The sequence below is a fragment of the Macaca nemestrina genome, chromosome 10 (genome assembly GCF_043159975.1).
Source record: "Macaca nemestrina isolate mMacNem1 chromosome 10, mMacNem.hap1, whole genome shotgun sequence".
Classification (NCBI taxonomy): Eukaryota; Metazoa; Chordata; class Mammalia; order Primates; family Cercopithecidae; genus Macaca; species Macaca nemestrina.
Window position 1 is genome coordinate 56,204,973 of NC_092134.1, and position 279,967 is coordinate 56,484,939.

General features: G+C 38.7%; 1 protein-coding gene, 2 long non-coding RNA genes and 1 other non-coding gene across 8 annotated transcripts; 2 read left to right on the forward strand and 2 right to left on the reverse strand.

Moving 5' to 3' along the window:
- Positions 1-9,206: 9,206 nt before the first annotated feature.
- Positions 9,207-163,353, reverse strand: LOC105473321 (uncharacterized). Its single transcript, XR_982180.2, has 5 exons — positions 163,236-163,353; positions 155,956-156,065; positions 89,893-90,038; positions 9,655-9,893; positions 9,207-9,534 (listed from the first exon to the last, which is right to left on the reverse strand). It is a non-coding gene; the product is annotated as an uncharacterized lncRNA (long non-coding RNA).
- LOC112425173 (small nucleolar RNA U13) lies at positions 9,801-9,907 on the forward strand. Its single transcript, XR_003016224.1, has one exon. It is a non-coding gene; the product is annotated as a small nucleolar RNA U13 (small nucleolar RNA).
- Positions 106,340-149,087, forward strand: LOC105473320 (E2F transcription factor 7). Of its 5 annotated transcripts, XM_071071395.1 has the most exons (14): positions 106,365-106,572; positions 107,281-107,373; positions 115,834-116,109; positions 121,209-121,377; positions 125,625-125,915; positions 127,168-127,326; positions 128,768-128,902; positions 137,582-137,767; positions 138,495-138,567; positions 141,609-142,110; positions 143,815-144,070; positions 145,949-146,014; positions 146,144-146,370; positions 147,712-149,087. In XM_071071395.1, exons 2-14 carry the CDS (start codon positions 107,281-107,283, stop codon positions 147,880-147,882), a joined length of 2,604 nt encoding a protein of 867 aa, XP_070927496.1. In that variant the 5' UTR covers positions 106,365-106,572; the 3' UTR covers positions 147,883-149,087. The 5 variants fall into 5 exon arrangements, with proteins under 5 accessions (XP_011725378.2, XP_070927497.1, XP_070927496.1 ...); XM_011727076.3 differs by having other exon boundaries at positions 106,340-106,565; positions 145,949-146,370; XM_011727077.3 differs by having other exon boundaries at positions 106,368-106,572; positions 145,949-146,370.
- LOC105473319 (uncharacterized) lies at positions 125,955-128,705 on the reverse strand. Its single transcript, XR_982179.2, has 3 exons — positions 128,573-128,705; positions 126,962-127,170; positions 125,955-126,441 (listed from the first exon to the last, which is right to left on the reverse strand). It is a non-coding gene; the product is annotated as an uncharacterized lncRNA (long non-coding RNA).
- Positions 163,354-279,967: the final 116,614 nt, after the last annotated feature.

The following is a 279,967-nucleotide window of genomic DNA, read 5'->3' on the forward strand; positions in this document are numbered from 1 at the left end:
GGCACACACCTATGTTTCTGGGGGTAAATTCATAATCACAATCGTCCTTTCATGCAGCAAATTTTTTCAGTTTATAGGCATTCGCATAAGAAATATACCTATTGTGTTGAAAAGTAGTACTTCTTCCATCCATGTGACTGAATGTAACCCAGAAAATCTGAAATTAAAAAAGAAATATCTTAGAGATCATCTTTAGTGTCCCATTTAATTCAAGAACCCACTTTCTATAATATCCCTGAGAGTACTCAGCTATCTTTTATTTGAACCATTCCTGTGATTTAAAAAAAAAAAAAAAAAGAAACTTTTGTCAGGCTTCCATTTTTGAGATCTGGAGTAACTATGAGCTCAGATATTGCTTATGTTTAATTAATTAGTTAATTAATTATGACTGTGCACTAGAATGCTGGTGTGGGTATCATGAACAAAGGGTTATGATTAATCCAATTCTCTTCACCTCTTCACTAATCCAAAATAAAATGCAAGAATAAAAGAAACTCACTATTTTTAAGGCAGCCTTTTTTCATACCAGGATAGACCTAGTCATCAGAACATCTTTCTCATCCAATCTAGTGACACTAACTCTGTTGTTAGGCTAAACAGAGTAAGTCTGCAATTCATACATCCTAAGCCACACTAGCTTGTCTCCAAACCAGTTTTTCTTTGACTCTAGCTGCATCCCACAGGAAATCTACAATCCTCAAATTCCTCCTGGATTCCCCAGACAGACATCAAACAGACTCCATGGACCAGTCCTCTTTGCCATTTTGTGGCATTTTCTTCCTTTCATGCTTCAATTGACTCTAATTACATCCCTTAATACTGCCCAAAAGCAGCAGCTCTGTTTAGGGTCCACACTAACAGTGACATCACTGCTTAGATGCAACAGAGCCAAGGTTACCTCAGCAATTGCCCACTGGTGTCAGTGCCAGGTTGTTCATATCTGATGGCCGACACTGTGGTGTCCGCTCTGAGGGTCTTACACCCGCCTCTGTCAAAGCTCTCAGCACCTCCTCACCTCATGTAGAAGCCTCTTACACCAAAGATGTTGACAGTATAACTCGAGTAGTTTTCTAGTCTTTCTCTAGTTCGTGCTTACGGTTTCCATCCCTAAGGGATTGAGTATGAAGATTGTAAACCTGTAAAGGTTGAGTCACAGAACAATCCATACAGAATCTCAGCTAATTCATTAGAGTATGGACCTTACAAGTCATCTTGTTAAGTCTCCCATGTAATTCTTTCCAGCCATATCCTGTTACCCTTAAGAAAATGTCAATAACTTGATTATCTTCCCTGGCGATGAATTTTTCCCCAAAGCACCCAAACTCCTCATGTGGGAGGCAGAGTTCCAGATAAAGACATAGCTTCTCTTTTGTTTTCCCTGCTTAGTAGTAAATCCTCTAAAATTTCTTGCAACCATGAGAAACCTATAAGATGTTCCCCCAACAAGGGAAGAGTAAGTAAGGCTTTGTGTGTGTTTTCTGATCTCTGTACTTTTTCTGATAAACAGCACAATTGTTACAGAAGATGAATGGGATGAGTTAGTGTTACTCAGCAGTGGCAAGGTGCTACCCAGGGAAAAAGATGGGAAGAAGGAGAAGGAGTGGGTGCTCTTGATCTGAGGGGCAGCAGACAATCCGAGACTAGTTCTGGGATTCACCCAGGGCATGGGAAGTGTGCAGGCATGAACAATCGGAAGGACTGAAACTGCCACAAATAAGATGATTCTGTAGTGACCCCCTGCTGAGGACAGCCCAGAGGACCCTTCCTGTACCCTGGTTTAGAAAAAGAGACTCAGCCTTCTGCTCTGCCACTCACACGAATGATCTGGTCACTCCCTGCAGCACACCCCATTGTTATCTCTCCTGGAGAATATGCTGCTTCCCATCAACACCTAACAGGGAGGGAGGTGTACCTCAGAGCTGTAGCTCTACCTGTCAAAGGGTAAGAAAGAAAGTCCAGGACTTTGGGGCCAAACTCAGGACATTTGTGTACCCCAAACCAAGGGCAGAGAGGAGTGAAAACCATGATTATACTCTTACAAATGAACGTTGAACAGTATCCTCCACTTCCCCCTCCATAAAATCCTCCAGGCATACTTAAAAATGCTGAATCCTATGATGCACACAACTTGATCTCAGTATGGTACCCCTACCTCATATTCAATCCTTCTTCCATATGACAAGCTTTCAAATACTCGATAGCAGCTATCATGCCCCCTCTGTCTTCTGTCCTCTAGGCTAAGTTTCCCTTGATCCTTCAATTAGAAAATAAGTATGCTTGAATGAAGCCATTTGAACAAAATTCCCAGCAGCCTCATTGAAGCAGAGAACCCCATCTACAATCATCAGTGTAAACATTAAATAAGGAAATCCCTTTGACACTGTCTATAAGACAGCCGTCAACACAATGGGGCCTGTTAAACAAAGTCACCAGCATTGGTGTAATGAGAATTACACAATGTAAAAAGCTGCGCCCAAATGAAAAAACTATGGTTTTATTTTGCAGATAAACTGTTTTGCATTGTACCTTGGTAGAGGGCTTATCATTCATGAGATTTGTAAGCTCTTTAAGGGCAGAGGTAGCATTTCATATCACTTCCCATTAAACATCCTGCCCAGGTGTGGGCACACAGTTTACACTTAGTAAGTACATCTTTAATAATATGCTTGTGGATTGAATGTATGATTGGTCTTCCTTCCATCATATTTTTTTCTTTCTTTTTTTTTCTTTTTTTCTTTTTCTTTTTTTGAGACAGGGTCTCAATCTGTCACCCAAGCTAGTGTACAGTGGCACTAACATGGCTCACTGCAGCCTCAACCTTCTGGGCTCAAGCAGTCCTCCTGCCTCAGCCTCCTGTGTAGCTAGGACTACAGGCATGTGCCACCACACTCAGTTAATTTTTTTTTTGGAGAGATGGAGTCTTGCCATGTTGTTCAGGCTGGTCTCAAACTCCTGGGCTCAAGTGATCCTATCAATTTGGCCTCCCAAAGTGCTGGGATTACAAGTAGGTGCCACCGCACCTGGCATTCTATCATCTTTAAAGCCAAAATATAGAGGTATCTACCGAAGTCAGGACTAGGGTATACAGTTTGTGGTAGGAAGCAGGCATACTGAATGGCAGAACTTGAAGATGAGGAGTTTTATGTGGAACAACTCAATTCACATGCTTCTGCACAGCCCTAATGAAGCTACACCCCTTATATAATTGACCCTGGAATTGTAGACCTGAAAATGTGAACTTTCATTCAAGAAAGCCTTAGAATTCCCATTTTCCAAAGGATCAATATGATCCACAGGGTAACATTTTTAGAGAAATCTGACATGGCCTCATTTAAGAGCAAATAGAAAGAAATAGTTCAAGTAAGTTCAAAAGTAGTCACTTATCATAAAATTGGTTTTACCAAGTATATTTTTACTTACTCAACAAATATGTATTTAATACCTTGTATGCCAACATACTATCCTGAAACTCTGAATAAGATTATTCAACTGTTGCTAATTATTATTACTAATGATAATTACTTAACTATTGCTGCAATAATTCTGCATAAGAAAAAACTTCAAAATCTCAGTGACTTAAAACAGCAAATACTTCTTTTTCTTGCTCACAGGTCTGCAGATTGCCAAGAGTTCAGCTGGAGTGCAATTGGGCCTGAGTTCAGGTTGTGTTGGGTTCTGGTGTGCACCAAATGTTTTCATTCAAAGACCAGAAGCTACCTATAGCACAGTCTTCACACAGAGGACCGCAAGAGGAGCAAGTGGAAATACACCATGTCTCTCATGGCGCATTATGGAAACAGTAACCTCCACCCACTCCCATTGGTCAGAGGAAGGCATATGGCCAAGCCCAACATCAGTACAACAAGGAAATATGATGTTCCTACTCCAGTGGGAGGAGCTGAAAAGTCACAAGGCAGAAGACATGGATGTATAATTCTACACAGGAAGAAGAGAAGTGTTTGGGAAAATAATATAATATATTACAAAGACATGACTGTGCTCATGAGGCTTAAGTGAGGGGGCAGAGAAAGTAAACAGATTATTATTAAGCTCAATGGGAATTCACTCAAAAAATTTTAATGAAGTTAGATATACTGAATATATTTTAAAATCATATTCGCTGGCTGGGCATGGTGGCTCATGCCTGTAATCCCAGCACTTTGGGAGGCTGAGGCAGGCGATAAGCCCAGGAGTTCGAGACCAGCCTGGGCAACATGGCAAAACCTTGTCTTTTCAAAAAATACAAAAATTAACAGGACGTGGTGGCATACGCCTATAGTCCCAGTCACTTGGGAGGCTGATATAGGAGGACCACATGAGCCAAGAAGGAGGAGGTTGCAATGTGATCACGCTACTGCACTCTAGCCTGGATGACAGAGTGAAACCCTGTCTCAAAATAAAATAAATTAATAAAAATAAAATCATGTTGGTTGCCATTAGGAGAATAAGGGGCAAAAATATAAGCAGTGAGACCACTGAGGAAACTCTTAACAATTGTCTGAGCTAGAGATAATAGTGACCTGGACTATTGTGATGACCTAGGCGATCAAGAGATATAAAGAGAGTTAAAGTATATTTTAGCAGACTTGGTCACTATCAGATGTTATAAGTGGGGAAGAAGCATGTGTGTAGGATGTCACTTGAGGTTCTGACTTACATAACAAAGATGGTGATGCTGAAATGGGGAAACAGACCCACTGGGAAGAGTATCGTCTTTGTGATTAATTCCCTCAATTCATTCCTTTGACATGCCCAATTGAAGTCAGTTGTCCTCAACAAGGCATGCTCCCTCCCCCTTGGGAGTTATTGCGAAATGTTGGGCGGGGGAGTTTTCAGTTGCTGAGAGGTATTACTGGTATTTTTCACTCAGTATGATACACATCCAGAAATGGAAGGGACAGTCTCATGAAAACAAAGATTGGAATCATCCTACCTGAAACACCAATACATCCCTGTTGAGAATTACAGTTTTTAGTGACTGAGAGATCACTACTGGTCTTCCTTCCATCATCTTTTTTTTCACAAAAAGTTATCAGTTTTTGGTGATCGAGAGGTATTACAGGTATTTTTCACTCACAATGATATGCATCCTGAGATGTATGAGACAGTCACACAAAACAAAGATTGGAATCATCCTACCTGAAGCACTAGTCCATCCCTGTTGAGAATTACTGGCCTAAGCCTTTTATGATAATCTCGTTCCACTCACTAATGTTTAGCTTAGAAACAGGTTTGTGATTCCATCCTGACCACTAAGACTTGCGGCAACATATTTCAGAGAGCTTCCATGAGAGGTTTCTTCACTCATAAGACAGAGACACAGAAGGAAACAGTCCCTTTCTTCCTCTGAACACAGTTTGGATATCATGTCCAGAAGGGCACACGCCCTTCAGCAGACACCTCATGAAAACAAGGGAGGCCAGTCTGAGGGCAAAGACAATGAGGATGAAAAAAACAAAATAGTGGGAAATAATGGGACTTTGGCAACATCACTGATCTGCTGAATCAAACAACCTCTCTTCTCCCCCATACCATCCCCAATGAGGATGTTATGTAATAAGTGTCCTTATAATTTAAGCCAGCTCAGGTTGAACTTTTTGTTACTTGAGTAAGAAAGCATCCTAAATAATAGAGAAAGAAGATAGGTTTAGGAGACAAAACCTCTGGAGAGTCTCATTTTGTGAGAGAGCTGAATACGAGTCTAGACCTCTTGATTTACGGGTCTGAAACATAGAAACTAGAAAGGACCAACTCTTGGTACCCAGACTGGGTACCGAGTGTACACACATATTGCAGACAGCACAGCGAGTTAGACCTTCACAGTTTATGCCTCTAAATATGGCATCCATAAAATCACTGAGCATTTAGTGAATCATTCTCTCCTTTTTCTAAAGTGTAGGCAACATGATTACTCATCTCAAAGTCGTGAAGCATTTATGTCTTCTGGTTGTTTTGTGAATACTTGGGTTTTTCTCTCTAGCCAAATTATAATATTTTGGAAGACATAAGTGAAATTATTTCTTCCATATCCACCACAGCATCAAATAAAACTGCAAGTTACCCAGAAAGTACTCAACAACTATTCATTGAATGGTAACTTTTTTAACTTTTATTTTAGGTTCAGGGGTATATGTGAGGGTTTGTTATATAGGTGAATTATGTGTCATGGGAGTATGGTGTACAGATTACTTCATCAGCATGTAATAAGCACAATGCTCAACAGGTAGTTTTTAAATCCTCTTCTTTCTCCCACCCTTCACCTTCAATTAGGCCCTGGTGTCTGTTGCTCTCTTCTTTGTGTCCATGTGTACTCAATGTTTGGGACCCACTTAAAAGTGTGAACATGCAGTATTTGGTTTTCTGTTCCTGCATTAGTTCGCTTAGAATAATAGCCTCCAGCTCCATCCACATTACTGTGAAGAACATAATCTTGTTGTTTTTTTTTATGGCTGCATTATACCATGGTGTATACATACCACATTTTCTTTATCCAGTCCACCATTAATGGGTATTTAGGTTGATTTTATATGTTTGCTATTGTGAACAGGACTGTGATGAACATATGCGTGCATGTGTTTTTATGGTAGGATGATTTATATTTCCTTGGGTATATACCCAATAGTGGGATTTCTGAGTCAAATGGTAATTAAGTCATTTGAGAAATGGCCAAACTGCTTTCCACAATGGCTGAACTAACTTACATTCCCACCAGCAGTGTGTAAGTGTTCCCTTTTCTCTGCAACTTCACCAGCATCTGTTAATTTTGGACTTGTTATTGATAGCTATTCTGACTGGTGTGAGATGGTATCTCATTATGGTTTTGATTTGCATTTCTCCAATGATTAGTGATGCTGAACATTTTTTCATATGCTTTTTGGCCACATATGTCTTCTTTCAAAAAATGTCTGTTCACATCTTTTGCCCGCTTTTTACTGGGGTCGTTTTTTGTTTTTTTGTTTTTTGTTTTTTGGGTTTTTTTTGCTTGTTAAGTTGTTTAAGTTCCTTATAACCGCTAGATATTAGACCTTTGTCAAATGCATGGTTTGCAAATATTTTCTCCCATTCTGTAGGTTGTGTGTTTACTCTGTTGATAGTTTATTTTGCTGTGCAGAAGTTCTTTAGTTTAATTAGTCCCATTTGTCGATTTTTTTGTTGCAGTTGCATTGGGTGTCATCATGAAATCTTTGCCAGGGTCTATGTCAAGAACGGTATTCCCTACCTTATGTTTCAGAGTTTTTATAGTTTTAGGTTTCATTTTTAAGTCTTTAATCCATCTTGAATTGATTTTTCTGTATAGTGTAGGGAAGGGGTCCAGTTTCAATCTTCTGCATATTGCTCACCATTTATCCCAGTACCATTTATTGAATAGGGAGTCATTTCCCCATTGCTTGTTATTGCTGATTTTATTGAAGATCAGATGATTGTAGGTGTGTGGCATTATTTCTTGGGTCTCTATTCTGTTCCATTCATGTATGTGTCTGTTTTTGTAGCCGTACCATGCTGTTTTGGTTACTGTAGTTATAATTTTGTAAAACTCTTATTTTATGTTTATAGTTATTAAGGAACAATTTTATGGACTCTGTCACATGTTTTCACCCAAAAGTTACAAGCTTGAGACCCACAGACATATTGTATGACTTAATGTTTCAAAAATTTTGAATTATGTACTTGCCAATAGTTTAAAATTGGAAAATTTTACATTAACATCTAGATCTATGCCTTCCCTTGAAGACTGGTAGTGCTGGTCCCATTTTGCTTCCTACCAGCAATGAGCTGGACCCAAGAAGAGGGCAGTGCCCTACGTCCCCCAGCCTCCAATGGCCAGCCCATTTACATTTGAGTGGGTGCCCCTTCTTCTCTCTGGGATCAGGGTTTACTTCTATACAATCAGTGGGTTGAACTAAGTGACCTGGTTCTAACACCATGTGATCCTAAAAGCCTATCTTTCACAATTATACCACCAATTAGTGAATTTCCAGATTGTTCTTCCCTTGTTGTCCACTCCTCTTCAGTATTTAGTCATTATACTGTCTGTCCCTACTTTTAGCCTAAATGTACTGCCTGGTAAAAATAGATTAGTCAAAGTTGCTCTATGGTTTGATTAAAGATAAATCTACAGTTTACTTTTGGTTTTTAATTAAGTTTACAGTTTACCCTGCTTACCACAAAGGAGCATTTTCCATCAGTAAGAGGAAGACCTAACAAAACAGGTAAGAACCAAAGCAAGGCTGTCCTTCAGGTAAAATGACTCACCCAGAAAGAAGAAGAGCAGTGGCCTATTTCTTCTTTCATTATTATTTTTTAATTTTTATTTTAGGTTTGATCTCTTTAATAAAGAAGAAAATGGAATCGCTTTAACTGTTTCACCTGTTTGGTGATCTATTTACAAATTTTACATTTTAAGATATTAAAGATAATAATAGATAACTCTAAGTGGATATCATGAACTTTATGATGTCCTATTTTCTTTTTTGATAAAAGAGTAGTACCTATTTTCCACCCCACTGAGATGCTATGAGAACATGGTTTTTCAGCTTCTGTGCTATCCTGCTGTTCTATTCACTCTGCTGCAGTAACCAACAGACCTCCCTCATTTAAGCCATTTTTCAAACACACAAAGAAGTTAGACATCAGCTTATTTTACCTTCATATCTAAAGTTTACCAAAATAGAAAATCATGATCAATACCTGTGTTAAGAAACAAATGTAAATTTTTGAACTGCATACATAGGGTTATCCTCTTCTAAACTCTAGGAACCATGAATCTATATCCCTCTTCTGCAAATCCCCACATTTAAAGGCTTTGTATTGATACCTAGGAGATGATATTAAGTATAAAAACAAGATTTGGTGTTTCTAACTGCACAGAAAATAAGAAGCCAACTCTCCTGAGAGCAATGAATTGTACAAATACCCTTTACGTCATTCAACCAGGGCAAGAAATGTAGTAAAGGAGAAATGTAAATCTGTTGCTCAGACAGTCATAGTCACACCATGACTGTTATGCTTAGCCTATAATAAGGGTGAAAAATGAGATCACCATTCCATTTGTCTTCAAAAATTTCTTCTTCTCCCTTGAACATATAATATTCTGATGACTTTACTGCACAAAAAAATGCATGCTTTTTTATCCTTACTCAATGATGTGCTCAAAGAGGGTGTGCAATTAAAGACAGACAGGCAGCAATAAGTAGTAATAAGGGGAATGAGCTTTTATTCAATCAAGATGTTAGAGAAAAGATTGACTAGGTTTTAAGACTATGTTGACTTGGAAAATGTTTTTCAATGATGCAGGAATCTATTTAAAGCAGTGGAGTACATCTGAGAATTTTATATTGTAACTGTACCAAGAAGTGACTGTACAAAAAAAGGTCCACTTCTGTATATAGGGAGAGATATCTCTTGCTGAGATATTTTGAGAAGACGCTTTAGGTTCTGCATGTCTAAGCAGTGCAGGTATTAGGTGATGTGATTCATGAGTATAACATTCTCTTGAATAAGGCTTCACTGTTCTGTATTCCACTTATGCCTTCCCTAGAAGAGACAATAGAATGCCCAATAAAGCTTGAATCAATAGAGTGAAGCAAATTAGCACTGGCAAAATCCCTGCTTGTCATTTTTTCAGAAATAGATTTAAAGCTTTAGGATACTTACTGTCTCTACATTTCGATAAATTCCATTCACAATCATATATTTTGCTAGTATGGGCCAGCTCCAGCGTTATATTTAAGCTTCAAGAAGAGAATTTGAATTGCACTATTCAATATAAGAAATAAGTATATAAGAACACAAGTATCTAGATCCTTTTGTGGTTCATAAGCACTATGATTGGGTTTCCACATTCTTGTGAGATTGGCCTCCCTCAAACCTTGTTATGATGTCAGCACATTACCCTTGAGGTGTGAAAAGAAAAAAGAATGTAAGTATCTACTCTGAGTATAAATAAAGTCTACATTGTTATATATCACTGGCATAATATAGATTATAAGAATAGAGTCTATAATAGCTTTACTCAGGAACAAAATTTTATATATTATACATAAAAGGTATACAAATTAAAACTATCCTATGAATTCTTTGGTTCAAAAATTTCTAAATGTAAAAGTGAATGATTTAATAATATCAAATATAGATAAGAGATAAGAATTAAAAAGTTCTTATAGAGTAGGTTCAAAACTAAAATTATGTAATTATAAAAAGAAGCTAGAAAATGAGTTCATAGTCTTTAGTTCTTTGATTGGATTTAAAACATGTAAGTCAAATACTTAGCTTTCTATCTTCTTTTAAAGACAAAATATGGGGAAATATTTAAACTTACAAAATTTCCTGTACTGGCTATGTAATACTTTTATCTCTTCACATTTTCAAGTATTCATTGAATATTTATTGAATCCTTACTATAAAACCTGAGAGAAGTTTTAAAAGTGCTAATTAAATAACAATTTCCATCATCTCTCTCTATATATTTTTATATATTATACACACATATATATACACTCACACACTATTCTTATATGCCTGTCTATTCATCAAAATATATACCATATATTGATCTAATTAGCCAGCTGGGGAAGTAAGCATGGTAATAGTGTCTGGCTTTGCACTTTCCCTACCTAGGAGAAAAAGCTTTGGAGCTGCAATCTCCCAGGGGGAGATGCTGTCACATACGCCTTTCTGGGAGGGATTAAGAAAGCCAGAGCAGCTGGGACCCATTTTCAAATAAAAAACCAGCATGAAAGGTTTTACATGAATGACTAAAACTCTAAGTTCAGCTAAGCTGGAAGAGCCGAAGACAGGGATGCCTTAGTCTTGGTGTTAAACCAAAGAAAATTGATTAGATCGCAAAATGGGTAGGTTCGACTTCTGATTCTGTAAGCCTAGGAAAATAAAAAACAAATATTTGCATCATTATTTATCAGTCGTCTTGCGTATCATAGTCAGAAGATGATAAGGGTTAAAGATTATATAAGAAATGCCACAAGCTGAAATAATCAAACCTGTGGTTTGTATTAAAATGTTTTACTTTCCAAAATTTTAGGCAATTTTGGTAAATTCCATTCTTGACATTTAAAAAATCCATAGCTTTTTTTCCTAAGACAAGACAGTATTTGCCACTTTCTGGTCCTCTATCATCTCTTAATGGAAATGCCCTTTCATTGCTTAAGCATGAAAGGACATTTCTTCAGCGTCTTTATACACAAGTAGAGTTTATTGTCAACTTACAACAGGCTCTAATATTTATTCTTAGATATCAAAGTATGCTGGCCTATTGTTTAAATCTGAATTTCAGTCAGATGAGATTGTTAGAGTCCTAGGAGCTTAGAGTGGGGTCAAATTAAAGTAAAAACATCTATTTTACTTTCCATATCCCCTTAAAGAATATCAAATTATTATAGTGACAATTATTAAGTTTCTACACACGTGCAAACATAGCACCTATAAAATAGCACTTTGGTGTTTATGAAGTGTCAATTTCTAAGACAAACATAGAAACCCAGCAATTATCACAAGCACTCCTCACCATTTCATTGCAGAAGTGTATAGAATTAGTGAAAATAAAGGAAAACAGTATATTGCTTAATAGTTGACAACCAGAAATGTTTACTTGTTAATGCTTTGCTGAATCTAGCCAAATGCAGCGTATTACTGAGCTGGGCTCCAGATTCACATGGCAGGACTACCACAGAGCCACAGGAATCATTTAACTGCCACAACTTCAGGTTCTGAATAAAAGTCATTTCTAAATCCTACATTTTTACTTTACTTAAAAAACGCATTATTCTCATGTTGTTCTTTGATGATAATAACATGGAATTTTCTCATATTCTCTAAATTTTTCTTCACCCACAAAACCAAAGAAGCTTGCTCATTTGTAGAAGGAAATGGGAATTATGGTGTTGGAGGTTCTAGAAAGCCCACAATCTTATTCTTTTCCCTATGAATTCCAATGAGTTGAAAAATCAACAAAGGAAACCAGATGGGGATCAAAATAAACTATCAACTGTATTTAGCACTCTCTGGTATTAGCTGTATTCAAGCAGTAGTAAAGCTCCCCAATACTAGACCTTGGGGCCTATCTTGGGAAAACCTGAATCTGCAAAGATCTCTTACCAACCAACTGTGTGGAGCATCAAGGACTCTACAACAGCCCCTGGGAAATGCCAGAGAGAGACTGTGTGTGGTACCTCTACCTATTGTTAAATCATGAGCCACTGAATAACTTCCTGACCCTATTTCACCATTACCTTATGTCATTCTCCCTCATGTAGAGGGAGTTTAGTGAAGGATACAGAAAAAAATCAAAATGTTTTCCCCCAATTACTCCCCTCCTTTCAGAGTTTAGGGCACAATCCCACTCAAGAAAAAAAACAAAAAGTCGACTAACATTTCCCTGAGAAACAAATTTTGTGAAAATTTATTTTGTATTTATATCACTCTTATGTTCTTTACTTAAAAAATATTAAAAATATATTGTTTTGTCACAGTACTTCCCAAATTAATAGGTTATACAAAATCACTTGGCCAGTTTCTCTCTCATTCCTAATGAAAGTCACTAATAGTTATGATGATAGAATTAGCCATCTATTCTATTGACTTGATGAAAAGTCAGCATAGGATGTGCAAATTTAATCAAGTGTATCACCACACATGGGCATCTGAATATTTGTCTAGTGAGAATTTTTGTTTGTTTAAGGAACTGAAATGATCCTGAGAAATACCGGCCATACTGGCCCATGTAATAATACTAAGGAAGCTGTCTTATAAGGTTACTTTATGCATGTATTCTCCCAACCCATACCAGGGAGTGTTAAAAGTACTAGAGCAACAGGCAAGGCCCTGTTCTCATAGACTTTCATTCTGGAAGACAGTTATAGTCAACAAGTAAAAGAAATACATAAGCAAGATCATTTTATATAGTGATAAATAGACACTAAAACTACTCCATGTGATAGTTACTTGAAATCACCATTTGAAGACTGCAGAAGGGAGGACTTTGGATTAAGTGGTCAAGAAAATCCTTAAGAGAAACCGTTGGAGCTGAGACCTTGGTAAGTGAATTCAGTAACATTTCAGGATACAAAATTAACCTACAAAAGTCAGTACTATTTCTATAAACCAGTAATGATCAAGTTGAGAACCAAATCAAGATATATTTAACCAAGAAGGCAAAAGAGCTCTACAAGGAAAACTACAAAACACGAATGAAAGAAATTGTAGATGATACAAACAAATGAAAAACATCACAGGTGCATGCTCATGGATCAGAAGAATCAATGTCATTAAAACAACCATAATACCCAAAGCAATCTATAGATTCAATGCAATCCCTATGAAAATACCAATATCATTTTTCACAGAATTAGAAAAAAAAATTCTTAAATTCATATGGAACCAAAAAAGAGCCCCAATAGCCAAAGCAATCCTACATAAAAAGAACAAAGCTGGAGATGTCACATTTCTTGACCTCAAATTATACTATAAGGCTATAACAAGCTTGTTCAACCCATGGCCTGCAGGCTGCATGTAGCCCAGGATGGCTTTGAATGCAGTCCAACACAAATTTGTAAACTTTCTTAAAACATTATGAGTGTTTTTGTGATTTTTTGTTAGTTCATCAATTATCATTAGTGTATTCTATGTGTGGCCCAAGACAATTCTTATTCTTCCAATGTGGTCCTGGGAAGACAAAAGATTGGACATCTCCGGATATTAACCAAAACAGCATGGTGCCGGAATAAAATACAGAAGCCAGAAAAAAAGTCACACATTTAAAGTCCACTGACATTTGAGAAAGTCAACAAAAACATACGCTGGGGAAAGGATACCCTTTTCAATAAATGGTGCTGGGAAAATTGGATTGCCATATGCAGAAGAATGAAATGGGATCCCTGTCTCCCACCATATACAAAAATCAACTCAAAATGGGTTGGAAACTTAAAAGTAAGACCTAAAGCTATAAAAATACTAGAAGAAACCTTAAGGGAAACTCTTGTGGACACTGGTCTAGGCAAATAATTCATGACTAAAACCTCAAAAGCAAAAGCAACAAAAACAAAAATATACAAATGAGACTTTTTTAAACCAAAACGCTCTGCATAGCAAAAGAAATAACCAACAGTGAACAAACAACCTGCAGAATGGGAAATTACACATCCAACAAGGGACTGATATCCAGAATTTACAAGGAATTCAACAGCTCAACAACAACAAAAAACAAATAGCCCCATTAAAAAGTGAGGAAAGGACATGAATAGATATTTTTCAAAAGAAGATATACAAATGGCCAAGAGACATATTTTTAAAATGCTCAATATTATTAATCATCAGAGAAATACAAATTAAAACCACAATGAGACATCATCTTACCCTAGCCAGAATGGCTATTATTAAAAAGTCAAAAAACAACAGATCTTGGTAAGTGGGCAGGGAAAAAAGGATGCTTATGTACTGTTAGTGGGAATGTAAATTAGTAAAGCCCTCATGGAGAACGGTATATAATATTCTCAAATAACCAAAAATAGAACTATCATTCGATCCAGCAATCCCACTACCGGCATCTCCTCAAAGGAAAAGAAAAAAAATAATGATATCATAAAGATACCTGCACTCATATGTTTGTCACAGCACTATTCACAATAGCAAAGATATGTAATCAATCAAAGTGTCCATCGATGAATGATTGGATGTTTAAAATTACATATTTTATATATGTGGGTGTGTATATTTATATTATATATAATGAATATATATTATATATATATAAAATGAAATACTATTCAGCCATTTAAAAATGAAATCATGTCTTTTGCAACAACATGAAAGGAACTAGAGACCATTATTTTAAGTGAAACAACTCAGGAACAGACAATGAATACCCCATGTTGTCACTTATAAGTGAGAGCTGAGTCATGTGTATACATGGACAAAAAGTGTGAAATAATAGATACTGCAGATTTCGAAGAGTAAAAGGGTGGTAGGGAGCTGAGACCTGAGAAATTACTTAATAGGTACAATGTATACTTTTTGAGTGATTGACCCTATCTCACCATTAAATTATGCTATTGATGTTACACTAAAAGCCCAGACTTTACCACTATGCAATATGTCCATGGAACAAAATTGCACTTGTATGCCTTAGATTTATAGGAATAAAAAAAAAGAATAGAACAAAAGAATTAAAAAAAGAATAAGGAGCCAGCCAAGCCTGAAAGGGAAAGCATTAAGTCATAAGACTATGCAAAAGCCTTGAGATCAGAAACTAGTTTCAGTTTTCATGGAATCTAGCTTATCTTAGTCCAAGAAAATCACTCTATAGGATGTTACCATACAACTAAACAGCTTACTTCTTTGTAAATAACACATGGTAAACCAGTGGGAAATGGCATACAACTAACGATGGATCCTGCTGTATTGATCCATGATGAGGGATGAATGAATGAACATATACTCAATGCCTACTAAATGCCTTGCACTGATAAAGGTTCTTTTATATTCGGCTCACTTTGAACAAATGCATCCATTATTTATTTAACAAATTTGTATTGAGCTCCTCTACATACCTGGTATGGTACTTGGCATTAAATTCAATTATGACTCCATTCAGTACTTCTTGTAGGTGCATCTGCTCAATTAAGGGTGCACATGCTCAATTAAGACCAACGTGCTATTGTGATACAGCTTGATCAGTGTCATTAAATGAGTGAAACTCAGGCCGGAGGTGCACGTAGAGTTGCTACTTGAGAAAAGGGGACAAGAAAAGCTTCCTAGATGAAGTGACACTTAAATGAGGCTTTATAGGTGTGTAGGAAATAGCCAGGCCACATTACCTAGAGAGGAAAGAGGTTCAGGGAATTACAAGTTCTTCTCCATGACTGAAATCACAGAAGTTGAGGAAACTCTCAAGAGATTAAGTCTGCAGGATCATCAGTGGCAGATCAGACAGTGCCTTTATGCTGAGTTAAAGCATTTGGACTTTATGTGGAGGCAGGGGGAAAACCACTTTAAGCATGGAATGACTTAACAGTTTTGTGGGTAAAAAAAAAAATCTCTGTAACTTCAACGTAGAGATTCCAAGGTGGGGAGGAGAAAAGCAGGTTGAAAACAAAGTGAACATAATGTATTCAAATAGTCTTCTGTGAAAACTTGAAAGCCACCATTGTGCTAGATTTCTGCCCAAATCACACAGTGCATTGCTTTAAATGAGCTTAAACCTTACTTATAAACTTCACTCACATTTTTAATACTCACATGAATTTAATCACATAAAGTTATATTGTATAACTTACTTCATATATTTTGAAATATAAGCTTTTCACTGAGCCAGCATTGCTATATATTGCTTAGCTCAGGAAAATATGTCGATCCTATGCCCCTGAAAACTGCCATTAACACGCATGGCATCAGATTTTTTCTAGGTGATGTAAAATTAAATCATGATTCTTTGCAATGTATTCTAATCAGCTACTCCATTAACTGTTTTCAAATGGTAATCAACTCGGCTCCAAATGAACAGTTACATATTCAGCTTGCTCCATGAATTCTATGAATGCATTTACCATTACAAGTTATAATTATATTACTTTCAGAAGTCATTTACAGCAATTGAACAAACTAAGAAAAATTCTAAGATTCTTGTGTGACAGAGCAATTAAACAATATGAACTGCAAGTCTCTACTTTATATTATAAAATTTAGTTATGATGTTATATTTTTGGAGAAATGATATTTTCAGAGCCAATAGATATTGTTCAGGTTAAGGCTTTATAACTTTAATTCACAGACCACCAACTAAAATTATTAGACAATATACTATATTGTGTTATGTATGAAATTAAATATATACCTAACAGAGAGGAATCCTCTCCTTTTTATTGGAATGGTAGGTGGTAATCTCTGCAGCAAAAAGATTGCCTGGAAAAAAGTAACTAATACCTCGGAGGACTTGCTATGTGCCCCTCCCTGTGCTAAGGACTTTACGTATTTTGATCTATCTCGTCTATTTAATCCTGAATATGTGATAGAAGAACCTATATTACTCTAAGCAGAATTCTTTAATTTCTAGTAGTTGGCTCACTTATAAAACAGGCTACAGTGTTATTTTAAGTATTCATTGTTGTACAACACACTACCCCAAAAATTTAGGAGCTTAAAATAACAGCAAACACTTATTATCTCTCATGGTTCTGTGTGTTGACTAGACATTTCGGCTCCTGTGCAGATGACTGGGGCACTGAGCTAGCTGGAAGGTCTACAGTGCTCTCACTTACATAGTAGGCACTAGTGTTGGCTGCTGGTAGCGAGCTCAGTTGGGTGTGTTGACCAGAGGACTTGGTTCTGCTCTATAGAGGCCATTGTACATTGTTACTTAAATTCTCACAGCACAGCAATTTGGTTCCAAGAAAGACTATTGTAATAGTGAGCATTTCAACAGTATTAACCCAACATGCAAACACTCACTATAGTAAGCAAAATAAAATAAAATAAACCCCCCCCCCGATATCTATGCTCTAAAACTTCCAAACGTATGAATATGTTACCTTAAATAGCAAAAGGCACTTTGCAGTGTGATTAAGGCAAGATGGGGAGAGTGTCTGGGATTATCCAGGTGGACCCAATAATGCAATAAAAAAAAAATCGTTTATAAGAGGGAGGTAGGAGTAAGACACCTGTCCACGTTATGCTGCTGGTTTTGAAAATGAAATTGGAAGAGGGGGCCACAAGCCAAGGAATACAGGCATTCTCTAGAGGCTGAACAAGACAATGAAATTCTCCCCTACAGCCTCCAGAAAGAATGCAGCCCTGCTGACACCTTGATTTTAGCCCAGTGACACTTCTGATCTAGAGAACTATAAAATAATACTTTTGTTTTGTTTTCCGCCAGTAAGTTTGTGTAATGTATTAAAACAGAAATAGGAAATTAACACATTTGTCAAGTCTTGGTTTTTATCCCATTTGTTAATATTGTTAATATCCCATTTGTTAATACTGCATGGCTAAAGCCTAGAGTCATTGAACTGAATTCACGAAGCCATGGTTTATCATAATAGTCTACAACAAAGTAATAATCCAATATAAGCACCATTTCCCTCAAAACACTTCCCGTGTTTTAGTTTTCTACTGCTACTGTAACAAAATATCCAAATTTAGTGACTTAAAACAACACAAATTTATTATCACAGTTTCTGTAGGGTATCCATCTAACATGAGAACTAGCAGGCTAAAATCAAGATGTTGGCAGGGCTACATTCTTTATTGGGGGCACTGAGGGAAAATTTAATCCAAGCTAATTCATGTTGTTGGCTGAATTCAGTTCTGTGGGGATGTAAGACTGAGGTCCTTGTTTCCTTGCAGGCCATCAATCAGTGACCATCATTAGTTCTGGAGGCTTCTGTCCAGTTGTTCCATGTGAGCCCTTAGATCTCAAAATCAGAAAGAGTGCATCAAATCCTTGTCATTCTCTGAATTCTCTGGCTCTTCTTTCCACTACATCTTCCTCCATCTGGAGAACATTCTCTGCTTTTAAAAAATTACATGATTAAATTGAGTCCACTCCTGATAATCTCTCCATTTTAATACCACACCTTAATTACCTCTGCAAAGCTCCTTTCACCATGTAATGTAACATATTCACAAGTTGCAGAGAATTGGCACAGATCTCCTTGGGGAACATTATTCTGCCTTCCACAGTTCTCCAAAACCAGAATCTTCACGGCAATCAGCGGTTTAAAGTACAGCACCAATCCACTCTGTACCCTGCCTATGAACAAACCCTCAAAGGCACAATTAGCACAGATAAACTCATCATCATTCTGCTGTTCACTGACTCCATCAGCATCTCCAGAAGACAATTTATTTGAGATGTTACTCCTCCAAAATTAGTCACAGTTGGCTATTTCATAACCAGCTCTACTCCATTGTTAAAGGGCAAGGCTTTTCAAAGGAGCAACAATGCTGTTTTTGCAATAAATACACAAATTGCCTCTCTTGACAATGAAGGACAAAAACAGGAAGATTAATTGATTGAAAACGATCTTGTGACATCTTATGGTGGACAATGTGCCTGCAGTGATGAGTGCATCTTCACATCCCTCTTTAGTCTCCAAAGATTTTGGAATTTTGTTCAATATTCTAAATCTCCAGGTGTCTTCTTCATTGCAAAATGCAATGTAATTAGAGCATTCGGAGTGAATTGTGATTATCCTGTGTTACAAACATTAGAAGTGTTTCTTATAGATACATAGAGACTAACACAAATAGGCAAGTAGCAGCCACAACTATATGTTTTTTTTTTTAATCAAACTGCTTTGATTCATTTCAAAAAATTAATTTTTAAAATATTGTATTAGAGATTCAAGAACAAGTCTGAAAAAAACAACACCATAGCAACAAAATTAAGGAATAATGTGATATTCAAAGTTAGTGAGAAGAATTTCATTTTTTAATGGCACATATTCACGGGGTACATGTGATATTTTGCTAAATGCACAGAATATGTATTGATCAAGTCAGCATATTTAGGGTGTCCATCACCTCAAGTATTTATCATTTCTATGTGTTGGGAACATTTCAAGTCCTCTCAGCTAGCTGTTTTGAAATATACAATGCATTATTCTTCACTGTAGTTACCCTTGTCTATCCAAAATTAGAACTTTATCTAACTGTATGTTTGTGCCCATTAACCAGCCTTTCTTCATCCCTTCTCTCTCCCCCATACACTGTTTCCAGTCTCTAGTAAGTATCATTCTACTTCCATATTCAACCAGGAGAGAAAATTATATGAAGGAGCTGGTGGAAGGAAGGGTACTTTGCAATTGCTGAAGCCTTCTCACCAGTGATGCATCTTTAAATTCTGTTCCTCCAGGGAAAATTTCAGGGTGCCCCCTCCTACCGCCCCCAATGACAGATACAGCTTGGGAAATACTAGAGCTGCCTGGGAAGATGTAAGCTTAGAAGCTTTTGTTCTACCTTTACACAGTGAGGTGGAAGGGAGCCTCCTTCTGGTCAATCACATAGAAGTGAATTTTGTTTTTCACTGAAAATTCTACTTTGCCTATTTTATTGCTGGACTTGCAACCAGCTTCTCTTACTAAAAAAAAAAAAAAAAAAAAACCTTCTGCAGTAATCATGCAAGAGCAAAGGGGGAAAAATCACTCTAAACTACGGCAGGAGAAATGTGCCCAGACATATACATACTTCAAAGCAAAGGAAGTCCTGTACTGTTTCAATTACTAATCATTTAACACAACAAATTCCAAAGAAAACACAAACTACACATTGAATATACTCTTTAGTTATGGGAATATTTAGGACAAACTCTGTAAGCTAAATAACTTGAAAGTGAACTTTTTATATGACCTTTTCTTTAAAATATTCATTATTTTAATGTAGTCAATATGTAGACTCCTAATATTTATTTATAATAAAGGTACTATAGGAGCATAAATCCTGATTTATTTAATTTACAAATACATCAATCTGATTAATGGAGTCATTTTTCTGTCCTATCACGTTAAATTACATCCACAGTCAAACCCCTAAAGTAAATTATAGGCTCATTCAGGGATCATGCTGTCAAGAAACTATTTGGCACACTGTAAACAGCCAATAAATATTGCAAATAATAAACATGTATTCTATCAAGGCATATATAGTGTAGATTTTCACATACTTGTAAATTCCTCAGTTGAAACGTTAACAGTACAGTTTGTCCCTCATCGAATACACTTGAGAGTTTCTTCTCCTTCCATTAATTGAAATGTATTCTGGAGAGAGAAACTAATTCATATTAATCAAACTTACTATGAAAGCAAAGCAGTGCTATTGCCATATAATAATTTTAGAATCAAAAATCAATGCATTCTTTGTTTCTTCAATTCATGCTGACATTTAATTGCATGTCATAATGTAGAAATATTCACTTGTCAAGAAGAATCATGGAGAATGGGGCTGAAGTGCCTCCTTTTACATATTCTGGGAAGGTTTCCTAAATGCTAATTCATATTGAATGGGAGGAAGAGGATTTCCCTCTACTAGGCACTGGGTCTGTACAGTGGAGAAAAGAAGTACAGTTCCTGTCCTCAAAGAGTTTATAATCTATTAGAAAGAAGGTTAAAGTCACAATATACAGCAGAGAAAAGAGGTATAGTTCCTGTCCTCAAGAAGTTTATAATCTGTTAGAAAGATTAAAATCAGAAGTGCAAGAAAGTATTATAAATGCTGAGATAGAAAAAAATGAAAAACACTAAAGAACTTGTCATTTCAAAGTTAGTTCTAAGGGAGAATGGCTGGGCAACGTTCTACTCCTGTGCTTGAGCACATCAGCTCCCTGCTGTAAAAGGCACCTGAAAGTCTTCATCTTTCTGTGCAAGATGTAGGGTAGAAAATGTTATTAATGTTATTAAAAACTAAATGAAGCAAAAGGTCCCAGGCCAACTTGAGGCTGATTCATGATCAAAGTATTGTTTGCAGTAGGCTAGTCCCTAACCATCAGGTATAGACTCAAATGCCAGATGGCAAATGCTGGGTGCCACCCATGGGCACACCTACATACACAGGATATGCCGCCTCACACTAGAGATTTTTTTTTAACTTTGGTGTTCATTCACCAGCCTTAGAAATACTCAAGGGCTTAGAATGCTGACTCACCAGTGCCAGAGTCCCCTTTTCCCCACCCAGTTCCCCAAAGAGATACGTGTGTTCTGCGTAAATAAGATTCTTGGAGATATGTCCCAAAATCCCAAATTATCTGAGTTCAAGGAGCTAATGAGCTCCCTGCTCACCATCATCTTCCTGCAGCCTCCCCGCCCCACAGTCAGCAATGACCATTCCTAGGTGAAGATGGGATCTCTGGCAAGGATTATGTCTCCTCTTTCTTTTGGGGGATCCTCCACAGTTCCTGCCTTAACACCTTACAGGTAACTCGTTAAATGATTGATAATCATGGTAACAACAAATGCAAAAACTCCTCAAAAATGACTAGAATGGTAGAATCCCAAGATTTTACCATAAGCCAAAAGTTCTGTGAAAAATCTGGTTGGTGGACAGGATAGCATGATTAAATACATTCTATGCATTTTATATTCTCATTCTCTCTTCTCCCAGTATCCTCAAAGAGTGTTGACTGACATCTGTGTTCTTCACTAGTGCGCCCAGGAAGAAATGCAGAGGCTCCTGTTGGTGCTAAATAAGGCATCTTATTTGCTTAACACAAGTCACCATATGGAGCAGGTTCTACCTGAGGCCTGCCTGGGTGAAGTCCAAATTATCGTGAGACCTTATGTCCAATTTATTCTGAGCTCTGGCTTACCAAGTAATGTCCCGAGGTGCTGCCACAGATGCTGGGCTTGCGTTAGTAGAACCAGTTATGGGGGCCCTAACCTGTGTCCAGTAAACAGAGGGAGGTCTTTGATCTCACTGGGTAGGTGCAGTTTTGTTGCTTGCACCCCATTCTGGACCCATAAAGCTTATGTTTGTTACAAGAGCATTTATTTGGAAAAGTAATAGACAAAGTGCTCATTTGCTTTAAGAAAAGCAAAGAACAAGCTCAACAATTTATGGGAAGTTTTATTTGACTACTGGGTCACTGGTTTAATTTTGCATATGTTCTCATAAATGTAACCAGCAGGGTTTTATGCAAGAATCTTCTTGTAAACTAAATGTGCTGGCAGAGGAAAATCAGTTTGCAGCACCCAAGTCATTAGGGAAATTGGCAACCATGGAAAACACCTGTAATGCTGTCCTCCCCAGCCTCACAGCGAACCACCAGAGGAGGAATACCCGTGCTCAAACACTCCTCTCTGGTGATTAGCTCTTCTGTCAACCAATTAACTTCTGAGTGAATTTCAATATTAAAGAGGAGAAGCTGAAAGTAACAATAACACTTATCCCAGTGTTATTTTGTAACAAAAAAATATTATCTGGCCAGGTGGGCTGGCTCACTCCTGTAACCCAGCACTTTGGGAGGCTAAGGCAAGTGGATCACTTGAGGTCAGGAGTTCGAGACCAGCCTGACCAACATGGTGAAACCCTGTCTCTACTAAAAATACAAAAATTAGCCAGGTGTCGTGGCACATACCTATAATCCCAGCTACTCGGGAGGCTGAGGCAGGAGAATCGCTTGAACCTGGGAGGTGGAGTTTGCAGTGAGCCAAGATTGAAGATTGCACTACTGCACTCCAGCCTGGGCAACAGAGGGAGACGCCATCTCAGATATAGATAGATAGATAGATAGATAGATAGATAGATAGATAGATCTATCTCATATATATACTTGAGAGATATATGTTTTTATATATATATACACACACACACATATATAATCTGACTTAGTAATCAGTCTGTCACACCTTGTGTACTCCCAAACAATGGCAAATTAACATAAAACATATTAAATAGAGAAATTCTCGGGGGTGTGTGTTGAGGGGGGGAGGACTGCATGCTTTGCATTTAAATGGCAAAGACCAACCTGAGAAAATGTGCTTATGGGAACTTTAGAGCCTTGTACATTTACTTCAACCCTACTAGAAATCAGAAATCCACCAGTGCAGACGAACAATCCTCATGTGAAGTTGCTGCCATTAGGATGCAAGTTGATGCTGTAATTAAATTCACTCTAGGCAGACATTTTGCTTTCTGAGCAGCCCTACATAGTATTGTCTCTTAATGTGGTTATTAAAGGGTTATGATAGGCCTTAATGACTGTGGCTACCATTTGTGATTAGGACCTACCAGATCAAGACACTATGCTAGGCAAATGAATTCTAACCCCTTTCAGTATTGATACAATCTTGCAGGATATATATTCTTATCCCTATTTTACAGATCAGGAAATGGAACCTCAGAGAAGTTAAAAAGTGGGAAAAAAAAAATGATATGTGAACTCAGTCTAACTCCAAGTCAAGCTCAAGATATGTGAACTTAGTCTAACTCCAAAGTCAAGCTCTTCCCACAATCATTTCAAGCTCTTTTCACATATATTTTCCCCTAGGGGGAAAAGGGTCCCCAAATAGAAAGTTACAATTTGCAGTTCTTTGTCATGGAAGTAGAGTCTCAGTGAGCTAGAACACTTCTGACCTGACCCAACTCAGGAGCCAAAACGGTAAACCTGTAAGGTTTGTCGCTCATGTATTCCTCATTTCACCCTAAAGAGAGATTGTGGTGTTTTCACCCTTGGTAGTAATGTGATTGTGTAACAATCTTCTGAATACTCATGAGAGGATTGAGGAGACCAAAGAGGGGTCATTCATTCACTCATTGGTCCTTTCACTTGTCCAGTCATTCATTTAATCCAATCTATACAAGAATAATGGTTTCAAGCAGGGGTTGGCAATCTACTACTTTATTACAATCATAAATAAAGTTTCACAAACTTTATTAATGAAATCAGGTGGTGGGTCACATGTGGGTCAAATGTGACTCACCACCGGTTTTCATTAATAAAGTTTTACTGGAACACAGCTTTGTGTCTTCATTTACATATTGTCTGTTACATGCTTTGCACACTACAAGAGCAAATGTGAGTTATAGCAATAGAGGCAGAATGCACCAGACAGCTGAAAATATTTATGAAAGGACCCTTTACAAAAAATGTTTGCTAATTTCTGATTATTCCATTCAAACACCGACTCAGCCATTGGACTTGAACCTCTCTGACCTCGGTTTCCTCTTATGTAAATCAGAGATGAAAATAATGATGTTACCTAATTGATTTGCTGTGGGGATTAAATATTTTTATATGTAAAGTACCCAGCACAAAGTAAGCACTGAACGAATATTAATTGTTATTATTACTATTCATTCCTTCACCAGTATTCCCAGAGTGGTTGGAAAATAGGACACAGGCTGCAATGAGTACGGTGTCCAGTTCCCTGCCTGCTGGGCTGTTTGAGATGCTTGTTACATGGGCAAATAGGCAGTAGGGCATCCATGTGTGGGCCAGGTGTATACACTTGGGAGTTAATCATGAGTGATATTTTAAAGCTACAAAGCTGGATGAAATCACTTAGAAAGTGATTCAGATGGAATTACTGGAGAAAATGTATGCAGAGAGTAGAGGAGGGCCAGACACAAATCCTGGAGGACCCCAAAATTTGAGGTGAAGTAGAGCAGAGGAAGTCAGGAAAGGAAGTTGAGAAGGAAAGGATCGATGAAACAGGAAGAAAAATAGGAGACTGTGGAGGCTGAGAAGTTGAAAAATAAATCATTCCAAGAAGAGTGTGGTCAGATGTGCTAACTACACATGATAGTTCAAGAACATGTAGATTAAGAGTGGATCATTTGATTGGCAACATGCAGGTCATTTCTGACTTCATAAGAAAGATTTTGCTGGCTGGTATGCTTTCAAGAGTGTGAAGGTAGAAACTGTACATACAGGCAACTATTTGGAGCACTTTTGCTATAAAAGGGAGTGGAGAAATGGGGCAGAATCTAAAAGACGTGGGATCAAGGGAGGAATTTGTAAGATGGGATTACAGCATGTGGGTCTGCTGGCGGAAATGACTCAGGACAGTGGGGAAAGTATGGGGATGGCTGCAGCAGTAGCTGAGCAAAGATGGAATTCAGGGCCAAATGGGCAAGCTACATTCCTTATTCAAAATTTCTGCATAAATGAATTACATCTGTCTACCCAACTCCTGGCTCTTGGCAACTTCAATATCCTAGTTCCTCATTTTGGTCTTATTTTCTGTGTATCCTGTAATACTGAGAGTCAAGTTCTGGCTTTCTATCTTGTCTTTGCCCTTTGACACATCTAAAGGATACAACTCCACTCCTCTTAATCCCCATGACTCCAAATAGATTGACCCCAGGTAGGTTGCTCCATTTGCTGTTTGCTGTCATTGTGCTTTTGAAGGATAATTGGATACAATTGTGCAGTGTGCACTGTGTAACCCTAGAGGCCACCATTCACATAGTTGGCTGAGTTATTAATATAATGTTCTAGCAGATGGTGGCAAGTGTTTTTGCTCTATCAAGGCAATATTCCATCAGATAAAAGTTGTATCTTAATGAAGAAGCCTATTTTCTAATTCACACTAAGGCGCCATATCAACTTGTGATAGTCCCACATGTGAGGTCTATTTCTGCTGTAACATGAAGGGAAATCACATGAGCGGTTCAGTAGGATTGAGCACAAAACTCAAGGAGAAGATATTGTGCCTAAAAGAACCATAACTCTGTGAAAGCCTTGTCTCTTGCAAACCATAGATAAAAATATTTACCAATTCCTAATGACATGGAATTGATGATTAAATGACCAATCCAACAGTAAAACACATGATAAAATTTGTTATACGTGTACCTGCATTCATTATTACATAAACCTGTATATAGATTGCTTATAGCAATGCTTTTCTTCTTTATACCCTTTCATACTATCTCAATTTATTTACCTTATTTAGCTTCTATTGTCTCTGCCTGTTTAGTCCCACCTGTCTTTAAAGACCTAGTTCAAAATCTACATTCTTTTTAAAGAGGCAAATACTTTTATGATCCTACATATATGATGTATCTAAAGAGTCAAATTCAAAGCAACGGAAAGCAAAATGGTGGTTACCAGGGATGGGAAAAAGTGAAGGCAACCTATAGATTGGGAGAAAATCTTTGCAAACCATATATCTGATAAGGGGTTAAAATGTCTAAAATATATCTGGAACTCCTACAATGCAATAGCAAAAAACTAACAACCTGATTTTAAAATGCTTTCTACCTGTTATTTTTAACTGTTGACTTTTATCACAACAGAAAACCTCTACACTTTTTTTTTTTTTTTTTTTTTTGAGACGGAGTCTCGCTCTGTCCCCCAGGCTGGAGTGCAGTGGCGCCATCTTGGCTCACTGAAAGCTCCGCCCCCGGGTTCATGCCATTCTCCTGCCTCACCCTCCCGAAATCTCTATAATTTAACACCATTCCTTCCCCCTACATTGTGAGTTTTTGATATCTTAATTTACATCTTTTCTATTTTGTATATCTTAGACAACTGTTGTAGTAATACTCTTTAATAGTTTTGTCTTTTAATCTTCATACTCAAGATATAAGTGTATAAAGATATCCACACCACAATTATAGTATTAGAATAGTCTGAATTTGTTGGTATATTTACTTTCACCAGTGAGTTTTATACCTTCAGATGTTTTCTTGGTACACATTCGTGTTCTTTTCTCTCAGATTGAAAAAAAAATCCATTTAGTGTTTCTTTTTTTTTTTTTTTCTTTTTTCTTTTTTTTTTCCTGCAAGACAGAGTTTTGCTTTCATTGCCCAGGCTGGAGTGCAGTGGTGCAATCTCGGCTCACCACAACCTCTGCCTCCCGGGTTCAGGTGATTCTCCTGCCTCAGTCTCCCAAGTAGCTGGGATTATAGGCATGCACCACCATGACTAGCTAATTTTGTATTTTTAGTAGAGATGGGGTTTCTCCATGTTGGTCAAGCTGGTCTTGAACTCCCAACCTCAGGTGATCCACCCGCCTCAGCCTCCAAAAGTGCTGGGATTACAGGCGTGAGCCACCGTGCCCAGCCCATTTAGCTTTTCTTATAAGACAAGCAAGTTGGGTGTTGATGAATTCTCTTAGTTTTTGTTTGTCTGGAAAAGTCTATCTCTTTCACATTTGAAGGATAGTTTTGCTGGGTACTGTATTGTGAGGAAAAGGAAAGAAGAGAAAGAGGAGGGGCTGGTCAATGGTACAAAGTTTTAGTTAGATAGGAAGAATAAATTTTGGCATCTTGGTACATAGTAGGGTAACTATAGCTAATAACAATGTATCATATATTTCAGGATAGCTAAAAAAGAGGACCCTGAAAGTTATCACCACAAAGAAAAGATAAAGGTTTGAGATGATGAATGTGTTAATTACCCTGATTTGATCATTATACAATGTATACATATATTGAAACATCATACTGTACCCCATAAACATGTACAATTATTATGCGTCAATTATAAATTTTTTTTAATTGGCAGAGGACTTGAATAGACATTTCTCCAAAGAAATGGCCAACAGGTATATGAAAACACACTCAACATCACTAATCATGAGAGAAATGCACATCAAAACTGCAATGAGATATACCTCACACTTTTCAGGATGGCCATTTCAAAAAGACAAAAGAAAACAAGTGTTGGCAAGGATGCAGAAAAATTGGAAGCCTTGTGCACTGATGGGTGAGAATGTAAAACCTGCTATCTTAACTCAGCTTTGTCATGGCAGGATCTTCAAGATTTGGAGATTTGAGGCTGAATCCGAGTTAAACATAAAGATAGTACAAGATGTAGGTTAAGAGTGAAACTCATCTGAGAAGGTACAACTGGCAGTCAAGGAAGACTATGCTGATGGTGGCCTCTTTCATTTGCTCATTCTTTCATTCAACCAAAGATTTGTGAGCTTCTAAGTATAAAACACCATCCTTATTGTGTGGGAAATAAGGCTGACACAATCCCTGCCTTTAGAAATGTGTAATCTAGCAGATTCTTATTCTTTCTCCCAAGAAAAGATGAGGAGGAAGTGCCAGTCATGTGGGCCCATGTCAGCCCAGGATCTGTGGGCTAGAGACAGATATAACAGCAACTTAAGAAGGGCCGAAATGCCTAAAAATGTGCCTAAGGAAAAGATGAAAAAATATGAGAAGTTAAATTTGTCAACAGGTACAAGAAGCAAATACAAATGCCAAAATATGAGACAAAGACAAAAGGTTAGGTAAATGCAGCCACGGAGCAAGAGTTAAGGACCTAGGTGAGACTACGACAAAAATTACAAGAACTTTGGCCATCATCAGAAACAGGATATCAGCGTTCTCTCATAATAAATGCACTCCCAATTACTACAGGTGATTTCACCAATGTAAAAGGGCTGGGATCAGGAAAAGCAGATAAGTAGGGTAAATCTACAAGCAACTAAATGAGAAATATTAAGTTTCATAAGAAAGAAGACCATAGAAGAGACAGCATAACCTAGCATTTAGCAGCACAAATACTGATGTCAGTGTGTCTTGGTTCAAATCACAACTGTGCCAGTTATTTCCTGTGTAGCCTGGGGCAACATAATGATATGACTTGGTTTTCCCATCTGTAAATTAGGAATAATTATACCTGCCTCATAGGAGGCATTGTGAGGGTGAAATGAGTTAATTTATGTAAAGGGTTGAGGATAGTGCTGAGCACATAGTAAGCTGTCTATAAGTGTTTGCTATTACGGGCGAAAGGCAAGAGTAATCAATTCCAGGCATGAGAACCAGGGAAACAACTAGCATTTGAGTTCATTCTTAAATAATAGGTACAACTTAGACATGCTTGAAGGGACTGTGTGGATAGGTGAGAGTGGCATGAATGGTCAAGTGTGTTTTGAGAAGAGAGAAGGAAAACAGAATAGTTGAAATACAGGGCACAGGTCAGAATAATCAGAGATGGGACTTGAAAGGCAAATTGTAGTTGGGTAAGTTGAATACCAAGCTAAGAAGTCCAAACGTTATATAGAAAGCAATGGAGAATCCTTGCAGGAGTTTGAAATGGGATGATCAGAGCAGTAAGTGAATCTGGCAGCCCTTTGGCAAAGCACCAAGGTACAAAGCACACGTACCCAGGTAACAAAGAAGGATTAGGTACAAAAGGCATCATTAAAGCTTTGCAAACTGTGCAGTTATAAGAAAGCATCTTAGAAAAGAGACAGAAATAAAACCTATGAAACATACAACCTATCAACGTACAAAATCAATACTGTATTTCTACTGTAGCAACTAAGAATTTGAATATTTTCAATTTCTTATCTAGATGTCCATTTTCTATGTAAATTTCTTTAAACAGCATTCACATTTCTTCAAAATATGATCCTAAACTGATATCCAGCCTTATCTATCTCCAGCCTGTATCTATCTCCACTCCATGCTATAGCAAAATTGCATTAATTATTGTTCCCAACCAGTGAAAATACATTGTAAATCATAAAGAACCATATAAACTTCCATGGTTTGTTTATTATTTAAATATTTTGTATTTTCTTTACTTTAGGCCTTGGCTCACACCGTTTTCTCTGCTGGAAGAGTCTTTCTATCTGCAACTGCCAAATTCCTATCTAACCTTCAAGGGCCAGCTGAAACGCTGTCTTCTCCATGAAGCCTTCCTTGCCTCTTCAACAGGAAATTATCTCTCAAAGTACTTCTTACATAACCCTCATATAGCTATAATTTAATGCAAAATGCAATAAATGCTACTTGTGAATGTCATAACTATGCCATTACTAATATGTTTTTTAATTTGAACACTGCTTGAGAGTTTACAAAGGCATGTCTCACCTGTATACAGAATAAAGTAATCCTTTTAAATACTTTGATACACAAGACAAGAAAATTATTATTACCCTCATTCTTTACTGCTGATGAAAGATTACATGAATTACTCAATGTCACACAGTTGGAAGGTAGCAGCACCAAGACTTGAGCCCAGATCCAGGGAATTTCCTGTCACATCTTCTCCCACCCATGAAGTTCCCTGATCCCAAACCTCTCAGGCTGTGCCCGTCACGAGCTTGTGCTGGTCCAAGGAGCAGTATCTCCATGGTGTGCTGTCCTCCAGGGCAGAGGCTCTGTGATTTTCACCTTTCAGTTTACAGATCACGATTACCCCATCTGCCTTCGCCAGACATCACCACAATCACAACACTCTTTCTACCTTCAGCCCATTCATTACAGTGTCCCCACAAGCAGCCAAGGCCAAGTGATCAGAGTTGCAACCGAAATAAAGACTGTTTGCAATCCTGGATACAGGGATCATGGAGGTTTCACAGTGTCCATCTCAGAACAGCAAAGGCTGGATCAGGCTGCACTGGACCTGACTACTTCAGACATAGTACAATTATCTTAGTACACTGCTCAGCAGGACATTGGACATTCTATCCCAATTCTGTCATGTGCAGGAAGGACGAAAGAGGAAAGGAAAGGAGGATGGAGAAAGGTCGCTAGAACTTTGCGTGATTTTATAATATTCTGTGACTTTAATTAAGGGTCTTGCTTTTACCATCATTTATGTATAATGAATAGTTTGTCATTTTCCATGTTTCATTTTCTAGCTGCAGAGCTAGACCAAAAGGAACACCCTAGCAAAGGGAAAACAAATGATTGAGTGGTACAAGGCACTAGTTCATGAAGTATAATGTTACTTTCTGCCAAATCCTTTCCCTTGTCAAATTTTTGCCAGAATCAATTAGTTATTTTTGGAATTATTAAACATAGTACTGAATCAAGCAAATTATGCTACAAATAATACTATGCAGAGAAAGAATAGATGATTAATGCTTCAATGCAGTCTTCTTAGAATAGTGTTTTCTAATGAATTACATGATCTAGATATTTAGAAACTGTCTTCCCACCAAGGAATGCTCCTTTATGAACTTAAACAAAATCAGAATGACGCCTTACACAAATAGTATTCATTCTTGGTTTCTAAATAAGTGTTTTTCATTTAAGTAACAAATGTATAGGAAGAATATTCAATCATCTAATTTCTTATTTTTCAGGACTTTACTTCCTTTGATTTTCTTAAATCATTACAGAAAATTCAATGTTTTTCATTATATCTTTATTTTAATCTTTATTGAATTCCTGATTATAATACTATACTGATTATAAGAATAATGCTATACTGTACTACTATAAAAATTCATATATATCAGAAAAGCATTACATAGAAAGCAAAGAATCCTGCAATTGCCAGAATTGCTACTCTTGTAGCAATCTCTGAGCACAGCTTCAAATTTTCTCACTCTATTAACCCTCTTTTGACCTCTCTTTCTTCAAGATCAGCCCAGCCCCAGTTCCTTCTGCCACAATAGAGCCCTAACTTTCCAGCTTACATGCAGTGAAACATCCATAATTTTTCAAATGTACTTTGATCCTTCAGTCTCTTTAAGCCCTACAATTTTTCTCTTTTCTTTCTTATCTAAACATCTCAAGAGTAAGGTATATTCATTTCTCAGATCACTGAAATCTGGCTTCTTTCCCTTCCACTCAACAGAAACCATGAGGTTCTAATGTCCAAATGTAATGAACACATTGTTTTTATCTCAGAAATCTTTTCTCCAACTTTAACACTGCTGTGTCTCCTTCCTCAAAATACTTACCTCATTGATTTGATTACGGTTCTCTGTCCTGCTTTTCTTCCTACTTCTCTGATAATAGTTTGCTGAGTTCCTTTATTATTCCCTCTCCCTTTGTCCTTTATATGTTGGTGCCTTGTCTTCGGCCCACTCTCCTTCCCACTCTACATGCACTATCTCGTCTGAGTTAGCTATTGATTTCATGGTTTGTACAACCACCTATTTCAGACTGATAACCCATAAATCTTACTCATCTCCAGCCCTTAATGGTATCGTTAGGCTCCATACTCATGCATGTACCTGTATTTCCCAAAGGCATCTCAAAATCAACATTGTCCAGAGTGAATTTGTCATGTCCTCCCCCTTTTCCTAACCCAAGAGACACCCTCCTGCTGTATTGACGTCACCCATCTCATTACCCAAGTGAGAAACCAGACAGTCATTTGTTACTTTTTCTTCTTCTTTCTTCTTACAAACATAGCCATCAACGCACGTCTTGAATCTGTTCCTTTTTTTTAAATTTAGGCCCCATTTCTCTTTGCAACTTCTTATAAGAATAATTTTCTTGAGTCCCATCTATCAAAGTCCAGATAGTGATTTTCTTCATAGAGAAAGAAGGAAATAAAAATAATTGGATTCCCATAATATTCTAATTCTTAATCTGAACAGTGCTTAACTAGGGGCATTCACTTTATGATCATTTGTCCAGCTGCATATTTACAATTTGTACAAACTTTGACATATGTGTTATACGTCAATAAAAATTCCCTTTACATAAGAGAACATCTATAACTAAATAGAAAATAGTATTATGTACAATTGAAAAGGGGATATAACTATAAAGCAATATTTTAAAGAAACAGTTTTGAGAAACTAGGTGCCTCGCATAGATGCTTTAAAAAGCTATTACAACTAAATTACCAGAGAACTACCAAACACAAATAAGTATCCACATAAGCATATTATTACTATCTCAAATAATTCATGCAGAAATTTTACTTAGATACAATCAAAAAGCTCCTTGTTCCATAAAATATGCTCTAGCTTTCAAAGAAAGCTGAAAACAAAGATGATTTTCAGTTATTTTTTCTAGCTGACATCACCAGAAAGATCCTTTTCAATTTCACTTATTTTAGAGGCAGCTGCAGGCTTTTCCTGGACTGTGCATTAGCTAACTGTCCCTTTACAAACATTTTCACTGACTATGCATACCTAGAAGATCTTCAAGGTTTTTTATCCTTATGTTCTGATGCAGAGTAGGACTACACAGACACGTATGTGCCTTTCAAAAGGCCAGAAAATATTTCAACAGCTTCCAGGTGCCTTTCCAGTCTTAGAGGTCAGGAAAGAGTTTACATTAAGAGGCTTTTATCTTTAAAAATAGGAAACAGGTTAACTATCAACTTTAGGTCAATGTTAGATGATCTAATTAAGATGGTTAAAATGGTATCCAAATGGGCCACCTTCAGCTTGTGGTCCAGCAGGAATACCAGAAGGAATATGAGTTGAGCAGACGAAGTTTGGTATCTACCTCATGGTCATCTATTTCCTCCATCTGTAGTTACAAAGTGCAGCAGCCAACAGCACCCATACCTCACCACCACACTTGCTCACATACAGGTACCGCATGTTCTTTTCACAGCTACTGTAGGGTGGCCTCAGCCAGTGACAATAAGCAGAGAGCCCATAGGTGTTTTTCCTCCCAGAGAGGGGCAAGCTCTCCACTCTGTCACCTTCTACAATCAACATTTAACATATTAAGTGATATATTCCAGCACACATTCTCTCTGGCCTCACAGAATTCTTAGCCTAGATGGGAACTCTAATATTTTTAAACTCCATTATTCTACGATTCTAGTAAATGGGCCTTTGTTTTGTGCCCCTAGTTGTGAGCTTCCACTTCAATAAACTACTCAGACCCACAGTTCCTATGAGGTTTCTCTGGCTTGCTCTTGTCATCGTCCTTCCAGGAACCAGAATCTGTCCCTTAATCCCTGTCAGGTGTTGCTGAAATATTTCAAGCCAATTTCTTGTCTATTAGTCTGACTTTCTGGCTGCCTATCTGTCTAGCCACTGGGAATTTCAAATAATTCATTTTTTCCCCAATGCTGCATTTGGAATTGCTTATCAACTTGGATTGAACTCCCACCCTCACCTTTGTATCAAATGCTTCCTGACACAGAGACTGATCTGGAAGAGGGGACTTCTCTAAAGCTCTAGCAATTTTGTCTCATGTTTCTGTAATGAAAAAATACTAAGAGAGCCCCAAATTATTCCCACCTTCTGGTAACCATAACTTTGTATAATTCCTTCTCTTGAGTATGAGTATGAGTGAAAACAACTACTTGCTTCTAACCAATAGACTATGACAAAAGTGACGGGATCCATTTCTGTGATTAGGTTACATAGGATCTTCACTTCCATCTTGCTAGCAGACTCTGATCATTGACTCTGTCTCTTGATAGCTTTGATGAAGTGAAATTGTATATGGAGAGATCCATATGAAAAGAAACTAAAAGTGACCTCTGGCAAATAACCTGATAGACACCAAAACTCACAGTCCAACATCCCACAAAGAACCCATCTTGCCAATAATCACGTGAGCTTAGAAGCGGATCCTTCCTCAGTTAAGCCCCAAATGAGACCCCAGTCCTGGTTGACACCTTGACTGCAGTCCCGCAAAAAACCCAGCCAAACCATGCCTAGACTCCTGAGTCACAGAAACTGTGAGCTAATAAATGTGTGTTATTTTAAGCCACTAAGCCTATGGTAATATGTTATACAGCAGATCATTAATATAGTTTCCAATATCTGCCCCACTCTCAAATGGTAACTGAAGTGGGTTAGTTCCAGACCAGTCCCAAGTTGTCACATTTTTAATAATAAGCCTTTTAATAACAAGCCTCTAACTTGATAGGTATTTGAAGGCAAAGAAAGAGCAGTATATTTACAGAGGTATTTATAATATATTTACAGAATTTCTAGTGCTATTAATTTCAGCCATTTTTGAGTGTCTGAAGAGAGTTGGTGAACAGCCAGTAAATGTCTAACAATATCTTTTATTTTATTTGGCAGAGGCATTGTTCATTATCCTATCCTATGACAGACTATATTTTCAGAAGATGGCCACGTCAATATCCTTTGTCCTACATACTCTCATGCAATGTGACCTTGCCACTATTCCATCAAAGCTGGAGTCTAATTCCCCTCCTCTTGGATTTGGGCCAGGCTTGGTGACATGTTTATAACAAATAAAATGTGTAGAAGTGGTGCTGCGTTTTTGAGGCTAGGTCAGAAGAGGCTGCCCAGTTCCTACTTATTCCTTCTCAGAACCCAGTTATCATACTGTGAGAAGCTGAAGCCAGATGGAGAAGCCAGTTGCAGGAGCTCCAGAAGACAGGTATAGCTGAACCCAGCCTTTAGGTCAGGTACCAAATTCATGAATGAAGAAGTCCCCCAGTGGTTCCTCAGCAGTTTGGATCACTCCAACCATTTGAGCTTTCCCAAGTGAAACTGTAAGCATCACGGAGCAGAGACAAGATATGTGTGTGTGTGTGTCAAACTGGGCTAGAATCTGGTACCCAGTTATTCAATTAAACACTAATTTAGATGTTGCTGTGAAGGTAACTTTATAGATAGGATTAGCATCACATCTACAATCAGGTGACCATATATAAAGATTATCTGGTTAACCTAGGCTAGCCTTATTCAATTGGTTAAAAAGCATTACAAACAGAGCTGAGGTTTTCCTAAGGAAGAAGAAATTCTACCTGCGGATGGAAGTGTCAGCTGCTAACCTCGTTTCCAGTCTACGCTTCCTGTTGCCCTGCCATAACATACCACAAACAATAAACAAATGATTATTTTTTATACCACTAAGATTGAATTGTTTGTTATACAGCAATAGATAACCAGAACATTTCCTGTTACTTGGCCATTTTCTAAGGAATTCTCTAAATCACTGGAAAATACTGCTTGTATGTATTTTGCATCCCTCTCATACGTAAGGCAAAATTAAGGAAAAGGTAGAATACTCTTTCTGAATCCAAATATACTTTCACTCACTATACCACTGAACTCCAAATCGAAGACTTCTCTGTGTCTTTAGTCAGGACTATATTAAAAATATACACAACAAAAACCTTCCTAACCTATTCTTAGAGAAGGGAACTACATTTGTAACCTGGATTTTCCCTTGCTGCGTCAATGTACTAGAGTCACGCAAATAATAACAATGATATAAAATTAATGATAATAAACAGTACCTCTCCAGATGCAGCCCCACCATTTTTTAGAGCCTCCATTCTCTAAAAACTCTTTCTCTATTGTCAAATTTTTCTGAGTGCCCTTTTGAGGTTTTTCTTAAATGAGCAGGCAAAAAACCATCTTCTCCACTTCTGCTTGGTGCCCCCTCATCCTTTCTCAACACTTCTTCAGCCCCCATTTGGAGTGTCCAGTGTTGAACCTGCCACTGACTTTTGAAGTCTTGTGAGTGAGGTACCCTAGCACCGTCCGCGTCTGCTGTCCGTGGTGCTGATATCTGTGCCAAGGGCACTATAACCTAATGACAAAAAGCACTGCCTCATACTACTGATAAAAACCACTGGCCCCAGACATCAGAATCAGAGCTTCAGTCTGGATTTTGCCAGATGCTCCCATAAAAGATATTGAGTATTCTCATGGATCTGGGGGCAGGGTTTGGTTGAAGCTGCAAGTGTTATTAATATGTTGGTGCCCTAAATATACCAAAGTTCCATATTCTCTGTACTCACCTTTTTCATCCCTTCATTTTTTTGTACCATGCTTCTTTAACCAGAACCAATACAGTGTTGCTTACTGCTCTTGCTATTGTTACTAAGTTTTTGGTGAAAATGGGTTTTTTCCCATTTTCATCTTTAGCCCTCTGTTTCCTAGAGATAAATTCATGAGAATTATGCTGAAAAGCAAATCTCAATAGCAGACAATATGTTGTATTTAAAATTGGCTCCCACTTCTAATTATCCAGCTTGCCTGTTAATTGTCTGTTCTCTTGAAATAAGCTCATTCTGGAGAGTTTTCTCAGGCCTTCTTCCAAACAGACCGTGAGTGAACCTGCCCTGATGTCTCTCATTCTAAGATAAGCAAGACTCAGGCTGTATTTGGAAATCCCCACTATACCACATTTCTTTAAAAACCTAGTTTAGTTGAAAGAATGAGTTCGTGTTTCATCCTGACAAGCAAAGAATCCAGGTCCCCAATTTTAATTAAAACATCTTATTGTGGCCGAACATGGTGGCTCACACCTGTAATCCCAGCATTTTGGGAGGCCGAGGCAGGTGGACTGCTTGAGCTGAGGAATTTGAGACCAGCCTGGGCAACCCGGTGAAACCCCATCGCTACAAAAAAAAAAAAATGATAAAAATTATCCAGGTGTGGTGGCACATTTCTGTAGTCCCAACTACTCAGGAGGCTGAGGTGGGAAGATCGCTTGAGCCCAGGCGGTGGAGGCTGTGGTGAGCCCAGATTGTGCCACTTCACTCCATCCTAGGCAATAGAGGGAGACCCCTGTCTCCAAAAAAAATCTTATTTTTGTTTGTTTGTTTATTTGGATTTGCTAATTCTAATCTTGGAAAGCGTATAGTAGTTAAATGACAGTCTTTGAAACAAGTCTGTCTGGGTTCACCCTAGTTCCACCAATTATTAGCTGTGAGACATTGGAAAGGTTACTTATCGCTCTGTGCTTCCTTGTTTATAGCTGTAAGATGAATATAATGATAGTATATATAGCCTAGGATTTTAGTGAAGATTAGTTCACATTAATAAGCAGCATGGGCATATAAACTCATCAAGGCAGTGATTAATATAAAGTAAGCATTGCATACGGATTTGCTAATATTATTAAACAACCGTTTAGTTATTGTAACTCTATCAGTTATCACCCATGCAAAGAGCTTGTCATTTAGTGGCACTAGATGAGTAAGAATTGATGTGGTCTGGGCATGTGCCAAGTATTATATGTACTTAACACTTCTGTGAAGTCTGAATTGGGGAAATAGGATATATAAAGGAAATTGTGCAAATATTTGTACTTATTTGTAATACGGCATTAAATTCTAGCACATACTACAATTGTGCTAGAGTATGTTGCTTGGGAGCTAGTTTACAAGGAAATGTGTTTTATTGGCACACAGACATCTTTCCTGTGTAAATGCAGCCATGCATTTTAACTCACAGCTGGCACAGATATATGGTATTAATGCATTATATATGTAGCTCATATACATATATATAGCTCATATACATATATATATAGCTCATATACACATATACATAGGTCCTGTATGTCAAGCAATATAATTTAGTTATAGTCTACCAACATAAATGGCAAATTTATACCTATTTTAACCAAAAAAAATCTACCAACATATATAGAATATTCACTGCTAATTTGTGTATTTTCCTTATTCATTAACTAAAAATACTGGGCACCACTAAATAACAAATTAACAAAATAAAAAAAGGTACAAGCGAAAATTTAGATTCATACACAAACAAAAATCGATGCATGGATATTCACAGCAGTTTTACTCCTAATAGCCAGAAATTAACTCCTAGTAGCCAAATGCTCTTCAACAAGTGAAGAGATAAACAAACTATGGTACTTAGTACTATATTTGGTATTTCCAAATCATGGAATACTACTCAGCAATAAAAAGAAATGAACTATTGATAAAGGCAACAACTTAGATGAATCTCAAGGGAATTATTCTAAATGAAAAACAGTCCATCTCAAATTATATACCATATGATTACATCCATATAATATTTTTCACATGACAAAATTATAGAAAGGAAATTGATTGGTGGTTGCTAGAGGCTGAGGGAAGGAGCGAAATGGATATGACTATAAAAGAGTAGCATAAGGAACCCTTGTGATGGAACTGCTCTGTATCTTGGCTCTCGTGCTTCATAATCCACACATTTAAAAAATGCATAGAACTGGATAATAAATGAGTGCACGTAAAGCTGATAAAATCTGAATAAGATTGATGGGTTCTATCAAACGCAATTTCCCAGCTGCGATACTATGCTATAGTTTTATAAGATGTTGCCATTAAAAGAAACTGGGTAAAAGGTATATGGAAAGTCTCTGTATTACTTCTTAAGACTGCACATGAATCTACAATCATTTCAAGACAAAAAATTATGAAAAAGTGTACCTAAGAACTTTCATTAAGGTATTATATAAAATATCAACTTAAAAATTGGAAATCTAGAAGTGGTTTTATTTCATTACCTTTCAACTCACAATATCTGCTATTTTAAAGGCAGCAATTCCATCATTCTGATTCTATAAATGTTCACTCACTGCCTACTGAGCTCTAGGCACAATAGAAGCCATTTCAGCTAAGAAAATATTATATGACTTTTAAAGATATTCTTGAGGTAGGTACTATGATCCCTACTTTACAAATGAAAAAGCAGATTTAGTGACATTAAGGAACTTGCCCAAAGCCTCATATCCATTACATAGCAGGTCTGGCATTTGCTCCCAGCCCAGTGTTTTTCCCAATCCTTTATCAGTGTAGCCTCTGTACTTCATAAAACAAAACACCAGCTCTTTAGAATAAATTTAGGAACTTAAATGACGGGTTTTGTGTTTACTTTTCCAACATGATAAGGGGTTTACCAATTCCTTGTAAATAACCAGTGAAAGAGAAGTTCTTGCTTCTGCATGAACCCTAAGGGACAGGGGCCAGTGAAGATCAGGCCCCACTCTGGTGCACAGGAATTTGAGAGAGGCTAGTGATGGCGGTAGGTGAGTGTGGTAGCAACACTATAGGAAAACTGAGCTTTGGTCAAGAGGTGAGACTGCTCTTTTTGTCACAAGCTTCTCAGTTGAAAGATGCCCTAATAGCTAACTCAACCCCATCCGCTTTTCCTGGACAGAGCCATTGGCAGGAATCCAATCTAAGCACATCACATCGTACTTTGGGGACTAACTAACATTTCATTTCTTGAGGGAGAACTGTGAGGCCACCTGGGGAAAACCTTAAGTAGGCTATCTGGAATGGGGAGTTGGGTAGTTAGTTTAACTTCGTTCATTGTCCATAACACTAAACCTTGGATTCTTAAACATCTTTAGTTCCCAGAGGCAAGCACTGCTCTTTCACTGGTCATTTACCTCTAAGATTCCGCCAGAGAAGTGAGAGCCTAACCATCACTGAATGAATTGATCCAAAATGAAAACCCGGAGGCCAATAGGCTAAGAAAAATCATGAAAATTTGCTGATAATATTTTTAAAGTTCAAATGCCTGTATTCTCTTGAAAAAGCTGCACACAGCCAGAAAGGGCAAGAGCTAAGTGGCAGCTGCCCCCTTGCAGAAAGTCAGTCACTTTTTTAGTTCCTAATTCCAGCAGGGCCTGCTTGACCCAGGTGAGTTACTGGCTGGCCCCAGAAGGCCTTCCAGTTTGCAAACTTTGACTCAGGGAGGCCAGTCTGCTCATTTTTTATAAATGACACCTGTGAAAATAACCTGTGTCTCAGAGACTTTCCAGAGGCATCAAGCTCACTATTTAACAGTGTATAGAATGCACTTCCACAGCCTTTGTGAAAATTCATATTATACCCTAGACTTTAGGGGCAGGGGAGGTAGCATAATAGCAAAAAGCTCTAATAAAGAAATTTGATCCAAGAAGTTAGAAATTTTTTTAAAAACAAGCTACATATATTTACTGACCACTTACTATGGGCAGTAGTGGCTGTGGTTTTAAAAAAAAAAAAGTAAAGTACAAGCATAGTAAAGCACAAGTGCGCTTTTTTGTGCTTCTCAGGTTTTTCTAGTGTTTGTTTAGCTTTCCAGACCCCTTGTCCTCCTGGGTCTACAAACTTATTTTAACAAGCACTCTGGGGAATTTTTATCCTCAGGTAGTTCGGTAAATATTGCATTATCTTATTTAATCTTACCACATTCCTATAAAAACAGATAGTATTCCTGAAAGGAAAACACAGTTTAGATTAGCTTATTTGCCAAGGTCTCTGTCTTAGTTCTTTTGTGCTGCTATAACAGAATACCTATGACTGTGTAATTTATAAAGAACAGAAATTTACTTCTTACAGTTCTGGAGGCTGGAAGTCCAAGACCAAGGTGACAGTATTTGGTCTGATGAGGACCTTCTTGTTGTGTCCCTAGAAGGCAGAAGACAGAAGGGCAAGCGAGCCAAATACTGGCTGGCTATGTGATGCCTCCAGGGTCTTAATCCCATTAATGATGGAGGAGCCCTGAGGGCTGAATCATCTCTTACAGGCTGCACTTCTTAATGCCATCACATTGGCAACACCTGAATTTTGGAGGGAACACATTCAAACCATGGCAGGCACACAGCTGTTGAATTGGTGTGAATCAAGAGTACACCTGGATCAGGTATTCACAAACTATGGCTCACAGACCTAATCCAGCCCACTGCCTATTTTTGTTTGTTTGTTTGTTTGTTTGTTTTCTGAGATGGAGTCTCGCTCTGTCTTTCCCAGGCTGGAGTGCACTGGCATGATCTTGGCTCACTGCAGCCTCCGCCTCCCAGGTTTAAGCGGTTCTCCTGTCTCAGCCTCCTGAGTAGCTGGGACTACGGGCATGTACCACCATACCTGGCTAATTTTTGTATTTTCAGTGGAGACAGGGTTTCACCATGTTGCCCAAGCTGGTCCCGAACTTCTGACCTCAGTTGATCCACCTGCCTCGGCCATCCAAAATGCTGGGATTACAGGCGTGAGCCTCCACACCCTACCTGTTTCTGTTTTTTATTTAGATTAAATATACAGAACATAAAATTTACCACTTTAGCCATTTTTAAGTGTAGTTCAGTGGCATTTAGTTCATTCACATTGTTGTGCCACCATCACCACCAGTCACCTCCAGAATTTTTTCACCATTTCAAACTGAAACTCCAAAACTATTAAACCATGACTCCCCATTCTCTCACCCAATTTCTAAAACCTACCATTCTATCTTTTTTTTTTTTTTTTTTTTTTTTTTGAGATGGAGTTTTGCTCTTGTTGCCCAGGCTGGAGTGCAATGGCATAATCTCAGCTCACCGCAACCCCCGCCTCCCAGGTTCAAGCAATTCTCCTGCCTCAGCCTCCCAAGTAGCTGGGATTACAGGCATGTGCCACCTTGCCTGGCTAATTTTGTATTTTTAGTAGTGATGGAGCTTCTCCATGTTGGTCAGGCTGGTCTCAAATTCCCAACCTCAGGTGATCCACCGCCTTGGCCTCCCAAAGTGCTGGGATTACAGGCATGAGCCACTGCTCCCGGACTATATTTTCTGTCTCTATGATTTTTGACTACTCTAGGTACCTCATATAAATGGAATAATAATACAATATTCATCTTTTTGTGACTGGCTTATTTCACTTAGCATAATGTCTCCCAGATCTATGCATGTTACAGCATGTGTCAGAATTTGTTGCATTTTTAAGGCTAATAATATTCCATTGTATGTAGTATATGCCACTATTTTTTATCCATTCATCTGTCACTAGACACTTCTACTGCTTCCACCTTTTGGCTATTGTGAACAATGCTGTTATAAATATGAGTGTACAAAAATCCGTTCAAGTCCCTACTTTCAATTCTTTTGGGTATATACACAGAAGTAGGATGCCTGGATCATACGGTAATTGTATTTTTAAGTTTTTGAGGAATTGCCATATTATTTTCCATAGCAGCTTCACCATTTTACATTCCCACTACAAATGCACAAGGGTTTCAATTTCTCCATATCCTTGTCAACACTTGTCATTCTCTAGTTTTTTAATCATCCTAATCATATGAGGTGGTATCTCATTGTGGTTTTGGTTTGCATTTCCTACTTTTAGTGATATTGAGCATTTTTCATGTGCTTATTGTTCATTTGTAAATCTACTTTGGAGAAATATCTACTAAAGCCCTTTGCCTATTTTTTAATTGGGTTGTTTGTTTCTTGTTGGTAAATTGTAGGAATTCTTTATTTATTCTGGATATTAATCTCTTATCAGATATATGATTTGCAAATATTTTCTCTGTGACTTTTCACTCTGTTGAGAATGTTTCTTAATGCGCAGAGGCTTTTACTTTGATGAAGTATATCTGGTTTTTTTTTTTTCTTCATTGCCTATACTTTTTGTGTCATCTCCAAGATATCACTGTAAACTTCAATGTCATGAAGCGTTTCCCTTATGTTTTCTCTAAAAGTTTTAGAGTTTTAGCCCTCAGGTTTAGGTCTTTTATTCTCTTTGAGTTAATTTTTTGTAATAGTATAGGCAAAACTTTCTTGTCGCCCAGGGAACACTGATTTTTAAATTAAAAATGTGAGTCTTTAGCATTGCCCCTCTTTCAGCTGCCATAGCTGGCTCCTCTGTGATTTTCTCTTCCTCTAAATATGTTGTGTTTAATAGAACTTACATTTTCAACCTTTTTCCTGATGTATTCTCTCTGACATCATTTCAACTTTGTCTTTTTCCCAAAGAATTTTTATTGCTAGTAGCCTCAGAGTTTACACCAAATCAATCAACCCATTAAAACTCTGCAAAATTAACACCTGTAATTCTACTTTGTCTTTATTGAAATAAAAATGGGGCTGGTTTTGTCCTCTATCTTCAATCCCTTCTTGGGGAATCGGCCCTGCCCACTCTTGTCAGATTAAGGTACTGAAAACCAAGGTAGGATGTTAGCAAAGACATACTTATTTTGGAGGAAGTGGGGAAGTTATGATTCACATACCACACAATTCACCGATTTAAAGAGTATAATTCAATAACTTTTAAAATATTCACAGAGTTGTGCATCTATCAGCACAACTAATTTCAGAAGATTTCTGTCACCCCCCCAAAAAAATAACAAACCCCTTAGCTCTTGTCTCTGACCCTTCTACGCCCCCTATGCCCTGGGAAGACACTAATTTACATTCTTTTTTCTTTTCTTTTTTCTTTTCTTTTCTTTCTTTCTGTCTTTTTTTTTTTTTTTTTTTTTTTTTTTTTTGTTAAGACAGGGATTTACTCTTTTACCCAGGTTGGAGTACAGTAGCACAATCATTGCTCACTGAAGCCTCAAACTCCTGGGCTCAAGCAATTCTCCCACCGCAGCCTCCCAAGTAGCTGAGACTACAGGAAAGTGAAACCATGTCCAGCTTTTTTTGTTTGTTTGTTTTTGTTTTTTGTTTTTTTGTTTAGAGGTGGGAATCTGGCTTTGTTGCCCGGGCTGGTCTTGAACTATTGGCTTCAAGGAATCCTCCCACCTCAGCCTCCCAAAGTGCTGGGATTAAAGGTGTGAGCCACTGTGCCTGGCCTACTTTCTATCTTTACAGATTTACCTATACTGCACATTTCATATAAATGGAATCATACAATATGTGTTCTTTTGTGACTGACTTCTTTCACTTAGCACAGTGTTTCCAAGGTTCATCCATGTTGTACCATGTAGAAGTAAATTTCCTGTAATCACCAAATAATGTTTCATTGTATTGATATGCCACATTTTATTTCTCCATTCATCAGTTGATAGACTTTTGGGCCATTATGAATATGCTGCTATAAATATTTGAGTATAAGATTTTATGCAGACATATGTTTTCATTTCTCTTTGTTATATACCTAAGAGTGGAAATGCTGGATCATATGGTAACTATGTTTAACCATTTGAGGAACTGCCAGCCTGTTTTCCAAAGTGGCTGTATTATTTTGCATTCCCACCAGAGATCTAAGAGGGTTTCAATGTTTCAACATTCTTGAAAACACTGTTTTTTTGATTCTAGCCATCCTAGTGGGTGTGAAGTGGTAATTTATTGTGAGCTGAGTCACATTTTTGATACCATCAACTAAGTCTTGTGGGATGCTCAAGCCCTCTGCACACCTGGTTGTCAGTGAGTTCAAGTCTAAGTCCCCAGGCTCCCTCCTGCTCCCCAGACCTCATTACTCTTTCTCTACAATGACTGCTGTACACCAATCCCTCCCAGCCCCTGGTCCTGCTTGAGGAAGGCCCTTATCTACATGACTCCAAGGATCTACATCTGAGTGTCAGACCCTCCTACAATAAGCTTGCAGATTTTGTGTCAGCTTCCAGGAGCTTACTGAAATCTCTGAAATTCTATGCTGCCCCTGGAGCATTTGTTGATGCTCATTCCATTTCATTGAACTATATTTATCAGGCAATAGTTAAAATTAAGAAATCTGAGCTTTTTTTGCTTTTTGCTTTCCCACTTTAGGTTGCCTTCTGGGCCTTCACTTACCGACAGTCCTAGGGCACCAAAGGAGGTTGCCATGTCGCCATGGATCCATCTACTTCAAATACCATTTATTAGAATTCTGTCTCTCCCTATGACAAAGATAATGCCCCATGTGGGTGTTTTTACTAAGATCCTCTCTCTAACACAAGAGATAGTTCTAGTTCTCACTGATTTGCACAGCAAGGATGACTGATGTTTCCAGAACTGAATATATGACCAAGTCCTTTCTGACTCAGAATAACCATCTCTTTGTTCATCCCTGAATTCTCTCTAATAACCCACACTGTTGCCTTATCCCCATAGGGACCTTTTTCTGGAAGTGCGATTAACCTCAAATATTATAGTGTTTCCAAACCGAAGTGCCTTTAAGACTTGTAATTTTTCTTCAAGGAAAGAGCAGGATGTTCCCTTAAAAAGATTCTTAGGCCAATTTATTTATACTTTTAGTCCCTTTGGCTGATTTTCTTGGTCTAAAATTGTAATTTAGGTATCAAATTCTTTCAGTGTTTGCTACTTCTGGATTAAAGGTTTATATCTAAATTCATGGTTTCTCTTACAATTTAGTAGCATGTATTGTTTAACATTCAAATTTTTTCAAGATGTTTCTTCCAAGTGGAAAATGAAATGAATTCATTATCTGAATTTTCTTGATGTTGGGAAATGCAAATTAAAAAAAATCAGTTGTTTTTATTTTACGATTACAACAAACAACAAACAAGCAGTTGTTTTATTTACAATTACTACATAGCTATTACAATGGCTAAAATCCAAAACCTTAACACCACCAAATGCTGGCAAGAATATGGAGAAACAGGAACTTTCATTCACTGCTGGTGAGAATGCAAATAGCACAGACACTTTGGAAGACAGTTTGGTGGTTTCTTACAAAGCTAAATATACTCTTGCCATATGATCCAGTAATCACATTCCTTGGTATTTACCCAAAGAAACTGAAACCATGTCCCTACAAATACCTACACATGGATGTTTATAACAGCTTTATTTGTAATTGCCAAAACTTAGAAACAACTGAGGCATCCTTAAGTAGGTAAATCGTTAGATAAACTGTAATTTGTCCAGACAATGGAATATTATTCAGTGCCAAAAGCAGTTAGCTATCAAGCTATGAAAAGACATGAAGGAAACTTAAATGCATATTACTAAGTAAAAGAAACCACTCTGAAAAGGTTACATACAGTATAATTCTAATTAAATAACATTCTGGGAAAGGCAAAACTATGAAGACAGTAAAAAGAGCAGTGGTTTACAGTGGGTAGCAGTAGGAAAAGAATAAGTGGGCAGAGCACAAAAAAATTTGAGGACAATGAAACTACTGTGTATGATATTATAGTAGTGAGTACATGTCAATATAAATTGGTCTGAAACTATAGAATGTATAACACCAAGAGTGAACCATGTAAACTGTGGACCATGTAAACTATGGACTCTGGATGAAATGATGCATCATGCAGGTTTATCAATTATAACACAGGTCCCACTCTGGTGGCAGAGGTTAATATGGGGGGAGGCTACATATGTGTGAGGGCAGAGAGTATTGGGGAATCTCTGTACCTTGCACCCAATATCGCTGTGAAACTAAAACTACTCAAAAAATGAAGTCTAATTAAAAAGTTATTACCTTTATAATATTGGTAGCAATGCCCTTGATGTTTAGTATATTATTCTCAGCCAGAATATAATTTTTACAAATAACTCCTGTCATTTTTTTACACCTCTCCTTCATCCCACACTTGATTTATTAATGAGTTTTGTTCATTCTGCTTCCATAATACACCCAGGGTTTTCCCCCTTCTGTTCATTTAGACTGTCAATCCTGTAGGAAAGTCCACTACCATCATCAATCAACTAGGCATTGTATTAAGTTTCTTTCTCTTCATTGTTCTCCCTGATTCCTTTTGTCTCCCTTCAATCCACCCTCCATACAACAGCCTTAAGGCTCCTGTCCCCCCTCAACTAAAACTCAATGGCGTCCCCTGTCCTTACAATAAAAATCCAATACCCTTAACATGACTAAGGTATAAGAAGCCCTGTGCTGATCTAGCTTCTCAAAACTTATTCTAACCCATGACCATTCTCCTCTTTATTGACAAAGCTACACTCATATCAGCCTCCTCTATGTTCCTCATATTAATACTTACCACATCCTTTCACTAGGATCTCTATAAGTATTGTTTCCTGGGCCTTGCATGGCCTTCTTGTTTTCTTCTCTTGAACTTGGCAGCTCAAGTCCCTGCTCAAATGTCACTACCTCAGAGAGACTTTCCTAACCAGACAACCTAAAACTGGTTCACTGCCAGCCCCTGCTTCTCTCTCATAGCATCCTACTCTTCTTTTCAAAGATCTCTTACAATATGAAATTTCATCTTTATCTGTAGTTACTTCTTTCCCCTCCATTTTATAAGTTCTAATAAGGTAAGGACTAGTTTCGTTTTGATGCACTTTATAACAGTCCCTAGCACATGGTAGACCCTCTTAAAAAAATTGTTGAATGAATGAAAAGACAAATGAAAAAGAAATCAGTGCTCAAAGATGTAGTAGTCCCTCCTTACCTGTGGTTTCACTTTTTCCAGTCTCAGTTACCCGCAGTCAACTGCAGTACAAAAATATTACATAGAAAATTCTAGAAAGAAACAATTCATGAATTTAAAATTGTGTGCTATTCTGAGTAGTATGATGAAATCTCAGGCCGTCCTGCTCTGTTTCATGTAGGGACATGAATCATGCCTTTGTCCAGCATATCCCTGTTGCCTAATCAACCAGACTGTTAGTCACTGAGCCTCAGTTATTAGGTTAACTGTTGTGGTATGTCACTGCTTGTGTTCAAATAATCTTTATTTGACTTCATAATGGCCCCAAAGCACAAGATAGTGATATTGGCAATTCGGATATGAAAAGAGAAGCTGCAAAGTGCTTCCTTTAAGTGAAAAGGTGAAAGCCATTGACTTAATAAGGAAAGAAAAAAATCATACACTGAGGTTGCTGAGATCTATGGTAAGAACAAATCTATTTGTGAAACTGTGAAGAAGGAAAAAGAAATTCATGCTAGTTTTGCTGTCCTACCTCAAACTGCAAAAATTACAGCCACAATGCATAAGTGCTTAGGCAAAATAGAAAAGGCATTAAATCTATAATTAGAAGACATAAACAGAAATTTGTTCCAATTGACAGCAATCTGGTTCACTACTATCCACAATTTCAGCCATCCACTGGGCATCTTGGAACATATCCCCTGCAGTTAAGGAGGGACTACTGTATACAACATTTGTCCAAGGTAGGAGCTAATCCTGTTCTAAGTTAGAAATAAAACCATAATTCCTTCTGCTTTCATCCAGCTCTTGAGCCATTGTCTTATACTTTTCCTCAAGGAGCATAAAGGATTATTTCTCTGATTATACATAGAGTAGAATGGCAGAATTCAAACCCCTAATTCCAAGGCTGCCACCTTCCATGACTAATGTGAACCATAGGCTATCACTAATATAGATTAAACCATTGTGAATATGACTATTAATTATTAATCAATAATTATTCACAGTTATATTCAAAACTGTAAGACCCAGAGAATAGTGGCTACTTCAATGGATTTTTCACTGAATCATAACATCAGTATGATACCTTATTTTACTGTCAAACCCAAAATAATTAATGTTATCATGAATTAATATGAGCAACTTTTATCATAATATCATCTATATTTGTTTCAACGACTCTGTGTACTGTTTCATTTGTACCCACTAGCCTTCCAGTTATCTTTTATTTAACTTTGAGCAACTTTGAAAAAGAATGAAGTTTATAAACTCTACTAAGAATGTAAAACATTGCATGCTAAATTGGTTTGAATTTAAGTTTTTCTATTTCATATCACTTATTAGTCACAGACTGTACAACTTGGAAAGATTAAAAGTCTAAAAAGTATTTGAATTCTACAGACTTCTTTGGTTTCTAATTTTATAAAATTTCTTCCAAATTTTTCTCAGAATTGACTACTTTGTCATATTCGGTCTATGAGAAGCATTCCTGCTTTATTTTGACCATTTTTGTAGTCTCTAGACATACATCTATCACTGTTACAGTCATCATTGTTTTATAGTAATGCATACATGATCTCATGTCATAGAGATATAGTTATATATGTGCTCATTTCTCCCCTATTTTATATATTTTGTCCATCTTTATTAGATCATAACTCTCTTGTGATGAAAATCATGTCTACAGCTGCATCTTTTAAAACTTTCCACAGATCCTGGCAAAGCACTCTGCCCATTGTAGCTACTTCATAAACATTGGCTTATTGCCTGAATGAAAGCAATTGACAACTCAGTCATAAAGAATTCACAGTGGCACATAAATGTATCAGTTTAATTTTTTATGTTCCTGTGAGAGTTGATGTACAAAACTATTTTCTAATCTTAGGTGAGATCAACTCTTCCAATCAGTCTAACAAGTGTAAGAAAAAAACAAAATAACATTTACATTTGTGGTTGCCTAATTTTGTAATAGTAGGCTTTTCAGTATGTAAAAGTTAAACTTGCATGAAAAAAAATTGGAGAGGAATGTATTCTGTTTATCTGAATTTCCTTAATTTGCTTCTTTCCTTAATGTACAAATTTGAGATGTGTGATATCAACTTGGGAGACATATATCAACAATAATATTTTATAAGAACATTTTCTAAAATAATACAAACATGCAAAATAATGGGATGGATTTGTTGGAGAAATAAGGGTCTTTGAATCTGGATATTTCTGGGTTCAGATCTTGGCCCTGCCACTTACTCATTACATGACCTTGCTCGTGTCACTTCCCCTCTCAAAGTTCTGGTTATTTCAACTGTAAAATGAAATAAATAATCGACCACACAGTGTTGTTGTGGAGATTGAATGAGTCAGAATCCATAAAATGTTGAGTACATATAGTGCAAACAAATGCCTAGGTAATATTTTTGTTAAATTTTCTTCTATAATAGCTTCCCTTTTGTTACAGATATTGGCTGCTGGAATGGGATATAGTGGGAAGAAGAAATTATGCAAATCTCTTGGGTGATCAGGTAGCTGCTGCAACAGGTAGCAACGTTTCTCACCCCAGTTTCTCCCCTCCTCCTCACAATAAACAAGGCTTTTCAGCAACAGCAGTCTCCTGGAAATATCAAACAATACAGTGCCCAGTACAACATTTATTTGTGTAGTGTTCCTCTCTTTTTACATAGTATTTTTATTCTCCTCTCTGTCTACACAGTACTTTCATTTTAAAACAAAAGATAAGGTTATGGGAACATCTGGGCATTGCCCCACCCAAAATCTTCAATAATCATTAAGAGACAGCAGTCTCAAGTCCGATTAATCTCACCTCCCCTTCCGATACACACACCGGTCTCCCCTCACGATGATCCACCCCCCACATTTGTCACCAGAATTCTTCTCTTACAATTTAGCCTTGGGCCTGTCTTTCTACATTCAAGAACATTCTGGCACACTCCATTTCCTAAAGTTAAACTTTTTGCTTTGGCTCCCACGGCCTGCCATAATCTAAAACCCATCTTGCTTTCTACTCTAAACTCTCACTACACTCTGATGGGGTCAAAGCAAGTTATTGATCAATCTTGAATATGCCTTAAACCACATGCCTTAATTATGGCTCTTCTCTCTACCTAATACACCAAATTTCCATTTATAACTATTATAACCCTATCTTCTCTTTAAAATCCAATTAACATATCTTGCTTTCTTTGGCTTAATCTACCTAAAACTCACTCTTATCTGCTCTTCATTACCTGAGTGCTTGCTCACCATTTAAATTCCAAATATGAGAGTTATATCCTCTTTGGAGTCCCCCAAGATAAATTTCCCCATGTCTCTAACTTCAGGTAGAATCAATCACTGCACTAAACTATTTGTTACCCATTCTGCTTGTAGTCTTTCTCTATAATACTTTGCTGGTCTCACTTGCTCCTCTCTCCCCCATTAGACTCCCTGTCCTTCAAGAGCAAGTTCTGTATGCCCAACACATACCACTTATTCCTCTATGTAATGTCCCTAAATGCATTTGCTGAATGAATGAACCCCTTCATGAAGACTGCACTGTTCTTTCAGAGATTTCATCCAAATACACCTTTTTTCTCTCTATGGCACAAGAGCTCCCTGTACTTCTATTATTGGATATAACCACATTATTCCCTGATGTATGATTACACATGTCCTTGTCTTTTCCTTCTTACTAGATAACAAAATCCCTGAGAGAAACAACAGTGTGTTTCTCAAGGAGACACTCATGCCTACCACAGTTTTTCAAAAGGGAGGTGCTTACCAAGCATGAACAGCTTTGTAACTCTCTAAACGACATCAGAAAGGCCATCAGAAAAGCATGACTCACGCTTGCTCTTTGAAGAGATAGTACTATCATTCGCAAAAGTTGATGTAATTTAAATCCAATTTACTAATCCCTAAAATAACAGGACAGGTCCACCAAAATTATTCAGACCAGGAGGTGGAAACTGACTGGTAGGGAAAGAATAATGCACCCTTGACATAAAGCAATAGATACAGCAGCGACTAGGACTAACTTTATAGAGTTCTTGACCACTATCAATTAGTATTACCACATCTTCAAGTGTTTCAAAAGAAAACTAAACTATGTATTTTATATAATATTCCCCCACTTTGTTAATGTTGGTAACCAATTCACCTTAAAAGAATCAAAAACACAGCACAATCAAAACTTAATACATCTGTGGGTCAGGTAAGGCCTATAAGCTGTAAAATTTCCTGATGTCTCTTCTCTGGATTGATTGTAATGCCTCCTAGTCATTGAAAGTTCATTTTGAGTAACACCCTGTGCTAGGAATTCTGCATTAATCATACAATTAACTTTGCCTTCCTATTATCTGGGTATCATTGACCTGGATTACATTCAGCTATCCAATTTACAGATGAGGAAACTGAGACACTGGGAGATTTAAGTTATACACATTAGATGATGTTATCAAACATGGCACCCTCCCTTGAGAAAACTCAGATTTTTGACCAACTGAAATGTAAAAATGACTCTGAGTCATGTATGCTTCCAAGCATGCTATTATTTTACTTCTTCTCTCTGTGATCTCCAAAATACCTGATCAAAACAAAACCAAGGTTGAGAACTTCTTCCCTAGAAAATAAATGTAAGTAAAATTGCTGAAATTTGCTATATACTTATATATATGAAAATCTTACCTTAAGGCTATAACTATTAGTCTTTCAAAAGACAGCCCACTATAAACATTGCATAGAAAAACATCTTAAATATCTTTATCCAAATATGAGATTAAAGCCAGGAAGAATATAAACAAGCAGGGATGAAGCCAAGAATGATGGCACAGACATTTGAGAAAGATTAAAACTAATAGGCACTGCATTCAGAAAACTTTTAAAGTACAGACTATATTCAAAGGTGTGTGTTCAAGGAGTTATTTTAACAGCCTAGAGGAGAGATGATGATGTCAGATTTGCAAGACACTTCTGAACTAGAATTCATAGGAATTGGTGACTAATTTGAAGTGGAGGGTACTTGAGAGGGAGTAATCAGGGATGATGACAGAGAGCAGGGGGAGGATGGTGTTGTCCTTAACCAAGATAAGGAAACGTACAGAAAAGAGAAAAACTTGGTGTGGAGTAGATAATGGAGTATATTGACAATGAAAGAGGGTTCCAGAGGGCACGGCAAAGTGGATAGATGGCACTCAGGAAGACAAGAGCCAGGCAGAAGAGGGTGAGTTGGATGAAGATGAGATGGCATTGACAGCCTAGGAGAGAGCAGGAGGCCAGACATCCTTGTCTCCTAGGTCATTTTCATGAGTCACAAGAAGAGTCTGAAAATTACCAAATGACCAGGAGAAACATGGTAATGATGGAATAGGGCAGTGCACTAAAGTTCAGTTCCAATATTCCAAATGGTACTATGCTGTCACAGTTCAGTGGTTCCATCTCCACGGAATCATTGCTTGTTATTTACGATGTAAGCAAGGCCACCGAGTTTTCAAATTGTGCTGTGCAAAGCCCTAAGGATTTTATTGAGGGGCTTTAGGGTCCACAGAACACTGAAGGGATCAAGTTCTGGGCCCCATTCTAATCCAATCAGTGAAATTCTCTCAATTTTTTTTAATATGTTGGGCTTCTTAGGTAAAGGCCCCTGATAAAAAGAATTCCATTGCTTTAAAAATAAAAAGGTTAAAAAATAACGAAGGTATCTTATCCAATTTTGAAATACATCTGAAGTATTATTTTGCATTATAAAGTAATGATGTTTATCAATCACAATCAATTTAAAGATATTCTGCTAATAATGCCATTCTTGCTAACATTTCTAGTTGCATTCTTGAGTTGGAGAAAAAGACTAAAGATATTTCTAGTGTGGTAGGAGTTTTACAAAACCCAGCTACACCAGTTGGAATGTGTTGTTTACGTGAAAGTCATCCTTCCTAAATGTTAATAGAAATAAATGTTGAGAGCTGGCCATCCTGATGATAGCCAAAGTCCTTAAAAGCTGGAGAATATCCAACTCCCCAACTTCCAACCCAGGACCAAGGAAGGATGGATGGATCACTGAAGGGTCAAAGGCAGAGGTCCCTCCTAAGGACCACAAGTCAAAGCTGTGGACAACAGAGTCGAATTTAAGGGCCACATGGAGATAAAGGGACAAATCAAGCTGAAACCTATTCAGAAAAGCCAAACCAAAGCAATACCAAATCTAGCAAGAAAAAACAGTAGGTAATGTAAGTAGAAGTAAGCATGACAGTGATGAAAAAGGAGATATCATCAAAGCAAATTTAGTTCGATATGTATGTGCATGGGAATGCTGAGTTATCTTAAACAGTTGGAGCAGGCAAATAGATGCCCCAGTTCTGCCTCAAAGAGCATTAATTCTTCAAGCCTCAACAACAATGGCTTCCTAAAACTATGTCTCAACTTAGACGAAAATTCATGGGAAGTTTTGAATGAGCAAAAATAAGATAAATACATTTTATAAGATTTGATTAACAGTATAATTTTACTATACCCCTTGTATCTACATTGGGGGTTGTTTCTGTGTGCCTTGTCTCAGCCCTATCCTGTAGGTATATGAGATTTGCAAAGTAAATAAAGATTTGATGCAAGAAACAGTCCAGGAAAAATAATAGGGTACCTGGCCATCAGGAGCTGAAACTGAATTGGCTGTCAGGACAAAAATATGAAAATCAGAAGCAGCATCTTTGGGGAGCAAATCATTGCATATGCTATAAAGATAGTCCCTTAGAAATGCAGTTGTAAGAGGGCATGACACAGTAACAGAGCAAAGATCCAGTGAGCAGATAGTTTCAACACAGGCAGTGACCACAGAGGAGGAGTTCTCCGGAGAGTTGAAGAGAGAGGATTTATACAGCAAACAGACCAATACTCATTCAGTTCTAGATTTGTACTAGATGTTTAAGTCTGTTGGTAATAACCAATGTAGAAACACCAGAACCTGCTTCTGCCTCTTATTTCAAGACATTCTTGTTCTTCCTAGTCATAACTCCTTCATTCATTTGCTTGATAATAAAACTATTATAACAATTTAATATTATCATTAATAATGTATAGGATAATTTTATTGCTAGTTGTTATATTAAACTTTTTAAATACATGATTTAATTTAGCCTTCATAAGAAACCAGTGTTGTTATTATGAATGATGGTACCAATGGGTGTCTTTAACATACACGTAACACACACCAACAATCACCATTACCCATTTCTGACCCTTTGATATGGACAATTGACATTTTTGAAAAGTGCTATGCAAGCTCAGTGTAAAGTTCTCCTTTCAGCCAGATTGCCAGCACGAGCCTCTTCTAAAAAGAAATTCTGGGACTATCTTTGATTATTATCCCTGTAGATGAGGAAATACAGCTCAGAGAAGCTCAGACCACACAACCAGGATTCAAATCCACAGAGTACTCATCACAGAGTATGCACTCTTAGTGTCTGTATGCCTTACAGGCACCCAGAGAAAATGGGAATTTTGTGAAACTGTTAGCCAAAAATCTATAGCCTGCAGATTTTAACCTTTATACTAATTATTTCTTCTAATTCAACTTTGTATTTCTGTGTGCTAAGGCCTTTGTGATGGTTAATACTGAGTGTCAACTTGACTGGATTGAAGGATACAAAGTATTGATCCTGGGTGTGTCTGTGAGGGTGTTGCCAAAGGAGATTAACATTTGAGTCAGTGGGCTGGGAAAGACAGACCCACTCTTAATCTGGGTGGGCACCATCTAATCAGCTACCAGCACAGCTAGAATATAAAGCAGGCAGAAAAATGTGAAAAGACTAGATTGGCCTAGCCTTCCAGCCTACATCTTTCTCCCATACTGGATGCTTCCTGCCCTTGAACATCAGACTCCAGGTTCTTCAGTTTTGGGAGTGGAACTGGCTCTCCTTGCTCGTCAGCTTGCAAACAGCCTATTGTGGAACCTTGTGATGATGCGAGTTAATATGTAATAAATTCCCCTTTATACATATATATCTATCCTACTAGTTCTGTCTCTCTAGAGAACCATAAAGGGGTTCCTTCAGGATACACACAGTCCTAATACAATCCCTTAGGCTACAAGACACAAGCACTATCAGTTTAATCGTGTAGTAGGAAATGGTTGTAAGGATGTACAAGGAAATGGAAAACCTAGAAACTTATGTCAGTAGTCACTCAGTTCACCTTCATGGACCTGGTAAGTTATTCATCTCCATTCAGAAAACAATAGACATCCACAGTCCCAGAGACCCCATAGCATCTGTTTGTCATCCCCTGAAATAGTCATGAACTGTTGACTCATTCTTGTGACTCAGCTTCCCTTTGTCCCAGCCTCTCTTCAATGTGGTTGTCCTACTGCCGCCTAATTTTTCTCCTGCTGTGTGCCTTATCTTATAAACTCCAAAAGAGAAAGGATTCAATTTGGTTGATAGGTCAATATCCAAACTGGAATCCCTCATGGTATGCCATGAAACATTGAGGAAAGTCTCTTACATGAAAGACCAAGATTTAAAAATAGAACTATCATATGATGCAGCAATTCTACTCTTGGGTATATATCAAAATGAAATGAAATCAGGATATTGAAGAGATATCTGTACTCCTGTGTTCATTGCAGTGTTATTCATGATACCCAAGAAACAGAATCAAACTCAGTGTCTATCAGTAGATAAATTAACAAAGAAAATATAATATATAATTGTCTTTCAAATACTTCAAGGATACCAAATCCTCAGATTATCAAGTTCCTTATATAAAATAGCATGGCATTTGCATATAACCTACACATAACCTTCTATATACTTGAACATCATCTCTAGGCAGGGCATGATGGCTCACGCCTATCATCTCAGCTACTCAGGAGGCTGAGGCAGGAGAATGGTGTGAACCCGGGAGGCAGAGCTTACAGTGAGTCGAGATCACGCCACTGTACTCCAGCCTGGGCAACAGAGCCAGACTCCATCTCAAAAAAAAAAAAAAAAAACTCTCTAGATTACCTATAATACCTAATACAATGTAAATGCTATGTAAATAGCTGTTATATAGTATCTTTTTTATTTTTGTTTTCTATTGTTGAAGTTTTAAAAAATCTTTTTATTCCAAAGTTGGTTGAATTTGCAGATGCAGAACTTGTGGATATAGAGAACCAACTGTATATACATAGTGGAATACTATTCAGCCCTAGAAAAAGAAAATCTTCTTATTTGTAACAACATGAATGAACCTGGAGGACTTTAGGTTCAGTTAAATAAGCCAGGCGCAGAAAGACAAATACTGCATGATCTTACTTATACATGAAATCTATAAAAGTCAAACTCATGGAAGAGGTAGGGAGTAACAGAGGGGAAATGGGGAGATGTAGGTTAAAGGATACAAAATTTCAGTTAGACAGGAGGAATAAGTTCTAGAGATCTATGGTATGATGGTGACTATAGTTAATAATAATGTATGCTTGGAAATTGCTTAAAAAGTAGATTTTAAATATTTTTGCCACAAATAGTTGATACTTTTGTGAGGTAATGCATATATTGATTAGCTTGATTTAGCCATTCCACAATGTACACATATTTCAAAACATCATGTTGTATACCACGAATGTTTACAAAAATTTTTTAAGAAAGACAAGATAGACAGAGGAAAGAAACTTGCAAAGACTGTGCAATGGAAAGAAAACCTCAAAAATGTACTAATATTTTTAATAGAAAAATGTACCTATGAGACAAGAATAGGATGGCACACAAAAGAATACTCTGAAATCAAAACAATCTCTTGAAAGACATTAAAAGATGGTAGTAGAATTATAGTGAATAAGCCAAGAGTAAAAACAAAATCGAACACTAAAAAAATTCAATTAATCCAAAATAAGGTAGAAAAATAGGAAAAACGAACAATTATTAGATGGACAAATAGAAAACCAATGGCATAATGGATGGTCTATTTAAACCCAACCAGATAAATAATTACATTAAATGAAATGATCTAAACATGCCAATTAAAAGGCAGAGGTTGTCAGTCTCTATAAAGAATAAAAACACAACTATATGCTATGTACAAGGAGCCACTTTAAGTATAAAAATAGATAGGTTAAAAGTACAAGGATAAAAAGATGTACAATAAAACTCTGCAAAGGAACATGAGGAAACATTCTGGTATAATTGAAATGTCCATGTATTGATTGAGTATACATGGTCAAACCTTATTAAGCTGTATCCTTAAATAAGTGTGTTTTGTTTGTATAAATTATACCTCTATAAAATTGATGTTTAAAAATTTAAAAGATGATTGTAGAAATTTAAAATAACAGAAAGACTAAAAGAAATAATTGCCAGGCACAGCGGCTCAAGCTTGTAATCCCAACACTTTGGGAGGCCCAGGAAGGAGGATTGCTTGAGCCCAGAAGTTTGAGACCAGCCTGAGCAATATGTCAAGACCCTCTCTCTTAAAAAAATAAAACATAAAAAATTAGCCAGGCAAGGTTGTACCCTACTGTGGTCCCAGCTACTCACGAAGCTAAGGCAGGAGGATCACTTGAGTCCAAGAAGTCAAGGCTGTAGGGAGCCATGTTGGCATCACTGCACTCCAGCCTGGGTGACACAGCAAACAGCAAGATGCTGTCTCAAAACACACACACACACACACACACACACACACAGAGAGAGAGAAGAAATAATAAAGAAGCCCCTCAGAAAGTAGGAAAAGGACAGAAGTAGTAAGTAGTAGAACAAAAATAGGAAAATCAGATGATTAACTTAGGAAATCCAATTGCAATGTAATAGGCATATTTTAAAAGATCATGTTGAAGGATAAAATTAAAACCAAGTTTGAAAAATGTGAACATAACTGAAGACAGGTTTCCAGAGTGAATGCCGAGCACAATGGATGAAAATAGTCGCACATTACGGCACATTACTCTAAGACTTCAGGACATTAGAAAGAAGAACAGATACAAAAAAAATTCCAGAAAGAATAGGTTTTACACACAATCCAAAATAATGGTGACATTTTGGTTTCTCATCAACAACAGTTGAAGCTATGAAATAGCAACAAAGCAATGACTTTCAATTTGTGAGGGAAAATGATTTGCCACTTAGAATTTCATGTCCAGCAAAACTATCAATTAAATGTGAAGATGGGATAAATACATTTAAAGGTATACAAGTATCAAAAAATTTACCTCCCATCTTTCATTCTCCAGAGGCTCCTGAAGAATGTGAACCACTAAAATGGGGAAGTAAATGAAGAGAAAGACTAAGAACTGAAGAAACAAAGATTCTAACACAAGAAAGAAGGAGAAGAAACTCCCAGGATGAGAACCTAGGGGATAGTTCTGCAGCAGGTCTTGAAAGTTGCCATGTAAATTTGAGTTAATTAGAAGTTTTCAGGAAAGTTATCTCCAAAAGATGAAACTGACAGAATATTTCTTGTGTTAATAAAAGGTTTAGACAATGGGTGTGGGGGGATGGTTGGGGTTGAATTTGTAGTAAATACATAAAAAGAATTATCATCAAGGAAGATCATTGTTAATCCCCCAAAAACAAAGTATTGCCAAGTGCCTTAGTCCATTTTCATACTGCTATGAAGAAATACCTGAGGTGGGGTAACTTGTAAAGAAAAAGATGTTTAATGGACTCACAGTTCCACATGGCTGAGGAGGCCTCACAATCATGGCAGAAGGTGAAGGAGGAGCAAAGGCATGTCTTAACGACAGCAGGCAAGAGAGTGTGTGCATGGGAACGGCCCTTTAAAAAAACCATCAGATATCGTGAGATTTATTCACTTTCATGAGAACAGCATGGGAAAACGCACCCCTATTATTCAATTACCTCCCACCGGGTCCCTCTCATGACATGTAGGGATTATGGGAGCTACAATTCAGGATGAGATTTGGGTGGGGACACAGTCAAACCATATCACCAAGTAAAGAAAAATAATCATAGAGTATAACACATTACTCAAGTGTAACCAGCATTTGTAGAGGGATACTTATTTAAATGCTAAATATAGATCCAAACAAACGTTTAAATATCATAAAACTATATTGAGAGGATGAGAGAATGGATGGATGGAAAGTACGTGCATGCATTTGGGGTGGACAGGGAGGAGAGTGAAAGAGCTAAACCTTTACCTTTCATTGTGGGAAAGCAGTAAAGAAGGGCTAAAACTGAAAAAGCAAGAAATAGCAATACATTAAAATTATTTAAAGATGTCCAGATATCAAGCATCAATGAAAATATCTAAAAATAGACAAAAGTGCTTACCTCTGGGTAATGAGCAATGTGGGAGGCATTAGTGGTTGGTGTTTATCTTAATGACTCTCATAGCACTGTTTGACTCTCTGAACAATGTGAATGTAGTCCTTTTATATAAAGAAAATGTTAGGCCAGGTGCAGTGGCTCACACCTGTAATCCCAACACTTTGGGAGGTCAAGTTGGGTGGATTACTTGAGGCCAGGAGTTCAAGACCAGCCTGGCCAACATGGTGAAACCCCATCTGTAATGAATATACAAAAAAATTAGCCAGGCGTGGTGGTGCATGCCTGTAATCCCAGCTACTCAGGAGGCTGAGGTAGGAGAATCACTGGAACCCAAGAGGTGGAGGTTGCAGTGAGCCGAGATCACACCACTGCACTCCAGCCTGGGCAGCAGAGCACCACTCTGTCTTGAAATAAAAAAAGAAAAAGGAAAGAAAATTTTAATTTAATAAATACAAAAAAAAAGGATAAAAGTTATTTTTTAACAAAGCTAAAGCAAACTGAGAGAGCAGTATTTGGACAGAGTTAAAGAACTGGATTCCACATTGCTTCTCTCTGAACCCCTTCCTCATTCCTTTCCATGAGTAGAGGTAGCACATAAAAATATAACTAGCCACAGTAACGCGGATCCTCTCAGAAGTATTTACAGTACTTGTAAGATTGATATAGGACTTCCTCTGAAGAGCTCAGCTGCTGAACTGAGAACATTAAGCATGGAATATTTTAACACTCCGAAATTTAAAAACAAGGCAAAGGTATGGAAAGAAAAATAAGAATGAGAGATTACAAATAGCAAATTAAATCAAATCTTCATTAGAAGATAATTAAGACCAAGCCTTGAATAATTCTGTAGCTTCCCCAGGATGCTAATGACAGAAATTAGTAGTGTTATTAGCTTTTTCATGAACCATTTCCACCATATGTCAGTGTTTCTCACTTCTGACGTTTGTTTTGCTAAAAGCACTCAAATAACCTTTGACCATCTGAAGTGATAAAAAAAAAAAAAAAAAAAAAAAAAAACTAGCCTACATCTTCATTCTACTAAGATTACTCAAGTCTACTTAGGGAAATATGTCATCAGGACCACCTGCGGCTTGATCTCTTTTACTTGTGGTTTGCCCTGCCCCTTTGAACGTCAAATGTTAACTTAAAATAACCTGGTTTAGTCCAGATTCCTGGAACTTTTCTTTCTAATTCAGTCTCCACTGGACATTCACATACGGACTTGTGGAAAACTGAGAAACTGTTTATAATAGTAACTCTTTGGGCTAGAAATTTGGATATTATTTAACAGAACTGGCTTAAATATATTAGCCAGAGGAAAGAACTCCATCAGCTCATTTTCATTATGAGCTGCTCTGATGATCTGCTTCAGAACTCCCTTTTCTACAGATTTTTTTTAAAGTAGGGTGTTGAAAAGGAAAAGTGATGATTAATTTTATTCTGACTTTAAGATACGAGCATAGTAAAGAGTTTAGTCAGAAAGCATATGACATTAGTTCCCTTTCATTGGGTACTTTCTCTGTGTTGGCCCCTGTGTTAGACCCTTTATATAATATGATCTCTAATTCTCAAGATAACTCCTCAAGACAGCTGTTATATCTGCAATTTACAGATGAGCACACCAAGGCTCTAAGTAATGCACTCTTCCCTAGATCTCCAAAGAGCTACAAAAGCAGTGTGGCCTGCTCAACTCCCATCTTCCCTGAGTTGATATATAAGATTTTCCACTGCCTTGGAAGGAGACATGCCCTGGTAATGGTGAATTATATCCACCTTATGGAGTTATTTCAAGGATTAAATAAATAAAAGAAAATAATACAATTAAAGCACTGAGACCAGTGCCCTTAACATACGAGTGTTCGGTACATGTTAGCTCTTGATGTGATTGTTACTGTCAGTAGATATTCAATAAGCTAGAAACATTGACTTCTTTTTATTTTCTCTTCTCCAGTGGTGGAAAGAAAGAGAGAGATCAATATGTCTTTAAGTGGAAAGAAATGGTTCCATGATTCAAGAGATTTCAGCAAAAGCTTTTGCTCCAAGAGATCTTCTCTGCTAATCAGCGTACACTTCCCCTAAAACAGAGCTTCTTGTGTAAGTCAAAGCCTGAGTATGTAACAGGACTTAATACCTAATATGAAATCTATTTTCCTGACTAGCTCAGTCCCTTGGCAAGATGCAGTACAGAAGGGTGTGCACTGCTACCTCTGAGATGCCAGGACCAGCATCATAAATAAATGATGTTTATTGAAACAATTTACTCTAGCTCATTCCCTCCTCTTACATGGGAACTGAGAAACAGGGCTACCCTCTCAATGCAGTTTGCATGCATTTCTGACACCCTTCTATTAGCCTACTCATGGCACTGTTCTGCTTGGTTGTAAACACGACAGCGACCCTACTTCTAGCAGATGATGGGTTGTAGCTGTCAAGTGCTTTAACACAATTACTCCCTTCAAGAGCCTCTCATAATGCTGCTTTATACCCTCCACCAATTACCGTTTCACATACTGTACTTACCTTGCCATTTTCCCTACAGCTTCCTTCACATATTCCCACACGATGTTCCTAAGATTCATATAAATTCCTTCCCTTCCTCCTCTCCCAACAAATGCCACCCCATTAGAGGTGAATTTCTCTCTAACTGAGCATCTCCACAAGTGGGTCTTTAGTTCAATCTTGACTGCTTTTCTGAGTCTATTCCTGTCTCCCACCGCCAGGGCTGTTGGCTGCCACGCAGCTGCTGTAAGGCTGCTCATTCGTCTCCTTCTCCTTCCCCTTCTTTATAGGCCTCTCTTGAAGTTTTTGTTTTGTTTTCATTTTTTGAGACAGGATCTCACTCTGTCACCCAGGCTGGAGTGCGGTGGCACAATCTTAGCTCACTGAAACCTCTACCTTTCAGGCTCAAGTGATTCTCGTGCCTCAGCCTCCTGAGTAGCTGGGACTATAGGCGCCCGCCACCACGCACGGCTGATTTTTGTATTTTTAGTACAGACAGGGTTTCTCTATGTTGGCCAAGCTGGTCTTGAACTCCCAACCTCAGGTGATCCTCCCACCTTGGCCTTCCAAAGTGCTGGGATTACAGGCGTGAGCTACCGCGCCCAGCCTCTTGAAGTCTCTTCTAACAATAATGTCAGAGGGGAGTTTTCTGTTCTTCTCCTCACTTGTTTGCCCACATGAAAGATAAAAAGAAGGCTCTAAATCTGGGAAACAACACTTTTCACAACAACACAACAAGTTTGTTACTTACCACTCTGTAACACTTTGTTACTTACCACTCTGTAACACTTTGTTACTTACCACTCTGTACAACTATTTGCTGTAATCCTGACAGCATGTGAATGCAGATAGGAATAATTCTAATATTACAAAGCAGCATTATAAGCTCATAAGCCCCTCATAAGACGCACATGCATGTACAGTCGTTCATTCATCCATGAATCCATCTGATAAAAATACTTTTCTTGCCTAAGCGCTGGCCACTGTGGTAAACATGAGATACAAAGGTGAACCACATAGCAACTGGATCAGAGGAGGAAGGGACAGGCTTTGACCAAAGAAACCAGTTAAGACAATGAAACAGTAGTTTCAGGCAAGAAATGATAAGGTCCGGAATGAACTAAAACAGGGACAGTGGAGCTAGAAAGCAAGGACAGACTCAAGATATAAGGAGTCTATATCAGGATTTGGGTATTGATTAGGTGTGAGGAATGAAGAAAACATATGACTAAAGCAGAGGATGACGCCAAGATTTCTTGGTAAAACTGAGAGCATGATGATGTCATTTCCTGTCAGAGGACTAGGAGAAATCAGTTTGGAGGGAAAGAATGAATCCAGTTTTGGAAAGTGAAATATCTGTGGGATATCAAGGTACAGATAACCACTAAGTATTTAGAATAAAGCTAGAAATATAAGTACATGAGATTAAATACTTGTAACAGAGTAGAGTCTCGTGCTCAATGTCCTCAAGAGGTATCAAAAACTGTTTTAAAGAATATTTAGGGAGAATTGCTTGCAAGACAATAAAGCTGTCATCACTTCAAGACATCTTAAGTTAAGTAAAATAAAAAACATATTATAAAACATTTGCGTAGGCACAGAGACCATGTTATATTGGCCTATAGCTGAATTGCTTTAACTAAATTTAATCTTATTCATATCTATTTCCTAAATGGAAGATGTTTATAAGATACAGACCCTGAGAACTCATGAGGGCATCATCTGGAAGGATGGCAAGGAGGATGTGATCCATATCATGTGGAGGCCTCCTCACCCCACCCTGAGAGAAACCTTTGTTCATCTCAGTAGCGAGAATGGTTGCATTTCTAGACCATTGGATTGTGTAACCATGATGAGATGTCATCCTCTTCTCACTGGCTGAATAAGGGGACAAACTAGAGTCCAAGACAAGGTATATATGGCAGATGAGAGCAAGGTAGTGTGTGGTGGAGTGCACAGATTCTGGAACCACACTGTCAAGGTACAAAGCACTGCTTTGCCACTTAACGGCTTGTGACCCTGGACAAATTATTAAGCCCTCGGTATTTCAAATTTCTCATCTAAAAATTAGGGATAAAGTGGTCCAAACCGTTTACAGTTGCTGTAGGGACAATAAATGTAAAGCATTTAGAACAATGTTGTAAACACCAAAAAAGTTTTAGCTAATGTTAATGCCAGAATTTGATATATAATAAACATGCCATTAAAATCAGTGGAGCATGAAGCTACTATATAATGCATAGTGTTGGGGCAGTTGACTTGCCATTTGGAGAGAAAGGAATAAAAGAAGAAAATAAAGGAAGAAAGAAGAAAGGAAAGAAAAACAGAAAAAAAAGAAAGGAAGAAATTAGAACTCTGGCTCACATTCATTATAAATTAAATAGTATAGATTAAATACTTAATTATAAAAATCATTATAAAAGTACTGGGAAGGTGAAGAAGAATATAAAAAGTATTCTTTGTGTGTGTAAAGTCTTTTCACATAATATTCCTATTTTTAGCATGATACCAATGCAACAAGCCAGAAAAGAAAACATTGGCAGTTGTTACTTTCAATCAATAAGGACAATGAGATAGCATGAAGGGTAGGGTGGTAGGGATATGAGGCAGTGGTTAGGCAGATGAGAGATGGTGCATCAGAACAAGTTTGTTTAAAAGCAGTAAACATCTTTTGCGTCTTAATTTCTTTTATACACTGTACTGCATATATGGTTTAGATTTTCATTTTGAAAGGTGGCCCTTTGGTAGCAGAAAATGTCAGTGAACATAATAGCTTTTACTTTTTGATTTTCAGGAATATTTACTTATGCAAATAAGTGTTAAATGATTGCTTTTTCTTTGAACCGTGTATTCAGGAGATGCTTATAGGTTTAAAAATTAGATGATAATGATGGGGAAAACATAGCCATTTAAATCAAATGGATAAGATAGCAATATTAGAGCACCTTGGCTGTTCCAGGTTCTAAATTGGAAGTGGGTTGTTTCCTGAAAGAGGACAATATTGTTTTTTTACATCATAATTGTTTTTATAACACACGTTTGTGATGGAAATAACCATTGCAGCTCTCCTTTTTTAGCTTTATAGAAAATGATATACTTAGAAAATTACCTAAATATAAAAAATTATAGCAAAAAGGACACAGCTTGATATTGCATTGACTACATGCTATTCATTACAATGAGAGCTATAAAAATGTAGACTCTACAAGGTATATTTTTATGCAAAAATTGATATAGCAGATTGAAGATTTATTTGGCAAATAACTACTGACTTTTAAATATAGAAACATTGAGATTTATTGTGTCAATCTGGCTGCCACCCACATTGTGCAATATTTAAAGCTCTGAATTAAAACTCTATAAGATGAGCAGGTGATGACATACAACATAAAATAATCATTATAGAAAAATCAGACCACTTGGGTTTTTTTCCCTCTCAAATGCCCTAGAGTTTAAATCCCACGTGCATTAATGGACTTCTGTTTTCACTTAAAAATGCTCTCTGAGAATTATCAGAACATCAAAGTGACTGTAGTTACTAATAGGTATTTTCCTTAGCTGTGAAATATGAAAAAAGCTGATTTCTTTTTTTTGAAGTAAAAGTTGTAAGCAAGACCATTTTGTATATTTGATATCCTCTGGTTTATGAAATGATCCAAACAAGTTCAGTCCCCCCGCCTCAAATGAGCTCTTCATATAATTCATTCCCTGTGAGTTCCAAAGGGAAAGAATTAGGTGTCCTGTGTTGCTAATCGGAACTGCTAATTTATTAATGCATTTCTGAGAGCATTGCTTTCCTAAACCCTCACCCAGACAAATTAGACATTGGTGATTCGGTCATCTTATTCATCCCTCTCTTGTCTTCTTCCTCTTCCAAATAAATATGAAGTTTTACAGAATGAGTCACATCATGATACACATTGTGGAAGTTGTTACTGTTTTTGTGTTGGGAGAAGCTTCCATTTCTGCAGCATATCAAATCTGCTTCTCAGGCTCAGCACCCTTGAAGTGGCATCCAGGTATTTATTCAGAGGTTGTGTGCATTGTGGTAATCTCCACTTCTCAAAAAACAACAACAAAATGGTGGGGGCAGGGCAATAAATGAGCATGAACTCTTCTAAGTCACATCTCTAAACTTTCTCCAAACAATAACCATCAGAAAGGGCAATTAACCTCTCATCTTTTTGCTCTAATGAATTTCAGCTTTCTTCAGTGTGGGTGCACTCTGAGGCAGCGTCAGACTCTTCAATATTGCCATTAACCCTGGCCAATCATCTCTCTTTCACCTTCAAGCAATGTCCCTTTCCCTTTTGGATTCTGCCTCCTGTCCATACTACCATCTAAACACCTTCTGACTGTCATTCAATCCAGGTCATTCCTTCTCATTTGTTGAGGATGTCAGCATATGGATCACCATCTTCCAAGTCACGCCATAATCCTAATTGACTTTTCTATCACCATGGATGATAAATTGTACACTTCACTCTCAAAGGATCTTGACCTTCCTGTATTTCAGCTACCTGCTGGGTCCAATCAATACCACCTCTGAAATGTTTAACTCAGTCTTTGTCCCTAATTCAGTCACCCTAATCCCACGGCATTGCTTCTTATCTGCCTTTTCTGTTCTTTTATTCTATCCCCTTAATTCAATTCTTCCCCGCGGTCTCAACAATTCTAGTCTCTTTTATGTAAAAGTAACTTCTTCCCTGATCACAAGTGAGTCTCTAGCTGTCTCCTTGTGTTTTCCATCTGCTTCTCCATCAAATGCCTCACAAGAATTATCTTTATTTTCTGCCTTGACTCATTCTGTGGGAGTCAGGCAACTGATTCCATCAAGTCAATGAGATTGCCCTAGCCATCATCTCCTAACCATTCTCCAATGGACTGTTTTCAGACTTCATTATAGTTCATCTCTCTGCAGCACTTGGCCTATAGTCAACTTTTCTTCTCTGGTTTCTGTGGCACAATTCTGTCAGAATCCTCTCATGATTTCTTTTCAGTCTCTATTGCCAGTTCTTCTTCTTGTTCCCACCCTAAAATGTAGATAACCTATTCTTCTCTTCTTTTTGTAAGTGCTCAGCCTGGACATCTCATCCTCTCCTGTGACTTCTATCTATGGGCTGAAAATCCATGAACTCAAAAGAGGTGAATAAATGAATAATTACTTTTAAAATAACACATCTTGTCTTAAGACTGATTTAAAATGGCTAAGAAGGGTACAAACATGTAGCGAGTAGTACAAAATTAGTATGAGGTAAAAGAAAAAAAAAATAAGGGTGAAGACATAATATAACCCACGTAGAGTGAAGCTAAATGTGAGTCCTAAATTTGAACATTCTAAGCTTTTGAGAAGCCAGTGAGAAGAGGATGACATCTCATCATGGTTACACAATCCAATGGTCTAGAAATGCAACCATTCTCGCTACTGAGATGAACAAAGGTTTCTCTCAGGGTGGGGTGAGGAGGCCTCCACATGATATGGATCACATCCTCCTTGCCATCCTTCCAGATGATGCCCTCATCTGGAAAAAGTGTAATTAAAATGTTACACTTTTAATTAACATAGTTTTATAGTACATTTTGACATCTGCTAGGGAACATACCCTTCATTGTTCATTTTCAGTTTTCTTTCTATTCTAACACAGTCAATCATTAACATAAATTTCACCATTAACTTATCAACTTAAAAATACATTTAGAATGGAATTACATGAAATTTACAGATTTGGGGAGAACTGATATCTTTACAACACTAAATCATCCCATCCAGGAACTTGCCATGATTCTTCATTTACCTTGGTTTTCTTTCTATGCCTTTCAATAAAATGTTATCATTTTCATCACATGAGTTACAGTCATTTCTTGCTAAATTTATCCATAGGAATTATATGTTTATTTCCATATGTTTTCATTATATTTCTAGTCTCTTGTGGGTTAAAACATCATTGAAAACCTCTTGAATTTTGTATCTTATTTCCCACATCTTACTGAGTTATCTTATTCATTTCTAATAGATTTTCAGTTAATTCAATTGGATTTTGGAACATTTAATTATATCTTCTGAAAAGAAACATAATTGCATCGGTTTCTTTCCAATATTTGTACTTCTTTGTTTTTCTATTTTATTGTTTTGATTAAGACTTCCAGAATAATATTAAATAAGGTGGTAAGGCAGAAAGTATTAGCCATTCCTCAGTATCCATTCTTTACTCACTGAAAACCCTAGTTTTTAGATAAGCACATGGTTAACCAGATTAAAGGCTACATGTTCCAGCATTCCTTGCAATAAAGTGTGGCCATGTGACCAATTACTGGCTAATGCAAGCAACACTATCATGCCATAACTTCCACAAGCATTCTTTACAAAACAGCAGAAATGACTTAGGCCTCCTTTGTTCTTTGTCCTCTTATTTTTCCCCACCCTTCTGACTTAAATAAGGATATGCTGAACTTGAATTGTTATCTTGAAATATGAGAATGAAGATCACACCCTAGCAGTGATAGAATGAATCTGGGTCCGCGGAGAGGCAATGGATTAGACCCACTTTGCCACCTTTTACTGTCTTTCTTCAGTGTTCTTGAAAAGCGAGAGAAATAAAATTGTTTTTAATCAAAACCAAACCTGATTCTAATGGACATAGTTGTGATAGTAATGGTCATCCTCTGTCCTGAATATAATGGAATGCCACTTGTATTTTACTACTTATTATATTTACCATTGGTTTTTATGTATACTGTTTCTCATATCATGAAAGTTTCCTTCTAACCCTAATTTACTATAAGTTTTTTTTGTTTTGTTTTTGTTTTTTGTTTTTGTTTGTTTTTGTTTTTGTTTTTGTTTTTTGAGATGGAGCCTTGCTCTGTCACCCAGGCTAGAGTGCAGTGGTGTGATCTTGGCTCACTGCAACCTCCACCTCCTGGGTTCAAGCGATTCTCCTGCCTCAGCCACCCAAGCAGCTGGGACTACAGGTGCATGCCACCACGCACAGCTAATTTTTTGTATTTTTAGTAGAGATGGGGTTTCACCATGTTTGCCAAGCCGGTCTCAATCTCCTGACCTTGTGATCCTCCTGCCTCAGCCTCCCAAAGTGCAGGAATTACAGGCATGAGCCACCACACCCAGCTTATACATTTTTAATCAGGAATGACTATTACTTTTATCAAATGACTCTGCAGCATTGATTTATAGCAAAACTATCCAATGGAACTTTCCCCAATGATGGAAGCATCCATTATCTGTGTCAGTACCATAACCTCTAGTCACATGTGACTACTGAGCACTTAAAAGTGGCTAATAGGAATAAGAAATGAAATTTTTTGAATAACTTAATTTCAACCATTCAAATTTCATGGAAATAGCCACATATGACTAGTGTCTACAATTTTGGACAGAGCTGTGAAGTCAGAGGAACTGTGAGTCAATTAAGCCTCTTTCCTTTATAAATTACTCAGTTCTGGGTATGTTCAGAGCAGATCTAGATGATCACATAGGTAGTCTCTTTAAATCTATTAATATAAAGATGTATATCTTCATAAATATGAAATGAAACCATGCTAAACCATCTTTCATTTCTGCAACAAAACCTACATGGTAATGCTATATTTGACTTGCTAATATATTATTAATGTAACAAGATGGAGAAAATTGCATCCACCAGAATTCTTATTAGAGAAAGCACTATATTTATTCAGAAGAAATGCTTCAAACGCCTCTTGGGATGGTATATAAGACCTTGAGGGCATGTGCAAATAACAAGGATAATGGAATTTGTTTCCTGTGATGAAGGAGTGTGGAATTTTAAGTCCCAAACATAAAAACTGAGGGACAAAGTGAGTACAGCCAGTGAGCCTGCAGGCTGCACGAGGGAAGAAGAAGAGAAAAACAAAGCATTACCACCATAGAAAAGGATGTAGGAAAAAGAGAAATTTCAGATGTGGATTTTTCTGGCAAAATTCTATATACAATACGATATAATTCCTCTTTTGGTCCCCACAAATTTTCAATAAATTCCACAAAGGTTATTAATGTTGGCGTGTGTGTGTGTGTGTGTGTGTGTGTGTGTGTGTGTGTTATCCATTGGATGTATTCACTGATACTCTGTTTCTCTGTCCTTTCAGACACATGGTAGAATTTAATTTTCTCAACCTCTTAAAATTAGTTATGACTTGCATTGATGAATAAATGTGAGTGGAAGTGACATAGGTCATTTCTAGACAGAAGCTTGAAGCACCTGTGTGGTTTTCCACATTCTCTTCCCCCAAACATGGCTACTGACATTGACATGGTTTGGCTCTGTGTCCCCACCCAAATATCACCTCGAATAGTAATAATCCCCATGTGTTGTGAGAGGGACCTTGTGGAAGGTAATTGAATTATAGGGGCAGGTTTTTCCCACACTGTTCTCATGATAAGTGAATAAGTCTCATGAGATCTGATGGTTTTATAAAGGGCAGTTCCCCTGTACATGCTCTCTCTCTTGCCTGCCTCCATGTAAGCTGTGTCTTCCTTCCCCTTTTACTTTTGCCATGATTGTTAGGCCTCCCCAGCCATGTGGACCTGTGAGTCAATTAAGCCTCTTTCCTTTATAAATTACCCAGTTTGGGGTATGTCTTTATTAGCAGCATGAGAACAGACTAACACAGGCATGTTCAAGATAATAGCATCTCTAACAACCTATGTCCCTAAGGGAGGACAATATAGAACACAGCCCATAGTCAACCTGTGATAAGCATAGTGGGGGTGGGAAAAAAATCTTTGCTGTCTTAGATCACCAAAATTTGTAGATTGTTTGTTATCACAGCATAACCCAATCTATTCTAATGGATACAAAAAGTGATAGCATTGACTGTTGCTACATTTAAAAAAAAATAAAATATTTGGCATTGTATCAAGAAATGGAAAATAGTTGGTGAAGAAAACAGTGCTAGATCATGAAAAGATGAAAACCCTGCTGTACAGTAAGAAATCATTTGGCACGAGATCAAGTAAACAAGGCATATAGCAATTGTCAGAATTATGCCCTGAAAAGAATTGTGGTTACACCTATTGGCACATGGAGCTTACTGAAATCTAATAGGAAAGAAGGAATCCATGTTTTTGAGTGATTTGTATGGCAAAAGTACACAACAATTTGGACTGAAAATGATTATGACTATTCTATATTTAAGACAACCATGGACCCCAATCTTCTACTGACAGAAAATGGACTGATAAAGCCAATTGCCCCAATAAAAGACATAGTCCCCAATATTCATTGCAGATGTCACTGAAGACAATAATGGAAAAAAGGAAGCATTTCTTAGAGGTAGAAGCAAGGAACAATGAAGAATAATGGTCAAGAGAGGCAAATCAAGACTCAATCAAGGAATAACCCCCACATCCAGAAAACAGGCTCTTTTCCTATTCCTCTGAAAGTCTTTATTGAGTTGTCCAATACCTGTGTGTATTGAGTATGTGAAGGGCAGATAACATTTTAATTCATAAGTTTCCAGATGAAAAGAAACTACATCCATGCCTGATAGAGACTATTAAACATTACTTTGTCTTCATGAAAAGACCAACACATCACCCAGAGATCCTGGATGTTGAGTCTGGTCTTGTTACACTATGTGAATTTTGAGTAGTCTCCCTTACAATGGGGACAGTTATATTTTGAATGTAGAAAGCAAAGCTAACCAAATAATCAGTGAACAGAAAAGAGTTCTTTGGCCATTCCAAGATGGCCAAATAGGGATAGCTCTGGTCTGCAGCTCCCAGCGTGATTGACGCAGAAGACAGGTGATTTCTGCATTACCAACTGAGGTACCTGGTTCATCTCATTGGGGCTGGTTGGAAAGTGGGTGCAGCCAACAGAGGGCGAGCCAAAGCAGAGAGGGGCATCGCCTCACCTGGGAAGCACAAGGGGTCAAGGGGTTTCCCTTTCCTAGCCAAGGGAAGCCGTGACAGACCGTACCTGGAAAAACAGTACACTCCTGCCCAAATACTGTGCTTTTCCCAAGGTCTTAGCAACCGACAGACAAGGAGATTCTCTCTCATGCCTGGCTCAGCGGGTCCCACACCCACAGAGCCTTGCTCACTGCCAGCGCATTAGTCTGAGATCGACCTGCGAGGCAGCAGCCTGGTGGGGGGAGGGGCATCAGACATTGCTGAGGCTTGAGTAGGTAAAAAAAAAGTGGTCAGGAAGTTCAAACTGGGTGGATCCCACAAGGTCTACTGCCTCTATAGACTCCACCTCCATGGGCAGGATATAGCTGAACAAAAGACAGCAGAACAAACATCTGCGGGCTTAAACATCCCTGTCTGACAGCTCTGAGGAGAGCAGTGCTTCTCTCAGCACAGCGTTTGAGCTCTGAGAACGGACAGACTGCCTCCTCAAGTGGGTCCCTGACCCCTGTGTAGCGTAACTGGGAGACACTTCCCAGGAGGGCCTGACAGATACCTCATATAGGTGGCTGCCTCTCTGGGACATAGCTTCCAGAGGAAGGATCAGGCAGCAATATTTGCTGTTCTGCAATACTGGCTGTTCTACAGACTCCATTGGTGATACCTAGGCAAACGGGGTCTGGAGTGGACCTCCAGCAAATTCCAACAGTCCTGCAGCTGAGGAACATGACTATTACAAGGAAAACTAACAAACAGAAAGGAATAGCATCAACATCAACAAAAAGGACATCTACACCAAAACCCCATCTGTAGGTCACCAACATCAAAGACTAAAGGTAGATAAGACCACCAAGATGAGGAGAAACCAGAGCAGAAGAGCTGAAAATTCTAAAAACCAGAGCTTCTCTTCTCCCCCAAAGGATCGCAGTTCCTCGCCAGCAGTGGAACAAAGCTGAATGCAGAATGACTTTGATGAGTTGACAGAAGTAAGCTACAGAAGGTTAGTAATAACAAACTTCTCTGAGCTAAAGGAGCATGTTCTAACCCATTGCAAGGAAGCTAAAAACCTTGAAAAGAGGTTAGAGGAATGGCTAACTATAATAAACAGTGTAGAGAAAACCTTAAAAGACCTGGTAGAGCTGCAAACCGTGGTACAAGAACTTCATGACACAGGCACAAGCTTCAATAGCTGATTTGATCAAGTAGAAGAAAGGGTATCAGTGATTAAAGATCAAATTAATGAAATAAAGTGAGAAGACAATGTTAGAGAAAAAAGATTAAAAAGAAACGAACGAAGCCTCCAAGAAATATGTGACTATGTGAAAAGACCAACTCTACGTTTGATTGGTATACCTGAAAGTGATGGGGAGAATGGAACCAAGTTGAAAAACACTCTTCAGCATATTATCCAGGAGAACTTCCCCACCTTGCAAGGCAGGCCAACATTCAAATTCAGGAAATACAGAGAATACCACAAAGATACTCCTTGAGAAGAGCGACCCCAAGACACATAATTGTCAGATTCACAAAGGTTGAAATGAAGAAAAAATGTTAAGGGCAGCCAGAGAGAAAGGTCGAATTACCCACAAAAGGAAGCCCATCAGACTAACAGCATATCTCTTGGCAGAACCCGACAAGCCAAAAGAGAGTGGGGGCCAATATGCAACATTCTTAAAGAAAAGAATTTTCAACCCAGAATTTTGTATCCATCCAAACTGAGCTTCATAAGTGAAGGAGAAATAAAATCCTTTACAGACAAGCAAATGCTTAGAGATTTTGTCACCACCAGGACTGCCTTACAAGAGCTCCTGAAGGAAGAACTAAACATGAAAAGGAACAACTGGTACCAGCCACTGCAAAAACATGCCAAATTGTAAAAACCATCGATGGTATGAAGAAACTGCATCAACTAATGGGCAAAATAACCAGCTAACATCATAATGACAGGATCAAATTCACACGTAACAATATTAACCTTAAGTGCAAATGGGCTAAATGCCCCAATTAAAAGATACAGACAGGCAAATTGCATAGAGTCAAGACCCATCAGTTTGCTGTATTCAGGAGACTCATCTCACATGCAGACACACACATAGGCTCAAAATAAAGAAATGGAGGAAGATCCCAAGCAAATGGAAAGCAAAAAAAAAAAAAAAAAGCAGGGGTTGCAGTCCTAGTCTCTGATAAAACAGACTTTAAACCAACAAAGATCAAAAGAGACAAAGAAAGCCATTACATAATGGTAAAGGGATCAATTCAACAAGAAGAGCTAACTATCCTAAATATATGTGCACCCAATACAGGAGCACCCAGATTCATAAAGCAAGTCCTTAGTGATATACAAAGAGACTTAGACTCCCATACAATAATAGTGGTAGACTTTAACACCCCACTGTCGATATTAGAAAGATCAATGAGACAAAAGGATAACAAGGATATCCAGGACTTGAACTCAGCTCTGCACCAAGTGGACCTAATAGATATCTACAGAACTCTTCACCCCAAATCAACAGAATATACATTCTTCTTAGCACCACATCACACTTATTCCAAAATTGACCGCATAATGGGAAGTAAAGCACTCCTCAGCAAACGTAAAAGAACAGATATCACCACAAACTATCTCTCAGATCACAGTGCAATCAAATTAGAACTAAGGATTAAGAAACTCACTCAAAACTATACAACTACATGGAAACTGAACAGCCTTCTCCTGAATGACTACTGGGTACATAGCGAAATGAAGGCAGAAATAAAGATGTTCCTTGAAACCAATGAGAACACAGACACAACATACCAGAATCTCTGGGATACACTTAAAACAGCGCATAGAGGAAAATTTATAGCACCAAATGCCCACAAGAGAAAGCAGGAAAGATCTAAAATAGACACCCTAACATCACAATTAAAAGAACTAGAGAAACAAGAGCAAACAAATTCAAAAGCTAGCAGCAGACAAGAAATAACTAAGATCAGAGCAGAACTAAAGGAGATAGAGACACAAAAAAAAACCCTTCATAAAATCAATGAATCCAGGAGCTGGTTTTTTGAAAAGATCAACAAAATTGATAGACAGCTAGCAAGAATAATAAAGAAGAAAAGAGAGAAGAATCAAATAGACACAATAAAAAATGATAAAGGGGATATCACCATCAATCCCACAGAAATACAAACTACCATCAGAGAACACTAGAAACACCTCTATGCAAATAAACTAGAAAATCTAGAAGAAATGGATAAATTCCTGGACACATACACCCTCCCAAGACTAAGTCAGGAAACAGCTGAATCTCTAAATAGACCAATAACAGGCTCTGAAATTGAGGCAGTGATTAATCGCTTAGCAACCAAAAACAGTCCAGGAACAGATGGATTCACAGATGAATTCTACCAGAGTTACAAAGAGGAGCTGGTACCATTCCTTCTGAAACTATTCCAATCAATAGAAAAAGAGAGAATCCTCCCTAATTCCTTTTATGAGGCCAGCATCATCCTGATACCAAAGCCTGGCAAAGACACAACAAAAGACAGAATTTTAGACCAATATCCCTGATGAACATCGATGCAAACATCCTCAATAAAATACTGGTAAACCAAATCCAGCAGCACATCAAAAAGCTTATCCACCACAATCAAGCCGGCTTCAATCCTGGGATGCAAGGCTGGTTCAATATATGCAAACCAATACACATAACCCATCATATTAACATATGACAAAACCACATGATTATCTCAACAGATGCAGAAAAGGTCTTTGACAGAATTCAACAGCGCTTCATGCTAAAAACTCTCAATAAACTAGGTATTGATGGAACATATCTCAAGATAATAAGAGCTATTTATGATAAACCCACAGCCAATATCATATTGAATGGGCAAAAACTGGAAGCATTCCCTTTGAAAACCGGCACAAGACAAAGATCCCACTCTCACCACTCCTATTCACCGTAGTTTTGGAAGTTCTGGCCAGGGCAATCAGGCAAGAGAAAGAAATAAAGCATATTCAAATAGAAAGAGAGGAAGTGAAATTGTCTCTGTTTGCAGATGACATGATTGTATATTTAGAAAGCCCCATTGTCTCAGCCCAAAATCTCCTTAAGCTGATAAGCAACTTCAGCCAAGTCTCAGGATGCAAAAATCACAAGCATTCCTGTACACTAATAACAGACAAACAGAGAGCAAAATCATGAGTGAACTCCCATTCACAATTGCTTCAAAGAGAACAAAATACCTGGGAATGCAACTTACAAGGGATGTGAAGGACCTCTTCAAGGAGAACTACAAACCACTGCTCAACAAAATAAAAGAGGACACAAACAAATGGAAGAACATTCCATGCTCCTGGATAGGAAGAAACAATATTGTGAAAATGGCCATACTGCCCAAGTCAATTTATAGATTCAATGCCATCCCTATCAAGCTAGCAATTACTTTCTTCACAGAATTGGAAAAAACTACTTTAAAGTTCATATGGAACCAAAAAAAGCCTGCATAGCCAAGACAATCCTAAGCCAAAAGAACAAAGCTGGAGGCATCACGCTACCTGACTTCAAACTATGCTACAAGGCTACAGTAACCAAAACAGGATGGTACTGGTACCAAAACAGATATATAGACCAATGGGACAGAACAGAGGCCTCAGAAATAACACCACACATCTACAACCATCTGATCTTCGACAAACCTGACAAAAACAAGAAATGGGGAAAGGATTTCCTATTTAATAAATGGTGCTGGGAAAACTGGCTAGCCATATGTAGAAAGCTGAAACTGGATCACTTCCTTACACCTTACACAAAAATTAATTCAAGATGGATTAAAGACTTAAATGTTAGACCTAAAACCAGAAAAACTCTAGAAGAAAACCTAGGCAATACCATTCAGGACATAGGCAGGCAAGGACTTCATGACTGAAACACCAAATGCAATGGCAACAAAAGCCAAAATAGACAGATGGGATCTAATTAAACTGAAGAACTTCTGCACAGCAGAAGAAACTACCATTAGAGTGAAGAGGCAACCTACAGAATGGGAGAAAATTTTTGCAATCTACCCATCTGACAAAGGGCTAATATCCAGAATCTACAAAAGACTCAAACAAATTTACCAGAAAAAAACTAACCCCATCAAAAAGTGGGCAAAGGATATGAACAGACACTTCTCAAAAGAAGACATTTATTCAGCCGACAGACACATGACAAAATGCTCATCATCACTGGTCATCAGAGAAATGCAAATCAAAACCACAGTGAGATTCATACCAGTTAGAATGGCGATCATTAAAAAGGCAGGAAACAACAGATACTGGAGAGGATGTGGAGAAGTAGGAACACTTTTACACTATTGATGGTAGTGTAAATTAGTTCAACCATTGTGCAAGACAGTGTGGTGATTCCTCAAGGATCTAGAACCAGAAATACCATTTGACCCAACGATCCCATTACTGGGTATATACCCAAAAAATTATAAATTATGCTACCATAAAGACACATGCACAAGTATGTTTATTACAGCACTATTCAAAATAGCAAAGACTTGGAACCAACCCAAATGTTCATTAGTGATAGACTGGATAAAGAAAATGTGGCACATATATACCATGGAATGCTATGCAGCCATAAAAAGGATGAGTTCATGTCCTTTGCAGGGACATGGATGAAGCTGGAAAACATCATTTTCAGCAAACTATCACAAGGACAGAAAACCAAACACCACATGTTCTCACTCATAGGTGGGAACTGAACAATGAGAACACTTAGACACGGGGCAGGGAACATCACATACTGGGGCCTGTCAGGAGGTGGGAGGCTGGGGGAGGGATAGCATTAGAGAAATACCTAATGTAAACGACAAGTTGATGGATGCAGCAAACCAACATGGCACATGTATACCTATGTATCAAACCTGCACGTTTGGCACATGTACCCTAGAACTTAAAGTATGAAAAAAAAAAAAAAGAACAAAAGAGAGAGAGAGAAAGGAAGGAAGGAAGGAAGGAAGGAAGGAAGGAAGGAAGGAAGGAAGGAAGGAAGGAAGGAAGGAAGGGAAAGAAAGAAAGAAAAAAGAAAGAGAAAGAAAGAAGAAAGAAAGAGAAAGAGAGAGAAAGAAAGAAAGAAAGAAAAGAAAGAAAAAGAAAGAAAGAAAGAAAGAAAGAAAGAAAGAAAGAAAGAAAGAAAGAAAGAAAGAAAGAAAGAAAGAAAGAGAGAGAGAGAGAGAGAGGGAGGGAGGGAGGGAGGGAGGGAGGGAGGAAGGAAGAAAGGAAAGAGTTCACTGGTAATCATTAAGACTGTTTGCAAATATTCCAGTTCTTCCTACTTCTGGGGTGAAAGTAGGATTGCTCTTAATCGACCTTCAAAAGATAGATGCAGACATGTGACTTCCCATGGCCAATGACATGGAAATAAATATTAAATATATCATCTCTATGATATGCTTCAAGGGCTCAAATATCCTCCATGTTTCCTTCCTCTTGTAGCAATCACTAAGTAATGTGGCAAATGGTTGATACTCTGAAAGCCTGTATACTCCTCAGTGAGGAAATCCCCAGCTGACCCTGGAAAGAGCAAGCAAGAAATAGGCTTTCATTGTTTAAAACCACTGAGAACTCGAGCTTATTTATTACCACAGCAAAACCTTGTCTATCTGGACAGGGACAACGTGACAGGGTTTTCTGTGTAAATCAGAGAAGAGGGTAAGTTCTGCAGTGAATAATGCAGGGCCAAATGGAACCAGCCTGTGAGAACAAAGATCTAGATGTCTTCTGGTTACATTTAGGATATATGCATCTATAGTCTTCTACTCGTTGTTTTCACGCGCTGTGACTTTTCAGTTTTTATATCACAGTTACACTAGCCTTACAAAACAGGTGGAAAATGTTCTGGGTGTTTTCCCCTCTGCTTTGGAATAGCAAAAAGAACAAAGGAATTATCTGTTCCTTAATTATTATTTTAATTCAGCGATAGAACCATTTGGGTCAGAAGTATTTCACCTGCAAGTGGACGATGACTAAATAAAATTAGCTTTAGCAAAAAAAAAAAAAAAAGAAATTTAAAAAATTAGTATCTCACATGTAGGAAGGACAGGAGTAGCACTGATAGACAATCTTGGAATCTTTCTCTGTTCTCTTTTTCTTTATTTCTATGTCTGTGTCTAAGTTCTATGTCTTATGCATCTCTGTCTGTCTCAGTCTCCATTTCTTGGTCAGTCAGAGGTTTCTAACTGTGTGTGTGTCTGTCTTTGTCACTGTATACCAACCCCACCCCACTATCCCTCTCTGAGTTCTCTCTCTCATTGCGGATCAGCTTAATCTATGTGGGAGAGGGTAGCTGTGACCATACCCAGTTCTAGGCTTACACCGTTGCCATTTAGCAACCCAGAAGAGACCTTTTCCCATAAATACAATATTACATATTACAAGACAGGGCTCAATTAACTTTGTTGGGTCACCTGCCCCACCTTGGATCAATATATACAAGGATATATGCTACTACACTCAAACATACCTGAGTCAGTGTACAATTGTTTTCTGCTATCATAGTATCATATAATCGGGGTGAGAGTGGATCCATCCCCAAAGGAAGGCATTGTATTTATACCAAAAAAAAAAAAGATAAAAGAAAGAAAAACAAAGAGAAGAAGATAGGGAGAGACACACAATTGCTAGCTAAATAAAAAAAAAAACAAAAACAAAAAAACAAATGGGCTTAGCTCTGGTGGAGAATAAATCTTCAGCCATCTTCACAATTCCCTCTTTGGTCATGGTCATCAGTCTATTCAGGTTTCTCTAACTCCACTTGTGTCCATTTTAATAATTCACAATTTTTTAGAAAATCACCTATTTCATCTAGATTTTCGAATTTATTGGCAAAAAGGTAAACAGGCTTTTCCTCATAATGTCCTTCAAAATGAAAGTCTGTGGCATAATGCTGAGAGCAACTCCGTTAAAGCAATTATCTAGGGAACTAAAGCAAAAGTATTTCAGGCTGCAGTTCTCTCTTGGTTTGGCTTAATCCAGGAATAAAATTGAATGTGTCTAGAGAAAGGATGGACTGCATATCCTTCAGGCGATTCTCCATCTATATTACTTTTCATAAGTGAGCTTTTGATAGGTTCTGGGTAGCAGAGATTTCTAGGTTATAACCTCTGACAAGAATTTGAAGTACAAATTATTTTATAGTGCTCAATTTCATATGTTTCATTGGTCAATCCAAATTGAAAGAGTTGACATTCTCTTATGAAAGTTGAGACACCTAAATAGCACATGTGTCTGAAGAGAAGATGTTCTCAAGACTACCCAAAAGTAGTTCCCAGAATAGTACTCATGGAGTAAAACCAGGCCTTTCCCAGAGCAACTAAACAGCTGAACAAAACACAAAGCAGAAGACAGAATGAAAAACACACATGATAAACCAAGACAGAGGGACAAATAGCATTCTGTGGAAAGCCAAGAAGTAACTGATGTGCTGCTATTAAAGAGTATGGGAAAATGACCTAGACGTCATCAAGAAAGTGCTAGTTGAGAAGGCATTATAAGATGAGAAAAATGCTGATGGGTAGAAGGTAAGCAGAGGAGCAAGAGAGAACTTCATGAGCATGTCTTGTGTCTTATGTTTCTTTGGAGTTTAGGGAATGGGCTGAAGGGATAAAGCAAGGGTTACATGAAAAGATTAACTAAACTGTTGTCCAGCCACCATGATGTAGGAAAGTTCGGGCTAAACACTGAATGATGTGGAAAGTGGCCCTGAGAGACAAAGGCCTTGCATGTTGCAGCTCCCAGCTGAGCTACCCATTGAGTCCAGCCACATGAATCACCCCAGATACAATCATATGAAGCAGAGGAAACACTCAGCTTCACCCTGCCACAGTTCAAGCCAACATTGAGAATAACAAGCTGTTGTGGTTTCAATCCAGCAAGTTTGGGCATGGCTTGCTCTCGGGCATATGCTCAGGTCTGGAACTGCCTGCTTCGTCTTGTGCTACTCTTATGCTAATATTCATTGTGTCCCTTTGCAATCAATCCTACCTCACTCCTGGCCCTAGGAAATCACTTGTCTGCTTTCTGTCTCCAAAGTTTATTTTGCATTTTCTAGAATTCCAAGTAAATGGAATCTCACTATATATCCTTTTTTTTCTTTTTTGAATGACTTTTGCTGCACAAATAATATATTTGAGATTCTTGTGTGTTATGTATTCCTTTTTATTTTTCTTTATTGCTGAGAAATATTCCACTGTATGGCTATACCATAGTTTATTTATTCAGTCACTTCTTGATGGACATTCAGGTTGTTTTCAGTTTGGCACTATTATAAGTAAAGTTGCTACAAATTTCATAAACAAAGCTTTATGTGGATATATACTTTCATTTTTCTTAGGTAAATTCCTAGGTGTGGAATTGCCAGATAAATGATAACTATATGCTTGACTTTATAAGAAATTGTAACATTGTTTTTCAAAGTGTGTGTACCATTGTACTTTCCCTCCAGCAATGCATGAGAGTTGTGGATGCACCATATCTTTGCCAACATTTTATGCTGCTAATATGTTTCATTTTTCAAGGAATTCTGATGGATAAATAGTGGTATATCACTTTAGCTTTAGTTTGCATTTTTCTGATGGCCAATAATTCTGAACATCTTTTTACGTGCTTATTGGCCATTTGTATATCTGTTTTGGCTCAGTATCTTTTCGAATATTTTGCTCATTTATTATTAAGTTGTTCGTCTTGTTTTTGAGTTGTGAGAGTTCTCTACATATTCTGGATACAAGTACATTTTTTACATATGTGTATTGAGAATCATTTCTTCCAATCTGTGTCATGGCTTTCATTTCCGTAATAATTTCTTTCAAAGAACAAATGTTCTTAATCTTGAGGAAGTCTAATTTATCCTCTTTCATAATTTTATGATTTGTACTTCTTGTGTCCTACCTAAGACACTATTGCCTACTCCAAGTTCATAAAGATTGTCTCCTATAATTTCTAGAACTTTTATCATTTTGGCTTTTACATTTAGGTTTATGATCCTCCATTTCAAGATAATTTTGTGTATAATGTGATGTATATGCTGAGATTTTATTTTATTCCATGTAGATACCCAGTTATTTAATACCATTTGTTGAAAATAATTACCATTTTATCCATTGAATTATCTTGAAATCTTTGTCAAAAATCAGGTAATTGTATATACGGACCTATTTCTGGACTCTCTATTCTAGCCCATCAATCTATATGTCTGTTCTTATGCTAATATTCATGATCTTGAGTTCTTAACTTTATGGCACTTAGAAATTAGATAGTATAAATTCTCTTCATTCTTAATTTTTAAAATTACATTGGATATTTTAGGTCACCTGCATTTCTATATATATTTGATAATAAATTTGCTAAGATCTACAAAAGAGAGCCTATAGGAATTTTGATTGGGGTTATGTTAAATTGATATATCAATTTGGAAAATTTTTAAATATTAATAACATTGGGTTCTCCAATCTATGAACATGATATATATTTCTGTTTTTTCTTTTTAGATTTTCTTTTCTTTCCCTCAGAAATGTTTGAACTGTTCTGTATTCAAGTATTGTGTATATCTTGTTAAATGTATTTTTAGATGGCCTTTTTTTTTTTTTTTTTTTTTTTTTTTTTGAGACGGAGTCTTGCTCTGTCGCCTGGGCTGGAGTGCAGTGGCCAGATCTCAGCTCACTGCAAGCTCTGCCTCCCGGGTTCCCACCATTCTCCTGCCTCAGCTTCCCGAGTAGCTGGGACTACAGGCACCCGCCACCTCGCCTGGCTAGTTTTTTGCATTTTTTAGTAGAGACGGGGTTTCACCATGTTAGCCAGGATGGTCTCGATCTCCTGACCTCGTGATCTGCCCATCTCGGCCTCCCAAAGTGCTGGGATTACAGGCTTGAGCCACCGCGCCCGGCCTAGATGGCTTATTTTTATGCTATGTAAATAGTATTCGATTTTTTTATATTTGGTTTTCCAAGTGTTTCATTGGTAGGATAAAAAAAAATCAAGAGTATTGTATATTGAACTTGTAGCATGCCATCTGACTAAATTCACTAATTCTAGTAGTTTTTGTAAAGATTCATTAGGATCTTCTTTACCTAAACTATCATATCTTCTGCAAATGGAACAATTTACTTCTCCATTGCCAATCTATATGCCTGTTATTTCTTCTTTCTTGCCTATTACAACAACCAGGATCTCTACAAAAATATCAGGGAACAACAGATGCTGGAGAGGATGTGGAGAAATAGGAACACTTTTAAACTGTTGGTGGGAGGGTAAATTAGTTCAGCCACTGTGGAAGACAGTCTGGCGGTTCCTCAAGGATATAGAATCAGAAATACCATTTGACCCAGCAATCCCATTACTAGGTATATACCCAAAGGATTGTAAATAATTCTACTACAAAGACACATGCACACATATGTTTATTGTGGCACTGTTCACAATAGCAAAGACTTGGAACCAACCCAAATGTCCACCAATGATAGATGGGATAAAGAAAATGTGGCACATATATGCCATGGAATACTATGCAGCCATAAAAAAGGATGAGTTCATGTCCTTTGTAGGGACATGGATGAAGCTGGAAACTATCGTTCTCAGCAAACTAACACAAGAACAGAAAACCAAACACCACATGTTCTCACTAATAAGGGGGAGTTGAACAATGAGATCACATGGACACAGGGAGGGGAACATCACACACCAGGGCCTGTGGTTCAGGGGGTTAGGGGAGGGGTAGCATTAGGAGAAATACCTAATGTAGATGACCGATCCAGAATTTAAAGTATAACAAAAAACAAGAAAGAAAAAATATATTGTATCACAGTGATGAACACCTTTGCCTGTTCCCAGTCTTAGAGGGGAAGCATTCAGTCTTTACTATTTTTGTTTTGTTTTGTTTTGGAGATGAAGTCTCATTCTCTTGTCAAAGCTGGAGTGCAATGGCATGATCTCGGCTCACTGCAACCTCCACCTCCTGGGTTCAAGTGATTCTCCTGCCTTAGCCTCCTGAGTAGCTGGGACTACAGGCACCCACCACCATCCCTGGCTAATTTTTGTATTTTTAGTAGAGACGAGGTTTCACAATGTTGGCCAGGCTTGTCTCAAACTCCTGACCTTGTGGTCCGCCTGCCTCAGCCTCCCGAAGTGCTGGGATTACAGGCGTGAGCCACCGCACCTGGCCCCATCTTTACTATCAAGTATGATGCTAGTTGTAGGTTCTTCACAGGCTCCACTTACCAGGTTGAAATTTTCTTCTATTTCTAGCTTTCCAGGGTCTTTTTTTGTTTGTTTTTTGTTTTTGTCATTAATGAGTGTTGAATTTTTAAAAAACATTGTTACTGCATCTATGAAGATGATAATCTGGTTTTTCATCTTTGTTCTTTTGATATGGTGAATTACATTAATTGATCATTGAGGGCTAAAACAACCGTGCATATCTGGAATAAATCAAATATGGTCATGAGGTGTTATTTATGTTGCTAGATTTTGTTTGCTAATATTTTGTTTAAATTTTTTTAGTCTGTGTTCTTGTCAAGGTTATTATCTTACCTTTTAATATGTTTATTATTAGGGAAATGCTGACTTGAAAATATTAAAAATGACTTGGGAAGTGATTTTTTTAATCTCTATTTTCTGAAAACTGTCATATATTACTGGAAATATTACTTCTGAAATTTTTAGTAGAATTAACTAGTAAGTCCATCTGAGACTTAACTAGTAAGTAGAAGTTAACTAGTAAGAGACTTAACTAGTAAGTAGAATTAACTAGTAAGTCCATCTGTTTTCTTTATGGAAAGGCTTTTAACTATTAATTCAAATTATGTAAAATATATAAGGCTATTCAGATTTTCTGTTTCTCTTTGAGTCAATTTTTATTATCTGTAACTTTTGCTTATGCCATTTTTATCTCAGTTTTATTAGTGTATTACAGTCATTTATGTTAATTTTATCTGATGCACATGTGTAAGACTGTCTCTGGGATATATACCTAGGTGTAGAATTTGAGGCTTTGTCTATCTTCTCCATTGCATCTCTGTGTTCTTTTACATTAATTTCTGATCTTATTTTTATATTTTACTTTCATTTGATTTAATCAATATATTTTCTTTTTTTTTATTTATTTATGCTTTTTTTTTTGAGACGGAGTCTCGCTCTGTCGCCCAGGCTGGAGTGCAGTGGCCGGATCTCAGCTCACTGCAAGCTCCGCCTCCCGGGTTCACGCCATTCTCCTGCCTCAGCCTCCCGAGTAGCTGGGACTACAGGTGCCCACAACCGCGCCCGGCTAATTTTTTGTATTTTTAGTAGAGACGGGGTTTCACCGTGGTCTCGATCTCCTGACCTTGTGATCCGCCCGCCTCGGCCTCCCAAAGTGCTGGGATTACAGGCGTGAGCCACCGCGCCCGGCCTAATCAATATATTTTCTAACTATACTGTGCATTCTGATTTTCAATCTACCTTTTCTTTTTCTTTTTTCTTTTCTTTCTTTTCTTTTTTTTTTTTTTTTCAATAGAGACAAGGTCTCGCTCTGTCATTCAGGCTGGAGTGCAATGGTGCGATCACAGTTCATTGAAGCCTCAACTCTCTGGGCTCAAGTTATCATCCCTCCCCACCCTCCTGAGTGTGTAGGACTGCAGGCATGCACCACCACACCTGGCTAATTGTTTTATTTTATTTTTTGTAAGCCAGGATCTCTCTATCTTGCTCAGGCTAGTCTTGAACTCCTGGCCTCAACTGATCCTCCTGCCTTGGCCTCCCAAAGTGCTGCGATTACAGACATGAGCCACTATGTCTGGCCAACTTTTTTTTTTTTCCTAAAAAAGGAGGATTTATTATTAAAAATTTCCATCTAAATGACGTTCTTGCTCATTGTTCCAGTAATTTTTTTTAGTATTTTTATTATCATTGATGTCTAAGTGTATTTTAATATTCATTATTATTCCCTTTTGACTAAGAGTTACTTAGATAGGTATATTTTTAAATTTTCAGATGTATGAGATTTTGCATTTCAGAAATATTTTTGCTATTGATTTTATACTAGATTGCATTGTTGACAGAAAATATAAGTTATGTGATACCTAGTCATTTCTTACAGCTTACTTTATGGCCTAACACATGATCAGATTTGGTTTTTTGTTTCAGTGTTCCATATGTTCTTGAGAAGAATACATATTTTGTAATTGTTGAGTACGTAGTTTTATATATATCCATTAACTCAAGGTTATTAAATGTATGATTTGAGTCTTTCATATATTCATTTTTGGTTTCTACAACTTTAATTGAAAGATATGTGTTGAAATCTTTCATTTGAATATCGGATTTATCTACTTCTTCTCTAGTTATATCAAATTCACTCTCTGTATTTTAAGACTTTATAAATTTTCTATTGTGTTTTATATATTTTATTGAGTCCTGCAAATTTAGAATTATTAGAATTTTCTGTTTAGATAAACTGTTTATCATTGCATTGTGACTCTTTTTATCTTCAATAGTAGTTTAAAAAAATAAATTTAAGGGCTACAAGTGCTGTGTTTTTACATGGATATATTGGGTAGTGGTGGTAAAGTCTAGACTTTTAGTGTAACCATTCTCCAAACAATGTACATCATGCCCATTAGGTAATTTCTCATTTCTCTCCCCTTCCCCGCCCTCACCCTTCTGAGTCTCCATCATTTATGATGTGTAACATTTTATGTTCATGTGTAACATTATAACATTATTATGTTCATGTGTAACATTATAACATTATTTAGCTTATAAGTGTGTATTTGCAGTATTTGTCTTGTTTTTGCTTTGTTATTTTATTTATTCATTTATTTTTAGACAAGGTCTTGCTTTATCTCCCAGGCTTGAGTGCAGTAGTATAATCTTGGCTCACTGCAACCTCTGCCTCCCAGAGAACATGCAGTATTTGACTTTCTGTTTCTGAGTAGTTTCACTTAAGATAATGGCCTCCAGTTCCACCCATGTTGCTGCAAATGACATAGTTTTATTCATTTTTATGACTGAGTAGTTTTCCATTGTACACACACACACATACACACACACACACATATATATATAAAATTTTCTTTATACAATCATCCATTGATGGACACTAAGTTTCATTCCATATCTTTGCTATTGTGAATAGTGCTGCAATAAACATAGGAGAGCAGGTACCTTTTTGATGTAATAATTTCTTTTCCTTTGCATAGATACCCAGTAGTGAGATTGCTGGATCAAATGGTAAATTCTGTTTTCAGTTCTTCGAGAAATCTCTATACTGTTTTCCATAGAGGTTGTACTAATTTACATTCCCACCAACAGTGAACTAGCATTCCTTTTTCTTTACATTCTTACCAAGATCTGTGTCTTTAACAGTACTTTTTGTCTTAAAGTTTAACGAATATTACTACAGAAATCTCAACTTTTTTTTGGCATTTTCCTGGTACGTCTTTTTTTCATTCTTTTACTTTTAACCTTCCTTCGTCCTTATGTTTCAGGTGTGTCTCTTACAAACATGCAAGTGGATTTTGCATTTTTACATCTAATGATCTCTATTTTTCAGCTGGTAAGTTCAGCTGATTTACAGACACTGTTACGTGATATGGTTTCTATCATCTTGCTGGTACTTTATTGCGCTTTCTTCTATTTTCTTATTCTTTCTTCAGGTAAATTGTTAATTTACCATCTGTTTAAAAATTTTGTGGTAAAATATGCATTACATAAACTTGCCATTTTAACCTCTTTTTTTTTTTTTAAAGAAAAAGAGAGAAACAACCAATATTCCAAATGTTCCTTCAGTGGTGTTACTACATCCACAATGTTGTGCAACCATCACCACCGTTGCCAAAATTTTTTACCACCTGGTGCAGAAACTGTGTAACCATTAAGCAATAACTCTCCATTCCTCCCTTCCCCAGCCTCTGATAAGCTCTAATGTACTTTCTGTGCCTAAGAATTTGCCTATTTTAGATATTTCATGTAAGTGAAATCATACAATCTTTATCCTTTTGTGTCTTATTTCCGTTAGCATAAAGTCTTCAAGGTTCATCAGTGTGGCAGCATGTATCAGAACTTTGTTCCTTTTATGACTGAATAATATTCCATTGTAAGTATATGCCACATTTTATTTATCTGTTCATCTGCTGATGGACACTTGGGTTATTTCTGCCTTTTAGCTATTATAAATAATGCTTCAAGGAACATGGGTTTACAATATCTGAGTCCCTGCTTTAGATTCTTTTGGGTATAAACCTAGGATTGGAATCGCAGTTTGCTTTCTTACTTGATTTTTCCACGTTCTATTGGTTAAAGATTACAGACTCTATGTCTAGTCTATTGGTTATCTTTTAAATGATAACAAAGTCTACACGTTAATATTTTAATTCTCTCCAAACAATACAAGGAATTTAGAAACCTAACTCGGATACTCTTCCTCTCAGCTTACATAGATTTGTTGTGAAAAGTTATGTGCTGCCTTCTTTTTAACCCCACAAACTATTTAGCAGGAGGAGTAGTAGCAGCAGTAATAGTATGCTGATATGATACAATTTTTAAAATAATAACTCACAGCCAAATTAAAAATAGAATCTTGATTTGTAATGTAAAAGTATCCAGTTAGGCACTAGTAAAAATAGATACAAAATGAAAATTCTCAAAAAAAGTATTTAATAGCATGAAGAACAAAAACAACAACATAAAACATCAAACTGTCATTTCAGCTCAGGGACAGCCAGTTTAACATCTGCAAGGTAAGCTGATATTGCCATTATGTCTAACTCTGGTTTTCTCATAACTGCATGTCCTGGTAGAACATAATAAATTATTTATCTGAACCATACGAATGAGTTTCTGAACTATGTTATCACAAGGACCCAAAAGGTCTTCCTCAAAGCTTTATTTGTGGTTTAGCAGGTCGATCAGGGTCATTGTATTTGGGTCGGTATACAGTCCTTGAGTGCCTCATACATGGCAGCACAGTTCCAAGCACTGGACACACAGCACTGAATATACAGACAAAAAAGGATGACTTGATGGACATTATACGTAGAAATACGTAGACAGAAAATGAAAAAATAAACAAAGTATGCAATGTACCAAGTAGTGAAGGCATTCTAGAGAAAGACAAAACAGACAAAGTAGATAGGGAATGCTGACAGTGAGTGCTCAGGGTAGTTGTAGTGGTCAAGGAAGACTTTACAGAGGACATGATGTTTGAGCAAAGACCTTGTGGTAGATAGAACTAGCTGTCCACAAAAATGTATGCTCCCCTGCTTAGTGCAGAATTATTGTTAAGAGCTGGCCTCTGAGCTAGGACTGCATTTCCCAGCGCTTCTTGCATGTAGACACAGCTATGTAACTAATTATCACCAATGGAATTTGAACAGAAGTGCTTTATCTTACCTCCAGACTGGAGCTTTAATGAATTAGGTGTACCTTCTCTCCTGTCTCATTCTCCTTCGGCCAGCTGAAACAGAAGACTCGGAGGCTTCAGAACATTTCTGTCTGGCAGAAATATAAAGTGAGCCATATATATTCTTCTGTATTTTCTGTATGAGTAGAAAGAAACACATGAAATTCATTTTAACAATACATTTTCCAAGCACAATATTTCTAAATATTGTTTCAGTGTGTATTCAACATGAAAAATATTGGAGATAATTTCTATTCTTTTTTTCAAAATCCACTATGTACTTTACACTTAGAGTACTTTTCAAGAGCTACCAGCCACTTTCCAAGAACTCAGTAGCCACATGTGGCACTGTATCAGTGCAGGTCTAGAACACAGTACAGCAATGAGATTAAAGCCGGGGGTGGTCCCTGATGGAGGACAGCCAGCATCAACCAGGAACACACACATTGCATTATTACATGAGAGAGAAGTAAACTTTTTTACATTAAGCTTCCAAAATGTTGAGGTCTGCTGGTTGCAGAAACTGATTTCTTGAAGTGGTATATTTAAAACTCAAAACTAAAACATAAGGCATTGTTTTAGCAGTCAGGTAACAGGTTGTTCAAAATAGACATTAGAATCTGGAAAGCAGAGAACTATATTACATTATTTCACTATGGACACTTGAAAGACAGAGCAAGTACCTAGCCATGCTGTAGCATTAGAGTAAGTGCTTTGAAAGACAGAATGTCGGCCAGGCATGGTGGCTCACACCTGTAATCCCAGCACTTTGGGAAGCTGAGGTGAGCGGATCTCTTGAGGTCAGGAGTTCAAGACCAGCCTGACCAACAGGGTAAAACCCCATCTCCACTACAAATACAAAAATTAGCCAGGTGTGGTGGCAGGCACCTGTAGTCCCTGCTACTCAGGAGGCCGAGGCACAAGAATCACTCGAACCTGGGAGGCAGAGGTTGCAGTGAGCCAAGATTGCACCACTGCACTTCACCCTGGGTGATAGAGTGAGACCCAGTTTCAGGAAAAAAAAAAAAAAAAGGAACTGAATGTCATTAGATTCTGTATTAGTCTGCTATGGCTGCCATAACAAAGTACCACAGATTGGGTGGTTTTAACAACAGAAATTTATTTTCTGAGTTGTGAAGGCCAAAAGTCTAAGAGCAACATGCCAGCAGGATTGGCTCTGGTGAGGCCTTTCTCCTTGGCTTGCAGATGGCCACCTGCTCACTGTGGTCTCACATGTCCTTTCCCCTGCACATGCACACTCCTGGGCCTCTTCCTCTTCTGATAAGGACGCCAGTCCTATTTGATTAGGGCCCCACCTCTGTGACCTCCTGTAACTTTAGTTACTTCCTTAAAGGCCCTATCTCTACATACAGTACATTGGGGGTTAGGGCTTCAACATCTGAATTTTGGAGGGCATAACTAAGGCCATAAAATATGCTGAATGCTCCTTTCTGCAGTGAACAAGGGTTACAAGAAAGAAATGTGTTCAGGAAACAATTGGTTGGTTTGCAAGCAGAAATAAAAGATAAAAAGAATCCAGAAATCAAGATGAGTTTACAGTCTTGCAGGTTTGGAAAACTGACTGCTTCTAGACACCAAGCAGTAGGCGATAGGACCTAAAATGCATTCAGCCAAAACGCTCTTGAGTTGTCTTGGTTCAGCAGAGGTTCGTAAGGTTGAAGCAGAGATCATAGTAACTGAATTCTTTTTCTACCAACCCTGAGAGCTTCAAGTTTACTGCATTAAATTAAGAGAGAAAAGTACAGGGACAAGCATATACAAGGAAAGAAACAGAGCAGTTTTTAAGCATCATTTCTAGGAAATAACTTTGGATATGGTTACTGTCACACTGAACTGAATGGCAATCAAGGGAATCGTGTTTCCCAAAAATTCACAGAAAGAGTAAACTGTCTTAAAAACCTGTGGCTGTAAAAATTTCCCCAGGATTTCAAATATCTACCAGTAGGAAGCAGGTATGAAAGCTGTGCAAGCTCCAAGGAGGTCATGTTCCTTGATGCCAATCTCAGATACTGCCAGGAAGTAAAATGGACAAAGAACATCACAGGGAGCAGAGCCCAGGAACGTAGAGAACAGGGTAAAGGAACTTCCTCCTACAGAGCAGGACCATGGTCTAATGAAGAAATCTGCTCTATCCAAGAGCAGAGAGACTTCATAATGTCTACCCAGTTAGATTCTTCATTGCTATGGACCAGTTGCTGCCATAGGTCTTCCAGTCTTCCCCTGTCCAAATAAGAGTTTTTATTGTAGTTACCTTGTTCCTGGTCCATATTTGCTGTATCGGATTGGTGGATGCAGGAAGTGGCAAAACAATGTGTCTTTAAATTCACAGATCTCAGAACCAAAGGAGTCACATTAGCCAGAGTTACTGCACTTTATCGTGGCTGGAACTTTGTCTCCTTTAGGGAAGGGGCCACACAGATATTTGGTGGCCAGAGGGTAGTTTTTAGTAGCAGTGGCTAGCTGCCCCATGAGTTCTTTCTCTCTATGCATAGTGTTAGTTTCTTGCTGGAATGTGCTGCAGAGCCAGTGACTACAATCACAGCTCCATTTGAATCCAGAGTGGCCATGTGACTGGTTGCTCTTTCAAGAGAATGTGAGTAAAGTGATGTATGCTTTATATACTGTCTTTTTCCTCTTGTTCAAGCTGGAAACAGAGGACTCAGGGGCCTGTGTAAAGACACTGCAGAGCACTATGATGGAAGAAGCCTGGGTCCTAGCGTCACCACATACAGGAAAACCACCTGCTATCCAGGGACATCATCATTAGACCATTGCATGGGTGAAAGATAAACTTCTCTTTTGTTAAGCCACTGAAATTTTGAGGTTTTCTTGGTATAGAATCTAGCATTACCTTAATGAATATGCTTCTGAAAGAAAAGGAGAGAGCTATGCAGCTCTTGACGAAATACTGGATGGAAAGTGTTCCAGGCAGGGAGAACATGCATATAAATGCAAATTCCTGGAGCAAAAGAATAACAAGTGTTTCCAAGGACCCCCTAAGAGCCACGTGTGACTGAAGCAAAGCAAACAAGGGGAATAACTGAAGGTGATAACATGAGAGCAGTAAAAAGAAGACAAATCTTTAAGGCCTCTCAAGCCACTGTGAGGACTTCAGCCCTTATTTCGAATGAGTTGGGGAAACATTAGAGTGTTTGCAGCAGAGAGGGGACACGATCTGATATTTTAATTGGATTCCTGTAGCTACTGTTGACGAACAATTTACGGAGGGACAACATGCAGGGAGATCGGTTTTAAGACTATTAAAATGATCCATGAGAGAGATGAAGGGGGTTTAAAATTGGGTGGTTGCGTGGGAGGAGATAAGCAGTATTTGAATTCTGAATATAGCTTTAAGGTAATTCCAAAGGCTCCTTGTCTGTAATTCAGGCATAAATGCTACTTACGCTCTGGCTGGCTCAAGTCAGAGAACTGTATATGCATTGAGAGCAGAAACTGGCTCCCAGCACCTCATAAAGTGCCTGGTGTCCTCTGTACTGTAAAGGGTTCTGCCAATGCATAATAGTGTTATTGTTTCATTACAAGTATTAATAATTAATGTGCAAAATGTAAATAAAACTAGCTGAAGGATTTATGAATGCTTTCTGAGTTACCTAGTTCATAAATACTTTTCACTGAGATTTAATGCTATTAATATATATTCACTTTTGATGCCATCTTTCAGGTTAACCATGAGATTGCCACTGGCCTGAGGGACAAGATTGTTTGGGGTTCTTTCAAATGGCCAACTGTGATTGTTTCAAAACAAACAAACAAACAAAAATATTAGGCTACTTGTATTAGCCAGGGTTTTCCAAAGAAACAGAACCAATAGGATGTAAATATGGAAAGAGATTTATTCTGAGGAATTCGCTCATGTGATTTGTGGCAATTTGGCAAGTCCAAAATCTGACGAAGGAGGCTGGCAGGCTGAACATTTAGGGAAGAGTTACAATTTGAGTCCAAAGGCAGTCTATTGTATGAACCAAGAAAAGCAGAGGTTGCAGATGATGTCAGAAGGCAGAATTGACTCTTGCTCCAGGAAGGTCATTATTTTGTTCTTGTTAGGCCTTCAATGATGGGATGAGGACCACTCACATTATGAAGGGCAATCTGCTTTACTCAAAGTCCACTAATTTAAATGTAAATCTCATCCAAAGCTCCCATCTTGGTCCATTTTCTGCTGCTATAACAGAATACCTAAGAAGGAATAATTTATAAAGACAAATTTTTTTTCTCTTTTTTTTTGGCTCAGTTTTGGAGGATGGGAAGTAGAGGATCAAGGGACTACATCTAGTGAGGGCCTTATTGCTGCATCATAATAGGCAGAAGGCATCACACAGAGAGGGAGTAAGGGAGAGAGAGAAAACTGGGCTGAACTCATCCTTTCCATCAGGAACACACTCCAGAGATAACTGACCCATTCCCAAGATAATGGCATTAATCTATTTCTCATGGCCATTAATCTTCATGGCCTAATCGCTTCATCTTAAAGCCCCATCTTTTAGTACTCTTACAATGGTGATTAAATTTTTGGAAAAATTTTTGTATTAACACTCCTACTGTTCTAAGGCAATTAAATTTCAATATGAGTTTGGGAGGAGACATCCAAACCATAGCAGTACCTTTATAGAAGCATCTAGAACAATGTTAGGCCAAATATCTTGATATCTTGACACCATGGCCCAGACAAGTTGACATATGAAATTAACCATCAGACTACCACTTTAATTAGAAAACTTCAAGATGTCCTTTTAAAAGCCCTTAAATTCAGTGAATCTTGCCTCTTATCAGCCTCACAGACTCTATGGTGGTTTCCTTTCTTCACTGTGTAATTGCATATTTAATGAAAGAATCATTAGATAACGGTGAAAGCCCAATTATTTTCTTACTATTGTAAAAATGTTAATTCATCTCTTGTTTTTTTAAAAAAATTTAGCCACATAGTTATAACACGTGGTATCTCATATTGGCAAAATTGTCTGCTTTCCTCTCTTTAAAATATGTTGTCAAATGCTTCATGTGAGCTTATAATCTTTTACTCCTTTAAAAGAGTCACTGGGGAAGAAAAGAAAATTGTCTACATAACTGTATTATTTTTCAACTAACAATTTTGTTTGGTTTATGTTGACACAGACCAAGGTGGAATCTTCTTGATATTTTTAAATATTAACAACAACAACAAAAAATAGGCCAGGCAATGTAGCTCATGCCTATAATCCCAGCATTTTGGGAGGTAGGATGATTGTTTGCACCAGAAGTTTAAGACCAGTCTGGGCAACATAGTGAGACTTCATCTCTTCAAAAGTTAAAAAATTAGCTGGGCATGGTCACATGCACCTGTAGTCTCAGCTACATGGGACACTAAGATGGTAGGATTGCTCGAGCAAAGAGTTCAAGATTACGGTGAGCTATGATATGGCCACTGCCACCATCATAGAGGGTGGGCAACAGAACGAAACCTTGTATTAGTCTGTTTTCATGCTGCTGATAAAGACATACCCAAGACTAGGCAATTTACAAAAGAAGGAGGTTTAATGGACTTACAGTTCCATGTGTCTAGGGAGGCATCACAATCATGGTGGAAGGCAAAGGGAGCAAGTCACATCTTACATGGATGGCAGCAGGCAAAAAGAGAGCTTGTGCAGGAAACTCCCATTTTGAAAACCATCAGATCTCATGAGACTCATTCACTATCATGAGAACAACACAGGAAACACCCGCTCCCATAATTCAATCACTTCCCAACAGGTTCCTCCCATGACACATGGGAATTGTAAGAGTTACAATTCAAGCTGAGATTTGGGTGGGGACATAGCCAAACCACATCAGACTCTGTCTCTAAAAAAATAATAATAATATGGCCGGGTGTGGTGGCTCATGCCTGTAATCCCAGCACTTTGGGAGGTGGAGGTGGGTGGATCATGAGGTCAAGAGATGGAGACCATCCTGGCCAACATGGTGAAACCCCATCTCTACTAAAAATACAAAAACTAGCTGGGTGTGGTGGCACACACCTGTAGTCCCAACTACTCAAGAGGCTATGGCAGGAGAATCGCTTGACCCCAGGACGTAGAAGTTGCAGTAAGCCAAGATCGCACCACTGCACTCCAGCCTGGTGACAGAGTGAGACCCCATCTCAAATAATAATAATAATAAAATAAAAAATAAAAATAAAATTATAACATATAAATAAAATCACAAGATTACAAAAATTAGAGAAAAGAGCAAAAACAAACTACCCAAAAAGAATACTCTAGCATTATGTCATTGTAATTGCAAACATCAATAAAATATTTAACAATCATCAGAAAAGTAAAGAAACCAGTAAAATGAAAAAAGAAATTCCTAGTGCAAATTTCAGCAAGCTTAAGAAAACAGCAGAAGTGGCCACATGGGAATATTATTAAACAATAAGAAATCCAGTGAAACTGAATGTGATAACAGGAAGAGATCCTCCTTGAGTCAAAACAAGAGGAAGAATTTAACTTCATCAGCTAAATAAATAGAAATTAGACATAGAGAAACAAAGAATATTAGACCACCTTAATAAACAGATGTAGGCCTAAGAGGGAAGAAATAAATGCAATAAAATATTGGATATTAGAGATGTGCTGGCCTGATATGACTTTGCAGAGAGTGGGAGGGTTTGAGAGGGGGGTCAGTGCCATCTCCCACACTCTGCAGAACCAGTAGCAGCAGGAGCCTCAGTCTTAAACGCAGCAAAGATCCAGACCGATGGCAGTAGCAGCCTGGCTCCCTTGATGGAGGATACAGAGCTTCCTGCCCTTCTGATTGATGACAGCTTAGTTAGCAGGAAAGAGTCGTGCTACCTGGAGATGCCTGATGTCATGCATCAGCAGTGGGGCAGAAAGAAGCCAACACATGCCAGTGGAGTCCTGGGGTGTCACAAAGGCTGAAATAACTTCTATAAGAGTCTGGATGATTGAGGACTCCCAGAATTTACTGGGAGGGTGGGGTGAGTCTTTGAACAAGGTTAGAAATTCCAGTATTATATGTAAGATGTTACAGAGAAAACATTGTTTCCTACTTTAAGGTTAACCCCCAGGTATGGTTTGAGGAAAGATGTTTTATGTGCCACATAAATGATGTTGGTAAATTATTACTCTTTCCAGGAAGTTTGCATTTTAACATTGATTTTGTGTAGACAATACTTTAACCTTTGTCCATTAATATTTCCCTCTGATTGTCTAGTGAAGAGATGGTGGCTTCAATATCCTACATCTCTAGTTTTTTCAAGGTAGAAAGCTCTACATCTGATGAGGTGCCTCTGGATTAGAAAAATGTATTCGTTGTATTTGAACTTAAGTTTTCAGTCCCTGAGCTGCTAACCCCAAACTCCTCTCTCCATCACCCCTTACTCCAAACTCCTCTTTCCACTGCACACTGAAAAAATTCTCATTTAGTCATACAATGTATTATAATAAACAAATGCTAGCTGGGTGCAGTGGCTCACTCCTGTAATACCAGCTCTTTGGGAGGCCAAGGTGGGCGAGATCACGAGGTCAGGAGTTCAAGGCCAGCCTGGCCAAGATGGTGAAACCCCATCTCTACTAAAAATACAACAACAACAAAAAAAAGTAGCTGGGCGTGGTGGTGGGTGCCTGTAATCCCAGCTACTCGGGAGGCTGAGGCAGAGAATTGCTTGAACCTGGGAGGTGGAGGTTGCAGTGAGCTGAGATCACACCACTGCACTCCAGCCTGGGTGACAAAGCGAGACTCTATCTCAAAATAAATAAATAAATAAATAAAAAGCTATTAAAATAATGCTATTTGGTAGGTATTAAAAGTTACATTCAGCAATTTAATTCTAAGCTTTAAAAAATGAAGGTCACAAAGGTCACTTTGGCCCAATATTTAACATTCTCATTATTAATATATAAAGATACATAATGTAATTCAGTTAGAATGTGTTCAGTTTCACCAAACATGAAAATAAGAAAGTGGTTTTAGCAATATTCTTACATTTCCATACTGAGTGATTAGGAGTCAATAGCAAATTGTTTTAAGGGATACACTAAGTATCCAATTAAGTATTATAATAATACTTAATATTTAAATAAGAATAATTAAGCATTAAGCATTTAATATTAAGAATCCACAGGTTCTACAGAGGTCTTCCAAGTCAGCCCATCACTTCACAGAGAAAACTAAGGCCTATGTAGGGAATAGCTTTTGTTCCAGGTCACCCAGGTAGTTCATTCCCAAAGTTGACCTAGAATCTGTGTTTCTTTACTCCTCAAAGTGAATCCCTTCCCTTCTGGATAAGACTCTGGTGATTAGAGGGAAGCTTGTGTTCCCCATTTTCTCCAGAATCTCACATCCAGGGCAGTCGTCCATCCCATTTTTATTGCACCAGTGGGTGCACTGCGTTGCCTCCAAATAACCTTGCCCAAACCTACAGCATAAATGCACATTATATAAAAGAGTGGTCCATTATACACTCACCATTCCCATACTTTTCCCAGAAACACCCAACTTAAAATTCACCCAGTCCTCTGTGATCTGGAATGCTTGCTTTAACACAACTTTCTCCCCAGCCCCTGCCTTTGACACACAAATACGCACATACACACATATGCATACCAAATACACTCTATTCATTCAGTGAGGATGCAAATCACGTGACTATTTTAAGAATACTGTACTTGCTCCATAGGGCTAAGGATTACAAGGAGTCTAAAACTTAAAGAATGAATTCCCTCCATTTCCTATGGGACATTTGATCACAGCTGAGGCACCTCCCTTTAAATAGCTGGACATCTGGATGTCATTTGAGATGGCAGCCATAAATGCCCTTTGGCCTTATTTTCTTTTATTGTGGCTAAGGTCATGAGCAGCAACCAATCACTTTGGTTTCTCACATTCTCCTCACATTGCTTACAGTTGCTTCAAGAATAGATTTTTTTTGCCTTCTCTGAAGTTGTTATCAGATAGAGAAGCAAACGCATCATATTCTCAGACCCACAAATGGCTGAAAACTGAAGTGCATTTTAAATGGCAAGCCTCAGTTTAAGAACTGTTGAACAGGTCCACTCAAAGAAACTTGAGAACTGCCAGGATGTGAAGCCAAGATCCCTGTTATCTTTCTGGTAAAAAGTCAGTTACCAATTCCTTTCTGTGACTACACTTTTGAGAACAAATGTCACACCAGGATGATTGCGCTTGTAGTAGTGGGAGAAAAGGAAAGTATGTGAGGAGGCTGATACTTTAACTGAACAACTCACACTATCTTGCCCTAGAGCTGACTGGCATGAATTATACTTTACTACAATATATTCTTTCTGTAAAATGTAATAAATCTCCTTTTTTCTGTAAAGTGTGAGTAATTTTGGGATCTGAAACCCCAAAAGGGTAAAAGACTATTCACAGGTTTGCGAAGTGGTGGAGATTTTTGCAGAGAGGAATGTCAGACATCATCTGTGTACATCCTTCTGAGCACAGCCTTTGTTACTCACTCTTCTGTTCTATCTCCACCCTGTTTGTCAGATTTCTCATTTACAGCCTCAACTCCTTCCAAAAACCAGTGACATTGCCACAAACCAGTGAGATTTTGCCCCTTGAAACCTCTGTGCCTACTCTGGGGGGCAGTACACCTGTCCAGCTCTTCCTGTCCTCATTGATGGGACATGAGGATCCATTTCTGAAACAACTGAGTCAGAAGCATCCAAAAGAATCAGTGAAAGAAGGATACACCTAGCAAGATGCTAAGGAGCAACACACTAAGCACTTAAAAAATACTTGATATCCAAGGCCAATTCCAGATCAAGTAAATTAGAAATCTCTAGGTATGGGGTTCAGCTACTGGTATTTTTTAAAATCTCCCCCAGATGACTACAAAGAATAGATGAGGTTGAGAACCACAAGATTAGCACAATACAGAAATGTAGGGAGAGCTGCCATGTAGGTAACACTATACTGTTTCAAAGTCAGTGACTTCTCAGGCAAAAATTATTTAGGTAGAGTCGTAAGATACTTCAATTGGCATAAAACCTGGTGCAGTAGTTTTGAAATATGGCCCCAAAGACACAGCTAAAGCAGTGATTAGAGGGAAATGTATAGTAGTAAATGCCCACAGGAGAAAGCAGAAAAGATCTAAAATCGACACCCTAACATCACAATTAAAAGAACTAGAGAAGCAAGAGCAAACACATTCAAAAGCTAGCAAAAGACAAGAAATAATTAAGATCAGAACAGAACTGAAGGAGATAGAGACACGAAAAACCCTTCAAAAAATCAATGAATCCAGGAGCTGGTTTTTTGAAAAGATCAACAAAATTGATAGACCACTAGCAAGACTAATAAAGAAGAAAAGAGGGAAGAATCAAATAGACACAATAAAAAACGATAAACGGAATATCGCCACTGACCCCACAGAAATACAAACTACCATCAGAGACTACTATAAACACTTCTATGCAAATAAACTAGAAAATCTAGAAGTCTATAAATTTCTGGACACATACACTCTCCCAAGACTACACCAAGAAGAAGTCAAATCTCTGAATAGACCAATAACAAGTTCTGAAATTGAGGCAGAAATTAATAGCCTACCAACCAAAAAACACCCAGGACCAGAAGGATTCACAACCGAATTCTACCAGAGGTACAAGGAGGAGCTGGTACCATTCCTTATGAAACTATTCAAAAAAAAAAAAAAAAAAAAACAGAAAAAGAGGGAATCCTCCCTAACTCATTTTATGAGGCCAACATCATCCTGATACCAAAACCTGGCAGAGACACAACAAAAAAAAAATTTTCAGGCAAATATCCCTGATGAACATCGATGCAAAAATCCTCAATAAAATACTAGCAAACCGAATCCAGCAGCACATCAAAAAGCTTATCCGCCACAATCAAGTCAGCTTCATCCGTGGGATGCAAGCCTGGTTCAACATACGCAAATCAATAAACGTAATTCATCACATAAACAGAACCAATGAAAAAAACCACATGATTATCTCCATAGATGCAGAAAAGGTCTTCGATAAAATTCAACAGCCCTTCATGCTAAAAACTCTCAATAAACTAGGTATTGATGGAACATATCTCAAAATAATAAGAGCTATTTATGACAAACCCACAGCCAATATCGTACTGAATGGGCAAAAACTGGAAGCATTCCCTCTGAAAACCGGCACAAGACAAGGACGCCCTCTCTCACCACTCCTATTCAACATAGTATTGGAAGTTCTGGCCAGGGCAATCAGGCAAGAGAAAGAAATAAAGGGTATTCAAATAGAAAGAGAAGTGAAATTGTCTCTGTTTGCAGATGACGTGATTGTATATTTAGAAAACCCCGTCATCTTGGCCCAAAATCTCCTTAAGCCGATAAGCAACTTCAGCCAAATCTCAGGATACAAAATCAATATGCAAAAATCACAAGCATTCCTGTACACCAATAACAGACAAATAGACGGCCAAATCATGAGTGAACTCCCATTCACAATTGCTACAAAGAGAATACAATACCTAGGAATCCAACTTACAAGGCATGTGAAGGACCTCCTCAAGGAGAACTACAAACCACTCCTCAAAGAAATAAGAGGGGATACAAACAAATGAAATAACATTCCCTGCTCTTGGACAGGAAGAATCAATATCATGAAAATGGCCATACTGCCCAAAGTAATTTATAGATTCAATGCTATCCCCATCAAGCTACCATTGATTTCCTTCACAGAATTAGAAAAAACTACTTTAAATTTCATGTGGAACCAAAAAGAACCCAAGACAATCCTAAGTAAAAGAACAAAGCTGGAGGTATCACGCTACTTGACTTCAAACTATACTACAATGTTACAGTGACCAAAACAGCATGGTACTGGTACCAAAACAGATATATAGACCAATGGAACAGAACAGAGGCCTGAGAAATAATGCTACACATCTACAACCATCTGATCTTTGACAAACCTGACAAAAGCAAGCAATGGCGAAAGGTTTCCCTATTTAATAAATGGTGTTAGGAAAACTGGCTAGCCATATGCAGAAAACTGAAACTGGACCCCTTTCTTATACCTTATACAAAAATTAACTCAAGATGGATTAAAGACTTAAACATAAGACCTAAAATCATAAAAACCCTAGAAGAAAACCTAGGCAATACCATTTAGGACATATGCATGGACAAAGACTAAAATACCAAAAGCAATGGCAACAAAAGCCAACATTGACAAATAGGATCTAATTAAACTAAAGAGCTTCTGCACAGCAAAAGAAACTATCATCAGAGTGAACAGGCAACCTACAGAATGGGAGAAAATTTTTGCAATCTATCCATCTGACAATGGACTAATATCCAAAATCTACAAGGAAATTAAACAAATTTACAAGAAAAAAAAAAAACCCATCAAAAAGTGGGTGAAGGATATGAACAGACACTTCTCAAAAGAAGACATTTATGTGGCCAACTAACATATGAAAAAAAGCTCATCATTTCTGGTCATTAGAGAAATGCAAATCAAAACTACAGTGAGATACCATCTCATTCCAGTTAGAATGGCAATCATTAAAAAGTCAGGAAACAACAAATGCTGGAGAGGATATGGAGAAATAGGGAAACTTTTACACTGTTGGTGGGAGTGTAAATTAGTTCAACCATTGTGGAAGACAGTGTGGTGATTCATCAAGGATCTAGAACCAGAAATACCATTTGACCCAGCAATCCCATTACTGGGTATATACCCAAAGGATTATAAATCATTCTACTGTAAAGACACATGCACACCTTTGTTTATTGCAGCATTGTTTACAATAGCAAAGACTTGGAACCAATCCAAATGCCCATCAATAATAGAAAATGTGGCACATATACACCATGAAATACTATGGAGCCATAAAAAAGGATGAGTTCACGTACTTTGCCGGGAGATGGATGAAGCTGAAAACCATCATTCTCAGCAAACTAATACAGGAACAGAAAACCAAACACTGCATGTTCTCACTCATAAGTGGGAGTTGAACAATGAGAGCACATGGACACAGGGAGGGGAACATCACCCCCTGGGTCAGTCAGGGGTGGGAGGCAAGGGGAGGGGTAGCATTAGGAGAAATAGCTAATGTAGATGACGGGTTGATGGGTGCAGCAAACCACCAGGGCATGTGTATACCTATGTAACAAACTTGCATGTTCTGTACATGCATCCCAGAACTTAAGTATAATTTAAATATATACACATATACACGTATATAAATATATATGTATATATATACACACACATATAGAGAGAGAGAGAAAAAAATATAGCCCCAAATTCTTTGACACTTCTCCCATTGAGAGTGAGGTATATGTCTTCTCCCCTTGAATATGGGTGGATTTTTGACTGCTTCCTCCCAAAAACTGTAGTGGAATTGATGCTATCATTTCTCAGGCTACATCACAAAAGGTGATACTATTTCCACTTTGCTACATGGCATGTTCATTTTGGATCCCAGAAGCCACCCTGGAAGAAGTCCAACTATCTTGAGCTGCCATGCTGTAAGGAGGACCAGGCCATATGGAGAGGTCACATGTCGAAACTCTTCTTGATACTCCAGCCTAATTCTCAGCCAACATCAGTGTTAACTGAATCAGCGAGAGATTGACAGGTTATGTATGCATTCTGGGACTTAAAAACATCAATATAAAACATCAATATAAGTGTGTCGGAATAATGTCTCTGAATTTGTCCATCAAATATTTGTTTTCCAGTTTTCCTCCAAATCTAAGATAACTCCTATAATCAATGAAATTATAAGTGCCTGAAGTGATGTATCCAACTGAGTTTTTTTTTTTGTAACTTGAATAGCGGCTACATTTGTATCAAAATAGAAAAAGTACTTTTACTCTGAAAATGCTAGGAAAAGTTCTGCACCATTAAACTGTCTAACCTCAAAGAAACCATCACTAGTATTTTGAAATATCAGAGAAATGAATGGACTTTAATAATTTGAATGTTGGTCTAGAAGGCTGACTGGTGGGCTCCAAAAAGGTGTGTTCATGTCCTAATCCCCAGAACCCATGAAGGAACATGACTCTGGAAAGAGGATCTTCCCAGATGCAATTAAATTGAAGATCTCAAGATGAGATCATCCTGGACTATCCAGGTAGGACCTAATTTCAGTGACAGGTATCCTCATAGGAGACACATGGGAGAGACTTAACAGACAAAAGAGAAAGCAACGTAACTATGGAGGTAGAGATTGGAGTGAGGCTGCCACAAGTCAAGGATTGTTAACAGCCACCAGAAACAGGAAGAAGAAAAGGATAAGAGCCCCTGGAGTGTAGCCCTGGGAACACCTTAACTTTCCAGAAATGTGAGAGAATAAATCCCTGTCCTCATAAGCCAGTTGTGGTAATTTGTTACAACAGCATTAGAAAATGAATACCGTTGGGAAAAGTATTTCCTTATCTACTTCCTGTTTCCATATATGTGCAAAATTTAATAAGTTGCAATTTTTTATTCTTTAAACTTCTCATTAGGCTTCTACCTACAAAAGAGTTTTCAGTTCAAAATGTTATTCCTATAAAAATGTCAGATTTTTATTACTATTGTTTCTTTTGTTTAATGTTTTGTACACTTTTCTCTTTTCAGTGTATGACCTAGCAGTGATTTTTTTTTTTTTAAGGCTCTATTTACCAGCAATCTAGAGTACGAAGTGAAGGACGTGATTGAGCAGTCTGAATTCTGCTGAGAGTTCATTTAAAATATATGTATTTGAGGCCGTGCGCAGTGTCTCACACCTGTAATCCCAGCACTTTGGGAGGTGGAGGCAGGCGGATCACCTGAGGTCAGGAGTTCAAGACCAGCCTGGCCAACACAGTGGAACCCCGTCTCTACTGAAAATACAAAAAATAGCCGGGCGTGGTGGAGCACGGCTGTAATCCCAGCTACTCGGGAGGCTGAGACAGAGAATCGCTTGAACCCAGGAGGTGGAGGTTTCAGTGAGCCGAGATCTTGCCACTACACTCCAGCCTGGGTGACAGCACGAGACTCCATCTCCAAAAATAAAATAAAAATATTTGGAGGATAAGTGGTGAAGAGTGGAGCCTTGGTACAGAAAGGAAAATGATACCTTTGCTGTAAAGTATATGGGGTGTAGGGAAATGTCTGTACATTTAAGAATGTCTGATGCTTTAAGGCTGTCTCACATTTCAGTTGAGGGATATCCTACAAAATACTTGACCGATACAACTCAAAAATGTCCAGGTGTCAAAAATGAGGAAAGTATGAGAAACTGTCATAGCCAAAAGGAGCCTACAGAGACATGGGAACTAAAGGTAATGTGGTATCCTGAACAGAAAAAAAAAAAAAGGCATTAGGAAAAAATTAAGGAAATCTGAATAAAGTAATGACTTTAGCTCAGAAGAATCTACCAATATTAGTTCATTAATTTCAAAAAATATTCTATACTAACACAAAATGTTAATAGTGGGTGAGATTGGGTGCTGAATATACGGGTATTCTTGGTACTATCTCAATTTTTCTGTAAATTGAAAACTTCTAAACAATAAAGTCTATTTTGTAAAAAAAATCTATCACTACCAACATTCATATTTTAAACAAGAAACTGTAGGATGAAAGAAGTGAAACAGTTAATACAAATCAGTGGTGTTGAGGAAATTTTCTAGACTGTTGCCCAGAATGCTAGTCCCTATTGCAAAGAATTACTTTTTTACATAAAGCTTTTTCCCTCCTAATTATTTGCAATGTGCCGAAAAGGGAACACCAAAAAACATTTCCGGATTTGCCACACACACACACACACACACACAAACTTCTGGTTTGGCTTCCAGTCTAGTCTCCAGGGCTAACTGGCGTGCCATCTGCTCACAGCAGAGCGGTAACCATGGTTCATGTGTCACACCAGCGTGCGGTGTTAGGAAGTTTGCCCCGGCAAGTCTGGACAACTCCGCTTCCGCACAGGTTGCTGAGGGCGGGTGGGGATGGCGGCAGCAGCAGCATCCAGAGGGTGGAGATCGTTCTTCCAAACCCCATCTGCTTTCCTCTCCTCTGGCTGTGCCCGGGGTCCCCGGGCGCGGCAAGCCTTGGGGACGTGCGCGGGTCTTCTATACATAACAAAAGAGCCCTCCTCCTCCTCCTCTTCCTTCTCCCGCCGCCCCGCGCCGCCCCGCGCCGCCCCCACCTTGGCTTCCCGCGGCCGCCCGGGCCCGCGTCCCCAGCAGGAATTGGCTCCCAGGCCCGAGGTTTCCAGGTACCCGGAAGGGGGAGGGGGCCGAGGCGGCAACAATTGGGCGGGTGAGGGCAAAACGCGCGACTCGGAGCGCCAAGACTCCGAGGGGTGGTGAGCCCGAGCCGTGCTGCCACACGATTGGCCGGGGCCACCCCGCCGGCCGCCGCTGATTGGTGGATTCTCAAATTCGGTCTCAAGGCGCCAGAGGAGGTGTTTTAGCGGGGACTACGATCCAGGCTGGAGTCGCGCTCGGCGGGTCTGAGCGCTGGCGCTGTAGGGACGCCGCGGGGTCCCCGCCAGTCCAGGGCACTCGGCGCGGGGATCTGCGCACCTAGCTCTCCCTTCCCGATGCCGCCGCCCGGCTGCTGATCGCCGCACCACCTTCCCTCATCGGCTTGGGTCGGTGGAGGTCCCTGCAGAGGCAGGAAGCCTCCTTCGGAAAGCAGGGGTAAGCGGTAAGCGTGTGGCCCCAGCGCTGGTGGGGAGGCGGGAATTGGGATACGGGGACCCCTCCCGCCCCGGCTGCCAACCTGCCACCCCTTACGTCCCCCGGCTGGCGAGGGCTCGAGATGTTTCTGCCGGGGGACCCGGTGCGCAGAGGGTGTGCCGGGTGCAGCTCTCCCTCCAGCCCGGCAGTAGAGGGAATTTGCCCTTCCCCACAACTTGGGGCTTTCATTGGAGGAGTTTATTTGGGGGATCTGCTCAGAGGCCTGGGAAGGGGCTACGCTCAGCGCTGAGTGGGTTTGGTCTGGCGATCGGGTTTCCTTCCCCCTGATTCAAAACCCCTCAAAGCCGAATTCCTCTCAGTTCTTTGCGCCAAAATTAACTGACCTGGGAGACCCTGTACTTTCTGACAGATTTGCCCAACACCCTTCCGACTTGGTAACTTTATTTTGCCGTCTAGCTTTTCATAAAGAAGTACTGTTTTTGTAGATTTTTTTTCTTCCCAGATTTTCAGTATTACTAAGCACACTTTAGGTGTTTGAGTTTGTTCGTGTGTTTTAGAAAGTTAAGGGTGGCTACAACTCCTGGAAATGCCCAGGATGTGCTTAGGCAAGGGGGAGTTTCATACTGACAAACAAGTAACACATATGTAGATATTTTTGTTTGAGGAAAAGGTACCTAATTGCAAAATCATTTTCTAGTGTAATTGTGCATTACAGATGGAGGTAAATTGTTTAACACTAAAAGACCTGATCAGCCCCAGGCAGCCCAGACTGGATTTTGCAATTGAAGATGGGGAAAATGCACAAAAGGTGAGCTAACATAAACACCTTAGTTTCTAACATATTAAGGATGGTGATGTTGAATTCAATTAAGTGTTCCAACATGCCATTTGTATTTGTATTTAAGCATAGTAAGTAATATTGATAAACATTATAGAAACATTCTTTTTTAAAAAATAGAGCGATCCAAACCATTATTGTTGCAATTCTACTCTCAGATATAGTGGGAAAAATAGGTGAGGTTACATGTAATGTTGTAACCAATTTATATCCGTCAAAAATATGCTGGCTACAGCAATCAAAGTTTATAATATAGTTGTCAAGGGTGGTGTGGCTAATGCTCTGTAGGAATGCTAAGCCTCCGTTCCCAGGAAAATAGACCTTTGTAGGCATAAATGCTGGATTATTAAAGTGCTGTGAAATGTCTTCATACCGATGAACTAGCTCCCAGAGACTGTTCCATTCACCCAAGAGTAGACCAGTGCCTCCCATATAGGGAGATAAAGTGGCTGAACTCATCAGTATATTCTGAATGTTTTACCATACTATTGCTAGTTTTGCACTGAGCCATTCCCTCACATTTTGCACTCCTTGTGATTTGTAAGACCAAGGTGTTGTTTTCAAGAAACATTACAAAGAAACTGGCCATAACAATGTCTCAACTATCTGAGCACTTTTCGGCAGAGGCAAATAGAAATAACAAAACAAGTTTTAGAAACTTTGAATATAAATCTGTGAGTAGCAACTTGGGCATTGAACTTCTCTGAGCTCCTGGTCTTATTTTTAGGCTTAGCATCAACAGTGAAACTCCTTGGTTGCAAAGCAACCCATGCTCATATGAGCCTTTAAAGAATACTTGATAATTGTTAATTTAGGATAGATGCGAAATTGTATGCTCCCCCATGTAGGGATTTTTTTGTCCAGCATTTTGATTTATTTTTATTAGGTAAAGAAATACAGTAGTCCCCCTTATCCACAGGGAATGTGTTCCAAGACCTGCGGTGAGTACCTGAAACTGTGGATAATAGTGAACCGGATTGCCATTAGTTGGAACACATTTCTGCTTATTCTGTTTATGTTTTCCACCCCCAAATTTAGTGCCTTTTCCATCTTAACTAAGCACTTATGTACCATGGCTATAACTTTTGCAGTTTGGGGTATGACAGCAAAACTAGCATGAATTTCTTTTTCATTCTTTACAAGTTCACAGATAGGAAATTCTTACAGTAGATCTTAGCAACCTCGGTGTACGATTTTTTTCTTTCCTTAAGTCAAGAACGTTCACCTTTTCACTTAAAAGAAGCACTTTATCGCTTCCCTTTGGCATATCCAAATGGCCAGCATCACTACTCTTGTGCTTTGGAGCCATTATGAAGTCAAATAAGAGTTACTCGAACATGAGCACTGCAATACCATGACGGCCAGCCTGATAACACAGTGGCTGCTAAGTGACTAATGAACGAGCAGGTAGTGTCTACAGTGCAAATACGGTGGACAAAGGGGTGAGTCACATCCCAAGCAGGATGGAGCAGGATGACGTGAGAGTTCATTACACAGAACTGCACACAGTCTAAAACTCATGAATTGTTTATTTCTGGAATTTTCCATGTGATATTTTTGGACCACAGTTGGCCACTGGAAGTGAAATCACAGATAAAGTGAAGATTATTTAAAGTGGCTTTTTTTTTTTTTTTTTAAATTATCTAAGTCATGAGGGTAGAAATGCCCAGACTTAAAGTGTATATTCAGAGTTTTGACTTTGAGAGTTTTAGAGCAAAACTTTGTGTTCCTTTCCAATTTGGATGGTTCAGCCTTGAAAAAATATATATCTGTACATTTATATAAAGTCTAAGTTAGTGCTTTGCTTCTCTTCCTCTGGGTCAATGACTTATCAAGTACCTTCAACAGGGACCCTTCTCCTCTAGCATCAGAAAGTGCTACTGTGTCCAGTTGAACTTTCACATTCTAATGTGTGTGGGAAAAAAAACTCAAGTGACTTAAAGAGATTGGGAAAGCAGTGAAAATGTTTGAAATAACATTTATAAGCAGGGATTATGTCACCTCAAATAGAAGGCAAGAGATGAGAACAGTGTGCTTTCATAGAGTTACTAGGAGGGGCTTCTGTCTCTCGTTTTCATGCTGCTATGAAGTAAAGGAAGGATGCTTTCTAGGGATAATGAAAACATGGGGTTTAAGAGCCAAGGGGTCCTGGGTTTGATTTCCTGCTTTGCCATTTGTTAGCTATGTGACCTAAAACAAATATACTTACAAGGTCTTTCAACAAATATTTTTGTTCCAGATGCTGGGGATATGGTGATTTAATGAGTTTCCTAATCTCCCTAAGTCCATTTTTTTCTTCCATGAATTGGAATTAATATATAATACTCCCCACATTGAGTTTTTGTAAAGCACCCATAGGCACATAGCCTTCACACTGTTTGGAATTAGACTGATAGCCTAAAGATGAGCATGATGTCCACCCTGCCCTCAGTTACCAGGGAGACTTTCAGGGGCCCAAATGTAAAACTATACTGTGATTTGGTAAGTGCTATACTAGGAGTAGGAACAAATTACCTGGGCAGAAAGAAGAGGAGGAAATAAATTCATGGGAAGTTCAGAGAGAGTTAAAAAGCTTCACAGAGGAAGGGACATTTGGGCTAAGCATTAGTGGATGAGGAAGCTCAACCTCCAAGAAAGCAAGAGTGAACGAGATGGACATTTTAGGCAGAAGAAACAGCATGAGGTATGAGCATTCAAAAACTGTTCAAGAAATCAAGAGTGACTGGAAGCTAGTGGTGCTGAGTTGTTCCTTCTTGGAATCTCTCTGGGGAATACCTGGAGTGGTGTCTTGCTGGATCAGCAGTCATTTAGAGGATTTCTTTCTTGGCCATTTGCCCTTTGGTCAGGGTCTGTAAGTACTGTATTATGCATGCACCTTCTTAGTAGTCATGGAGAAACTTTTCTTTAAAACATAAAGGAGTTTCCGGCTTCATTATCCAAAGTTACTATGCCTCTTACCTGTTTACAATGCACCTGAGACAACAAAAGTAGAAAACAGGTAGTCTGGGGCAAAGAGGCTAGGAGAGCTTTGTGAAGGAGCTAGCACTTGAGCTGTGGCTGGAAGGAAGGAATACTGAGTCTCAGGCAAGTAGAAAGGAGGGGAGCTAGTGAAGAAGTGGAAATGAGCATGGCATATTTGGGGACAATGCCCAAACTTAATGGACATGGGTGTTCTTTGAAGGTCATTCATCTCTTTTGGGAGCGGGTGAGAAGGAAAGTGAGTTCGGTTTAGAATATGTTTGTAGCTGTGTGATTTATAGGTAAATAAATATGTGCAGAAAGCAGCAGGTAGCCTGATTTTGGAATTCAGGAAAGGTCATCATCAAGTCCGAACAGGAATTGTCAGCATACAGGCTGATTTTAAAGCTCTATACATGGGAGTGGCAAATAGTGAGAGAGCAGCAAAGGGTTGTGTGTGGACTCTTGCGGTTTGGTTTGTAAGAGTGAAAATAGAAGGAGGCTGAGAAGGCACAGCCAGAAGTATGAGAAGAACCAGGAGAGAAAGAAACAGTGGAATCTCATAAGTTAAGGGCTGAGAGTTCTATAGAGCAAAGAATAGTCAACAGTCTTAACTGCTGCAGTGAGGTCAAGTAAGATATTTTGCCATTGACTTGATCTGGCAAGTGAGAGGTGACCTAAGTAAGACCAGTGGATCAGAACAGACTGGTAGTTTGAGGAACCCCTAGGAGGTAGGCAGAGAAAACCCTCAGTGGGGATTGCTTCTAGAAAGTGTGCTCTGGAAAGAAGGAGAGTTGTTGGACCATAGCTAGAAGGAGACACTTTCTAACATGTAGTCGTTGCAATGAGACTTAAATAGTAGACAGAATTTCAACAGGCAAAGCCAGTGGCATTAAAGAGGAAGTGGTGGTGTGAGTACCAGCTTTGCTGTGATAAAGTGCAGGGCAGGTCTGAGTAGCAAGGGGACTGTTTGGGCAGACTGTGGGATGTGCATGAGAGGGAACTGAAAAAGAGGTTGGCTAAATATGGCCCAGAGCTAATATATACACTTGACTGTGTATATTGTTTGAGATAACATGATCAAAGCCGTATCGGACACAGGAGCAGGACTAGAACCAAGACAACGAAGACCTTTCTGTGGCAGCACAAACCAGTTTACCTATAGTCAGTGTGCTGGTGTTATTAGTAATAATAATGAACATTTGTATAGCACTTCACAGATGACAGAGTGCTTTGACCTTCTGAGCTCATCATCACAGCAACTCTATGGTAGGTAAGCCAAGGTGTATTACCTCTATTTATATAGAGAACTAGAGGGCCATTTGACAGGATACATTTCTCCAGACACTCTAATGGAGGGAGTGATTTCCAGGCTGTTGCAGGTTAGATTTCCTGAAGCAGATCTTACCCAGAGGTTAAGTGTGCAGGAGGTTTATTAGGAAGTACTCTTGGGATCAATGCTTATGGAAGGGACAGGAAGGCATGGAATTGGACAGAAGGATAAGTGGAGCTGCAATACTGTCACAGTGGAAGTTACCCTCTGGGGAGTTCCAGGGCAGCCATCAGAGGAGTCCAGAATTGGGGCAAGGAGGCCTGGCTTTTTTTTTTTTTTTTTTTTTTGAGACGGAGTCTCGCTCTGTCGCCCAGGCTGGAGTGCAATGGCATGACCTTGGCTCACTGCAAGCTCCGCCTCCCGGGTTCACGCCATTCTCCTGCCTCAGCCTCCAGAGTAGATGGGACTACAGGTGCCTGCCACCATGCCCGGCTAATTTTTGTTTTTGTATTTTTAGTAGAGACGGAGTTTCACCATGTTAGCCAGGATGGTCTCCATCTCCTGACCTCGTGATCCGCCCACCTTGGCCTCCCAGAGGCCTGGCTTTTATATGTCTGTGCTACTTCTGCCAGCCAGTGAGTACAGGAGAGGCTTCCCAGGAAGTGGTGTGACCTTGGACGAGTCAGCCGTCTTCAGCCAAAGCCTTCCGGTTATGGGATGACTGTTGGCATTACTTCCAGCAGCTGGGGAATGAGTCATGTCTGAAGTGATAGGGTACATCCCAGCATCCACTCCACAGCGAGGCAGCCTTGCTAGAAAACCTTGGAGATAGACACTTTCATCTAAATTCCTCATTTTATACATACGGAAACCTGGGCCCAGAAAGAATAAACAGTTGTCCAGGATCAAAAAGATACAAACAGCTGGGACACAAATCAGGTTTCCATTGCAGTGCCCTTTCCACAGCCGTATGTGCTGTCAGCATAGCAGGACAGATAGATGGAGCAAGGTGTGACTAGATTGCAATTGACTTTCTGTCCACCTGAGACCCTAGAATACAATTGGCTTAGCATTGTTTTCTCTTGATGTAGAGGTGTAATACAATCATAACCTACCACATGACCTAACTCCCATCCTACTTTAAGTATTCGGTAAACTACAGTGAAAATATATCAAAGTGTATGAAGAAATAATCCATTCTCAATTGCTCCCTTGCTAGGGAAAAACTAACTCTGTTGGAAGCAGTGGAGAAGGCGTGTAAATCTCTGTCCACCCAGCATGCCTGGACCACACCCTCCACCATGAGGATAGCTTTTGGAATAACTCATCAAAGCACAGTGTTCTTTGAGTACCTGCAGTGGGCAAGGCATTGTGCCAAAAATTGTGACTAACAGGACGTGTAGAACTTGCTTCCTGACCTTCTCAAGAGCACAGTCTTGTTATTGAGACAAGACACACATCCAGGAAGTTAAATAGCAATATGATGTGCTGTAGTATATTTAGCTCAAAATGCGAGTGAATGGTAATAAAGAATAGGAAAGAGGGAAAAGATAATAGCTAAGTTTTATTGAGCGCTCCCTATATTCCAGGAACTAATCTCATAACCCTTGAGATTGGTATTTTTATGAACTTCATTTTCAGTTGAGAGAAATAAAGTATAGTGAGGTACAGGAACTTGCCACACTCACCCCTGCTGATATGTAAGCAGGGGCAGGTTAGCTGGATCTACATCCTGCGCATATAACTATTTCCCCATGCTGCCTCTCCCTAGGTGCTAGTGGGGATCAGTGGCTTGCTGGCTACCTTTGGTTGGAGCTGAGAAAAAGATAACTTCCTCCCGGTCTGTACCCAGGACACAAGCTCATTTTTAGATGCAGAATTTCAGAAAGTTCTGCCTTCAGCTATTTCTTGCATACCAATGATTTTACACTGAATGAGGTCATAGGTGACCTCAGGCAAGTTATTTGACTTCTCTGTGCCTCAGTTTCTTCATCTATACAATGGAAAAATATAGTGCCTATGTCACAGGATTGGATGAGGAGTCAATACATGCAAAATACATGAAACAGGGTGTGGCACATAGTAAACAGTAATTTCCCTTGAGAGTTCACCTGTAGAAGCCTTTATCAGAATAGCACGCTAACAGGGACTTGTTAAAAGAGGTGGGTAGATGCAGCACTCTGGGCCGGGTACTTACTGTAGTATGAGAAATCGCCACTTCCACTGACTCCTCTCCTTCTGCTTACACTAGCACCGAATGTTGCCATGGCTAGCTTGCAGCTTCTGCTGATCCAAGGAGCAAGAGTTGCCTTGCCTACACAAACTCCAGTTTCTCCCAATATTTTACCTCTTCACACATTGCTCATTTATAGGAACACACTATTGTAAACCCCTGCTCAACCAAAACACAACCATTCAGTAGCTATATAGAGTGTACAGGGACAGAGTGACAGATAATTCATCTCCCTTTGTAATTATGTAAGACACTGTTGACTGCAAGGGAATACTACAGAAAGCAGTATCTTTCTGTTTTTGAATATTGAATTACCAAATTCTCATATTGAATTTTTGAAACTTTTTTAGGGGAAAGATACATTTTAATTACTTGGTAGTTCCAAAGGTGGATTCTATATACTTCGTCTTTTTTTACAATGGGCCCATTGTTAATCTTTTCTTAGAATTATTTAAGACATTCTACCTCAAAGTGTGGTCTGGAGGCAGATGCTATTCCACAAACTATCACCAGGGTGCAAAAAAGAATGAAACTTGGGAGTTAAGCACTTAAAAACCTCAGTAGTCTAGGTGTGGTGGCTCATGCCTGTAATCCTAACACTTTGAGAGGCCAAGATGGGACGATTAGTTGAAGCCAGGAGTTTGAGATGAGCCTTGGTAACACAGTGAGACCCCAATCTCTACAAAAAATTTTAAAGGGCCAGGTATGGTGTCTCATGCCTGTAATTCTAGCACTTTGGGAGGCGGAGGCAGGAGAATCACTTGAAGCCAGAAGTTCAAGACCAGCCTGGGCAAAATGGCGAGACCCCGTCTCCACACAAAATTTTAAAAATTAGCTGGGTGCAGTGGTGTGCACTGGAAATGGTGTGCACACCACTGTACTATGCACACCACTGGAAATCCCAACACTTTGGGAGGCTGAGGTGGGAAGATCACTTGAGCCCAGGAGTTTGAGGCTGCAGTGAGCTGTGATCATGCCACTGCACTCCAGCCTGGGTGATAGAGCGAGACCCTATCTCCAAAAAATAAAATAAAGTATTGGGTGTAGTGGTGCATGTCTGTTGTCTGTGGTCCCAGCTACTCGGAAGGCTAAGGCAAGAGGATCGCACATGCCCAGGAGTTTGAGGCTATAGTGAATCACGATCACACCACTGTACTCAGGCTGGGCAACAGAGTGAGACCCTATCTTTAAAAAAAAAAAAAAGGAAGAAAAATAAACCTCAGTAGCAATTCAGTATTGCCACCATATCCGAGCTTATGATTAGTGGTCTCTTGTTGAAGAAGCTATGGGTCAGTTTGAGTGACAAACTCAAATGGCAAATCCCATCTGGTGGGAGTTGTGTTGCATATTAGTCCTATGAAGTAAGGTCACATATCAGTTAGCAGGAGTTTGGAAATCTAAAAAAACGAGTCCTTTACCATGGGTAGTTTGAGATGCACTGCAGTAGGAGAATGACATTAGAGAGCTCTCTAGGTTGACTTAAAATGTGGGATTTTGTTGGATGCTCTTCCATTAACTGGTCCTGCTACTAAGTGCTTGTATTAGCACTGGTGCACATTGAACTACAAAAGCATTGTTGCTCTTCACTAGTCAATGCAAACTTGTAAGTAGTGTTTGAAAAAAGATGACACTTAGAAACAATATGGACTCAACCGGCATTCGCCCTCATAGTTCTCATCTGTTACAAACATGCAACAGTAACAGATACGTTGTGATTTCTCTTACAGAGATACCATGAAAGATAGCTGTAAAAGGAGTAGCAGATTATAATCTACTTCTCACTGCAGCCACTCTTCGATTCCCATGATGCCTTCTACTTTTTGTTAGTCCTATCCTAATACTTTTCAGCCCTAAACATACGGTCCTATTTGTATTTTCAAGTCTTAGTGAATGGTGGGAACAAAGTGTACTCTTAGCTGATACCTGCCCTTTCTCATTCTTGCTAAAAGTCTTTTTTTTAAAATAGGAAAATATATTTGTTGATCGCTCAAGGATGGCCCCGAAGACTCCAATAAAAAATGAACCAATTGATTTATCAAAGCAAAAAAAGTTTACTCCAGAAAGAAATCCCATTACTCCAGTGAAGCTTGTTGACAGACAGCAAGTGGAACCATGGACACCCACAGCTAACCTGAAGATGCTCATTAGTGCTGCCAGCCCAGATATAAGGGACCGGGAGAAGAAAAAGGGACTATTCCGACCCATTGAAAACAAGGACGATGCATTTACAGATTCTCTACAGGTAAACAGACTGTGCTTCTCAGGAATTTTATAGAACTTAAACAATTTTACTTGATTATTAAAAAGTCATAGAACTCTCAACTTTTCAGCTCCTATTAAGCCAAAAGCAGTGGCAAACTGAATATCTTTTGATTTATAGCAGAATTCTCATTCTATCTTATTTTTCATAATGAATGCTTTCTTTTCTGTATGATCGTCCCTGGACGAGGGCTCATTTTAAAATGATAAATGATATTTAATCATTTTTATTTAATGAAGGAATTTAGATTATTTAAATGCTACTGTGAATTTTAATTTTGCCCAGATTTTAGGGATAATATTAATGTAAATAGTTTTTATTTAGGAAATTCCATTATTATATATGTTCAGTTAGTTTGGGGCTCTATTGACGTTAAGCCATCGTTAAATCACCTGTTCTGTGGGGAACCAGTGCTGTGGAATAAGCAGCATGTCTATACTTTGTTTAAAAAAAAAAAGTCAATTATTTTCACTTCCCATCAAGCTTTTTCCTAGACTTTCTAAGAAAAGTTCTGCAGATTTCAGTATTCTTAGCCATTTTTCTCTTTTTGGCGGATTTTTCAAGCTATAAAAATTGCCAAAATGAAGTAATTGGAAAGAGAGAAAAAAGATGTCTTGAATTACAACTTGAAATTCATAGAACAAAATGAATTTAATCTGTTCTATATATTGCAGTGGTAGATTAGTGCTAGTAGTAAGAGATTCTTTCACGTAACTAAATACAAATCACACAGTAGTTCCTACGTGCTTGAAGCCAGAGGAATTTCACAATTCCTTTTTTTAAGTCTGGGCTGTTCTTTGGCTTCCTGTTTAATATTTGATGTGCAACACACAAGGAGCTGGTTTCTAAGGCCTTGGGTTCAAATCACTAGCTGGGTGAGTGGGGGATGTCACTCAGGATCTCTGCATCTCAGTTTACTCACCTGTAAAATGAGGGTCGTGGTACCTGTCCTGGTTTTATTGGGGTTCTAAAAACTAAATAAGATTAAATATGCCTTTTGTTGTCAAAGGCATATAAGTATTAGATTTTTTGTAATTTTTTTTGACAAAAATATAGCAAAGTGAAAATCAGCCAGTGGGAATTGTTAGTGACCTCTTTCACAAGGTAACATTGTTGATCTCTTACTTTGGTAGAACTAGTTGTTCTACCAAACACGCCCCTAAAACAATTAAAATTTTGGTTTCTACCCAGGCTTTATAGAGAGATTTTAGCTGATCAGTCACTAGAAATGTTCACCACCTGTAGGAAGTAAATGCCTAAAATTTTGGCGGATTTAAAACTGACTTTCTTTTAAAATTTAGGGCTTTAATATCTTTCAGCAGTGTTTCACAATTTTTGGTATAGAGGTGTTATACATCTTTTGTCAGGTTTCTCTCTAGGTTTCCAAATTTTTTGATGCCATTGCAAATTGTATTTTTTTTTTTTTAGTTTCAATTACCAACAGTTTGTTTCTAGTATATACAAATATAATTGATTTGTGTGTGTATGTGTATTGATCTTGTATCCAGAAAACTTATTATACTGATGCTTTTAATGTCTGATTTATTAGATCAAAGTCAAGTGTTTTAAGTAGTTTTTTTTTTTTTTTCTTTTTCTAACTTTTATTTTAAGTTCATTGGGTACATGTGCAGGTTTGTTACATGGGTAAATTGCACTTTGCGAGTGTTTGGTGTACAGATAATTTGGTCACCCAGGTAATCATCATAATATCCAATAGGTAGTTTTTCAATCCTCACCCTCCTCTCACCTTCTACCCTCAAATAGGCCCTGGTGTCTATTGTGTTCCCTTCTTTCTGTCTCGGGGTACTCAATGTTAAAACAGACTTTTAATATCTTTTTTAAACTAGTCTTTATTACCTTTTGATAGGCTATTTGATCATCTAAAATACACTTGTCCTTTGCAGTACCTTTAACACCATGAATCTACCTCTCAGCCCAAAAATGGGTACAATGTAATTAATTTACATCTCTCTCCCCAACAGAGTAACCACTCTTCTGAATTTGTATGTATAGTCTTAGGGGACTTGCTTTTGTCAATCAACATACATCCTTAAGTTTTTGCATGTAGCTGTAGTTCTTTCATTGCTGTATGATAATCCACTGCATGACTACACCACAATTTATTCATTCTCCTGTTTGTAGCTATTTGCAGTTTAGGGCTAATACAGACTATGCTATGATATTCGTTCTTGTTTATGTCTCCTGGTATACACACACAACAGTTTCCCTTGGATAGTGGTTCTCAAAGGGTCATCTGGGGACCTCAGTGTCCACAGACAGTTTTCAGAGAGTGAGGAGGTCAAAACTCTTTTCGTAATTATACAAAGACCTTTGCCACTTGAACTCTCATTCTCTCCCAAGTATACACTGGAGTCTTCCAGGAAGTACATGATGTGGATATTGCAACAGACTGACTACAAAAGGCAAACACAAGAATCAGTTCTCTTCTATTAATCCAGAAACTAAAGAGATTTGAAAAATAACATTTAAAATACCCCTTTCTCACAAAACATTTTAACTGCCTCAATTTTAATTTCTAACATGGTAACTATCAATAGATAACCTACATAAACAAAAAGCCCTGTGGAGTCCTCAGTAATTTTTAAGAACATAAAGGGGTCCTGTGAGCAAAATGTTTGAGAACTACTGTTTTGGGTACATACCTACTGGTGGAGGTGCTAGGTCATTAGATATGCAGATGTTCACAAGATAATGCCAAATTGCTTCCCAAAGTACTATTTGCCCCCCCCCCCGGAAATAAATAAAGTTTTAGTCATCCATATCCTCTCTGACACTTGAAATTGTCTAATTTAGTAATTTCTGCTAATCTCATGATTATATAATGTATATCTTTTTGTGATATTCATTGGCTTTTCTTTGATTACTCATGAGATTAAGCTTCTTTCCACATGTTTACTGGCCATCATGTTTTTTGCTCCTCTGTGAAATGCCTGTTTGTGTTCTTGGCCAATTTTAATTGTTTTTTTTTTTTTTTTTTTTTGGTTGTTGTTGTATGGATTTGTAGGAGTTGATTATATAATGATACTAAACCTATATTATATGTGTTATGTATCTATTCTTTCAGTTCGGTAATTGTCTTTTCCCTTTATGTTATTTCTTGATGGACAAAAGTTCTTAAGTTTAATATAGTTCATTTTTTCCTTTTAAGGGTAATGTTTTTTGTGTCTGAAGAAGCTCTTCTCTATTCCAAGGTTAGAAAAATATTCTCCTTCATTTTCTTCATTTAAAATTTGCTTTACATGTTGAAATCCTTGATCCATTTGGAATTGCTTTTTGTGTATGGTGTGAGTCAAGAATACAACTTTGTTTTTCTATACGTATCATCAGTTGTCCCTGCACCATTTATTCAGGAGATCTTTCTCTTCCCCTCAGCTCGCAGTGCAACTGCTTTCATATCAAAATTCCATTTACATGTGTGTCTGTTTCTGGACTCTTCCTGTTCCATTGTCCATCCCTGCCCTAATACCCTATTGTAATAAGCACTGATAATCAGGTAAAACAGGACCCTCAGCTTATTTTACTTCAGAGTCTGTGGGCTACTCTGGGCTGTTCTTCCATGTGTATTTCAGATTGGATTTTATTGAGATTGCATTTAATCTAGAGATTAAGAATTAACCTCCTTAAGATACTGAGTTTTCTTATCTATGAAGACAATGTATTTCACTAAATTTTAAGTATTCTTTAAAATCTAAGTTTTAGGATTTTATACAAATAGATTTTTGTTAGATTTATTTCTAAAATCCTTATCATTTTTGTTGCTATTGTAAATGATGTCTTTTCAATGTATTTGCTGTTACTGTTGTATAGGAATGCAGCTGATTTTTAAAAACATAGTATCTTGTATTCAACTACCCTGCTAAATTCTCTTACTATTTTTAATGATTTGTCTGACATTCTTTTGAGTTTTTGTGTGAATAGTGGCATATTCTGCAGAAGGAAAGTAGCTGATTCCTTTCCAGTCCCTGTGCCTCAGTTTCTTTTTGTTGTCCTCATGCATTGACTAGGGTCTTCAATATGATATAGAAGAGAAAGTGATAATGGGCATCGTATTGTTTCCTGACTTTAAGGGAACACGTCCAAGGTTTTACAAATAGATGTTTTCATGAATACCCTTCATTGAAGAAGTTCTCTGTTATTCCTAGTTTTTTTTTTATTATTGTTATTATTATACTTTAAGTTCTAGGGTACATGTGCACAGCATGCAGGTTTGTTACATATGTATACATGTGCCATGTTAGTGTGCTGCACCCATTAACTTGTCATTTACATTAGGTGTATCTCCTAATGCTATCCCTCCCCCCTCCCCCCACCCCACAACAGGCCACGGTGTGTTATTCCTAGTTTTTTAAAGGTGTTTTTGAAAATCATGAATGACTGTTAAATTTATCAAATGTTTTTTCTGAATCTATAGAAATGATTATATGACTTTTCTCTTGAATCTGTTTGTCGAAAAGCCTTTTACTTTCTTGGGGCTTGAATGGAGCCCCTTTCAAATGTGGGTTAAGGAGACAGGATGATAGTTTAATGTATTTACAAATAAAAGGATAAGGAAGAATATGATTGGACTGCCTTCGTTCACTTTCATCAACCTTTGGTCAATTGTAAAATCTAAAGCAGTTTGGTGACAGAATGCAGACCAGTGCATCTGAAACTTCCACGTCAAATAAAAATCACCTAGAATCTTATGAAAAGGCAGATTCTGATATAGCTGATGCCTGAGCTTCTACATCTCATAAGCTCTTGGTGATGCTGATTCCACAGGCCCAGCGAGCGCACTAGTAGCTAGACCGTAGCAACCTGTAAATGACTCGCATTTTTCATTTGTCAAACTTTTCACTAATAGACTCAGCCTCAAATTATAAAGGAGAAAAAAAAAATCAGTCCAAAGAAGACAATAGATAAAACATTCAGGGAATTAGATTAGGAAATGTATTTTAACCAGAATCTAGGATGGTGTGGATTGAGATGTCCCCCCAGTTTGCCAGTACTGGCCATTGCCGTTTCTCCATTAGGATGTTAACTGTGACATCTTCCCCCTCCCTTCTATCTGCCCTCTGTAGCTTGATGTTGTTGGGGACAGTGCTGTGGACGAATTTGAAAAGCAAAGGCCAAGCAGAAAACAGAAAAGTTTAGGACTCCTGTGCCAGAAGTTTCTAGCTCGCTATCCAAGTTATCCCTTGTCAACTGAGAAAACTACCATCTCCCTAGATGAAGTTGCTGTCAGTCTTGGTATGTATCATCAGATTACCTGGAGGCCTGTCTCCAGTTACAGTGGGAAACTGGTTTCCTTGGGCAGGCTGAAGGTTGAGGTAGTGTGGGCCCCTCAATTGGGTGAAGACAGAGGAATAGGCAGAGCTTCCTTTGTCATTGTCAAATTTGTTTTCATTATACACAGAATTTCAGGGAGCCTCCAGGACCAAATGAGAATGCAGTCTCTTTTAACCTTAAAATATATTTTTATAATAGAGTTTCATTACAAATTAGTATCTCATATTTTAAATTCATCCTACTTCAGACAGATGCAAAACTATTTAGAAATAGCCTGCTTTTTATTTTTAATAATGCTTCCAGGAGTTCAGAACTGGTGTGATTTCAACTTTGTAAAGCAAGATTTGAGAGCAAGAGCATTATGTTTAAAGCCCTATACGATGATTGGCACAGCAAGTGGGTCAAACTAGGAAAAGGTCGTTTGGACATAACTCAAACAACTAAATCTTATAACAAAGAAGAATCCGTGTGTTCACGTGCGTGAGTGTATGATGTGAGATGGGTGTATGTGCTGGAAATATATATACACCTGCTTCAAAATAGAGACCCCTAGTGGACATTGCAGTTAGTTCCAGAATGAACGTATTGTTGACAATCGTTAAGTAAGCAGAAATCACAATGACTTGAAGGTGTCAGGGTGTCCCCTTAAAAATAGGAAGGTTTTACATACACACAAAAAAAGAAAAAGTTCTGAAGAAATCAGCTAAATAAATGATAGATTATAATTTTTAGTTTGTTTCTTAGTTCTATTTCCTCCATATTCTAGAGAAATGTGCCCAAGTAGAGGAACGTCAACTTGAATTATTCAAGCTGAAATCTAAATAGATTTTGGTTGTTGGAAACTGAGAAGAAGAGATAGTGGGTTATGATAAGAAGACCATGGGCTGGGCTTTGGGTCACATAATGCTAGATGTGAAGCCCAGCTTTCTAATTTACAGGCTCTAAGAGCTTTAAAAAGTGAATTAACGTTTTTTGGGTTTTTTTGTTGTTTTTTTGTTTTTTTGTTTTTGGTCTATAACTTAGAGACCGCAGCACCTACCTTGCAGAGACATAGCAAAGTTAGGGATGATGTCAGTAACATGCCAAAGTCAATGGCTGGCATGGAGAGCTCTTATTATGTGGAACAGTTTCTACTCAGCTCTTCCTAGAATGTCGATACCTTAGCTGCCTTGTCCATCTCTATAGGAAGAGGAAGTAGAGTGCTATGGTTTGGGGGCCGATTTGGAGCTCAGAAGTGTAATATAGTATTCTAGGATTGGGGGCAATTAATCAAAAAAGGGAAAGTGAGCCAACTGAGCATCAAAAAATGGGGTCCCTTGCTGGCCCTGGGGTGTATCAGTTGCATTCACATGGCATTTCTAATGGGAGGGTGTATGGAATGTTATACTCTCTCAACAAGATGTGTTAACATATGAAAACAGACTGGAATAAAGAAGCAGGCAGTTTTGGGCAAGGCACTATTGACTGCTCCTGCCAGCATCTTCCAGTAGGCATGGTGAAGAGCCAGTTGAGGGCTTTTGGGTCCAGGGTCCTAGAAACTAGTCTTACAGTAACAGAGGTAAAATGACAGATTGTCTGATACCCTTCTCATTGGGGTTCATGAAACCTACTTCCTCCATGTACCCAACTTCCATTAAGGAGTCTTGCACTGGTGTCCCTGCAGAAGACAAAGGATTAGATGTTTGAGGGCTGTGTTGCATCCCAGAGAGGACAGAAACGTGGACTCCTACTTTCGTATGACTGCAGATGGTTGTGCACACCCCATGTTATGGCTGCCTGGAGCAGAACTCTAGAGATTTTTACAACAGCTTCCCAGTGCCTCCTGATCACCCAGACCTGCTAAACAAGCATGCCATCTTTTCATGTGACATCATAAAATGGGGTCCCTTGCTGGAAGCTGTTTCACTGCCGACTGTCTTTTGGGGTTGAGTCTGAACTCTGTGCTACATCCCAGGTTACAGACTGCAAGACTGTATTTTACTGAGGATGTGCAGAGCATTCAAATTGCATTGTTTTCCAGATTCCAGTGCTATGTAGATTTGACACTGGATATCATGGGTAACAGTTTAGAGAACTGGGAGTGACTTAATAGCACAGCCTAGGAAACTATTTTTCTGGACTGAGAATTCTTAGTAAGTCCCACCAGCAACTAAGGGAAGCATAGCAAAAATTAGTAAATCCTTGACCATATAACTAATGCCATGATTGGGGTTAATAGAATGACTTCAATACAAAAGAAAAAGAAGACTGAATGCAGGGAAAACCGTTCTGACAGAGCAAGCCCCCAGAGTAATCTACGGGTCTTGAGACCTGTGAAATGGAACTTTTTAGTGCACCAGCCAGTGGATGGTTAAGCTCAGTTCAGATGAAAGAGGTAAGGGATTGTGCAGACAGGCAGCTGTCATGTTGGTTTTCACCAAAAGCACCTACTAAGCAACCACTATGCATCCTGAGAATCATCTGGATGGTCAGAAACTTCTTTTATTTTCCCTTCTTGGGGTGTCTAGCCACTAGATGGAGACTTAACAGCTTGTCGTCAGATATCAACTAACAAAACAGCCAGGCATATGGCTGGCCCTGGGGTGTCAGTTGCGGTCACATGACATTTATAATGGGAAGGTTTATATAATGTTATGCTGTAAACAAGATGTGTTAATACATGAAAACAGACTGGAATAAAGAAGCAGGCAGTTCTGGACAAGGGGCTGCTGCCTGCTCCTGCCAGCACCTTCCAGCACCTTCCAGCAGGCATCTGGCACCGAAGCCTGAGCTTGTGAGGGTAACAAGCCTTTCAGGGTCATGAGCTGAAATGTTCTGATTGACTGTGAAATGCTTCTTCATGCATGTGATAGAACTTCCTCTCAGCTCTGGAGTTCTCATTGTAATTTGGTATATTTCTCATGTTAAATTTTTGAAGGGCCAACAGCTACATTCAGAGTCTGCCCTGATTATATAACAGCTCCTGGCAAATGAAAGAAGGCATCTTTGTAGCTGGGCTGGTTTTCTGCAAGATGCCTGGAGGCTTTTGCTATAGGCCCAAGGGCCTGTTAGATAACAGAATGAATCACAGACATGAGATTTAAAACATCTGTTTCTACTATGACCTCTCATGCTAGCAGGGATTTTAGGTATAACCAATGTCATGCCAAAAGTAATGACAAAAGTATTTATTTAAAATTAACACCTACTGGGGACTGTACAGTTACAGTTAGATTTCATCCTTATTATTATATAAGATAAATACAAAAACACAAAAAGGTTAAGTAACTTCCCAGGATCACTCAGCTACTAAGGGATTTATCAGGGATTCAAATGTAGGCAGTCTGACCCCAGAGCCCCCGACCTTAACCACTGTAAGTATTTTTGCTAGGTGTAATGGGCAGCTTATAATCCTAGCTGCCTTGGGAGTGTTGGGAAAGTGAGTAGTGAGCTGCCGAGCCTCGTGGTCAGCTTGTACTGGAGTCTCTGTGCTTCACTTTTGGGCTGTTTGCCAGGTTATGGTGAATGAGAACACAGAGAATTGTCAATAGCCATGATGAACAAAAGGAGACTCCCATGTTGTTCCAACCCCAGCTCTGGCTTCCTTCAGCAATATGAGAAGGGTATTCAAGCCCCTGACACCTGCATTTCCAGTTCAAAATAGAAAACATAATATTTGCATCCATTTTCCTTACTGGTCCATTGAGAGCGTTATCAAGGTAATATTTTTATATCATTGGAACTTCATGAAAGGATAGATAGTATTGTCTAATGGGGAAGTGTCAGTTATTGGACACAGTTGATTTTATAGTCTGCAAAATTAGGAGTACAAGTCACAGTCAACCATCCATTCATCAAGTGTCCATTAGGCACACTGTTACGTGTATTGCTCAGACCACCAATTTCAGCATGCTGAAATGTTTGTGTGGTTTGCCTGATGGGTCTAAAGAGCAGTTGCTGTACTGTTTATGTCAGACAGATGGAAATGTCACCATCTGTAGGTAGATGTTTTATCTTAGATCTGTGTAAGGGTTGGATCTCAAGAAGGAAAAAGAAGAATAATTTCTATTGGTTGCATCCTTACAGGTTGAATTTCTTGAGCATCCACGCAGTGGGCATTATATTGGGGATCAGACAAAGTAGTTCACAGACATAGTCCAGGCCCTCAAGAAACTTCTCTTCAAAAATGTTTGTCTGCATGATGTCCATCGGCCTCTGTTTTTAAACAGGTGTGGAAAGGAGACGCATCTATGACATTGTAAATGTGCTGGAATCGCTGCATCTGGTCAGCCGGGTGGCTAAGAATCAGTATGGCTGGCATGGACGGCACAGCCTGCCAAAAACCCTGAGGAACCTCCAGAGACTAGGAGAGGAGCAGAAATATGAAGAGCAGATGGCCTACCTCCAACAGAAAGAGCTGGACCTGATGGATTATAAATTTGGAGAACGTAGAAAAGATGGCGATCCAGATTCCCAGGAACAACAGTTATTGGATTTCTCTGAACCCGACTATCCCTCTTGTGAGTCCATTGTAACTTCATGAGTAATGGCAGAGAAAGAGCGAGTGATGGTCTTTTCTGCAGAGATTCACTGCTCAGATGGGAGGTGCCAGGTTGACAAACCTGGGGGGAGATGTCCTCTTATTCTCTTCACTGGAGAAAGGAAAGCAGATGACTCCCCAACTGGACTGTCCGCTCGACCTCATTTAAACAAACCTGGCCGATGGCAGTTCACTCGAGTTTGGCCTGTTGGGAGAATAGATCGCTAGCAGTACTCCCATTTTTAGACTGGCAGCCCCATGCTGCTTCTTTTTGTGCAACTGTAAGATTTACATTGAAAAAGTTATATTTTCAAAGAGTTTTATCTAATTATATACTGAAGTAGACTTAGACTACTTAGAAAAGAACTCCATTCGCAGAAAATGTTGATAAGAAAGACAGACAACGTCTGCTTTCATTTGGTGCAGAATTTTTATTTACATCGGCGGCATTCTTCCTTCCCAATTCATATTTAGCCTATTCTTGTTTTAGCCATTGATCTTCATCCCTGTTGTTAAGATGACAAAGTACAAGTATCACGTCTCACTTGCAAATATAAGAAATGGAAAGAAAGGTGGGCCTGGTTTTCATTAGATTCACTGCCTCATGCCTTTTAGTTCCACCCCATGAACTAGTACTTATCTTAATAACCAGAGAAGACAGCCATCTGTCGGGGATGGTTTGCCTGCCATCCACAGGAGCACATATCTAATCTGTCTTCTGTTTCTATATAGTTCATTTATTCACATATTTCTGAAAAGAAGTGGAAGAGGCGGGCATCTACTATGTTTAGGGTATAGTCTAGATATTGCAGGCACAGAGAAATAAAAATGGAATAGCAATTTGCCTTTGAGAGGAGACTTGATGTTCTAAAAACAATTCTACATTCCTACCCTATCTTTTTATCATTCTACGTTAATCTTTCCAAGAAGTTGCCTCGGTAAAACTACCGTATGGATTCTATTGTAGGAAGTATAAGTATAAAGCATTGAGTGGTTTAAAATATGCATCTCAGAGTTTATGCCTACTGTAGAGTAATTTTACGAGCCACAAGAAAATCGGCCTCATTTCTTTCTGAGCTGACTTCTGCAATGTGTGTCCAGTAAGCTTCTGCCTGTGACAAGGGTGATCGTTCCATCTGCTGATAGGGCTAGATCATTTTGGGAAGCTGCAAGTATAGTCTTTCTTGTAGAAAATCATGTGCTTTGATGCTTTTGTTTCATTCCTTGTGTAGCATCTGCAAACAGTAGAAAAGACAAGTCTCTGAGAATTATGAGCCAGAAGTTTGTCATGCTGTTCCTCGTCTCCAAAACCAAGATTGTCACTCTGGATGTGGCTGCCAAAATACTGATAGAAGAAAGCCAAGATGCCCCGGACCATAGTAAATTTAAAAGTAAGAATCTTCACCTACATCAACTTACTAGTACAAAAAGGGTGGGATTTCATGTGTTGATATTTTCTCCTTCCAAGATTAAAAAAATATATATTGTTTTTGACATACGTACTCCTTTCCTGCATTCATCAAGGTTTTTGGTGCTGTGAGAGGTAAGTTAGTCACCTACTAGAATTCAGCTTAAAGTCCTGTCAGTGCCTTTTTCTTTATGGTTTCAGTAGAGTGAAAAAACAGAACACTATCCTGAGAACTCCGGTTAGGGAGGGTGTGAATTATTTTGCATTTCTCTTTAGTAATGCTGCATCCAAGACAGAATGTCTGAGTTTTCTTTCCCCTTTTTTCCCCACCCCCTGCATACTCTTCTGAAGGGTGGAGATGAAAATTGTCTACAGGTAAGAACCAGAAGAATGCCCAGGGTAAGGGTGGTGGGACATGGACAGGGAGAGAGTTTCCAAGCATCACACCCAGTGCATCCTCCTTTTCTGTCCGGCTTGGATACTGAGCCAAATGCCCTGGGCTGCTGGTAGCCTGTAAGCCCCAGGAAACCATGAGCTGCAACACTCTCTAGCTATTTTTTGTTTCCAGCTGAAATTACAGTCACCCTGTGGGTGAAGTGGCTAGATAAAATCAGGATTGGGAAGAAGAAAGCTGCATCTGGGGTGAATGCTTACTATTTCTAGATGATAATTCAAACTTCTTTGCTTGATCTTAACACCGAGGTCAAGTGGGTTTCCTACCTGTAAATCCATTTCTTGAATAGAAAATACTCTGTGGTCATTATCCTGCCTGTTTCATGTGCTACCACCCCTCCTAAGTATTTCCTCTACTTTGTACATATTTAAGTGTTTCTCCCAAAGCCACTTAAGATTCAGGTGAGGCCCATCCAACCGCTTCTCACTGGGTAGCTGGAATGCTACGATTTCAGGTGAGGAGCTGCCTGTCTTTAGCACAGTTGTACTGTTGACCTTGAGCATCCTGTGTGCCCAGGAGTGCAACCTGACAGGAAGCTCTGGGGAATCTTTGTCATTTTCACAGATCAGCTGCCTGGTGGAGCTGGCACCACAGTCTCCTGCTGGGAGAAACTCAGGGCATGCTTTTGACTTGCCATGTCAGAATTACATTCACTAAGCCTTTAATTACAGCCCATTCCCTCCCTTGCTGTTTTTGCAATCACAGTGCTCCCTGTGTGTCGCCAGGTGCCTCTTGTAAGAGGTGTGAAGTTGTGGAAATGTAAGGACACACTGACCTTCCCTTAGCCTTCAGATACTGCAGGTACATAAATCCTGGGTGATTTTATAACAGAGCCACTGGTCTCCTCATCCCAGCTTGCTGCTTTCCACCCGAGGTTTATATGGCAGCTGAGAAAAGTTACCTGTCACATAAACTAAACTGTTATGGTGTCACAGGCAGCATGATCATAATCGTGTTTTATATCTTCAAGCAAAGGTACGACGCCTCTATGACATAGCCAATGTTCTGACCAGCTTGGCTCTGATAAAGAAAGTGCATGTAACAGAAGAGCGAGGCCGTAAACCAGCCTTCAAGTGGATCGGGCCTGTAGACTTCAGCTCAAATGGTAAGGTGGCGTGGTTTTGCTAGCAGGCTGTTTTATTTCCAATTCTCAGTTCCTTTTTCAGGTCTCACATCTACTACACAGTGAGACTGATCTTTTCCCATGTCACATACAAAATAGACATGTGACTCCACTCTTGGAACGGTTAACATTAGCCTACAAATTGTGCGTGCTGGTTTGCCCACACACAGTAGGAAAAGAAATACTGAGCGTTTATAACGTGGGAGTATCTCTACTAATTTACAGCTCTTTAACTGTTTAAATTTTGTTCTGAAGCTTTTTCCTGAAAGTTTGGGACTGAGAATTAAAAATGACACCTCTTTTGAACTTCAGTTGTTGCTACATTAGCAGCATAAAACGTGGTTTCTCTTTGAAATTCTACATAATGTAAAAATTATGAGTAAAAATCACATCAATTACTATCACAAAACTAATAGGTGGTAAGATTGCATCTAAATATAGTATGAATGTAATGGACTTTTTTTATTTAAAAGGTTATAAATATAATTTTACAAAACAGGAGTCAAAGAGGATATTATCTTCTACTTATTTCATGGGTAATATATGAGCAATCAGGGACTAGATCCAACTGCACCAGCTATTTTACATACAGCTGTACTGCCTGGGAAGAAGCCATTAAAGTCATTTTTAAATTACCCTTCCAATTTTGGTGTTAGTGGTATAAATGTGAGCCACTTAACCCAGGCTTATAACTATATAGCTCTCCACCTCACTTGTAGCACATTATTCACTTAGGATCTAGATGAAACCACTTAAAATCAAGTATAACAAATTCAACCCAGTGCATACACACTGAGTGTGGACTGTGTGCCAGTGACTATACTAAGGGCCCTGAGAGATTGAAGATGTGGGTGACACAGTCCCTACCTGCATGAAGCATACAACTTTGCCATTTTCTCCTTTCTGCCTCTGGTTTCTCCCGTTCTTTTCACCTGTGAAGCCCTCTTCTTTTTAACATGAAAATATTCTCAACCTTCAAGATCTGGCTCAAATGTCAACTCCTCTATGAAGTTTTCCCTGATAGCCCAGAGCAGAGTGTCTCATCTGAATGACTGCAATTGAGTATTGTGCGGTTTGTGCTGGATGAGGTTGATACGATGGTGTCGTCCCTGCCCTACACATTTGAGACCAGACATCATCTTTATTCATCCTTGATTACCCCATAGTATCCAGAACAGTGCCTTACTCACTTTACTTGGTTAATGAGCTTCTATAATTAGGCATATAGTTAGCACACATTTGAAAGTTAGGAGAGCAATTACACTCTAGATGGGGTGGTACTGGCTCTATAGGCATTCAGAGAGGATACAAATTAAGTTCTGATGGGCTGTTAGGTTTTGGAAGGATGAAGAGAACATGGGATAAAAAATAATGAGATACAGTGTTACAGTGTGATCACTGTGGACTGCATTTTTGGAAGGCCTCAAAAATTAAGGCAAGAAATTTGGACTAGATGTGATAGACAGAATTAACCAAGAGTCTTCGGACAATGATTAAAAGAGAGGAAGGACTCAAAGGTGGTCATACCATTGAAGAAAATTAGATAGCTGGGCTGGGCACAGTGGCTCACACCTGTAATCCCAGCACTTCAGGAGGCCAAGGCGGGTGGATCACCTGAGGTCAGGAGTTCAAGATGAGCCTGACCAATATGATGAAACCCCGTCTCTAGTAAAAATACAAAAGTTAGCCAGCCATGGTGGCACGCACCTGTAATCCCAGCTACTTAGGAGGCTGAGACAGGAGAATTGCTTGAACCCGGGAGGCGGAGGTTGCAGTGAGCCGAGATCGCGCCATTGCACTCCAGCCTGGGCAACAAGAGCGAAACCCCATCTCAAAAAAAAAAAAAGAAAGAAAGAAAGAAAAAGAAAGTAAGATAGCTGGAAGATGAGCAGCTGTTGAGAAGTCGAGAAGTTCATGTATTTGCACCACGGGACAGAACGGGGAGAACTCTCTGATTTGGCATGAGAGAAAGACTTTGGAGGCAGGTCAGGAAAATCAAATTGAACGTATTTCCTCTGCCCTCCAGAAACCTGCTCTTTCTGTATTCCCTAGTTTCATTACTGATAACATCAAGTTTCCTTTGATTCCTTGAGCCATTCTCCTTCATCCCTTGGCTAGCCATTTCTCACAAATTTTATAAATGTCTTCCTCCTCCTCTTTCCTACCAGCATGGCACAGTGTATTATGAATGGTGTTTTCTTTTTAACAGCTTTATCGAGATATCATTGATATGTAATAAATGGCAGGAAGTTAAAGTTACAATTTGATAAGTTTTTCATATGTATGTACCTGTGAAATCATCAAGATAATGAACATATCCATTACCTTCAAAAGCCTCCTCCTGCCCCCTTTGTAATTCCTCCCTCCTGGTCCCCACTCCCATCCCCAGGCAACCACTGACCTGCTTTCTGTCACTTGGATTTGTTTGTATTTTCTATAATTTTGTTGTAAGTGAATCATGTATAGCCAATCTTCATTGTTCACAGATTTCATATTCGCGAATCTGTCTACTTACTAAAATTAACTTGTAACTCCAAAGTCAGTACTCAGGGTGTTTCCACAGTCAGTTGTGGTCATGTACAGCTTGGTAAAGAATTTGGTTCTCCCAATGCACATGTTCCCAGATGAATCAGGCAGTACTCTGCCTTCTTGTTCCAGCTCTCATACCATAAGCCAGCATTCTGTTTGCAGTCTTTTTAGTGCCACTTGTTCACATTTTTGTGCTTTTTGGCTCCCAAGTATTGCTGTCTAGCGTTTCTTAACACAAGAAAGCTGCATTGTGCCTTACGGAGAATATACATGTGTTAGATAAGCTTTGATCAGCTATGAGTTATAGTACTGTTGGCCAAGTTCAATGTTAATAAATCAACAAATATTAAACAGATTTCTTTAAAAAGAAACACACATAAACAAGGTCATATATTGATCAGCTAATGAAAATGTTGTAACCAGAGGCTCACAGGAACCTAATCCTTTATGTCCCCTAGAAGCAATGGGTCAGTATTTGCTAATTCGGTGTTTGCAGTGACTTTATAGAACATAACTACTGTGAATAATGAGAATGAACTATAACTATACTCTTTTGATCAGGCTCCTTTCACTCAGCAGAATTATTTTGAGATTTATACATATTGTAGCATGTATCAGTAATTTATTTTTAATGCTGAAGAGGCTATTATATATAAAGCTCCTGTGATTATTTATGTACATGTCTTTGTATGGGCATATGTTTTCATTTCTCTTGCGTAAATACCTAGGAATGGAAAGGCTGCAACGTATGGTAGGTGGATGTTTGAAATTTTTGAGAAACTTCCAAACTGTTTTCCAAAGCAGTTATAACATTTTACTACCAACAGTATATGAGAGTTCTAGTTCAACCATATCTTGCCAAAACTTGATATGGTCAGTCTTTTTAATTTTAGCCATCCTGATAGGTGTGTAGTGGTATCTCATTTTGGTTTTAATTTGCATTTCTCTAGTGATTAATGATGTTAAACATCTGTTTTGCCATCTGTTTATCTTCCTTAGTGAAGGGTGTGCTCAGATCTTTTGCCCATTTGTTGCTATTGGGTTGTCTGCTTTCTTATTATTGAATTGTGAGAGTTGTATATATATTCTGCATACAAGTCTTTTATCAGGTATATGATTTCCAAATACTTCCCCTCCATCTGTGGCTTTGTCTTTTCATTTTCTTACCAGTGTCTTTTGAAAGTCAGAAGATCTTAATCTTCAGGAATTCCACTAATATATTAATTTTTATTAATGTTTTTCTTTAGTGGGTCATGTTTTCAGTTTTTAGGTAAGAAATCTTTGCCTAACACGAGATCACACATGTGGTGTGAGTTATGGATCAATGGGGTGCTTTTCTGAGAAGATGGGAGGTTACATATTGATATCCAGTTGTACCCAGACCATTTGTTGAAAATATTATCCTTTCTCTACTAAATGTCTTTTGTGCCTTTATTAAAAATAAATTGACCACATATATGTATGGTAATGTTTCTGGACTCTCCATACTGCTGCACTGATCTGTTTGTCTATTTGCTGTCATGCTAATACCTCTTAAAAGGAGTTGGGAAATAGTCAGTCCTCTTAAGTTTTCTGGAAGAGTTTGTGTAGAATTGTTACTATTTTTTCCTTAGGAAGAATTTATCAGTGAAGAATTGATAAATAAAGAATTTTTCAGTGAAGCCATTTGGGTCTGGTTTTTATCTGTAGTTAAAAACTTTCTATGTGAGAAGGTTTTTAACTACAGATTACATTTTTTGAATAGCTATAGAGCTATTCAGATTATATAGCTCCTTTGAGTTCAATTTGTTCTTATTGTAGTTTATTAAGGTAGAAGCTGAAATAATTAATTAGAGACCTTTCTTCTCTTCCAATAAGCATTTAGTACTATAAATTTTCCTCTCAGTACTGCTTTAGCTGTATCTAACAAATGTCGATATGTGTGTTTTCATTGTCTTCCAATTCAAAATACTTTCTGTTTTCCCTTTTGATGTCTTCTTTGGCCCACAAATTATTCAGACACGTGTCATATAGTTTCTAAATATTCTGGGATTTTCCAAACGTCTTTTTCTTACGGATTTCTAATTTCATTTCATGTAACCAGAGAATATACTTTGTATAACTTGAATCTTTTAAATTTATTGAGACTTGTTTTGTGGTACAGACACAGTCCATCTTGGTAAATATACACAAATATACAGAGTATATATTCTGTTGTTGTTTCGTAGAATGTTCTATAAATGTCCAGTTCTTTTATATTCTTACTGATTTTATGTTTACTTGTTCTAGCCATTATTGATAGATGGATATTGAAATCTTTGATTATAGTTGCAGATTTGTAAAGTTTTGTGGAATGGATTTTGAGGCTCTTTCATGAACTCTGCCTGCATAAATATTTAGGATCACTATGTCTTCTTGATGAACTGACCCTGTTATCATTATAAAATTACCCTCTATTCCCGGAGATAATTCTTTGCTCTGGAATCTACTTTGTCTCATAGTGATATAGTCACTTCAGCTTTCTTTTTATTAGTTAGCATAATACATATTATCCTTTTATTTAAATATTTTCTGTCTCTATTTAATGTGAGTGTCTGGTGGGCAGTATACATAGTTGAATTCTTTTTCATCTAATCTGACAGTTTATGCTTTTCAATTGGGTTATTTAGGCCATTTACACTTAATGTGATTCTTGATCTTGAATTTTAATCTGTCATCTTGCTATTTGTCCTATTTGCTTATTTTTCCTCTTTTTCTTTCTTTTGGATTTATTAAGTATTTTTTATGCTTCCATTTTATCTCCTTTGTTGATTTCTTGGCTATAATTCTTTGTTGTGTTAATGGTTGCTTTAAGGTTTATAGTGTACATTTTTAATTTGTCACAGTCTACTTTCAAGTGATAGTATACTACATGTATTGTACAAGAATCTTACAATAACTTGCTTTCATTCCTCTCTGCCTGGCCTTTGTGCTATTGCTGTCAAACATTTTACTGCTATATATGTTACAAACCCCATAGTGTGTTACTGGGGATTTTTTGTTTGTTTTTTTTGGTAGAGACAGGGTTTCACTATGTTGCCCAGGCTGGTCTCGAACTCCTGAGCTCAAGTGATCCACCCGCCTCAGCCTCCCAAAGTGTTGGGATTAGGGGTGTGAACTACCACGCCTGATCCACAGTTAATTACCTTTTAAAGAAATTTTAGTAAGAAAATTTCCTAACCCTAACCCATGTTGTTACCATTTCCAGTGCTTGTCATTTTTTTGTAAATGTAGGTTTCCATCTAATATCATTTTTTTTCTGCTTGATGAACTTTAACATTTCTTTTAGTGCAAGTCTGCCAATGATGAATTCTTCTAGCTGTTGTATGTCTGAGAATGTCTTTATTGTGCCCTTGCTTTTGAAAAACGTTTTTGCTGGGTAAAAAATTCTAGGTTGATGCCAGGCACCATTGCTCATGCCTGTAGTCCCCACTACTCAGGAGGAAGGAGGTGGGAGGATTGTTTGAGCCCAGGAGTTCAAGTCCAGCCTAGACAATACAGTAAGGCCCCTGTATCAAATAAATAAAAGAATTTGAGGTTGAAGTTTTTTTTTCCTTTAGTTCCTTTTTTTTTTTTTAATTTTATTTTTTTTAGAGACAAGGTCTCACTCTGTCACCCAAACTGGAGTGCAGTGGTGTGATGGCACGATCATGGCTCACTGCAACCTCAAACTCCTGGGCTCAAGCAATCATCCCACCTCAGCCACCCAAAGTGCTAGGATTACAGGTGTGAGCCCACACACTCAGCCCTTTAGTTCTTTAAAGAAGTTGCTCCACTGTTTTCTAGCCTGCATAGTTTCTGGCAAGAAATCAACCATCATCCTGTTCTTTATATGTTAATGTGTCATTTTTCCCTGGTTGCTTTTAAGTTTCTGTCTATGACTGGTTTTAAGTGATTTGATGATGTATGACTTGGTGTCCTTTTCTTCATGTTTCTTGTACTTAGATTTGTTGAGTTTCTTGGATCTTTGGGTTTAAAGTTTTCATCAAATTTGGCTACTTTTCAGCCATTACTTAATCAAATATTTTTCCTGTCCCCTCATCTGCTGTTTTTACAGATTCCACTTATGCTTGCTTTTGGTTACCTAAAGTTGTCCCATGGTTTGCTGATTCTTTGTTCATTTCTTTTTTCTAGTGTTTCATTTTTGTACATTTTCTATTGCTATGTCTTTAAGTTCTCTATTTATTTCTACGCTTTCTAATCTGCCATTGATTGTATACACTGTATTTTTCATCCCCACCATTGTATTTTTTTATCTCTAGAAGTTTGATTTGAGCTTTTACATTTTTGATGTCTCTAAGACAACATATCCAGTCTTTCCTCTAGTGGCTTGAATTTATGGTATGCAATACTAATACATGTTTTAGTGTGCTGGTCTACTTCCTATCATCTGCTTCACTTCTGGGTCCATTTCAATTGATTTTTCTCCTCATTGTGGGTCATATATTCAGTTGTGTACCAGACACTGATAATTATACATTATTAGGTGCTAGACATTTCTGTATTCCTAAAAATGTTCTTAGCTTTGTTCTGGGATGTGGTGAAGTTGCATGGAAACAGTGATCCTTTTGGGTGTTGCTTTTAAGTTTGGCTCAGTAAAACTCTATGAGCTTCTAGTCTTTAGTACGTTTTCCGCCTTATTAGGGCAACACCTTTTTTAGTACTCTAACCAATGCCTCCTGAATTAGGAGGTTTTTCTACTGTAGCTATTGGCAACAGGCACTTTTCCCAGTCCTCTATGAGCTGCAGACATTGTTCCCTCTAGTACTTTCTAATGGTTCTTTCCCCGGCCTTGGGTATCTTTCTCACACGCATCAGTACTCCGCTGAATGTTCAGTTTGGACCTTTGCAAATCCCCAGCATTCTCTTTCTGTATAGCTCTCCTCTCCAGCATTCTGCCCTGCAAACCCTAGCTGCCTTGACTTTCCAGGACTCCCAGCTCTATCCTCAACTTAGGGGGACCTCCAGTCTCTGTCTAGGTCCCTCTCCCTACATCCCAACCTAGAAACATTCTCCAGGCAGTAAGCCAAAATCATCATAGAACTCACCCTATTTGATTCCTGTCTCATAGAGATCACTGGCCTACATGTCCTGATGCCCAAATGTGTTGAGAGCCGCAGTTTTATGCATTATGTCCAATATTTTGTTACAGGAAGGAGGCAAATGTGGCCCCTATTACTGACTTGACCTGTTTTCTTTTTGATTTTGTAATTTCTTATTTTTCTAATTGGGCTTTTGTTCTAAGAAAAAGAAAACTGTAAAGATTACTTTTTATTGTTATTTTCATTTCAAAGTTTAATTAATGTGAAATGCATGTTTTAGAAAATGTAAGTCTAGCTGAGCCTTTCAGTTTATTAAATCAATTCTCTAACTAAAATATGCAAGCTTTGAGCTTAGAAAAAAATTAGCACAAATGAATAAGGTAGAGATGACCGTCTGTACAACATGGATAGCTGCCTGAGTCTGTACAGAAAGTTCTATCTTAACCCCACATACACTCCGTTAAACACAAACAGTGTCTCCAGGGCCTAACCTTCTGTAATCTCACTGTTCTGCAGCATTTCAACCAAGAGGTTTCTGCTGACCTTATTTCTTTGGTCACATAGTAACTGAGCCTCCTACTGCATAAGAAAGAAATAATAAAGCATAACAGAAAATAGAGATTCTCTTATTCATTGCTGTAGATCTATGGCATAGGAAGCTGATCTCAGTTAATCTTGAAAGTGAATCTCAAAATATTCATTTTGAGATGAGCATTGTCAGGCTTTCCTTTGATACTCTCTGCCCAAATAGAGCATCTAAAATGTGAGGCTCATTCTAATTCGGGTTGAAGAACATCTTGCTCTACTTCTGTTGCAGTTCAGATAATTTTAGAATATACATGGATTCAATCTCATTTTATAGTCATCCACTAACTTAAAAAAAAAAAAAAGTACATTGAAAGAAATTGGGGTTTGAGACAAGGCTCATAAAATTCCTTTGATTGTCTTAGTTTTTGATTTATAGGGTAGTAGCTCCATTACAATTATAGGTTCAAAGCCATCTCTTAAATAGACGAAAATTATCCTGAATTACAGCTGTATAACAACACTACCAATTCTCTCATTTATGTAGATGAAGAACTGGTGGATGTTTCTGCATCTGTCTTACCAGAATTGAAAAGAGAAACATATGGCCAGATTCAAGTCTGTGCAAAACAGAAGCTGGCTCGCCATGGTTCTTTCAACACAGTTCAGGCTTCTGAGAGGATCCAGAGGAAGGTGAACTCAGAACCCAGCAGCCCGTACAGAGAAGAACAAGGTATCTGCCCTTGCATAATCTATGGAGTCCATCAGTTGCCATGTAGCTGTAGCCCATGCCAGTGCAGCACCCATGTGCTGGCGTTTCCAAACAAACTGACTCTCTCAGTGTTTTTTCCAGTGGTCTACTTTTTACTTAGCTAAAGTGAAGCAATTATTGGAGGCAAAGGAGATGCTGATATCACAGTCTATGAACATGACCCCTTGCCTAAAATTGATCCTAGTCACCTTGTAGACCAATTGGTTTGGCATAGTTGGCCTGTTTGATGTATCTCAGAAACTCGTTAGACTTACCAAGCAATGCTTGTTTTGAATACTTTTTTTTTTTTCTTTTTGAGAGAAAGGTCACCCTGTCACCCAGGCTGGAGTACAGTGGCATGATCACAGCTCACTGCAGCCTTGACCTCTCAGACTCAAAACAGTCCTCCCACCTCAGCCTCCCAAGTAGCTGGGCCCACAGGCATGCATCACCATGCCTGGCTAATTTTTTATTTTTTTGTAGAGATGGGGTCTCCCTGGGTTGCCCACGTTTATTTTGAATTCTTGATGAGACCTGAATTCACCATGAACAGTTAGCTTCTGAAAATTTCTCTTTGAAGCAAAACCATAACAGTTTTGAGTAATCTCTGAGCTGAGAATAATGAATTCTCAGCTATATAATTCTCAGTATATAGTTGGTATGTATAAGTCTCTTGCTATATTTGTTAAGCCTTCATCTTCCTTTTCAGGATCAGGTGGCTACTCTTTAGAAATTGGAAGCCTGGCAGCTGTCTACAGACAGAAAATAGAAGACAATTCACAGTAAGTAGTCTATAAAAGCTCAGAGTGTATTCTTTTCTATCTCCTAGTGTTAACTTTGACTAAATTGCAATGCCAACTATCAAAAGAAAAAATTTAGGTCAGCCGTTTATTTGTTAGGAATTGGTAAGTTTTCCCTTTGTGCCCTACACTGTGCAGGAACTAGCATCAGGGACACCAAAGTATGAAAAATGGATACTGTAAGCTATGATGGCTTCTAGGAAACAGATAAAAAGACCAACACTGAAAAGAGACAATTCATAATTAACATGACCCTGAGAAATGATGTATCAGAGTTCCATGAATCACTTCATCATTATCATAGTTGGTTTTGCCACTACCTACCAGGTACCGTTCCAGGACCCTTAGTGTATATTGACTCATCTGATCATAAGAGCAATCCTTTGAGGTTTTACAGAGAGCTATTACCCTCATTTTACAGAGCGGAAACTGAAGTGCAAAAAGGTTATGTAACTTGCCCAAAGTAACACTGCTAATAGGTGACAAAGCTGGGATTCATATACCCAGGCTGTCTGACTTAAATTTGGGGCCCGATTTTGAAAGAAATCATGTATCACCAGAGAAAGCAGAAGAAACGCTAAACAGAGTAATTAGAAAAGTGTTTAATGACAGATATGGGAAGACGCAGATTACAAGGCAGGGCCAGGGAGTAGAAGACACCAAAGCCTGACTCGTTTTGCTGTCATGGTTTGTCCAAATAGGACAGGAAAAGGAAAAACCATTCAGCAGAAGAGGTTAGGTGTTGGAGGCAAGTAGATCAAGTTGGCAAAAAGTTGGCAAAAACTAGATCAAGTTTGAAAGCCAGAGAAGAGTTTGGATTCATCAGGGAAACCATAAAGAGCTACTGTAGGTTCACTGATGAAGATCATCCTGGCTACTTTTCGCAGGTGGGATTAGGAGTGGAGAAAGGCAGGCCACAGAACAGAGCATTTGCAGTCATTCTGGTCTGCTGTGGGGCAGAGCTGAGCTGTGCTCACCGGAGGTGGAAAGAAAGGGAAACCAGTGTGAGACAGTGAGTTGGCAAGGCTCGCTAAAGCAGACAGGCATTAGAAAGAATGTCTGCATGTCAGGTGATGGTGATATCATTGGTGGAGATGGAGAAGTTGAAGGTGGATGGCTGGGTGGAGGGATGGTGGGTGATATACCCAGGGTGGGCATGTTCAGTTTCACAGAGCTGAGCAATACCCATTACTCAACCAGAGGCAGCTGATTGGAGAGATGATGCATCTCTGTGGCCCAGGGTGCTCCATTTTATTCTCAGCAGCACAGTGGGCAGTGAGATGATGGGCAAAATAGGTCTTCGTGATTCTCTCAGAAAGACGGAAAGAAATCCTCGTCCTCTGTTTACTGTTTTTTTTGTGTTGTTGTGGGTGTGTGTGTGTGTGTTTCTTTTTTTTTTTTTTTTTTTCCTACTTTTTGCATTTTCTTTTTGGAGACAGAGTCTCACTCTGTTGCCCAGGCTGGGGTACAGTGGCATGATCTCAACTCACTGCTCCGCCTCCTGGGTTCAAGTGATTCTTGTGCCTCAGCCTCCAGAGTAGCTGGGATTACAGGCATGCGACACCACGCCCAGCTAATTTTTGTATTTTTAGTAGAGACGGGGTTTCGCCATGTTAGCCAGGCTGGTCTTGAACTCCTGACTTCAGGTTATCCACCTGCCTCAGCCTCCCAAAGTGCTGGGATTACAGGCATGAGCCATTACGCCTGGCCCTCTGTTTACTATTTCTTAAAGGATCATTCTTCTCTATTCCTAAAAATAGTAAGAACATAAACATGGTTTTAAATATTTGGAAATTTTTCCAAACGAAAGGCCCCAACATTGTTTATATCTTATTTATTTCATTTTCTTATTTTAGAGACAGGGTCACCCAGGCTGGAATGCAGTGGCATGATCGTAGCTCACTGCAGCCTCAAACTCCTGGGCTCAAGCAATCCTCCTAGGCACCCCACAGGAGGCATGAGCCACCGTGCTGGCCTATAAACTTGTACATTTATGGGACTTAATTTTGACTGTGTGCTGCCTAAAATGTTGTTAACAACACAGAGCAGAATGGGACAAGAATGGCAGAAAATAATAATTGAGAACATAAGTTTGTTTCCTCACTGCCCACTTCATTTCTTTGATACTGGATTTGTGAAATGAGACAAATGAGATTAATCTTTTTTTAAATCAAAGTCCAGTCTCTGTTACTCTCCCAGGGTCTCTCACAGTCACTGAGAACATGGGTTTTGCCATCAAACGATGTGGGCATGGGCCCAGCTTCTCACTTCAGAACTGGCTCACCCAAGGCAGGGTGATCAACCGCTGCACTTCAGTCTTCCTCACTAGTAAACTGGGGGAAATGAGAGTAGCTTTTTTTTTTTTTTTTTTTTTTGAGACGGAGTCTCGCTCTGTCGCCCAGGCTGGAGTGCAATGGCGTGATCTCGGCTCACTGCAAGCTCCGCCTCCCGGATTCACGCCATTCTCCTGCTCAGCCTCCCGAGTAGCTGGGACTACAGGCACCCATCACTGCACCCGGCTACTTTTTGTATTTTTATTAGAGACGGGGTTTCACCGTGGTCTCAATCTCCTGACCTCGTGATCCGTCCGCCTCTGCCTCCCAAAGTGCTGAGATTACAGGCGTGAGCCACCGCACCCAAAGAGTAGCTATTATTATAATAATTGCATAAAATTGTTATACTATTATGCTAATTATAATAGTATGTACACGCCTGGCAAGGGTGTAAGTGCTTGGTAATTGATAACGATCAGATGTGGAAGAGATGAAGGAGGAAGGAATGTTCACTCTCACCTGAGATTCCAATGGCTCTTCCCACATCGGCTCTCCCACCCCATCCTAACCATTTATCCAGGCCACACCTGGGTGTCTGCCTCTGGGATGAGCTAACACGTGCTCAGCGAGTGTGCTTATCTGCCTGAGGAGTATTATCTCATTCCTGATTTGGCATGGCTCTCTTTGGGAAAGTAAAGGGTCAGGAGTTGATAGAATGTGCTAACTTCATTACGTTTCTTTTTATTACAGGGGAAAAGCCTTTGCCAGTAAGAGAGTGGTGCCTCCATCAAGCGGCTTGGACCCTGTTGCTCCTTTCCCTGTCCTCTCTGTTGACCCAGAATATTGTGTTAATCCTTTAGCCCACCCGGTATTTTCTGTTGCTCAGACGGACCTGCAGGCATTCTCTGTGCAGAACGGTCTGAATGGACAAGTGGACGTCTCACTTGCTTCTGCAGCCTCTGCTGTGGAGAGCCTGAAGCCGGCACTCCTTGCTGGCCAGCCTCTAGTGTACGTGCCCTCTGCCTCACTGTTCATGCTGTATGGAAGTCTGCAGGAGGGACCAGCGTCAGGGTCAGGGTCAGAGAGGGATGACAGAAACTCAGCAGCCCCAGCCACAGTAGAGCTGTCATCCGCACCCTCAGCTCAGAAGCGCCTCTCTGAGGAAAGGAATCCTCAGGAGGAGGATGAGCCAGCCACGAAAAGGCAAAGCAGGGAATATGAAGACGGCCCACTGTCGCTCGTCATGCCCAAGGTAAGGGAGTGCAGGTGGATGTGTCTGGTGACATCCTGTTAGCCCCGAGCTTCTTCCTAATGAAGATACACTGATATTAATAAGCGATGGAGTCTGGAATATGGGGCTATTTCATGTCACCTGCGTAATTCATTAAGCACTGGAGTGGCTCTGCCAAAAATCTTGCCTTAAAATAGTGCGCGAGAAAGGTGATTTTTATAAAACTTACACTTTCTATAAAATGCTAAAAAGTATAAAGAAGAAAAGTTACCCAGAATCCCACCACATAGAGGCATCACTGTTAACATGTTTATATATTTCCTTCCAGCTTTTTACATCCTTTTTTTAAAACAAATTAGGATCACTGAAATAAACATCTTAATCCAGGATGCAGCTGAGTTCCAGAGGGAGGAATGTGGGTGCTGTCTGGCTATCAGATCTTATGCTTGGTCAGTTCTCTTCACTGCTCAGTGATCCTGTTTCTCTGACTTTAAAACGAAAAGAACAAAAATATGAGCTGTCCACATCTCCTGCTTAGTAGCCATTCAGAGGTTAATGAGATATGACCAGTAAAACTCTCAGAAAGCAGGAGCACTATCATTACAGTGGTTTGCAGTGGGTAGGCTGGGCACACTTCCTGGAAATCATTACACTAATTAAGAACTTTTCTCTATTTTTTTCTCTTGCCAGAATGAATCTTTCTCATTTTGTAGATAGCCTGGGGTTGCAGATCAGAAGTGAAAGACTGGCATATGTCTTAGGTAACCAAGACATCTTGGGCCAGCCCACAGTTCTTATGAGACCCCAAAAGACTAGTATCAACACTCTTTATGTGTGTTACTAGCTCAGAAATATATCTCACAGTCTAACCACCATGGCCAGTTTTCCATTGCTAAAATCTCTATCATTTCTCTACTTTGAGAATACTATCAATGCACATGACCTGACATGACGTTTTCAGACGATTCCTACAAATACAATGGAAACCGCTGACATACACAAATCAGCGTAGCACGCAGCTGTATGCTACCTTTATGTGTTAGCAATATTAAGAGAGCTGTTATTAAGATTTACTAATCCCAGCCAGGCGTGGTGGCTCACGCCTGTAATCCCAACACTTTGGGAGGCCGAGGCGGGTGGATCACGAGGTCAGGAGATCAAGACCATCCTGGCTAACACAGTGAAACCCTGTCTCTACTAAAAATACACACACAAAAAAAAATTAGCCGAGCGTGGTGGCGGGTGCCTGTGATCCCAGCTACTCGGGAGGTTGAGACAGGAGAATGGCGTGAACCCGGGAGGTGGAGCTTGCAGTGAGCCGAGATGGTGCCTCTGCACTCCAGCCTGGGTGACAGAGTGAGACTCCGTCTCAAAAAAAAAAAAAAAAAGATTTACTAATCCTAGTACTTTGGGAGGCTGAGGCGGGTGGATCACCTGAGGTCAGGAGTTCGAGACTAGCCTAGCCAACATGGTGAAACCCCATCTCTACTAAAAATACAAAAAATAGCCAGGCATGGGGGACACCCCTGTAATCCTAGCTACTTGGGAGGCTGAGGCAGGAGAATCACTTGAACCCGGGAGGCAGAGGTTGCAGTGAGCTGGGATCATGCCACTGTACTCCAGCTTGGGCAGCAGAGCGAGACTCCGTCTCAAAAAAAAAAAAAAAAGGGATTTACTACTGGAATTTTGACTTACTTTCCTGCTTCCTGGTTTGGTTGTGTTTAGAAACTCTCAGATTCCACAGACCTTGCCTCTCCCAAGACTATGGGTAACAGGGCATCTATACCCCTCAAAGACATTCATGTGAATGGCCATCTCCCTGCTGCAGAAGAGATTTCAGGAAAGGCAACAGCAAATTGTTCTGTTTCTTCTGAGTGGGGAAATCCTTCAAGAAATACAGATGCTGAAAAGCCTTCAAAAGAAAATGAAAGCACCAAAGAGCCTTCTTTGCTACAGTATCTTTGTGTGCAGTCTCCCACAGGTAAGGGATATCATCATGTCTTAGAGTCCCTTGTGGCAGTCAGATCATGAATAGGATTTTTAAATTTTTGTCTGTGTCACCTGACCAAAGTGGCTTATCGATGTGCCTGAGTCATTTTACTCTTAGCCCCTTTGTTTTCTCCATCTACAAATGGCGAAGCTGATTCTACTTTCACCAACTTCAGGAGTAATGGGAAAATAATTGAGGCAGATGATTAAAAAAAAAATACATTAAACATTATTTGGTGGAAAAGCACGGTAATTCAGCTGAATCTAGCACTGCTTTAGTATAACAGTATGAACCTGTTGGCCATTGTGTGCAGCTAGTGTTTTGACGTCTTGCACATCTAGAGGGACTGAGTATATAGCATCATGACCAGGTGCCAGGTCTGGAGTAAGAGGGCTTGACATTTAAAACCACTTATTATTGCGTGAACTTAAGTATTCTTCATCCTCATTGGTTAAACAGCAGTAATAATGGCACCTGCTTCATATAGATGCTGTGAAAATTGAGTTAAATTTAATAAGTTAATACATCTAAAGCACTTAGAATAATAGTACCTGGCACTTAGTAAGACTCAGTAAATGCTGTTACTATTTTGAATTAAAGCCGAAATACAGTAGACACCAGATTTTAAAAATAGGTACTTTGTACATAAAGCTACTCTTGATGCAAAGATACCTAAATTGATTTTCCTCAATTCCTTGTTGGCTTAAGCCTAACCTGCTAGAACAGGTTAGGTTAGGATTTATGATCATTCACTTATCTAGAAAAAAAATTCTTTATTCCTTTAGTAAGTATCTTTTAGTGCTTTCTCTAAGCACTGAATATTGGGGATACACGGGTGAACAAAAATAGATTCAGCCCCTGCTGAATGAAAATTACAGCCCAGCACAGGGATTTTTAACTTTTTCTGTGCCATGGATCTTTTGGCACTCTGGTGAAGGCCATGGATTCCTCAGAATGTTTATGGATACATAGAATTAAATACATGGGATTACAAAGGAAGCCAATTATATTGAATGCAACTAGAAAAACCATTTTTAAAATTACTGATAGTAATAAAAAGACCTGGCAGCAAGCCCAGTACTGTCAAAATTTCCAAGTTGTGATGAGCTTGACAGTATATTAAGAAATCTGTAATAGCTTTAATGTAATTTTCACATGTCTGTACTATTTCCTAGTGACAAAGTCAAGGTACTGTTAAAATTGTTGATTTGTTGCCTGTGATAATTGAGGGAAATAAAAATTTTCAGTTAGGAACTTATGGAGATATTTTGGCCAGGCACGGTGACTCATGCTTGTAATCTCAGCACTTTGGGAGGCTGAGGTGGGAAGATCACTTGAGCCCGGGAGTTTGAGACCAGCCAGGCAACGTAGGAAGACCCTGTCTCTACAAAAAATAAAACAAAATTAGCGGGTGTGGTGGTGTGCTTGTGGTCCCAGCTACTCCGCAGGCTGAAATGGGACGACTGCTTGAGCCCAGGAGGTTGAGGCTGTAGTAAGCCATGATTACACCACTGCACTCTAGCCTGGGTAACAGAGCAAAACTGTGTCTCAAAACAAAACAAAAAATAATTAAATAAATAAAAATAAAGATGTAATCTTTCCCATCCAAGCTTTTTGCCTTCTCGGTTTGGGTTCAGTGGAACTCATGTTAAAAACTTCACAGGCATCAGATAAATGTGGGATTACAATCTTGGCCACAGCTGTGAAGGAGCAGGGTGTGGGCTGTTTGGCCTGGTCAGCTGGGGGAAGGCCTCATCATTCTTTGATTTATTGTGGACTCCCGTTTGAAAGGGCCATGACAAATGTGAGCTTGAATGGTATCCTCATGATGACATATATTGATTTTCACCTGTTCTGCTTTTCTTTCAGGATTAAATGGTTTCAATGTACTTTTATCTGGCAGTCACACCCCCCCTACTGTGGGCCCGTCCTCAGGTCAGCTGCCGTCTTTCAGTGTCCCTTGCATGGTCTTACCATCTCCATCTCTGGGCCCTTTTCCTGTTCTCTATTCTCCTGCAATGCCGGGCCCAGTTTCTTCTACTCTTGGTGCTCTCCCAAACACAGGACCTGTGAATTTCAGCCTGCCTGGCCTTGGATCAATAGCCCAGCTTCTCGTCGGCCCCACAGCTGTGGTTAATCCAAAGTCGTCCACACTCCCTTCTGCAGACCCTCAGCTTCAGGGTCAGCCCTCACTAAACCTGAGTCCAGTGATGTCAAGGTCACACAGTGTCGTCCAACCTGAGTCCCCCGTTTACATGGGACATCCAGTCTCGGTAGTAAAATTACATCAGGTGAGGCCTGAAGTTTCCTGAAGACACTGTCATTCTGGGAAGGGGTATGTCTGTGTTTAACTAGCTTTCATTTTAGCCACATGACTGCCGGACAGAGGCACTAGGTCAGGCTCCACCTGGTTTCCATTGTAGACCTAGAGTTATCTGCTCCTTTTATAAAGCACTGAGACATGAGGTGAGGAATCCTGTGCTTTAAAGACAAAAATGTATGTTTTTAGGTGTCATTCTGTTTCTTTTAATTAGAGGGACCTGTTTTAGGCATAGTTCGGGGGGATTTTTGAGGAATGCTAAATAGTTTCATTATTTTGATGATCTTCAAGCTTTTATTTCACTAGGTCAATAAAAGAAGCCACCCTAAATTTTAATTATACAGCTATAAAAACAATCAAAAGAAACAGAAGTCTTGATAGTAACTCAGAGATGCTTAGCCTGTCAGTCATTTCTTAAGATGTGATGTTTAGAGACTGTGTGTGTGTATAATGTCTGTATGTATATACATCTATACATACTCAGAAGACATAAAAATATACAAAAAGATATATTATCGATATAAGTCAATGAGTCTATATTTGTCCCCCAACCTCCATTTGTGGTTCAGTCAAATATTTGTTGAATTCCTATTATACATTAGGTTGTTCACAGTGATTACTCTCCCAAAGAATTATGTTTAGCCAAAAAATATTTTAGACAAGTTATTCAGAGCCTCAAAAGTTTGCAAGACATTGAAATGAACATGTTAGGTTTAAAACAAGATGATTATAGCATAACATAGAATTTTCTATCACCATGTGCCAGGCACCGATCTAGGCAATGAAGACAGAGCGGTGAACAGGGTAATAATGGTCCCTGCCATTTTAGGGCACATTAAGGGAATAAATATTTAACATTTAACATTAGGGGATAAATATTAGCAAGTAAAGAGAAAGAGCCAATACACAAACCATGTTGGCCTCACATGCTCTAAAGTGCTTTACAATTATTATCTTATTTAATTCCTACAACCTTGTGAAGTCAGTACTTTTACCATCCCCGCTGGATGGAGGAAGAAACTGAGGGACAGATTGCCTTGTCAACGGTCGTAGAGCCCAGTCCCCGGCTCTAGATGCCACACTTGTAACCTCTTTGGTAGGCTGCCTTTCTGCACCCAGAACAACAAATGTGAATTTAATTTTCAGTTGTGGTAAGCAGGGGAGACAAACGGCATGAGTATGATAGGAAAGCAAAGAAGGAGGAACACCCGCCTTGGGATCCTAACACACGGGTCAAGAAAGGGCTGCCTTTCTACTCAGGGATCAGAAACAATGTGACTTCACTTCTGCTTTTACTTTTTTCTTTTTTCAGTCACCAGTTCCAGTGACCCCCAAGAGCATCGAACGCACACATCGTGAGACATTTTTCAAGACACCCGGCAGCCTTGGAGACCCTGTCCTGAAGAGAAGAGAAAGGAACCAGTCACGAAACACCAGCTCGGCCCAGAGGAGACTGGAAATCCCCAGCGGCGGGGCTGACTGACCTGCTGCTTTGCCAGGTCGGGGAGGGATCAAACGCCCTGAGAGTCCCGGATGTCCGAGACGGAACGCAAACCGTCCCGTCCTGAGCACGGGTCCCTCCTCTCTCTTGCATCCACACTTCTGTTAACTTCCCACCATCATCAATCATCTGATTTCCTGAAAGTAATTAATTGTGCATTTAATACCAGTTAGAGTTCCGACTCTCTGCATGGTGTCACAGTGAAAGCGCCGACTGACTTGAATGGTTTTGATTCAAGAATCGTCTTATTGCTGGAAGTAGATCTGAATAGGCTACCGGAGCCTTGTGGTTTTTCTAAAGAGGGGCGCTGTCTAGCACTTAACTAGGGTAAGCATTCTTAACATGTATTTCCACTTACCCTGAGTAAATCTGTGGTGAGAGAAGCTTCCTTTCTGCAGTTTAAAAAAGCTACTGCTTCCTTAGGCTTTATCAGGAAGCCACCTTCAGTTGTGAATCCTATGGTATTATTTATTTTGTTCCTGAAATGGGATTTAGTGCAAAAAGTTTACAACTACAGTCTTTAACACATTTTTTTTCAGGGTATGACGACTTGAATGTTTGTACTTTTATTCTATAATTTGCCCTGCACTTATTCTACAACTTAGTAATAATGTGGATAAATGTATCTACATGACACATGTCAAGACCAAAATAACTGTGAATGACACACCTTGCTGTAAATGAACTGTGCTAACCCTGACTGTGGGCATGAGAACAAAGATGAACTCTAGAACTCTAGCAGCCTAACTGCTGCTTCTCAAATAACTGTGTGAACAGTGAGATATTACTGTTTGTTTCTAAAAATCCTACTGTGCCCAGTTTCCTTCACTACATGCCCTGCGTTTTTTATTTAAATGTTTAGCTGTAGAGCTATCAGATATGGATGTCTTCTAACAATTGCTGTTTGTAAAAATCAGGATGGTAGAAAGTGATTACATGGGAAATTGGAACCTGGATGAGACCTTTTCGTTGAATTCTGAAGAGTAATTATGTGAAAATTGATATAGGGCAAGAGATGATTCTTTCGTTTTTCTTCTACTTCATGTGCGGAAGAGTAAGAGGGAAAATGGACATATGTTTCATAACCAAGGGTATTCAAACCGTAGTTAGATGGTAACTCTGAAAAATAAGTATGGTGAGCACAGGGGCTGGTTGTTCTAGCATGAATACAATTTTGGAAACTGTTATGCAATTGCCCTTTTTTAACCCACATTACTTTAGGGGTGCATTAAGTAGCCAAACTATACTAGTTCTTTGTATTCCTAGACTTGCTGATATTTACCTCTCTCTTGTCTCTTCAGAGAACAAGGGAGCCATTCTTTCCCTCCTACTTTCCTTCATTCCCTCTTCCTTCCCTCCTTCCTACTTCTTTTCTTCCTTCCTTCTTCCTCTCTTAAAACTTCTATCTTAGATGTAGAATCCTGGTGTAGGGTTTTATTTTATTTTTATTTTTTGACCCAATAAAATGTTATATGAAAGAATAAAAATATTAATTTAAGAGACTCTGGGAGTCTGAATAAAGTAGCTTTATATTAACTACAGGATAATATTAGCCTTATTACCCCCACAAGATTTTTTTAAACTTGAGGTAGGTAGCTACATTAAATAAATTTGCTACTTATATAAAAATTTTTATCAACACTAAACTTTTAAAGTTTACAAGATTTCTTTTTTCCTTTTTTACAGTCTTCTATAGAGTTAGGTTAAAAATGTGGTTTTTAACCACATCAACAATTGCATGGTACTGATGATCCTGAACTAAAACTGATGGGTTCTCTATCAATCAAAACAAATAAAAATATACCTTTTTCAGGTTTCAATCTGTGCAGGGTGTATGCATTTTAACTCTCCCATGCTTAAGAACTTCCACAAAATATTTCATGGAGAGGTCTGCATTTAGATGGAAACACAAATTACTTTTCCCCTCACTGTTCCTGAATGCTGTATACTTGTTTTAACATTTTTGCTATTTTTTTTAATTCTGATCATGATATAACCATCTTAACCTCAGAATTCATATTTCTTGAGGGGTGTTAAGAAGCAGTCCCATTGGTGAGGATATTATGACTTGGTGACCATACTTAGGAATAGAAAACCAAGCACAATTGCTTCTGTATTCAGTATCCACTTAATGTGGCTTTATATGTAAAAATAATAATGCAGTGGTTGTCAGGAAAATGAATCTTACAGAACAACTGGTGGAATTGAAGCTGCTGTGCTAGAGTTGGATCTTTTGGGTAGTGAAGAAGCAATGGCAATCTTGAGTCTATTATTGTATAACTTAGTAAAAGAAAAAAATAATTGGTGGTGGTCCTACTAAGAGAATGCAGCTTTTTTGAGTTGTCACAGAGGCTGTGTGTGCCCTACACTGACCAGGGTTTGTAAAACCCTTTCATTCTGGTACAAGAGTCGGGGGTATAACTTTTATACTTGAATCTACCTACCAAGTTTACATTTCTCAATTCCTTTTTGTAAGGTGCTATTTCTGTATTTAAAAAACTTTCTTTTAACGTAAAGCTGCTTTCTGCTTATCTTATTGCACTGCTAGTTGTATGTAGGTATTAATTTTATTGCTGCTTACTGCTTTTGTTTTCTTATTATTTAGCTCTGCTCTTTTTCCTAATGGCTATATTATGTATAGCTATTTACTTGTAACTGTACTACATGTAAACTGATTTTTTTGTTCTGATTCTTTTCTAATATTTTTAGGAAAATATTAAGCTTTATAAAATAGCAATAAAAAATAATTCATTTAAGAAGAGATGGTGGTTGTATTTTTGATAGGCTTTTTTTGCATACTGTTTTGAGTAAAACCATTAACAGCTACAACATAGCCAACCAGGCCCTCATAAATGTAAGTCAGATCTTTTTGCTGACACCACCCCGTGGTTACTAAATGCTGAAACTTACTGCATCAGAATTTCATGGGAACTTGCAGGGGTTGAGGTACTGTGTAATTGAGCTTCTGATTTCTACTAAGTCCCAATCTCTGTAGGTTTGGAGCTTCCAGATGATTCTGATGTTTATCCAATCTAGGAATCACAGGTAAATGCAGACCACCCCTCAACTTCTTATGGCATCCATTAAGTCAAATGCTTCTCAGTGTAGCTAATGCCCACCTTTCACTGAAAGCCAATTTCTATTGTTAGCCCTCACTTTTAAATTGACCTGCAAGCAGACTTAATCTGATGTCCCCTAGCTCTTTATGTCCCCGGAGTGATCTATGTTGCACTGTTGTCGGACTCCCCTGCTAAATTCTGAGGTGACACTTGGAGATGTTTGAGCTGATTCACATGGAGAATTCTTCAAAGGCCTCATCTTGGGAGCATTTGCCTGAACTGTGATGCAAGCAATACATATTCTTCCAGCTGCAGCTCTGCCTCTGCTGCTGGTTCTCCTGCCGTCCATTCCACACAGACCCTTGGGCAGGATTTTGAATGGTCCTAGTCTGGCCCCGATGTGGTTAAGTGAATCATGGCAGTGGTTTCCCCCATACTGTACTCATGGTAGAGAATAAGTTTCATGAAATCTGATGGTCTTTTAAGAGGAAACCCCTTTCACTTGGCTCTCATCCCCTTTGGCTGCTGCCGTGTAAGGCGTGCCTTTCACCTTCTGCCATGATTGTGAGGCCTCCCCAGACACATGGACCTGTGAGTCCATTCAACCTCTTTTTCCTTTGTAAATTATCCAGTCTCAGGTTCATCTTTATCAGCAGCATGAGAATGGACTAATACAGGCCCTATCTCTTATCAGCCACATCCAGTGATCTTTACCTTGATTCTAGGAGAGAAAACCCAGCCAAACACACAGGCTTCTCCCTCCCTCCACTGCCAAAGCTGCTGGCCCACTCCCTTAGGTCCCCTAGGTGAGTCAGACACCAGAGCATACCTCTCACTGCAGGAAAGAGCTGAGAGAGAAGCATCACCCTGAACACCTCCCCTTATTGGCTCGTAAGTGGCAGAAACGAAGAATTACAGCATAACTTCAAAGAGATCCTCACTATATCCATTTCTTTTTCCATCCCTTCAACCCTTTCACAGACTTGTAGGTGAACGCATTCAATACTTGGTTCACTAGTTTTGTAAAACTTCCTCCATCAATCCTGCAGAGTCCAACACCTTTGGAATGCAGTATTTCCTGTGACTAGGTGCTGTAGCCAAGCTTCCCATTCAATCTCCTGTTACAATAGTTACCAGCTGCCATCGTCCAGGATTTGCAGGCACTCCATATTTCACACTTATCAGAGTAACTTTTGACAGCTATCGATTTGTTTTTAGTGTGAAAATCAGTTTGATTAATTCTATGTCCTTTTCTACCCGAAAATGCTTCTGAAATTAATAAATCATACCCAAAGCTAAAATTATTTTCTGATTTTCATTCTCTTACATCAAAATCCTCTTTTTGTAACTAACCCACTGGTAGTCTTCAATTTGACTGTCTCTTCTATTAATGTAGAAACATCCAGTCTCGCCCCCACTGTGCTCTGAAGAACTCAATATTCTTAATATTAAGATATTAACTCAATATTCTTCATAGTAAGAATCAAATAAAAGTGGATAATACTGGTAAAACAGTTATTTTTTTACTGTACGATTAGAGACATAAACTTATAAGAGGAAATATGCATTCAACTGGTTTGATTATGAGACCATTTTTTTCTTAGACTATCTTACAAGCAGCAGAAGATACTCCAAGAAGCAAAGAATCCCCTAAGCAACCCCTAAAATTTACTTACTCTTCACTGAAAAGAAAAACAATATTAGCTTCGTAAGGGCAGAGCCCCTAGGTGACTTCTATCTATATTCGCCATACCCACCACAAAATGTGTACCCAATACAAAGTTGGGGGGAAGAATATGGGATGGATGAGTTAGCACAAGCATTGTTTTTTAAAAACCTTAGAGGGCTCTTTCATTGCACGGTTCCGCGTACATAGCTTGTTTGTTTTGTTTGTTTTTGTTGGTTTGTTTTAGTTTAGAATGGCCTCCACAGCATCACCAATGTTCATAAAACAAAATTAATCATGATAATTGTGCATTTAAACTTTTTTTTTTTTTTGAGATGGAGTGTCACTTTATTGCCCAGGCAGGAGCGCAATGGCATGATCTCGGCTCACTGCAGCCTCCACCTCCCGGGTTCCAGCAATTCTCCTGCCTCAGCCTCCCGAGTAGTTGGGACTACAGGCGCGCACCACCACGTCCGGCTAATTTTTGACTACCTCGGGCTCCCAAAGTGCTAGGATTACAGGCATGAGCCACCGCGCCTGGCCTCTGCATTTAAACTTTAGCGGTATGACATGCAGCGTTTTCCTCTTAGGCACGCCTTTCCAGTTCCTACAGAGTCTACCCTGGCTCTCAACTTGCCTGCCAGCTATGCAAGATATTGCCTATTGACCCTCAGCATTGATTTTCACTCCTTTTCTAAGTTTTTTTAATCACAGGGGCAACAAGGCAGGCAACTACATTTCCCACATTCCCTTGCTACAGATGATTTTGTTAGTAAAATAGACTCATGCAAGATTTGGTAGATAGAAAGGAAGCTGAGGCTGTTCTCCCTCTTACAGTAGAAGCAATTCATGCACAAATTGTAGCAGGCTCAGTTTTTGCAGCAGCCATGCTTTATTCTACTGTCTAGTCCAGGACTGTGTATCAGTTGTGACACTGGCAGTGGTTTTACACTGTTCCCAGCCATCGTGCAGCAGCAGCATTCGCCCCATCCTCTGAGCAGCAGCCATGGCGGCACAATCCAAAAACACTTCACAACAGCCCCTTAATTTCCACTTTCCCTTCCCTCCTACAATTGTGTAAGCACCTAATTCCCTGTATTAGAACCTTCCTGTTAGAAATACCTAGAGTGTTTTCTAATTTCTACACAGAACCCTGCAGTGCTATCTCCCACCTCTACCCCCTTCTTCTCCCCACTCCTCTGCCCATCCTGTCACTCTACTCTTGGTGATCACATTCTTCATCTTATTTTATTCATCCATGCCTTAGTGCCGCCATTCCCTTTTTCTAACATGCCCTGCCACCCCCATTTCTCTTCTTCTGTCAGGCTACCTCATATGCATCTTCCCAAACCCATTTCAAATGCCCATCCTTCAGAAAGAAGTTGTTTTCCTCACCGCATTGTGAGATCCTTCAAGGCAGGAATTCACTTTTTCTCATGTAGGGCCCGCATTGGGCTTAGTATATGAACGAATAGTCAACCATGCTGAAAAGGATACATAATAGTGCACCCTGACTTATTAGAGTAGCTGTGGTTTAATATGCAATGGCAATGTGAAAATAGTGAGTACAATAAACAGAAGCTTCTCACCAAAATCAAACATTTTATGCATAGCCCTACTGCACCATAGTCATGCTAATTATTTATTTACTCAATAAACATTCATGGTTCCTATGCAAACAGAAGAAGCCTTGGTGGGAGGGCATTCTACCCTCTTTTTTTCTCTTTAATAACGGTAGAGAATTCTACAAACTTAATGCCCAATGGAACTTTAAAAATTGTCTTATTTGTGCACCTATTTTACAGGGAGGAAATAGAAACAAGGAAATTAAGTAACTTGTCCTGCATTATACAGTAATTTAACCACAAAGCTGAGACCAGAGCACAAAACTCCAAATATCGGAGTCCTGCACACTCACCCCCATGCTATGCCACTTACCAAACTAAGACAAATTGTTTTAACAAAATGTGATAGGTGTAGTCCATACAAACCCATCCATACAATTCTCAGATTGTATGAACTTTATAGACGACACATTTGTATGTGCAGGAAGTTGTAATTTTATTATGCAGACAGCTGTCTCTTTACACAATACTGCAAGACCATAAAAACAATCATGCAAACTGAAAGTGTGCAAAGCAATCTTCACATATGAACTGGTCTTGAAAGATGCTTATTAGATTGCTAGGTGGGAGGCATTTTAAGCCAAGTGACTGCTGCAAAAGCATGCATGCATAATTGCAAGTGTTCTGTGACCTCTTAAATTTTTATCAAGATATTAAAAATTCTCTTACTGTTGGCTATAGAGAAATGAAAAGATACTAAAACTAATATTTATTTAGCATATAATTTTTAATATTAGAGAGATTGAAAATTAAAGTGTTTTATTTCTTTGTAAAAACTTATCAAGAGCAGCTTGAAGAGCACTTACCTTCTCATCAGCATATAACTTATGATAAGTACTGAACATCTTTTCTATGCCTTGGGGAATTGTCATGTTCCTTTCTAAGTTTGGATCAGCTTCCAACGTTTTATCTTTTGCACTTTTGATTGCAGAAATATCTCCAAGAGTTCATTTAATGGATAGTTTTTGCAGATATCTCTTTCTCTGGGACACCTTCATTGTTTTCATCACAGCCATTTGCCTCACAGGTTGATACATTCACCCTCATTAAGTTTCCGTAACTGCATATCTACAGTTTCCCATATAGTGCTTCACTTTCATCTTTACTGGCCAACTCTGTCTTCTGATTATTCATTTTATTAAATGTCATGTGTCTATCACCAGGAAACAAACAGGCAACATTACTCCAGCTTTGCTGTCTACATGAAGAGAGACTTTGTGCATCAACAACAGTCTTTGAAATAAATGACATGATTGCTTGTTGGTCATGATGGGCATCTGTCATTTATGTAGAGAGGGTATCATAGTAACTAAAATCTGAACCATGTTGTTAGAAGACTGATATTATTTAACCCATGACAACTGACATACATGCATATTAGAACCAGGCAAAGAAAGGGCCGCATATATATATATATACACACACACACACACACACATATATATGTGTATATACATATATGTATATGTGTGTATGTATACATATATGTGTGTGTGTGTGTGTGTATATTTCTGGCATTGAAATTAATTTCTATTTTAAGCCCTCATTCTATCTTCTGGCAGAAATTATTCTCAGTCAATTCAGCCCCCACTCTACACACAACTCCCTGAAACTCTCTAGAGGCACTCTAGAAGTACTTTCAGTGGCAAGTATTTGAAAACATAATTCAAACAGGCTTAAACAATAAGGGGCACTGTTGGCTTACCTCACTAAAAGCACAGAGGGCAAGGACTCCAGCTCATTTCAGCTCCAATTCATTTGGTTCTGCTTTGCTCCATATGTCAGTTTAATCCGCAGGCTGCAGCCAGGATGGTTCTACACAAGCCAAGTTCAAAGGAAGAGAAGAAAACAACTTATGAAAGTTCTTCCAGAGGGATAAGAACTTTTTCAGAGTTCCCCAGTAAGTCTCTCCTCAATTCTTAATGGTCCAAACTGGGTTCCATACCCGTTGTCTACATCAGTTAGGTCCAGATGGGATTATCTTTATTCCATTTAGACCTACCCTGGAACTGAAGCACATGCGCTCCTGGGACCTGGGGAGGAGGGTTAACACCTGACCAAAACTCAGGTTCTGTTAGAATGGAAAAGGCATAAAACAGATGCAACAGCAATTTCACTACAGCCCTGAACCCGCTTCCTACAGTCACACATCAAGCCATGAGCAAGGGCAGACTAGTTCTCGGTCCTTACCTCTTCAAATTGTCATCAGCTGAGATGTACATTTTCCCTTCTGCTCTTTGGCCCCAGTTATCCCTTTTGCTCTTTGGCCCCAGTTATCCCTTTTGATGTCACGGCAACTTCCTTGGGCGCCAATTCACTCCCTGGAATACCCGGCTGGGCCTTGCCCAGCCCTCCTCATTGGAAGGCAAGGCCACTCTAGGTCGGCTGGTTCTCAGTTCAATGTCACCACGGCACTCACAGCCTCTACGAAAGCTTTCTACTGCCTTACTCACCACCCAGGGGCCCAGGAGAGGCTAATGAGGCTGTCTTGGCTTCCTTCTGCCAAGAAAAGCCACAGTTTTATTTCCTGTGAAGTCTGGCCCCTTGGAGCCACCATTTCTAAAGCTGCAACTTGAAAAGCAATTCGCTTTTTAAACCCTACAAGGCCACTCTCTGAAGCCTTTCAATTATGTCGTGGGCATAAATCTGAGAGAAACTCTCATACACAGAGAGACAGGTATAACGGTGTTCACTGTGCCATTGTCCGCAGCAATCAAAAGATATAAACAAATTGAAGTTCCAACAACATGGATAAATAAATTGAGATCTATTTCCATAATGTACTACTACTAAATCGTTTAACTGAAATAACTAGATCTATATGTAACAACATGGATATGTCTAAAATATATACTGCTGACTGGAAAAAGCTATACATATAGCAAATGTTAACAGGTGGCAATTTGGGGATATAAATTCTCATGTCTTTTTTGTATTGATCTCTGTACTTTTCTGTACGATGGAATAAATGAATACAGTGGACCCTTAAACAATGAAGGGGTTGGGGCTGTGACCTGCATGGAGTTGAAAATCTAAATGTAACTTTTGACTTCCCCAAAACTTAACTACTAATAGTCTACTGTTGACCAGAGGCCTCACCAATAACATAAACAGTTGATTAGCACATATTCTGCATGTTGTACGCATTACATACTGTATTCCTATAATAAAGTAGGCTAGAGAAAAGAAAATGTCATTAAGAAAACTATAAGGAAGAAAAAATGTATTTACTATTCATTAAATGAAAGTGGATCATCATAAAGATCTTCATCCTCATCATCTTCACATTGAGTAGGCTGAAGAAGAGGAAGGAGAGGGGTTGGTCTTGCTGTCTCAGGGGTGGCAAAGGCAGAAGTGGAGAAGGTGGAAGCAGAGGCAGGAGAAGCAGGCTTGCTGGGTGTAACTGTTGTTGAAAAACATTCCCGTATGAGTGGACCCACACAGTTCAAACCCATGTTGTTCTAGGGTCAACTGTATTTTTAACCATTTTAGAAAATGATAACCATCTGTTTACTGTGGTTACCAACAGTTCCTAGATTTTGGATTTTTGTGGTAAGTTATTACATTGGCTTGAAGACCTGTGATCCCTTCCCGGAGGAAGCTTGTACATCCTTACCATGTTGAACTCAAGAGAGGCCATGAACTTACTTTTTCTAAAGAAACTAGACGGAAATGATGTGTCTTCCCTTGGAACAGAAGTTTTGAAAGACTGCTCATGGTTTACAAGATCTTGTTTCTCTGCCAAGAAACAAGATGCTCTAAATGGGCTACTGCTCTGTTACTGTCTTGGGCAAGAAGCAGAGCTGTAGCCAAATTGTAATGAACAAGGACTTATCTTCAAGTTGTTGAATTTTGGGGTTGTTTGCTCTCTCGACCTAATTTAGGCTATCCTGACTGGCACAATTTAATAATAATAAGTGAGGGGACCAACACAGCATGGCCAACATGGGATTTTAGAAAATCAGAGCTTTCAAAATCATTGCTAACATTTTCTAATACCATCTTTTGTTGTTGGTTTGGTTTTTTGGGGTTTTCTTAGGCAGAAGTTATTATAGCAAAATAATAGTTACTTAAACTCAGTGAATCCAACACTGAAACCTTAACTATGCCCCCTCGACCCCTACCATGGCAGCTCATTTGGCATCAGCCTTATGAAAAGCTTCCTTATAGACAAGCTTTTAGGATAAACCAGTGATTTCAGCATTGGTGTGGAAAGACGTTTCAAAGGATAGATCTATACAGATAATTTTAGCGGGATTAATTTATTTATATGTTCAAATTCCATCTGTATGCATCTCTAAAATGTATTTGCCTAGGTAATCTCTGGTCAACTGTTAAGCTAGTTCTCTGTTCCCATCGCCCCTTTCTCTAAATATTCCCTCTCATTGCAAAAGAAGAGCTTACCCCTCCCATGCAACTGAAGGTTACAAAGGTTCCCTGTCTGGGGTATAGAAACCTCTAGAACATCCATCACAGGGATGATTTGAAATATTAGTGTCTGTGCTGAAGGAGTAAATGATTCTGATGACTGGGCACCAAATCCTGCTGCAGGTCCTGTGGTTTCTGATTCTTTGGCTGTCAACAACCTTGAAGCAAAACCTAATCGGGTTGTCCACTGGTCATTAAAAAAAGAAAATTGTTTAAAGTGTAAGTCGGCTGGGCACAGTGGTTCATTCTTACAATCCCAGCACTTTGGGAGGCCGAGTCGGGCGGATCACCTGAGGTCAGGAGTTCGAGACCAGCCTGGCCAAAATGGCAAAATCTCGTCTCTACTAAAAATAAAAAAATTAGTCGGGCTTAGTGGTGGGCGCCTGTGATCCCAGATATTCAGGAGGCTGAGGCAGGAGAATCTCTTGAACCCAGGAGGTGGAGGTTGCAGTGAGCCAGGATCACACCACTGCACTCCAGCCTGGGCGATGGAGCGAGACTCTGTCTCAAAAATAAAATAAAATTTTTTAAAAAGTATACATCATTTGGGGCAAATAACTTGGAAATTGTTCTAAAAATTCAGGTAATGCTACCTAATAAAATTTCTTCCATTCTTAATTCTGTGAGTGGTTTCTTGAGGCTTACAACTAGAGAAAAATGATAAATATGAACAGTATCAATGCTAACCCTTGTCTCATTCTAGCAATAATGAATATTCATCATGGATATATAAACTAATTTTTTAAAGCCTCATATATCTAAAGTATTACTTCTTAATATTTAATAATTATTGATAAGTATTTTAACATATTTGTGTTTCAATCAATTATATACTTAAAAATGTAGATAACTAAAGCCTTGTGGTCAACAGAAAAAATCATACTTTAAATTTTAACATATATTTATTTGTTACAGAGAAACATATATAGTGTTTTATATATATAATATTAAATATAGCATTATATATTAAAACATAAACGTGTGTAAAACAGAATTTAAGTCTGTTGGGGAAATGGAATTCAAATATAAGTCCAAGGAGGAAAAGGAATTATGTGAAAGTTACCCATTTAAAAAAGCTTTTTTGTGTAATTTAAAAATAGCTGCTGGTGAATATCAAATCCCTCTGGTATTTAAATTCCCTTCTATACATTTAAAGGAGAAATAGAGCAATTTTATTTTGAAATGTCAATATTCATAAACCATAGGAGATTATATTCTTTACAACCATTTAAACTTATAATTAAAATGTTTACATATCAACTTATAAGTTTTCAAAATTATTTTCAGGGGCACATGAGCGAAACCATCGGAAGGCCTCAGAGATGGAGCTTCTCATACCCATCCCTCAGCTCCCGCTAGGCTCCCCGCATTGTCCACACGGTGGCAGTAGTGTCTGTGCAGCCTGACGGATTTCCAAAGCTAGATGACTTCTAAACCATTTCCGTATTTCATTTGCAATCAACGTGTTAAACAAACAGTTTACATTTCCCCTGCATTAGAGCAATAAATGTCCACTGTGACTTACCACTGCTGAATTTCAAAATATTTCATTAAAATTTCCAGTCATGTAACAAATAAATAGCTATAAATACCAGAGCTATATAAATCACTTTTCACCCACCTGGGAATGAGCCGGACATTAAATTCATTTTTACACTCCTCCCTGCTTCTCTCTTCCCCACTGTTCACACAGTGTCTGCCCACCCCTTAGCTTCAGTTGCTAAGCAACTGAAAGAGCTTTGCTGTTCTTGAACACTAACCATTAACTGCCCTCATTTTCTCTAATGAGAACATGCCTGCAGCCCAAATTACCTTCTTTTCCTGAAAAACAGACCAAGATGCTTATAACATATGCTAATCATAAGGCAAATCCCATCCCAGTAGATAAATGCAAGAAAAGGAAATCCAGAATGCTTGAGCAACTCTGAACATAGTACACAAACACTGTATTCATAAGGGCCAATTTTGCCTTATTTAAAAGATTATGATTTTATTGAGCACCTATTATATCCTAGGCACTATGTGAGTGCTTAACATGCTTTATTTTAATACTCAATCCCACTTTTTGAAGGTTTTTATGCCTCAGAATGGGACAACTTTTTAAGACTGAGTTGGACAAAAGGTAAATTGTTTTAAGGAAAGGGAAATGGGAATGGAAACTGGCTTACCAGTCAGTCTTAGGAAACTCTGGTTTTCTATCTTTTTTTTTTTTTTTTTTTTTTTTTTGAGACGGAGTCGCCCTCTATCGCCCAGGCTGGAGTGCAGTGGTGCGATCTCAGCTCACTGCAAGCTCCGCCCCACCGGGTTCACGCCATTCTCCCGCCTCCGTCTCCCGAATAGCTGGGACTATAGGCGCGGGCCACCTCGCCCGGCTAATTTTTTGTATTTTTAGTAGAGACAGGGTTTCACTGTGTTAGCCAGGATGGTCTCGATCTCCTGACCTCGTAATACGCCTGCGTCAACCTCCCAAAGTGCTGGGATTACAGGCGTGAGCCACCGTGCCTGGCCAGTTTTCTATTTTAATTTTTACTTTAATTATCTGGATTGGAAAGCTCAGGCCCTTAGAAGTTAAATGACTTGCCTAGATTCTGTCAGAACCTAACCCCATTGTGGCACATTGCCTCTTGCTCATAATGGACACAGAATGATGTGGGAATTACTATCTTTCAACATCTTTGCCCAACATGTAGAAGTGTGATGAAAATTTCTACATTAAAATTCTGGTAGTCTCTTGATGCATGAAAGAAATGTTTGTGGTATGCGGGGAGTTGAAGTGACCCCGGTTTGACTCTTGTTTTGCCACTTATATAACCTGAGAAAGTCCCCATCTCATTTGGGGCCTCAGGTTTTCCTCTGTAAAAATAAAGAGTATCTACCTCATAGGAATGATTTGAAGATTAATGTTGTGTATTAATTGGAGGATGTTAAACTCCTGTAACAAATGGACTGCAAAGTGCGGAATGGTTCAAACACTATGCAGGTTTTCTTCTCGCTCACCTTGCAGGGCAAGGCAGGCATGCCTCATCAGCAGCACGCCTCTGCTTCAGGGGAACAGGTTGATGGCGGTTCTGCGGTCATCAACACAGGACTTTTAAGGTCGCCTAGGCACCATTTTCACCCAGGGAAGCTGGAAGCAGGCAAAAGGGGAAGGAGCATATTTGAGAGGCTTCTGGAAGTCAGAACAGTAGATGGGACACCACTTCCACTCACATCCCATCAGCTGGTACTCAGGCACAGAGACACAGCCATCTACAGGAACCTGAGAGATATAACCTGCCTGGGTGCCCAGGAAGAAAGGAACCTAGAATTTGGAGAATACCTAGCGATCTCTGCCAAGGATCATGTTTCTGTAATCATTTTTTACTATGCACACAATAAGAGTTCAGTTAGTGTTCGTTTCTTGCCTTCTCTCGTTCCTTTCTCACCTTTCTCTTTCTATCATCCATTCTATTATATAAATCATATTTCTCATCTAAGATATTACCATTGATTACAGAATAAAAACTCTTCAAATGATATCAGAACAGCAAAATAGAGATGAGATGACTTTTATAAAAAACAACCTCTTGCCAAGAAGGGATTTAGGCTTACTTATATTTGTTATTTTAATTATGATTATAATTACCTCTTTTCTAAGACATCATTGGCTACAGAATACTTGACTTGCTAAACTACAAAATAACGAAATATTCAAAACAATACTGGATTCTCCATGTTTTATTTTGTAAATATTCTAGAATGTCATAAGTTCAAGTGTTTGAGAGGCCTCTCAAGATCAGTTTATCAAATTTTCCCTGTTTAGAGGTAAGAAAAAAATAAGTATAAAGGGAGGTGACACGCCTAAAATCACAATGCTCGTCAGTGGCAGGGCTGAGGCTCTTGACTTTTGGTCAAGATTATGAGGAAAATGTATCTGAAGCCCTTATCAGGGCTCCAGAAATGGTGATAACTATTGAAGAGGCACACGGAAAGTGCTTTGCAAATCTAGGGCAGCTTAACCGAAGCATGGACATAGCTGATTTTTTCAGTAGGCTGATGCAAAAATACCAGTTTCATCTAGAAACAATATCATTTTTGGTTGAAGTCATTTATCAAATTAGCTATACAATTTTAAAGCAAGAAAAACAATAAGAGAGTTCACATTTGACAGGGAAATAAAGTGAGAATTGAAGAAGGTCCAGATCAGGGTGGGAGAAGAGACTGGAGAAGCAAACCTAAGGTGAACAGAAGATATTTGCATGAGTTGAGACAAGATGGTGGTGGTGGTAGTGGATGGGGCTTCAGCAGCCAAGAACCACCATAAAGGCTCTGAATAGCTAAGAAGGAGAGTCTTTTTCATGTTACTTATTAAACACAAGAGTTTATACAGCAAAAAAATTTAGAAGACAGGTAGACAAATGTCATCATGCCATTTTAAAGACAAACAAATTCACACTTAGAGAGCAAAATGATTTGCCAAAGACAAAAGCAGAGCTTAGACTTAACCCTGGGTCCTTGACCCCAAATCTACCCATCTTTCCACTAACATATACTATAAAAAAGGAAAAAGTGACTTACCAAAGACAAACTCTATTCACGTCATGATTTCAGTTACAGACTATGGTAGATTGATCATAAACATGGCTCCTATTCTCTACTCATCCCATTTATCCATTCTCATTGCAGCTCTTCCTATCAGCTGGTAGAGTCTATTTCCTCACCTCTTAAACCCGGCTGGCTTTGTGACTTGCTCTGGCTAATAGAATACAGCAGAAATGATGACATCAGTTTGAAGCCAGACCACAAGAGAACTCATGTGCTTCAGTTTTCTCATCTTTGGATTCCTGCCTCAACCCTGAGAAACTATCTGGGTTAGCCAACTGGAAGATGAGAGAGACTACTTAGAGTAGAATAAATTCATGCCAGGAGAAACCCTCCTCAACCAGATAACAGAAAACACATGAACAAACCCAGCTAAATTAGTAAAGCACAGCCCTTAAAACAACAACTCTTGGCCAGGCATGGTGGCTCACGCCTGTAATCCTAGCATTTTGGGAGGCCGAAGCAGGTGAATCACCTGAGGTCAGGAGTTCCAGACCAGCCTGGCCAACAAGGCGAAACCCCATCTCTACTAAAAATACAAAAATTAGCCTGGCATGGTGGCAGCCACCTGTAATCCCAGCTACTCGGAGGCTGAGGCAGGAGAATCGCTTGAACCTGGGAGGCAGAGGTTGCAGTGAGCTGAGATTGCGCCATTGCACTCCAGCCTGGGAGACAAGAGTGAAAATCTGTCTCAAAAACAAACAAACAAACAAAACTCTTTATTATTATTCCCTAGTCTACTGGGCAGGTCTGTTTATCTTAGAGTTCTAACAACTGTCTATTCCCAATAGACTAGGGAATAACAATAAAGAGTTGTTGTTTTAAGCCATTACATTTTGGAGTAGTTTGTTATTCAGCAATTGCTAACTGATACAAGGGAAACCTGGTGTTCAGAGCCAGATTGAGGAGCAGGCTAGCCCAACAAATCCACAAAGATTCACTCAAGTATCACAGAAACATACGTGTGTGTGTGTGTGAGAGAGAGAGAGAGAGAGATGAAATATATGCCAACTACCTCTACTTTCCACAGCTTTCTTTTGTAACTGGCAAAATGGATATTGCTCCTGCTTCTGGGAAAGTAGAAATTATTACTACATGAAAAACAAAAATTACTCCTTTTAGTCACAACCACACCACTGTTAAATAAACATTTAATAAACACCTAAAAACATTGTTGTTATTGTTGTTGGAGACAGAGTCTCGCTCTGTTGCCCAGGCTAGAGTACAGTGGTGCAATCTTGGCTCACTGCAACTCTATCCCCTGCCCCCTTCCAGCTCAAGCGATCCTCCTGTCTCAGCCTCTCAAGTAGCTGGGACCACAGGCGCTGCCACCACACCCGGTTAATTTTTTGTATTTTTTTGTAGAGACAGGATTTCGCCATGTTGCCCAGGCTGGTCTCGAACTCCTAAGCTCAAGTGACCCACCTGCCTTGGCATCCCAAAATGCTGGGATTATAGGTGTGAGCCACCGCACCCTGCCAAATATCTAAAAATATTAAACTGAACGGTACCAAGTAATCAGACGGCCAAGGTGCCCCTACGTTTCTGTTCAATTGCCTGCTTTGTACATATATCGTGGCATAAAAATGCTCCTAGAAGAATACACTAATTGTCCTCACTTCCTCGAAAAATATCAAAAGTAAATGACAAGAGGAGTGCTTCTCTATTCCAGAAACAAACGTTAGGGCTTTGAGAGAGATAAGATCAGGTCAAAATGTGATGGCTGAAAAGGATGTCTCATTCCTCCCAATCTTTAAGTCTCCCTTCCTTCCTGAACAACTTGCCTTGTGTAAGAGGCTGACCTGTAGAATATCAATTCCAGATACCAACTCATCTTTAGACTTTGCTGAGTTTGGAGTTTGGAGGGTCAAGTTTCAAGAACACCAGGCGAAGTCATTTACTAGCTATGCAAGAGTGAAAATTCCATATGGTTTCTGACTTATAATAAGTAAAATAATATTTTTTAAAAACTATCTTCTCTACTTCAACTTGTTTTCTTAAAGTATAACCTTGTCTTGTGGTTACTCCCTAAAGGGAAGTATTTTTAAAAGTCTTCTCTGGAAATAAACGTATTCAAGTTCAAACTTTTGGTCTGTGTCAGCAAGTATTTGCACATACCGTTTGCCAGCAGGCTGTTGGTGCCATACAATTAACTGAAGGCAGACAGCCTTTCTTCAGACCCAGGTTGGATGGAAAACGGAGAATAATTCTGACAGTTCCATTTTAGATCTAATTAACATGGAAAACATTTAAATAGAGTGTAAAGAGCTCAGTTCTCTCATGCCAGAGGCCAATTATTTCCCCCACTTAATTTATGAGAAGGGATTGTTCAGTGGTTAGGAGCATGGGCTTGGGATTCCAGTCCCTGCTCTGCCATTTACTTGCTGTGGGACCTCAGTTTTCTCATCTGTACAATGAGGATAATGTTTATGTCACAGAGGTATCTTTAGGAAAGTGTGTCAGGTATGTAATAATAAATAGCTAATATTTATTGGGGTGGGGACTGTACTAAACGTGAACACAATCTTCTGTTGTGTTCGAGGCATTATGCTTTCGGGTCTATTTGGTACAGCAGTTTGATCTGCTCCAACCAATACGGCTGACAGGTATGGAGTAAAAAGCCAAAGATGTGAGTTGAATGGTGTGAAAGGCTAGTGGGATGGATCAGTGATGGCCCAATATCCCACCTGCAGGAGGGAAACGTATGGAAGAGGCAATAGAACAAGGAGCCAAGGGCACGCTCTTTCATTTCAGACAACTTGGCTGAAGCCCCGGCTCTGCCACTAACTAGCTGTAAGGTAGCAGTTAAATCATTTAACCTTGCTGAGGCATGGCCAACCCAAGCGTAATGTGGGGATGATCATAATCACCTGAGGTTTTGCCAGGATTGAATGATGTTATGACATAAAGTACTTAGCACAATTAATAGATTTCATAACAGTAATGCTATGTCAGTATGCCAGCCTATGGGTGGGAATGCTCCTACCAGCTGCTCAGAGCACCCCTGCTAATGGGCTGAGCTGGTGACACCCACTCAATTCCTTATCCTTCAGACTCCCTTCTTGTCTCTGGCTTACTTCTCCCATCCTTCATGTTCCAAGAGTAGTCCTCCAGATGTAACAGTAATAATCATTAGGGAACCACTTTTTATCACATTCCATCTGGATTTGATTAGACTTCCAGTCCTTGCCATTCTTTCTATGATACTTTTGCACTTCTCTTTAACATATTCATTCACCATGGGTTATCTGTGTCATTTTACTAATCAAACAGTAAGAGCAAGATTATTTGCCTTTGTCCATGTTCTGATGCATACTTCCAGTTCTAATATACAAGTAATTACTTTATTCTCGGCCCCAAGCACTAATCACATATATTTAGTTCAAGGCTCACATTGCCCACTTATCAGTGGGAGGAAGCCCAGATGGAAAATATTTTCACAAACCAGCTAGCATATTCCATGGAGTGAGAACTCTCAGCTCCACTGACAACAAGTAATGTCTACCACTGGAGAATAGCCTCATCTGGCACAGTGGTTCACGCCTGTAATCCCAGCACGTTGGGAGGCTGAGGTGGGAAGATTGCTTGAGCCCAGGGGCTCGAGACTGGTCTGGACAACATGGCGAAACCCCATCTCTACCAAAAATACAAAAATTAGCCAGGCGTGGTGGTGTGCATCTGTAGTTCCAGCTACTGGGGAGGCTGCAGTGGGAGGATCACTTGAGCTCAGGAGGTTGAGGCTGCAGTGAGCCATGATCACACCACTGCCTTCCAGCCTGGGCGAATGAGTAAAACCTTGACTCAAAAAAAAAAAAAAAAGAGAGAGAGAGAGAGAGAAAATAGCCCCATTTGAATTTTCTAAATCAGACCTGGCAATGATATCATCTATATACTCTGCATCACTTTGAAATGAGGAAGTATATCAAGCTGCCATCTGTCTTCGTTTGTACTGATGAGAGTCTCAGGATCAGCCAGACAAAGAGACAACCTCAAAGGGGCACGTGTTCCCTCACCGAGGCTGCCGCTGCCATGAGGAGAATGTCCCTGGATCTTGAAGACTTCGTTTCTCCTAAATTCCACTTTTTGCTAGACTCTTGGGGAACCACAGTTGTATAGCAGTCTACACATTAGGTTTCTCCCCTTTCCGCTGCCTTCCCCTACACATATCCTACTAGTGCCATCTCACGTCAGGCCATTCAGTGGCATGTCATTCTCCAAAGGTAAAACCCTCTTTCTCTAAGTACCATTCTCACTGTTGGATGCTGTTTAAGGATCTCTACTTTATTTTGTGTCAGTCTTTCTTGTCATGGACTAGATGGCACAATCAATAGGAGTGCTGATTATTCACGAAGGCAATCCTGCTCTTTTCCATCTTTTCAAGTATTGAGTCAAGTCCCTTAGGTTTCTCTGGGGTCTAATCATCATGGTCACAACCAGACTTCCAAGTTCATGAATATCTTCCATAACATATTAAATTGTACTCCAGTGCACTATTTTTACTTGACTAAATTGGCACTACTTGGTTATCCCGTATGACTGTTACAGTATTTCCTGGAATGACTTCAACATTTATTTCACTGTAAAATGCTACAAACCACATTGTGTTCACAGTAATATTCAGCTAGCACTTTAACTCCGATATGCCTGGCACACCTAAACTTCTCCTTTCTCTTTTCTCCCATTTTAGTGCTCTTCAATAGCTGAGATAGAAAGGGAAAGGCAAGAGTTATTCAAATCAGTAAATTTAATTTCTTGGAAAAGTTATAAATTTCGTTTTCTTCTGATCTACAATTAAACCAAAGTTTCACTGGACTCTTTATTAAAGTTCAAAGGAATTTAGGTAGCTGTATATATTTCTCTTTTCTTTTTTAGAAATTTCTCAGTGCTATACACCAGGAGTTGGCAAACTAAAGCCCAAAGCCAAATCTAGCCTGCAGCCTGTTTTGCAAATAAAGTTTTATTAGAAAACAGCCTTGCTCATGTGTGTATGTATTGTCTGTGGCTGCTTTCACACTTCAACAGCAGAGTTAACTGCCCCCAAGACCTAAGATATTTACTATCTGGTCCTGTACAGAAAAAAGTTTGCTGACTCTTGCTATAGATGAAAGACTTTAAGTGAATCAATTTATGTATTTGAGGTTGGGGATGGGATGAAAGAGATGATTTCCGTTTAACTGAGAGGCAGTTTGAGATTTCCCTCTTGTATTGGGTCAAATCGAATTTCCCTCCTGTATTGGGGTAAATAGAATTGAATTTCCACGGAACTGAAAAGCAGTTTATACTTGAGATTTCCCTCCTCTATTGAATAGAGTCCCCCACCTTCATGTCCCCTGGAACCTATAAATGTGAGTGACCTTATTTAGTAATAGGGTCTTTGCAGATGTAACCAAGTTAACATGAGGTCATACTCAATTGGCGTGGGCCCTAAATGCAACAACATGTGTTTTTATAAGAAGAAGGAGGTTTGGAGACACAGAAGAGACACCCTTGAAGGAAGAACATGTGATGACACAGGCAGAGACTGGAGTGATGCTCCCATAGCCAAAGAATGCCAAGGATGCCAGCAGCCATGGGAAGCGAGGAAGAGACGAGGAAAGATGCTTTCCTAGAAACTTCAGGGGCAGCGTGGTTCTGCTGACACCTTGATTTCAGATTTTTGGCCGCCAGAACTATTAGAGAATAAATTTCTCTTGTTTCACACCACAGAGTTGGTGGCAATTTGTTACAGCAGCTCTAGGAATCTAATACATGTTTAATTGATGTTCTGATGGACGTCTCTAGACCGCTTTTCTGTTTTACTGTGAAAGGAAGACCAAGTAATTAACACAATTGTACATCACTGATGCCCAGGAAATTTTAAATATATATAAAGATGATATAAAATAATTTTTCAACTTTGTGAGTGAGGGTTGGGTTATAGTAGAGTAAGGGGAAAATAATTCTAAAATTAAAGGGGAGAAATCAGACAACTAAGAAAGTGTATGTGTTCATACTGTTCACATTGTCTACCTCTTAGAACCACACCTTGAACATTTTCTTCCCACTGGGCATTCTCTTCTGCTTTGAGCGCTGTTGTCCTGATACGTACGTTGCTCACTCCCTCACTGCCTTCAGCTCTCTGCTGAAGTGACGCCTTATCAAGGAAGCCCTCCCCTGCCACCTCACATCACACACACACACACACACACACACGCACACACAACACACTCCTTGCCCCGTCCCTTTGCAGCCTCTTTACCATGATTTTCCTTCCCAGCGCCTATATTTATTTATTTCATCTTCCCCCGTAGAATGTAAGCATTGAATGGTCAGGAACTCTGTTCTGCTTTGTTCACTTACGTATCTCGTGTTTGTGTTTATGAAACAGGAACATGAAGAATCAGTGTTAAGCCCTGTGTTTAAATTTTGGAACAAACATCTAGCTGGGTGACCTTCAGTGAGTTTCTCATAGCTCTGAGCCTAGTTGTCCTCACCTATAAAGCAGAAATCAAAAGACTGGTTAAAAATATATGCCTAACACATTGTAACTTCTGATATAATATTATTCTGAATGTGAAGATAGGAGCCTTGAAAGTAGAGTAATTCTAGTATTCATTCTCCAGCTTCCAGAGTGTTCAGGTACAATAATGGCTTCATAATTGAGATATATCTAAATAACCTTTAAAAATAACTACTCCAAGAAATATGGTATATAACCAAAATGTCTTCATCAGATTCACTGAAATTCTTAAGATTCATAAGAATTGATTCAGATCTCTATTGGGTACATTAATTGGCAAAATTGAATTTACAGCCAAAGCCCTAGCTGCAGGGGAATCTAGGAAATGTAGTTTTCACTTTTCAACCTCCCCTCTTGGAAGAAACAGTAGAATACAGGTTATCTGAACTAATATATAGTATCTAGCATAAATGGCATCCTTTGTTGTTTATATTTTTATGTAGTATGACTCACAAGAATGAATTCACCATTTTATCTTCAGATTTTCCTCTATTTACAAGAGGAAAAAGAAAAAGTGTTTTAAAGCATTCTGCTATATTAGTGGTAAAGGTATACTATTAGGATTCTTTGATTTGGCCAATTTACTGTAAAGTCATTGGATTAAAGATACACAAATCAAATGCAACCAGAAGCCTTCCAACCCCAAATACCCAAGCAAAATTGGTTCAAACTCCAACCCTGGATACTACAACCTGCAAACCTAGAGCTCACCCCAAAATATCTGTGAATTCCACATGAACTTATGTTCCTAAATTCAACTTGACCTTGAGACTCCTACTCCCACATGTGCTGCCTCTGTTATGTCCTTTCTGATCCAGATGAGAAATTTAACCCTTCTCTAATTTCCACAAGATTCCACTCATAAAATAGTAATAAGATTAACAGACTTTACTAAAAACAATCCTGCATTGCAAGGTCTGAGAACACAACACAGTTCTTACCAGCGACTCCGGCCACTAAAGCATTAAATGCATTGAATTTAGCAGCCTCTGGCTACTAAATGCTAGATGTTATCGTTCTTACAAGATCCTCTGGCCACTCCACCCCCACTAGTTTTAATGCTCCTAGTTTCTATTTAGTGACAAGCATACTCCATCCTGTCAGCTGATTCATCTGTCTCGGGTACTCTCCTTATCTCATTCAGGATTATTTAGTCTTTATTAATTGACCGGAACGCATTTATCTGCAAGTATCATAAATTAAGCTACAGTTACTTAAACAAATAGAGGTTTACTTTTCTAATATAACAAGACTTAAACAAATAGAGTGACTGAAACAAATAGAGGTTTCTTTTTCTAATATAACAAGATGTGCAGAGATAATCAGTCCAGCACTAAAATAATGGCTCAATAATTCCATCAGAATCCCAGGCTCTCTCAGTCTTTTTGTTCCACCTTTATTAGATATCTTTTGTTCTCATGTGTATGGTCTCACGGTTACAAAATGCCTGCTGTACTTTCAAGCATCAAGTCATTTTCTAAGTGATTCTAAGGCTGAAAATCAGGTAAGTGCGGACTATGGCATTTGTCATATGTATTTAAATACCACAAATCACCTTACACACAACATTTTAGAAACTAAGTTAGTTTTCTAAATATATAATAATTTTCTGAGCACATGCAAATTGAGATTCTAAGGCAGAGAAAATATAATAAACATTTAAGGAATTGCAATAAGAGCTACCGCATCTTGAATGTCTTTCTGTGTTACGTACCAAACATTGAAATAGACATTTTACATGCATTATTTTATTTCATTCTCATGACTCATCATTATGAATCTGAGGTTCAGAGATGTGAACTGATTTTCAGAAGGTCACACAAACCCCATGCCTGGTGAGTCTAATTTCAAACTTCATGCTGTACCCTCCTTCAGGGGCATGGAGCCTTCCTTTTGCTTTACACCAAAATCCAAGCTACAGTCCCTGAATGCTTCCAACTTCTGCTTATGCACCATGATTCTAACATATATTAAGGGAATGGAGCACGCTTTATAAATTTTCTGCTTTAAGGTATTTTGTTGGTAGTGTAAAAGTTGTTACATTGAAGCATATCCACAACATTTAGTTATGATAGGTTATGGACATATTTTAAGACTTGATTTCTGTGGCCTAGACATTACACTATAATATAATCCTGCTTCCATTAAAAACTGAGTTTAAGAACATCGAATAAACATTGTATTTAATTAAAGTTCATAAATTATGCAAAAGAGATGCCTGTATTTGCAGTTGTATGACAAATTACCCTTCAGAGCTCTAACGGCAACAGCCCAACTAAAAGAACAAAGTCAATTACAGCTAGACACAGATTAGTATTCCATATTCATTACTTTTTTGCACCTTACTCCACTTCCCCATCCTCATGGATTTCCTTCCCTTGTTTTAGGTACCATAAGACCCCCAGTTTCCCTCACTACTTTGCTCTATCAAAACAAGGAAGGATTTATTAAGGAGGTATATGAACTTGTTGAATGGCTAATGACATTTTGCTGAAACATATTCAAACTAAATATTACTTCATCTAGACATTTACATTTTGTTTTTTACATTGAATTGTACAGTGAAAGATTATTTCCAGTAAAGAAAATTGGCATACACAGTAAGTAAGGAAACATGGGAAGAGAATTAGCCAAGGGACTCTTGTTTTTTGCGTTTTGTGTTTTTTGAGACAGTCTCATTCTGTCGCCTAGGCTGGAGTGCAGTGTCGCAATCTTGGCTCACTGCAACCTCTCTCTGCCTGCAAGGCTTAAGCGATTCTCCTGCCTCAGCCTCCCTCAGGAGTAGCTGGGATTACAGGCGCCTGACACCGTGCCTGACTAATTTTTGTATTTTTAGTAGAGATGTGGTTTCACCACGTTGGCCAGGCTGGTCGCAAACTCCTGACCTCAAGATCCGCCCTCCTCAGCCTCCCAGAGTGCTGAGATTACAGGCTTGAGCCACCACGCACACCTGGCCAGGACTCTTAAAATTAGAATAAACCTCTTCTGTTAAACCTGAAGACAAACCTAATTAAGTTCTTTTTTTTTTTTTTTTTTTTTGAGACGGAGTCTCGCTCTGTCGCCCAAACTGGAGTGCCGAGGCTCGATCTCGGCTCACTGCAAGCTCCGCCTCCCAGGTTCACGCCATTCTCCTGCCTCAGCCTCCCAAGTAGCTGGGACTGCAGGCACCCGCCACCTCGCCCAGCTAGGTTTTTTTTGTATTTTTAGTAGAGACAGGGTTTCACCGTGTTAGCCAGGATGGTCTCGATTTCCTGACCTCGTGATCTGCCCCCCTAGGCCTCCAATTAAGTCCTTTTAAGGAGATTTGGGGATGAGAATAAAACAAACTGGTAACCTTCTTTTCTCCTCCTTATGATATCTATTCCAAAATAGAGGATACCAGAATATTCATTATTTTCATTATCATCTTTGTTGATGCCACTGCCATCATCCTAGCATAATATGTTCCTTCATCTGCAATATCATCTGAGATCTGAGAGACCCCTCCAACGTCTGTCTCTGTTACACTGAAATAGATGAGAACTGGCACTTCTGCCCAACAATCATGTGCCAGGATTATGCCCATTATTTCACAGGCATGATCTCATCTCTCAGTATTTCCCGAAAGGTGTTCAAGAACAGAATATATCAGAATTACTTGAGGCACTTATTTAAAATGCAGATGCCTGGGCCCTGCCAGTTTTATTGAATCACAACATTCTGGGGATCTAATGCATAGTAAATTTTGGGAAGAGCTACATGCAATTTCAGATAGTCTCTGACTTAACAATGGTTTGACTTACTTATGATTTTTTGACTTTAAGGTGATGCAAAAGGCATATGCATTCAGTAGAAACCACACTTCTTCAAGTACTGTCTTAATCCATTTTCTACTGCTATAACAGAATGCCACAGACTGGGTAATTTATAAAGAACAGAAGTTTATTTGGCTCAGAGCTCTGGAGACTGGGAAGTCTAAGAGTATGAGGCCAGCATCTGTTCTGCATTTGATGAAGGGCCTCTTGCTGTGTCAAAACGTGGCGGAAGGGTAGAAGGGCAGGAGAATGTGTGAGAGGGGAGAGAAATGAGGCCTAACTCACCCTTTTATCAGGAGCCCAGTCCCGTGATAACCAATGCACTCCTGCAATGATGGGATTAATCCATTCATGTGGGCAGAATTTAAATTAAATTTCAATATGAACTTGGGAGGGACCATTCGAATCACAGCAAGTACCCATATAACCATTCTGATTTTTCACTTTCAGTACAGTATCCAGTAAATTACATGAGATATTCAATTTTTTATACAATACTTGTGTTAGGTGATTTCTGTCCCAGGCATAGGCTAATAATAGTATCCTGAGCATGTTTAAAGTAGGCTAGGCTAAGATAGGACGTTTGGTAGGTGTACTAAATCCATTTTTTGATTTATGATATTTTCAACTTATGATTAGTTTGCCAAGATATAACTCAATCATATAAGCCAAGGAGCATCTGTATTAGACCAGTTTAGCAGATGAGGAAACAGAGGCATTCAAGTAAACTATGATTTCCTGGCAAGTTAAGCAACAGGGGCTGGCTCTTAACCTCTGCCCTTAACCTCTAAGCAGGCCCGTATTTAGTACTGTGTTACTGAGTGTAGCAAGAGCTGAGATCCTCAGAAAATTATTTCCCTGCTTCCAGGGTCAAATTGTTTAGTGGTTGTGTATATGAGCGCCAGTGTGAAACTGCCAGGGGTTCAATTTTTGGCTTCAACATTTACCAGCTAGGTGACTCTGTGCCCGTCACTTAACTTTGCTGCATCTCAGTTCTTCTAACTACAAAATGGAGATAATAGCACCTACTTCATAGGGTTGTTGTTAGGCTTAAATGAACTACTACATGAGAATTGCTTAGAACACTGCCTGGTATATTTTAAGTACTCAGTGTGTTAGATGTATTCCCAGTTTAAGTTTAATGCCAACCTTAACCTAACTAAACCCTGGTCAGACACCACCTCTAAGTCAAGGCATGTTTCATTTATACCTTTTGGTACACTTGACTTTTTTTTAATGGTATATTTATTGTTTTAATTCTGTAGCTCTGATTTAGCTGATTACTGGAAGGTGTTTCTCTTATATTAATTCTATCCTTAGGCTTCTGACTAAGGGGATATTTGCTATTTACAAACTTGGAAAACAGCCAGCTCAGTGTTATTTTGGAACATGCTATATATTTAAATTGATGGATAAATGTCACCATTCAAAAATAATTAATTCCCCCTAAAAGGTTGACCTTTATGCTAGCATATGCTAGACATCTTGGAAGAGCATTGAAAATATCAAAATACACAAGATAGCCCATTTATCATCTCCTACCAGTTCCCTCAAAGCATATCTAAAAATATAAATAAATGAAATCCCCTGATGAAATATTTGAATGATAAATATTCTTCTTCTTGTCTTCACTTTAATTTTTCTTCAACTGAACTCTTAGGCTGAATAAATTGATGAAAACATGATTAAAGCGATCACTGCCTATTTGGTTAGGTAAAGTTTTTTTTATTGCAGTAAAAACATTTGACATCAGATCTACTAACAAATGTTTAAGTGTACAATACAGTATTGTTACTATAAGCATGATGTACAACTGACCTCTGGAACTTATTTTATCTTGGCATAACTGAAACTTTAGACCTGTTTAACAGTAACTCCCATTTCCTTCTTTCCCAGCCCCTGGCAACCACCTTTTCATTTTCTGATCCTATGAGTTTGACTATTTTTGATGCCTTACATAAGTGGTATTACACAGTGTTTCTCCTTCTGTGACTAACTTATTTCACTTAGCATGATGTTCTCCAGGTTCATTCATATTGTCACATATTGCAAGGTTTCCTTCCTTTTTAGGGCTGAATCATATTCCACTGTCTGTACATATACCACATTTTCTATATACATGCATACATTGGTGGATATTTAGGTTGTTTCTACCTCTTGGCTATTGTGAATAATGCTGCAATGAACATGGGAGTGCGAATGTCCCTTTAAGATCCTGATTTCAGTTCTTTCCTATAAATACCCAGACACAGATTGCTGGATCATGTTATAACTCTTTTTTTTTTTTTTTTTTTTTTTTTTTTGAGGAAACTCTATACTGTTTTTCACAGTTACTGTACCATTTTAGATTCTTACCAACAGTGTACAAGGGTTCCAATTTCTCCATATCCTTATCAACAATTCTTATGATTTTTTATGACAATTCTACCAAGTATGAGGTGATATTGTGATTTTGGTTTGCATTTCTCTGATAATTAGTGATGTTGAGCATCTTTTCATATACCTATTCATCATTCGTATGTCTTCATTAGAGAAATATCTATTCAAGTCCTTTGTCCATTTTTAATGAGATTATTTCTTTTGGTTCTGTTTTGGTTTTAAAAATTTTTTAAATTTTCCCCAACCTCTCCTCATGTATTTTAGATATTAACCTATTATCAGATATGTGGTTTGCAAATATTTCTCCCATTCCCTAGGTTGTGGTTTCACTCTGCTCATTATTTTCTATGCTGTACAGAAGATTTTAGTTTCATATACTCCCACTTGTTCATTTTTGCTTTTGTTGCCTGTGTCTTTAGTGTCATATCCAAGTAATCATTGTCAAGACTAATGTTCTGAAAATTTTTTCCTATGTTTTTGCCTATGAGTTTTACAGTTCCAGGTCTTATATTTCAGTCTCTAATTCATTTTGAGCTGTTTTTAGTGTAAAGTGTGAGACAAAGGTCTAACTTCATTTTTTTTGCAGTTTTTCCACCACCATTTGTTGAAGAGACTATCCTTTCTCCATTGTATATTCTTAGCACCCTTGTCAAAGATTAGTTTACTATATGTGCATGGGTTTATTTCAGCGCTTTCTATTTTGTTCCATTGATCTATATGTCTATCTTTATTCCAGTATCATACTGTTTTAATGACTATAGCTTTGTAGTTGGTTTTTTTTAAATTTTTAAAGAAGGAGCCTTTGTAACATATTTTGAAATCAGGAAGTATAATGTTTCAGTCTTGTTTTTCTCCTCAAGATTATTTTGGCTATTTCAAGACCTTTGTGGTTCCACACAATTTTAAGTTTGTTTTTTCTGCTTCTGTAAAAAGTGTCGTTAGGATTTTATTAGAGATTGCATTGAATATACAGATAACCTCAGATGGTATGGACATTTTAATTATATAAATTCTTCCAATCCATGAGCATGAGAAGTATTTCCACTTGTTTGTGCCTTCTTTAATTTCTTTCACCAAAGTTTTACAGTTCTCAGTGTACAAGTCTTTCACTTGCTTAATTAAGTTTATTCCTAGGTATTTTATGCTTTTGGGTGCTATTATAAATGGGATTGTTTTCTTAATCTCCTTTTCAGATAGTCTATTGTCAGTGTGTACAAACACAACTAATTTTTTATGTTGATTTTGTATCCTGCAACTTTACTAAATTTGTTTATTAGTTCTAACAGTTTTCTTTAAACTTTCCTGTATATATGATTATGTCGTCTGCACACAAAGATCATTTTACTGCTTCTTTTCCAATTGGATGTTTTATTTCTTTTTCTTGCCTAATTGCTCTGGTTAGGACTTCAAATACTAGGTTAAATAGAGATGGGGAGAATGGGCATCTTTGCCTTGTTCCCACCCTTAAAGCTGAAGCTTTAATTTTTCACAATTGAGTATTATACTAGCTGTGGGAATTTTATATACTGCCTTTATTATGTCAAGGTAATTTCTTTCTATTCCTAGTTTGTTGAGAGTATTCATGAAAAAGTTCAAAGCATTTAACAAAATTCAACAACTTTTCATGTTTAGTTAAAATTTGAGCTTCTGAAAATACGCTTTACATTAAAGGTAAGTGCATTAATGCTTTTAGTCAGGAGTAGTTGAACTTTAAAAAAAGAGTTTTGGCTGGGCTCAGTGGCTCACATTTGTTATTCTAACACTTTGGGAGGGAGGCCAAGGTGGGCAGATGGCTTGAGTCCAGGAGTTTGAGACCAGCGTGGGCAACATGGCAAAACCCCATCTCTAAAGAAAATACAAAAATTAGCCAGGCATGGTGGCACATACCTGTAGTCCCAGCTGCTCAGGAGGCTCAGGTGGGAGGATTGCCTGAGCCCAAGAAGGTCAATGCTGCAGAGAGCTGTGATCATGCAACTGCACTCCAGCCTGTGAGTGAGACCCTGTCTTAAAAAGAAAAAAGAAAGTTGTAAAGTTCAATTTATACTAAAAATTATCTTTGCCAGCTCTTAAAGCTACCTGATATTTCCACTTAGTAAAAGAGTTCTCATTGGGTATGGTATGGCCAGATTCTTATCTCAGAATTCACTTATTTCTACTACTTTTACAGTTTGCCCATCATTATCTAGAGTAAAATGCTTTCAAGATTATACCAAATAAGAAATGGCTGATGGACTTCCCAACTTTGTGACCAAAATATCATTTTCTCTTTCTCATTAACTAATTTTTTGGGTGAAATTTTGCTGTAACCAATTTAAAATAAACAGCATAAAAGGAAGCTTCCAAGTTGGTTGAGTCTAACCCAGTAAATAAATATCAGTTCAACCAAGACCACAATCTTCCCTGTTAGAGTTACAGGTGCCACAAGATAGAATGGTCATTAACTCCACAGCAACCCAGAATTGTTCAAGCTAAGGTTCCACAGTGAGGAGGTGGCCTCCAGGGCCAAACCCTGCAGTACACTGTAGATCTGTTACTCCTTAACGTGTCATTCTACACTCTTTTACCAATCACCAAGATGACACTAATACAGACATTCCTCAACTTACAATGGTTTGACTTTACAGATTTTCTACTTAGCAATAGGTTTACTGGGCCATTAAATACATTTTTGACTTATGATATTTTTAATTTATGGTGGGCTTATTAGGACATTACCCCATCAGAAGTCAAGGAACATCTGTAATTGTTTCATATGAAGCAAAATGATATGTGCAACCCCTGCTTAACTAAACCCTAAAAAATCTACTCTTTTTTGTGTGGTGATCATAGTAGTTGACTCTCCAACATCCATTTACCTCACATGATTAGCATAAGCCAATCAGTTAACCCACTCCCTCCTTGGTTTAGGAATAGGCAGTTAACCTTATTTAGCCAAGGAAAGGTGAGTACATATCTGTACTGGGAGATGGCAGGTAGAGCTTCTAGTCAAAAGTTATCTACTCTTAAGAACAAGAATTGGATGAGAAGATTCTTCTTCATTTTCCAGATGTTGTTAAGTCATGACAACCCAAAGATGAAGCGAACAAAGTCAGGCAGAGATCAAAGAATCACAGAGAAGCAGAGGAAGAGCCAAGGCACTGATATAATGTACCGGGAATCTACTCCGCCCCTGGACAGATATGTATTGTAAAGGTACCATATGAGATAATACATTTACCATTGCTTTAAGCACTTTGAATAAGGGTTTGCCATTACTTGAAGGTGAAATCATCTTAATTACAAACTCCTCAGTCCCATAAATTGCTATGGCTTTTGTTTGCTTATACTCATTCCCTACCTCTTTCCCATGTCACACATGAACTCTCTTGTTGGTATTCAGCCAGGCTTAGCTAGTTTTCCAGCTATTGCTCTAGGTACATGGTATTCTGTTGTTTATAGTCACATATAAACCTTCAAGTTCATTATCTTTTGGCCTATCTTCCCTCTCTGTTGTTCAATCTAGAAGTAAATGACCTTAGCCAATTATTGTGAGTGGATGAGTATAGAGGAAAAAACAAAACGGGAAAATAAATCACTCAATAATATGGAACATTTCAATCTGAAAAGGCCTAATTGGTTCCATAAAGTTTTCTTGTGTGACTTTTGACTTTAAATTGTTGACAGCAGCGACGTTTTACTGAGAACTTAGAATGGGCAGAGTACTCGACACATTCTTTCATTTAATACTCACCACACTAAAAGTCATTAGAATATAATCCTCATTTACTAATGAGAAAAGTGAGGTTTGGACAGACAAAGTAATTTGCCCAGGTCACAGAGCTAAAAAGTGGCCAAGGCTACAGAATTACCCTCTGCCATACACAACTAGAAAACTAGACAAATATATAAAACAATTATCTTTAAGCATTAAGTACTAGACAGCACAGGACTGTGATCCTTGAGAGAGGGAAAACAAATTAGGTGAGTCTATGACTGCCCTGGCTCTCTGCCTAGATGCAGTATAGAGAGGCAGACACCAAACAGCTTGGCAATCTTGCTGAGTTGAGAAGACAGAGATTGAAGTTTTGACTTTGGAGGCTAATATGAATGGGGCATAGTAGTAGAGAGGAGGAAATTTAAAAAAAAAAAAAAAGACAGAGAGTTCTGGAAATCTGCTAGGGCATTCCCTTGAGATTTTGGCTGAATTTCAGTCTACCCACACGTAGGGAGAAACTCCATGAAGCCAAGCAAAGGATAAGTGTTAGGGAAAGGACAATTGCCAGGGAGGTTAAGTCGAGCAATTCTCAGGGCTCACAAATGGTTCACGTATGGCAAAAGAGGAGACTTTGTGAAATACAAATGTCTTCAGTAGACATCTGGGAAGGATTACACATTAGTAGTGGGGCTAAAAATAGCCTGGTCATAATGCTACTCTATAACTGCCCTAAGAAAGTTTATAAATAAAGATTTTAAAGGCTCAAGTTAATCATAAAGTAACTTAACTGCCTACGAGAACAAAGTCCAACATCTGTTAAATGAATACATTAATATTCACCATGAAACAATACAAAATTCACAAGACGAAATATCTAATAAAACACTTATAGATATATGAAAATGCAGGAAAATGTGACCCATAGCAGGAGAAAAATTAATCAATAGAAAGAGACCCAGAAATGACACAAATGATGGAATTAATAGATAATAACTTTAAAACAACTATTAAAAATACATTCAATATTCTAAAGAATTTAAAATATGAACACAATGAGGAGAAGAAAAGGAAGACATAAAAAGGAAGGAAGGAACTTCTAGAGCTGAAAAATATATTTTAAATGAAAAACTCAAAAGATAGAATTAACAGCGGATTAGATAATACAGAGAGAGCTTGAAGATGTACTATTGCAAATTAATCACTGAGAGAAAGACTGAGGCATGATTGACAATATCAAGCAGTCTAACACATGTAATTGGAGTTCCAGAAGGAGAGGAAGGGTTCGAAAAATATTTGAAGAATTAATGGCCAAATATTTTCCAAATTTGATGAATACCATATACCAGATCAAAGAGCTTTTAGTCAATGAAAGCAAGATAAACACAAAGAAAGCAAAATTATTGAAAACAAGTGATGAAGAGAAAATCTTGGGGGCAGCTAGAGAAAAGGACACATTACTACAGAAGAAAACCATGGGTTTTCATAAGAAACTATGCCAACGAAAAGACAATAGAATGACATTTTTAAAGTTCTGAAAGAAACTCAACCTAAATATTATAGCCAGTAAAAATATCTTTTAATAATAAAAGTAAATAAAGACATTCATACCACAAAATCTGAGAGAATCCGTTACTAACACAAATGCACTGCAAGAAATGTTAACACTTTTTTGGGAGAAGGAAGATGATATCATATGGAAACTTGTTTCTACACAAAGGAATAAAGCGATTTAGAATGGTTAATATATGGATAAATATGGACTGCCATTTTGAGAGCCTTCAGAAATTTTTTCTTGGTAAATTCTCAAAGTAATGACAACAACATTCAAACAACTGCTTTAGTTTAAAGGTTTGATGTGTCTGTGTAGATATCTAAAATAAAGATGCCCTTCTTTGTCTCATATTCTTTCAGGGCTGTTAAGTAAATATATTCATTTGGTCCTGACTATCTGCTGATGCTTGAACTGCTTTTCCTTGAAATTCCAAAAAGAAGTTGATTGGCCCACTCCCTAAAGGACAGGACCAGAATTGAAATTTAGGTTTGTTTGGAGCTAAAGACAGCTAAAGATCAGAAAAATGACAGAATATATAATTATGATTAAATAATTATCTACTGTGCTTCTGGTAATGTCTTTTTCATGCAATTAAAATCTCTTGGAAATAATTTTTTTTAACAAAAGTATTCCAAGAATTTTGCTTGCTTCCTTATTTATTTAGGCCCTGCCTAGTGCCAAAAAAGGAGGTATGTTTTAGAAGTAAGTTTTAAGGAAAAACTGATGATGATGATGATATAAGTTTATAATTCCTATCTATAATGACAAAATTCAAAGAGCTTTAAAAAAACCAAAGTGTTTTTTTGTTTATTTATTTATTTATTTAGAGACAGAATCTCACTCTGTCACCCAGACTGGAGTGCAGTGGCATGATCTCAGCTCACTGCAACCTGCACCTCTTGGGTTCAAGCGATTCTCATGCCTCAGCCACCCAAGTAGCTTGGATTACAGGTGTGCGCCACCAAGCTCAGCTAATTTTTGTATTTTTAGTGGAGATGGGGTTTCACCATGTTGGCCAGGCTGGTCTTGAATGCCTGACCTCAAGTGATCCACCTGCCTAGGCCTTCCAAAGTGCTGGGATTACAGGCATGAGCCACCACACCTGGTCAAAAGCCCTAAGCTTTAAAATAATTTATTCAGTGGAAAATCTGACCTGAATTAACATGAGACTATTTGTAATATAGTATATACTATACTTTGTGTAAATATTCATGTGTTTCAATGCCGAAATAATCAATGTGTTTGATTTTGGGGTGCTAGAGATACTATGCATACTGTTTCAAAATCCAAAAAATTCTGAATCCCAAAAATACATCTGACTCCAAAGGTGTAAGAGAAGGGTTTGGGGACCTACAATATAATCAATATTTACTGAGAACTTACGATGTTCCAGGAGCTATTCTAAGTACTCTATATTTGTTAACTCATTCAATTTAATAAGCATAACTGTGGTGTTTCTAAAAGATGCAATCCAAGAAAGCTTGAAAAATAATAAAAAGAAACAAACATTTAGTGTACATCCAGCTGTTGACTAATTTTGATCTCTCTTCCCATATTACCAGGCAGAACCCAAATCTCAGGGGTCTGCCTTCAGAAAGGATGTGTTTCAGTGTCCCTGTTGCAGGTGGGGACAAGTTTCAAAACCTCGTGAGGAGGGTTATGCATATATATTCATTAACTGATGCTTAGAGCAGAAAGAAAAGAATTCTTATGCTGGGTCTTATTTTTCTTGATACTACCAAGTTGTGAAAAATACCTGTGAAAAATGAAGTAAAAGAGAATGAATATCTAAGCTACATTTCTATTTATAATGAAGTCATTAGACAAATTATAGTTCTGACCACTTATTTCTTGAACAGCAAATATATACTAGGGTTATGAAAATCACTTAGGGAAAATAAAACTTATCTGAGGAGAGGATTTTACTTTTCCACAGAGTGGGGGATAAATATTGTAATGGTTTCTAAGGATGAATGACTAAGAAAAGAAACCAAATTTAATTAATAATTTAATCCCTTTCTTTAGTTATCTACTTCCTGATGCACAGAACTAAATCAAATCAATGGGAAATGGATTTCCATGCTAGGATGCTAGGCATGAATAGTAAAATATCACCGGTTAACTTAATATCCCATAATACTTACTATGCCCCCATTATGTAGAAAAAGAAAACGAAGCAGACCTCAATTAGATGACTTTCATTACATTACACTGATTACAAACTTACCAGCTTGACTTCTACCAACCACATATGTCCTCTAATTTCAAGAACTATGCAAGCAAAGACAAATTGAAAAGCAACAAAAAGAACAATCACTCCCCTGGCTCTCCAACACAATATAAAAGATAAGGTAATTTATCATAATTGAGTGAAGAGGAAGTACTGTCCTTATTCATCTGGTTCTTTAGAATTAAATGTTCAAGGTAAAATGTATCTTTGTCATCCAATCCTTAATAGTGGTTGATAGAAATGAAGCAACTTTTGTCTGGAGACATCAGACTAATTTAGTCACAAGATTTATCAGAGACATAGACTTCTCACTTCATTCATCTAGGGACAATCCTAAATAAAATTACTGACTACTGACCCAATATCTTCCAACGATTCACTAATTTGGCTCACTCAGTGTAAACTTCTATTTTCAGGTTCAGTGGCAAATAAGTATCAGAATCAAACATTTCTATCTGCCTTCAAAGAGCAAAGAGCTTTTAGTCTAATGTGGAAGCTATGGATATTGTGTTGTTCAATTCAATTCGGGAAACTCATTAGAAATACTTGGAAAGCAATGTTGGACCTATTGTCATGTTATATTCCTCTGAAGCAGACTTTGAGATGAGGATTTGTGCACAAGGAAGTGTTCCCATAAGAAGCTGATAAGGAAGAGGGGGAAACATAACAAAGAAAAACAACGGGCCAGGTGCAGTGGCTCATGCCTACAATCCCAGCACTTTGGGAGGCCCAGGTGGGTGAATCACCTGAAGTCAGGAGTTCAAGACCAGCCTGGCCAACATGGCAAAAGACCATCTCTACTAAAAATACAAAAATTAGCCGGGCGTAGTGGCAGGTACCTATAGTCCCAGCTACTTGGGAGGCTGAAATAGGAGAATCTCTTGAACCCAGGAGGCAGAGGGTGCAGTGAGCTGAGATGCGCCATTGCACTCCAGCCTGGGCAACAAGAGTAAAACTCCATCTCAAGAAAAAAAAAAGAAAAAAGAAAAGAAAAGAGAGAAAGAAAGAAAAAGAAAAACAATGAAACCAAGGATACTATGGTTTTAGCAAATTCCTAGGAGGGTACTTTCAGTCTGATTCTGTAGGAGATTCTGAAGTATACGTTAGAGCCTCAAAGTCGTTGTGCCCTAAGGCAAGGAAGGTTGACTTTCATCTACCTTCCTTCATTGATTATTCATTGGCTAAGCATCATTGTAGGGGATCAAAAACTTCTAGGCTCTTCTAGTTTTCTGTGTCTGTGAGTAAAGCTGTTCCAGTGGCCTAAGGACAGTCCTTTGAAGAAGAGTGACAGGTTAGAAGCTGTTAAAAGTAAAATCACATTAAAGACAGTGGAGGGGTGTACAGAAGAAGTAAAAGGGAAGGGAGGGAAACTGAGCAATGGCAGTGTCTACTGTCAAGAAATATGGGGGAGTGACATCAGCAAGATGGCAGAATAAGACTTTCCAGCATTTATTCTGTCAGAGAAACATCACAAACAACTATCCATGCCCCAAAATACCTTTAACAAACTAAAGGATTCAAGTGAAAAATTGCAACGCCTTGGTGTAGCACAGAAGAAAAGATGCGCTGCCTTTTTCCATGCCTGGGCAGCATAGTGTGGGGAAAGAAACTCTCCCAGTGGAGAATAAAAGTGAAGTGAGCACCTGATTTTGCTGTGGATTTGGCTCCAGACACACTGCTGTGGCTGCAGGCACCAGACCAGCACACACAGACCTAAGCTGGCCACCCTCCTAAGACACAGGCTCTAGACGTGACCAGAGTCAAGTCAGCCCCTACAAACACAGGCTCCAGGCTGGCTGCTGGCCTCCAAGGTCCCAATTCCCAGCAGATTTAGCCTCCAGGCCCACTCCTGTGCCAGGTTGGTACCCATGAACCCCACCTTCAGGTTAGCCACTGTGACTCCAGTCACCAGACCAGCACACATGTATCCATGTTCCAGGCCAGCTCCTACAAATACAGGCTCTATCCCTACCCAGTAACCAGGTGCCACCACAGCCCCACACTCCAGCAGACATATGGTTCATATCTATCCCAGTAGACCCAGGTTCTAGACTGCCCCTTGTGGCCCCAGAACACTGGTCTGCCCATGCAAACCCAGCCTCTAGGCCTGTTCCAGTGCCAGGCAGTCACCTGTGGTCAGTAAACTACAATAGAACACAAGTGTACCAGAAAAAAAAAAAAAAAAAAAAAAAAAATCAGAGACTGGGAGAGGTGGCTCACGCCTGTAATCCCAGTACTTTGGGAAGCTGAGGTGGGTGGATCACCTGAGGTCAGGAGTTTCAGACCAGCCTGGCCAACATGGTGAAACCCCATCTCTACTAAAAGTACAAAACATTAGCTGGGTGTGGTTGTGAGCACCTGTAATCTCAGCTACCCAGGAGGTTGAGGCAGGAGAATTGCTTGAACCCGGGAGGTGGAGGGTGCAGAGAGCCAGGGTCGTGTCGTTGCACTCCAGCCTGGGCAAAAAGAGTGACACTCCATTTCAAAAAAAAAAAAAAAAAAAAAATCAGAAAAACAATATGTAAACAAAATGAAAAACTCAATAAGGAGTTCAAGCACAGAAATGATTTTTTTAAAGAACCAAACATAAATTCTAAAGCTAAAGAACCAGTGTCCAAACTGAAAAATACCCTAGAAATCTTCAACAGCAGGTTGTATCAGGCAGAAGAATCAGTGAGCTTGAACATAGGTCATTTGAAGTAACCCAGAAGAACAAGAAGAAAACAGAAATGAAAAGAATAAAGAAAGCCTCCAGGACTTATGGGACATGATCATGTGAACCAATATATGTATTGTGAAAGTCACAAAAGAACAGAGAAAGAGTAAGGGGTAGAAGGCTCATTTAAAGAAATAATGACAGAAATATCCCCAGATCTAGAGAGGGAAGTGAATATCTACATCCATGAAGCACAAAGAACCGTAAGTAAATTAATTTTGTATTTAGTTATAGAGATCTTCACTGAGACACATTATAAACAAATTGTCAAAAGTCAAAGACAAAGAAAGAATTTTTAAAGCAAAAAGATAAAAGCAACTCATTACATACAAAGGAACCCCTCTGTGGCTATCAGGGGATTTCTAAGCAGAAGCCTTGCAGGCCAGAAGAGGGTAGAATGATATGCTCAAGTACTGAAAGAAAAAAAACCTTTCAACCAAAAATACCATAATCAGCAAAGCTGTTCTTCAGCAATGAAGGAGAGATAAGGACTTTTCCAGACAAAGCCTGTGGGAGTTTATCACCATTCAACCTGCCTTACAAAAAATGCTAAAGGGTGTAGTTCAAATTAAAGTAAAACAATGTTAACTAACAACATGGAAATATAGAAAAGTATAAAACTCACTCTAAAAGTAATATAGTCAAATTTAGAATAATAATGTAATGATGCATAAAGTCACTTTTTAGTATAGTACAAAAATAAAGACAAAGGTATTAAAAATAACTACAGCTACAATAATTTGTTAATGGATACATGACACACAAAATTGTAAACTGCAGGGCTGGGCATGGTGACTCATGCCAGGAATGTCAGCACTTTGGGAGGCCAAGGTGGGCAGATCACTTGAAGTCAGGAGTTCAAGACCACCCTGGCCAACATAGCAAAACCCCATCTCTACTAAAAATATAAAAATTAGCTGGGTATGGTGGTGCATGCCTGTAATCCCAGCTACTCAGGAGGCTGAGGCAGGAGAATCAGTTGAACTGAGGAGGTGGAGGTTGCAGTGAGCCGAGATCACACCACTGCTCCAGCCTGGGTGACAGAGAGAAACTCTATCTCAAAAATAAATAAATAAATAAATAAATTTTAAAAATTGCTACATCAAAAACATAAAATGTTCAGAAAGGAGAAGTTAAAATGTGGAGATTTTTATGTGGTCAAAGTTAAGTAATTATTAGCTTAAAATTGACTGCTATAATTTTAAGATGTTTTATGTAAGCTTCATGGTAACCATAAAGGAAAAATCTGTAGTAGATAGGCAAAAGAGAAAGAAAAAGGAATCAAAGCATACCACTATGAAAATTATCAAGTCACAAAGAAAGACAGCAAGAAAGAATGAATAGAATAAAAGAACTATAAAAAAGTCACAATATAATTAACAAATAGCAGTAGTAAGTCCTTAGCTATCAATAATTACTTTAAATGTAAATGGATCAAATTCCCCAATCAAAAGACAAAATGGCCAAATGTATTTTAAAAAAACAGCATCCAGTTACATGCTGCATACCTGAGACTAGCTTTCAGGGTGCACATAGGTTAAAAATAAAGGAATGGTAAAAGATATTTCAAGCAAATGGTAAGCAAAACAGAGCAGGCTATACTTATAGCAGATAAAACACACTTTAAGTTAAAAACTGCCACAAGAGACCAAGTATTGTGTTACATAATGATTAAGGAGTCAATTCATCAAGAATACATAGCAATTGTAAATATGTATGTACCCAACATCAGAACATCTAAAGATACACATTAAATATTAACAGAAATGAAGATAAATATAGACGGCCATATGATAGTAGTAGAGGACTTCACTACCCCACTTTCAACAATACAAAGACTATCCAGATAGAAAATCAATAAGGTAACAGCAGACTTGAATAACACTACAGACAAAATAGACCTAACAAACATATACAGGACAACTGACCTAACAGCAGCAGTATATACATTGTTTTCAAACACACATAGAATTCTCTATGAGAAATCAGGTGTTAGGTCACAAAACAAGGATTAAAAAATTTAAGAAGATTGAAATTATGTCAAGTGTCTCTTCTAACCAAAATGATATAAAACTAGAATTCAGTAGTATAAGAAGATAGAAAAATTCAAAAATACGTGGAAATTAAACAACACACTCCTGAAAACCAATAGATAAGAACAGAAATCAAGAGGGAACACAAAAAGTATTTTAAGACAAACAAAAATGAAAACACAGCATACTAAAACTTGTAGGATGCAGCAAAACAGTTCTAAAAGGAAATTTTATAGTGATAAATGCCTACATTAAGAAAAAAAGAATGATCTCATGTTAAAAAATATAACTTTACACCTCAAGAAACTAGAGAAAATACTAAGCCCCAAGTCCACAGATAGAAGAAAATAAAAAAGATAAAGGCAGAAATAAACAAAATAAGGATGAGAAAAGCAATACAAAAGATCACTGAAACTAAGTTATTTTTTGAAAAGATAAATATTGACAAATGTCTAGCTAGACTAATTAAGAAAAGTAGACTCAAATAAATAAAGTTATAAATGAAAGAGGAGACATTACAACTGATATCATAGAAAAGCATGAGACTGCTATGAACAATTACACACCAAAAAAAAAAAGAATAACCTGGAAGAAATGGATAAATCCTGAAAACATTCAACCTACCAAGACTGAATCATGAAGACATAGAAAATCTGAGCAGACCAATAGCAAAAACAAGATTAAATCAGTAATTAAAACTCTCCCTAAAAAGATAAGTCAAAGGGCTGAGTGCAGTGGCTCACGCCTGTAATCCCAGCACTTTGGGAGGCTGAGGCCAGCGGATCACCTAAGGTCAAGAGTTCGAGACCATCCAGACCAATATGGCAAAACCCTGTCTCTACTAAAAATACGAAATTAGCCAGGTATGGTAGTGCACATCTGTAATCCCAGTTACTCTGGAGGCTGAGGCAGGAGAATCACTTAAACCTGGGAGGCAAAGGTTGCAGTGAGCCGAGACTGCGCCATTGCACTCCAGCCTGGGCAACAAGAGCGAAACTCCGTCTCAAAACACAAACAAACAAAAAAGATAAGTCAAGGACTGAATGGCTTCACAGATGAATTGTATCAAACATTTAAAGAAAAATTAATACCAATTCTTTTTAAATTCTTCCAAAAAATTGAAGACAAGAATATACTGCCAAACTCATTTCACAAGGTCAGCTTTATCCTGATACCAAAGCCAGAGAAGGATACCATAAGAAAAGGTAATTACAGGCTAATATCCCTGAACAGCATAGATGCAAAAATTTCAAACAAATACAAGCAAACTGAATTCAACATCAAATTAAAATGATCATTCACCATGATCATGTGGTATTTATTCCTCAGATGCAAGGATGGTTTAACATATGCAAATCAATAAATGTAAAACCACATATTAGCAAAATGAAGAATATAATTACATGAGCATCTCAATAAATGCAGAAAAAAGCATTTGACAAAATTCAGCATCATTTTATGATAAAAACCCTCAATAAATTAGGTATAGAAGGAATGTCCTTCAACATATTAAAGGATATATAACAAACCCACAGCTCATGTTATTCTCACCAGTGAAAAGCTAAAAGACAAAGGTGCTCATCTCACCAATTCTATTCAACATAGTACTGGAAGTCCAAGCCAGAGTAAGAAAAAGAAATAGAAGGCATCTAAATTGGAGGAAAAAAGTAAAATTAAAATTACCTCTGTTTGCTGATGACATAATCTTATATATAGAAAGCCATAAATACTCCACCAAAAAACTGTTAGAACTAATCAATGAACTCAGTAAACTTGCAGGATACAAAATCAACATACAAAAATTAGTTGTGTTATGTACACTAACAATAACAATGTAATTAATTGTTTGATGCTGTTGAAAATAGGATTGTTTTAATTAAGAAATTGTTTTCTTAATTACAACAGCATCAAACAGAATAAAATACTTAGTAGCAATTTTAACCAAGGAGGTGAAATACCAATACACCAAAAACTGTAAAATATTAAAAAAAAAAAAAACTAAAGAAAACACAAATAAATGGAAAGATATCCATGTTCATGGATTGGAAGAATATTGTTAAAATGTTCATACAACAATGCTGTTTAAAATGCCCCCAAACTGATCTACAAATTCAATGCAATTCTTACTAAAATCTCAGTGGCATTTTTCACAGAATAGAAAAACAATCCTAAAATTCATATGGCACCCCTAAGGACTCCAAATAGCTGAAGCAATCTTGAGCAAAAAGAGCAAAGCTGGCAGCATCACACTTCTTGATTCTAAGTTGTATTACAAAGCTATAGTAATCGAAACAGTATGATACTGGCATAGAAACAGACACATAGACCAATGGAACAAAATAGAGAGACCAGTAATAAACCCACATATATATTGTCAACTAATTTTTGACAAAGGCTCCAAGAAAAAACAATGGGGAAAGACCGTCTCGTCAGCTAATGGTGTTGGGAAAAGTGAATATCCACAAGCAAAAGAATGAAATTGGACCCTTATCTTACACCTTGTGCAAAAATTAATTCAAGATGGATTGAAGACTTAAGTGTTAGACCTGAGACTGTAAAACTCCTAGAAGAAAACATAAGGGAAAAGCTTTATGACATTGGTCTTCACAATGATTTTTTTGGATCTGACATCAAAGTACGGGAAACAAAAAAAAATTTTAAAGTTGGACTACATCAAACTTAAAAGTTTCTGCACAGCAAAGAAAGAACTCAACAAAATGAAAAGACAACCCACAGAACAGGATAAAATATTTGCAAGCACATATCTGTTAAGGGGTTAAGGTCCAAAATACATAAAAAGTATATAAAATATAATATCATCATATATTTCAAAATATACAAGAATTCCTACAGTTTAATCACAAAAAAAAGAAACCAAATAACCTGATTAAAAATAGGCAAAGAATCTTAAAAAAACATTTTTCCAAAGAAGACATACAAATGTCCAACAAGTATATGAGCATCAATAATTATCAGGGAAATGCAAATCAAAACCACAATGAGATACTGCCTCACACGAGTTAGGACGGTTGTTATCAAAAAAAGTCAAAAGAAAAGTGTTGGTTAGGATGTGAAGAAAAAAGCAAAGCCTTATAAAACATTGATGGGAATATAAATTGGAATAGCCATTATGGGAAGTGTATGGTAGTTTCTCAATAAATTAAAAATAGAACTAGTGTATGACCCAGAAGTCCCACTTCTGGGTATATATATCCAAAAGAAATAAAATTGCTATCACAAAGAGATATTAGCATTCCCATGTTCATTGCAGCATCATTCACAGTAGCCAAGGTATGGAAACAACCTAATTATCCATTGAGAGATGAATGGAAAGAAAAGGATATATATATGAATATTATATATATAATGAAATATTATTCAGCCTTAAAATGAAAGAAATCTTGTCATTTGTGACATAGTTGAACTTGAAGGACATTATGCTAAATTAAACAAGCCACAGAATGGCAAATGAAGTCAATTTCATAGTAACAGAGAGTAGAATGGAGATTACCAGAGGCTTGAGGCAGCAGAGTAGGGTAAAGGAAGATGTTGATGGAGAGAAATTTTCAGTTAAAGGATGAGTAATTTCTGCCGGCTTAATGTACAGCATGATAACTACAGCTAACAGTAATTTATTGTATACTTGAAATTTGCCAAAACAGTAGATCTCAAGAGTTTTCACCAGAAAAAAGAAATGATAACTAGGTGAGGTGATGGATATGTTAGTTCGGGTGATTGTGGTAAATATTTTCCAATGTATCCTATATCAAAACATCATGTCATACAACTCAAAGATATACAATTTTCATCTTTAATTATACCTCAATGAAGCTAGGAAAAATGACATTTTATGTTATGCTGTTTATATTACCTTTTAAAATTCTTTTTAAAATTTCATTTTCATTAAGAAATTCCTTATATAATATTATTTCCAATATTCTTCTTACATTAAACAAACTGATTCCAAATTGACTTTGGTTAGATTTGTTTCCATAAATAGGTCCAAGCAGTATGCTTCCAATTACATTTTACTTCATTCTAAGAAATTTGCCTATAAATTCACATTGTTTTTATTTAAATTATACATATACATAACAGAATTGTAAAAACCAAAAAAGCCTAAGGAAAAAAAATCAAAATTCCATTCCCCATAAATAATCATAAAAAAACATTTCAATGAATGTCTTTCTAAAGGATATAATTTTACATAAATGGAACCATACTTAGACATTTTTCACTTGTTTTTTTCACTCAGCAGTATGTCACAGATATCACTTAATGTCAATAAATATTGAGCTACATCAAGTTTAATGACTTGAGAATTTTATTATTTGTATGTGCAGTAATTTACTTAATCAGTCCCCTACTGGTGAATATTTGGGATGTTTCCAAGTTTTCTAAATTAAAAACAGATTTATAAGAAACATTCATGTGCTTACGTCTTTTCACTCTTGTATGATTATCTCCACAGGGAAAATGCGTAGAAGTGGGGATATTGGGCCAAAGAGTCTGATATTTCAAAAGTCGCTAAACTGTTCCAGAATAGAACATACTGACAACCACCTTTCTCTCATTTAATGTATCACTCTAAGTGTGCCTTATTCAGAAAACAACTTCATTCCTTGAAGAATCTAGAAACATTTTTCTTTATTTTCTCTGATACATTTCTCATTAAAATAGAAGTCTTCCAGAACTTAAATAAATAATCCCCACAAAATTTGTTCTCAACAAATTTAAATTCTATGATATAATAATTATAAGATGATGTATTCAAGTTTTAAGAAAAATAAAAATCACTGCTTTCCCCGCTAGCATTTAAAACTCTTGTGGGCCGGGCATGGTGGCTCACACCTATAATCCCAGCATTTTGGGAGTCCTAGGTGGGTGGATAACCTGAGGTCAGGAGTTCCAGACCAGCCTGACCAACATGGTCAAACCTCATCTCTACTAAAAATACAAAATTAGCTGGGCGTGGTGGCACATGCCTGTAATCCCAGTTACTTGGGAAGTTGAGGCAAGAAAATCACTTGAACCTGGGAGGTGGAAGTTAACAGTGAGCCAAGATCATGCCATTGCACTCCAGCCTGGGTAACAGAATGAGACTCTGTCTCAAAAAAGAAAAAAAAAAAAAGAAAGAAAGAAAGAAAAAGAAAATTCTTGTTACGTAGGAAAGATTTAAAATGTATACACTCAGAGAATATTGATTTTCCTATTATTAATAGAAACTAAAAAATAGACATATAATATAGTAACATTAATTTTAGAAAAAATACAAATCATTACATATTATTATTTAGAACAAAGCTATCTTATTAAAGCAAAAAAGAGAAGTAATTACATTTTTTTGTGGCAAAATTGAAAGTGACTGTCATCCCATCTAAGTTTAATTGAGATAGGAGGTTTGTTATGTTTAAACAAAGACCTTGAAACTTAAAAATTTGCGTGGGTTAGAAAGCCTAGACCCAGAGGATTTGGAATTAGACTGTATCTGTGGAAGGGGCAAATAAGGATTTCCCTGTAGATAACAAAGACAGATCTGTCTTCCACCTATAAAACTGATTTAGGGATAAAACCAATGATTACTTCTCACCCCGGCCATCTTTCAGTGTCAGCCAACTCTGGTATCTGGTGTGTCTGGGGATCTGTATTCTCCACAGAAACTGATCACAATCAGTGCTGAGAGGTTTGCAATGTCTCCATTCCTTTTGAAATGAAAGCCGAGAGTGAACATATGCACAAATGACCATTCAAGGTTCATAGGAAAATGACGGGTTTGGAAGGAAGATTCTGTGAGCATGCATCAAAGCCCTTAAGTTATTTTGCTTTGCTACGAAAAATTAATAAGAACCATTCCTTTCTTTTCCTGTGTATGCTAGTTTATGCTACATTTTTACTCTTTATTTTCCTGTTTACATTAAATCTCTATTATTATCTATTAACATCATTTCGACATATATTTATTGAATACCTAATATTGACCAGGAGTGGTTCTTAGCACTAAGGATATAGCAATGAATATAACAAATCTCCTTTTCCTAAGAAGCTTAAATTCTAACTAGGGAGACAGACAATAATCAATTAAGCAAGTAAATAAATATTAGATGGTGATGTCAATTTACCATGGAAAAATAGAGTAGATAAGAGAGATAAAGAATAATAAAGAGGAGTGCCAGGGAGTGCTACATCAGATATTGTGGTCCAGGAGAACATTTCAGAAGTGATAATATTTGAGCAGAGGCAGAGGAAATGAAGAGTTAGTCATGCAAATATATGAAGGGAGAGTGACATTCCAGGCAAAGTGAACAGGAGGTAAGATGAGAAGGGATAGGAGAGTTTTTAAAGAATTATTTTGATGGCTATGTAGAGGACCTACTTACTGACATGAAAATTGAGGAAGATAGTTGAATAAGAAGAATTGAAAAAATAAATCAAGAGTGTAATATCAGATATGTTGAGTTTGAAATGATATTCAGATATCTATGGAGATGGCAAGCAGGCAGTTGGGTGTACACGTACGGATTCCTGAAGAGGTATCCAAAGAAGTCTATCATAAAGTCTCAGGATTAAATGAATCATTTAAATGTCACCTATCTCAATCTTTATTTAGATACTTGACTCTCCTGAGCAGTATTCTTGGCCCATTGATTACTCAGCCTAACTCAAACTATTTCTTTCAGTAAGGGGTAATTCATTACCACCACCACCCTGAAGCAGTCCACTCTATATGCCAAGATAATTTTTACCAGTGGACATTTTTAAAATAATAATGATCAGCCTCCAGATAAATTTCACCCACCAGTCACAGCTCCATCCCTTGGATCCCTACAAAAGGTACCAATGCAAACTAGCATCTATCCAAAGATAAAGAAAGGAATTTCAACTCCTTATGAGAAAGACCTATTCAACTAACAGAGCTATCCTAAATTAGACTAGCCATGTCATGAGGAGATGAAGTTATAGAGCACAGTAATTTATAGAGAGGTTGGATATCGATTCTGAAAATTCATGCATCAACTAGACTTCCAAGGTCCCTTCTGAAGTTAATGTTCTAACATTGATGAAGTAAAAGCTCTGTTTACAGTATGTTAAGTAAATATATCATAACCTAATATTGGCTTGAGGGGATGGATCACTTTATATGAAAATGTGTGTGCCTGCTCTATGAACCTCAATTCTGTGTGTTGACTCCTATTTTATCATTGACATATTTTCAAGTCAAAAATAATATCAGCACTCTGGTCCTCTCCAGATACATAATATCTCAGAAATCTGTGCTCAAAACAGTAAACATTCAGAGGGAGGATATATTCTCCTCTTGGCTCCTATTTCAAAGTGGTCATTCCTTCAGAAAGCTGGGGGAATGATTCTATCTCCCACTGGAGCAACTGAAGGCTTTACAGGGTTAACCTAAAGCAAAAGTAAATGCTACCACAGTTCAAAATAGACAAACATAAAAAAATTATATAAGTTAGATACTCCATATCTGCATTGACCTATTTCAGCTTTATATCTCAGTTTGAACTTTAAGAGCTTCATACAGATCCCGAGAGGATCCGCTTCCAGAGGAAGCGGACTTCTCCTGCAGGACCCAGGAGACTCCCCAAATACTGTGCTGGTATCCACAGCTGAGAGACCCATAGATGGTTCACATCATAGGAGTCTGTGCAGAAAACCCCCAGTACCAGCTAGGAGCTGGGTACACTTGCTAGGTGATTAGACCCAGAAAAGAGATAACAATCACTGCAGCTCAGCTCACAGGAAGTCACATCCATAGAAAAAGGGGGAGAGTACTACATCAAGGGAACACACTGTGGGACAAAAGAATGTGAACAACAGCCTTCAGCCCTAGACCTTCCCTCTGACATAGCCTACCCAAATGAGAGGGAACCAGAAAACCAATTCTGGTAATACGACAAAACAAGGTTCCTTATCAGCCCCCCAAAATCATACTAGTTCACCAGCAATGGACCCAAAACAAAACAAAACAAAAATCCCTGATTTATCTGAAAATGAATTCAGGAGGTTAGTTATTAAACTAATCAGGGAGGCACCAGAGAAAGGCAAAGCCCAATGCAAGGAAATCCAAAAAATGATACCAGATGTGAAGGAGGAAACAGATAGCATAAAGAAAAAACAATCAAAGCTTCAAGAAACAATGGACACACTCAGAGAAATGCAAAATGCTCTGGAAAGTCTCAGCAATAGAATTGAACAAGTAACAGAAAAAAACTCAGAGCTCAAAGACAAGGTCTTTGAATTAACCAAATCCAACAAAGAGAAAGAAAAAAGAATAAGGAAATATGAACAAAACCTCCAAGAAGTCTGGGATTATGTTAAATGACCAAACCTAAGATTAATCAGTGTACCTGAGAAGAAGAGAAACCTAAAAGTTTGCAAAATATATTTGGGGGAATAACTGAAGAAAACTTCCCTGGCCTTGCTAGAGACCTAGATATCCAAATACAGGAAACACAAAGAACACATAGGAAATTAATCACAAAAAGATCATCACCTAGGCACACTGTCATCGGGTTATCTAAAGTTAAAATGAAGGAAAGAAATCTTAGGATCTGTGAGACAAAAGCACCAGGTAATGTTTAAAGGACAACCTATTACATTAACAGCAGATTTCTTAGGAGAAACCCTACAAGCTAGAAGGGATTAGGGCCCTATCTTTAGCCTCCTCAAATAAAACAATTATCAGTCAAGAATTTTGTATCCAGCGAAACTAAGCATCATATATGAAGGAAATATACAATTGTTTTCAGACAAACAAATGCTGAGAGAATTCACCACTACCAAGCCACCACTACAAGAGCTGCTAAAAGGAGCTCTAAACCTTGAAACAAACCCTGGAAACACATTAAAACAGAACCTCTTTAAAGCATGAATCACACCAGACATATAAAACAAAACTACAAGTTAAAAAGCAAAAACAAAAAAACCAAGTACACAGGCAACAAATAGCATGATGAATGCAACTATACCTCACATCTCAATACTAACGTTTAATGTAAATGGCCTAAGTGCTCCACTTAAAAGATACAGAACTGCAGAATGAATAAGAACCAACCAATCATCTGCTGCCTTCAGGACACTCACCTAACAAATAAGGACTCACATAAACTTAAAGGGGTGGAAAAAGGCATTTCATGCAAACGGACACCAAAAGCGAGTGGGGATAGTTATTCCTATATCAGACAAAACAAACTTTAAAGCAACATCAGTTAAAAGAGACAAAGATGGACGGACATTATATATTGGTAAAAGGTCTTGTCCAACAGGAAAATATCACAATCCTAAACATATATGCACCTAACACTGGAGCTCCCAAATTTATAAAACTGTTAAAAATAGACCTAAGAAATGAGATAAACAGCAACACAATAATAGTGGGAGACTTCAATAATCCACTGACAGCACTAGACAGGTCATCAAGACAGAAAGTCAACAAAGAAACAATGGATTTAAACTATACCTTGAAACAAATGGACTTAACAGATATATACAAAACATTTCATCAAACAACCACAGAATACACATTCTGTTTAACAGCGCATGGAACTTTCTCCAAGATAAACCATATGATAGGGCATAAAATGAGCCTCCATAAATTTCAGATAATTGAAATTATATCAAGCACTCTCTCAGATCACAGAGAAATAAAACTGTAAAAGGAACCTTCAAAACCATGCAAATACATGGAAATTAAATAACCTGCTCCTGAATGAGCATTGGGTCAAAAATGAAATTAAGATGGAAATTTAAAAATTCTTCCAACTGAACGACAGTAATAACACAACCTGTCAAAACCTCTGGGATACAGGAAAAGTGGTGCTTAGAGGAAAGTTCATAGCCCTAAATGTCTACATCAAAAAGACTGAAAGAGCACAAACTGACATTCTAAGATCACACCACAAGGAACTAGAGAAACAAGAACAAACCAAACCCAAACCTAGCAGAAGAAAAGAAATAACCAAGATCAGAGCAGAACTAAATGAAATTGCAACAAAAGAAAATACGAAAGATAAATGAAACAAAAAGCTGGTTCTTTGAAAAGATAAATAAAATTGATAGACTATTAACCAGATTAACCAAGAAAAGAAAAGAAAAAATCCAAATAACCTCACTAAGAAAGGAAACAGGAGATATTACAACTGACAACACCGAAATACAAAAGATCGTTCAAGGCTACTATGAACACCTTTACGCACATAAATTAGAAAACCTAGGAGGTGGATAAATTCCTGGAAAATGACAACCCTCCTAGCTTAAATCAGGAAGCATTAGATACCCTGAACAGACCAATAATAAGCAGCGAGATTGAAATGGTAGTTAAAAACTTACCAACAAAACAAAGTCCGGAACCAGACGGATTCACAGCAGAATTCTACCAGACATTCAAAGAATTAGTACCAATCCTTCTGACACTATTCCACAAGTTAGAGAAGGAAGGAACCCTCCCTAATTCATTCTATGAAACCGGCATTGCCCTAATACCAAAACCAGGAAAGAACACAAGCAAAAAAGAAAACTACAGACTGATATCCTGGATGAACATAGATGCTAAAATCCTTAACAAAATACTAGCTAACCGCATCCAACAACATATCAAAAAGATAATCCACCATGATCAAGTGGGTTCCATACCCAGGATGCAGAGATGGTTTAACATACGAAAGTCAATAAATGCGATAAACCACATAAACAGAATTAAAAACAAAAATCACATGATCATCTCAATAGATGCAGGAAAAGCATTCAACAAAATCCAGCATTCCTTTATGATTAAAACTCTCAGCAGAATCGGCATACAAGGGACATACCTCAATGTAATAAAAGCCATCTATGACAAGCCCACAGCCAACACAATACTGAAGGGGAAACATTTAAAGCATTCCCTCTGAGAACTAGAACAAGACAAGGATACCCACTCTCATCACTCCTCTTCAACATAGTACTGGAAGTCCTAGCCAGAGCAATCACACAAGAGAAAGAAATAAAGGTCATCAAATCAATCAAGAGGAAGTGAAACTGTCACTGTTTGTTGACAATATGATCGTTTACCTTGAAAACCCTAAAGACCCCTCCAGAAAGCTCCTACAACTGATAAAAGAATTCCACAGTTTCTGGATACGAGATTAATGTACACAAATCAGTAGCTCTTCTATATACCAACAGCAACCAAGTGGAGGATCAAATCAAGAACTCAACCCCCTTTTACAATAGCTGCAAAAAAACAAAATAAAATAAAATATTTAGGAATATACCTAACAAAGGAGTCAAAAGACCTCTACAAGGAAAACTACAAAACACTGCTGAAAGAAATTACAGATGACACAAACAAATGGAAATACATCCCATGCTCATGGATGGGTAGAATCAATATTGTGAAAATGACCATACTGCCAAAAGTAATCTACAAATCCAATGCAATTCCTATCAAAATACCACCATCATTCTTCACAGAATTAGAAAAAACAATTTAAAATTCATAAGGAACCGAAAAAGAGCTTGCATAGCAAAAGCAAGACTAAGCAAAAAGAACAAATCTAGAGGCAACACACTACCTGATTTCAAACTATACTATAAGGCCATAGTCACCAAAACAGCATGGTACTTGTATAAAAATAGGCATACAGACCAAAGGAACAGAATAGAGAACCCAGAAATAAACCAAAATACTTACAGCCAACTGATCTTCAACAAAGCAAACAAAAACATAAAGTGGGGAAAGGACATTGTTTTCAACAAATGGTGCTGGGATAATTAGCTAGCCACATGTAGGAGAATGAAACTGGATCCTCATCTCTCCCTTATATAAAAATCAACTCAAGATGGATTAAGGACTTAAATCTAAGACCCAAAACTATAAAAACTCTATAAGATAACATTGGAAAAATCCTTCTAGACATTGGCTTAGGCAAGGATTTCATGACCAAGAACCCAAAAGCAAATGCAATAAAAACAAAGATAAATAGTTTGGACTTAATTAAACTAGAGAGCTTTTGCATGGCAAAAGGAACAGTCAGCAGAGTAAACAACCACAGAGTGGGAGAAAATCTTCATGATCTAACAAAGGACTAATATCTAGAATCTACAACGAACTCAAACAAATCAGTAAGAGAAAAAAAAAAAACCATCAAAAAGTGGCCCAAGGACATGCATAGACAATTCTCAAAAGAAGATAAACAAATGGCCAACGAACATGAAAAAATGCTCAACATTACTAATGATCAGGGAAATGCAAATCAAAACCACAATGTGATACCACCTTACTCCTGCAAGAATGGCCATAATCAAAAAATCAAAACACAATAGATGTTGGCATGGATATGGTGAACAGTGAACACTTTTACTCTGTTGGTGGGAATGTAAACTAGTACAACCACTATGGAAAACAGTGTGGAGAGTCCTTAAAGAACTAAAAGTAGAACTACCTGTTGATCCAGCAATCCCACTAAAGGGAATCCACCCAGAAGAAAAGAAGTCATTATACAAAAAAGAAACTTGCACATGCATGTTTATAGCAGCACAATTCACAATTGCAAAATCATGGAACCAACCCAAATGCCCATCAATCAACGAGTAAAGAAACTGTGGCATATATATACAATGAAATACTACTCAGCCATAAAAAAGGAATGATTAACGGCATTTGCAGTGACCTGGATGAGATTGGAGAACTATTATTCTAAGTGAAGTAACTCAGGAATGGAAAACCAAACATCATATGCTCTCACATATAAGTGGGAGCTAAGCTATGAGGATGTAAAGACGAAAGAATGATAAAATGAACTTAGGGGACTTGAGGGGAAAGGTAGGAGGGGGGTGAGGGATAAAAGACTACAAATAGGATGCAGTGTATACTTCTCAGGTGATGGGTGCACCAAAATCACACAAATCACCACTAAAGAACTTACTCATGTAACAAAATACCACAATAACATATAGAAAAATTTAAACAAAAATAAATGAGCTTCATACTAAACCTGTTGTTTCTTCCATAAATTGAACAGAATCATAAAGTGTATAAAGTGTGAGAATTTACATATTTATCCAGAGTTTAAAAGATTTCCCAAGTCAGAAAATAGAAATCTATTTCAAAAGTGCTGAAGTAACGGACTTCAAATAAATGTTTCAATGTCCTCTTTTTCGGTGAACTGTGAAATGCCTACATTCATTTATATATTCAGCAAACATTTCTGGAGTTTACCATGGGTCGTTACAGGGCCAGGCACTGGAAATTCATTTTCTACCTCTTTGAAAGATAATAGGCTGCAGACTAGAATGATTTTGCAAAAAAGCAAAGATAGTGGCAGGTCAATAGTTATGAGATATAAACTCAGAACTATAAAAAGATCATTTCAATAACTACATCTTGTACAAGACAACCTAACCATGGGAACAGAATATGAGAGTTTTTCTGTTACTACTTTAACAGATGAAATGTAAGAAAACTTTCTCCAGTATTTGATGGCCTGAATTATGCTGAGATTTCTTTCTTCTAATGTTACATTTTATGCCACATTCACACGCACCTGTTGAGCCGGTTATTTCTAAATGTAAGTAAGTATTTACACTTGTATATGCAGTGACATTTTATTCTGGACTCATAAAATGCTCAATTTGGAAAGCACCTAACCAAACGATGAAATAATTTCAACTTCATACCTGCACATAATTTTTTTTCTCTTTAAATGCAGTTTCTATAGCTACAATAGGAGTGGGAGAGAAAGCTTATGGGAATCCTAAGGTGATGTTGCTCTCACCGTGTTGAAAGCACAACAGCTGTTGTAGCAGAATTTCTCACCCTTCTACCACTCAGATGTCCAAGTCCTGGCAAAGCTTCAGACTGAGCCACAATCCCCTTGGCGAATCAGAATTTCATGTGGCCCCAATACCCACACAATTGCTCTCTGTGGAGACACTTGAGCTTTTTAAACTACTCGTCTCAGAAATAGCTGATATTTTCTTTAAATTTTTTATTTTTATCCACAGAGAAAAGAGAAACCATCAAAGACAATAGAAAGAATTTAAAGGAGGACTTGTTTATCCTTGTACTTCAAAAAAGAAACCTGAAAAAACATTTCAAAGGCATCCTTGCCAGGAAGTCAACCCCTGTGTCCAGAAAGCCAAGGAAACAGACCTCCGTGTTGGTCCTTGTCAAAATATACTATCCTTGTTGACAAATCCCTGTGAGTCCATACCCTGAATTAATGCTTCTTACCAGACCCCACCATATCCACCCAAAAAAAGAGAAGAGGAAGGAATATCAGTAGTGACTCTGGATTTTGGATTTTCCTCTTTTTCCTTTTCTTTATTTTAAGCATCAGAATCTTTCTTTAAAAGAAATCACACCAGGAAGTCCCAAATGTAAAATAAATAAAATGAGAGAAGTAGAGGCTGAGGCGGAGGGCCTGGGTTGCTGATTCCTTACTGTTTCCCAACCTAATCCTGTGTCATCTCAAAAATAATCATCACCTTCATCATTGTTTTAATTTCGATCATACAGACAAGCTTTCCTGCACTCTGCTAAAAGTTGTGGGAGTGATGTCAGAACCAATCATAATGTTCCAGGTGGTCTCAAGTTTGTTCTGATTTTGATTTTTAGCACAAAGCCTGACTCTCAGATTTGTCCCCTGGTGCAGTGAGTAAAAACTGCACATAAGTAGAGTTATATTTTTTAAATGAAAACTACATGAATATATTCAGCTTAAAGTGGCAAAAAGGTGGGAGAATGGCTTACTTCTCACTTTAACCAAATATAGTGGTGAGGCTAAATGTTTTGATTCTGGAGTCATTAAATTCATAGTTTCTAGAATTATAATGCCTCAGTTGGAATCCAGCCTCTATCCTTGTTACCTGTGTGACATTACACAAGACGGTTAACTCTTTCAAAGGCTCTCTTTTGGTCGTCTATAAAATATGGATGATAATAGTGCCCACCTAGCAAAGTTATTATGTGTATTACATGAATATCATTTTTGGTATATAGTAGGTACTAAGCAAATGTTAGATACTATTATCAACGGGCTGCGGTGTTGCACTCTGCCCTAAGGGGATGGCACCAGTAGAAGTGGTGCCCAGCTTCCGTATAGCAAAATGGTACTGCTTTGATGAGCAGTAGACATCCAGCACATCAAAGACTCCTGCAATCAAAACTCTGGCAGCCATCAGGCCTGCTAGCACTACGAGACCCTTTGATTCTCAGAGCAACACAACACAGTGCTGGTGGCAGGAGTGTCTTGATGGTGGCCTCCAGAGGCAGTGAAGAACTCCTTCACCTGGTTCTGAGGGTGCTGGAGGGCTCTTTATTCAAGCAGGTCAAGATCTCTGAGAAAGAACAGTAAGATGGCCAGTGTAGCTAGAGTGAGGTGAACAGGGGAAGATGGGAGGAGTGAAGCAAGAGAAATAACAGGACGAAATCATGGGACGGTCCTATCAGCTTACTCTACAACTACTGATTTTTATTTTAATGAGATGGAGAGTCATTGCAGGAATCTGAGAAGTGAAAATCATCTGCTTTGTTGAAGTAAGTGCCTCAGATAAGACTCCAAGCCAAGCAGGCAGCCATACAAGGCCAAGTGAACTGGATATGCTTTGACCTTGGTAGTCAAGCAAACTGCATACCAGTCATTCATGGTGATCTCAAAGTACATGTCACAGGTATTTTATAGTATCCAAATTAATTTTAGAAATCATTAGAAGTACCTGGGTAATTGTCAAACTTCCTTTAAATTCTGTGTTGCTATAGTATTATTTACTGAGTTATTGAGCTGTGAAATACAGGCCAAGTGTAATTAACCACAAAGTCTAGTTCAAATGTGAAGCAGTTGGCAGTTGGTGTTTGGACCATCCATGGGTCACTGGAAGTGCTAATCTACATTGGAATAGCCCAATTTTGATGATACCAGAACCAAGGAAAAGCCTAGAAATGTTAGGAAACATTTGGTGACAACCACTTCCAAATTAGACATTTTATGAGATCCTGAAATTTACAACAAAGGTGAGGCCTCACAAAGGCAGGGTGCCTTACCTAGAGTAAGTATTTGCTGACTAGATTTTATTTTAACATTAATGTAATGTGTCAGCATTTCTCACTGTCTGGAGCTAAAGCAAATCCCATCAATCATCTTTGAGGCTAGCTCTGTCATAAACACCCCAATGAACTGAGGTAATACTTTCCAAGAACAGGTAATTACATGCCCCTTTACTTTCTCTGCTATAGGAATCTGTTCCAATACCTGGTCACCCAAGAGACGAACAACAGAGTAAATGCTCAGTCAAGGATTAACAGATCGGGAATACTCCTGTGTGTTAAAAGATCGAGTAAAACTTCTACAAAAGTTCTTAAGTTAACCACAGTGTTGATAATGTAGCCACTGTAACATAATCAGTATATCCTGATAGTGGTTCCTAACCAATAGCAACACAAGTCACAAAATTATAGCTTTAAAAACTGAAGCTTCAAAGTTGCCTTGGCTATGAGCATTATAATGAGGAAATTAAAATCTGGAAGGATAGAGAACTGCTACTGGTCTCAAAGCAAGTTAACTGTATAGCTACAACTATAGTCCATGTCCCGTGCCTCTTATGGCAGGGTTTCCTTCATTTCATGATGCTTTCTCCAAAGCTGTATGAATCAGTTAAGGTTCTAGGGTAGCAAGCAACAGAAACTGTCTTGGCAAATGAAAACACAAATGGAGGAATTAATTGGGAGATTATAGGGGAGCCACAAATTGTAAAGAAAAGTCTTGAAACAGATAGAACCAGGTGACTTTAGAGAGTCTTTACAACAGGAACTGCTGTCAGCCTTGTCCAGATGCTGCAGCTGGCATGAAGGAGTTCCCAACAATTTACTTCTGACCTTGCATAATTTTACTCAAGACTTAAAGTCACACAAGACTCTAATAATGTTATGTGCCTCTTGGTTGTTCTTGAGTGACAAAAAAGAGGATCTTAGGGAAAGAGCCTCCCCTTTACCATTCAGAATAGAAAAACAAATAGAGGGATTTACCACCCCACCAAGACTGCATACAAGGGGGAAAATTAATTATCCTAAATGTAATCAGGGTAGAGGTAGAAAGGGGTATTTGTGTGAGCAGTCAACAACTGATATATGTCTAAAACAAGATAAAATAGATCCATGAGAACTTGTACAACTTGAAGAGAAATGGAAGCTACGTTTTAGAAATTAGAATCCTATAAATTTTGATAGTTGAGCACAATATTCTTTTATTAAGTTGATAAATTGTGTGTCTATTGCAAAAGTGACATGAGTAGTTAAGGACTGATTTATTGGCTAATAATACATTGAATTAGAAATATGGTTAGAGCACTTAAATCAATTTCCATAACTAGGGCATGAAAGGGAAGAAATACTCATAAATTAACAGCCTTCATTAACTATTTTAACTACTGAAGAAAATGAGGTCATTGTTAACACTGCAAGACAGTAACTGTTTTGAAGATCTACTGGCAAAATTAGGTAATATGTGGCAATCTATAACTAAGTATATTTGAGGTTATAATTATGGGGTTAATCCATAAGAAAAAAAGGATTGATCACAGCGATCAGGTTATCTGGCTGATTGATTAAAATATCATTAATAAAATGATACTATATTATAATGTTACTACAACTCAGCTCAGTAAATATTTGTTGAGTGTCTACTTTTTTATGGACACAAATATAGCCTCGAATAAAGCTTCATTTTTGCCCTCAAAAAGTATTTATACACTTGTGGTAAAGACAAAAAAGATACGTGATGGAAATGTATTTCACCACTTTTATGGGTAAGTAGGAGAATTTAAAGTTTCACCTACAGGCACCACTGCCCCTTTGGGGGTTAATGTTCGCAGTCTCTACTGCATTATTCCAAGGGTCCTGGGATTTGGGGGTGGTGGTTGTTTCACTTGGGTCAGTTGATTGAGTATTGCTCAAAGTCTTGTACAGGTGGGTATCATTCTACCAGATGAGCAGCAAATGACGTGCTGGCTACAGACTGTTAGAGGGGAGGGTCTCTTTCCCATTCCTGGCATTTTCTTTCATGTTGAGAAAGGCACCACCAGTGTAACACTGCTGTCTCTCCAGCCCAATCTCATTACAGGAATGAACACAGTCACTTCTCTATCTGATAAAATTGGGAAGAACAAACCAGGTATTCTCATGTCATCTCCTCCCTTTTTCCTCTTGGCAGCAAACCTGATTGCCAGGATGAGTGGTAGGAGCTGCCAAAAACCTTATGGAACCCTCCACCACCCTCAGAGGGAGAGCCTGCCCTTCATCCAGCACTGCCAGTGGGACAAAGAGGTGCATCTGACCCTCCCATCTGGGGTTCTGTAAATCCATTTTATTTTACATCTTCGACCCTGAGTTTATTAATAAGAATAGTGATATTGTAGCCCTTGTCAGTTCTTGGCTGTATTCCTCAATTTGTTCAGAGTTCAGGTCTCTCCTGCCATCCCAGATCCCACTTATCTCTGCCTCCCACCAGCTTATATTCCCTCCAGCTCCACCCCTCCTTCACAATAAAAGACCCCAGCACTGAGAAGGACAGCTAAGCTGATGTTTAAGCCACACTGGAATGGGGACAGGACCATCTGTGGCTGCTAACTGTTCGCACTTGAGTCCCTGGTGCTGGTTCCAAGCAGTGCTCACTCGAGAAGATGGGCAGGTGGGGCCAAGCTCTGTCTGGAGGCTGGCTCTGGACCTATCTGTGTGAACCCTCCTCCAGATCTGGGCTCTCTCTGATCCCACCTTTGTCTCCCACTAGGCTATGTTCCCTCCCTCTCCCCTTTCTCCCCCTTACTCTAGTCTAGGGAATGCTGGTTACAAATGGGCTCTCCTCTAACTCCTCACAACTTGTACCAAATCTATTACTCCACATGGTTTCTTCCTATTATCAGGATGTCCAGGCTTTGGAACCCGAAGGTTTAAAATCAACTTCTAGATAAATACATAGCATCAATTCCTTTTTTGGTCCCTGTCTACTCCATCACCCATTCCCCGTGGCAACGAACACAAAATGCTTCGCTGGTAGAATGGGGCAAAGGCCAAGGAATAAGAAGAAATATGGGAAACAAAAGATTCATTCGAAAATATTATTCCACTCCACAGGTGACTAAGCAATTACAACACAATGTCAAAATCAAGACAAGGAAGCCCAGGGCACTACATGCATACAAATGAAGGCCAGATCATCCCTTGTGAGCAAACCACAAAAGGCTTCAGGGGAAGAGCACTTCAGGTCAAGGCTTGAAATTGTCAGAATAAAATCTGAGTTCTTACCATGGGTTTCTGTGTGCGTGTGCGTGTGCGTGTGCGTGTGCGTGTGCGTGTGTGTGTGTGTGTGTGTGTTGTGGGGATTTTCTTAATTGGCTTGCTTACTTTTGATTTCAGAAAATTCAAAACATAAATGTCGGAAAAGAGTATCATGGGCCAGGTGCGGTGGCTCACGTCTGTAATCCTAGCACTTTGGGAGGCCGAGGCGGGCGGATCACGAGGTCAGGAAATCGAGACCATCTTGGCTAACACGGTGAAACCCCGTCTCTATTAAAAAAAAAAAAAATACAAAAAATTAGCCGGGCGTGGTGCGGGCACCTGTAATCCCAGCTCCTCAGGAGGCTGAGGCAGGAGAATGGCGTGAACCTGGGGGTCGGAACTTGCAGTGAGCCGAGATCGCACCTCTGCTCTCCAGCCTGGGCAACAGAGCGAGACTCCGTCTCAAAAACAACAACAACAACAAAAAAGTAGAGTACCATGAACACCCATCATCAAGCACATCACCAAGTTGCATCCATCTTCACATCATAGCCAATCTTACCTTATTTAAATGCTATCTTCTCAGGACCAAATTATTTTGAATCAAATTCAGACTTCTTATCATTTCATTCACAGGTATTAAAGTGTATATTTCTGAAAGGTAAGAACTTTTCTAGCAATACAGAGGGGCTATCTAAATTTACTTTTGAGCAGGCATGGTGGCTCATGCCTGTAATCCCAGCACTTTGGGAGACCCAGGCAGGAGAATGGCTTGAGAGCAGGAGTTCAAGACCAACCCAGCCAACATGGTGAAACACAGTCTCTAATAAAAGTACAAAACTTAGTTGGGCATGATGGCACATGTCTGTAGTCCCAGCTACTCAGGAGGCTGAGGTGGGAGAATCTCTTCAACCCAGGAGGCAGAGGTTTTAGTGAGCCAAGAATGCCCCACTGCCCTCCAGCCTGGGTGACAGAGCAAGACTCTGCCCCCGCAAAAATAAATAAGGCCAGGCACAGTGGCTCACGCCTGTAATCCTAGCACTTTGGGAGACTGATGCGGGCGGATCACCTGAGATCAGGAGTTTGAGACCAGCCTGCTCAACACAGTGAAACCCCATCTCTACTAAAAATACAAAAGTTAGCTAGGCTTGGTGGTGCACACCTGTAAATCCCAACTATTAGGGAGGCTGAGACAGGAGAATTGCTTGACCCCAGGAAGCGAAGGTGGCGGTGAGCCAAGATCACACCACACTACTACTCCAGCCTGGGTGACAGAGTGAGATTCCGTCTCAAAAATTAAATAATAAATAAATTTTTCATGTAACAATTGATTAGGTTAGAAAAAAAATCCCATTTCAATGTTAATTCCATGTCTCATTTTAAAAAATCACTAAAAGGGGCTGGGCGTGGTGGCTCATGCCTGTAATCCCAGCACTTTGGGAGGCCGAGGCGGGCGGATCACGAGGTCAGGAGATCGAGACCATCCTGGCTAACACGGTGAAACCCTGTCTCTACTAAAAATACAAAAAATTGGCCGGGCGCAGTGGCGGGCGCCTGTAGTACCAACTACTCGGGAGGCTGAGGCAGGAGAATGGCGTGAACCCGGGAGGCGGAGCTTGCAGTGAGCCGAGATAGCACCACTGCACTCCAGCCTGGGTGACAGAGCGAGACTCCGTCTCAAAAAAAAAAAAAAAAAAAATCACTGAAAGGACAAAAAATCACACAAAAATACAATCCATATCTGTACTTACAGATAACCAGTCACTGTTAAGGTACAAATTGATTAAAAAATTAACACTTATTCAAATAGTCAAAATATGTTGTGCATAATATAACACCAACAACTTCATATACTGTAGTATCATATTCCCTTCATTGCATCAAGAGAACATGAGAAAAATAATTTCCAGTGTTTCAACTTATTTACTTTTAGTCATCTTGTTTAACTGAATTTAAGTGGGGCAGTTTTCTCTTTGGCATAATATCAAATCACTGTTCGCATACATCAACTTAACACTGCATATTCATTCCATCTTCCTCCTGGTGCAAATGTATGGTAGAGAGCAGAGGAAAAGCTCCAAATGATTATTTTTTATTTGGGAAGGTCTTATTAAAGACATAGTAAAATTTAGAGCATTGAGTTGTTGAAGAAGAAACAAATCTGGAATTGTTAACCTGTGCTGAATGTTTAGCATGATGCATTAATGCAATCAAAGAAGGCAGATGACCATCACATGATTCACTAGATCCTTTGTATACATATGCACTGGATGATTCCACCATACTTGAAAAGGGAGTGATCTAGTTCTATATCTGTAACCAGGGAAGCCTCAGTTTAGTTTTGGAAGGGCAGTCCCTCAATGCCAGTTATAATTGATAATTTTATGACATGCCCATTATCTATGCCTTCAAGGTTACCAATAGTATTTTTTTAAATGAAAATTTTTCTATACACAAAATGTCTCTTCAATTCTTGTTCTTACTTTAATGGGAATACTTGGCCATGGAAAAATGTCAAGAAAGTATTTCTTATCCCACATTTGTATAAAGGAACCCAACTGTTGTGTATGTTTATCTAATGCCTTCTGTGTGAGAGTAGTTTATAGCCACGTAGAAAATTTTGATTACTGAACATAAGCTGTTACAGTACAGGTAACTGACAATATTTCCAATGGGAAAGTTTTCTAACAAATTAATATACTTGAAAATAATATTGCTTTGAAGAAAGAATGGCACTTTAGTGGCTTTTTTCATGCATTAAAAACCCTTTGTAGTCCAGGCGCAGTGGTTCGCACCTGTAATCTCAGCACTTTGGGAGGCTGAGGCGGGTGGATCACCTGAGGTCAGGAGTATGAGATCAGCCTGGCCAATATGGTGAAACCCCATTGCTACTTAAAAAAAAAAAAATTAGCTGGGCATGGTGGCACACACCTGTAGTCCCAGGTACTGGGGAGGCTGAGGCATAAGAATCATTTGAACCTGGGAGGCAGAGGTTGCAGTGAGCTGGTATCCAGCCACTGCACTCCAGCCTTGGCAACAGAGTGAAACTTGATCTCAAAAAAAAAAAAGAAACCCTTTGAAAATCCATAATAATATATCTGAAAAAAACTAGGAAACAATGTTGCCCTATTCCTTAGACTTTCACAATGTAAGATTGTAACAGTGAATCTAGTCAATTTAAAAATTGTCTTTTTATTTTCCTACAGAACTCAGTGATCTTTATAAAATGTCATCCTGGAGACTCAAACAAGCCTTTCCATTCTCAGCAAACATAAATCTACTTAAAGCAGACAGATACAGTTTTAGGAAAATCCTGTGCCCATATGGAACATAGCTAATGTGTACACAATAAGGATTGTAATCTATTTCTCCTCATAATGGCAATAGTACTGTCTTGTATGTGATTATTTGTCTTTTTAAATAAAATGACAATCTAGGGCTCCAGTTATTATAATAAATGTCATTTATTCTCTATGAAAGGTAAGAACTTTAAAAATATAATCTCAATGCTATCATCACACAAAACAACTGATAATTTTTTAATATCATTAAACAACCAACCAGTCAGCATTCAGAATTCCACATTTGTATCAATTTTTAAAAATTATAGTTGGCTTCAAATCAGTTTCTAAACAAGGAGCCTCACATACTGTTTTCATTTGACATTTAAGTCTCTCATCTACAGTTGTCTCCCTCTTTTCTTGCAATTCATTTGTCAATGACACCAGACCGTTTGTCCTCAGAGTTTCTCATATTCTGGATTTTGGATTATTAAATTTCTCTGGTGTTTTTTGATATATTTCTCTTTCTAGCTTATTTACTATAAACTGGCAGTTGTAACTAGAAGCATGGTGTACCTTTAATTTTTTTTGACAAAAAAAACTTTATAGGTGGTACTGTAAACTTCCAGTAGGCGTTACATGATTTTCTATTGCCCCTCTGTGATGTCAGCAACCATTGAACATGATGACCTTGATTCATTATTTCATTAGGGGTTTATGTTTGTATTTTAGAGGCTTATAACAAATCTCACAAAAAGAGTTCATATTCTTCTGTGATTTTTTTGGTGGGGAAGCAATATTTCCTATTACCATATATTTCCTAATACTCTGGGGCTAGGGTCCACAGAGTGAGGAAGGGGAGACACAACAGCTTACCTAGCTAGTCTAAAATAAAGCTTCGTAATGTTTCTAAGTGCATCAGTAAATCTCATTTAACAACAGAATTATGATACTCGAAAACCGATGCCTAACTTGAGAATAGAGAGATTTAAATGTAGGTTCAAGAGTAGTTTTACCATGAAACAGATAATTCTTAAATCCTGATGTCATTTCCTTTGTGCTCACTATCAATCACATTCCCTTAGTTTCACTAAATAGAAATTTAAAAATTTACTCAATTTCTGTCAATTCTCATTCTCTTCCTTATATTGATAGACTTTTCCCCCTCTAGTTGAAATTCTCCTTGTCATACTAAAAAAACAGCTGGATTCATTTGTAGACAGGTCCATTAAGAATAAAAAAAATTACTAAACATGAAAACAAAAGACTGCACTATGGAACAAAAGAAGCATATGTATTCCTACCCAGGACATCTGCAAACAGTTAAGGTGTTGTAATAATTCTTTTCTTCTGTGCATCAATTGCTAAGCCACCTGTTAAGTATTCAGTACTACTCACTTGACAATGCAGACTGAGAATTTACACTAAATGAAGAATTGCTCCCAAGACTAGCTCTTTTTAAAATAAGGTTTTGGCAAGATTCATTTCTTGTCTAACAAGCAGTAATGAAAAGAAACATTTATATCACATTTGTTTCACAGATCCAAACCAAGTCCTACAAAAACTTCTTATTTTCCTACACACCTAATTGAAGATAAAAATTCAAATGACATAATAATAATTTGTAATCACTAAGGAATATTAGAGTGAGTGCTGGAGAAGGGTGAGGTGGCAACTGTGAACACAACAGATTTGCCAGTCAAAAATATGGACACCATATGAGGTGCCCAAATTCACAGCTTGGCAGTACATTACAAACCACCCATGAATTTACAATGTGTCACACTTGAAAGAAGCCTAGATTCATTTTCAAGTGCAATCTTTAACACTCTGGGATTATCTCTGATGTCAGTTCTGTCTCAGAATCTGTGACTATTTCTGAATATGCTTAATTATTTTAAAATGCAAGTCATTACAGCTCTTGATTTCAGAAATGGGCACAGAAAATAGCACCATTCTTGATCACTAACTAGTTATTTGCATCCTGCCTTATTCATAAAGGACTTAAGACAGCTTCTAAAGATACATAAAGTTCAGTAAATAAATTAAAAATAAGTGAGAAAAAAAAAAACAAAGATAAAGCAATGAAGATATAAAACTAAGGCAAGAATGAAGCTAGTCCACAAAAAGTGCATGAAGAGATTGTTCTAAGATTCAAGGACATCCCTGAATAAAGCCAAGTGGGATTGGCTTCATGCGAACATTGCTGCTCAGACCTTCATCTTTTCTTTACCTTCTCCCAGCCTTCCATAGATTCTATGACTTCAAAACTTTTATGTTAAAAACAAAAAAATTTTTAAATGGAACAAATAATAAAAAGTCACCATTTTATCTATTTTAGGTCACTGACTTCTCCAATTTCTTTAGAAATATTTTCCCTGATTCTACAGTTAATATAACTTATAAAAGTTCATAAGCAGTCCTTTGAACTTTCCTAAGCCTTTAAAAGAGTTTCCAAATATTCAGGTGTGGGTCATAGAAGTTTTTTTTTTTTATAATGCTGGCAGGGAAAATTCTCTGCACTGCATTCTGACTTCCAGACAGTACTTTAAAGATTACTATCTGAGGCCTTATACGCCCTTTGCCACCAAAAACTCATTCATCCATCCATTGCTTATTAATAAATTAATTAATTTAACAGATATTGATTGAGTACTCTCTATGTCCCAGAAGTACATTAGGCACAGTGCGGAAGGACTTAACAAATACATATTCTGTATTTAAGGAGTGGGGCAGACATAAGACCTAACCTCAACTCCCTTCTCTGTTCTCCACTTCCCCTACAGGGTTTCCCCAGCTCCCCAGGCTTCTCTGAAGCACAGCATGGCCATTTAACATAGTCCAGGCTGATGAGGCATAAGAAAAACATCAGCTCAAGTTTCTAGCAAAGCTTTCTGGCTGCAATGAAAGACCTAGCCAGAGCAGACTTTGGCTCTGCAGAGAATGAGCTGCCAAACCAATGGTAGCAGCTAATTTCTTTCATCTTGACGTTTTGTATATAAGAAAAACAACCTCTATTTGTTTAGGCTACAGAGAGTCCATTTTTCTGTTACTTGCAGCCTAACACATCCCAAACTAAAATAATGAACTCACAGTCTATTTGAAAAATTGGACAAAATAGGCCAGGTAGGTGGTTCACGCCATAATCCCAACACTTTGGGAGGCAGAGATAGGCGATCACTTGAGGTCAGGAGTTCAAGACCAGCCTGGCCAACATGGTGAAACCCTGTCTCTACTGAAAATACAAAAATTAGCCTGGCATGATGGTGTGTGCCTGTAGTTCCAGCCACTCGGGAGGCTGAAGCAGGAGAATCACTTGAACCCGGGAGGTGGAGATTGCATGAGCTGAGATTGTGCCACTGCACTCCAGCCTGGGTGACAGAGAAAGACTCCATCTTCAAAAAAAAGAAAGAAAAAGAAAAAAAGAAAAAAGAAAAATTAGACAAAATAGTCATAAAATACAAGACAAAAAGAAAAGGAAAAGAAAATGCTATTACCTCCCAATAAATCATTTCCATCCAGGAAATAATGAAAGAAGAGATAGGTGAGTAAAGAAGGAGAATAAAAAAATGGCAATATTTTTGCTGTTGTATGTACTCACCCCCAGCAAAACTACTTTAGAAATAACTGAGACAATATCTCCTTAGCAACCAGACAACAAAACTATCATCCTGCAGTACTAGACAACATGGCAGTGGAGTAGGGACCTTAGGGAGAGAAAGCAACGAAGAAGAGCCAATACCCTAGGAAAGAAGTTGTGGTAGCCTTGTGTAGCAGGATTTGGGGGAGAAGAGAATTTTTAGGAAGCTTTGGTAAATGTTGAATAATGCGATTGGTCCTTCCTTTCTATTTTAGACACTTCAATAATGATTTGTATCATTTTGAAGAACTCTTAGAAGTGGATGTACGTTTCTATTGAATGAAATGCTGTGCAAAGCAAACTGTAGGCAACTTCAGGAAGGCCAAGAGATTTAAGTTACACATGCATTATCATATTTTATCATCACAACAACCCTATGAAAGAGCTATTATCTTTTTTTTTAAGTGGGAATCTGAGGCTCAAAGGCTAAGATATTTGCCTCAGCTTTTACCTTTGGAAAGTTGCACAATGGAAATTGAACATACTTTGCCAAAGTATTTCCAAAATACTTTGTAAGTTTTACTAGACTACCATGCTATGTGGCCTGGAAAAACAAATTCTTTCTCTTTCTACTATACTATGTTCCCTGAAGCAAACTGGGAATGAGGCAGATTCAAACAGGGTTGAGAGAAAAAAAGAATTCTTTAGACAGGAATTTCCGTGAAATTCGTAAGATAAATAATCAGAAATTAAAAGGGAGGTTTGTTGCTCTGTATAAGGAAGGCCAAAAAAAAGAACCACACCATTTTTTTGTTGTGGTGGTGGTTGTTAGAGGAAAAGTAGCTGCACTACTAACTGGGTGACCTTGGGGAATGTACTTCACATGTGAGTCTGTTTTCTTATCTGTAAGATAAGTGACTGTGAGAATTCAATGAGATAATATAAAAAGTACTTAGCTATAGTGACTGACATGTCGTAAGTTTCAAAACTGTTAACTATTATCATCATCATGATTATTCTAATTATTTATCTTTCCCTGCCCCGATCGATGCTCACCAATGAGTGAGAATTTATTGTGTTCCTCTTCTGTTCTTTGAGAAGATTAGTTTCTAATAGATTTCTCTCTCTCTCTCTCTCTCTCTCTTTCACACACACACGCACACACACACACACACACGCACACGATGTGCCTACAGGCAACAGAAAAAAAGTAATATTAGAACAATCTCCAATATGAATGATCTTGGACCATCACCAAGATCAGTAGGACTTCACCCCCTGGCCAATAAATAACACTCACATGTAAGTAATAACACTTACATGGAGTATGGCTTCCAGAGTGCCAAAGATGCCAGTCTTCTGTGGCTGGAAGGAAAGTTATCACACAGGGAAGACTAAAAGCAAAAGGAGAAGGTCACAAAGGAAGGGGCCTCCTATTCTCTAAGAAAGACGAAAACGGATCTTTTGCTGTTTTACTTGATGTTTAAAACACACTGAGTGAGTTCAATCTTTTAAAAAGCATATGGACACGCCATGATTTTTTTTTTTTTTTTTTTGGCAAGCTGCTATACCTGAAACATTTTTTCCTAAAAATGTCTAAGCTGGATTTCCTAAAAATATCTGACATTTTTTCCCTATCAATGTCTAAACTGGCAACAGTTATAAATAAACTCTTTGCTGGAATCCTAAGAATTGATTCTTAAAACTTAATATAGTTGCAGTTAGTGGTTTATAGACTGTTGAATAACTAGCCCAAAAAGGACCAATAAGGCAAGCAATGGGACCAAGAGGGTAAGTGGTAGAAGGCAGGTGGATGGCTTCGTTTATACAAGGCTGGGGGTCTCAGGTTGCCAAATAGGGCTTGTGTGGAGCCAACCATCTAATGATGAGAGAAATTAACAACTGGCTGGTAAAGATGTATAGCCTTTAATCTGTTCCACTTCTAGTCTTCCAGCTTTCTTTCTCTCTCCTGATTTCAGTCTCTGAGTCTGGAGCCTGAAACCCATAATAGTGTGAACACAGCAATTTATTAATGTAGAAATACTTTAGATCTCAGAAGTATAATTTCAGAGCTGGGACGGATTTGGGGAGGGGTGATCTTGTTCAGACTAGAACAGTCAGTCATCTCTTCACTAGGATGACACCAGCACGACAAAGACCAGGAGTGCCACCCTCAGGCTGTGGAACAGATGGAGAACTGGAAAAACTGGCTGGAAAGGAAAGTGAGAGAAAGGGAAGGCAGAAAAGAACAATGGATATTAGCTGCAGTGGAGAGTGGCAGCTACAATAATTGCTCTAAGACTTTCTTACAGTGTCTGTGACTTGAAGCCATATCTACCCCCGGGCTAGATTTTACCTATGCCATCCGACATATGACCTGATATTACAGATATAACAGAAAATTATGTGCCAGGCACAATTGCTAATGCCTTCAATCCCAATAATTTGGAAGGCCGAGGCAAGAGGATTGCTTGAGCCCAGGACTTTGAGACCTGCCTGGACAACATAGCAAGACCCTGTCTCTACAAAAAGTAATAAATTAGTCAGGCATGGTAGCACATGCCTGTAGTTTTTGCTATTTGGGAGGCAGAGGTGGGAGGATCCCTTGAGCCCAGGAGTTTGAGGCTGAAGTGAGCTATAATTGTATCACTGTACTCCAGCCTTGGTGACAGAGTGAGACCCTGTCTCAAAAAAGAAAAGAAAGAAAATAATGGTCTACTTTTTCATGAATCCTACATCCCCAATTAGTTCTTTGCTAGTAGGTAGGGAGTCAAATCATCCTAGACTCTCAGCTTAGACAAGTGGGGTATGTGTGATCTTCCCATGCACCATCGCTATCTCCCTAAATAATACATAATTGTTATTTGCTTAATATTTTACAGTTTACAAAGCAATAAAGCTCCATGGTTAAGACTCTGGAATCAGAGAGCCTGAGAGCAAACCTTACCTCTTACTGGTTGTGTGACACGGGGCAAGGTAATTCATCCATTCAGCAAATACTTATGACCATAATGCACCAGGCACTAGAAACATAGCAATGAACCAAACAAAAGTCTTTCTTTGTATCATGGATCTCATATGCCAGTGGAAGAGGTAGACCGTGAACAAATAAGTAGACATAAGCATACTAGACCACTATAGGTGCTAAGGAGAAAAAATATAAAGCAGAGAAGGGGGAGCCGAAAGATTGGAGGTGTGAACTTGCACAATTACATATAGTGACCAGGAAAGGCTTACTAAGAAGATGACTTTTGAGAAAAAAAAAAAAAAAAGACTCAAAGGAAGGAATCATGTAGATAATTGGGGGAAACACACCCAGGGGCAAAAGCTGCCCAGTGTGATGACCCTAAGTAAGGCGAAAGGTGGTGTCCAAGGTCACAGTAACTGACCTGAGCAAGTGAGGGAGAGAGTGGGGTAAGGAAAGCCCAGAGAGGCAGCCTTATAGAACATAGGGTGAATTTTGGCTTTTACTCTGGATAAGGTGGAAAGATTTTGAGTAGAGTAGTGACAAGATCTGACTTAAGTTTCAGCAGGATTATTCTGCCTGTCGTGTTAAGAATACATCGAAGAAACAGAAGATGGAAACAGAAAGACCAGTTGGGAATCTATTGTAATAATCCAGGCAAGAAACAAGATGGCTTATATTACCTAACACCTCTCTGTGTTTTTTTTTTTTTTCTCTATAAAATGGGCATAGTAATGCTCATAGTTCTGGGTAGGCAGTGCGATGCTGCATTAATAGATGTAAAGCCTTTAGAACAGCGCCTAGCATATAGCAAGCACTCAAATATTGGCTATTATTTGTTCTCATTTGAACCCCTCAATTAGCCCCATTTTATAGATGTAGAAACTGAAACTTAAAAAACTTAAATGAGGCTGGGGGTGGTGGCTCACAACTGTAATCCCAACACTTTGGGACGCCAAGGTGGGAGGATCACTTGAGGCCAGGAGTTCGAGACCAGACTGGCCAACATGGCTAAATTCCGTCTCTAGCCAGATGTGGCAGCATGCGCCTGTGGTCTCAGCTACTCAGGAGGCTGAGGCATGAGAATCACTTGACTAGGGAGGCAGAGATTGCAGTGAGCTGAAATCTCACCACTGCACTCCAGCCTGTGTGACAGAGTGAGACCCTGTCTCAAAAAAAAAAAAAAAAAAAAAAAAAAAGAAAAGAAAGAAAGAAGGAAGGAAGAAGAAATGAGAGGAGGGAAGGAGAAAAGGGAGGGAGGGAGGAAGGAAGGAAGGGGAAAACTTAAATGAGTTGTCTAAAGTCACAATATCTTGAAAGTGTTACAGGCAGGAATTGAACATGAGTCTTAAGCCTGTGTGCTTTAAAGTGTGACATGTTGCTTCTACTTTCAGGGAAGTAATTCATTCAAACTTCCTTCTGGCCATGAACATTTGCTCTGATTCTGTTCATCTGTTTAACCTGTCACCCAACAAGGTCCTGAGCAAACCCTGGGCCACAGAACAAGTAGGTTTGATGAATGGAAGAAGACAGGGACAGGTTCAGAGTATAGAATGACTCCTAGTTAAAGTAAGCCCACACTGAGAACTTAGAGAGGATAAGCATGAGACACCTTAGGAAGACGGTAAAAGAAAAGACTAAATGTGCGGGCATGTTAAAAAAGCTAAAGAATAAAAGGAAAGGTCAGGTGCAGTGGCTCACACCTGTAATCCCAGCACTTGGGAGGCCAAGGCAGGCAGATCACCTGAGGTCACGAGTTTGAGACCAGCCTGGCCAACATGGTGAAACCCCATCTCTACTAAAAATACAGAAATTAGCCGGGCGTGGTGTTGTGTGCTTGAAATCCTGGCTACTGGGGAGGCTGAGGTTGGAGTATCACTTGAGCTCGGGAGGCAGAGGTTACAGTGAGCTGACATCCTGCCATTGCACTACAGCCTGGGCAACAGAGCAAAACTCCTTCTCAAAAGAAAAAAAAAGAGAATAAAAGGAAAGAATAGAAACAAGAGATTAAATCCTAGAAGAACATTTTACCTTTTTCAAAATCCTGTTCAGGGTTGACCCTGCCTTGTTTTTACACTCCATAAGTTTCTTGAGGAACTTTGCTTTCGACCTGCTCCCAGTTTTCCACATCTCTTTTAGCATCAATAAAATGCAGACAGCCAATACAGTTGAGAAACCATTAACGTAGAAGAAACAGAGAAAAACGTGGACCTAAAATTAAGATCATTTGAAGAACAAGATCACTGTAATCTGGAGCCAATTAAGAATGCAGATTGATGTATCCTTGAGACAGATTATTCATTCTCATTTTTTACCAGGAACAGAAGACATTCTTTTCCTTTCAAATTCCTCTTCCTTCAAAGGAAATAGGTGTACAATTTTTTTTTGTTTTATTTGTTGTGAAAAAATTCCAAACTAACAAGAATATTCTTAATACAAGTGGGCCACCTTGGTGTTATAAAATATCATAGCACAACTTTATTATTTCTGCTGGAGCCTACAGTACAGTGCCTTCCCCTACCAGCATCCACCCCTCTTTTCATTAGAAAGCTTAATGAATGCTTATATTCATTAACAAAGGTAATCTTGGCTTAATTAGCGTCCAAATTTATATGTCCTCTCTTGTAGAGATAAGCCCTCAGAAATTAATAAAAAGTCTTCTAATTTATGCAAATCACCATAATCAGATTTGTCATTAATTTTATGTGCATTAAGTTTCTATTTAGCAAATGAAGAGAGCTTGGCCTGGCCAGTACACACACAAATCCAAGCCAGACAAAGAAATTCTCATTCCTAATAAAATTGTGGGGACAGCCGGTGGGACGGGAGCACACAGGGACAAGACCTTTTATTAATTTGATAGAATATGAAGCTAACAAGACCATTTTCAAGTTATTTTATTTCTTCTCCACTTAAATTGAATCTGAAAGAGTCGGACACATGGGGCCTATAAAAATGTCAGAGGATGAGCCAAATAGCTAGGTCAACCTCAGTGGGGGCAAGTTCATTTTCACTGAACTAAGAAAATTAAAATAGGAGCACCTCCAAAGAACCCTGACACCTTTAAAGAAGTATAAAAATCATAGTAACTGACATTTGATCATTTTGCCTTCATCCTTAATGGATTGTTAAATAATATCTTCTAGATCTTTACCAGTAAAGCAGCAGCCATTGTTTTACAATGATTTGCTTTGGTAAATGTAATTAGGGAGTTTGGACTGGGAACCCCTAACAACCAGTGCAATTTTCATTTTGGTAACCCAGCAATGGCTCCCCAAAGAGCCCGCCTCTTAGCAGTCACATCTGCTCACCTAATTGACAGTGCAGGAGGGAATTGTTGTAATGTGTTTTCTCTGGACTACATAAAAAATCTGTAAAACATTCACAACCGTATGGTATCAGGGCAGCAACTATATAAAAGCACACCAGTAATTCTGGTGAGAATTTATAATTTCAAGTAACACATTGCCTTTTTCCATGGTACTTACAGCACACTAATATCTATAAATCTGAAACATGTTCCCTTCTGGTACTTGTCTAAGCAGGTCTAGGAAATTACATCTATGCCATAGAGGAGCCTTGATTTGAGTATGTTAGAATGGGCAGTAAGAGGAGAAAAATACATCTTGTTTGTTGAACCAGATAATGCCTATCAATCATCATTCTATGCATTGTTTTCAAAGAATATCAAGTATCTAAGAATTATCAAGAAATAAAATGCTCTTATTTTCATTTTCTCTTGACAGTGAGTTTGTATTAACATGCAGCCTAATCTACCAAGTTTGAGAAATAATTAAATTTAGTTAAATAATATTTACAATTATTTGAACATTTAAATTGTGACTTTCTGATCCTCTGTTAGTATCATATGTCATATATTTTTTAACCTGAACAAAAATAATTTAAATGGAGCTTGAGTCATGTAAAGCATATAGCTGGGAAACCTTATTTCTCTGAACTGTGATGAAGGAAACCAAGGAAGTTATTTCAACCAAGTCTAATCAGTTTCCCCAGGGCTGTCCATTGAATAGCTCTCAGAGGTGTCATTCACTTACTAGCTCTAAGAAGGGCACCCCTTTAAAGTTGTGCAGTACACAGACTGCAGCCCTATGTGGTGGCCCTGATTTCTTCTAGTCTACTACTGTCTGAATGCTAGCTTAACGAACCAATTCTTGAGTGTCCACTCCACATTCTGCAAAGCAAAATTCTCATTCAGAGGCTACCCGCCATTATAAAGTCAAATTAGAACATCGTTCCATTTTGCCAGATATTGTATTATCTATTCCAGAACTCCCATTTATGAATAAGAATAATACGTGAGAGTAGTGGGGTTACCCATCAATAGTTTTTGAGAAACTACTATCTGCCAGAGTGCTGTAATTATAATAACAAGCACTCTGTTACTGTAATTAATCCTTACAATAAACCTATGCAGTAAGTATTACTGCCATCTCCATGGGAGGATTCAGTTAATAAATGAGAATATGAATTTAAATCCAGATCTATTTAATTCCCAGGCACATGCTCTTTTCCTTTCATAATTTTACTACGTGGCTATGATGAGAGTAGGCTCTGATGAATGGCTGTGGGAAATTTCCAAAAGTGTGCTGATCAATTGTCATAAAGATGACACTTAAATGTGAAAGAGAGTTATATTGTCTAGACTTCCCAAGGAAAATGGGAGTGGCAGTTAATGGAACATCCCCCAATGGAGATATTGCAAAGAGACTAGAGAGAGCTGAATGCAGACAAACTGGTGCCGAGGATTAGAGGAGTGACAGCACTGTGCAAAGCTAATGCAGACATGGATATGATGAGTTAGGGAGATGAGAAAATACAGATCGAAGGCACAAGCTATTAGATGAATCTTTGAATAAGGAGAAGTGGACCAAGACTAAGGGAATCAATATCAGAGGCTCAGAGACCCTAAAATTAACGTTTAGTAAGTGCAGCAAGGAGCATTGCCTGGCTAACAGAAAATGAAAGAAAATAGGATTTCAGGGGGCTGATGGAGCATTTCTGAGGAAAGTCAGTGAATTGAATCAGAGCCTACAACCAGAAATGGCCCCCAAAGAAAAATTCGGATTTCTTAAGACGAGTTTGGGTCATAGCTCAAGTGAGGGAAAGAGGGCAGTCTTTCCTGGAGGATGATTCTCTGTTCATCAAATCCCATTTCCTTTCCTCCTGGGCTCACAGCTAGAGTGCTTTCCCCAGTCTCCATGGCAGTTGCAAGCAGCCTGTGTGGCTGAAGTTGGCCAACGGAATGAGAGTGAGATGACAGGCACCACTTCATGGATGAAATCATTAAAGTATACCCACGTCTTCTCCATAGTCTCCTTCCGCATCTGCTAACTGAATGAAGAGAGCACCAAATTCAGAGAAAGTCACAAGTTCAAAGGAATCTAGGTCCCTAAATGAGCTCAGCTTTCTTTCTGTTCGTGGAAACTAAGCTTGTTCTCACCCTGGGCTTTTATTCTTTCTCTTTACCCTGATCTTTATGTGGCTGGCTTCTTTTTCATCATTCCATTCTCAGCTCAAAAGTTACTGGCCATTATAACTGAAAAGGCCTTCCTGTCACCTTGTGTCAAATCACCCAGTTTTATTTCTTCATAGCATTTTTCATTTTCTAAAATTATTTATTCATTAATTACTAAAAAACTTATTAATATCCATCTCCAACTGTCCTTCCTGAACATCTTGAATAGAAGCCTCCTCATGGCAGGTACTTTTCTGTCTTGTCACTGTTTACCCCAGCACTTAAATTGATGCCTGATGCGCAGAGAAAGTAGGATTGAGGGAGCGGAGACACTTCATTCAGGGAATGTGGATTGAGGGAGTGGAGACAATTCATTCTGGGAATGTGGCCAACTTGTAAAGCATTAAATGATCTTAGAGACACTTTCATCACCGTTTTCTCCGTCTATGCCTCCTTCCTATAGATCCTGGATCAGCTAAGGTAACACTGCCAGGTGTATCTTATTCTCAGTGGCTTGATATAAGGCAAGTCTGTTTCTTGCTCGTGTCATGGTACGATGTGATTTTCTGATGGGTGGGCTCCCGTGTGCTCATTTAGGGAGAGGAGAGGAGAGGAGAGGAGAGGAGAGGAGAGGAGAGGAGAGAGGAGAAAAGAAATGTATATTAGATCTTTATCCAGGGTTCCTGGCACACACCTTCCAAAACCTTGGCATTTCCTGAATGATGGGGGCAAGAAGAGCATCGCTTGCTATTCATAATAAGTGTCCTTCAATCATACCTGAGTTTATGTTAACAAAGTGACTCTTGGTGAGCCCCTAGACAGCTTCGGGGTGGAGGCTGTTGCCAAAGGAATCAATCATGTGATTGATGGATTAGAACTATCAACTCCGCTCCCCCACCTCCAGGGGAGGAGAGAGGGGCTGGAGACGGAGTCAAACATTAATTGCTAATGATTTAATCAATCATGCCTACGTAATAGCAACCTCCATAAGTACCCCGAAATGATGGGGTGCAGGGAGCTTCTGGGTTGGAAAGTAGTATGCCAGAGAGGGCATGGAAGCTCTGCACCCCACCCTCATATCTTGCCCTATGCATGTCTTCCACTCAGGTGTTCCTGAGTTGCATCCTTTATAATTGTAAGTAAACTGTTTTTCTGACTTCTATGAGCCACTGTTGTAGCAAATTATTGAACCTGAGAAGGGGGGTGTCATGGAGAACTTTGATTTATAGCCTGTGACTCAGAAGTATGGGAGACCCAGGACTTAAGATTGGCATCTGAAGTGGGGGCAATCCTCTGGGACTGAGCCCTTTAACCTGTGGGATCTGCATAATCCCAGGTAGCTAGGGTCCGAATTGAATGGAGTTGTAGGACACCTAGTTAGTATCCAGAGAGTTGGAGTCCTGGTTGGTGGTAGGAAAAAAACTCCACACATCTAGTGTCAGAAATATGTGGGTAAACACAGTCCATTTTATGTTTACCCCATCGCGGCCTTTAGAGACATTTGTCATTATTGTCAATGGCTATGCTGTTTTCTGTGTTATTTAAAAAAAATAATAATCCACTAGTCAGGCACTGGGAAGTATGTATGTCCTGGAGGGAAATTTGTTCCAGTATTTGTCAAGGCTATCTTAGAATTTGTTTCATATCATTATTCTTTCTTACGGAGCATTATTCTTTTTTAGAAAAATTCAGAAGACTTGACATTCGTATGGATGGATATGAAATACAATGGCAATATTTTAAGTTGCAAATAAATAAATAAGATTTGAGTCAAAAGTATAAATATGTTAGTGCTGTTCACTCTTCTGACCAGTTTGATGATCCTGAATGACAAGGTTATAAGCTTCCCATTGAAGGCTCTTTGGTTCAGTTGTCTGCAGGATTCTTGCAGAAAAATTGGGATACAGAAATTTGTATGCTGACTTAGAATCATGGATTATTAGTGCATCTGCCAAAATTAGCTATCAATTTATTCAGTTGGAAATCAAGCTTGAGGGTATTTCTTTCAAGGTTTTTGTATTTGTTGTTTTTGTTTTTTATACTTGTAGACATAATGCTTGCATTAAAACTTGACTCAACAGCTCTCTCTTCTCCTGCCTAATTAAAACTATGGCAAATAATCAACTCTGCCTTTATAACCTAGTATTTGTTTAGCATCTATAAAGTTTCTGTCATTACGATTGATGGGAAAGATTTATTTGTCTCTAATTTGTGTGTGTGTGTGTGTGAGAAAATGAGGTATGTAGAAGTATGTGTGTACTCTGTTAAGATATCTTGCTATCTGGATATCTTGAAAAATTACTAGTAACATTGGCTGCCTAATAAACCTCTTTTCCAGAGGCACCAAGCCACAGTGACATAAGACCAGCTAGCAGGAAGGGACAGCCTCCTTATGCGCTAATGACTGTCCCTGCAGCCTTGGTAGCCTCTGCCTCAAGAAGCAAATTCAGCAGCACAGACCATCCACCTAACATGCCATACTGCGAGGCTGGAAACTTAGCTTGCTGCCACCAGAAGCTGGAGCTCCCACGTGGAGCAAAAGTGAAGCAAAAATAACCAGAGCTGGGTCTCAGAGTGTCCAGAGCACTGAGGGTGGCAGCTGACATCTGCAGTGGTTTTCCAGATGCTAGGATGACACATTTATACATGTGCACATTTATACAATGCAGTCTGTACATTTACGACTATGATTCTGCTAGCAGCTCCATAGTGTGTGGCCCAACACACAAGAGATATCAGAATTATCACAAGAATGTCTTTGTTACAAATTTTCCTAGGACTAACCAAATTCTGAGAGAAGTTCAAATCAACCCTTATCAAGAAAGGAGTACCTGGCCTGCTCTACACTAATTTTCCATGGTGTAGGATGGATCCATTAATGCATTTTGAAGGGCTGATTCCCCAAGGAAACTCTAAAATGTATGCTTTGAAAGGAAGGATTATAAGAATACAAGATTATTCAATGCATTCCCTGAATAAATATCCTGCAATACATTTTCCTTTCTGTCTGTTCCCAGTAACACTGAAATTTAGAAATTTCTTTCACATTTTTCCAGTGTTTGTCATCTTCTTAATTTTGCATTCTTCAGAAATAAATGGCCTCAAAGAAGTCCACAACTGTTTAACTCAATCTCTACATCAAATTACCCTGTGAGTCAGAGAGAAGTGCAAACTCATTTGAAAAGACATCATTATGCGTCCAAGCACAATGCTTAATACAATTTCTATATCCTGCAAAAGTACGTATGGTGCCTATTTCTGCCTTTAGAAATGTGAGTCATTTGATTAATAGACAGGGCTTTGAGGGAATGGGTCTGGAAATCTTGAGTATTAATTCCTCCTATCCCAAAGTGAATTCTCTCTAATGATTTATTAACCACTGCAGTTAGTTCAAAATGAGTTCCTGCAGAAACTCGGTAAAATCATATGGGAAATCACTATTTTGTATAAACCAGATAAATTATCCCTGGTTTATGTACATGCCCAAGTAAATTGCACCAAGAAAGCAGCAAAAACTAATAATAATAATGTAACTCATCATTATTCTAACATGTGATTTTGATTTTCATATTTTAATCTAAGTAAGATAATCAACAAGAAATCTTTAGAAAATTACACTGAGTTTTCATGTAAGGACATGTAATAATTCATTTTATTGAGAGTATGTAGTTTCTCATGTAACTTTCTAAACATTTTCTTAATTATTCATAAATAAAATTTTCCAGGATGAAAAATGCTCTTTTACCCAAACATTTCTATTCTTTTCCAATTTTCTAATTAAGAAGATGAGATTTGATTCCATTGTTCACTAATTGTAAAGAATTGGGTTTTTTTCAGGAGGTTTTGTTTTGTTTTCTTAATTCTCTGGGTGAAAAAAAGTTTGATATTTGTTTCTTTACCTTGGGACATATGTAATATATAAACATTTGAGATACATGTGATATATAAAACATATATGTATGTTTATACCTATAGATTTTAAAATACTTTGTATTACTAATTTTATTATTTTATGAATTATTAAATGGAAATATTTAGTTGTTTATTTTCTTCATATTTTATACTAAGTAAAACTCTACTATGTAAATATATACCTCCCTCTTTGCAAGTGATTTTGGAAAGTTCTATTTCTTTTTTAAAAAACAATTTTATTGAGCTATAATGGAGATCCAAAAACCACTTACTTCATGTACACAATTTTAATTTGAACACACACACACACCTGCAAAGTTATCTCACCAAAATCAAGGTGATCCATCATCTAAAGAATTAAAGATGGTGTCCACATTTTTCTAAGGGAAGTTATTTTGTATGATTGTGTTCTTCTTTTACTGAAGAAAAATAATAAATGTTAATCCCAAACCTGCCATTCATGTACTATGGAATTACATATTGAAAAAACTGTTCTGGTGACATAGCTATTGCAAAGGAATGCTATAAGCAGGTTTCCTACAGTTCAAATACCATCAAGATGTAATATAAGAAACAGCTATAAACTTTGCTTGTCTACAAATTCTTTTAACGAGTAAAATGCATTTCCTAGAGAAGAAGGGAAGCTTAGATTATTTAATGATATGAATGATAACGTTCTGAGGTGACAATTCAATTTTAAGCACACTGAGGCCAGGTTCTGGCTATATTTTCTTAATTCCCTTCCCAAATTGTTAGATCCTCCTAAACATGGAATATTACAGATAAAGTTCTATGGCACTAATTGACTGTCTAGCAATCCACTTAAGCTCCCTGGTAGTCAGTTTCTGGCTTGTGCTAAGATGAAGAACCATCTGCTCGCCCAGCCTTCCAAATGTATTATCATTCATCAAACAAGATCATGAAAGTAAGTCTATTTTGAAAATTCAATGATAAAATAAAATGGATTGTTAAAAAATGAAGGTCAAGTTGGCCCACTTGGGCCTAAATAAATCTGGCCTGCAGCCTGTTTTGTATGGCCCACAAGCTATAAATGATCTTCACATTTTTTGTGTCATTAAAAAAAAGACAGAGAAAGAAATATGCTATAGAAACTGTATATGACTTGCCAAAAATATGTACTACCTGGCTTTTTACAGAAAAAGTTTGCAATCCCTGATCTAGATACCACAATTAAAAGTAAACCCAAGGTAAACTTCAAAATAGGTTTCCTGTTTCTTCAATTTCAATTAAGGTGTTAAATAAATGCTTGTATTAATGAATATTTGAAATTTTATTTTCATCCATACTTTATTGGAGTATACTTACATGCAATCAATTGCACATAAATTATAAGATTGGATGAGTTTTCCCAGGAAGCTATTATCTCAATCAAGGTATAAACATTTCTATCACCTCCGAAAGTTTTTTCATGCTTCTTTGAAATTCATCTTTCCCTCCACCTCTGTCCCCAGACAACTACTGACCTGCTTTCTGCCATCATAGGTTAGTTTGAATTTATAGAATTTTATATAAATGAAATTGTAGTCTGTGTACTTTTTGTCTGGTTTCTTTTACTCAGCATGATTTTGATATTCATCTATTTGCGGCATTTATTTGTAGTTTCTTTTTTTAATTGCTGAGTAGCATTCCATTGTATGGATATACCAAGTCCATTTATCCATTCACTTTTTGATGGACAGTTTTCCTGAATAAACATACACAAGCAAAATTTCTTAGTAGTATGGTAACTATTGCTTAACTGTGCAGAAACTGCCAAACTGTTTTCCCAAGTATTTGTACCACTACATTCCCTACAGCAATCCTCAAATGTTAACACTTGTCACTGTCATATTTTTAGCACTTCTCCATGTGTAATGACACCTTAGTGCTAATTTGTAGTGGTAATTTGCATTTTCCTGATGATTAGTGACAAAGACTCTCCCCTTGACTAACCTCTAGTTGAGTTCTTCTGAGTCCTCTTCTTGACAAGGCCTGAAGCTTGGCCTGTAAAAACTGCAGACTCTCAGCATGAATGACTTTGTCCAGTCCCTCACACTAAGAGACTTGAACAAACACTAGCATCATTTCTAGCAGCGAAAGGTTGCATCCCTAGTAAGACCTCAGCCTTCCTTGAAGTTCCTGCCTGAGAAAGCTCAATGCTGCCAGGAGAGTTTAGTATTTGTTTCAGCCAAAACCTGGCAGACAGGTCCCTTGGAGCAGTAACTTTATTTTTAAAAATTTTTTTAATTGACACATTTAAATTGTACATATTTATGGAGTACAATTTGAAGTTTCAATACATATCTATGTTGTATAGCACTTACTTTAGAAAGTTTGCAATTTTAAATCTTTTCTCTGAATTTTGAGACATAAATCTACCACCTAAAACAGTTTTTCTCAGGGAGCTGAGAGCCACCTGTTTGAAACTCTTGGTTTTTGCTTCCAATTCCTGTGGGAAGATAAGGGTCTAACTTAGGTGGGCACCTTGTTCTAATTTACACCACTACCTACTGTCATAAAGATAGAAGAACTTCGTTTCTCCTCTGAATAAGAACCAATTAACAAACTAAGATGGCCCAGTCATGTTATTTACCCCACTCTCATCTTGCTTTTTGTAAATTTCTACTTCCCTGGCTCTGCTGGACCTCCCACCATTCCCCACTCGCTATTCCCTCGCTTTCCTTTAAAATGCCCACTTTCTGTACAAATCAACTTTTTATGCACTTACTGGTCATTCATGTATCTTCTTTTGTAAAGTGCCTGTTCAGTTGCCTTCTTCTTATGGAGTTGTAAGATTCTTTATATATTCTGAATACAAGTTTTGTTTTTTTGAGACAGGATCACTGTCACTCTGGCTGGAGTGCAGTGGTCCCATCACGGCTGACTGCAGCTCCACCTCTCGGGCTCAACTGATCCTCCCAGCTAAGTCTCCTGAGTAGATAGGACTACAGGAGTGTGCCAACACACCCAGTCAGGGTTTTTGTTTGTTTGTTTTGTATTTTTTGTAGAGACGGGGTTTCACCATGTTGCCCAGGCTGGTCTGGAACTCCTGGGCTCAAGTGATCTGCCCACCTCGGCCTTCCAAAGTGCTGGGATTACAGGCATGAACTACCATGCCTGGTCACAAGTCCTTTTTTCTACACACACACACACCAGATCATTTCTGCTAGTCTGTGGCACAGCTTTTGTTTTCTTCATGGAATCTTGATAAGCAAATGTTTTTAATTTTGATGAAGTTTAATGTATACATTTTTCTTTCGTGCGTTTCTATTAGGGTTCTCCAAAGAAATAGAACCAACTGGATGTGTGTTTTGGGGGATGAGGTTGGAGGATAGAGAGAGAAAAAGAGAGAGGAATTTTAAAGAATTGGTTCACATGACTGTGGAGGCTTGATGAGTCTCAAATCTTATGGGTGGGCTAGTAGGCTGGAGACTCAAGGTAGAGTTGCAATTCAAGTGCACCTCTGGTGGCAGAATTCTCTCTTGCTCAGGAAAGGTCAGTCTTTTGTTCTATTCAGTCCTTTAATTGAATTGGGCCCACTCACATTATGGAGGGTAAATCAAAGTTCATTAATTTATAAGTTAATCTTCTCCAAAAAACACCTTCACAGAAACATCCAGAATAATCTTTGACCGAATATCAGCACTGTGGCCCAGCCAAGAGGTCACATAAAATTAACTATCACAGGTTGGTACTTCATGTGTCCTATTTAATAAGTCTTTCCTTACCTCAACATCTTAAGATTTTCTGTTTTCTTCCGAACGTTTTATATATTTAGCTTGTAAATTTAAGTGATCTATTTCAAGGTAATTTCTAGCTAATATGTGATGTGATATAAGGGCTGAAATGTATTTTATTCCATATGAATAACCAGCTGCTTCAGCGCCATTTGTTAAAAAGACTACCCTCTGCTCCATTGAATTGCCTTGACCCCCTTCTCAAAAGTGAATGAGATACTACGAAGCCATAAAAAGAAATGAGATCATGTCCTTTGCAGGGACATGGATGGAGCTGGAAGACATTATCCTCAGCAAACTAACACAGGAACAGAAAACCAAACACCTCATGTTCTCACTTACAAATGGGAGCTTAACAATAAGAACACATGGATACAGGGAGGGGAACAACACACAGTGGGGCCTATTGGGGGAGGAAGAGCATCAGGATAAACAGCTAATGTATGCTGGGCTTAAAACCTAGGTGGTGGGTTGATAGGTACAGCAAACCACCATGGTACAAGTTTACCTACGTAACAAACCTGCACATCCTGCACATGTATCCCAGAACTTAAAATAAAACTTTTTAAAAAATGAATGAGCTATAATGTGTGGCTCTTTTTCTGTGCTCTCTACTATTCCATTAATCTATGTTTATTTTTATGACAATAATCACTATCCTGCTTCCTGTAGCTTTATATTCTTAAATTTAGATCATATAAGTCATCTACTTTGCTTTTTATTATTCCAAATTGTATTGGCTTTTCTAGACCCTCTGCATTTCTACATAAATTTGAGAATCAACTTGATGCTATTGGAATTTGGAAGGGTACCCTCCTTCTTCCTACTCACTTTACTCTTCTAGCAAGTTGGAGAATGCTTGTTCCCTGGCTATGTCAAAACATTAAAAGTAAACTTGACTAAAGCAGAAAAATGCTGCCTGGAGATATAAAGCATTACCATTAGGCTCCAGGCTCCTAAACCTGAAGTCCACCCTAGAATATACTTCAGTACCCTGGTCATCTATAACTGTGTTACCCTTGTTGACTCATCAATAATCAGAAAACTGATTATAGAGACTGCAAGGCTCTTGTATCGGTTGGAACCCTGAGAGTACGCCAGCAAACAACTCAAGGCCGTGTGGAGCAACGTGCTGTTTTTAATGAGTACCTGGGTGCACGCGAGCTGAGGCCTAAAATGGCGTCAGCAGCAAATGAGGATGGGGCAGGGGCTTTATAGTCTTCTGTAAACAGGAAGTGTCTCAGTCTGACGTAACTGCTACGTGGTACCTGGAGTGCCTCTTCGTCTTAAGGGAGTACCTGGCTTCCGGCCTGCTCTCTTCCTGCTTCTGCTGTCTTGCTGAGCACCTTGCTGGCGCCAAGTGGTCCTGTGCCTTGGGAGTGGGCCTGAGAAGGGACGAGTTATTCATTCTCTTAATCTTTCAGGTCCCGGGGAGAATCTTTCAGAAGTTATTTAGAATATTGAATTATACATATTGATTTGATCTTTCTGCCCCTTTTTATTCCTAATTTTTTTTTTTCTGAGACAGGGTCTTGCTCTGTCACCCAGGCTGGAGTGCAGTGGTGCAACCATGGCTCACTGCAGCCTCAACTCCCTGGGCTCAAGCAATTTTCCCATCTCAGCCTCCAGAGTAGCTGGGACTATAAGCGTGCATCACCACACCTGGCTAATCAAATTATATCATTCTCCTGCTAAAAATCCTTCAAAAACTATTCTTCCTTCTTTCCTTCCTGTCTTCCTTCTCTTCCTTCTACTATGTAATACTACCCTTCAAAACTAAACTATCTTTTTTTTGTTTTTCCGAAAAGTTCTCGACTTCCATTTCTTCTATTCCAGACAAGGAGAATTATCCCTTCTGCAGCATCTACTTCAGTGGATCGTTCACATCCATTTTCCTGGTTGTCTCCCCATTGAGTCTGTGAACTGTTTGATGACAACATCTAGCTTTGAATAAACTCTGTAGCCCCAGTACCTAGCACAGAGCCTGGCTATACCAGTATACAATAAATGTTTGCTGGGCTGAAATCAGTAAACTTATGGCATTAATTGGCCAGACAAGACCATCTAGGAAAAGATTGCATACCAGGAGAGAAGTTCTCCAGACCCATAAATTAATTTTCTCAGCTGAGAGAAGAGGATAAAATGTTGAGTCACAAGAAGCAGAGTTCACTAGGAAAAATTTCCAGTTCAAGAGAGTTGAGGAACGAAGACCAACTGTATGTCAAGTGGTTACAAGAATTGCACTTCCCAGCTGAAAATCCCACCGAATGATGGTGCCTAGGATATTAAAGGTCTGCTTTCCTAGTGTCTAGGAAAGTTAAGAAAGTGAGAGTTCTAGTGAGAACACGTGAACACAGGGAGGGGAACAACACATATTGGGGCATGTCAGGGGGGCACAGAGAGGGAGAGCATCAGGACAAACAGCTAAGGCATGCAGGGATTAATATCCAGGTGATGAGTTGATAGGTGCAGCAAACCACCACAGCACGTTTACCTATGTCACAAACATGCACGTCTTGCACATGCATCCCAGAACTTAAAATAAAATAAAATAAAATTTTTAAAAAAGAAAATGAGAGTTCTTGAATCCTAGTTTGGATTCAAGGATAGAAGTAGAGGGTGGCAGAGAAGCAAAGTAAAAGACTTGGAAGTAAAACGTAGGGTAACTTTTAAAAAGCTTAACACATATACAAAGTCAGGTCAAAGTGAATTAATTGAATAACAGACAGGTGCACCCATGATCAGTCTAACTATGAAGTTTGTCTTCCCAGGATCTGCACACAATGAAGTAAAGTAGCCTTTGCTGTCTTGTTAACTGACCACACTCACATTTGGCTGAAGGGTGACAGCCAAGGAGAGGCACCAGGGAGAAATAAGAGAAAGAGAGAGAGACCTTAGGGACATGATATTTAATAGAGGAGCTATGGAGGTCTTGGATGGAGGCAACAAGAAGTTAATAGTGAAGAGGTGCTTTCTGTCTGGTGGTATCCAGAGCCCATCCCATCACATAAACACCTTAAGTGCATTAAATACTGGCACTACATGAAAGCACTAGCTTCATTACTTCAAATATTTGAAAATAGGGAAAGTAAGCGACTTCTGGGAAGAAATCCAAACAGTATATTTCAAAGTATTTGTTCAAATCATAACCTTAGGTATTTCAGAAAAGGAAAATTAATCAAAAATAAATCTTGTAAATAAATACTTGAAAAGATCTGAGCCACTCAAATGTGAACAATGTTTAAGGTTTTCCTCATTGAATGATGGGTGAATGTTCAGCACAGCAGAGTCATTCTGAGAAAAATGCATTCAATGTTAATGATAAAATAATAGAATTCTCTTCAATACTTGCCTATTGGCTGTCAGCATGTACAGGTGAAGTATCCCTGAATTGAAATATTTTAGACTGAGGTTTGGTACCAGTTCGCCTACAGATATAGAGCAAACTACTGAAGAAGGACAAAAAATATAAACCCTTCCCCAACTCCCATTCTTAGCTAATCCCCCTGCAAAAGTCACTTTCACATTTATTATCTTAATAAATTGAGAATAAATAAAATTTAAAATCTTGGAATGAAGGTTCTTAATAAATAATAAAAACAGAAAACCTTAGAAGGTAGGTATTAATATCTCCATTTTTTATTTGAGATGGAATCTCGCTCTGTAGCCCAGGCTGGAGTGCAGTGGCGCAATCTCAGCTCACTGCAACCTCCACCTCCTGGGTCCCAGTTCAAGCAATTCTCCTGCCTCAGCCTCCTGAGTAGCTGGCTTTAAAGGCACATACCACCATGCCCAGCTAATTTTTCTATTTTTAGTCGAGAGGGGTTTTCACCATGTTGGCCAGGCTGGTCTTGAACTCCTGACCTCATGATCCACCCACCTCGGCCTCCCAAAGTGCTGGGATTACAGGCGTGAGCCACCACTCCCAGCCAATATCTCCATTTTACTGATTAGAAAATTAATTTCAGGTAAGTTCATTTCTCAGAGTCACACAACTAATGGCAAAGATAGGACTTAGGACACAGGTCTAATTTTCAAGCCGTGTTTTACACAACATACTATTTTTCTTTTTTTATTTTAAGTTCTAGGGTATATGTGCATAACGTGCAGGTTTGTTACATAGGTATACATATGCCATGTTGGTGTGCTGCACCCATTAACTCGTCATTTACATTAGGTGTTTCTCCTAATGCTATCCCTCCCCCAGACCCTCACCCCATGACAGGCCCCGGTGTGTGATGTTCCCCTGCCCTGTGTCCAAGTGTTCTCATTGTTCAGTTTCCACCTATGAGTGAGAACATGCGGTGTTTGGTTTTCTGGCCTTGTGATAGTTTGCTGAGAATGATGGTTTCCAGCTTCGTCCATGTCCCCGCAAAGGACATGAACTCATCCTTTTTTATGGCTGCATAGTATTCCATGGTGTATATGTGCCACATTTTCTTAATCCAGTCTATCACTGATTGACATTTGGGTTAGTTCCAAGTTTTTGCTATTGTGAATAGTGCCGCAGTAAACATATGTGTTCATGTGTCTTTATAGTAGCAAGATTTATAATCCTTTGGGTATATATCCAGTAATGGGATGGCTGGGTCAAATGGTATTTCTAGTTCTAGATCCTTGAGGAATTACCACACTGCCTTCCACAATGGTTGAACTAGTTTATACTCCCATCAACAGTGTAAAAGCATTCCTAATTCTCCACATCCTCTCCAACACCTGTTGTTTCCTGACTTTTCAATGATCGCCATTCTGACTGGTGTAAGATGGCATCTCATTGTGGTTTTGATTTGCATTTCTCTGATGACCAGTGATGATGAGCATTTTGTCATGTGTCTGTTGGCTGCATAAATGTCTTCTTTTGAGAAGTGTCTGTTCATATCCTTTGCCCACTTTTTGATGGGGTTGTTTTTTTCTTGTAAATTTGTTTAAGTTCTTTGTAGATTCTGGATCTTTCTTAATTACTAACTTATTCATTCAGCCATTCATTAAAACTTATTGAACACCTGCTATATGCCAGGCATTATGTCAGGAGCTAGAGATATTAAAATAAGATAAAATCCTTGCCTCTAGAGAGCTCACAGTCTAAAAATGAAGAAGACATGTAAATAAATATAAACTCTGTGTCACTAGCTATTACCCACATCTACAATGACAGGAACAAAGTGCCCTGCAAAGATATTTCCCGAGATCGTCAAGTATTCTTAAGGTTCCTACAAGTTTCATGACTAAGTCTTACTTGCTCCTACAAATTTGAGAAATAGTGGCCAATGATCTGTAATGATAAAAAATATTGTTTGACTTGCCCCGCTTTAATCTGCCCAGTTATATATTTTTTAATTAGATTTCATTGCTAGCTAATTTCACCTAAAAATTTAGATTTTGAGATTTCTTAAAAATGTAGAAGATACTGGCCCTACTTTCCTACATGGCAGTAATAGACTGGAACTGTGTGGTCATTGTCCTTTGTAGATAAGGTACATGGTATCCAGTTTATCAACAACCTAATTCTGTCTCTTGTTTCACTGACCTAACCTACTTTATTCATTTACTTTACCAGTTCTGGCCATGAGCCAAATGTTCCTCTACTCCAGCTCTGATCTTCTCAGCTGGTTACCACTGCACTACGCCCTGTATTGACTCTTGGTGATTCTGCTAAGTCCTGCAGGAGAATCTTTATGCAAGAGAATCTTGGGAAAATTCTGTGGTAATAGAGAGACTCTTAATTTTTGTGCCATGCTCTCTAGGAGAAATGCAAAACAGTACTGTTTTTGGAAAAAGAAAACCAAAAACCTTTCACTCTTTAACTTACTTCCCATAGGATTCAGCTATAGGTCCATGGATCTGAGTGTAAGTGTAGCAGTCGGGGTCTAGTCCAAAAACAGAAGCCATATTAGTTATTTTAACAGAAAGAATTTAATATAGGAATTGATTAAGCACATATTGGAGGACAAAAAAGCAAAAGGGGACACCAAGATAATTCAAAGAAAGTAACTGCAGAAAGAATCCATTGTCCCTAGGGCTGGGGAACAAAGAAGAAAGGTTGGTATTTTTCCAAATCAGGTGCCTGGAGTGGAGACCTGCAAAGCTGAGACTGGACCTTTGAAATACCACCCAGCTGCCACTGGTACCTGAGGAGGACTGGTAACCAACTGCATACCTGGGTGAAGCACTATTATTTAGGCACAGAACAGAGAGCAAACAGAATGGAGCAAGTTTCTTCTCTCTCTTGTTGCCCTCTGTCTCCCTCTAGTACTTCCTATTAGCAGAGCAGAATCCCAGCCCCAGAATCACAAAGAAAAGTACAAAAGGCATCAATGTGGAGTTGAGGGCTAAGAGCTTAATAATGGCACACTGACATAAGGTGGTCCTCAAATTGCCCTGTTTGGTAACAACTAAGGCTTTCTTATAGAACATACTTGTTATTCTTGGCTTTTCTTCCCTCAAGTTGAGTTTTCTCCCAGAATGGTCCTCAGCCCCTTATACAAATACATTTCTGAAAGAATTGCCTGCCCCATAAGATTATCAGACATAGCTGATTCCCAGAGTATAAAGAGCTGACTCTCAGGCTGGAGATCTTGCTACATAAATCATTATAATAATGTGTGATCAATACAAATTGAGAGTAGACACAGCAGGCAGCAGTGAAGAATTCAAAAAGGAGGTGACCGTTGATGAGCAACTCGAAGGATGGTTGGGAATTTACCAGGGGAAGAAGGAATGAGTCTTGTGGATAAATAAAGCAGTACCTGCAATGTTGGAAGCCTGAGGAGAAGAGGGGTGCTTGTAGAATCATAAATTGTTGGGCCTGGTGAGAGCACAGGGTAAATATAGAGACTGGGCAGCAGATGGCACCTGAAGCCCCGGAGACTTCTCCATTCTCCTATCCCAACAATCACCAAGTCCTGAAGATTCTGCCTATTCTGAAAAATATCTTAAATTTGTTATCTCATGTCCATTCCGTCTGTCACTGCCTCATAAGCCTACATTAAACCTCACCTGGGCCAACAAGCCCCTATTAGAGCACATACCAATGCCATCCCTCCTCCACACTGCTGCCCAAGTGATATTTCTGAACACAATAGGAGCAAGTCTCAACTTTACCAAAAACCCTTTGCAAGCTTCCCATCCTCTATATATAAAGCCTAAATTCCCAAGCATGTCCTACAAGACCCCCATAATCGAATGCCTACCCATTCTTTTCACCTGGTCTCCTTCTACTCCTTTCCACTTTAAACTCCAAGAAGGATGTATAATTCCATTGCTCCCAGCAGACATCAAGCAGTTGTACACTGCCCTGCCTTTGCATGTGCCTGAAATGCTCTCTCAGCCTCTCCCCTCTTTGCCTCCTGGTCCTCTTGCAAAACCTCTTTTAAATGGCACCACCTCGAGGAATCTGTCCTGACACCACAGATAGAATGAGTCAACCCTCTGTGGAGCTGTTTTTGTGGCTTCTAATGTTATACTTATCATACATACCATAATCATTAGCTTTAATTCTATCCTCACTGATAGACAATGAGCTCTTGGAGAAAATAATTCATATACATTTTCGTTCTTAGTATATTTTATGCTTGACAATGGTTGGCATTCAGTAAAGTCAGGATATTGTGAAATGACTTGTGTGTCAAGTTAAGAAGAGTTTGGCATTTTTCCTATAGAGAAAAAAAGTATTTTCTCTGTTTCTCTTTCTCTCTCTCTCTCTCCTCCTTTCCCATGCCCCTTGCTCTTTTATGCAAATAGAGTGATAAACATGTAAAAACTTTCCTTAAGAAAAAGAAATTAGTCTAAAATGCAAATGTTTATTCATGTGGATTTGAGAGTGTTTCATAATTTATTCAGTACTTTCACATATTTTTAAAAATTCTTATTATGTGGCTCTTTTCTGAAATCCTTTAGCATCCCAATCTTTAATTCTCTTCCTCATAGTCCTATCCAGTCTTCCCATTAGTTCCTACCATCTTCTCTCAAAAATCCCAGGTACTCCTTTTTTCTTCTTCCCAAGAAGTTTACAGGAACTTCCTGTTTTCCTTGAAGCCCCAGGCCTCATTCACAGTTGTAGGGCCCTCCTTGGTTGGCCCTAGTACAGAGTTCTTGCCTGTAGAGACAGGAATACACACAGAACCCTTGATAAACGATGCCCTCCTTCTCTGCTGCACCCTTTCAGGACCTCAGCCCTCCAGAAGTCTGCAGCACCATCGTGAAAAGGAGCTGCCAGTAGGGAATGCAAAAGAACAGAAAATTTTTGAAAATGGAGGCAAACATTTTTAAAGATCTTTAAAGGACAACCTGCACTGAATGAGAAAGGGTCAGGGGCACATTCATGTTAATGGCCCAGATAAATCACCTTCTTCAAGAGGAGTTCATGTGTGCATTTGCAAAGAGGCACTAACATTTTTCAATCTTTTAGTGGAGTGCAAAAAAAAAAAAAAAAAAATCCCACAGGTAAAGAGATCATGGGCTTTCACCTCTCTAGGGGCTTGTGTAAGCCAAGATAAGTCTAGGGTTTCCATTTTAGCCAGGCGTTCCTATATTTCATATTTACATTCATCTGTGGGCTTTCAACTTCCAAAAAAGGCTCACAACAAAAAAATGCATGTAAATAGGGCTATTTTCTCTATACCCAGCTGTCAGCTTAACTGGAGGCTTGTTCTCGTACATGTCCATTGAACTTCATACTGTTATTTACTTTTTCAAAATATAGTAACAATTACAAAGTAATTCATGGGTAAAGTAAAACAAATCAGAGTTGTATAAAGAAAAAGTTAAAACCTGCTTCTTACCCATCCCAACCCCTAAGGCAATTGGTGTTAATGGTTTGATGCATATCCTTCAACACCTATGGCTACAGGGAGTGAAACTAGTGTGGCCACTTTGGAAGGCAATTTGGTAACATCCATAAAATCTGAATTGTACAAATTCTTTGATTCAGCAATTACATATCTCAGAATTGTCTTACAGGTATACCCAAACACACAGGATAATCTTCACAGTATTGTTTATACTAGCAACAGTTCAGAAACAGCCTAAAGCCTGATTAAAGGTGCATATCAAGCATAGGATACTATATAGCTCTAAAATATAATGAAGCAGATTGATAGGAAATGAAAAACCATGTCCAGAATAAGTATGACATGTTCCTGTTATTAATACACACACATATATGTTCACTCTATACTACACACATATGTGGACTATGCTGATGTATACACACATGTGTGTGTATTTGTTCACTCTATACTTGATATATAGAGGCTATTTTTGGGAAGATAACCAAGAAAATTCTCCATCGTAGCTTCCCTGCCCTGGAGTTCATTTGGAATAAGAGGGAGGGTTGCTTTATTATATACCTTTTAGTAGATTTGATTTTTTAACATGTGAATGTAGTCTTTTTTTTCAATAAGAGAAAAATAGTGAGAAAAAAATATGCCAATCTGATGGATGAAAATTGTACTCATTGTTGGGGTTTAAATGTCCCAGGGTTGGCCAGGTGCAGTGGCTCACACCTGTAATCCCAGCACTTTGGGAGGCCAAGGCAGGCGGATGACTTGAGGTCAGGAGTTCAAGACCAGCCTGGCCAACATGGTGAAACCCTGTCTCTACCAAAAATACAAAAATTAGCCAGGCGTGGTGGTAGGCGCCTGTAATCCCAAAAGAATTGCTTTAACCCAGGAGGCAGAGGTTGCAGTGAGCTGAGATTGCGCCAGTGCACTCCAGCCTGGGAAACAGAGCAAGACTTCATTTCACTAAATAAATAAATAAATAAATAAATAAATAAATAAATAAATAAATAAATAAATTTTCCTGGGTAAAAGTGAGACTGAACATGATAGACTTTTTTCATATGTATTATGGTCATTCACACTTCTTCGATGAGATGACTATTAATATCCTTTGCCCATGTCTTAAATTGAGTTAACTTCCTTATTAAGTTTTGTAGCTTTTCAAATATAGGAAATATTACTCCTTGTTTATAATATGTATTAAATACTTTCCCGATTATTTTTTGTTTTATATTGCTGATAATGATTTTTGTCATTCAAAAATTTTTTGTTTTAGCAATACCACATCTGAGGCAAGGTAATGTAGGTAAATAACTCCATCTCTTTCTTTATGGTTTCCTTCCCCTCTTAAGAAGTCCTTTTTCAACCAGAAGTTATTAAAATGCTACTTTTAACATTTAGATCTTTAATCCATCCAGAATCTATTTTTAAAGTATATGATTCAACCATTTTCTTTTAAATGTAGAACTAGTGCCATTTTGTGAAAACCTTTTTACCCAGGGAATTGAAATGCCAACTATCATATGTTAGTTTTCCATATGTGTAATTAATGCTCCTTTGCTCTCTCAGATTCATTATCTGCCCAGTCCTGTATCCCACAGTCAGGCCCCCTTGTTTCCTGATTTAAAATTGTCTTTGGCCAGCAGGAAGCGCCAGTAGGTGATTAGAGGTTGGAAAGAGAAAGGGTTTTTTTTTTTTTCCTTTTTATTATACTTTAAGTTCTAGGGTACATGTGCACAACGTGCAGGTTACATATGTATACACGTGCCATGTTGGTGTGCTGCACCCATTAACTCGTCATTTACATTAGGTATATCTCCTAATGCTATCTCTCCCCCTTCTCCCCACCTCACAACAGGCCCCAGTATGTGATGCTCCCCTTCCTGTGTCGAAGTGTTCTCATTGTTCAATTCCCAACTATCAGTGAGAACATGCAGTGTTTGGTTTTCTGTTCTTGCCATAATTTGCTGAGAATGATGGTTTCCAGCTGCATCCATGTCCCTACAAAGGACATGAACTCATCCTTTTTTATGGCTGCATAGTATTCCATGGTGTATATGTGCCACATTTTCTTAATCAAGTCTGTCATTGATGGACATTTGGGTTGGTTCCAAGTCTTTGCTGTTGTGAATAGTGCTGCAATAAACATACGTGTACATGTGTCTTTATAGCAGCATGATTTATAATCCTTTGGGTATATACCCAGTAATGGGATGGCTGGGTCAAATGGTATTTCTAGTTCTAGATCTTTGAGGAATAGCCACACTGTCTTCCACAATGGTTGAACTAGTTCACAGTGCCATCAACAGTGTAAAAGTGTTCCTACTTCTCTACATCCTCTCCGGCACCTGTTGTTTCCTGACTTTTTAATGATTGCCATTCTAGCTAGTGTGAGATGGTATCTTATTGTGGTTTTGATTAGCATTTCTCTGATGGCCAGTGATGATGAGCATTTTGTCTTGTGTCTGTTGGCTGCATAAATGTCTTCTTTTGAGAAGTGTCTATTCATATCCTTTGCCCACTTTTTGATGGGGTTGTTTTTTTCTTGTAAATTTGTTTGAGTTCTTTGTAGGTTCTGGATATTAGCCCTTTGTCAGATGAGTAGACTGCAAAAATTTTCTCCCATTCTGTAGGTTGCCTGTTCACTCTGATGGTAGTTTCTTTTGCTGTGCAGAAGCTCTTTAGTTTAATGAGATCCCATTTGTCAATTTTGGCTTTTGTTGGTATTGCTTTTGGTGTTTTAGACATGAAGTCCATGCCCATGCCTATGTCCTGAATGGTATTGCCTAGGTTTTCTTCTAGGGATTTTATGGTTTTAGGTATAACATTTAAGTCTCTAATCCATCTTGAATTAATTTTTGTATAAGGTGTAAGGAAGGGTTCCAGTTTCAGCTTTCTACTTATGACTAGCCAGTTTTCCCAGCACCATTTATTAAATAGGGAATCCTTTCCCCATTTCTTGTTTTTGTCAGGTTTGTCAAAAATCAGATGGTTGTAGATGTGTGGTACTATTTCTGTTCTGTTCCATTGATCTATATCTCTGTTTTGGTACCAGTACCATGCTGTTTTGTAGCCTTGTAGTATAGTTTGAAGTCAGGTAGCATGATGCCTCCAGCTTTGTTCTTTTGGCTTAGGACTGTCTTGGCAATGCGGGCTCTTTTTTGGTTCCATATGAACTTTAAAGTAGTTTTTTCCAATTCTGTGAAGAAAGTCATTGGTAGTTTAAGGGGGATGGCATTGAATCTATAAATTACCTTGGGTATTATGGCCATTTTCACGATACTGATTCTTCCTATTCATGTGCATGGAATGTTCTTCCATTTGTTTGTGTCCTCTTTTATTTCATTGAGCAGTGGTTTGTAATTCTCCTTGAAGAGGTCCTTTACATCCCTTGTAAGTGCGATTCCTGGGTATTTTATTCTCTTTGAAGCTATTGTGAATGGGAGTTCACTCATGATTTGGCTCTCTGTTTGCTGCTATTGGTGTATAGGAATGCTAGTGACTTTCGCATATTGATTTTGTATCCTGAGACTTTGCTGAAGTTGCTTATTAGATTAAGGAGATTTTGGGCTGAGACGATGGAGATTTCTAAAATATACAATCATGTCATTTACAAACAGGGACAATTTGACTTCCTCTTTTCCTAATTGAATACCTTTATTTTTTTCTCTTGCCTGATTGCCCTGGCCAGAACGTCCAACACTATGTTGAATAGGAGTGGTGAAAGAGGGTATCCCTGTCTTGTGCCAGTTTTCAAGGGGAATGCTTCCAGTTTTTGCCCATTCAGTATTATACTGGCTGTGGGTTTGTCATAAAAGAGAAAGGGGCCAGGCGCGGTGGCTCAAGCCTGTAATCCCAGCACTTTGGGAGGCCGAGACGGGCGGATCACGAGGTCAGGAGATCAAGACCATCCTGGCTAACACGGTGAAACCCCGTCTCTACTAAAAAATACAAAAAACTAGCCGGGCAAGGTGGCGGGCGCCTGTAGTCCCAGCTACTCGGGAGGCTGAGGCAGGAGAATGGCGTGAACCCGGGAGGCGGAGCTTGCAGTGAGCTGAGATCCGGCCACTGCACTCCAGCCTAGGCGACAAGCGAGACTCCGTCTCAAAAAAAAAAAAAGAGAAAGGGGTTTGAATATTTCTTCCCCCATGCCTTCCTTGCTGAGTCACCAAAGTGCTTCAACCTCCCTGTTGGTTCTCATAACTCTGCCTAAATTCTGCAAATAGACACTCCTCTAAATTCTAAGTCTCATATTTGCATGTACCTTTTGTTTTTAGATCACTGTCCTTTCTTGTTCCTATTTTATAAAATGTGATTATGGCAGCTTGGATGTATTTTAACGCATATTCAGTTTGCTATCTGGTTGTTCAAATACCTCAATATTCTGCCCTTTCAATATTTTCTTGCAGATTTTAACATGTTTATTTTTCCACTTGAAATAACCCAGTCAGTTCCAAAAAGTTAAAATTATCATTAATATTGCATTAAATGTGGATATCTATTTGGTCATTTTTATGATACAGGTTTTCTTATTATTGAACATGGTACTGCTCAGTATTTTCAAATGCTTATTACAAACCTCAACTCAATATCCACAAAACAGGTCAGACCAATTATTGCCCTTTCAAAGTTTGGCTTTATTTTTCAATTCCCTCTCACTTAATGGCATTCACAATTACCCATGCTCAAAACCTAATGTCGTTTTCATTTACTCTGTCATGTCTCACGTCCAACTGGTTGCCAAGTCCTGTTATTATTAAGTGAAAAATATCTCTCAAATTATGTCCTCACCCTCTCAGAACTACGGACCCAAGTTCTCATCTCTTCAATGAATCGTCACTTACATTCCTTAATTAGCTCTAATCTCCAGCCCTCCTTAAATCTATTTTCACGCTGCTTCCCAAATTCGAATTTTAAAATACAGATGTGAAAATGGCATTCCTCTGCTAAAACCTTCAATAGTTTTAATGTAATAAAGTCAAAACATTTTTTGTCTTCCTGGTCCATCTACCTTTCCGGTCTCTTTCTCTTCCATTAACCATGCAATCCACCAAAATACACACACACACACACACACACACACACACACACACACACACTCCCCCATACTCTAACCACATAGGCTCACTTGTGATTTCCCAGACATGCTATTTTGTTTCTGTCTTTGAAAATGCTCTAGTCCTGTGCTGTGCAGTATGGTGGCTACCAGGCACATGTGGCTACTGAGTGCTTGAAACATGACTGGTACAAACTGAGATATGATGTACATGTGAAATGAACACCGAATTTCCAGTAGTTGTGCCAAAAGTTTATTGTCAAATATCTCATTAATGTTTACGAAAGATTATCACTTGTTGAAATTATAATAGAGTGAATATGTTGAGTTAAAATATTTTATTAATTAATGTGATTAATTATTTAAAGTCTTTTTTTATTATTTTGATATGGTTACTAGAAAATATGAAATTCCTCTGTGTCTCACGTTATATTTCTATTGGACAACGCTGCTGTAGTCTGGTTTTGTCCATCTGGTGGAATCTAATTTCTGCTTAAATCCTGCTTCAGATGCCACCTCCTCTGTTAAGCCTTCACAATTCCCTCACTCTAGGTAAAATTAATCATTTCTGCCTGTGTCCCCAGAGCACTTTGCATATACCTCTGTCATGGCACTTACCTTATTATAATATCATTATTTGTTTATACATCTGTCTTTAGCAATTTTGGTTTGTATCTTTGTGTCCTTTGTTTCTTTAGTCTTCAAGCAGACTTAGTGCTCAATTTGTGGTGATTAACTGGAAGGGAGAAATCATTCTACCAAAAACAGACTAAGAATAATCACTAAAAATAATCACAAATTTTACCCCTAGGCTTATTGTGAACAAGACAGGAAAGGAAAATGTCACTTTATACAACTCTAATAAGAGAAAGCTTTCAGTTTGTCAGGAGGCCAAACTTTCCCTATCTCTAACTCCAGGAGAGAGTTATTGCATGAAACCTCATATGAGACACTGAACCACATAGTACATCAGGTCTTTAATCAGAGGTCTACAGATAATACAGAAATATTCCTTATTTGGCCATTTTTTATATCAACCAACACTACAAGTGGACAATATAATATTACAGTACAGCTCAAAGCAAGCATTTTATAGACTAGATTAAGGCAGTTCAAACTGAGCTCTCTGGTGATCCAACTTAATAAAAATAAAGAATTCAGAGAATATGGTTGTTGTTTTTTTTTTTTAAATTATTCAGTCTGACAATCTTTGTCTTTTACCTGGAATGTTTATTCTATTTATATTTATTAAAATTATTGATATTGCTGTCAGATCTCTCATCATACGATTTGTTTCCTATTTGTCCTGTTTGTTCTTTGTCCCTTTATTCCTCAATTCACTTCTTCTTTTGGATTACTCATCTATTTTATTATCCCATTTTTCTCCTCTATTAGCTTTTTAGTTAGGTATTCTATTATCATCCTATTAATAAAATTTAAAAATTGTTTTAAGATACATGTTGTTTACAAAAGAAAATAAACATAAAGACAGAAAAATTCAGAGAAAAGGGATTGGAAAAGATATAAGTACATACTAACCAGAAAAAAGCTGGTGCAGTTCTATTAATGTCATATGAATATGATTTTAAGATTAAAATATTATATAATGACAAAGAAATAATTTATCTAAAGATATAGCAATATTGAGTGTATAGTTCCTGTGTGACTAAAATATGTTAAAATATTGACAATATTATAAGAAAATTTCAAATTCATAATTATAATGTATGATTTTAACATCCCTCTCTCACTAGTTTGTAAAGCAAACACAAAGTAGTAAGAATACTAATAATTAAACAAAGTAATAATGAAGCTTGAGCTAAAGGAAATATGTGTACGTAAATCCTGAGCATTAACAAATTTTCAAACATATAAAATATTTATAAAATCTGACCTTATACTAAGTCATAAAGCAAATCTCAGAACTGCCAAAAAATCAGAATACTTAACCATATTGTCTACTCATAATTCAGTAAAAATAGAATATATTAGTAAAAAGATAACTTCCTCAAATACCTACATTTAGAAATTTTAAAATATAATTTTAAGGAGTTTATAGATCAAGGAATAAATCAAACTGGCAATTGGAAAATATTTTATTTTATTTTATTTTATTTTGAGACGGAGTCTCACGCTGTCGCCCAGGCTGGAATGCAGTGGCACGATCTTGGCTCACTGCAAGCACCGTCTCCCGGGTTCACGCCATTCTCCTGCCTCAGCCTCCTGAGTAGCTGGGACTACAGGCGCCCGCCACCACGCCCAGCTAATTTTTTGTATTTTTAGTAGAGACGGGGTTTCACTGTAGTCTCGATCTCCTGACCTTGTGATCTGCCCGCCTCGGCCTCCCAAAGTGCTGGGATTACAGGCGTGAGCCACCGCGCCTGGCGAAAATATTTTAAAATTGAACATAAAAATATTAAACTATGGTAAAACCTAAGGTATGCAATTAAAATAGTATTTTGAAAGGTGTCTACATTCTTATAGATTAGAAAAGACAAGTGACTGGAAATGAATGCTTTTAACACAGAAAGTAAAAAGAAAAGATACAAACACAAAAGAGTACAGCCAAGGAAAGTACAAGAAAGAAAATAATAAACATAAGAATAGAAATAATTGAAATAGAAAACACTAGAGGATCACAAGAACCAAAAGCGGGTAATTTCTGTAAAGCTAATAAAACAGAAACAAACAAAAAACTTTGGCAAGTTTGATCAGGAGATCAAGAAAAAAAACAGCACAAATATGCCATATTAGGAATTTTAAAAAAGGATCTACAGACTTTTTCTTTTAATCATATGCATTAGTTTTAACTCTTTTGGTCATAAAGGTTAAAAAACCCAGCATAGGCCAAGCGTGGTGGCACATGTCTGTAATCCCAGCACTTTGGGAGGCCAAGGCAGGTGGATCATGAGATCAGGAGATCGAGACAATCCTGGCTAACATGGTGAAACCCTGTCTCTACTAAATGTACAAAAAATTAGCTGGGCATGGTGGCAGGTACCTGTAGTTCCAGCTACTCAGGAGGCTGAGGCAGGAAAATCGCTTGAACCTGGGACAGAGGTTGCAGTGAGCCGGGATTGTACCACTGCACTCCAGTGTAGGCAACAGAGACTCCGTCTCAAAAAAACACAAACAAACAAACAAAACAACCACATAAACTGTCTTAAACGAATATTGCATTTATTACAGAAGAATGCAGAGATAGGTACGACATGAGGTGTACACTAACGGAGAGTTTAAATTCGACCTTATTTCTCTCAGTCTCCCAAGTCTACTCTCCTTCGTGTTAGTTCCATTATTATCAAACACACTGTCCCTTTGAAAGGCAACACAGCTAAAGCCAACATCTTCATAACTACAATCTGGAGCCAAAGGGAAAGGATTGCCTTCACAGTGTCTCAGTAGATGTACCATTGCATGTTATTGGCTCTCATCGGCTCATGAGCTAATCTCTAAACCAGTCACTGTGGCCCAGGGAATGTGATGTTCAGATGAGCTGAATTTGAATCACTTCTCTGCTGAAGCAGGGAATGGAGTTAACACATTTGGTAGCGCATTAACCAAAATCACAGTGCAGTTAAAGAAGAATAGTGAATGGCTGCTCTAAGGCACAAATAACAGGTGTGCATCTCAACACAACTTCAGTCAAATGTTTTATTTTAAACAGAGTTCCAGTCCTATGAGCTCACCAAGATGAATTAATTGCCAAATGTCCCCCTCATAACTAAATTTGGTCTGTTGCATGAAATGATTCAATACTATCTACTTTACCTAAATTCCACAGGCCATTTGCCAGAAGGTACTATTTGGGTTTGGGCAAATTTGGTGCCGATTTGTCGTTTCTAACAGCAATTTGCCAGCAGATTCAAGAATTTCCCAAAGTCAATTCCTAAATCACTTTGCTATTTTCAGGTAGGTCTTTAATAAACGGAGTCTTTTGACTTAAAAACAGCACAGTACTCTGTATAAAGTGTGTTTTTTGTTCACTTATTCAAGAAATACTCATTGAGAGTATGTTCCAGGCATTTCATTTATGGTTGGGGAACTAAAGCAAACAACAAAGATCCCTGCTGCTGTCCTCATGGAGTTGACAGTAGTGAGCCTAAGAGTAGGATCAATTTTCAGCTGTTTGAGTGCATGAGTTACTACTATGCCCTTTTTAAAGCATTTCGGGCTGCCGATTTCGCAGGTCATAAATCTGGCCAAGTGAGGAGAACATTTTGTTCTTGTGGGAAAGTTCTCTGGTCACTGGGGAACATGTCACTAGCGTTTAGACAGGACTTTTCATGGAAGAACAAGTGGAACTGGAATAATTTGTCAAGCCTGCAGTCTGGACCCCATCCCCCTGTCAGCTGCAGTTTGGTGGACTTTTAGGGGTAGGTGGTTTGGAGGAAGGGAGCAGAGTTTAAAAGAAAGAAGAAAGAGCCAGAAGCATAAAAAAGCAAACAGGGGAGCGTGGGTGGAGGAATAAATGAAGAAAAGAGTGAGTGATACAGGTTAAATTGTGCCTCCTGGGACATGAATAAATATTTGTCTATTGCTTGTTGTCAGCATCTTTCCCAAGACTCTAAATGACTCCTTTGAATGAGTCAGTGAGTATTTCAAATGATCTTCAAAACTTTTAAACAAAAACACTATTGACTAAAGACCCAGAAAACTAACTTTATGGCATCCTGACTTAATTATGGCGAAGAATAATTGACTCCATATAAAATTTCATGTTATATTCATGTCATACTTCTCAACTAAAACAATTCAGTTTAGATTTCTCTTACATACTTGGCTAACAAGAAAATATTTGATTGCAAAACAAAGGAAAGAAAATCAAAATGCAAATTCAAGTGAGTGGAAACTGCATTTCAAACAAGGAGAATAATTATATATACAGCATAGTAAACTGGTCTTCAAAGAATGTAGACAGTGATTTATGTAAAGTATTTCTACAGAAAACAAAATGCCTCTTTAGAATAAAGACAATAGCATATGTAATTTACATTTGTGGCTGAATAAAAATAAATAGATGTTTCAAAATGTACTGTTTAATCAAGAAATCAAAGATGGTCATACCAATGCCAAGAATAAAATTTGAGCATCTTACCAAATAAAACATTTTGAAGGTTCTGCTTGTCATTTTTCTGAAAGCCAAGAGAAGGAAATCAGAGTCAGTTGAGTTTGTGGTACCCTGTTTAGATGGCTTTCCAAATGCAAGACTGTTGCATCTAGATTGTAAAGCAGACCATGCCAAGCTTTTGAAAAAAAAAAAAAAAGTCTGTTAATGTTGCACAAAAGCCTTCAAAGGTCCTGCTCCATTTGACCTGCTTCTCAACCTCATCTCCTTCAATTCCACCCTCAACCACTGCCCTCCAGCCATGGCTGGCCTTCCTGCTGCTTCTAGAACACAGTCAGGCATGCTGTACCTCAAGGCTTTTGCAGTTGTCCTTGCCTTTGATTAGAACCTTCTTCTCTCAGGCTACATTACATGGCTTCCACCATCCAAAGTCTTTGCTCAGCAAGGCCATTCCCCATACCCTATTTAACATCAAAAACTCCCTCCTCTGGTTTATTTTTCTCCAAACACTTATCATGTGAGCACCACAAAAGCAAGGATTTTTGTCTTTTGTCTCCAACTAATTGTGCCCAGCAGAGTACATGCTCAATGAATGTTCGTTAAATGAGCTAATGAATAAATGCTGATATCTGAAAATGGGGCTACAGGCATGGTTAGTGGCCTAGTTAATCATCTCATGAGTAAAAGTAGTCCCATCCAAAATCACATCTCCAAGAATTATACTATTAGGATCCAGGTTCTCCTGAAGCAGAGCCTGAGACAAAGGCAGGCATGCAGGTAGTTTATTTGCACACTGACCCCAGGCATCAGGAACGAGGTAGCCATGAAAGACAAAAAAACAGTGAAATAAACAAATGTTACTGAAAGGGACAAGGGAGGAAGGCAGTACACAGGCCTAACTGTTAAAGGGGGCACAGTGTTGGTAGGTGACATGGTTTGGATATTTTGTCTCCTCCAAATCACTGTTGAAATGTGGTCACCAGTGTTGGCGGTGGGCCTAGTGGGAGGTGTTTGGTCATTGGGGATGGATCACTTGCGAATGACTTGGTGCTGTCCTTGTGGTAATGAGTAAGTTCTCACTCTATGAGTTCGTGTGAGATCTCACTGTTTAAAAGAGCCTGGCACTTCCTTCCTCTCTTTCTTGCTCTGTCTCTGGCCATGTCACACGCTGGCTCCCCTTCATCTTCTTCTGTGATTGTAAGTTTCCTGGGGCCCCCACCAGAAGCAGATGCCATCACCATGCTTCCTGTGCAGCCTGCAGAAACATGAGCTAAAATAAACTTATTTTCCTTACAAATTACTCAGCCTCAGGCACTCCTTTAATAGCAATGCAAATGGACTAACAGTAGGTAAGGAAGGGTAGGTGGTATGCAAGAGTGAGGACAATAAGCCTAGTTGGAGCAAGTCTGGAGAAGAGAATGGGTGAGGTTGATATTGGACAGTGTCATAAAGCGAGGCAGAACAATGGAGACTGACAAGTTCTAACTGTCTTGCAGTAATCTCTGATTTCAGGGTGGAGTAATTGCTCAGAAAGGCATAATGATCAGAACTGGCTTCATGGGCGTGTAAAAATCTGCATTTGCACAAGGTCTGCACTTGTTTTAATTCTCTGCCCTGGTGTCTTAAAACACTTACTATTTTATCTTTGAACTTGTGTTTTGTAGTGAAGACTGAGGGGACAGTGGCATATGCGCATAACTAGAGGCTAGATGCTGGACCACTTTGCATGCAACCTGTTGTGGTCCAACAGCCCATGCACAAAGGGCTCACCACCACCAGCCCGGAGGGCAGCAGGCAGCACGGCAGTCCCTCTGGGAAGTCCAGGGGGCTTGTGAGGACAACCAAGCTGGGACCTGGCCCAAGATCGACAGTAGCAACAGTGACAGCAGCAGCAGAAGTAGTGGAGCAGGAGAAATGGCAGCAGATACAGGAGAGAGAATGGGATCTGTATAAATGCAGTACCAGGATCTGCAGAGGAAGGCCAACTTGCCCATGTGCCCCCAGAGCCTGTCCTTGCCACATCTGCACAAATATTAACTCTCCCTCTGCTTAGAGCACTGGGACTATAATTGCTGGCACTTAGGCGGTAAATTTTGTAAGTCATTACAAAATAAAAGTCTGTACACATGGACATGAAACGAGCATATCAGGGATTAGAATTATCAGTTTAGAATCTCTGCTTTTGAAAACTGCTGCAGTATTGCAAAGTAAATGTCTACAGGCTTAAAAAGGGAAACTACACTTAAAATTGACGCATTTAATGAGAGAGCCTTCTATTTTCTTTTTTTTTTTTTTTTTTTTGAGACGGAGTCTCGCTCTGTCGCCCAGGCTGAAGTGCAGTGGCTGGATCTCAGCTCACTGCAAGCTCCGCCTCCCGGGTTCACGCCATTCTCCTGCCTCAGCCTCCCGTGTAGCTGGGACTACAGGCGCCTGCCACCTCGCCCGGCTAGTTTTTTGTATTTTTTTTAGTAGAGACGGGGTTTCACCGTGTTAGCCAGCATGGTCTCGATCTCCTGACCTCGTGATCCACCCGTCTCGGCCTCCCAAAGTGCTGGGATTACAGGCTTGAGCCACCGCGCCCGGCCGAGCCTTCTATTTTCATACGAAGCTTTGGCTGAAACAATTATTACAAGGAAAACAGTTTTTAAATTAATTTTGTTCTTGTAATTAAAGATACAGCAATAGAATTCATAAAAGGGCATTTTCAATTATATACATAACATAAAGCCTCTATCAGTTTCTTGTATTGGTCTCTGCAAGTTACACAAAATACCAGAGAAAAAAATTAAATGCCATTGTATACATTTACATGCAGAATTATATTCAAACACACAATATTGATTTGTATGAAGAGTTAAATTATGTTTAGAAAAATTTTCCCCAAGAAGTATCAGCCCTGGATATACTAAAATATATGCATCACAATAATTTATCAGAAATTTATGCCAATGTTATCACAGTCAAATAAAAGTCTTAATAACTCTATAACAGTAGCATCAATAGAAAAAATCTTATCAAAATTACAAATTATCAAAAGTTATTTGCCATCTTACTTTTGCCAAGAGTGACCAGAGTTGCTTTTAATTAGATTGATGGAAAAGTACACATTTTGATGATCTAATAAATGAATTTGCAGAAAAGCAAGCCAGAAAAGTCTTATGATCAATTTAGATTTTATAATAACGTATTATTATATAAAATTAGAATACCAAAAATATTCTCCTTTTTGTAATTGATAAGTTTTTGTTGTTACTTATGTGTCACTATTACTCATTTAATGTTTTATAAATAGTGAAATATTTTTAAAGAAAGCTTTATAGTTTAGTACCTTTAATGGCACTTGTCTTCTCTTTTTTGAACAAAGGGCCCCGCTTTTTTTTTTCTTTTTTTTTTTTTTTTTTTGAGACAGGGTCTCGCTCTGTCGCCCAGGCTGGAGTGCAGTTGCGCCATCTCAGCTCACTGCAAGCTCGGCCTCCCAGGTTCATGCCATTCTCCTGCCTCAGCCTCAGAGTAGCTGGGACTACAGGCACCCGCCACCACGCCCGGCTAATTTTTTGTATTTTTAGTAGAGACGGGGTTTCACCATGGTCTCCATCTCCTGACCTCGTAATCCGCCCTCCTCGGCCTCCCAAAGTGCTGGGATTACAGGTGCGAGCCACTGCGCGGGACCCCCACATATTTTTTTATACACTGCACCCCACAAATTATACATCTGGCCCTGATAACAGTCATTTGAAATGTCATGCCATGGTTTGAATGTGTCATGTTTTGGACCCTTAATCCTCAGTGAAAATGTTGAGAGATGAGATCTTTAAGAATGATTAGGTGATGAGGCAGAGCCATGGAGGCAGACATTAATGACATTAATGAATTAATATCATAGAAGTGGGTTTGTTATAGAGAGATTGGGTTTGTTATAAAGACAAGTTTGGCCCCTGTTGCTCATTCTCTGGTACATGCTCTTTTGTCCATCCCCCTTCCACCATGGGATGACCCAGTAAGAAGGTCCTTACCAGATGGTGACTCGCTATCTTGGATGTCCCAATCTTCAAAACAATGAGCCATATAATTTGTTTTTCTTTATCAATGACTCAGCCTTAGCTGGGCTCATACTTGTAATCCCAGCACTTTGGGGGGCTGAGGCAGGAGGATCTCTTCAGGTCAGGAGTTCAAGATCAGCCTAGTCAACAGAACAAGACCCTGTCTTTATTTAAAAAAAAAAAAAAAAAAGAAGAAGAAATTTAAAATTAAAAATAAATAAATAACCAAGTCTCTGGTACTCTGTTGTAGTAGCACAAAATGAACTAAGGCACTTCATTTGAATCTGGACATCAGTTTGAAACAAAAGGACATCCTTTCAACAGGGAGAACATTTAAAAAGTGTGAGACGTAAAAAGAAACCAGCACTGGGAGGCTGAGGCGGGCGGATTACGAGGTCAGGAGATTGAGACCATCCTGGCTGACACGGTGAAACCCCGACTCTACTAAAACTACAAAAAAAATTAGCCGGGCGCGGTGGTGGGCACCTGTAGTCCCAGCTGCTCGGAAGGCTGAGGCAGGAGAATGGCGTGAACCCAGGAAGTGGAGCTTGCAGTGATCACAGCACTGCACTCCAGCCTGGGCAACAGGGCCAGACAACGTCAAGGAAAGAAGAAAGAGAGAGAGAGAGAGAGAGAGAGAGAGAGAGAGAGAGAGAGAGAGAGAGAGAGAGAGAGAGAGAGAGAGAGAGAAAGAAAAGAAAGAAAAGAAACCAGCACCTGGCAATGGTCCTTTCTGAAGGTCTTTACTTCAGGAGAGGAATGACTTAATCAATAAGAAAGAGGGTGGGAAAAACTGTCCCTTTAATACAGATCTTGCAAAGCCGAAATCAAGAAACCTTGAGGAAAAAATAAAATAGGTAGCTGAGTTGTACGTGGAAAAATGTGTCTGTCCCTATCCATACATACCTTGTTGTATTGGCAAAACTGGGGTTGAATACATGAAGAATTTTAAAAATCAGACTAAATAGCATACTAGAGAGTTAAATAAAATAAAAACCAAGTGGAGGAATATGTATTACAGATAATGGGGACTCTGGCTAGTGAGCAGCCAATGTTTTAAATCAAAGAGAGCTTACAAGTGTAGGATGAATAAGTCTAGAGATTGAATGTATGACATGAGTACTATAGTTAATAATATTGTATCATGTTCAGGATAATTGCTAAGAGAGTAGTTTTAGGTTCTCTTACCCCACACACAAAAAAGCAACCACGTGAAGTGATGGGTATGTTAATTTGCTTGACTACAGTTACCATTTCACTGTAAGTATTTCAAAACATCACGTTGTATACCTTAAACATATATATGAACAAAAGGAGCACCTAAAATCTAAGACTGAGGTTGTTTTTTTTTTTTTTTTTTTTAATGTGGACAAAGATAGAAAGGAGCTGGTAAGCATGGCTTGGCACGGCAGGAGAGGATACATACTGTTATTTTTCTCAGATACTGAAATATCAGCTGGTTGGCCACAATCATTGCAAGTAGAAAGGCTGGTCAAAAGGCAAACTGGGAGTTAGGGTTCTTGTTCCACCACTAGTGTCCACATAACACTAGGCAGATTTAGCCTTGCTTTTTCCTAATCTGAAAACTGAAGGAATTTACATTATCTTCCCACTCACAGGGCTTGGTAGAGATAACATATGTGAAAATTCTCTGAAAAACTAAGTAGTAGTCAGAGCCTTAAATTACACATTCCAGCACTTAGAAGAGCTGTTTTATGTAAAAAAAAAAAAAAAAAAAAAAATGGTTTTCCTGTGATTTAAGAAAGACTGTAATTTTAGTGGAGTGTTCATCAGTAGCAAGTTCTATCTCCTTAAATATTCTTTAAAAACCATCTATCAAACGATGAATAGCAAAGACACCAATAATTACTGAGTTGTCATCAAATCTCTCCTGAACTGATCATAATCATGATAAACAGCTAACAACACAGAAAGAGCTGACCAGTGAAAAACAGCAGTAGTGAGCAGAATCTGGATTCCAGTCCAAAATAAATACCGAACCATTTAAAAATAGCTGCATGATTTCGTAAACACTAAAACACAAACACACAAAACTCTTGAAGTTATTTGAACAAATGATAAACATGATAAAAATATCCCAAATTTTAAAACCAGACTTGAGCTTTCTCCAAGTTCTCTCCAAGCCTTCAGCAAAGTGTCCTTCTAGAGAGTCTATAGAATTGATATGGGACTATAGAAATAGTCTACGCAATTCCATGCTACAGTTGTGTAACCTTGTATATAGTTCCACATCTTCAGAGAACCAGTTTAATCATTTGTAAATGGCACAATAATTTCTACCCTGCCTATTGCAAGAGGCTTTAAAGTAACTAAACCAGTAAATGCCTTGAAAACTATGAGAATCTATGTACAGCGAGACAGTTCTACCAGTTTCCACTATGTTCCTAGGCTTTGCAGCTTGATGTGGAAAGAGCCAGGGATGGTAAAGAGAAGAGAATTTGAAGAATTCTTTATCTAAGGCCACAGTCAATAAACAGAGGACAGAATCCCGTTAGTGGGCTTTGCTAGAAATAAAGCAAAAATGAAACAAAAGTAATACGCTGGTGATCTCTAAAGCAACTAACTTCTGTTTTATAGAAATCTAGGTTTGTCTAGCCAAATATTAAGAAGCATTACTTTGCATAGACAAAACAGATTTATAGCAAATACATCTGAATTTACTTATTCAGATAAAATGTTGCTTCCCTCAAGATAACCATATCTTCAAAAGAAACACATTTATTCCAACCACTATGCTTGCCTCTCTCACACCCCCAGTTCAAAATATTTTTAGATTTGCTTCACACTTAGTTTGTAAACCAAAAAGATGTTATCCAGAAATGGCCCTCAAACATATTTGGTTTCTGACAAAATTTAAATTCATCTTTAAAAACATTTTGCTGGGATTGGAAATTCTTCAAAAGAAACTGTCATAGAGTACTTAATCACAGGCAATCACAAAAGAGAATTTTTAAGCTGTTTTAGTAATGGCATAATACTGGCATAACTTCCCAAAGCAACTGCCTCCAAGAGACTATCTGAGGAAGTTCTGATTTTGTTCTATTGGTTTTTGTTTGTTGTTGTTTTTGTTGTTGCTGTTGTTTTTGAGGCAGAGTCTCACTTCATCATTCAGGCTGGAGTGCAGTGGCACAATCTCAGCTCACTGCAACCTGTGCCTCCCAGGTTCAAGTGATTCTCATGCCTCAGCCTCATGAGTACCTGGAATTACAGGTGCACCATCACACCTGACTAATTTTTGTATTTTTTAGTAGAGGCAGGATTTCACCATTTTGGCCAGGCTGGCCTTGAACTCCTGACCTCAAGTGATCTGCCCGCCTTGGCCTCACAAAGTGCTGGGATTACAGGTATGAGCCACTGCCCCTGGCCCTGATTTTGTTCTGTTGTTGATTGGTCATGTTACATGGCCTCATGCATGTGTGTTTATATGCTCAGGTGTGCATATTTATACCTGTGTGTATGTACATGTCAATCCTGGCATGCTGCTGCTTTACCTAGAGTGCCTAATGAAAATTTTACTATCTCTGCCCAATGCTTTATCAGAGTAAAAAGGACAAGTGAGGTATCCCAGGAAACTAGGAAACATTTGCCTATCCTCGTGTAGCAATTACTTTTTATTTCACTATCCTGCTTTTGGTTTCATTATATCATTGATTACTTATCTCATATTATGTCATTTCTTTATTCTCTTTTTCCCTAGTAGACTCTAAGCTCCAGATGAGTAGGGCCTTGTGGGTCCTGCTCAACTCCATAGCCCAAGGCCTAGAACACAATAAATGCTTGATAAATATATTTGGAAGGAAAGAAGGGAGGGAGGGAGAGAGGAGAGAAATCAGGGAGGGAGGAAGAAATAAAGGGGAAAAGGAAAATATCCTATGTCTGGGCTGAGATTTAATTCCTTTCCCTTTGAAAGAAGTCAGCTGGTGGTTCAGACTGCACTGAATTAAAAACAGGTGAGAGAGCCAAGGATCATTTAGATGCTCTTTCCCACCCAACCCCCCTCAACTGTTTTCACTCACAACACTTCTGACACCAAATATGTGGGGGATTTTTCCCATACCAGCAAATTCTCCAACTCTCCAGACATCAACTGGGTGTCCTAGGATACAATTCAATTCTGACACTAACTACCCAGCAATGGCCGGGTGCGGTGGCTCACGCCTGTACTCCCAGCACTTTGGGAGGCCGAGGCGGGTGGATCAAGAGGTCAGGAGATCGAGATCAACCTGGCTAACACAGTGAAACCCCAAACCCTCTCTCTACTAAAAAAATTAGCTGGGCATGGTGGTGCGTGCCTGTAGTTCCAACTGCTTGGGAAGCTGAGGCAGAAGAATCGCTTGAACCTGGGAGGTGGAGGTTGCAGCCACCGTACTCCAGCCTGGGTGACAGAGACTCCATCTCAAAAAAAAAAAAAGAAAAAGAAAAAATACTGCCCTCATTTCAGACACCAGTCAAAAGTCCCAGTTGCCACTGACACTTCTGATAGGCTATAAAATCAGGGGTTCCCATAATCCCCTCCTCACGTTCAATAACCTGCTAGAACAGCTCACAGGACTCAGGGAAGTGTTTTACTTATTAATACTGGTTTATTATAGAACAGCCCAGTGGACGAGATGCATACGTTCAGGTATAAGGAAGGGATGAGGACCTTCCATGCCCTCTCCCAGATCCCAGCACCTCGATTTGTTCACCAACCCAGAAGCCACCTGAATCCTGTTGTTGAGGTTTTTTATGGAGTTTTTTTTATGTAGGCATGATTGATTAAATCACTGGCCATTGATGATTAAACTCAACCTCCAATCCCTCTCCTCTCCCCAAGATCACGCCTTGGTCTTTTTGGCAACCAGTCCCTATCTTGAAGCTACTTAGGGGCCCCCAACCACCAGCCATCTCATAACATAACATAAGTCACTCTCAGCATTGCAGAGATTCCAAGGGTTTTAGGACTGTATGCCAGGAACTGGGAACCAATGCCAAATATCTATTTCTCATTGTACCCCACCCCTTCATCTGTGCCCAATAATCTCTGCCAATTACTACCACCAACCAAATCTTCATTTTTTGATAAATTATCCTTAATCTTAAAGAACTATGCAAATGAAGCTCCAAGTCAAAGATTGCAGCTATGGTTACCTCTTCTGCATAGAAATTATGGAGCTATATAAGAAACCCAAAGTGTTGAGTGTTTTATTTTTGGCAGGTGCTATGGTCTTACTGCCTTTCTATTTATCTTTTTCTTTCTCTCTCCTTCCTTCCCCCACCAAGGATCACATCCCCCTCCAGGAAGTTGGGGTTCGTCCACAAGGACAATTTAGCCTGGCCCTCATAGTCACTGAAGTCTGAAAGGTAGACTTTAGACATTATGTCCAGGTGAACTTACACTTACAGTTGCCTTGAAGGCTGGGAGTCATGTTAAAAGAGTTGACTTGTTAAATGTAAACATTTTGAATAAATGTGATCCTGCTTGGGCATTTCTTCATTTTTAAAGATATTGGGAGACTTGAGAAATGGAACTGGCTTGGGCATTCTCAACCTTTGAGCGGTTCTGAATATGATGAACTCTGGCTTCTAATGATTTGACCTTGAATATATTTCTATCCCGCAGAAACCCAGTTTAATCATTTCTAAAATGAGGTAGTCATTCCCACCCTGCCTATGGAAGGACCAAATGTCGAAATGACTTGAAAGCCTGGAGGCGCTTTACAACGAAGTGCAGGTGAAGAGCTGAGGGTTAGGGCCCAGGCCCTCCATGCCCAGGTGTGTGACCTTGCCAAATCACTCGCCCACACTGTAAACAGAAGGGCTCACCCAGCCGTGTTTTTATTTTTTATTTTATTTTATTTTTTTTTTTTGAGACGGAGTCTCGCTCTGTCGCCCAGGCTGGAGTGCAGTGGCCAGATCTCAGCTCACTGCAAGCTCCGCCTCCCGGGTTCACGCCATTCTCCTGCCTCAGCCTTCCGAGTAGCTGGGACTACAGGCGCCCGCCACCTCGCCCGGCTAGTTTTTTATATTTTTTAGTAGAGACGGGGTTTCACCGTGTTAGCCAGGATGGTCTCGAGCTCCTGACCTCGTGATCCGCCCGTCTCGGCCTCCCAAAGTGCTGGGATTACAGGCTTGAGCCACCGCGCCCAGCCCCAGCCGTGTTTTTAATCCCTGCCAGCTACCAAATGTGATGATGTTAGAAAATGAGGGATTATCATCATCACTTCTTTTTCACCTTAGTTACACAAGGAGCTAAAATAAACTGGCCTTTTTTGCGTATTACTTTTATTTTGTGAAATAAAGAGCTTACTGTTAGCAAACTTCAGGAAACTGACCAGAGGGTAGAGCGGAAAGGAAAGTGGTAATAAGTTTATTGAGAGATCACATTTTGTAAGTCAGTGGCTAAGCAAAAGGAAAAAAAAAAAAAAAAGATTATGCTTCTAGCCACAGGGTCTTGCAGGTAACGCATCTTAACACTCTAGAATATCAGAAGTAATTGGCTGGGCACGGTGGCTCACGCCTGTAATCCCAGCACTTTGGGAGGCCGAGACGGGCGGATCACGAGGTCAGGAGATCGAGACCATCCTGGCTAACACGGTGAAACCGCGTCTCCACTAAAAAATACAAAAAACTAGCCCGGCGAGGGGCGGGTGCCTGTAGTCCCAGCTATAGGGAGGCTGAGGCAAGAGAATGGCGTGAACCCGGGAGGCGGGGCTTGCTGCGAGCAGAGATCGCGCCACTGCACTCCAGCCTGGGCGACAGAGCCAGACCCCGTCTCAAAAAAAACAGAGTATTAGAAGTAATCAACTACAGCCAGTGTATACTATTACTGTAATTCTAGTAATCTAGCACAAAGGAAATGAAAGCTGAAGGGCAGTAGGGGAAGAATGTCAGAGAAACGGTGAATTTGTCCTACACATTTTGTCAATAATAAAACAACAAAGAAAAAAGGAATGTCTTCTTTAAGTTTAATAGATGATGACTAGAATAAAGCAAGAGATAAAAATATTCATAAAAATGGAATCTTGAATTCCCCTATTCATACTAAAGCCTCTTTTAAGTAAATAACTCCACCAGTTTCCCACCAACAGGTATGAACTCAGTTTTCCTGGACTCTCATCCTTCTGCTCACTCTTAAATCCTGTCCCTCAACAACTGTTCTATCTCAAAAGCCACTGTCGTCACAATTCCATGACAGTTTTTATAGCCATGGATTAGTCTTCATCCCCTAATTCTTTACTGACTGATACTGTTAATAGAGAATAAATGTTAGCTACACAGAACAAACAAAATAGTACTCCAGGCAATTATACTAATTAATGCAGAATTGTTGTATTATAATAGTATCCCCAGTCATAAGATTAAACAATTATGCTTCAGAAAATATATATATTTTATCATGCTGTAATATAAACAAAGCATGATAAATAGTCACATTAAATAATCTTAATGTATTGCTGATGTCACGAAACCAATGAGCTTTTCTTTCAAATTAAAAACAAAATCAGAGAGCCGGGTCCAGTGGCGTGTTTCTGTAGTCCCAGCTTCTTGGAAGGCTGAGATGAGAGGATCCCTTAAGCCCAAGGGTTCTAGTCCAGCCTGGATGACATAGTGAAACCCCCATCTCAAAAAAAGAAAATTAGGATTGCATCATCTGCTATCATTCTAATTAAGGCTAGATTCCAAGGAGAGTCACGTGAGGATGCTCACCCCTTTAGATGCACTGCTGTCTGTGCTTAAAATGTTGGCTATGGGAGGCCAGTGGATTGACTTCTAAGCACAGACATATTTTGTTTGAATAACACAGTGGTTTAATATTTTTTGGCAGACATTAAAAATATATATAGACACTTAACTGGCCTTTCATTAAAAATTGGAAAATCTGGCAACAACAGACATTGTTTATTCTATCTTCCCTCTTTCTCTAGCTTCCTTCTGTATCTTTTTCCCTCTCGTTCTTTTCTCAAACACTGATCCATTTCATTTCTTTAAACTTCCTGACTGGCCCCATTGGGATATCACTTTTCTACCCCTTCTGTAGGAACTCAGATCACAAGACAGGTAGTGTCTTTGTTTGGATTTCCTTTATTTACAGTACAGTTTAAAAGGTTTTCCTGCTTCTGAGTTTTTGTCTTAATGTCAATATAGTATGACCAACTTAATAGTAATAGACTAGAATGATAGGCATTCTTTAAACATGTACTAGTGATATAAATAGAAGAAGTACTTCCAGTCAGATGAAATCCACAGGGGAAAAAAATAGAGAAAGTACAGAGAGTGAAGGTATTGGAAGGGTTGCAAGTGGAAATATATATCTATAAACATAATATAAATATAATATAAAAACAAAATATAAAATATATATGTGTATATATACACACACACAAATTAAGAAAAAATGTTAGGAAATATCACAGTAGGCTCAGAAATCCAAAACCCATTAAAAATGAATCTCTAGTTGAACACAACCTGAATTTCATTAAGCTTCTAATCTTGAGAAACAAATTTCTGGTGACTCCTCAAAAATAGGGTGTTTAAAAAAAAAGTGTAATCTCATGTAACTGAATATTACATACTATAAACCAGTTAAATGCTGGGGAGAAAACTACCAAAAATGCAATCCATGGTTCTAGATCAAGAGTTCCCAAACTTGGAATTTCCTTGGAAGCTTAAAACAAAACAAAACAAAACAAACAAAAAAAAAACACTGAGTTCCAAATCCACTTCAAACATTTGCATTTAATTGGTGTGGAGTGTAGCCTGGACATTGGGACTCTTTAAAGTTCTTCAGGTGCTTCTAAAATGCCACATAATTTGACAAGCATTGCTGTAGACATTGCTTTGGTTATCACTAAATATTAAGGCTATTGCCTCTTAAAAAGCAATCATAGTTCCTGAGATTAAAGCAACCATCTACATATTCCCAAAGTTCCAAAAAGTGTATAATGTCATTAAACTTCAGATTTGAGAGAATGGGAGATCAGAAAGCAAATCTTTTTACCCCAAAGGAAAATATTATCTAACTCTATCCAAAGAACTTCTACAATCCTACTTGAACAAGTTAATTCCTAGACTAGTACTTGATATCCTCATGTGTAAAATAGAGACAATAATTCCTACTTTATAAGGTTGTTCTATCAATTAAATAAGATAATGCTTATGAAGTGATAGTTGATTCTTTTAATAACTGTTTTTTTATAAATCTGATATTCAGTGATTATAGTTTTTCCTTAAAGCCATAGCTAATAATTCTAGCTAATATTAACCTCTCTCCTTTTTTACATTACAGCGCTCCAATTTCTTTTGTTTTTTCTTTGTTTTTTTTGAGACAGAGTCTTGCTCTGTCACCCAGGCTGGAAGTGCAGTGCCCCAGGCTCAGCTCACTGCAACCTCCACCCCCTGGGCTCAAGCAATCAGTGCTCAGCAACCCGAAAGTGCTCGGATTACAGGTGTGAGCCACCATGCCTGGCCTACAGTGCTTGAATTTCAAATGCTTTATTTTATATTGTCTTATAATTGCTTAATGACTTGTGGTCTGACTAGATAGACAAGAATTATTTGGAAAGAAGGGAGATTAAAAGGCCATTTATCAGCAATGATAAATCTGCTTGCTTCTCATACAATTTACTACAAGATAATAGGTTGGTACAAAAGTAATTGTGGTTTTTGCCATTAAAAGTAATATTTAGGTTGAGAGACTTGATCCTGCATTCATGAGAAGCAATGAATTTGAAAGTAGCATCCAGAAAAGCCAATGGATCAGCAGTTGGGAGGGGACTGTGGAGTCACATTTTCCTTTTTGAAGGTAGAATAAGCCCTATTTTATGTATTAGCTTTGTCTTGTAGCTGTTAACAAATTACCAGAAACTTGGTGGCTTAAACATGCCAGTTTATTACCTTATAGTTCTGTACATTAGAAGTTTGACATGGATCCCACTGGGCTGAGACCAAAGTGCCAACAGGGTACATCCCTTTCTGAGAACTCAAGAGGAGAATCTGTTTCTTTGCTTTTTCCAGCTGCTGGGGTTCCTTCCCTTAACTCTCAGCTCCCTCCATGAGTCTTCAGAGCCAGCAATGTCAAGCAGCATCCTCATGCTACCAACTCTCTGGGTCTCTTTCCTGTTGTCACAAAAGGAGTCCCTCTGACTTCTTTTGTGTCTCCTCTTCCACTTTCATTTTTATTTATTGGTATTTTTGAGACAGGGTCTTGCTGTATCACCCAGGTTGAGTGCAGTAGCGTGATTATAGCTCACTGCAGCCTTGTCCTCCTGGGCTCAAGGAATCCTCCCACCTCAGCCTCTCAAGTAGCTAGGACCACAAGTGTACCACCATGTCTAATTTTTTTAATGTCTGTAGAGCCTGGGGGCTGGGGCAAGTTGGGGGGGGTGGTGGTGAGGTGGGAGGAACAAGGGGTGGGAGATGGTAGAGAGCTCTTTATGTTGCTCAGGCTGGTCTTGAACTCCTGGTCTCAAGCGATCACCCTGCCTCAGCCTCCCAGAGCACTGAAATTATAGACATGAGCCACTGTACCTGGCCCCTCTTCCACTTCTAAGGACGCTTGTGATTACAATGTGCCCACCTATGTCAGAGACATCCTAACCAGAGTGATTCCATCTTAAATAAAAGCCAGATAAAGCAAGACCTGCTGGGTTACATTTCCAGGAAGGTAGGCACTATTGATCACAAGATGTTTATGGTTGAAGAAATGAGTTAACGGGAAAAGGCATTCTTAGTTTAAAAATAGATTTCCCTCTAAAGGTAATAATATCCTCATGAATTCTTGCTAAAAGTAATAATTACACAAGAGAATAGTAATAAGCTGAATCTGTCAACAAGAGAATCTGTCATAAGCTGAACACAACCCTTTGTAATAAAGTACACTATTCTTAGCCTTAATATCCCATGTCAGCAAGCCTTATGTCTGAGGTAGGGACATTCCTCCTCTCGGTTTCTCAGCAAGCCCTACTCTGTAATAGAGTAGTTTCTAAGAAACTATTTTAACTTTACTATATTCTGAGACTCACTCTGAATTCTTTCCTATGTGAGATCCAAGAACTCACTCTTGTGGTCTGGGATGAGATCCCTTTTCTGGTAAGGGACATGCAGGTAATCCAGGCTTCTCTCCCTACCTTAGCTGATTGGCAAACTTATTCCATCTTAATTCTCCTTTGCCATGTGATATATTTACATAATAACAACAATGGAAAGAGAAGTCAAACTTGGCTGCCAATTACATATCAGTGATCATCTAATCTCTCAGGTCAGTGAAGACTCACTGTTACCCAATTCTAGGGATTAGGATGTGGACATCTTTGGGGATCCCTGAGAAGCTAAATAGGATCAATAGTTTATAAAGAAGTAACATCTAATACACAAAAAACTAAGGTAATAGTCACTCACTAAATCATGCACTCACAAGGCAACCATGCCTCTTCTCCTCTCTACTTAATTCATGGCAGACATTGCAAATCCACCAGGTATAACTGTAACCTCAGATTCCTCCACAGAATATGCTAAGAATCACCAGTGAGTACAATTAATCAAATTGGCATGCAAACTAATATCTGTTTTCCATCCTAAATTTGAACAATTGTGGAGGCAAGAGGCTTTCTCTCAGGGGCATTTTTTGGAATAAGGTGATGATGTGATTTTTTAAATTGGCAGATCAAAGGAATCCCAGCTAGGCTAAATACAGAGATTAGAATAAGAAAATAAAATAAGTGAAATGCTTCAACCATTGACAGAAATGTGTGTTTCAATGATCGCCTGTAGAGAAGTCATTTGGTGGCCAAAAAAATCTTCATGTATGTCTGACCCTGCCCATATAACACAAACCCTTCTCTTGAGATCTGTTATTGTGCACCTTTATCCTTCCTAAAAGGATATTTTGCTCAGAAATAGATTTGGATAGATGTGTATGTTTAGGTATTTTAAAGCTTTTTTACTCTAAAATAAAACTCTATGACCTTTCACAAGTATTTTATATAAGTAATCTATGATCATGGTAGAGAAATTAGAAAAAACAAAAAAGATAGGAAAAAAAAAACCTCACACATAATCCTATCTGCCAGAAATAAATTTGGGTGCTTATTCTGACAAATGCGTTTACATTCATTTATTCATTTGACATATTTTATTGAGCCCTGTGCCAGGCACTATCCCAGGCCTTGAGAGTACAATATGAATAAAAGAGAATAAACAAACAAAAAATCTATGCCCTCGGTGAGCTCAATTATGTACCAACAGGAACATTTTCAAAACCAAAAATTATACCATATTTTGCATATCTATAGTTTGTAATTGGCTTTTTCTATGTCCTAGGTTTTGGAAGTATCCCCCTAATTTTGTCAGGCTGTTGTGGTTTTCCCAGTAATCTCGACTGAACTGAGAGATGAGTACTGACTGCTACATAATTAACAGTCCAGCCTGACTTCCTTTCCATAGTTTGTTGCTATGTGATCAGAAGAAAATCTTCTCTCAAAAAAGTCGAGAGTACTGTCTCTGAATTTCTTTAGACCACAAAGCCTACTCAGGTAATTAAATAGAACATCGTTCTATCTTATCCCAGTGTTAAAAGAAAAACTTTAGCTGAATTAAATTTAAAGGAGTTTGAGTAATGAACGACTCACAAATCAGGCAGCCCCCAGAATCACGGCAGATTTACAGAGACTCCAGGGGTGCTTCGTGGTCAGAACAAATTTATAGACAAAAAAAGTAATGTATAGAAATCAAAAGTGAAGTACAGAAACAGCTGGATTGGCTACAGGTTGGCATTTGCCTTATTTGAACACAGTTTGAACACTCAGCAGCATATGAGTGGTTGAAGTATGGTGCTGGAATTGGCAAGACTCAGCTATTGTTATAGACGCATACCCCTAAGCTAGGTTTTCAGTCTTGTTAGGTTGCCCATTCATCCACGAGGACTCAAACATAAAAGTATGGAGTCCTGGCCAGGCACAGTGGCTCACGCCTATAATCCCAGCACTTTGGGAGGCCAAAGTGGGTGGATCACCTGAGGTCAGGAATTCGAGACCAGCCTGACCAACATGGTGAAAACCCGTCTATACTAAATATACAAAAATTAGCTGGGCATGGTGGCACACACCTGTAATCCCAGCTACTCGGGCGGCTGAGGCAGGAGTATCGCTTGAACCAGAGAGGTGGAGGTTGCAGTGAGCCGAGATCACACCACTGCACTCCAGCCTGAGCAACAAGAGGGAAACTCAGTCTCAAAAAAAAAGGAAAAGAAAAGGAAAAGAAATACGGGGTCCTTCACCAGCCACATTTAGTTTGCTTTAATACCAGTTATTTATTGCTACATAAAGCATCCCCCTAAACCTCAGGGGCTCACAACAACAATCATTTTTATTACTAATTCACAATTCTGGAGGTTTACTCGGTTCAGCAGGATAATTCTCTCTTGGATTTTTTTCCCACGCAGTTTGACAATTTCTGGTGCTAGAGTCATCTTGAAGGCTTCTTCACCCACAGGTCCTGTTGATTCTGGCTATCATCTAGGATCTCAATCAACGTAGCAGTCTGGTACACCCACATCCAGCTATGTGGCTGAGCTTCCTCACAACATGGTGGTTGGGTTTTGAGATCGAGTGTCCAAAAGCACTAGACAGAAGCTATATCACCTTTTCTGACTTAGCCCCAGAAGTCATGTAGGGACACTTCTATCATGGTCACAAGCCTCTTAGATCAAGGAAAAGAAATATAAATCCTATCCGCTTGATAGGAGTATCAACATCACCCTGTAAGAGTGTATGGGGTGGGATACAGTGTGTGATCATCCTTGGGAAATGGAATCTGTCACATACCTCTATCTTCTTACACCTTTAATATGTACAGTTAAAGTCAGAGGTAGCAAATTTCAGGGCCACTGTAAGTTTAAAAGAAAAGTTCTGTCACTATCAAGCCTCCCTAAAATAACACATCTCAAAGTTTCTGTTTAGTAAAAAAGAACTGACAATTGAATAGCCAAGTATTCTAATTCTAATCTTTATCCCACGGATTAATGTAGAGAATTATCAGTTGATGATAAAAGCTTAATCAGGCTTTTTTCTCTTTAATTTGGAAAACTCACCCTGGGAAAGTGTCACAGAGAGAATCTATCTTTCCTATATATGAAGCATGGGAAGCATTATTACCTACTTTTGGCATCCAAGGTTTCCAAGAGTATAAGGTGAGGGGCGCGGTGGCTCACGCCTGCAATCCCGGGACTTTGGGAGCCCAAGGCGGGTACATCATGAGGTCAGGAGATCGAGACCGTCCTGGCTAATGCAGTGAAACCCCATCTCTACTAAGAATACAAAAATTAGCCAGGCGTGGCGGTGGGCAACTGTAGTCTCAGCTACTCGGGAGGCTGAGGCAGGAGAATGGTGTGAACTCGGGAGGTGGAGCTTGCAGTGAGCCGAGATCATGCCACTGCACTCCAGCCTGGGCAACAGAGAGAGACTCTGTCTCAAAACAAAAAAAAGCTGCCAAATGGGTTCTAGACATCTGTAGGATCTCTAGGTACATTGTTGGGAAGAGATAAACACATTAAATTATCATTTAGTCTTACCAAAAAAAAAAAAACCACATACGAATTTAGAGGAACTGTTTAATACAGGCTTGCTAAAATAAATCAACCTTCTTTTATTCAACAGTTAATGAAGACCTATGATACATCTGGTACAAACAAATACCAAGTACACACACTATACTAGCTGTATTAGTCTGTTTTCATGCTGCTGATAAAGACATACCTGAGACTGGACAATTCACAGAAGAAAGAGGTTTAATGGGCTCACAGTTCCACATGGCTGGGGAGGCCTCATAATCATGGCAGAAGGCAAAAGGCACATCACCCATGGTGGCAGACAAGAGAAGAGAGCTTGTGTAAGGAAACTCCCCTTTATAAAACCATCAGATCTCATGAGACTTACTCACTATCACAGGAACAGCATGGGAAAGTCCTGACCCTATGATTCAATTACCTCCCACTGGGTCCCTCCCACAACACATGGGAATTCAAGATGAGATTTGGGTGAGGACATAGCCAAACCCTATCACTAGCTATCTAGGATACATATAAAATAATGTAAAAATGATTGATCCTGTAACATTTTTAATATTACAAATAAAATATTATTATAGTAAACACCATTATGAAGAAGGATTTTATATATTTAATATTATAGCAGAATATCCACAACTTCAGTGTGCTATTGATCTTGTTACCAGAAAGAGGTCTTGATCCAGACCCCGAGAGGGTTCGTGGATCTCATGCAAGAAAGAATTTCGAGCGAGTCCACAGCGTAAGGTGCAAGTAAATTCATTAAGAAAGTAAAGAAACGAATGGCTACTCCATAGGCAGAGCAACACTGAGGACTGCAGGTTGGCTATTTTTATGGTTATTTCTTCATCATATGTTAAACAGCTCATGAGTTTAGCAGAGCTGAGGGATTATTCATTAGTTTCCTTGAACTGAGGGTTCCTCGCCTTTTTAGACTATATAGGGTAACTTCTGGAAGTTGTCATGGCATTTGTAAACTGTCATGGCACCAACGGAAGTGCCATCTAGCATGCTAATCTATTGTATTTAGCATATAATGAGCAATGAGGATGACCACTTGGTCACTTTGGTGGGTTTTGGCCGGCTTCTGTACTGGATCCTGTTTTATCAGCAGGTTTTTGTTGTTGTTATTTTGAGACAGAGTTTCGTTCTTGTTGCCTGGGCTGGAGTGCAATGACACGATCTCAGCTCAATGGAACCTCTGCCTCCCAGGTTCAAGTGATTCTAGCACCTCAGTCTCCCGAGTAGCTGGGATTACAGGTGTGTGCCACCACGCCTGGCTAATTTTTGTATTTTTAGTAGAGACAGCGTTCCACCATGTTGGTCAGGCTGATCTCAAACTCCTGACCTCAAGTGGTCCACCCGCCTTGGCCTCCCAAAGCGCTGGGATTACAGGTGTGAGCCACTGCACCCGGCCTCAGCAGGGTCTTTATGATCTGTATCCTTTGATACCAGTCCTGCAGACCTCCTATCTCATCCTGTGACTAAGAATGCCTAATCTCCTAGGAATACAATTCAGCAGGTCTGAGCTTCATTTTACCCAGCACCTATTTAAGATGGGGTCACTCTGGTTTGAACACCTCTGACTATCTGACCACAATGCACTCTGGTGTTGCAGAGTAAATACTTGTCCATGTCTCTTTTTTGAAAAAAGAATTACTCCACAGGTTTATAATTGTTTCCTGTAGAGGGAAGAGTTAAGCTGGATGGTAGCTAAAAGCCACATATTTCTTTTGTCCTGCTGTCAAAGAAACACTTCCTTTTATGTTGTACAAATTCTCAAATCATCGCTCTAGAAGTTAGCATAAAAAACAAAGAATTTCCTTCTGAGTTTAATCCTTTCTCCTTGTTAACACAAAGTCAATGAATGTTGTTTCCTTCCGGCCTGTTTCTAACCATGTCTATTAAAACTGTTTCTTGTTTTAAAATTGTTTCTATTCTCTAGAGTTCATTGTAATGGGAATTGAGTACCACAGTTTCCAACAACATCATGCATTAATTCATTGATAAAATCAGCCTAAGACATCTGAGATTCCTATGCATGACATACTCAACTTGGTAAACTTACTGGGTCACTTCACTTAGGAGGGAAAAAACAGGTGGAACAGACAAGAGAGAACTACGTCAGGAGCTAGCAAAGGGAAGTCCTGTTTTGTTCCCTCTTTGTTTGGCTTTGTTTCTTGGGTTTTGATGCGGTTTTGATTTAGTCTTGCTGGAAAAGAGGAAGGCTTTCCCTCCTATCAGGGGCCTGCCCTCCATCACTGCCGTGACAGCAAAAAGGTAGCCTGGCAAACCACAGTTTCCTGAAATCACAGCTTTCTCTCCCCACTACTAAAGATGGTTGAGGGAATTCACCAAAGTAGAAAGGAGAAGATTCTACTTTCTTTGTTAAACGATGTACAATCATTTTTTTTTTTTTCCTGAACAGGAAAAGGAAATGATGAAAAAGTTTTTTTCCTGGTCTCAGAATAAACTCCTTGCTTGCATAGATCCGTGAGTGGGGATTAGAATTACCTGTGGGTTTTTTAGGGCTTTTACTGGATATTTACTTTCATGGCTTTAATAAGTTAGAATTCTAAATAACCTAGAAACATAACATGTAGCTTGAATTTCTGTCTTAACTTCTGACATTGTAAATACCATAATGTTTCAATTGTTTTTCTTCAGGTACTGCAAATGTATAAACTGTATAATGATATGTTAACCATTACTCTAAGTCTTATACACATAGCCTTAGGCTTTCTTCGATCAAAGGAGCGCAAAAGTCTACTCGTAAAAAGTTATCTCTTTTGATAATATAAAATAATGAAGAAGAAAATAACAGTAGTTATAAATGTCTGATTCACTTCCAGTTTTCTAAATCTATCATAAGAAACAAGGTTTTACTTTATAGGCATTCAATATATGCATCTGGGAAATCGATGTATAAAAACCAAGTTAATTGGCATTTTCGTAATGGGCACTGTAATTCCTTGCTCTGATTTGATTTTTTTTTTTTCCCTGTATTTTTTCATTCTTATTTTAAGTCTTGTGCATTAGTGTGGGAACTCAAGATTAGTAAGACAAAATTTTTCTGGCCTGCAGAGAGTATAAAGTTCAGCAAGGAAACAGACAATAACCAGCCACAAGACAATGTGTTTATCCAGGGATACAGTAGAGAACAACAACAACAAAAAGAATAATCCTTGTCCTCATGAAGGCAAATCATGGAGTTAGGTCTTAATCATATGAAACACAGATATAAGTTGAATGCTATAGAATTTAGAACTCTTTCCATTCTAAGCAGCTAAAACCCCAACTCACATTCGCATAAGCCAAAAAAAAAGGGGGGTGGTGAGTATTCATTGGCTCAAGGGCTGGTTGCAGCACCCATTGTTGTAGGGGCTCCAACAGTGTCACCCGGACCTGGTGCCTCTCCTTTCAGCCCTGCTCATCTGCATTTTGGTTTCATCTTCATGTTCAAATCCAGTGATAAAAGAACAGTGTTTCACTCCTTCCAACAAATATTCCTAGTGTGACTCTCATTAGTCTGAAGTAGATCACATGCACGGTCCTGAACTAATCCTGGCCAGGGGAATGTGGTACTCTGATAGGCCAGGCCTAAGTCACATGCTCTTCCTTAGAGCTGGAGGGGAACCAATTCCAGGAGAAGTTTGTGAATTGGGAGGGCTGGATGTTCAGTCCCCAGAAGAAATTGGGATGCCTTACAAAAGGAAAGGAAATGGACTTTAGCAGTCAAAGCAACTAGCCACTGTCCTCCACAACTCCTCTGCGGTCCAATTTCTTTGTGCCTTCCTATACCTGGAGACAAATATAGCGAGCAATGCATCTATGGTTATGGGTTAAAGTAACTTGTAGGACAAGGTCAAGCAGGTTCTTGGTTTTTTTCTACCATAATCAGCAATGTTCTAGAGAGTAAACTCAAGGACCCTGAGTGAGAAAGGCAAACTCATTAATAATTTTGTGTAAATGAGGAATAATTGTTTTTTGTTTAAAGCCACTAAAACTTTGTATCCACTAGAGCAGTTTCTAACTTTAATTGTGCCTCTCAAAAGACTGCCAAAGGGGATTTGATTTGTAACCTACAGACACACATCTTGATATTCCCTTGGCCCTCTTCACTCAGTCTTAATGTCTTTGTCATCCCTTAATTGTCCCAGTGCCTCTTTGCACACTTTATTATTCATCCTTTACCAAAACTCCAACCTTAGCTCACATCCCTGACATTTTCATTTATTGTGCCTCAACAACTTTTGTCTGCGTCAGCTTTTCCCTCATCCCTAGTACTTTCCGGATCCATGTGGCTCCCTTAGGCTTAACTGTTTCTTAAGATTTTCCTCCACTAGTTTCCCCAACCTGCATAATAAGTTCAGAAATTCCCTTAAAATATGGGGGCAGGAGGGCCCAATGGCAAAAATAAATAAATAATAAATAAATTAGACTATTTTAATCTGAGGAGGTGATAAATACACTTATAATGTCTTTGCTTCCATCTGCCATGCAATTATATCCCATAGTCTATAATTTCAAAATGTGATAAGAATCTGGAATGGGAGTGGGCTGGGAGGAGCAGGGGCAGATTTTATTTTATTTATTTTATTTTATCTATTTTTTTTTTTTTTGAGACAGAGTTTCATTCTTGTTGCCCAGGCTGGAGTGCAGTGGCACCATCTTGGCTCACTGAAACCTCTGCCTCCCAGGTTCATGCGATTCTCCTGTCTCAGCCTCCCAAGTAGCTGGGATTACAGGCACACGCCACCACACCTGGCTAAATTTTTTGTATTTTTAGTAGAGGCAGGGTTTCACCATGTTGACCAGGATGGTCTGGAACTCCTGACCTCAGGTGATCTGCCTGCCTTGGCCTCCCAAAGTGCTGGGATTACAAGCATGAGCCACCATGCCCGGCCTAGACTTTTGAATTAAGATCTAAAGGATGAAAAGGAATTAACTAAATGAACAAGATTGGCAGATGAGAAACTATTCCAGAAAGAAGACATTATCAGACAGGACCCTGATCCTGAAGGAAGGCAGCTGTGTGTTTTGAGTGAGGTAGTGTGACACGAGATGAGGTAGCGAGTGGGCCCAGGTAATCCTCAAGCAGGACTTAAGGAGCAGATACCAACGACTAGAGTTCGACCCAAAAGGTCTCCAGAGGTTTTTTTGTCTCACGAGGATAAAAGAAAGTCCCTTTAATACTGTTCCTAAGCCTCTGCCTGGTGAGAAAGGGAGTTGTTACTGTAGAAATCTCTTTCCAGCACTCTGTGCCTGGATTGTTGTTGCGCTATGGCAATCTGAGTTATGTAAGTGCTCTGCGAAGAAAGAAATGAAAAGTGCCTTCAGCACAGTGTCTCTTGGCTGAACTTGCTAGACGTCATTCTGTGATCTGCTTAAGTCAGAAAAGGAATCCCTGCCAAGATCATTTTGCTGTTATAACCATGATTAGTTCAAGTTTCTAATCTTTCACTGTACAACTTTCTGACAGAAATGTAATGCAGATAGGAGATCAAAGTTAACTTGTTTATTTGCCTGAGAGCACTGACTAAGGGTTTATTGGTATGGTTGCATTTAAATCTACCTTCTTGCTGTTTATTTTCTATTTGACTCTTCTGTTCTTTGTTTCCCTTTTCATATTTTCTGCCCTCTTTTGGATTATTTTTATGATTCAATATTCTTTCCTTTGATGGTTTATAGTTAGCTATTACTATTTGTTTTGTTTTAGGGGCTGCTTTAGGGTTTATAGTATACATACTTAACCTAATACAATTAATCTTCAAGTAATAATATACCACTTCACATACAGTATAAAAACCTTACAACAATACACTCCCTGTTCCCACTTTCAGGCCTTTGTACTACTATTGTCATCCATTTTATTTTTATATACATTAGAAACTCTCCAATACATTGTATATATTGTTAATTTTTTGTTGTTGTTGTTAAACAGTCAATCATGTTGGGCATGGTGGCTCATACCTGTAATCCCAACACTTTGGGAGGCCAGGGCAGGAAGATTGCTTGAGTCCAGGAGTTTGAGTCCAGCCTGAGCTAGTTAGTGAGACCCCGTCTCTACAAAAAGTACAAAAATTAGCTGGGCGTGATGGTGCATGCCTCTAGTCGTAGCTACTTGGGAGGCTGAGATAAGAGGATTGCTTGAACCCAGGAGTTCGAGGCTGTGATGAGCTGTGACCATGCCACTGTACTCCAGTCTGGGTTACAGAGCAAGACCCTATATCCAAAAAAATAAAATAAAATAAAAAATTTTTAAAGTCAATTATCTTTTAAACAGATTTTAATTTAAAAATATTATTTTTTTCTTTTTTTATGTGTATGGCTTTTCATTCCTTTTGAATAAACTTTCTACCCAGATCTAGCTCTGTATACCCTCTTTAGATGTAGAGAGGTTTTAGATTTGCCCTTAGATTTGCCCTTTTGAGGCTATTTTCTAGATCTTGAAGGTGTGCTTTATTCTGTTTTCTCCTCATGTATTTTCATGTAGCCTGTTTTTCATCTCACTAATTCTTTCTTCTGCTTGATCAGTTCTACTATTGAGAGACTGGTACATTTTCAGTTTGTCAATTGAATTTTTTAGCTTCAGAATTTCTGCTTGACGTTGCTTTATTATTTCAGTCTCTTTTAAATTTCTCTGATTGAATTCTGAATTCCTTCTCTGTTATCTCGAAGTTCACTGGGCTAACGCAAGGCAGCTATTTTTTTTGGACAGTTTCATTCACTCTATCACCCATCCTGAAGTACAGTGGCATGATCTCAGCTCACTGCAATCTCCACCTCCCGAGTTCAAGTGATTCTCCTGCCTCAGTCTCCCGAGTGACTGGAATTACGGGCAAGCACCAACACACCTGGCTAATTTTTGTATTTTTAGTATAGAAAGGGTTTTGCCATGTTGGCCAGGCTAGTCTTCAACTCCTGACCTTAGCGATCCACCTACCTTGGCCTCCCAAAGTACTGGGATTACAGGTGTGAGCCACTGTGCCCAGCTATGACAGCTATTTTGAATTCTCTGCCTGAAAGGTCATGTGTCTCCCCCACTCCAGGATTGCTCATTTGTGTCTTGTTTACTGTGTTTGGTGAGGTCATATTTTCATGGATATTCTCGGTGCTTGTAGATGTTGGTTGATGTTTCAGCATTAAAGAGTTAGGTATTTATTCCAATCTTCATAGTCTGGGCTTCCTTGTACTCATTCTCTTGAGAGGGCTTTCCAGAAATTCGAAGGGGATTGAGTGTTGGACCTAAGCCTGCAGTCCCTGCAGCTGTTTCAACACTAGGAGCACCTTAAGCCCAGGAATGCTGTGTGCAACTCTTGCAGACTCCCAGATACACTGCCTTGGTGGATTTGGGTGAGATAAAGGAAAATTTTCCAAGTTACCAGGCAGTTTCTTGCTGTCCTCCCTCTCTTTTTCCCAGTTAGAAGGAGTCTCTCTCCATGCTGGGCCGCCTGGAGCTGGGAGAGGAGTGACATGGACACTCCCATGGCCACCATAGCTGGCACTGTGCAGGATCACGCTTAAAGCATTGTGGACTAGCACAGCAGTGGGGCTCACTCAAGGCCTACAGCCACTACTGCCTGGCTGCCACTGATGTTTATTCAATGCCCAAGATGACTTTAGTCAGCAGGTGGCGAATTCTGCCAGGATTGGGTCCATCCCATCAGGGCAGTGGATTCCCTTCTGGCCCAGGGTGGGTCTAGAAACACTGGCCAGGAGCAAAGACCCAGAATCCAGGGCTTCAGAAATGTGGTTGATTCTTTATTTTACTGTGGCTGAATTGGTACCCAAGTTGCAAGACACAGTTCTCTGTACTCTCATCTCTCTTTGCCCCAAGTGATAGGAATCTCTCCAGAGCGACACTGCCTGGAATTGGGGAAGGGGCAACACAGGCGCTCCCCTGGTTACCACAGCTAGTGTTGCACAGGATTGTACCTCAGGTCCTCTGCCTCCCAGACCAGTGCAGTACCAGGGATTGCCCTAAGACTGCAGTCCTTGTGGCCTGACTGCCACTCGCATTTACTCCGGGTCCCAGGCCTCTTTTGTTAGCCAGCAGTAAAGGCAGCTGAGACTTGAGTTCCTCCTACTGGGACAGGAATTCTCCACTGGTCCAGGGCTAGTCTAAATGCTCCCTCTGTGGGCACTGAAAGAATTCTGCCCTGTTCTATGTTCTGTTATGATAGGGAGCACTGAGTTCCAATGCCAAGTTCCACACTCTCTTTGCTCTCCCTCCCATAAGCACACAGACTCTCTCTCCATGCTGCACTGCCTAGAGTTGGGGGACGAGTGACACAGGTAGTGAAAGGTTGGCCTTCCCACCCTCTTCAGTGCCTCTTTTTTTTTTTTTTTTTGAGACAGAGTGTCACTCTGTTACCAGGCTTGGAATGTAGTTGGCTCACTGCAGCCTCTGTCTCCTGGGTTCAAGTGATTCTCCTGCCTCAGCCTCCCAAGTAGCTGGGATTACAGGCATGCACCGCCAGGTCCAGCTAATTTTTGTGTTTTTAGTAGAGATGGGGTTCCACCATGTTGGCCAGGCTGGCCTCGAACTCCTGACCTCAGGTGATCCACCCACCTCGGCCTCCCAAAGTGCTGGGATTACAGGTATGGGCCACTGCACCCAGCCAATACCTCTTTCTTTGATATTATGTTCAAACCAGGTAGTGTGATTACTCACTCAAGGCACAAGATAGCATGCCTTGAATGTTTTGCATCCTATGAAGGTGCTTTCTTGTGTGGATAGTTGTTCACAGTGGTGTTCCTGCAGGGGGATGATCACCAGCGAGCTTATTCAGCTATCTTGCTCTGCCTCCTCTTTGCTCCTTTTGCAGATACAGATTCCTTTTTAGTATCATTTTGCTTTTGCCTGAAGGATTTCTTTATAACATTTCTTTTGGTTCAAGTCAACTGTGATGATTTTTTTCAGCTTTCATATGTCTGAGAGAAACTTTATTTTATCTTCATTACTGACAGATATTTTTACTGGTTTTTGAATTCTTTTTTTTCTTTGAGATGGAGTCTCGCTGTCTTGCCCAGGGCTGGAGTGAAGTGGCACAATCTTGGCTCACTGCAACCTCCACCTCCCGGGTTCCAATGATTCTCTTGCCTCAGCCTCCCAAGTAGCTGGGACTACAGGCACATGCCACCATGCCCAGCTAATTTTTATATTTTTAGTAAAGACAGAGTTTCACCATCTTGGCCAGGCTGGTCTCGAACTCCTGACCTCATGATCCACCTGCCTCAGCCTCCCAAAGTGCTGGGATTACAGACATGAGCCACCACACCCAGCCTGGTTTTTGAGTTCTAAGTTGACAGATTTTTTTCTTTCAGCACTTTAAAGACATTGCTCCACTGTCTGATGGCTTGCATTGTTTCCCACAAGAATTCTGCTGTCAATCTTATCATTTTGGTATTTTTCCTCTGTGGCATTTTCCCTCTGACTGCTTTTAAGATTTTCTCATTATCACTGGCTTTAACCTTTTCCTGTTTCTGCTGAGAACACTTACTGGCAGTGCTTGCAGCCGCAGCATTTACCCAAGATAATTTTGCCAGGCAAATCTCACTTTTATTATTATTTTTGCATCACTCTAGTATATCAACTTTGGAAACAAAAGACATCATTCTATTTATAGCATTCTGTTTTTAGTCATGATACTCCCATTTACAAAATATAGTAATTCTCAATCACTGAAAATGTCAAATCCTAGAAAACACAGCATTCCTACGTGTGATGTTAACATTGTTCTTGAACAGTCATTGGTCAAAGATTCATTTGATGAATCCGATTTTTCTGAAATAGACAATTCTGATGATTTGGATGATTCTGATACTAGTTCTGTTTAGAAATAGCTTCATGAACAGTTTTTGTATTTTATTTTCACACTGAAAATCAGTGAGATTTGCTTCAGCCTTCAAGAGTGTGTTTATGTAACATTAAATGAGTGCTGGCAGCAAGCTGCACTTTCTTTTTCTAAATGGGAAAGGGGTTAAGCAATATGATTATGCTGTTTCTTGGTGTAGTTTTTATGTTTCTTGTTCTTGGAGTCTATTGAATTTCTTGGATTTGTAGATTTATAGTTTTCATGCAATTTGGAACTTTTTTGGTTATTATTTCTTCAAATATCATTTCTGCTCTCCATTTTTAGGGACGTTAAGTACATGTATTAGGTCACTTAAAATTATCCCACAGCTGCTGGGTGTAATGGCTCAGGCCTGTAATCCCAGCATTTAGGGAGGGCGAGGTGTACAGATCACCTGAGGTCAGGAATTCGAGACAAGCCTGTAATCTCAGCACTTTGGGAGGCTGAGGTGGGCAGACCACCTGAGATCAGGAGTTTGAGACCAGCCTGGCCGACATGGTGAAACCCCATCTCTATTAAAAATACAAAAATTAGCTAGGCATGGTGGCGCATGCCTATAATCCCAACTACTTGGGAGGCTGAGGCAGGAGAATGACTTGAACCCGGGAGGCGGAAGTTGCAATAAGCCAAGATCATGCCATTGCTCTCCAGCCTCAGTGACAAGAGCAAAACTCCATCTCAAAAAAAAAAAAAAAATTATCCCACAGCTCACTAATACTCTATTCATTTTTTTCCATGTTTTTCCCTCTGTGTTTCATTTCAGATAGTTTGTGTTGCTATGTCTTTAAGTCATTTAATATTTTATTTTGTATATCTTAATAGATTGCATTTTTCATCTCAGACCTTGTATTTTTATCTCTAGAAATTCAATTTGGGTCTTTAAAAATATATATATCCCATGTATCTGCTTGACATACACAAGGATTTCTTTACTTTATCATATGAACTTCTGTGAAATATAGCTATAAGTTTTAAGGTCCTTGTTTACTTATTCTATTAACTGTATCATTTCTGGATCTCTTTCTATTTATCAATTTTTCCCCTCATAGTGGATTGTATTTTCCTGTTTCTTTGTATGCCAGGTACATTTTTATTAGATACCAGTCATTATGCATTTTTCTATAAATATTCTTGAGCTTTGTTCTGGGATGCAGTTAGGTTAGAGATAGTGTGATTCTTTCAAAATTTTAAGCTTCACTATTCAGGATAGGGGAAGCCCTTAACTTTGCTCCTCTACTGAGGCAATAATACCCTCTGCGTATTCTACCTGATGAGTTCTCTACCTTTGTTCTGTGAACTAGAAGGTTCATCCTCTCTGGCTAGTGGGAACTAAAACTATCCCCAGCCCTGTGTGCGTTGTAGAGATTATTTCCTCTGATCCATTTTGGGTGGGTCTTTCTCCAGCCTCAGCTAGTTTCCTAAAAGTCATGCCCTGATTAGTACTCAGTTAAAAACGTGAGGGGACCCTCTGCAGCTCTCTGGATTTTTATTTCTCTGTGGCTCTCTTGTCTGGCACTCTGCCCTGCAAATTCTAGCCACCTTGGCCTCCTTGAATTCTTAATCCATCTCCTTAACTCAGAGATGGCCAGGAACTTCCTGGCTTCCCTCTCCCCAACATCACCCTGGAAACTCTCCCCAGGTAGTAAGTTGGCCAATTCACAGTAATCACTTATTTACTGTTTCTCAGGGATGACAGTCCTGTGCTGCCTCATGTTCAATATCTGAGAACCACTCACTGTTTCATATATTTTGTCTAGCTTTTCAGTCATTTCAGGTAGGAGGGTAAATCTGGTCCCTGTTATCCCTTCTAAGCAGAAAGCAGACATCTTAGGCTGTGTTAAACTGGTGTTCTCAAACTTTAGCATGCATTAGAATTAACCAGCGGGCTTGTTAAAATGCAGATTGCGGCCGGGCGCAGTGGCTCACGCCTGTAATCCCAGCACTTTGGGAGGCCGAGGTGGGCGAATCACAAGGTCAGGAGATCGAGACCATCCTGGCTAACACGGTGAAACCGTCTCCACTGAAAATACAAAAAATTAGCCGGGCGTGGTGGCAGGCGCCTGTAGTTCCAGCTGCTCAGGAGGCTGAGCCAGGAGAATGGCGTGAACCCGGGAGGCAGAGCTTGCAGTGAGCTGAGATCAAGCCACTGCACTCCAGCCTGCCCTACAGAGCAAGACTCCGTCTCAAAAAAAAAAAAAAAAATGCAGATTGCTACATGCCCATCTC

What these genes read in the sequence shown, in the direction of transcription:
- LOC105473320 (XM_011727076.3), top strand. Translation starts at nt 107,281, where the DNA reads ATGGAGGTAAATTGTTTAACACTAAAAGACCTGATCAGCCCCAGGCAG. An exon ending in TGAAGTTGCTGTCAGTCTTG is followed by an intron (nt 121,378 to 125,624) that starts GTATGTATCATC and finishes GTTTTTAAACAG; the next exon opens with GTGTGGAAAGGAGACGCATC. An exon ending in GGACCATAGTAAATTTAAAA is followed by an intron (nt 127,327 to 128,767) that starts GTAAGAATCTTC and finishes TATATCTTCAAG; the next exon opens with CAAAGGTACGACGCCTCTAT.